The 287,311-nt window shown below is 45.3% G+C and overlaps 1 protein-coding gene across 1 annotated transcript; it reads right to left on the reverse strand.

Annotated features, from left to right (window-relative positions):
* Positions 1–193,117: 193,117 nt before the first annotated feature.
* On the reverse strand, positions 193,118–197,047 carry LOC307027692 (uncharacterized protein). Its single transcript, XM_079695976.1, has 2 exons — positions 195,844–197,047; positions 193,118–195,692 (listed from the first exon to the last, which is right to left on the reverse strand). Exons 1-2 carry the CDS (start codon positions 196,191–196,193, stop codon positions 193,538–193,540), a joined length of 2,505 nt encoding a protein of 834 aa, XP_079552102.1. The 5' UTR covers positions 196,194–197,047; the 3' UTR covers positions 193,118–193,537.
* Positions 197,048–287,311: the final 90,264 nt, after the last annotated feature.

Genomic DNA, 287,311 nt, shown 5'->3' on the forward strand with positions numbered 1-287,311 from the left:
GCATGCAGCAGCTGCGTGTGTGTGTGTAAACTGCCCCTCCCCTTCGCAAGCAGGCGGGGGAGAGAGAGATGTTTCGTCTCGATTTACACATGCTATGACTCCGGGGGTACCTCCATTCGCTTCGTCTTGATCTGTTGATGTTATTTCATGTCTCGTTTGTCCATTGTGACGGTGGGAAAGCCAGGGAAATGTCCCGGAGATATACTGAGAAATCTTTGTAACAGCATTTTCCTGCGATCACAGCTGTTCACAGCTACGAGGCTGGGACCGCTTCCATTCGCTTCGTCTTGATCTGTAGATGTTATTTAATGTCTCATTTGTTCATTTTGATGGAGAAAAGGTTGTACATTTAGTGAATTCAGAGTTTCTAAGATGCAAAAGTAGGCATGTTTGAGTACTCAGGTCCAGTGGCTCACTGCGTTAATGCTCGCCCCTGGATGTGGTTGGTCGCGTGTTCGAATCCATACTGTGGCATACTTTTTTTCATTTTCACCCTTTTTCTATGGATCTCCAAAAAGTCAACTTTGACTTTTTCTGAGTCTGGAGGAATTCAAGGGGAGTTTTCAAGGGACTCTACCCGCCTTATGAGGCACTATTTTCGAATACTTTTTTCCATTTTCACCCTTTTTCTATGGATCTCCAAAAAGTGAACTTTTACATTTTCTGAGTCTGGAGGAATTCAAGGGGAGTTTTCAGGGGAGTGCATTCTCTCTGCCATCTCCTCCCTGTGTGTGCGTTGCTGCATGCAGCAGCTGCGTGTGTGTGTGTGTAAACTGCCCCTCCCCTTCGCAAGCAGGCGGGGGAGATAGAGATGTTTCGTCTCGATTTACACATGCTATGACTCCGGGGGTACTTCCATTCGCTTCGTCTTGATCTGTTGATGTTATTTCATGTCTCGTTTGTCCATTGTGACGGTGGGAAAGCCAGGGAAATGTCCCGGAGATATACTGAGCAATCTTTGTAAAAGCATTTTCCTGCGATCACAGCTGTTCGCAGCTACGAGGCTGGGACCGCTTCCATTCGCTTCGTCTTGATCTGTAGATGTTATTTAATGTCTCATTTGTTCATTTTGATGGAGAAAAAGTTGCACATTTAGTAAATTCAGAGTGTCTAAGATGCACAAGTAGGCATGTTTGAGTACTCAGGTCCAGTGGCTCACTGTGTTAACGCTCACCCCTGGATGCGGTTGGTCGCGTGTTCGCATCCATGCTGTGGCATTCTTTTTTTCATTTTCACCCTTTTTCTATGGATCTCCAAAAAGTCAACTTTGACTTTTTCTGAGTCTGGAGGAATTCAAGGGGAGTTTTCAAGGGACTCTACCCGCCTTATGAGGCACTATTTTCGAATACTTTTTTCCATTTTCACCCTTTTTCTATGGATCTCCAAAAAGTGAACTTTTACATTTTCTGAGTCTGGAGGAATTCAAGGGGAGTTTTCAGGGGAGTGCATTCTCTCTGCCATCTCCTCCCTCTGTGTGCGTTGCTGCATGCAGCAGCTGCGTGTGTGTGTGTAAACTGCCCCTCCCCTTCGCAAGCAGGCGGGGGAGAGAGAGAAGTTTCGTCTCGATTTACACATGCTATGACTCCGGGGGTACTTCCATTCGCTTCGTCTTGATCTGTTGATGTTATTTCATGTCTCGTTTGTCCATTGTGACGGTGGCAAAGCCAGGGAAATGTCCCGGAGATATACTGAGAAATCTTTGTAACAGTATTTTCTTGCGATCACAGCTGTTCACAGCTACGAGGCTGGGACCGCTTCCATTCGCTTCGTCTTGATCTGTAGATGTTATTTCATGTCTCATTTGTTCATTTTGATGGAGAACAAGTTGTACATTTAGTGAATTCAGAGTTTCTAAGATGCAAAAGTAGGCATGTTTGAGTACTCAGGTCCAGTGGCTCACTGCGTTAATGCTCGCCCCTGGATGCGGTTGGTCGCGTGTTCGAATCCATACTGTGGCATACTTTTTTTCATTTTCACCCTTTTTCTATGGATCTCCAAAAAGTCAACTTTGACTTTTTCTGAGTCTGGAGGAATTCAAGGGGAGTTTTCAGGGGAGTGCGTTCTCTCTGCCATCTCCTCCCTGTGTGTGTGTTGCTGCATGCAGCAGCTGCGTGTGTGTGTAAACTGCCCCTCCCCCTCGCAAGCAGGCGGGGGAGAGAGAGATGTTTCGTCTCGATTTACACATGCTATGACTCCGGGGGTACCTCCATTCGCTTCGTCTTGATCTGTTGATGTTATTTCATGTCTCGTTTGTCCATTGTGACGGTGGGAAAGCCAGGGAAATGTCCCGGAGATATACTGAGAAATCTTTGTAACAGCATTTTCCTGCGATCACAGCTGTTCGCAGCTACGAGGCTGGGACCGCTTCCATTCGCTTCGTCTTGATCTGTAGATGTTATTTAATGTCTCATTTGTTCATTTTGATGGAGAAAAAGTTGTACATTTAGTGAATTCAGAGTTTCTAAGATGCAAAAGTAGGCATGTTTGAGTACTCAGGTCCAGTGGCTCACTGCGTTAATGCTCGCCCCTGGATGCGGTTGGTCGCGTGTTCGAATCCATGCTGTGGCATACTTTTTTTCATTTTCACCCTTTTTCTATGGATCTCCAAAAAGTCAACTTTGACTTTTCTTAGTCTGGAGGAATTCAAGGGGAGTTTTCAAGGGACTCTACCCGCCTTATGAGGCACTATTTTCGAATACTTTTTTCCATTTTCACCCTTTTTCTATGGATCTCCAAAAAGTGAACTTTTACATTTTCTGAGTCTGGAGGAATTCAAGGGGAGTTTTCAGGGGAGTGCATTCTCTCTGCCATCTCCTCCCTGTGTGTGCGTTGCTGCATGCAGCAGCTGCGTGTGTGTGTGTGTAAACTGCCCCTCCCCTTCGCAAGCAGGCGGGGGAGATAGAGATGTTTCGTCTCGATTTACACATGCTATGACTCCGGGGGTACTTCCATTCGCTTCGTCTTGATCTGTTGATGTTATTTCATGTCTCGTTTGTCCATTGTGACGGTGGGAAAGCCAGGGAAATGTCCCGGAGATATACTGAGCAATCTTTGTAAAAGCATTTTCCTGCGATCACAGCTGTTCGCAGCTACGAGGCTGGGACCGCTTCCATTCGCTTCGTCTTGATCTGTAGATGTTATTTAATGTCTCATTTGTTCATTTTGATGGAGAAAAAGTTGTACATTTAGTAAATTCAGAGTGTCTAAGATGCACAAGTAGGCATGTTTGAGTACTCAGGTCCAGTGGCTCACTGTGTTAACGCTCACCCCTGGATGCGGTTGGTCGCGTGTTCGCATCCATGCTGTGGCATTCTTTTTTTCATTTTCACCCTTTTTCTATGGATCTCCAAAAAGTCAACTTTGACTTTTTCTGAGTCTGGAGGAATTCAAGGGGAGTTTTCAAGGGACTCTACCCGCCTTATGAGGCACTATTTTCGAATACTTTTTTCCATTTTCACCCTTTTTCTATGGATCTCCAAAAAGTGAACTTTTACATTTTCTGAGTCTGGAGGAATTCAAGGGGAGTTTTCAGGGGAGTGCATTCTCTCTGCCATCTCCTCCCTCTGTGTGCGTTGCTGCATGCAGCAGCTGCGTGTGTGTGTGTAAACTGCCCCTCCCCTTCGCAAGCAGGCGGGGGAGAGAGAGAAGTTTCGTCTCGATTTACACATGCTATGACTCCGGGGGTACTTCCATTCGCTTCGTCTTGATCTGTTGATGTTATTTCATGTCTCGTTTGTCCATTGTGACGGTGGCAAAGCCAGGGAAATGTCCCGGAGATATACTGAGAAATCTTTGTAACAGTATTTTCTTGCGATCACAGCTGTTCACAGCTACGAGGCTGGGACCGCTTCCATTCGCTTCGTCTTGATCTGTAGATGTTATTTCATGTCTCATTTGTTCATTTTGATGGAGAACAAGTTGTACATTTAGTGAATTCAGAGTTTCTAAGATGCAAAAGTAGGCATGTTTGAGTACTCAGGTCCAGTGGCTCACTGCGTTAATGCTCGCCCCTGGATGCGGTTGGTCGCGTGTTCGAATCCATACTGTGGCATACTTTTTTTCATTTTCACCCTTTTTCTATGGATCTCCAAAAAGTCAACTTTGACTTTTTCTGAGTCTGGAGGAATTCAAGGGGAGTTTTCAGGGGAGTGCGTTCTCTCTGCCATCTCCTCCCTGTGTGTGTGTTGCTGCATGCAGCAGCTGCGTGTGTGTGTAAACTGCCCCTCCCCCTCGCAAGCAGGCGGGGGAGAGAGAGATGTTTCGTCTCGATTTACACATGCTATGACTCCGGGGGTACTTCCATTCGCTTCGTCTTGATCTGTTGATGTTATTTCATGTCTCGTTTGTCCATTGTGACGGTGGGAAAGCCAGGGAAATGTCCCGGAGATATACTGAGAAATCTTTGTAACAGCATTTTACTGCGATCACAGCTGTTCGCAGCTACGAGGCTGGGACCGCTTCCATTCGCTTCGTCTTGATCTGTAGATGTTATTTAATGTCTCATTTGTTCATTTTGATGGAGAAAAAGTTGTACATTTAGTGAATTCAGAGTTTCTAAGATGCAAAAGTAGGCATGTTTGAGTACTCAGGTCCAGTGGCTCACTGCGTTAATGCTCGCCCCTGGATGCGGTTGGTCGCGTGTTCGAATCCATGCTGTGGCATACTTTTTTTCATTTTCACCCTTTTTCTATGGATCTCCAAAAAGTCAACTTTGACTTTTCTTAGTCTGGAGGAATTCAAGGGGAGTTTTCAAGGGACTCTACCCGCCTTATGAGGCACTATTTTCGAATACTTTTTTCCATTTTCACCCTTTTTCTATGGATCTCCAAAAAGTGAACTTTTACATTTTCTGAGTCTGGAGGAATTCAAGGGGAGTTTTCAGGGGAGTGCATTCTCTCTGCCATCTCCTCCCTCTGTGTGCGTTGCTGCATGCAGCAGCTGCGTGTGTGTGTGTGTAAACTGCCCCTCCCCTTCGCAAGCAGGCGGGGGAGAGAGAGATGTTTCGTCTCGATTTACACATGCTATGACTCCGGGGGTACCTCCATTCGCTTCGTCTTGATCTGTTGATGTTTTTCATGTCTCGTTTGTCCATTGTGACGGTGGGAAAGCCAGGGAAATGTCCCGGAGATATACTGAGAAATCTTTGTAACAGCATTTTCCTGCGATCACAGCTGTTCACAGCTACGAGGCTGGGACCGCCTCCATTCGCTTCGTCTTGATCTGTAGATGTTATTTCATGTCTCATTTGTTCATTTTGATGGAGAAAAAGTTGTACATTTAGTAAATTCAGAGTGTCTAAGATGCACAAGTAGGCATGTTTGAGTACTCAGGTCCAGTGGCTCACTGTGTTAACGCTCACCCCTGGATGCGGTTGGTCGCGTGTTCGCATCCATGCTGTGGCATACTTTTTTTCATTTTCACCCTTTTTCTATGGATCTCCAAAAAGTCAACTTTGACTTTTCTTAGTCTGGAGGAATTCAAGGGGAGTTTTCAAGGGACTCTACCCCCCTTATGAGGCACTATTTTCGAATACTTTTTTCCATTTTCACCCTTTTTCTATGGATCTCCAAAAAGTGAACTTTTACATTTTCTGAGTCTGGAGGAATTCAAGGGGAGTTTTCAGGGGAGTGCATTCTCTCTGCCATCTCCTCCCTCTGTGTGCGTTGCTGCATGCAGCAGCTGCGTGTGTGTGTGTGTAAACTGCCCCTCCCCTTCGCAAGCAGGCGGGGGAGAGAGAGATGTTTCGTCTCGATTTACACATGCTATGACTCCGGGGGTACCTCCATTCGCTTCGTCTTGATCTGTTGATGTTTTTCATGTCTCGTTTGTCCATTGTGACGGTGGGAAAGCCAGGGAAATGTCCCGGAGATATACTGAGAAATCTTTGTAACAGCATTTTCCTGCGATCACAGCTGTTCACAGCTACGAGGCTGGGACCGCCTCCATTCGCTTCGTCTTGATCTGTAGATGTTATTTCATGTCTCATTTGTTCATTTTGATGGAGAAAAAGTTGTACATTTAGTGAATTCAGAGTGTCTAAGATGCAAAAGTAGGCATGTTTGAGTACTCATGTCCAGTGGCTCACTGCGTTAACGCTCGCCCCTGGATGCGGTTGGTCCCGTGTTCGAATCCATGCTGTGGCATACTTTTTTTCATTTTCACCCTTTTTCTATGGATCTCCGAAAAGTCAACTTTGACTTTTTCTGAGTCTGGAGGAATTCAAGGGGAGTTTTCAAGGGACTCTACCCGCCTTATGAGGCACTATTTTCGAATACTTTTTTCCATTTTCACCCTTTTTCTATGGATCTCCAAAAAGTGAACTTTTACATTTTCTGAGTCTGGAGGAATTCAAGGGGAGTTTTCAGGGGAGTGCGTTCTCTGCCATCTCCTCCCTGTGTGTCCGTTGCTGCATGCAGCAGCTGCGTGTGTGTGTAAACTGCCCCTCCCCCTCGCAAGCAGGCGGGGGAGAGAGAGATGTTTCGTCTCGATTTACACATGCTATGACTCCGGGGGTACTTCCATTCGCTTCGTCTTGATCTGTTGATGTTATTTCATGTCTTGTTTGTCCATTGTGACGGTGGGAAAGCCAGGGAAATGTCCCGGAGATATACTGAGAAATCTTTGTAACAGCATTTTCCTGCGATCACAGCTGTTCGCAGCTACGAGGCTGGGACCGCTTCCATTCGCTTCGTCTTGATCTGTAGATGTTATTTAATGTCTCAGTTGTTCATGTTGATGGAGAAAAAGTTGTACATTTAGTGAATTCAGAGTTTCTAAGATGCAAAAGTAGGCATGTTTGAGTACTCAGGTCCAGTGGCTCACTGCGTTAATGCTCGCCCCTGGATGCGGTTGGTCGCGTGTTCGAATCCATGCTGTGGCATACTTTTTTTCATTTTCACCCTTTTTCTATGGATCTCCAAAAAGTCAACTTTGACTTTTCTTAGTCTGGAGGAATTCAAGGGGGGTTTTCAAGGGACTCTACCCGCCTTATGAGGCACTATTTTCGAATACTTTTTTCCATTTTCACCCTTTTTCTATGGATCTCCAAAAAGTGAACTTTTACATTTTCTGAGTCTGGAGGAATTCAAGGGGAGTTTTCAGGGGAGTGCGTTCTCTCTGCCATCTCCTCCCTGTGTGTGCGTTGCTGCATGCAGCAGCTGCGTGTGTGTGTAAACTGCCCCTCCCCTTCGCAAGCAGGCGGGGGAGAGAGAGATGTTTCGTCTCGATTTACACATGCTATGACTCCGGGGGTACTTCCATTCGCTTCGTCTTGATCTGTTGATGTTATTTCATGTCTCGTTTGTCCATTGTGACGGTGGCAAAGCCAGGGAAATGTCCCGGAGATATACTGAGAAATCTTTGTAACAGCATTTTCCTGCGATCACAGCTGTTCACAGCTACGAGGCTGGGACCGCTTCCATTCGCTTCGTCTTGATCTGTAGATGTTATTTCATGTCTCATTTGTTCATTTTGATGGAGAAAAAGTTGTACATTTAGTGAATTCAGAGTGTCTAAGATGCAAAAGTAGGCATGTTTGAGTACTCATGTCCAGTGGCTCACTGCGTTAACGCTCGCCCCTGGATGCGGTTGGTCGCGTGTTCGAATCCATGCTGTGGCATACTTTTTTTCATTTTCACCCTTTTTTCTATGGATCTCCAAAAAGTCAACTTTGACTTTTTCTGAGTCTGGAGGAATTCAAGGGGAGTTTTCAAGGGACTCTACCCGCCTTATGAGGCACTATTTTCGAATACTTTTTTCCATTTTCACCCTTTTTCTATGGATCTCCAAAAAGTGAACTTTTACATTTTCTGAGTCTGGAGGAATTCAAGGGGAGTTTTCAGGGGAGTGCGTTCTCTCTGCCATCTCCTCCCTGTGTGTGCGTTGCTGCATGCAGCAGCTGCGTGTGTGTGTAAACTGCCCCTCCCCTTCGCAAGCAGGCGGGGGAGAGAGAGATGTTTCGTCTCGATTTACACATGCTATGACTCCGGGGGTACCTCCATTCGCTTCGTCTTGATCTGTTGATGTTATTTCATGTCTCGTTTGTCCATTGTGACTGTGGGAAAGCCAGGGAAATGTCCCGGAGATATACTGAGAAATCTTTGTAACAGCATTTTCCTGCGATCACAGCTGTTCACAGCTACAAGGCTGGGACCGCTTCCCTTCGCTTCGTCTTGATCTGTAGATGTTATTTAATGTCTCATTTGTTCATTTTGATGGAGAAAAAGTTGTACATTTAGTGAATTCAGAGTTTCTAAGATGCACAAGTAGGTATGTTTGAGTACTCATGTCCAGTGGCTCACTGCGTTAACGCTCGCCCCTGGATGCGGTTGGTCGCGTGTTCGAGTCCATGCTGTGGCATACTTTTTTTCATTTTCACCCTTTTTCTATGGATCTCCAAAAAGTCAACTTTGACTTTTTCTGAGTCTGGAGGAATTCAAGGGGAGTTTTCAAGAGACTCTACCCGCCTTATGAGGCACTATTTTCGAATACTTTTTTCCATTTTCACCCTTTTTCTATGGATCTCCAAAAAGTGAACTTTTACATTTTCTGAGTCTGGAGGAATTCAAGGGGAGTTTTCAGGGGATTGCATTCTCTCTGCCATCTCCTCCCTCTGTGTGCGTTGCTGCATGCAGCAGCTGCGTGTGTGTGTGTAAACTGCCCCTCCCCTTCGCAAGCAGGCGGGGGAGAGAGAGATGTTTCGTCTCGATTTACACATGCTATGACTCCGGGGGTACTTCCATTCGCTTCGTCTTGATCTGTTGATGTTATTTCATGTCTTGTTTGTCCATTGTGACGGTGGGAAAGCCAGGGAAATGTCCCGGAGATATACTGATAAATCTTTGTAACAGCATTTTCCTGCGATCACAGCTGTTCGCAGCTACGAGGCTGGGACCGCTTCCATTCGCTTCGTCTTGATCTGTAGATGTTATTTAATGTCACAGTTGTTCATGTTGATGGAGAAAAAGTTGTACATTTAGTGAATTCAGAGTTTCTAAGATGCAAAAGTAGGCATGTTTGAGTACTCAGGTCCAGTGGCTCACTGCGTTAATGCTCGCCCCTGGATGCGGTTGGTCGCGTGTTCGAATCCATGCTGTGGCATACTTTTTTTCATTTTCACCCTTTTTCTATGGATCTCCAAAAAGTCAACTTTGACTTTTTCTGAGTCTGGAGGAATTCAAGGGGAGTTTTCAAGGGACTCTACCCGCCTTATGAGGCACTATTTTCGAATACTTTTTTCCATTTTCACCCTTTTTCTATGGATCTCCAAAAAGTGAACTTTTACATTTTCTGAGTCTGGAGGAATTCAAGGGGAGTTTTCAGGGGAGTGCGTTCTCTCTGCTATCTCCTCCCTGTGTGTGCGTTGCTGCATGCATCAGCTGTGTGTGTGTGTAAACTGCCCCTCCCCCTCGCAAGCAGGCGGGGGAGAGAGAGATGTTTCGTCTCGATTTACACATGCTATGACTCCGGGGGTACTTCCATTCGCTTTGTCTTGATCTGTTGATGTTATTTCATGTCTTGTTTGTCCATTTTGACGGTGGGAAAGCCAGGGAAATGTCCCGGAGATATACTGAGAAATCTTTGTAACAGCATTTTCCTGCGATCACAGCTGTTTGCAGCTACGAGGCTGGGACCGCTTCCATTCGCTTCGTCTTGATCTGTAGATGTTATTTAACGTCTCAGTTGTTCATGTTGATGGAGAAAAAGTTGTACATTTAGTGAATTCAGAGTTTCTAAGATGCAAAAGTAGGCATGTTTGAGTACTCAGGTCCAGTGGCTCACTGCGTTAATGCTCGCCCCTGGATGCGGTTGGTCGCGTGTTCGAATCCATGCTGTGGCATACTTTTTTTCATTTTCACCCTTTTTCTATGGATCTCCAAAAAGTCAACTTTGACTTTTCTTAGTCTGGAGGAATTCAAGGGGAGTTTTCAAGGGACTCTACACGCCTTATGAGGCACTATTTTCGAATACTTTTTTCTGAACTTTTACATTTTCTGAGTCTGGAGGAATTCAAGGGGAGTTTTCAGGGGAGTGTGTTCTCTCTGCCATCTCCTCCCTGTGTGTGCGTTGCTGCATTCAGCAGCTGCGTGTGTGTGTAAACTGCCCCTCCCCTTCGCAAGCAGGCGGGGGAGAGAGAGATGTTTCGTCTCGATTTACACATGCTATGACTCCGGGGGTACCTCCATTCGCTTCGTCTTGATCTGTTGATGTTATTTCATGTCTCGTTTGTCCATTTTGACGGTGGGAAAGCCAGGGAAATGTCCCGGAGATATACTGAGAAATCTTTGTAACAGCATTTTCCTGCGATCACAGCTGTTCACAGCTACGAGGCTGGGACCGCTTCAATTCGCTTCGTCTTGATCTGTAGATGTTATTTAATGTCTCATTTGTTCATTTTGATGGAGAAAAAGTTGTACATTTAGTGAATTCAGAGTTTCTAAGATGCACAAGTAGCCATGTTTGAGTACTCAGGTCCAGTGGCTCACTGCGTTAACGCTCGCCCCTGGATGCGGTTGGTCGCGTGTTCGAATCCATGCTGTGGTGTACTTTTTTTCATTTTCACCCTTTTTCTATGGATCTCCAAAAAGTCAACTTTGACTTTTTCTGAGTCTGGAGGAATTCAAGGGGAGTTTTCAAGGGACTCTACCCGCCTTATGAGGCACTATTTTCGAATACTTTTTTCCATTTTCACCCTTTTTCTATGGATCTCCAAAAAGTGAACTTTTACATTTTCTGAGTCTGGAGGAATTCAAGGGGAGTTTTCAGGGGAGTGCGTTCTCTCTGCCATCTCCTCCCTGTGTGTGCGTTGCTGCATGCAGCAGCTGTGTGTGTGTGTAAACTGCCGCTCCCCCTCGCAAGCAGGCGGGGGAGAGAGAGATGTTTCGTCTCGATTTACACATGCTATGACTCCGGGGGTACTTCCATTCGCTTCGTCTTGATCTGTTGATGTTATTTCATGTCTTGTTTGTCCATTGTGACGGTGGGAAAGCCAGGGAAATGTCCCGGAGATATACTGAGAAATCTTTGTAACAGCATTTTCCTGCGATCACAGCTGTTCGCAGCTATGAGGCTGGGACCGCTTCCATTCGCTTCGTCTTGATCTGTAGATGTTATTTAATGTCTCATTTGTTCATTTTGATGGAGAAAAAGTTGTACATTTAGTGAATTCAGAGTTTCTAAGATGCACAAGTAGGCATGTTTGAGTACTCAGGTCCAGTGGCTCACTGCGTTAACGCTCGCCCCTGGATGCGGTTGGTTGCGTGTTCGAATCCATGCTGTAGCATACTTTTTTTCATTTTCACCCTTTTTCTATGGATCTCCAAAAAGTCAACTTTGACTTTTTCTGAGTCTGGAGGAATTCAAGGGGAGATTTCAAGGGACTCTACCCGCCTTATGAGGCACTATTTTCGAATACTTTTTTCCATGTTCACCCTTTTTCTATGGATCTCCAAAAAGTGAACTTTTACATTTTCTGAGTCTGGAGGAATTCAAGGGGAGTTTTCAGGGGAGTGTGTTCTCTCTGCCATCTCCTCCCTGTGTGTGCGTTGCTGCATGCAGCAGCTGCGTGTGTGTGTGTAAACTGCCCCTCCCCTTCGCAAGCAGGCGGGGGAGAGAGAGATGTTTCGTCTCGATTTACACATGCTATGACTCCGGGGGTACCTCCATTCGCTTCGTCTTGATCTGTTGATGTTATTTCATGTCTCGTTTGTCCATTGTGACGGTGGGAAAGCCAGGGAAATGTCCCGGAGATATACTGAGAAATCTTTGTAACAGCATTTTCCTGCGATCACAGCTGTTCACAGCTACGAGGCTGGGACCGCTTCAATTCGCTTCGTCTTGATCTGTAGATGTTATTTAATGTCTCATTTGTTCATTTTGATGGAGAAAAAGTTGTACATTTAGTGAATTCAGAGTTTCTAAGATGCACAAGTAGCCATGTTTGAGTACTCAGGTCCAGTGGCTCACTGCGTTAACGCTCGCCCCTGGATGCGGTTGGTCGCGTGTTCGAATCCATGCTGTGGTGTACTTTTTTTCATTTTCACCCTTTTTCTATGGATCTCCAAAAAGTCAACTTTGACTTTTTCTGAGTCTGGAGGAATTCAAGGGGAGTTTTCAAGGGACTCTACCCGCCTTATGAGGCACTATTTTCGAATACTTTTTTCCATTTTCACCCTTTTTCTATGGATCTCCAAAAAGTGAACTTTTACATTTTCTGAGTCTGGAGGAATTCAAGGGGAGTTTTCAGGGGAGTGCGTTCTCTCTGCCATCTCCTCCCTGTGTGTGCGTTGCTGCATGCAGCAGCTGTGTGTGTGTGTAAACTGCCGCTCCCCCTCGCAAGCAGGCGGGGGAGAGAGAGATGTTTCGTCTCGATTTACACATGCTATGACTCCGGGGGTACCTCCATTCGCTTCGTCTTGATCTGTTGATGTTATTTCATGTCTCGTTTGTCCATTGTGACGGTGGGAAAGCCAGGGAAATGTCCCGGAGATATACTGAGAAATCTTTGTAACAGCATTTTCCTGCGATCACAGCTGTTCACAGCTACGAGGCTGGGACCGCTTCAATTCGCTTCGTCTTGATCTGTAGATGTTATTTAATGTCTCAATTGTTCATTTTGATGGAGAAAAAGTTGTACATTTAGTGAATTCAGAGTTTCTAAGATGCACAAGTAGCCATGTTTGAGTACTCAGGTCCAGTGGCTCACTGCGTTAACGCTCGCCCCTGGATGCGGTTGGTCGCGTGTTCGAATCCATGCTGTGGTGTACTTTTTTTCATTTTCACCCTTTTTCTATGGATCTCCAAAAAGTCAACTTTGACTTTTTCTGAGTCTGGAGGAATTCAAGGGGAGTTTTCAAGGGACTCTACCCGCCTTATGAGGCACTATTTTCGAATACTTTTTTCCATTTTCACCCTTTTTCTATGGATCTCCAAAAAGTGAACTTTTACATTTTCTGAGTCTGGAGGAATTCAAGGGGAGTTTTCAGGGGAGTGCGTTCTCTCTGCCATCTCCTCCCTGTGTGTGCGTTGCTGCATGCAGCAGCTGTGTGTGTGTGTAAACTGCCGCTCCCCCTCGCAAGCAGGCGGGGGAGAGAGAGATGTTTCGTCTCGATTTACACATGCTATGACTCCGGGGGTACCTCCATTCGCTTCGTCTTGATCTGTTGATGTTATTTCATGTCTCGTTTGTCCATTGTGACGGTGGGAAAGCCAGGGAAATGTCCCGGAGATATACTGAGAAATCTTTGTAACAGCATTTTCCTGCGATCACAGCTGTTCACAGCTACGAGGCTGGGACCGCTTCAATTCGCTTCGTCTTGATCTGTAGATGTTATTTAATGTCTCATTTGTTCATTTTGATGGAGAAAAAGTTGTACATTTAGTGAATTCAGAGTTTCTAAGATGCACAAGTAGCCATGTTTGAGTACTCAGGTCCAGTGGCTCACTGCGTTAACGCTCGCCCCTGGATGCGGTTGGTCGCGTGTTCGAATCCATGCTGTGGTGTACTTTTTTTCATTTTCACCCTTTTTCTATGGATCTCCAAAAAGTCAACTTTGACTTTTTCTGAGTCTGGAGGAATTCAAGGGGAGTTTTCAAGGGACTCTACCCGCCTTATGAGGCACTATTTTCGAATACTTTTTTCCATTTTCACCCTTTTTCTATGGATCTCCAAAAAGTGAACTTTTACATTTTCTGAGTCTGGAGGAATTCAAGGGGAGTTTTCAGGGGAGTGCGTTCTCTCTGCCATCTCCTCCCTGTGTGTGCGTTGCTGCATGCAGCAGCTGTGTGTGTGTGTAAACTGCCGCTCCCCCTCGCAAGCAGGCGGGGGAGAGAGAGATGTTTCGTCTCGATTTACACATGCTATGACTCCGGGGGTACTTCCATTCGCTTCGTCTTGATCTGTTGATGTTATTTCATGTCTTGTTTGTCCATTGTGACGGTGGGAAAGCCAGGGAAATGTCCCGGAGATATACTGAGAAATCTTTGTAACAGCATTTTCCTGCGATCACAGCTGTTCGCAGCTACGAGGCTGGGACCGCTTCCATTCACTTCGTCTTGATCTGTAGATGTTATTTAATGTCTCAGTTGTTCATGTTGATGGAGAAAAAGTTGTACATTTAGTGAATTCAGAGTTTCTAAGATGCAAAAGTAGGCATGTTTGAGTACTCAGGTCCAGTGGCTCACTGCGTTAATGCTCGCCCCTGGATGCGGTTGGTCGCGTGTTCGAATCCATGCTGTGGCATACTTTTTTTCATTTTCACCCTTTTTCTATGGATCTCCAAAAAGTCAACTTTGACTTTTCTTAGTCTGGAGGAATTCAAGGGGAGTTTTCAAGGGACTCTACCCGCCTTATGAGGCACTATTTTCGAATACTTTTTTCCATTTTCACCCTTTTTCTATGGATCTCCAAAAAGTGATCTTTTACATTTTCTGAGTCTGGAGGAATTCAAGGGGAGTTTTCAGGGGAGTGCGTTCTCTCTGCCATCTCCTCCCTCTGTGTGCGTTGCTGCATGCAGCAGCTGCGTGTGTGTGTAAACTGCCCCTCCCCTTCGCAAGCAGGCGGGGGAGAGAGAGATGTTTCGTCTCGATTTACACATGCTATGACTCCGGGGGTACTTCCATTCGCTTCGTCTTGATCTGTTGATGTTATTTCATGTCTCGTTTGTCCATTGTGACGGTGGCAAAGCCAGGGAAATGTCCCGGAGATATACTGAGAAATCTTTGTAACAGTATTTTCCTGCGATCACAGCTGTTCACAGCTACGAGGCTGGGACCGCTTCCATTCGCTTCGTCTTGATCTGTAGATGTTATTTAATGTCTCATTTGTTCATTTTGATGGAGAAAAAGTTGTACATTTAGTGAATTCAGAGTTTCTAAGATGCACAAGTAGGCATGTTTGAGTACTCAGGTCCAGTGGCTCACTGTGTTAACGCTCGCCCCTGGATGCGGTTGGTCGCGTGTTCGAATCCATGCTGTGGCATTCTTTTTTTCATTTTCACCCTTTTTCTATGGATCTCCAAAAAGTCAACTTTGACTTTTTCTGAGTCTGGAGGAATTCAAGGGGAGTTTTCAAGGGACTCTACCCGCCTTATGAGGCACTATTTTCGAATACTTTTTTCCATTTTCACCCTTTTTCTATGGATCTCCAAAAAGTGAACTTTTACATTTTCTGAGTCTGGAGGAATTCAAGGGACTCTACCCGCCTTATGAGGCACTATTTTCGAATACTTTTTTCCATTTTCACCCTTTTTCTATGGATCTCCAAAAAGTGATCTTTTACATTTTCTGAGTCTGGAGGAATTCAAGGGGAGTTTTCAGGGGAGTGCATTCTCTCTGCCATCTCCTCCCTGTGTGTGCGTTGCTGCATGCAGCAACTGCGTGTGTGTGTGTAAACTGCCCCTCCCCTTCGCAAGCAGGCGGGGGAGAGAGAGATGTTTCGTCTCGATTTACACATGCTATGACTCCGGGGGTACTTCCATTCGCTTCGTCTTGATCTGTTGATGTTATTTCATGTCTCGTTTGTCCATTGTGACGGTGGGAAAGCCAGGGAAATGTCCCGGAGATATACTGAGAAATCTTTGTAACAGCATTTTCCTGCGATCACAGCTGTTCACAGCTACGAGGCTGGGACCGCTTCCATTCGCTTCGTCTTGATCTGTAGATGTTATTTCATGTCTCATTTGTTCATTTTGATGGAGAAAAAGTTGTACATTTAGTGAATTCAGAGTTTCTAAGATGCAAAAGTAGGCATGTTTGAGTACTCAGGTCCAGTGGCTCACTGCGTTAATGCTCGCCCCTGGATGCGGTTGGTCGCGTGTTCGAATCCATACTGTGGCATACTTTTTTTCATTTTCACCCTTTTTCTATGGATCTCCAAAAAGTCAACTTTGACTTTTTCTGAGTCTGGAGGAATTCAAGGGGAGTTTTCAGGGGAGTGCGTTCTCTCTGCCATCTCCTCCCTGTGTGTGTGTTGCTGCATGCAGCAGCTGCGTGTGTGTGTAAACTGCCCCTCCCCCTCGCAAGCAGGCGGGGGAGAGAGAGATGTTTCGTCTCGATTTACACATGCTATGACTCCGGGGGTACCTCCATTCGCTTCGTCTTGATCTGTTGATGTTATTTCATGTCTCGTTTGTCCATTGTGACGGTGGGAAAGCCAGGGAAATGTCCCGGAGATATACTGAGAAATCTTTGTAACAGCATTTTCCTGCGATCACAGCTGTTCACAGCTACGAGGCTGGGACCGCTTCCATTCGCTTCGTCTTGATCTGTAGATGTTATTTAATGTCTCATTTGTTCATTTTGATGGAGAAAAAGTTGTACATTTAGTAAATTCAGAGTGTCTAAGATGCACAAGTAGGCATGTTTGAGTACTCAGGTCCAGTGGCTCACTGTGTTAACGCTCGCCCCTGGATAAGGTTGGTCGCGTGTTCGAATCCATGCTGTGGCATTCTTTTTTTCATTTTCACCCTTTTTCTATGGATCTCCAAAAAGTCAACTTTGACTTTTTCTGAGTCTGGAGGAATTCAAGGGAATTTTCAAGGGACTCTACCCGCCTTATGAGGCACTATTTTCGAATACTTTTTTCCATTTTCACCCTTTTTCTATGGATCTCCAAAAAGTGAACTTTTACATTTTCTGAGTCTGGAGGAATTCAAGGGGAGTTTTCAGGGGCGTGCATTCTCTCTGCCATCTCCTCCCTGTGTGTGCGTTGCTGCATGCAGCAACTGCGTGTGTGTGTGTAAACTGCCCCTCCCCTTCGCAAGCAGGCGGGGGAGAGAGAGATGTTTCGTCTCGATTTACACATGCTATGACTCCGGGGGTACTTCCATTCGCTTCGTCTTGATCTGTTGATGTTATTTCATGTCTCGTTTGTCCATTGTGATGGTGGGAAAGCCAGGGAAATGTCCCGGAGATATACTGAGAAATCTTTGTAACAGCATTTTCCTGCGATCACAGCTGTTCACAGCAACGAGGCTGGGACCGCTTCCATTCGCTTCGTCTTGATCCGTAGATGTTATTTCATGTCTCATTTGTTCATTTTGATGGAGAAAAAGTTGTACATTTAGTGAATTCAGAGTTTCTAAGATGCACAAGTAGGCATGTTTGAGTACTCAGGTCCAGTGGCTCACTGCGTTAACGCTCGCCCCTGGATGCCGTTGGTCGCATGTTCGAGTCCATGCTGTGGCATACTTTTTTTCATTTTCACCCTTTTTCTATGGATCTCCAAAAAGTCAACTTTGACTTTTTCTGAGTCTGGAGGAATTCAAGGGGAGTTTTCAAAGGACTCTACCCGCCTTATGAGGCACTATTTTCGAATACTTTTTTCTGAACTTTTACATTTTCTGAGTCTGGAGGAATTCAAGGGGAGTTTTCAGGGGAGTGCATTCTCTCTGCCATCTCCTCCCTCTGTGTGCGTTGCTGCATGCAGCAGCTGCGTGTGTGTGTGTAAACTGCCCCTCCCCTTCGCAAGCAGGCGGGGGAGAGAGAGATGTTTCGTCTCGATTTACACATGCTATGACTCCGGGGGTACTTCCATTCGCTTCGTCTTGATCTGTTGATGTTATTTCATGTCTCATTTGTCCATTGTGACGGTGGCAAAGCCAGGGAAATGTCCCGGAGATATACTGAGAAATCTTTGTAACAGCATTTTCCTGCGATCACAGCTGTTCACAGCTACGAGGCTGGGACCGCTTCCATTCGCTTCGTCTTGATCTGTAGATGTTATTTCATGTCTCATTTGTTCATTTTGATGGAGAAAAAGTTGTACATTTAGTGAATTCAGAGTGTCTAAGATGCAAAAGTAGGCATGTTTGAGTACTCATGTCCAGTGGCTCACTGCGTTAACGCTCGCCCCTGGATGCGGTTGGTCGCATGTTCGAGTCCATGCTGTGGCATACTTTTTTTCATTTTCACCCTTTTTCTATGGATCTCCAAAAAGTCAACTTTGACTTTTTCTGAGTCTGGAGGAATTCAAGGGGAGTTTTCAAGGGACTCTACCCGCCTTATGAGGCACTATTTTCGAATACTTTTTTCCATTTTCACCCTTTTTCTATGGATCTCCAAAAAGTGAACTTTTACATTTTCTGAGTCTGGAGGAATTCAAGGGGAGTTTTCAGGGGAGTGCATTCTCTCTGCCATCTCCTCCCTGTGTGTGCGTGGCTGCATGCAGCAGCTGTGTGTGTGTGTAAACTGCCCCTCCCCCTCGCAAGCAGGCGGGGGAGAGAGAGATGTTTCGTCTCGATTTACACATGCTATGACTCCGGGGGTACTTCCATTCGCTTCGTCTTGATCTGTTGATGTTATTTCATGTCTCATTTGTCCATTGTGACGGTGGCAAAGCCAGGGAAATGTCCCGGAGATATACTGAGAAATCTTTGTAACAGCATTTTCCTGCGATCACAGCTGTTCACAGCTACGAGGCTGGGACCGCTTCCATTCGCTTCGTCTTGATCTGTAGATGTTATTTAATGTCTCATTTGTTCATTTTGATGGAGAAAATGTTGTACATTTAGTGAATTCAGAGTTTCTAAGATGCAAAAGTAGGCATGTTTGAGTACTCATGTCCAGTGGCTCACTGCGTTAACGCTCGCCCCTGGATGCCGTTGGTCGCGTGTTCGAATCCATGCTGTGGCATACTTTTTTTCATTTTCACCCTTTTTCTATGGATCTCCAAAAAGTCAACTTTGACTTTTTCTGAGTCTGGAGGAATTCAAGGGGAGTTTTCAGGGGAGTGCGTTCTCTCTGCCATCTCCTCCCTGTGTGTGTGTTGCTGCATGCAGCAGCTGCGTGTGTGTGTAAACTGCCCCTCCCTCTCGCAAGCAGGCGGGGGAGAGAGAGATGTTTCGTCTCGATTTACACATGCTATGACTCCCGGGGTACCTCCATTCGCTTCGTCTTGATCTGTTGATGTTATTTCATGTCTCGTTTGTCCATTGTGACGGTGGGAAAGCCAGGGAAATGTCCCGGAGATATACTGAGAAATCTTTGTAACAGCATTTTCCTGCGATCACAGCTGTTCACAGCTACGAGGCTGGGACCGCTTCCATTCGCTTCGTCTTGATCTGTAGATGTTATTTAATGTCTCATTTGTTCATTTTGACGGAGAAAAAGTTGTACATTTAGTAAATTCAGAGTGTCTAAGATGCACAAGTAGGCATGTTTGAGTACTCAGGTCCAGTGGCTCACTATGTTAACGCTCGCCCCTGGATGCGGTTGGTCGCGTGTTCGAATCCATGCTGTGGCATACTTTTTTTCATTTTCACCCTTTTTCTATGGATCTCCAAAAAGTCAACTTTGACTTTTTCTGAGTCTGGAGGAATTCAAGGGGAGTTTTCAAGGGACTCTACCCGCCTTATGAGGCACTATTTTCGAATACTTTTTTCCATTTTCACCCTTTTTCTATGGATCTCCAAAAAGTGAACTTTTACATTTTCTGAGTCTGGAGGAATTCAAGGGGAGTTTTCAGGGGAGTGCATTCTCTCTGCCATCTCCTCCCTGTGTGTGCGTTGCTGCATGCAGCAGCTGCGTGTGTGTGTGTGTGTAAACTGCCCCTCCCCTTCGCAAGCAGGCGGGTGAGAGAGAGATGTTTCGTCTCGATTTACACATGCTATGACTCCGGGGGTACTTCCATTCGCTTCGTCTTGATCTGTTGATGTTATTTCATGTCTCGTTTGTCCATTGTGACGGTGGGAAAGCCAGGGATATGTCCCGGAGATATACTGAGAAATCTTTGTAACAGCATTTTCCTGCGATCACAGCTGTTCACAGCTACGAGACTGGGACCGCTTCCATTCGCTTCGTCTTGATCTGTAGATTTTATTTCATGTCTCATTTGTTCATTTTGATGGAGAAAAAGTTGTACATTTAGTGAATTCAGAGTGTCTAAGATGCACAAGTAGGCATATTTGCGTACTCAGGTCCAGTGGCTCACTGCGTTAACGCTCGCCCCTGGATGCGGTTGGTCGCGTGTTCGAATCCATGCTGTGGCATACTTTTTTTCATTTTCACCCTTTTTCTATGGATCTCCAAAAAGTCAACTTTGACTTTTTCTGAGTCTGGAGGAATTCAAGGGGAGTTTTCAAGGGACTCTACCCGCCTTATGATGCACTATTTTCGAATACTTTTTTCCATTTTCACCCTTTTTCTATGGATCTCCAAAAAGTGAACTTTTACATTTTCTGAGTCTGGAGGAATTCAAGGGGAGTTTTCAGGGGAGTGCATTCTCTCTGCCATCTCCTCCCTGTGTGTGCGTTGCTGCATGCAGCAGCTGCGTGTGTGTGTGTGTGTAAACTGCCCCTCCCCTTCGCAAGCAGGCGGGTGAGAGAGAGATGTTTCGTCTCGATTTACACATGCTATGACTCCGGGGGTACTTCCATTCGCTTCGTCTTGATCTGTTGATGTTATTTCATGTCTCGTTTGTCCATTGTGACGGTGGGAAAGCCAGGGATATGTCCCGGAGATATACTGAGAAATCTTTGTAACAGCATTTTCCTGCGATCACAGCTGTTCACAGCTACGAGACTGGGACCGCTTCCATTCGCTTCGTCTTGATCTGTAGATTTTATTTCATGTCTCATTTGTTCATTTTGATGGAGAAAAAGTTGTACATTTAGTGAATTCAGAGTGTCTAAGATGCACAAGTAGGCATATTTGCGTACTCAGGTCCAGTGGCTCACTGCGTTAACGCTCGCCCCTGGATGCGGTTGGTCGCGTGTTCGAATCCATGCTGTGGCATACTTTTTTTCATTTTCACCCTTTTTCTATGGATCTCCAAAAAGTCAACTTTGACTTTTTCTGAGTCTGGAGGAATTCAAGGGGAGTTTTCAAGGGACTCTACCCGCCTTATGATGCACTATTTTCGAATACTTTTTTCCATTTTCACCCTTTTTCTATGGATCTCCAAAAAGTGAACTTTTACATTTTCTGAGTCTGGAGGAATTCAAGGGGAGTTTTCAGGGGAGTGCATTCTCTCTGCCATCTCCTCCCTGTGTGTGCGTTGCTGCATGCAGCAACTGCGTGTGTGTGTGTAAACTGCCCCTCCCCTTCGCAAGCAGGCGGGGGAGAGAGAGATGTTTCGTCTCGATTTACACATGCTATGACTCCGGGGGTACTTCCATTCGCTTCGTCTTGATCTGTTGATGTTATTTCATGTCTCGTTTGTCCATTGTGACGGTGGGAAAGCCAGGGAAATGTCCCGGAGATATACTGAGAAATCTTTGTAACAGCATTTTCCTGCGATCACAGCTGTTCACAGCTACGAGGCTGGGACCGCTTCCATTCGCTTCGTCTTGATCTGTAGATGTTATTTAATGTCTCATTTGTTCATTTTGATGGAGAAAAAGTTGTACATTTAGTAAATTCAGAGTGTCTAAGATGCACAAGTAGGCATGTTTGAGTACTCAGGTCCAGTGGCTCACTGTGTTAACGCTTGCCCCTGGATGCGGTTGGTCGCGTGTTCGAATCCATGCTGTGGCATTCTTTTTTTCATTTTCACCCTTTTTCTATGGATCTCCAAAAAGTGATCTTTTACATTTTCTGAGTCTGGAGGAATTCAAGGGGAGTTTTCAGGGGAGTGCGTTCTCTCTGCCATCTCCTCCCTGTGTGTGTGTTGCTGCATGCAGCGGCTGCGTGTGTGTGTAAACTGCCCCTCCCCCTCGCAAGCAGGCGGGGGAGAGAGAGATGTTTCGTCTCGATTTACACATGCTATGACTCCGGGGGTACCTCCATTCGCTTCGTCTTGATCTGTTGATGTTATTTCATGTCTCGTTTGTCCATTGTGACGGTGGGAAAGCCAGGGAAATGTCCCGGAGATATACTGAGAAATCTTTGTAACAGCATTTTCCTGCGATCACAGCTGTTCACAGCTACGAGGCTGGGACCGCTTCCATTCGCTTCGTCTTGATCTGTAGATGTTATTTAATGTCTCATTTGTTCATTTTGATGGAGAAAAGGTTGTACATTTAGTGAATTCAGAGTTTCTAAGATGCAAAAGTAGGCATGTTTGAGTACTCAAGTCCAGTGGCTCACTGCCTTAATGCTCGCCCCTGGATGCGGTTGGTCGCGTGTTCGAATCCATGCTGTAGCATACTTTTTTTCATTTTCACCCTTTTTTCTATGGATCTCCAAAAAGTCAACTTTGACTTTTTCTGAGTCTGGAGGAATTCAAGGGGAGTTTTCAGGGGAGTGCGTTCTCTCTGCCATCTCCTCCCTGTGTGTGTGTTGCTGCATGCAGCAGCTGCGTGTGTGTGTAAACTGCCCCTCCCCTTCGCAAGCAGGCGGGGGAGAGAGAGATGTTTCGTCTCGATTTACACATGCTATGAGTCCGGGGGTACCTCCATTCGCTTCGTCTTGATCTGTTGATGTTATTTCATGTCTCGTTTGTCCATTGTGACGGTGGGAAAGCCAGGGAAATGTCCCGGAGATATACTGAGAAATCTTTGTAACAGCATTTTCCTGCGATCACAGCTGTTCACAGCTACGAGGCTGGGATCGCTTCCATTCGCTTCGTCTTGATCTGTAGATGTTATTTAATGTCTCATTTGTTCATTTTGATGGAGAAAAAGTTGTACATTTAGTGAATTCAGAGTTTCTAAGATGCAAAAGTAGGCATGTTTGAGTACTCAGGTCCAGTGGCTCACTGCGTTAATGCTCGCCCCTGGATGCGGTTGGTCGCGTGTTCGAATCCATACTGTGGAATACTTTTTTTCATTTTCACCCTTTTTCTATGGATCTCCAAAAAGTCAACTTTGACTTTTTCTGAATCTGGAGGAATTCAAGGGGAGTTTTCAAGGGACTCTACCCGCCTTATGAGGCACTATTTTCGAATACTTTTTTCCATTTTCACCCTTTTTCTATGGATCTCCAAAAAGTGAACTTTTACATTTTCTGAGTCTGGAGGAATTCAAGGGGAGTTTTCAGGGGAGTGCATTCTCTCTGCCATCTCCTCCCTCTGTGTGCGTTGCTGCATGCAGCAGCTGCGTGTGTGTGTGTAAACTGCCCCTCCCCTTCGCAAGCAGGCGGGGGAGAGAGAGATGTTTCGTCTCGATTTACACATGCTATGACTCCGGGGGTACTTCCATTCGCTTCGTCTTGATCTGTTGATGTTATTTCATGTCTCGTTTGTCCATTGTGACGGTGGCAAAGCCAGGGCAGTGTCCCGGAGATATACTGAGAAATCTTTGTAACAGCATTTTCCTGCGATCACAGCTGTTCACAGCTACGAGGCTGGGACCACTTCCATTCGCTTCGTCTTGATCTGTAGATGTTATTTCATGTCTCATTTGTTCATTTTGATGGAGAAAAAGTTGTACATTTAGTGAATTCAGAGTGTCTAAGATGCAAAAGTAGGCATGTTTGAGTACTCATGTCCAGTGGCTCACTGCGTTAACGCTCGCCCCTGGATGCGGTTGGTCGCGTGTTCGAATCCATGCTGTGGCATACTTTTTTTCATTTTCACCCTTTTTCTATGGATCTCCAAAAAGTCAACTTTGACTTTTTCTGAGTCTGGAGGAATTCAAGGGGAGTTTTCAAGGGACTCTACCCGCCTTATGAGGCACTATTTTCGAATACTTTTTTCCATTTTCACCCTTTTTCTATGGATCTCCAAAAAGTGATCTTTTACATTTTCTGAGTCTGGAGGAATTCAAGGGGAGTTTTCAGGGGAGTGCGTTCTCTCTGCCATCTCCTCCCTGTGTGTGTGTTGCTGCATGCAGCAGCTGCGTGTGTGTGTAAACTGCCCCTCCCTCTCGCAAGCAGGCGTTGGAGAGAGAGATGTTTCGTCTCGATTTACACATGCTATGACTCCGGGGGTACTTCCATTCGCTTCGTCTTGATCTGTTGATGTTATTTCATGTCTCGTTTGTCCATTGTGACGGTGGCAAAGCCAGGGCAGTGTCCCGGAGATATACTGAGAAATCTTTGTAACAGCATTTTCCTGCGATCACAGCTGTTCACAGCTACGAGGCTGGGACCACTTCCATTCGCTTCGTCTTGATCTGTAGATGTTATTTCATGTCTCATTTGTTCATTTTGATGGAGAAAAAGTTGTACATTTAGTGAATTCAGAGTGTCTAAGATGCAAAAGTAGGCATGTTTGAGTACTCAAGTCCAGTGGCTCACTGCGTTAATGCTCGCCCCTGGATGCGGTTGGTCGCGTGTTCGAATCCATGCTGTGGCATACTTTTTTTCATTTTCACCCTTTTTCTATGGATCTCCAAAAAGTCAACTTTGACTTTTTCTGAGTCTGGAGGAATTCAAGGGGAGTTTTCAGGGGAGTGCGTTCTCTCTGCCATCTCCTCCCTGTGTGTGTGTTGCTGCATGCAGCAGCTGCGTGTGTGTGTAAACTGCCCCTCCCCTTCGCAAGCAGGCGGGGGAGAGAGAGATGTTTCGTCTCGATTTACACATGCTATGAGTCCGGGGGTACCTCCATTCGCTTCGTCTTGATCTGTTGATGTTATTTCATGTCTCGTTTGTCCATTGTGACGGTGGGAAAGCCAGGGAAATGTCCCGGAGATATACTGAGAAATCTTTGTAACAGCATTTTCCTGCGATCACAGCTGTTCACAGCTACGAGGCTGGGATCGCTTCCATTCGCTTCGTCTTGATCTGTAGATGTTATTTAATGTCTCATTTGTTCATTTTGATGGAGAAAAAGTTGTACATTTAGTGAATTCAGAGTTTCTAAGATGCAAAAGTAGGCATGTTTGAGTACTCAGGTCCAGTGGCTCACTGCGTTAATGCTCGCCCCTGGATGCGGTTGGTCGCGTGTTCAAATCCATACTGTGGAATACTTTTTTTCATTTTCACCCTTTTTCTATGGATCTCCAAAAAGTCAACTTTGACTTTTTCTGAATCTGGAGGAATTCAAGGGGAGTTTTCAAGGGACTCTACCCGCCTTATGAGGCACTATTTTCGAATACTTTTTTCCATTTTCACCCTTTTTCTATGGATCTCCAAAAAGTGAACTTTTACATTTTCTGAGTCTGGAGGAATTCAAGGGGAGTTTTCAGGGGAGTGCATTCTCTCTGCCATCTCCTCCCTCTGTGTGCGTTGCTGCATGCAGCAGCTGCGTGTGTGTGTGTAAACTGCCCCTCCCCTTCGCAAGCAGGCGGGGGAGAGAGAGATGTTTCGTCTCGATTTACACATGCTATGACTCCGGGGGTACTTCCATTCGCTTCGTCTTGATCTGTTGATGTTATTTCATGTCTCGTTTGTCCATTGTGACGGTGGCAAAGCCAGGGCAGTGTCCCGGAGATATACTGAGAAATCTTTGTAACAGCATTTTCCTGCGATCACAGCTGTTCACAGCTACGAGGCTGGGACCACTTCCATTCGCTTCGTCTTGATCTGTAGATGTTATTTCATGTCTCATTTGTTCATTTTGATGGAGAAAAAGTTGTACATTTAGTGAATTCAGAGTGTCTAAGATGCAAAAGTAGGCATGTTTGAGTACTCATGTCCAGTGGCTCACTGCGTTAACGCTCGCCCCTGGATGCGGTTGGTCGCGTGTTCGAATCCATGCTGTGGCATACTTTTTTTCATTTTCACCCTTTTTCTATGGATCTCCAAAAAGTCAACTTTGACTTTTTCTGAGTCTGGAGGAATTCAAGGGGAGTTTTCAAGGGACTCTACCCGCCTTATGAGGCACTATTTTCGAATACTTTTTTCCATTTTCACCCTTTTTCTATGGATCTCCAAAAAGTGATCTTTTACATTTTCTGAGTCTGGAGGAATTCAAGGGGAGTATTCAGGGGAGTGCGTTCTCTCTGCCATCTCCTCCCTGTGTGTGTGTTGCTGCATGCAGCAGCTGCGTGTGTGTGTAAACTGCCCCTCCCTCTCGCAAGCAGGCGTTGGAGAGAGAGATGTTTCGTCTCGATTTACACATGCTATGACTCCGTGGGTACCTCCATTCGCTTCGTCTTGATCTGTTGATGTTATTTCATGTCTCGTTTGTCCATTGTGTCGGTGGGAAAGCCAGGGAAATGTCCCGGAGATATACTGATAAATCTTTGTAACAGCATTTTCCTGCGATCACAGCTGTTCACAGCTACGAGGCTGGGACCGCTTCCATTCGCTTCCTCTTGATCTGTAGATGTTATTTCATGTCTCATTTGTTCATTTTGATGGAGAAAAAGTTGTACATTTAGTGAATTCAGAGTTTCTAAGATGCAAAAGTAGGCATGTTTGAGTACTCAGGTCCAGTGGCTCACTGCGTTAATGCTCGCCCCTGGATGCGGTTGGTCGCGTGTTCGAATCCATACTGTGGCATACTTTTTTTCATTTTCACCCTTTTTCTATGGATCTCCAAAAAGTCAACTTTGACTTTTTCTGAGTCTGGAGGAATTCAAGGGGAGTTTTCAAGGGACTCTACCCACCTTATGAGGCACTATTTTCGAATACTTTTTTCCATTTTCACCCTTTTTCTATGGATCTCCAAAAAGTGAACTTTTACATTTTCTGAGTCTGGTGGAATTCAAGGGGAGTTTTCAGGGGAGTGCATTCTCTCTGCCATCTCCTCCCTCTGTGTGCGTTGCTGCATGCAGCAGCTGCGTGTGTGTGTGTAAACTGCCCCTCCCCTTCGCAAGCAGGCGGGGGAGAGAGAGATGTTTCGTCTCGATGTACACATGCTATGACTCCGGGGGTACTTCCATTCGCTTCGTCTTGATCTGTTGATGTTATTTCATGTCTCGTTTGTCCATTGTGACGGTGGCAAAGCCAGGGAAATGTCCCGGAGATATACTGAGAAATCTTTGTAACAGCATTTTCCTGCGATCACAGCTGTTCACAGCTACGAGGCTGGGACCACTTCCATTCGCTTCGTCTTGATCTGTAGATGTTATTTCATGTCTCATTTGTTCATTTCGATGGAGAAAAAGTTGTACATTTAGTGAATTCAGAGTGTCTAAGATGCAAAAGTAGGCATGTTTGAGTACTCATGTCCAGTGGCTCACTGCGTTAACGCTCGCCCCTGGATGCGGTTGGTCGCGTGTTCGAATCCATGCTGTGGCATACTTTTTTTCATTTTCACCCTTTTTCTATGGATCTCCAAAAAGTCAACTTTGACTTTTTCTGAGTCTGGAGGAATTCAAGGGGAGTTTTCAGGGGAGTGCGTTCTCTCTGCCATCTCCTCCCTGTGTGTGTGTTGCTGCATGCAGCAGCTGCGTGTGTGTGTAAACTGCCCCTCCCCCTCGCAAGCAGGCGGGGGAGAGAGAGATGTTTCGTCTCGATTTACACATGCTATGACTCCGGGGGTACCTCCATTCGCTTCGTCTTGATCTGTTGATGTTATTTCATGTCTCGTTTGTCCATTGTGACGGTGGGAAAGCCAGGGAAATGTCCCGGAGATATACTGAGAAATCTTTGTAACAGCATTTTCCTACGATCACAGCTGTTCGCAGCTACGAGGCTGGGACCGCTTCCATTCGCTTCGTCTTGATCTGTAGATGTTATTTAATGTCTCATTTGTTCATTTTGATGGAGAAAAAGTTGTACATTTAGTAAATTCAGAGTGTCTAAGATGCACAAGTAGGCATGTTTGAGTACTCAGGTCCAGTGGCTCACTGTGTTAACGCTCGCCCCTGGATGCGGTTGGTCGCGTGTTCGAATCCATGCTGTGGCATTCTTTTTTTCATTTTCACCCTTTTTCTATGGATCTCCAAAAAGTCAACTTTGACTTTTTCTGAGTCTGGAGGAATTCAAGGGGAGTTTTCAAGGGACTCTACCCGCCTTATGAGGCACTATTTTCGAATACTTTTTTCCATTTTCACCCTTTTCTATGGATCTCCAAAAAGTGATCTTTTACATTTTCTGAGTCTGGAGGAATTCAAGGGGAGTTTTCAGGGGAGTGCGTTCTCTCTCCCATCTCCTCCCTATGTGTGTGTTGTTCCATGCAGCAGCTGCGTGTGTGTGTAAACTGCCCCTCCCCCTCGCAAGCAGGCGGGGGAGAGAGAGATGTTTCGTCTCGATTTACACATGCTATGACTCCGGGGGTACCTCCATTCGCTTCGTCTTGATCTGTTGATGTTATTTCATGTCTCGTTTGTCCATTGTGACGGTGGGAAAGCCAGGGAAATGTCCCGGAGATATACTGAGAAATCTTTGTAACAGCATTTTCCTGCGATCACAGCTGTTCACAGCTACGAGGCTGGGACCGCTTCCATTCGCTTCGTCTTGATCTGTAGATGTTATTTAATGTCTCATTTGTTCATTTTGATGGAGAAAAGGTTGTACATTTAGTGAATTCAGAGTTTCTAAGATGCAAAAGTAGGCATGTTTGAGTACTCAGGTCCAGTGGCTCACTGCGTTGATGCTCGCCCCTGGATGCGGTTGGTCGCGTGTTCAAATCCATGCTGTGGCATACTTTTTTTCATTTTCACCCTTTTTCTATGGATCTCCAAAAAGTCAACTTTGACTTTTTCTGAATCTGGAGGAATTCAAGGGGAGTTTTCAAGGGACTCTACCCGCCTTATGAGGCACTATTTTCGAATACTTTTTTCCATTTTCACCCTTTTTCTATGGATCTCCAAAAAGTGATCTTTTACATTTTCTGAGTCTGGAGGAATTCAAGGGGAGTTTTCAGGGGAGTGCGTTCTCTCTGCCATCTCCTCCCTGTGTGTGTGTTGCTGCATGCAGCAGCTGCGTGTGTGTGTAAACTGCCCCTCCCCCTCGCAAGCAGGCGGGGGAGAGAGAGATGTTTCGTCTCGATTTACACATGCTATGACTCCGGGGGTACCTCCATTCGCTTCGTCTTGATCTGTTGATGTTATTTCATGTCTCGTTTGTCCATTGTGTCGGTGGGAAAGCCAGGGAAATGTCCCGGAGATATACTGAGAAATCTTTGTAACAGCATTTTCCTGCGATCACAGCTGATCACAGCTGTTCACAGCTACGAGGCTGGGACCGCTTCCATTCGCTTCGTCTTGATCTGTAGATGTTATTTCATGTCTCATTTGTTCATTTTGATGGAGAAAAAGTTGTACATTTAGTGAATTCAGAGTGTCTAAGATGCACAAGTAGGCATATTTGCATACTCAGGTCCAGTGGCTCACTGCGTTAACACTCGCCCCTGGATGCGGTTGGTCGCGTGTTCGAATCCATGCTGTGGCATTCTTTTTTTCATTTTCACCCTTTTTCTATGGATCTCCAAAAAGTGATCTTTTACATTTTCTGAGTCTGGAGGAATTCAAGGGGAGTTTTCAGGGGAGTGCGTTCTCTCTGCCATCTCCTCCCTCTGTGTGCGTTGCTGCATGCAGCAGCTGCGTGTGTGTGTAAACTGCCCCTCCCCTTCGCAAGCAGGCGGGGGAGAGAGAGATGTTTCGTCTCGATTTACACATGCTATGACTCCGGGGGTACCTCCATTCGCTTCGTCTTGATCTGTTGATGTTATTTCATGTCTCGTTTGTCCATTGTGACGGTGGGAAAGCCAGGGAAATGTCCCGGAGATATACTGAGAAATCTTTGTAACAGCATTTTCCTGCGATCACAGCTGTTCACAGCTACGAGGCTGGGACCGCTTCCATTCGCTTCGTCTTGATCTGTAGATGTTATTTAATGTCTCATTTGTTCATTTTGATGGAGAAAAAGTTGTACATTTAGTGAATTCAGAGTTTCTAAGATGCAAAAGTAGGCATGTTTGAGTACTCAGGTCCAGTGGCTCACTGCGTTAATGCTCGCCCCTGGATGCGGTTGGTCGCGTGTTCGAATCCATGCTGTGACATACTTTTTTTCATTTTCACCCTTTTTCTATGGATCTCCAAAAAGTCAACTTTGACTTTTTCTGAGTCTGGAGGAATTCAAGGGGAGTTTTCAAGGGACTCTACCCGCCTTATGAGGCACTATTTTCGAATACTTTTTTCCATTTTCACCCTTTTTCTATGGATCTCCAAAAAGTGAACTTTTACATTTTCTGAGTCTGGAGGAATTCAAGGGGAGTTTTCAGGGGAGTGCGTTCTCTCTGCCATCTCCTCCCTGTGTGTGCGTTGCTGCATGCAGCAGCTGCGTGTGTGTAAACTGCCCCTCCCCTTCGCAAGCAGGCGGGGGAGAGAAAGATGTTTCGTCTCGATTTACACATGCTATGACTCCGGGGGAACTTCCATTCGCTTCGTCTTGATCTGTTGATGTTATTTCATGTCTCGTTTGTCCATTGTGACGGTGGCAAAGCCAGGGAAATGTCCCGGAGATATACTGAGAAATCTTTGTAACAGCATTTTCCTGCGATCACAGCTGTTCACAGCTACGAGGCTGGGACCGCTTCCATTTGCTTCGTCTTGATCTGTAGATGTTATTTCATGTCTCATTTGTTCATTTTGATGGAGAAAAAGTTGTACATTTAGTGAATTCAGAGTGTCTAAGATGCAAAAGTAGGCATGTTTGAGTACTCATGTCCAGTGGCTCACTGCGTTAACGCTCGCCCCTGGATGCGGTTGGTCGCGTGTTCGAATCCATACTGTGGCATACTTTTTTTCATTTTCACCCTTTTTTCTATGGATCTCCAAAAAGTCAACTTTGACTTTTTCTGAGTCTGGAGGAATTCAAGGGGAGTTTTCAAGGGACTCTACCCGCCTTATGAGGCACTATTTTCGAATACTTTTTTCCATTTTCACCCTTTTTCTATGGATCTCCAAAAAGTGAACTTTTACATTTTCTGAGTCTGGAGGAATTCAAGGGGAGTTTTCAGGGGAGTGCATTCTCTCTGCCATCTCCTCCCTCTGTGTGCGTTGCTGCATGCAGCAGCTGCGTGTGTGTGTGTAAACTGCCCCTCCCCTTCGCAAGCAGGCGGGGGAGAGAGAGATGTTTCGTCTCGATTTACACATGCTATGACTCCGGGGGTACCTCCATTCGCTTCGTCTTGATCTGTTGATGTTATTTCATGTCTCGTTTGTCCATTGTGTCGGTGGGAAAGCCAGGGAAATGTCCCGGAGATATACTGAGAAATCTTTGTAACAGCATTTTCCTGCAATCACAGCTGTTCACAGCTACGAGGCTGGGACCGCTTCCATTCGCTTCGTGTTGATCTGTAGATGTTATTTCATGTCTCATTTGTTCATTTTGATGGAGAAAAAGTTGTACATTTAGTGAATTCAGAGTTTCTAAGATGCAAAAGTAGGCATGTTTGAGTACTCAGGTCCAGTGGCTCACTGCGTTAATGCTCGCCCCTGGATGCGGTTGGTCGCGTGTTCGAATCCATACTGTGGAATACTTTTTTTCATTTTCACCCTTTTTCTATGGATCTCCAAAGGTCAACTTTGACTTTTTCTGAGTCTGGAGGAATTCAAGGGGAGTTTTCAAGGGACTCTACCCGCCTTATGAGGCACTATTTTCGAATACTTTTTTCCATTTTCACCCTTTTTCTATGGATCTCCAAAAAGTGAACTTTTACATTTTCTGAGTCTGGAGGAATTCAAGGGGAGTTTTCAGGGGAGTGCATTCTCTCTGCCATCTCCTCCCTCTGTGTGCGTTGCTGCATGCAGCAGCTGCGTGTGTGTGTGTAAACTGCCCCTCCCCTTCGCAAGCAGGCGGGGGAGAGAGAGATGTTTCGTCTCGATTTACACATGCTATGACTCCGGGGGTACTTACATTCGCTTCGTCTTGATCTGTAGATGTTATTTAATGTCTCATTTGTTCATTTTGATGGAGAAAAAGTTGTACATTTAGTAAATTCAGAGTGTCTAAGATGCACAAGTAGGCATGTTTGAGTACTCAGGTCCAGTGGCTCACTGTGTTAACGCTCGCCCCTGGATGCGGCTGGTCGCGTGTTCGAATCCATGCTTTGGCATTCTTTTTTTCATTTTCACCCTTTTTCTATGGATCTCCAAAAAGTGATCTTTCACATTTTCTGAGTCTGGAGGAATTCAAGGGGAGATTTCAGGGGAGTGCGTTCTCTCTGCCATCTCCTCCCTGTGTGTGTGTTGCTGCATGCAGCAGCTGCGTGTGTGTGTAAACTGCCCCTCCCCCTCGCAAGCAGGCGGGGGAGAGAGATATGTTTCGTCTCGATTTACACATGCTATGACTCCGGGGGTACTTCCATTCGCTTCGTCTTGATCTGTTGATGTTATTTCATGTCTCGTTTGTCCATTGTGACGGTGGCAAAGCCAGGGAAATGTCCCGGAGATATACTGAGAAATCTTTGTAACAGCATTTTCCTGCGATCACAGCTGTTCACAGCTACGAGGCTGGGACCGCTTCCATTCGCTTCGTCTTGATCTGTAGATGTTATTTCATGTCTCATTTGTTCATTTTGATGGAGAAAAAGTTGTACATTTAGTGAATTCAGAGTGTCTAAGATACAAAAGTAGGCATGTTTGAGTACTCATGTCCAGTGGCTCACTGCGTTAACGCTCGCCCCTGGATGCCGTTGGTCGCGTGTTCGAATCCATGCTGTGGCATACTTTTTTTCATTTTCACCCTTTTTCTATGGATCTCCAAAAAGTCAACTTTGACTTTTTCTGAGTCTGGAGGAATTCAAGGGGAGTTTTCAAGGGACTCTACCCACCTTATGAGGCACTATTTTCGAATACTTTTTTCCATTTTCACCCTTTTTCTATGGATCTCCAAAAAGTGAACTTTTACATTTTCTGAGTCTGGTGGAATTCAAGGGGAGTTTTCAGGGGAGTGCATTCTCTCTGCCATCTCCTCCCTCTGTGTGCGTTGCTGCATGCAGCAGCTGCGTGTGTGTGTGTAAACTGCCCCTCCCCTTCGCAAGCAGGCGGGGGAGAGAGAGATGTTTCGTCTCGATGTACACATGCTATGACTCCGGGGGTACTTCCATTCGCTTCGTCTTGATCTGTTGATGTTATTTCATGTCTCGTTTGTCCATTGTGACGGTGGCAAAGCCAGGGAAATGTCCCGGAGATATACTGAGAAATCTTTGTAACAGCATTTTCCTGCGATCACAGCTGTTCACAGCTACGAGGCTGGGACCACTTCCATTCGCTTCGTCTTGATCTGTAGATGTTATTTCATGTCTCATTTGTTCATTTCGATGGAGAAAAAGTTGTACATTTAGTGAATTCAGAGTGTCTAAGATGCAAAAGTAGGCATGTTTGAGTACTCATGTCCAGTGGCTCACTGCGTTAACGCTCGCCCCTGGATGCGGTTGGTCGCGTGTTCGAATCCATGCTGTGGCATACTTTTTTTCATTTTCACCCTTTTTCTATGGATCTCCAAAAAGTCAACTTTGACTTTTTCTGAGTCTGGAGGAATTCAAGGGGAGTTTTCAGGGGAGTGCGTTCTCTCTGCCATCTCCTCCCTGTGTGTGTGTTGCTGCATGCAGCAGCTGCGTGTGTGTGTAAACTGCCCCTCCCCCTCGCAAGCAGGCGGGGGAGAGAGAGATGTTTCGTCTCGATTTACACATGCTATGACTCCGGGGGTACCTCCATTCGCTTCGTCTTGATCTGTTGATGTTATTTCATGTCTCGTTTGTCCATTGTGACGGTGGGATAGCCAGGGAAATGTCCCGGAGATATACTGAGAAATCTTTGTAACAGCATTTTCCTGCGATCACAGCTGATCACAGCTGTTCACAGCTACGAGGCTGGGACCGCTTCCATTCGCTTCGTCTTGATCTGTAGATGTTATTTAATGTCTCATTTGTTCATTTTGATGGAGAAAAAGTTGTACATTTAGTGAATTCAGAGTTTCTAAGATGCAAAAGTAGGCATGTTTGAGTACTCAGGTCCAGTGGCTCACTGCGTTAATGCTCGCCCCTGGATGCGGTTGGTCGCGTGTTCGAATCCATGCTGTGACATACTTTTTTTCATTTTCACCCTTTTTCTATGGATCTCCAAAAAGTGAACTTTTACATTTTCTGAGTCTGGAGGAATTCAAGGGGAGTTTTCAGGGGAGTGCGTTCTCTCTGCCATCTCCTCCCTGTGTGTGCGTTGCTGCATGCAGCAGCTGCGTGTGTGTAAACTGCCCCTCCCCTTCGCAAGCAGGCGGGGGAGAGAAAGATGTTTCGTCTCGATTTACACATGCTATGACTCCGGGGGAACTTCCATTCGCTTCGTCTTGATCTGTTGATGTTATTTCATGTCTCGTTTGTCCATTGTGACGGTGGCAAAGCCAGGGAAATGTCCCGGAGATATACTGAGAAATCTTTGTAACAGCATTTTCCTGCGATCACAGCTGTTCACAGCTACGAGGCTGGGACCGCTTCCATTCGCTTCGTCTTGATCTGTAGATGTTATTTCATGTCTCATTTGTTCATTTTGATGGAGAAAAAGTTGTACATTTAGTGAATTCAGAGTGTCTAAGATGCACAAGTAGGCATGTTTGAGTACTCAGGTCCAGTGGCTCACTGCGCTAACGCTCACCCCTGGATGCGGTTGGTCGCGTGTTCGAATCCATGCTGTGGCATACTTTTTTTCATTTTCACCCTTTTTCTATGGATCTCCAAAAAGTCAACTTTGACTTTTTCTGAGTCTGGAGGAATTCAAGGGGAGTTTTCAAAGGATTCTACCCGCCTTATGAGGCACTATTTTCGAATACTTTTTTACATTTTCACCCTTTTTCTATGGATCTCCAAAAAGTGATCTTTTACATTTTCTGAGTCTGGAGGAATTCAAGGGGAGTTTTCAGGGGAGTGTGTTCTCTCTGCCATCTCCTCCCTGTGTGTGTGTTGCTGCATGCAGCAGCTGCGTGTGTGTGTAAACTGCCCCTCCCTCTCGCAAGCAGGCGGGGGAGAGAGAGATGTTTCGTCTCGATTTACACATGCTATGACTCCTGGGGTACCTCCATTCGCTTCGTCTTGATCTGTTGATGTTATTTCATGTCTCGTTTGTCCATTGTGACGGTGGGAAAGCCAGGGAAATGTCCCGGAGATATACTGAGAAATCTTTGTAACAGCATTTTCCTGCGATCACAGCTGTTCACAGCTACGAGGCTGGGACCGCTTCCATTCGCTTCGTCTTGATCTGTAGATGTTATTTCATGTCTCATTTGTTCATTTTGATGGAGAAAAAGTTGTACATTTAGTGAATTCAGAGTGTCTAAGATGCACAAGTAGGCATATTTGTGTACTCAGGTCCAGTGGCTCACTGCGTTAACACTCGCCCCTGTATGCGGTTGGTCGCGTGTTCGAATCCATGCTGTGGCATTCTTTTTTTCATTTTCACCTTTTTTCTATGGATCTCCAAAAAGTGATCTTTTACATTTTCTGAGTCTGGAGGAATTCAAGGGGAGTTTTCAGGGGAGTGCGTTCTCTCTGCCATCTCCTCCTTGTGTGTGTGTTGCTGCATGCAGCAGCTGCGTGTGTGTGTAAACTGCTCCTCCCTCTCGCAAGCAGGCGGGGGAGAGAGAGATGTTTCGTCTCGATTTACACATGCTATGACTCCGGGGGTACCTCCATTCGCTTCGTCTTGATCTGTTGATGTTATTTCATGTCTCGTTTGTCCATTGTGTCGGTGGGAAAGCCAGGGAAATGTCCCGGAGATATACTGAGAAATCTTTGTAACAGCATTTTCCTGCGATCACAGCTGTTCACAGCTACAAGGCTGGGACCGCTTCCATTCGCTTCGTCTTGATCTGTAGATGTTATTTCATGTCTCATTTGTTCATTTTGATGGAGAAAAAGTTGTACATTTAGTGAATTCAGAGTTTCTAAGATGCAAAAGTAGGCATGTTTGAGTACTCAGGTCCAGTGGCTCACTGCGTTAATGCTCGCCCCTGGATGCGGTTGGTCGCGTGTTCGAATCCATACTGTGGCATACTTTTTTTCATTTTCACCCTTTTTCTATGGATCTCCAAAAAGTCAACTTTGACTTTTTCTGAGTCTGGAGGAATTCAAGGGGAGTTTTCAAGGGACTCTACCCGCCTTATGAGGCACTATTTTCGAATACTTTTTTCCATTTTCACCCTTTTTCTATGGATCTCCAAAAAGTGAACTTTTACATTTTCTGAGTCTGGAGGAATTCAAGGGGAGTTTTCAGGGGAGTGCGTTCTCTCTGCCATCTCCTCCCTGTGTGTGTGTTGCTGCATGCAGCAGCTGCGTGTGTGTGTAAACTGCCCCTCCCTCTCGCAAGCAGGCGGGGGAGAGAGAGATGTTTCGTCTCGATTTACACATGCTATGACTCCGGGGGTACATCCATTCGCTTCGTCTTGATCTGTTGATGTTATTTCATGTCTCGTTTGTCCATTGTGACGGTGGGAAAGCCAGGGAAATGTCCCGGAGATATACTGAGAAATCTTTGTAACAGCATTTTCCTGCGATCACAGCTGTTCACAGCTACGAGACTGAGACCGCTTCCATTCGCTTCGTCTTGATCTGTAGATGTTATTTCATGTCTCATTTGTTCATTTTGATTGAGAAAAAGTTGTACATTTAGTGAATTCAGAGTGTCTAAGATGCACAAGTAAGCATATTTGCGTACTCAGGTCCAGTGGCTCACTGCGTTAACACTCGCCCCTGGATGCGGTTGGTCGCGTGTTCGAATCCATGCTGTGGCATTCTTTTTTTCATTTTCACCCTTTTTCTATGGATCTCCAAAAAGTGATCTTTTACATTTTCTGAGTCTGGAGGAATTCAAGGGGAGTTTTCAGGGGAGTGCGTTCTCTCTGCCATCTCCTCCCTGTGTGTGTGTTGCTGCATGCAGCAGCTGCGTGTGTGTGTGTAAACTGCCCCTCCCTCTCGCAAGCAGGCGGGGGAGAGAGAGATGTTTCGTCTCGATTTACACATGCTATGACTCCGGGGGTACCTCCATTCGCTTCGTCTTGATCTGTTGATGTTATTTCATGTCTCGTTTGTCCATTGTGACGGTGGGAAAGCCAGGGAAATGTCCCGGAGATATACTGAGAAATCTTTGTAACAGCATTTTCCTGCGATCACAGCTGTTCACAGCTACGAGGCTGGGACTGCTTCCATTCGCTTCGTCTTGATCTGTAGATGTTATTTAATGTCTCATTTGTTCATTTTGATGGAGAAAAAGTTGTACATTTAGTGAATTCAGAGTTTCTAAGATGCAAAAGTAGGCATGTTTGAGTACTCAGGTCCAGTGGCTCACTGCGTTAATGCTCGCCCCTGGATGCGGTTGGTCGCGTGTTCGAATCCATACTGTGGCATACTTTTTTTCATTTTCACCCTTTTTCTATGGATCTCCAAAAAGTCAACTTTGACTTTTTCTGAGTCTGGAGGAATTCAAGGGGAGTTTTCAAGGGACTCTACCCGCCTTATGAGGCACTATTTTCGAATACTTTTTTCCATTTTCACCCTTTTTCTATGGATCTCCAAAAAGTGAACTTTTACATTTTCTGAGTCTGGAGGAATTCAAGGGGAGTTTTCAGGGGAGTGCATTCTCTCTGCCATCTCCTCCCTCTGTGTGCGTTGCTGCATGCAGCAGCTGCGTGTGTGTGTGTGTAAACTGCCCCTCCCCTTCGCAAGCAGGCGGGGGAAAGAGAGATGTTTCGTCTCGATTTACACATGCTATGACTCCGGGGGTACTTCCATTCGCTTCGTCTTGATCTGTTGATGTTATTTCATGTCTCGTTTGTCCATTGTGACGGTGGGAAAGCCAGGGAAATATCCCGGAGATATACTGAGAAATCTTTGTAACAGCATTTTCCTGCGATCACAGCTGTTCACAGCTACGAGACTGAGACCGCTTCCATTCGCTTCGTCTTGATCTGTAGATGTTATTTCATGTCTCATTCGTTCATTTTGATGGAGAAAAAGTTGTACATTTAGTGAATTCAGAGTGTCTAAGATGCACAAGTAAGCATATTTGCGTACTCAGGTCCAGTGGCTCACTGCGTTAACACTCGCCCCAGGATGCGGTTGGTCGCGTGTTCGAATCCATGCTGTGGCATTCTTTTTTTCATTTTCACCTTTTTTCTATGGATCTCCAAAAAGTGATCTTTTACATTTTCTGAGTCTGGAGGAATTCAAGGGGAGTTTTCAGGGGAGTGCGTTCTCTCTGCCATCTCCTCCCTGTGTGTGTGTTGCTGCATGCAGCAGCTGCGTGTGTGTGTGTAAACTGCCCCTCCCTCTCGCAAGCAGGCGGGGGAGAGAGAGATGTTTCGTCTCGATTTACACATGCTATGACTCCGGGGGTACCTCCATTCGCTTCGTCTTGATCTGTTGATGTTATTTCATGTCTCGTTTGTCCATTGTGTCGGTGGGAAAGCCAGGGAAATGTCCCGGAGATATACTGAGAAATCTTTGTAACAGCATTTTCCTGCGATCACAGCTGTTCACAGCTACAAGGCTGGGACCGCTTCCATTCGCTTCGTCTTGATCTGTAGATGTTATTTCATGTCTCATTTGTTCATTTTGATGGAGAAAAAGTTGTACATTTAGTGAATTCAGAGTTTCTAAGATGCAAAAGTAGGCATGTTTGAGTACTCAGGTCCAGTGGCTCACTGCGTTAATGCTCGCCCCTGGATGCGGTTGGTCGCGTGTTCGAATCCATACTGTGGCATACTTTTTTTCATTTTCACCCTTTTTCTATGGATCTCCAAAAAGTCAACTTTGACTTTTTCTGAGTCTGGAGGAATTCAAGGGGAGTTTTCAAGGGACTCTACCCGCCTTATGAGGCACTATTTTCGAATACTTTTTTCCATTTTCACCCTTTTTCTATGGATCTCCAAAAAGTGAACTTTTACATTTTCTGAGTCTGGAGGAATTCAAGGGGAGTTTTCAGGGGAGTGCGTTCTCTCTGCCATCTCCTCCCTGTGTGTGTGTTGCTGCATGCAGCAGCTGCGTGTGTGTGTAAACTGCCCCTCCCTCTCGCAAGCAGGCGGGGGAGAGAGAGATGTTTCGTCTCAATTTACACATGCTATGACTCCGGGGGTACCTCCATTCGCTTCGTCTTGATCTGTTGATGTTATTTCATGTCTCGTTTGTCCATTGTGACGGTGGGAAAGCCAGGGAAATGTCCCGGAGATATACTGAGAAATCTTTGTAACAGCATTTTCCTGCGATCACAGCTGTTCACAGCTACGAGACTGAGACCGCTTCCATTCGCTTCGTCTTGATCTGTAGATGTTATTTCATGTCTCATTTGTTCATTTTGATTGAGAAAAAGTTGTACATTTAGTGAATTCAGAGTGTCTAAGATGCACAAGTAAGCATATTTGCGTACTCAGGTCCAGTGGCTCACTGCGTTAACACTCGCCCCTGGATGCGGTTGGTCGCGTGTTCGAATCCATACTGTGGCATACTTTTTTTCATTTTCACCCTTTTTCTATGGATCTCCAAAAAGTCAACTTTGACTTTTTCTGAGTCTGGAGGAATTCAAGGGGAGTTTTCAAGGGACTCTACCCGCCTTATGAGGCACTATTTTCGAATACTTTTTTCCATTTTCACCCTTTTTCTATGGATCTCCAAAAAGTGAACTTTTACATTTTCTGAGTCTGGAGGAATTCAAGGGGAGTTTTCAGGGGAGTGCGTTCTCTCTGCCATCTCCTCCCTGTGTGTGTGTTGCTGCATGCAGCAGCTGCGTGTGTGTGTAAACTGCCCCTCCCTCTCGCAAGCAGGCGGGGGAGAGAGAGATGTTTCGTCTCAATTTACACATGCTATGACTCCGGGGGTACCTCCATTCGCTTCGTCTTGATCTGTTGATGTTATTTCATGTCTCGTTTGTCCATTGTGACGGTGGGAAAGCCAGGGAAATGTCCCGGAGATATACTGAGAAATCTTTGTAACAGCATTTTCCTGCGATCACAGCTGTTCACAGCTACGAGACTGAGACCGCTTCCATTCGCTTCGTCTTGATCTGTAGATGTTATTTCATGTCTCATTTGTTCATTTTGATTGAGAAAAAGTTGTACATTTAGTGAATTCAGAGTGTCTAAGATGCACAAGTAAGCATATTTGCGTACTCAGGTCCAGTGGCTCACTGCGTTAACACTCGCCCCTGGATGCGGTTGGTCGCGTGTTCGAATCCATGCTGTGGCATTCTTTTTTTCATTTTCACCCTTTTTCTATGGATCTCCAAAAAGTGATCTTTTACATTTTCTGAGTCTGGAGGAATTCAAGTGGAGTTTTCAGGGGAGTGCGTTCTCTCTGCCATCTCCTCCCTGTGTGTGTGTTGCTGCATGCAGCAGCTGCGTGTGTGTGTGTAAACTGCCCCTCCCTCTCGCAAGCAGGCGGGGGAGAGAGAGATGTTTCGTCTCGATTTACACATGCTATGACTCCGGGGGTACCTCCATTCGCTTCGTCTTGATCTGTTGATGTTATTTCATGTCTCGTTTGTCCATTGTGACGGTGGGAAAGCCAGGGAAATGTCCCGGAGATATACTGAGAAATCTTTGTAACAGCATTTTCCTGCGATCACAGCTGTTCACAGCTACGAGGCTGGGACTGCTTCCATTCGCTTCGTCTTGATCTGTAGATGTTATTTAATGTCTCATTTGTTCATTTTGATGGAGAAAAAGTTGTACATTTAGTGAATTCAGAGTGTCTAAGATGCAAAAGTAGGCATGTTTGAGTACTCATGTCCAGTGGCTCACTGCGTTAACGCTCGCCCCTGGATGCGGTTGGTCGCGTGTTCGAATCCATGCTGTGGCATACTTTTTTTCATTTTCACCCTTTTTCTATGGATCTCCAAAAAGTCAACTTTGACTTTTTTTGAGTCTGGAGGAATTCAAGGGGAGTTTTCAAGGGACTCTACCCGCCTTATGAGGCACTATTTTCGAATACTTGATTCCATTTTCACCCTTTTTCTATGGATCTCCAAAAAGTGAACTTTTACATTTTCTGAGTCTGGAGGAATTCAAGGGGAGTTTTCAGGGGAGTGCGTTCTCTCTGCCATCTCCTCCCTGTGTGTGTGTTGCTGCATGCAGCAGCTGCGTGTGTGTGTAAACTGCCCCTCCCCCTCGCAAGCAGGCGGGGGAGAAAGAGATGTTTCGTCTCGATTTACACATGCTATGACTCCGGGGGTACCTCCATTCGCTTCGTCTTGATCTGTTGATGTTATTTCATGTCTCGTTTGTCCATTGTGACGGTGGGAAAGCCAGGTAAATGTCCCGGAGATATACTGAGAAATCTTTGTAACAGCATTTTCCTGCGATCACAGCTGTTCACAGCTACGAGGCTGGGACCGCTTCCATTCGCTTCGTCTTGATCTGTAGATGTTATTTAATGTCTCATTTGTTCATTTTGATGGAGAAAAGGTTGTACATTTAGTGAATTCAGAGTTTCTAAGATGCAAAAGTAGGCATGTTTGAGTACTCAGGTCCAGTGGCTCACTGCGTTAATGCTCGCCCCTGGATGCGGTTGGTCGCGTGTTCGAATCCATGCTGTGGCATACTTTTTTTCATTTTCACCCTTTTTCTATGGATCTCCAAAAAGTCAACTTTGACTTTTTCTGAGTCTGGAGGAATTCAAGGGGAGTTTTCAAGGGACTCTACCCGCCTTATGAGGCACTATTTTCGAATACTTTTTTCCATTTTCACCCTTTTTCTATGGATCTCCAAAAAGTGAACTTTTACATTTTCTGAGTCTGGAGGAATTCAAGGGGAGTTTTCAGGGGAGTGCGTTCTCTCTGCCATCTCCTCCCTGTGTGTGTGTTGCTGCATGCAGCAGCTGCGTGTGTGTGTAAACTGCCCCTCCCCCTCGCAAGCAGGCGGGGGAGAGAGAGATGTTTCGTCTCAATTTACACATGCTATGACTCCGGGGGTACCTCCATTCGCTTCGTCTTGATCTGTTGATGTTATTTCATGTCTCGTTTGTCCATTGTGACGGTGGGAAAGCCAGGGAAATGTCCCGGAGATATACTGAGAAATCTTTGTAACAGCATTTTCCTGCGATCACAGCTGTTCACAGCTACGAGGCTGGGACTGCTTCCATTCGCTTCGTCTTGATCTCTAGATGTTATTTAATGTCTCATTTGTTCATTTTGATGGAGAAAAAGTTGTACATTTAGTGAATTCAGAGTTTCTAAGATGCAAAAGTAGGCATGTTTGAGTACTCAGGTCCAGTGGCTCACTGCGTTAATGCTCGCCCCTGGATGCGGTTGGTCGCGTGTTCGAATCCATACTGTGGCATACTTTTTTTCATTTTCACCCTTTTTCTATGGATCTCCAAAAAGTCAACTTTGACTTTTTCTGAGTCTGGAGGAATTCAAGGGGAGTTTTCAAGGGACTCTACCCGCCTTATGAGGCACTATTTTCGAATACTTTTTTCCATTTTCACCCTTTTTCTATGGATCTCCAAAAAGTGAACTTTTACATTTTCTGAGTCTGGAGGAATTCAAGGGGAGTTTTCAGGGGAGTGCATTCTCTCTGCCATCTCCTCCCTCTGTGTGCGTTGCTGCATGCAGCAGCTGCGTGTGTGTGTGTGTAAACTGCCCCTCCCCTTCGCAAGCAGGCGGGGGAAAGAGAGATGTTTCGTCTCGATTTACACATGCTATGACTCCGGGGGTACTTCCATTCGCTTCGTCTTGATCTGTTGATGTTATTTCATGTCTCGTTTGTCCATTGTGACGGTGGGAAAGCCAGGGAAATATCCCGGAGATATACTGAGAAATCTTTGTAACAGCATTTTCCTGCGATCACAGCTGTTCACAGCTACGAGACTGAGACCGCTTCCATTCGCTTCGTCTTGATCTGTAGATGTTATTTCATGTCTCATTCGTTCATTTTGATGGAGAAAAAGTTGTACATTTAGTGAATTCAGAGTGTCTAAGATGCACAAGTAAGCATATTTGCGTACTCAGGTCCAGTGGCTCACTGCGTTAACACTCGCCCCAGGATGCGGTTGGTCGCGTGTTCGAATCTATGCTGTGGCATTCTTTTTTTCATTTTCACCCTTTTTCTATGGATCTCCAAAAAGTGATCTTTTACATTTTCTGAGTCTGGAGGAATTCAAGGGGAGTTTTCAGGGGAGTGCGTTCTCTCTGCCATCTCCTCCCTCTGTGTGCGTTGCTGCATGCAGCAGCTGCGTGTGTGTGTGTAAACTCCCCCTCCCCTTCGCAAGCAGGCGGGGGAGAGAGAGATGTTTCGTCTCGATTTACACATGCTATGACTCCGGGGGTACTTCCATTCGCTTCGTCTTGATCTGGAGATGTTATTTCATGTCTCATTTGTTCATTTTGATGGAGAAAAGGTTGTACATTTAGTGAATTCAGAGTGTCTAAGATGCACAAGTAGGCATGTTTGAGTACTCAGGTCCAGTGGCTCACTGCGCTAACGCTCACCCCTGGATGCGGTTGGTCGCGTGTTCGAATCCATGCTGTGGCATACTTTTTTTCATTTTCACCCTTTTTCTATGGATCTCCAAAAAGTCAACTTTGACTTTTTCTGAGTCTGGAGGAATTCAAGGGGAGTTTTCAAAGGATTCTACCCGCCTTATGAGGCACTATTTTCGAATACTTTTTTACATTTTCACCCTTTTTCTATGGATCTCCAAAAAGTGAACTTTTACATTTTCTGAGTCTGGAGGAATTCAAGCGGAGTTTTCAGGGGAGTGCGTTCTCTCTGCCATCTCCTCCCTGTGTGTGCGTTGCTGCATGCAGCAGCTGCGTGTGTGTGTAAACTGCCCCTCCCCTTCGCAAGCAGGCGGGGGAGAGAGAGATGTTTCGTCTCGATTTACACATGCTATGACTCCGGGGGTACTTCCATTCGCTTCGTCTTGATCTGTTGATGTTATTTCATGTCTCGTTTGTCCATTGTGACGGTGGCAAAGCCAGGGAAATGTCCCGGAGATATACTGAGAAATCTTTGTAACAGCATTTTCCTGCGATCACAGCTGTTCACAGCTACGAGGCTGGGACCGCTTCCATTCGCTTCGTCTTGATCTGTAGATGTTATTTAATGTCTCATTTGTTCATTTTTATGGAGAAAAAGTTGTACATTTAGTGAATTCAGAGTTTCTAAGATGCAAAAGTAGGCATGTTTGAGTACTCAGGTCCAGTGGCTCACTGCGTTAATGCTCGCCCCTGGATGCAGTTGGTCGCGTGTTCGAATCCATGCTGTGGCATACTTGTTTTCATTTTCACCCTTTTTCTATGGATCTCCAAAAAGTCAACTTTGACTTTTTCTGAGTCTGGAGGAATTCAAGGGGAGTTTTCAAGGGACTCTACCCGCCTTATGAGGCACTATTTTCGAATACTTTTTTCCATTTTCACCCTTTTTCTATGGATCTCCAAAAAGTGAACTTTTACATTTTCTGAGTCTGGAGGAATTCAAGGGGAGTTTTCAGGGGAGTGCATTCTCTCTGCCATCTCCTCCCTCTGTGTGCGTTGCTGCATGCAGCAGCTGCGTGTGTGTGTGTAAACTGCCCCTCCCCTTCGCAAGCAGGCGGGGGAGAGAGAGATGTTTCGTCTCGATTTACACATGCTATGACTCCGGGGGTACTTCCATTCGCTTCGTCTTGATCTGTTGATGTTATTTCATGTCTCGTTTGTCCATTGTGACGGTGGCAAAGCCAGGGAAATGTCCCGGAGATATACTGAGAAATCTTTGTAACAGCATTTTCCTGCGATCACAGCTGTTCACAGCTACGAGGCTGGGACCGCTTCCATTCGCTTTGTCTTGATCTGTAGATGTTATTTCATGTCTCATTTGTTCATTTTGATGGAGAAAAAGTTGTACATTTAGTGAATTCAGAGTGTCTAAGATGCAAAAGTAGGCATGTTTGAGTACTCATGTCCAGTGGCTCACTGCGTTAAAGCTGGCCCCTGGATGCGGTTGGTCGCGTGTTCGAATCCATACTGTGGCATACTTTTTTTCATTTTCACCCTTTTTCTATGGATCTCCAAAAAGTCAACTTTGACTTTTTCTGAGTCTGGAGGAATTCAAGGGGAGTTTTCAAGGGACTCTACCCGCCTTATGAGGCACTATTTTCGAATACTTTTTTCCATTTTCACCCTTTTTCTATGGATCTCCAAAAAGTGAACTTTTACATTTTCTGAGTCTGGAGGAATTCAAGGGGAGTTTTCAGGGGAGTGCGTTCTCTCTGCCATCTCCTCCCTGTGTGTGCGTTGCTGCATGCAGCAGCTGCGTGTGTGTGTAAACTGCCCCTCCCCTTCGCAAGCAGGCGGGGGAGAGAGAGATGTTTCGTCTCGATTTACACATGCTATGACTCCGGGGGTACCTCCATTCGCTTCGTCTTGATCTGTTGATGTTATTTCATGTCTCGTTTGTCCATTGTGACGGTGGGAAAGCCAGGGAAATGTCCCGGAGATATACTGAGAAATCTTTGTAACAGCATTTTCCTGCGATCACAGCTTTTCACAGCTACGAGGCTGGGACCGCTTCCATTCGCTTCGTCTTGATCTGTAGATGTTATTTAATGTCTCATTTGTTCATTTTGATGGAGAAAAAGTTGTACATTTAGTAAATTCAGAGTGTCTAAGATGCACAAGTAGGCATGTTTGAGTACTCAGGTCCAGTGGCTCACTGTGTTAACGCTCGCCCCTGGATGCGGTTGGTCGCGTGTTCGAATCCATGCTTTGGCATTCTTTTTTTCATTTTCACCCTTTTTCTATGGATCTCCAAAAAGTGATCTTTCACATTTTCTGAGTCTGGAGGAATTCAAGGGGAGATTTCAGGGGAGTGCGTTCTCTCTGCCATCTCCTCCCTGTGTGTGTGTTGCTGCATGCAGCAGCTGCGTGTGTGTGTAAACTGCCCCTCCCCCTCGCAAGCAGGCGGGGGAGAGAGATATGTTTCGTCTCGATTTACACATGCTATGACTCCGGGGGTACCTCCATTCGCTTCGTCTTGATCTGTTGATGTTATTTCATGTCTCGTTTGTCCATTGTGTCGGTGGGAAAGCCAGGGAAATGTCCCGGAGATATACTGAGAAATCTTTGTAACAGCATTTTCCTGCGATCACAGCTGTTCACAGCTACGAGGCTGGGACCGCTTCCATTCGCTTCGTCTTGATCTGTAGATGTTATTTAATGTCTCATTTGTTCATTTTGATGGAGAAAAAGTTGTACATTTAGTGAATTCAGAGTTTCTAAGATGCAAAAGTAGGCATGTTTGAGTACTCAGGTCCAGTGGCTCACTGCGTTAATGCTCGCCCCTGGATGCGGTTGGTCGCGTGTTCGAATCCATGCTGTGACATACTTTTTTTCATTTTCACCCTTTTTCTATGGATCTCCAAAAAGTCAACTTTGACTTTTTCTGAGTCTGGAGGAATTCAAGGGGAGTTTTCAAGGGACTCTACCCGCCTTATGAGGCACTATTTTGGAATACTTTTTTCCATTTTCACCCTTTTTCTATGGATCTCCAAAAAGTGAACTTTTACATTTTCTGAGTCTGGAGGAATTCAAGGGGAGTTTTCAGGGGAGTGCGTTCTCTCTGCCATCTCCTCCCTGTGTGTGCGTTGCTGCATGCAGCAGCTGCGTGTGTGTGTAAACTGCCCCTCCCCTTCGCAAGCAGGCGGGGGAGAGAGAGATGTTTCGTCTCGATTTACACATGCTATGACTCCGGGGGTACCTCCATTCGCTTCGTCTTGATCTGTTGATGTTATTTCATGTCTCGTTTGTCCATTGTGACGGTGGGAAAGCCAGGGAAATGTCCCGGAGATATACTGAGAAATCTTTGTAACAGCATTTTCCTGCGATCACAGCTGTTCACAGCTACGAGCCTGGGACCGCTTCAATTCGCTTCGTCTTGATCTGTAGATGTTATTTAATGTCTCATTTGTTCATTTTGATGGAGAAAGAGTTGTACATTTAGTGAATTCAGAGTTTCTAAGATGCACAAGTAGCCATGTTTGAGTACTCAGGTCCAGTGGCTCACTGCGTTAACGCTCGCCCCTGGATGCGGTTGGTCGCGTGTTCGAATCCATGCTGTGGTGTACTTTTTTTCATTTTCACCCTTTTTCTATGGATCTCCAAAAAGTCAACTTTGACTTTTTCTGAGTCTGGAGGAATTCAAGGGGAGTTTTCAAGGGACTCTACCCGCCTTATGAGGCACTATTTTCGAATCCTTTTTTCCATTTTCACCCTTTTTCTATGGATCTCCAAAAAGTGAACTTTTACATTTTCTGAGTCTGGAGGAATTCAAGGGGAGTTTTCAGGGGAGTGCGTTCTCTCTGCCATCTCCTCCCTGTGTGTGCGTTGCTGCATGCAGCAGCTGCGTGTGTGTGTAAACTGCCCCTCCCCTTCGCAAGCAGGCGGGGGAGAGAGAGATGTTTCGTCTCGATTTACACATGCTATGACTCCGGGGGTACCTCCATTCGCTTCGTCTTGATCTGTTGATGTTATTTCATGTCTCGTTTGTCCATTGTGACGGTGGGAAAGCCAGGGAAATGTCCCGGAGATATACTGAGAAATCTTTGTAACAGCATTTTCCTGCGATCACAGCTTTTCACAGCTACGAGGCTGGGACCGCTTCCATTCGCTTCGTCTTGATCTGTAGATGTTATTTAATGTCTCATTTGTTCATTTTGATGGAGAAAAAGTTGTACATTTAGTAAATTCAGAGTGTCTAAGATGCACAAGTAGGCATGTTTGAGTACTCAGGTCCAGTGGCTCACTGTGTTAACGCTCGCCCCTGGATGCGGTTGGTCGCGTGTTCGAATCCATGCTTTGGCATTCTTTTTTTCATTTTCACCCTTTTTCTATGGATCTCCAAAAAGTGATCTTTCACATTTTCTGAGTCTGGAGGAATTCAAGGGGAGATTTCAGGGGAGTGCGTTCTCTCTGCCATCTCCTCCCTGTGTGTGCGTTGCTGCATGCAGCAGCTGCGTGTGTGTGTAAACTGCCCCTCCCCTTCGCAAGCAGGCGGGGGAGAGAGAGATGTTTCGTCTCGATTTACACATGCTATGACTCCGGGGGTACCTCCATTCGCTTCGTCTTGATCTGTTGATGTTATTTCATGTCTCGTTTGTCCATTGTGACGGTGGGAAAGCCAGGGAAATGTCCCGGAGATATACTGAGAAATCTTTGTAACAGCATTTTCCTGCGATCACAGCTGTTCACAGCTACGAGCCTGGGACCGCTTCAATTCGCTTCGTCTTGATCTGTAGATGTTATTTAATGTCTCATTTGTTCATTTTGATGGAGAAAGAGTTGTACATTTAGTGAATTCAGAGTTTCTAAGATGCACAAGTAGCCATGTTTGAGTACTCAGGTCCAGTGGCTCACTGCGTTAACGCTCGCCCCTGGATGCGGTTGGTCGCGTGTTCGAATCCATGCTGTGGTGTACTTTTTTTCATTTTCACCCTTTTTCTATGGATCTCCAAAAAGTCAACTTTGACTTTTTCTGAGTCTGGAGGAATTCAAGGGGAGTTTTCAAGGGACTCTACCCGCCTTATGAGGCACTATTTTCGAATACTTTTTTCCATTTTCACCCTTTTTCTATGGATCTCCAAAAAGTGAACTTTTACATTTTCTGAGTCTGGAGGAATTCAAGGGGAGTTTTCAGGGGAGTGCATTCTCTCTGCCATCTCCTCCCTCTGTGTGCGTTGCTGCATGCAGCAGCTGCGTGTGTGTGTGTAAACTGCCCCTCCCCTTCGCAAGCAGGCGGGGGAGAGAGAGATGTTTCGTCTCGATTTACACATGCTATGACTCCGGGGGTACTTCCATTCGCTTCGTCTTGATCTGTTGATGTTATTTCATGTCTCATTTGTCCATTGTGACGGTGGCAAAGCCAGGGAAATGTCCCGGAGATATACTGAGAAATCTTTGGAACAGCATTTTCCTGCGATCACAGCTGTTCACAGCTACGAGGCTGGGACCGCTTCCATTCGCTTCGTCTTGATCTGTAGATGTTATTTAATGTCTCATTTGTTCATTTTGATGGAGAAAAAGTTGTACATTTAGTGAATTCAGAGTTTCTAAGATGCACAAGTAGGCATGTTTGAGTACTCAGGTCCAGTGGCTCACTGCGTTAACGCTCGCCCCTGGATGCGGTTGGTCGCGTGTTCGAGTCCATGCTGTGGCATACTTTTTTTCATTTTCACCCTTTTTCTATGGATCTCCAAAAAGTGATCTTTCACATTTTCTGAGTCTGGAGGAATTCAAGGGGAGATTTCAGGGGAGTGCGTTCTCTCTGCCATCTCCTCCCTGTGTGTGTGTTGCTGCATGCAGCAGCTGCGTGTGTGTGTAAACTGCCCCTCCCCCTCGCAAGCAGGCGGGGGAGAGAGATATGTTTCGTCTCGATTTACACATGCTATGACTCCGGGGGTACCTCCATTCGCTTCGTCTTGATCTGTTGATGTTATTTCATGTCTCGTTTGTCCATTGTGTCGGTGGGAAAGCCAGGGAAATGTCCCGGAGATATACTGAGAAATCTTTGTAACAGCATTTTCCTGCGATCACAGCTGTTCACAGCTACGAGGCTGGGACCGCTTCCATTCGCTTCGTCTTGATCTGTAGATGTTATTTAATGTCTCATTTGTTCATTTTGATGGAGAAAAAGTTGTACATTTAGTGAATTCAGAGTTTCTAAGATGCAAAAGTAGGCATGTTTGAGTACTCAGGTCCAGTGGCTCACTGCGTTAATGCTCGCCCCTGGATGCGGTTGGTCGCGTGTTCGAATCCATGCTGTGGTGTACTTTTTTTCATTTTCACCCTTTTTCTATGGATCTCCAAAAAGTCAACTTTGACTTTTTCTGAGTCTGGAGGAATTCAAGGGGAGTTTTCAAGGGACTCTACCCGCCTTATGAGGCACTATTTTCGAATACTTTTTTCCATTTTCACCCTTTTTCTATGGATCTCCAAAAAGTGAACTTTTACATTTTCTGAGTCTGGAGGAATTCAAGGGGAGTTTTCAGGGGAGTGCATTCTCTCTGCCATCTCCTCCCTCTGTGTGCGTTGCTGCATGCAGCAGCTGCGTGTGTGTGTGTAAACTGCCCCTCCCCTTCGCAAGCAGGCGGGGGAGAGAGAGATGTTTCGTCTCGATTTACACATGCTATGACTCCGGGGGTACTTCCATTCGCTTCGTCTTGATCTGTTGATGTTATTTCATGTCTCATTTGTCCATTGTGACGGTGGCAAAGCCAGGGAAATGTCCCGGAGATATACTGAGAAATCTTTGGAACAGCATTTTCCTGCGATCACAGCTGTTCACAGCTACGAGGCTGGGACCGCTTCCATTCGCTTCGTCTTGATCTGTAGATGTTATTTAATGTCTCATTTGTTCATTTTGATGGAGAAAAAGTTGTACATTTAGTGAATTCAGAGTTTCTAAGATGCACAAGTAGGCATGTTTGAGTACTCAGGTCCAGTGGCTCACTGCGTTAACGCTCGCCCCTGGATGCGGTTGGTCGCGTGTTCGAGTCCATGCTGTGGCATACTTTTTTTCATTTTCACCCTTTTTCTATGGATCTCCAAAAAGTCAACTTTGACTTTTTCTGAGTCTGGAGGAATTCAAGGGGAGTTTTCAAGAGACTCTACCCGCCTTATGAGGCACTATTTTCGAATACTTTTTTCCATTTTCACCCTTTTTCTATGGATCTCCAAAAAGTGATCTTTTACATATTCTGAGTCTGGAGGAATTCAAGGGGAGTTTTCAGGGGAGTGCGTTCTCTCTGCCATCTCCTCCCAGTGTGTGTGTTGCTGCATGCAGCAGCTGCGTGTGTGTGTAAACTGCCCCTCCCCCTCGCAAGCAGGCGGGGGAGAGAGAGATGTTTCGTCTCGATTTACACATGCTATGACTCCGGGGGTACCTCCATTCGCTTCGTCTTGATCTGTTGATGTTATTTCATGTCTCGTTTGTCCATTGTGACGGTGGGAAAGCCAGGGAAATGTCCCGGAGATATACTGAGAAATCTTTGTAACAGCATTTTCCTGCGATCACAGCTGTTCACAGCTACGAGGCTGGGACCGCTTCCATTCGCTTCGTCTTGATCTGTAGATGTTATTTAATGTCTCATTTGTTCATTTTGATGGAGAAAAAGTTGTACATTTAGTGAATTCAGAGTTTCTAAGATGCACAAGTAGGCATGTTTGAGTACTCAGGTCCAGTGGCTCACTGCGTTAACGCTCGCCCCTGGATGCGGTTGGTCGCGTGTTCGAATCCATGCTGTGGTGTACTTTTTTTCATTTTCACCCTTTTTCTATGGATCTCCAAAAAGTCAACTTTGACTTTTTCTGAGTCTGGAGGAATTCAAGGGGAGTTTTCAAGGGACTCTACCCGCCTTATGAGGCACTATTTTCGAATACTTTTTTCCATTTTCACCCTTTTTCTATGGATCTCCAAAAAGTGAACTTTTACATTTTCTGAGTCTGGAGGAATTCAAGGGGAGTTTTCAGGGGAGTGCCTTCTCTCTGCCATCTCCTCCCTGTGTGTGCGTTGCTGCATGCATCAGCTGTGTGTGTGTGTAAACTGCCCCTCCCCCTCGCAAGCAGGCGGGGGAGAGAGAGATGTTTCGTCTCGATTTACACATGCTATGACTCCGGGGGTACTTCCATTCGCTTCGTCTTGATCTGTTGATGTTATTTCATGTCTTGTTTGTCCATTGTGACGGTGGGAAAGCCAGGGAAATGTCCCGGAGATATACTGAGAAATCTTTGTAACAGCATTTTCCTGCGATCACAGCTGTTCGCAGCTACGAGGCTGGGACCGCTTCCATTCGCTTCGTCTTGATCTGTAGATGTTATTTAATGTCTCAGTTGTTCATTTTGATGGAGAAAAAGTTGTACATTTAGTGAATTCAGAGTTTCTAAGATGCAAAAGTAGGCATGTTTGAGTACTCAGGTCCAGTGGCTCACTGCGTTAATGCTCGCCCCTGGATGCGGTTGGTCGCGTGTTCGAATCCATGCTGTGGCATACTTTTTTTCATTTTCACCCTTTTTCTATGGATCTCCAAAAAGTCAACTTTGACTTTTCTTAGTCTGGAGGAATTCAAGGGGAGTTTTCAAGGGACTCTACCCGCCTTATGAGGCACTATTTTCGAATACTTTTTTCCATTTTCACCCTTTTTCTATGGATCTCCAAAAAGGGATCTTTTACATTTTCTGAGTCTGGGGGAATTCAAGGGGAGTTTTCAGGGGAGTGCGTTCTCTCTGCCATCTCCTCCCTGTGTGTTTGTTGCTGCATGCAGCAGCTGCGTGTGTGTGTAAACTGCCCCTCCCCTTCGCAAGCAGGCGGGGGAGAGAGAGATGTTTCGTCTCGATGTACACATGCTATGACTCCGGGGGTACCTCCATTCGCTTCGTCTTGATCTGTTGATGTTATTTCATGTCTCGTTTGTCCATTGTGACGGTGAGAAAGCCAGGGAAATGTCCCGGAGATATACTGAGAAATCTTTGTAACAGCATTTTCCTGCGATCACAGCTGTTCACAGCTACGAGGCTGGGACCGCTTCCATTCGCTTCGTCTTGATCTGTAGATGTTATTTCATGTCTCATTTGTTCATTTTGATGGAGAAAAAGTTGTACATTTAGTGAATTCAGAGTTTCTAAGATGCACAAGTAGGCATGTTTGAGTACTCAGGTCCAGTGGCTCACTGCGTTAATGCTCGCCCCTGGATGCGGTTGGTCGCGTGTTCGAATCCATACTGTGGCATACTTTTTTTCATTTTCACCCTTTTTCTATGGATCTCCAAAAAGTCAACTTTGACTTTTTCTGAGTCTGGGGGAATTCAAGGGGAGTTTTCAGGGGAGTGCGTTCTCTCTGCCATCTCCTCCCTGTGTGTGTGTTGCTGCATGCAGCAGCTGCGTGTGTGTGTAAACTGCCCCTCCCCCTCGCAAGCAGGCGGGGGAGAGAGAGATGTTTCGTCTCGATTTACACATGCTATGACTCCGGGGGTACCTCCATTCGCTTCGTCTTGATCTGTTGATGTTATTTCATGTCTCGTTTGTCCATTGTGACGGTGGGAAAGCCAGGGAACTGTCCCGGAGATATACTGAGAAATCTTTGTAACAGCATTTTCCTGCGATCACAGCTGTTCGCAGCTACGAGGCTGGGACCGCTTCCATTCGCTTCGTCTTGATCTGTAGATGTTATTTAATGTCTCATTTGTTCATTTTGATGGAGAAAAAGTTGTACATTTAGTGAATTCAGAGTTTCTAAGATGCACAAGTAGCCATGTTTGAGTACTCAGGTCCAGTGGCTCACTGCGTTAACGCTCGCCCCTGGATGCGGTTGGTCGCGTGTTCGAATCCATGCTGTGGTGTACTTTTTTTCATTTTCACCCTTTTTCTATGGATCTCCAAAAAGTCAACTTTGACTTTTTCTGAGTCTGGAGGAATTCAAGGGGAGTTTTCAAGGGACTCTACCCGCCTTATGAGGCACTATTTTCGAATACTTTTTTCCATTTTCACCCTTTTTCTATGGATCTCCAAAAAGTGAACTTTTACATTATCTGAGTCTGGAGGAATTCAAGGGGAGTTTTCAGGGGAGTGCATTCTCTCTGCCATCTCCTCCCTCTGTGTGCGTTGCTGCATGCAGCAGCTGCGTGTGTGTGTGTAAACTGCCCCTCCCCTTCGCAAGCAGGCGGGGGAGAGAGAGATGTTTCGTCTCGATTTACACATGCTATGACTCCGGGGGTACTTCCATTCGCTTCGTCTTGATCTGTTGATGTTATTTCATGTCTCGTTTGTCCATTGTGACGGTGGCAAAGCCAGGGAAATGTCCCGGAGATATACTGAGAAATCTTTGGAACAGCATTTTCCTGCGATCACAGCTGTTCACAGCTACGAGGCTGGGACCGCTTCCATTCGCTTCGTCTTGATCTGTAGATGTTATTTAATGTCTCATTTGTTCATTTTGATGGAGAAAAAGTTGTACATTTAGTGAATTCAGAGTTTCTAAGATGCACAAGTAGGCATGTTTGAGTACTCAGGTCCAGTGGCTCACTGCGTTAACGCTCGCCCCTGGATGCGGTTGGTCGCGTGTTCGAGTCCATGCTGTGGCATACTTTTTTTCATTTTCACCCTTTTTCTATGGATCTCCAAAAAGTCAACTTTGACTTTTTCTGAGTCTGGAGGAATTCAAGGGGAGTTTTCAAGAGACTCTACCCGCCTTATGAGGCACTATTTTCGAATACTTTTTTCCATTTTCACCCTTTTTCTATGGATCTCCAAAAAGTGAACTTTTACATTTTCTGAGTCTGGAGGAATTCAAGGGGAGTTTTCAGGGGAGTGCGTTCTCTCTGCCATCTCCTCCCTGTGTGTGCGTTGCTGCATGCAGCAGCTGCGTGTGTGTGTAAACTGCCCCTCCCCTTCGCAAGCAGGCGGGGGAGAGAGAGATGTTTCGTCTCGATTTACACATGCTATGACTCCGGGGGTACCTCCATTCGCTTCGTCTTGATCTTTTGATGTTATTTCATGTCTCGTTTGTCCATTGTGACGGTGGGAAAGCCAGGGAAATGTCCCGGAGATATACTGAGAAATCTTTGTAACAGCATTTTCCTGCGATCACAGCTGTTCACAGCTACGAGGCTGGGACCGCTTCAATTCGCTTCGTCTTGATCTGTAGATGTTATTTAATGTCTCATTTGTTCATTTTGATGGAGAAAAAGTTGTACATTTAGTGAATTCAGAGTTTCTAAGATGCAAAAGTAGGCATGTTTGAGTACTCAGGTCCAGTGGCTCACTGCGTTAATGCTCGCCCCTGGATGCGGTTGGTCGCGTGTTCGAATCCATGCTGTGGCATACTTTTTTTCATTTTCACCCTTTTTCTATGGATCTCCAAAAAGTCAACTTTGACTTTTCTTAGTCTGGAGGAATTCAAGGGGAGTTTTCAAGGGACTCTACCCGCCTTATGAGGCACTATTTTCGGATACTTTTTTCCATTTTCACCCTTTTTCTATGGATCTCCAAAAAGGGATCTTTTACATTTTCTGAGTCTGGGGGAATTCAAGGGGAGTTTTCAGGGGAGTGCGTTCTCTCTGCCATCTCCTCCCTGTGTGTTTGTTGCTGCATGCAGCAGTTGCGTGTGTGTGTAAACTGCCCCTCCCCTTCGCAAGCAGGCGGGGGAGAGAGAGATGTTTCGTCTCGATTTACACATGCTATGACTCCGGGGGTACCTCCATTCGCTTCGTCTTGATCTGTTGATGTTATTTCATGTCTCGTTTGTCCATTGTGACGGTGAGAAAGCCAGGGAAATGTCCCGGAGATATACTGAGAAATCTTTGTAACAGCATTTTCCTGCGATCACAGCTGTTCACAGCTACGAGGCTGGGACCGCTTCCATTCGCTTCGTCTTGATCTGTAGATGTTATTTCATGTCTCATTTGTTCATTTTGATGGAGAAAAAGTTGTACATTTAGTGAATTCAGAGTTTCTAAGATGCACAAGTAGGCATGTTTGAGTACTCAGGTCCAGTGGCTCACTGCGTTAATGCTCGCCCCTGGATGCGGTTGGTCGCGTGTTCGAATCCATACTGTGGCATACTTTTTTTCATTTTCACCCTTTTTCTATGGATCTCCAAAAAGTCAACTTTGACTTTTTCTGAGTCTGGGGGAATTCAAGGGGAGTTTTCAGGGGAGTGCGTTCTCTCTGCCATCTCCTCCCTGTGTGTGTGTGTTGCTGCATGCAGCAGCTGCGTGTGTGTGTAAACTGCCCCTCCCCCTCGCAAGCAGGCGGGGGAGAGAGAGATGTTTCGTCTCGATTTACACATGCTATGACTCCGGGGGTACCTCCATTCGCTTCGTCTTGATCTGTTGATGTTATTTCATGTCTCGTTTGTCCATTGTGACGGTGGGAAAGCCAGGGAAATGTCCCGGAGATATACTGAGAAATCTTTGTAACAGCATTTTCCTGCGATCACAGCTGTTCGCAGCTACGAGGCTGGGACCGCTTCCATTCGCTTCGTCTTGATCTGTAGATGTTATTTAATGTCTCATTTGTTCATTTTGATGGAGAAAAAGTTGTACATTTAGTAAATTCAGAGTGTCTAAGATGCACAAGTAGGCATGTTTGAGTACTCAGGTCCAGTGGCTCACTGTGTTAACGCTCGCCCCTGGATGCGGTTGGTCGCGTGTTCGAATCCATGCTGTGGCATTCTTTTTTTCATTTTCACCCTTTTTCTATGGATCTCCAAAAAGTCAACTTTGACTTTTTCTGAGTCTGGAGGAATTCAAGGGGAGTTTTCAAGGGACTCTACCCGCCTTATGAGGCACTATTTTCGAATACTTTTTTCCATTTTCACCCTTTTTCTATGGATCTCCAAAAAGTGAACTTTTACATTTTCTGAGTCTGGAGGAATTCAAGGGGAGTTTTCAGGGGAGTGCATTCTCTCTGCCATCTCCTCCCTGTGTGTGCGTTGCTGCATGCAGCAACTGCGTGTGTGTGTGTGTAAACTGCCCCTCCCCTTCGCAAGCAGGCGGGGGAGAGAGAGATGTTTCGTCTCGATTTACACATGCTATGACTCCGGGGGTACTTCCATTCGCTTCGTCTTGATCTGTTGATGTTATTTCATGTCTCGTTTGTCCATTGTGACGGTGGGAAAGCCAGGGAAATGTCCCGGAGATATACTGAGAAATCTTTGTAACAGCATTTTCCTGCGATCACAGCTGTTCACAGCTACGAGGCTGGGACCGCTTCCATTCGCTTCGTCTTGATCTGTAGATGTTATTTCATGTCTCATTTGTTCATTTTGATGGAGAAAAAGTTGTACATTTAGTGAATTCAGAGTTTCTAAGATGCAAAAGTAGGCATGTTTGAGTACTCAGGTCCAGTGGCTCACTGCGTTAATGCTCGCCCCTGGATGCGGTTGGTCGCGTGTTCGAATCCATACTGTGGCATACTTTTTTTCATTTTCACCCTTTTTCTATGGATCTCCAAAAAGTCAACTTTGACTTTTTCTGAGTCTGGAGGAATTCAAGGGGAGTTTTCAAGAGACTCTACCCGCCTTATGAGGCACTATTTTCGAATACTTTTTTCCATTTTCACCCTTTTTCTATGGATCTCCAAAAAGTGAACTTTTACATTTTCTGAGTCTGGAGGAATTCAAGGGGAGTTTTCAGGGGAGTGCATTCTCTCTGCCATCTCCTCCCTCTGTGTGCGTTGCTGCATGCAGCAGCTGCGTGTGTGTGTGTGTAAACTGCCCCTCCCCTTCGCAAGCAGGCGGGGGAGAGAGAGATGTTTCGTCTCGATTTACACATGCTATGACTCCGGGGGTACTTCCATTCGCTTCGTCTTGATCTGTTGATGTTATTTCATGTCTCATTTGTCCATTGTGACGGTGGGAAAGCCAGGGAAATGTCCCGGAGATATACTGAGAAATCTTTGTAACAGCATTTTCCTGCGATCACAGCTGTTCACAGCTACGAGGCTGGGACCGCTTCCATTCGCTTCGTCTTGATCTGTAGATGTTATTTAATGTCTCATTTGTTCATTTTGATGGAGAAAAAGTTGTACATTTAGTGAATTCAGAGTTTCTAAGATGCACAAGTAGCCATGTTTGAGTACTCAGGTCCAGTGGCTCACTGCGTTAACGCTCGCCCCTGGATGCGGTTGGTCGCGTGTTCGAATCCATGCTGTGGTGTACTTTTTTTCATTTTCACCCTTTTTCTATGGATCTCCAAAAAGTCAACTTTGACTTTTTCTGAGTCTGGAGGAATTCAAGGGGAGTTTTCAAGGGACTCTACCCGCCTTATGAGGCACTATTTTCGAATACTTTTTTCCATTTTCACCCTTTTTCTATGGATCTCCAAAAAGTGAACTTTTACATTATCTGAGTCTGGAGGAATTCAAGGGGAGTTTTCAGGGGAGTGCATTCTCTCTGCCATCTCCTCCCTCTGTGTGCGTTGCTGCATGCAGCAGCTGCGTGTGTGTGTGTAAACTGCCCCTCCCCTTCGCAAGCAGGCGGGGGAGAGAGAGATGTTTCGTCTCGATTTACACATGCTATGACTCCGGGGGTACTTCCATTCGCTTCGTCTTGATCTGTTGATGTTATTTCATGTCTCGTTTGTCCATTGTGACGGTGGCAAAGCCAGGGAAATGTCCCGGAGATATACTGAGAAATCTTTGGAACAGCATTTTCCTGCGATCACAGCTGTTCACAGCTACGAGGCTGGGACCGCTTCCATTCGCTTCGTCTTGATCTGTAGATGTTATTTAATGTCTCATTTGTTCATTTTGATGGAGAAAAAGTTGTACATTTAGTGAATTCAGAGTTTCTAAGATGCACAAGTAGGCATGTTTGAGTACTCAGGTCCAGTGGCTCACTGCGTTAACGCTCGCCCCTGGATGCGGTTGGTCGCGTGTTCGAGTCCATGCTGTGGCATACTTTTTTTCATTTTCACCCTTTTTCTATGGATCTCCAAAAAGTCAACTTTGACTTTTTCTGAGTCTGGAGGAATTCAAGGGGAGTTTTCAAGAGACTCTACCCGCCTTATGAGGCACTATTTTCGAATACTTTTTTCCATTTTCACCCTTTTTCTATGGATCTCCAAAAAGTGAACTTTTACATTTTCTGAGTCTGGAGGAATTCAAGGGGAGTTTTCAGGGGAGTGCGTTCTCTCTGCCATCTCCTCCCTGTGTGTGCGTTGCTGCATGCAGCAGCTGCGTGTGTGTGTAAACTGCCCCTCCCCTTCGCAAGCAGGCGGGGGAGAGAGAGATGTTTCGTCTCGATTTACACATGCTATGACTCCGGGGGTACCTCCATTCGCTTCGTCTTGATCTGTTGATGTTATTTCATGTCTCGTTTGTCCATTGTGACGGTGGGAAAGCCAGGGAAATGTCCCGGAGATATACTGAGAAATCTTTGTAACAGCATTTTCCTGCGATCACAGCTGTTCACAGCTACGAGGCTGGGACCGCTTCAATTCGCTTCGTCTTGATCTGTAGATGTTATTTAATGTCTCATTTGTTCATTTTGATGGAGACAAAGTTGTACATTTAGTGAATTCAGAGTGTCTAAGATGCAAAAGTAGGCATGTTTGAGTACTCAGGTCCAGTGGCTCACTGCGTTAATGCTCGCCCCTGGATGCGGTTGGTCGCGTGTTCGAATCCATGCTGTGGCATACTTTTTTTCATTTTCACCCTTTTTCTATGGATCTCCAAAAAGTCAACTTTGACTTTTCTTAGTCTGGAGGAATTCAAGGGGAGTTTTCAAGGAACTCTACCCGCCTTATGAGGCACTATTTTCGAATACTTTTTTCCATTTTCACCCTTTTTCTATGGATCTCCAAAAAGTGATCTTTTACATTTTCTGAGTCTGGGGGAATTCAAGGGGAGTTTTCAGGGGAGTGCGTTCTCTCTGCCATCTCCTCCCTGTGTGTGTGTTGCTGCATGCAGCAGCTGCGTGTGTGTGTAAACTGCCTCTCCCCCTCGCAAGCAGGCGGGGGAGAGAGAGATGTTTCGTCTCGATTTACACATGCTATGACTCCGGGGGTACCTCCATTCGCTTCGTCTTGATCTGTTGATGTTATTTCATGTCTCGTTTGTCCATTGTGACGGTGGGAAAGCCAGGGAAATGTCCCGGAGATATACTGAGAAATCTTTGTAACAGCATTTTCCTGCGATCACAGCTGTTCACAGCTACGAGGCTGGGACCGCTTCCATTCGCTTCGTCTTGATCTGTAGATGTTATTTCATGTCTCATTTGTTCATTTTGATGGAGACAAAGTTGTACATTTAGTGAATTCAGAGTTTCTAAGATGCAAAAGTAGGCATGTTTGAGTACTCAGGTCCAGTGGCTCACTGCGTTAATGCTCGCCCCTGGATGCGGTTGGTCGCGTGTTCGAATCCATGCTGTAGCATACTTTTTTTCATTTTCACCCTTTTTTCTATGGATCTCCAAAAAGTCAACTTCGACTTTTTCTGAGTCTGGAGGAATTCAAGGGGAGTTTTCAAGGGACTCTACCCGCCTTATGAGGCACTATTTTCGAATACTTTTTTCCATTTTCACCCTTTTTCTATGGATCTCCAAAAAGTGAACTTTTACATTTTCTGAGTCTGGAGGAATTCAAGGGGAGTTTTCAGGGGAGTGCATTCTCTCTGCCATCTCCTCCCTCTGTGTGCGTTGCTGCATGCAGCAGCTGCGTGTGTGTGTGTAAACTGCCCCTCCCCTTCGCAAGCAGGCGGGGGAGAGAGAGATGTTTCGTCTCGATTTACACATGCTATGACTCCGGGGGTACTTCCATTCGCTTCGTCTTGATCTGTTGATGTTATTTCATGTCTCATTTGTCCATTGTGACGGTGGCAAAGCCAGGGAAATGTCCCGGAGATATACTGAGAAATCTTTGGAACAGCATTTTCCTGCGATCACAGCTGTTCGCAGCTACGAGGCTGGGACCGCTTCCATTCGCTTCGTCTTGATCTGTAGATGTTATTTATTGTCTCATTTGTTCATTTTGATGGAGAAAAAGTTGTACATTTAGTGAATTCAGAGTTTCTAAGATGCACAAGTAGGCATGTTTGAGTACTCAGGTCCAGTGGCTCACTGCGTTAACGCTCGCCCCTGGATGCGGTTGGTCGCGTGTTCGAATCCATGCTGTGGTGTACTTTTTTTCATTTTCACCCTTTTTCTATGGATCTCCAAAAAGTCAACTTTGACTTTTTCTGAGTCTGGAGGAATTCAAGGGGAGTTTTCAAGGGACTCTACCCGCCTTATGAGGCACTATTTTCGAATACTTTTTTCCATTTTCACCCTTTTTCTATGGATCTCCAAAAAGTGAACTTTTACATTTTCTGAGTCTGGAGGAATTCAAGGGGAGTTTTCAGGGGAGTGCGTTCTCTCTGCCATCTCCTCCCTGTGTGTGCGTTGCTGCATGCATCAGCTGTGTGTGTGTGTAAACTGCCCCTCCCCCTCGCAAGCAGGCGGGGGAGAGAGATATGTTTCGTCTCGATTTACACATGCTATGACTCCGGGTGTACTTCCATTCGCTTCGTCTTGATCTGTTGATGTTATTTCATGTCTTGTTTGTCCATTGTGACGGTGGGAAAGCCAGGGAAATGTCCCGGAGATATACTGAGAAATCTTTGTAACAGCATTTTCCTGCGATCACAGCTGTTCGCAGCTACGAGGCTGGGACCGCTTCCATTCGCTTCGTCTTGATCTGTAGATGTTATTTAATGTCTCAGTTGTTCATTTTGATGGAGAAAAAGTTGTACATTTAGTGAATTCAGAGTTTCTAAGATGCAAAAGTAGGCATGTTTGAGTACTCAGGTCCAGTGGCTCACTGCGTTAATGCTCGCCCCTGGATGCGGTTGGTCGCGTGTTCGAATCCATGCTGTGGCATACTTTTTTTCATTTTCACCCTTTTTCTATGGATCTCCAAAAAGTCAACTTTGACTTTTCTTAGTCTGGAGGAATTCAAGGGGAGTTTTCAAGGGACTCTACCCGCCTTATGAGGCACTATTTTCGAATACTTTTTTCCATTTTCACCCTTTTTCTATGGATCTCCAAAAAGGGATCTTTTACATTTTCTGAGTCTGGGGGAATTCAAGGGGAGTTTTCAGGGGAGTGCGTTCTCTCTGCCATCTCCTCCCTGTGTGTTTGTTGCTGCATGCAGCAGCTGCGTGTGTGTGTAAACTGCCCCTCCCCTTCGCAAGCAGGCGGGGGAGAGAGAGATGTTTCGTCTCGATTTACACATGCTATGACTCCGGGGGTACCTCCATTCGCTTCGTCTTGATCTGTTGATGTTATTTCATGTCTCGTTTGTCCATTGTGACGGTGAGAAAGCCAGGGAAATGTCCCGGAGATATACTGAGAAATCTTTGTAACAGCATTTTCCTGCGATCACAGCTGTTCACAGCTACGAGGCTGGGACCGCTTCCATTCGCTTCGTCTTGATCTGTAGATGTTATTTCATGTCTCATTTGTTCATTTTGATGGAGAAAAAGTTGTACATTTAGTGAATTCAGAGTTTCTAAGATGCACAAGTAGGCATGTTTGAGTACTCAGGTCCAGTGGCTCACTGCGTTAATGCTCGCCCCTGGATGCGGTTGGTCGCGTGTTCGAATCCATACTGTGGCATACTTTTTTTCATTTTCACCCTTTTTCTATGGATCTCCAAAAAGTCAACTTTGACTTTTTCTGAGTCTGGGGGAATTCAAGGGGAGTTTTCAGGGGAGTGCGTTCTCTCTGCCATCTCCTCCCTGTGTGTGTGTTGCTGCATGCAGCAGCTGCGTGTGTGTGTAAACTGCCCCTCCCCCTCGCAAGCAGGCGGGGGAGAGAGAGATGTTTCGTCTCGATTTACACATGCTATGACTCCGGGGGTACCTCCATTCGCTTCGTCTTGATCTGTTGATGTTATTTCATGTCTCGTTTGTCCATTGTGACGGTGGGAAAGCCAGGGAAATGTCCCGGAGATATACTGAGAAATCTTTGTAACAGCATTTTCCTGCGATCACAGCTGTTCGCAGCTACGAGGCTGGGACCGCTTCCATTCGCTTCGTCTTGATCTGTAGATGTTATTTAATGTCTCATTTGTTCATTTTGATGGAGAAAAAGTTGTACATTTAGTAAATTCAGAGTGTCTAAGATGCACAAGTAGGCATGTTTGAGTACTCAGGTCCAGTGGCTCACTGTGTTAACGCTCGCCCCTGGATGCGGTTGGTCGCGTGTTCGAATCCATGCTGTGGCATTCTTTTTTTCATTTTCACCCTTTTTCTATGGATCTCCAAAAAGTCAACTTTGACTTTTTCTGAGTCTGGAGGAATTCAAGGGGAGTTTTCAAGGGACTCTACCCGCCTTATGAGGCACTATTTTCGAATACTTTTTTCCATTTTCACCCTTTTTCTATGGATCTCCAAAAAGTGAACTTTTACATTTTCTGAGTCTGGAGGAATTCAAGGGGAGTTTTCAGGGGAGTGCATTCTCTCTGCCATCTCCTCCCTGTGTGTGCGTTGCTGCATGCAGCAACTGCGTGTGTGTGTGTAAACTGCCCCTCCCCTTCGCAAGCAGGCGGGGGAGAGAGAGATGTTTCGTCTCGATTTACACATGCTATGACTCCGGGGGTACTTCCATTCGCTTCGTCTTGATCTGTTGATGTTATTTCATGTCTCGTTTGTCCATTGTGACGGTGGGAAAGCCAGGGAAATGTCCCGGAGATATACTGAGAAATCTTTGTAACAGCATTTTCCTGCGATCACAGCTGTTCACAGCTACGAGGCTGGGACCGCTTCCATTCGCTTCGTCTTGATCTGTAGATGTTATTTCATGTCTCATTTGTTCATTTTGATGGAGAAAAAGTTGTACATTTAGTGAATTCAGAGTTTCTAAGATGCAAAAGTAGGCATGTTTGAGTACTCAGGTCCAGTGGCTCACTGCGTTAATGCACGCCCCTGGATGCGGTTGGTCGCGTGTTCGAGTCCATGCTGTGGCATACTTTTTTTCATTTTCACCCTTTTTCTATGGATCTCCAAAAAGTCAACTTTGACTTTTTCTGAGTCTGGAGGAATTCAAGGGGAGTTTTCAAGAGACTCTACCCGCCTTATGAGGCACTATTTTCGAATACTTTTTTCCATTTTCACCCTTTTTCTATGGATCTCCAAAAAGTGAACTTTTACATTTTCTGAGTCTGGAGGAATTCAAGGGGAGTTTTCAGGGGAGTGCGTTCTCTCTGCCATCTCCTCCCTGTGTGTGCGTTGCTGCATGCAGCAGCTGCGTGTGTGTGTAAACTGCCCCTCCCCTTCGCAAGCAGGCGGGGGAGAGAGAGATGTTTCGTCTCGATTTACACATGCTATGACTCCGGGGGTACCTCCATTCGCTTCGTCTTGATCTGTTGATGTTATTTCATGTCTCGTTTGTCCATTGTGACGGTGGGAAAGCCAGGGAAATGTCCCGGAGATATACTGAGAAATCTTTGTAACAGCATTTTCCTGCGATCACAGCTGTTCACAGCTACGAGGCTGGGACCGCTTCAATTCGCTTCGTCTTGATCTGTAGATGTTATTTAATGTCTCATTTGTTCATTTTGATGGAGACAAAGTTGTACATTTAGTGAATTCAGAGTTTCTAAGATGCAAAAGTAGGCATGTTTGAGTACTCAGGTCCAGTGGCTCACTGCGTTAATGCTCGCCCCTGGATGCGGTTGGTCGCGTGTTCGAATCCATGCTGTGGCATACTTGTTTTCATTTTCACCCTTTTTCTATGGATCTCCAAAAAGTCAACTTTGACTTTTCTTAGTCTGGAGGAATTCAAGGGGAGTTTTCAAGGGACTCTACCCGCCTTATGAGGCACTATTTTCGAATACTTTTTTCCATTTTCACCCTTTTTCTATGGATCTCCAAAAAGTGATCTTTTACATTTTCTGAGTCTGGGGGAATTCAAGGGGAGTTTTCAGGGGAGTGCGTTCTCTCTGCCATCTCCTCCCTGTGTGTGTGTTGCTGCATGCAGCAGCTGCGTGTGTGTGTAAACTGCCTCTCCCCCTCGCAAGCAGGCGGGGGAGAGAGAGATGTTTCGTCTCGATTTACACATGCTATGACTCCGGGGGTACCTCCATTCGCTTCGTCTTGATCTGTTGATGTTATTTCATGTCTCGTTTGTCCATTGTGACGGTGGGAAAGCCAGGGAAATGTCCCGGAGATATACTGAGAAATCTTTGTAACAGCATTTTCCTGCGATCACAGCTGTTCACAGCTACGAGGCTGGGACCGCTTCCATTCGCTTCGTCTTGATCTGTAGATGTTATTTCATGTCTCATTTGTTCATTTTGATGGAGACAAAGTTGTACATTTAGTGAATTCAGAGTTTCTAAGATGCAAAAGTAGGCATGTTTGAGTACTCAGGTCCAGTGGCTCACTGCGTTAATGCTCGCCCCTGGATGCGGTTGGTCGCGTGTTCGAATCCATGCTGTAGCATACTTTTTTTCATTTTCACCCTTTTTCTATGGATCTCCAAAAAGTCAACTTCGACTTTTTCTGAGTCTGGAGGAATTCAAGGGGAGTTTTCAAGGGACTCTACCCGCCTTATGAGGCACTATTTTCGAATACTTTTTTCCATTTTCACCCTTTTTCTATGGATCTCCAAAAAGTGAACTTTTACATTTTCTGAGTCTGGAGGAATTCAAGGGGAGTTTTCAGGGGAGTGCATTCTCTCTGCCATCTCCTCCCTCTGTGTGCGTTGCTGCATGCAGCAGCTGCGTGTGTGTGTGTAAACTGCCCCTCCCCTTCGCAAGCAGGCGGGGGAGAGAGAGATGTTTCGTCTCGATTTACACATGCTATGACTCCGGGGGTACTTCCATTCGCTTCGTCTTGATCTGTTGATGTTATTTCATGTCTTGTTTGTCCATTGTGACGGTGGGAAAGCCAGGGAAATGTCCCGGAGATATACTGAGAAATCTTTGTAACAGCATTTTCCTGCGATCACAGCTGTTCGCAGCTACGAGGCTGGGACCGCTTCCATTCGCTTCGTCTTGATCTGTAGATGTTATTTAATGTCTCAGTTGTTCATTTTGATGGAGAAAAAGTTCTACATTTAGTGAATTCAGAGTGTCTAAGATGCAAAAGTAGGCATCTTTGAGTACTCATGTCCAGTGGCTCACTGCGTTAACGCTCGCCCATGGATGCGGTTGGTCGCGTGTTCGAATCCATGCTGTGGCATACTTTTTTTCATTTTCACCCTTTTTCTATGGATCTCCAAAAAGTCAACTTTGACTTTTTTTGAGTCTGGAGGAATTCAAGGGGAGTTTTCAAGGGACTCTACCCGCCTTATGAGGCACTATTTTCGAATACTTGATTCCATTTTCACCCTTTTTCTATGGATCTCCAAAAAGTGAACTTTTACATTTTCTGAGTCTGGAGGAATTCAAGGGGAGTTTTCAGGGGAGTGCGTTCTCTCTGCCATCTCCTCCCTGTGTGTGCGTTGCTGCATGCAGCAGCTGCGTGTGTGTGTAAACTGCCCCTCCCCCTCGCAAGCAGGCGGGGGAGAGAGAGATGTTTCGTCTCGATTTACACATGCTATGACTCCGGGGGTACCTCCATTCGCTTCGTCTTGATCTGTTGATGTTATTTCATGTCTCGTTTGTCCATTGTGACGGTGGGAAAGCCAGGTAAATGTCCCGGAGATATACTGAGAAATCTTTGTAACAGCATTTTCCTGCGATCACAGCTGTTCACAGCTACGAGGCTGGGACCGCTTCCATTCGCTTCGTCTTGATCTGTAGATGTTATTTAATGTCTCATTTGTTCATTTTGATGGAGAAAAGGTTGTACATTTAGTGAATTCAGAGTTTCTAAGATGCAAAAGTAGGCATGTTTGAGTACTCAGGTCCAGTGGCTCACTGCGTTAATGCTCGCCCCTGGATGCAGTTGGTCGCGTGTTCGAATCCATGCTGTGGCATACTTTTTTTCATTTTCACCCTTTTTCTATGGATCTCCAAAAAGTCAACTTTGACTTTTTCTGAGTCTGGAGGAATTCAAGGGGAGTTTTCAAGGGACTCTACCCGCCTTATGAGGCACTATTTTCGAATACTTTTTTCCATTTTCACCCTTTTTCTATGGATCTCCAAAAAGTGAACTTTTACATTTTCTGAGTCTGGAGGAATTCAAGGGGAGTTTTCAGGGGAGTGCGTTCTCTCTGCCATCTCCTCCCTGTGTGTGTGTTGCTGCATGCAGCAGCTGCGTGTGTGTGTAAACTGCCCCTCCCTCTCGCAAGCAGGCGGGGGAGAGAGAGATGTTTCGTCTCGATTTACACATGCTATGACTCCGGGGGTACCTCCATTCGCTTCGTCTTGATCTGTTGATGTTATTTCATGTCTCGTTTGTCCATTGTGACGGTGGGAAAGCCAGGGAAATGTCCCGGAGATATACTGAGAAATCTTTGTAACAGCATTTTCCTGCGATCACAGCTGTTCACAGCTACGAGGCTGGGACCGCTTCCATTCGCTTCGTCTTGATCTGTAGATGTTATTTCATGTCTCATTTGTTCATTTTGATGGAGAAAAAGTTGTACATTTAGTGAATTCAGAGTGTCTAAGATGCACAAGTAGGCATATTTGCGTACTCAGGTCCAGTGGCTCACTGCGTTAACACTCGCCCCTGTATGCGGTTGGTCGCGTGTTCGAATCCATGCTGTGGCATTCTTTTTTTCATTTTCACCTTTTTTCTATGGATCTCCAAAAAGTGATCTTTTACATTTTCTGAGTCTGGAGGAATTCAAGGGGAGTTTTCAGGGGAGTGCGTTCTCTCTGCCATCTCCTCCCTGTGTGTGTGTTGCTGCATGCAGCAGCTGCGTGTGTGTGTAAACTGCCCCTCCCCCTCGCAAGCAGGCGGGGGAGAGAGAGATGTTTCGTCTCGATGTACACATGCTATGACTCCGGGGGTACCTCCATTCGCTTCGTCTTGATCTGTTGATGTTATTTCATGTCTCGTTTGTCCATTGTGTCGGTGGGAAAGCCAGGGAAATGTCCCGGAGATATACTGAGAAATCTTTGTAACAGCATTTTCCTGCGATCACAGCTGTTCACAGCTACGAGGCTGGGACCGCTTCCATTCGCTTCGTCTTGATCTGTAGATGTTATTTAATGTCTCATTTGTTCATTTTGATGGAGAAAAAGTTGTACATTTAGTGAATTCAGAGTTTCTAAGATGCAAAAGTAGGCATGTTTGAGTACTCAGGTCCAGTGGCTCACTGCGTTAATGCTCGCCTCTGGATGCGGTTGGTCGCGTGTTCGAGTCCATGCTCTGGCATACTTTTTTTCATTTTCACCCTTTTTCTATGGATCTCCAAAAAGTCAACTTTGACTTTTTCTGAGTCTGGAGGAATTCAAGGGGAGTTTTCAAGAGACTCTACCCGCCTTATGAGGCACTATTTTCGAATACTTTTTTCCATTTTCACCCTTTTTCTATGGATCTCCAAAAAGTGAACTTTTACATTTTCTGAGTCTGGAGGAATTCAAGGGGAGTTTTCAGGGGAGTGCGTTATCTCTGCCATCTCCTCCCTGTGTGTGCGTTGCTGCATGCAGCAGCTGCGTGTGTGTGTAAACTGCCCCTCCCCTTCGCAAGCAGGCGGGGGAGAGAGAGATGTTTCGTCTCGATTTACACATGCTATGACTCCGGGGGTACCTCCATTCGCTTCGTCTTGATCTGTTGATGTTATTTCATGTCTCGTTTGTCCATTGTGACGGTGGGAAAGCCAGGGAAATGTCCCGGAGATATACTGAGAAATCTTTGTAACAGCATTTTCCTGCGATCACAGCTGTTCACAGCTACGAGGCTGGGACCGCTTCAATTCGCTTCGTCTTGATCTGTAGATGTTATTTAATGTCTCATTTGTTCATTTTGATGGAGAAAAAGTTGTACATTTAGTGAATTCAGAGTTTCTAAGATGCAAAAGTAGGCATGTTTGAGTACTCAGGTCCAGTGGCTCACTGCGTTAATGCTCGCCCCTGGATGCGGTTGGTCGCGTGTTCGAATCCATGCTGTGGTGTACTTTTTTTCATTTTCACCCTTTTTCTATGGATCTCCAAAAAGTCAACTTTGACTTTTTCTGAGTCTGGAGGAATTCAAGGGGAGTTTTCAAGGGACTCTACCCGCCTTATGAGGCACTATTTTCGAATACTTTTTTCCATTTTCACCCTTTTTTTATGGATCTCCAAAAAGTGAACTTTTACATTTTCTGAGTCTGGAGGAATTCAAGGGGAGTTTTCAGGGGAGTGCGTTCTCTCTGCCATCTCCTCCCTGTGTGTGCGTTGCTGCATGCATCAGCTGTGTGTGTGTGTAAACTGCCCCTCCCCCTCGCAAGCAGGCGGGGGAGAGAGAGATGTTTCGTCTCGATTTACACATGCTATGACTCCGGGGGTACTTCCATTCGCTTCGTCTTGATCTGTTGATGTTATTTCATGTCTTGTTTGTCCATTGTGACGGTGGGAAAGCCAGGGAAATGTCCCGGAGATATACTGAGAAATCTTTGTAACAGCATTTTCCTGCGATCACAGCTGTTCGCAGCTACGAGGCTGGGACCGCTTCCATTCGCTTCGTCTTGATCTGTAGATGTTATTTAATGTCTCAGTTGTTCATTTTGATGGAGAAAAAGTTGTACATTTAGTGAATTCAGAGTTTCTAAGATGCAAAAGTAGGCATGTTTGAGTACTCAGGTCCAGTGGCTCACTGCGTTAATGCTCGCCCCTGGATGCGGTTGGTCGCGTGTTCGAATCCATGCTGTGGCATACTTTTTTTCATTTTCACCCTTTTTCTATGGATCTCCAAAAAGTCAACTTTGACTTTTCTTAGTCTGGAGGAATTCAAGGGGAGTTTTCAAGGGACTCTACCCGCCTTATGAGGCACTATTTTCGAATACTTTTTTCCATTTTCACCCTTTTTCTATGGATCTCCAAAAAGGGATCTTTTACATTTTCTGAGTCTGGGGGAATTCAAGGGGAGTTTTCAGGGGAGTGCGTTCTCTCTGCCATCTCCTCCCTGTGTGTTTGTTGCTGCATGCAGCAGCTGCGTGTGTGTGTAAACTGCCCCTCCCCTTCGCAAGCAGGCGGGGGAGAGAGAGATGTTTCGTCTCGATTTACACATGCTATGACTCCGGGGGTACTTCCATTCGCTTCGTCTTGATCTGTTGATGTTATTTCATGTCTCATTTGTCCATTGTGACGGTGGCAAAGCCAGGGAAATGTCCCGGAGATATACTGAGAAATCTTTGGAACAGCATTTTCCTGCGATCACAGCTGTTCGCAGCTACGAGGCTGGGACCGCTTCCATTCGCTTCGTCTTGATCTGTAGATGTTATTTATTGTCTCATTTGTTCATTTTGATGGAGAAAAAGTTGTACATTTAGTGAATTCAGAGTTTCTAAGATGCACAAGTAGGCATGTTTGAGTACTCAGGTCCAGTGGCTCACTGCGTTAACGCTCGCCCCTGGATGCGGTTGGTCGCGTGTTCGAATCCATGCTGTGGTGTACTTTTTTTCATTTTCACCCTTTTTCTATGGATCTCCAAAAAGTCAACTTTGACTTTTTCTGAGTCTGGAGGAATTCAAGGGGAGTTTTCAAGGGACTCTACCCGCCTTATGAGGCACTATTTTCGAATACTTTTTTCCATTTTCACCCTTTTTCTATGGATCTCCAAAAAGTGAACTTTTACATTTTCTGAGTCTGGAGGAATTCAAGGGGAGTTTTCAGGGGAGTGCATTCTCTCTGCCATCTCCTCCCTGTGTGTGCGTTGCTGCATGCAGCAGCTGCGTGTGTGTGTGTAAACTGCCCCTCCCCTTCGCAAGCAGGCGGGGGAGAGAGAGATGTTTCGTCTCGATTTACACATGCTATGACTCCGGGGGTACTTCCATTCGCTTCGTCTTGATCTGTTGATGTTATTTCATGTCTCATTTGTCCATTGTGACGGTGGCAAAGCCAGGGAAATGTCCCGGAGATATACTGAGAAATCTTTGGAACAGCATTTTCCTGCGATCACAGCTGTTCGCAGCTACGAGGCTGGGACCGCTTCCATTCGCTTCGTCTTGATCTGTAGATGTTATTTAATGTCTCAGTTGTTCATGTTGATGGAGAAAAAGTTGTACATTTAGTGAATTCAGAGTTTCTAAGATGCAAAAGTAGGCATGTTTGAGTACTCAGGTCCAGTGGCTCACTGCGTTAATGCTCGCCCCTGGATGCGGTTGGTCGCGTGTTCGAATCCATGCTGTGGCATACTTTTTTTCATTTTCACCCTTTTTCTATGGATCTCCAAAAAGTCAACTTTGACTTTTCTTAGTCTGGAGGAATTCAAGGGGAGTTTTCAAGGGACTCTACCCGCCTTATGAGGCACTATTTTCGAATACTTTTTTCCATGTTCACCCTTTTTCTATGGATCTCCAAAAAGGGATCTTTTACATTTTCTGAGTCTGGGGGAATTCAAGGGGAGTTTTCAGGGGAGTGCATTCTCTCTGCCATCTCCTCCCTGTGTGTGCGTTGCTGCATGCAGCAACTGCGTGTGTGTGTGTAAACTGCCCCTCCCCTTCGCAAGCAGGCGGGGGAGAGAGAGATGTTTCGTCTCGATTTACACATGCTATGACTCTGGGGGTACTTCCATTCGCTTCGTCTTGATCTGTTGATGTTATTTCATGTCTCGTTTGTCCATTGTGACGGTGGGAAAGCCAGGGAAATGTCCCGGAGATATACTGAGAAATCTTTGTAACAGCATTTTCCTGCGATCACAGCTGTTCACAGCTACGAGGCTGGGACCGCTTCCATTCGCTTCGTCTTGATCTGTAGATGTTATTTCATGTCTCATTTGTTCATTTTGATGGAGAAAAAGTTGTACATTTAGTGAATTCAGAGTTTCTAAGATGCAAAAGTAGGCATGTTTGAGTACTCAGGTCCAGTGGCTCACTGCGTTAATGCTCGCCCCTGGATGCGGTTGGTCGCGTGTTCGAATCCATACTGTGGCATACTTTTTTTCATTTTCACCCTTTTTCTATGGATCTCCAAAAAGTCAACTTTGACTTTTTCTGAGTCTGGAGGAATTCAAGGGGAGTTTTCAAGAGACTCTACCCGCCTTATGAGGCACTATTTTCGAATACTTTTTTCCATTTTCACCCTTTTTCTATGGATCTCCAAAAAGTGAACTTTTACATTTTCTGAGTCTGGAGGAATTCAAGGGGAGTTTTCAGGGGAGTGCATTCTCTCTGCAATCTCCTCCCTCTGTGTGCGTTGCTGCATGCAGCAGCTGCGTGTGTGTGTGTAAACTGCCCCTCCCCTTCGCAAGCAGGCGGGGGAGAGAGAGATGTTTCGTCTCGATTTACACATGCTATGACTCCGGGGGTACTTCCATTCGCTTCGTCTTGATCTGTTGATGTTATTTCATGTCTCATTTGTCCATTGTGACGGTGGCAAAGCCAGGGAAATGTCCCGGAGATATACTGAGAAATCTTTGGAACAGCATTTTCCTGCGATCACAGCTGTTCGCAGCTACGAGGCTGGGACCGCTTCCATTCGCTTCGTCTTGATCTGTAGATGTTATTTAATGTCTCATTTGTTCATTTTGATGGAGAAAAAGTTGTACATTTAGTGAATTCAGAGTTTCTAAGATGCACAAGTAGGCATGTTTGAGTACTCAGGTCCAGTGGCTCACTGCGTTAACGCTCGCCCCTGGATGCGGTTGGTTGCGTGTTCGAATCCATGCTGTAGCATACTTTTTTTCATTTTCACCCTTTTTCTATGGATCTCCAAAAAGTCAACTTTGACTTTTTCTGAGTCTGGAGGAATTCAAGGGGAGTTTTCAAGGGACTCTACCCGCCTTATGAGGCACTATTTTCGAATACTTTTTTCCATTTTCACCCTTTTTCTATGGATCTCCAAAAAGTGAACTTTTACATTTTCTGAGTCTGGAGGAATTCAAGGGGAGTTTTCAGGGGAGTGTGTTCTCTCTGCCATCTCCTCCCTGTGTGTGCGTTGCTGCATGCAGCAGCTGCGTGTGTGTGTAAACTGCCCCTCCCCTTCGCAAGCAGGCGGGGGAGAGAGAGATGTTTCGTCTCGATTTACACATGCTATGACTCCGGGGGTACCTCCATTCGCTTCGTCTTGATCTGTTGATGTTATTTCATGTCTCGTTTGTCCATTGTGACGGTGGGAAAGCCAGGGAAATGTCCCGGAGATATACTGAGAAATCTTTGTAACAGCATTTTCCTGCGATCACAGCTGTTCACAGCTACGAGGCTGGGACCGCTTCCATTCGCTTCGTCTTGATCTGTAGATGTTATTTAATGTCTCATTTGTTCATTTTGATGGAGAAAAAGTTGTACATTTAGTAAATTCAGAGTGTCTAAGATGCACAAGTAGGCATGTTTGAGTACTCAGGTCCAGTGGCTCACTGTGTTAACGCTCGCCCCTGGATGCGGTTGGTCGCGTGTTCGAATCCATTCTGTGGCATTCTTTTTTTCATTTTCACCCTTTTTCTATGGATCTCCAAAAAGTCAACTTTGACTTTTTCTGAGTCTGGAGGAATTCAAGGGGAGTTTTCAAGGGACTCTACCCGCCTTATGAGGCACTATTTTCGAATACTTTTTTCCATTTTCACCCTTTTTCTATGGATCTCCAAAAAGTGAACTTTTACATTTTCTGAGTCTGGAGGAATTCAAGGGGAGTTTTCAGGGGAGTGCGTTCTCTCTGCCATCTCCTCCCTGTGTGTGCGTTGCTGCATGCAGCAGCTGTGTGTGTGTGTAAACTGCCGCTCCCCCTCGCAAGCAGGCGGGGGAGAGAGAGATGTTTCGTCTCGATTTACACATGCTATGACTCCGGGGGTACTTCCATTCGCTTCGTCTTGATCTGTTGATGTTATTTCATGTCTTGTTTGTCCATTGTGACGGTGGGAAAGCCAAGGAAATGTCCCGGAGATATACTGAGAAATCTTTGTAACAGCATTTTCCTGCGATCACAGCTGTTCGCAGCTACGAGGCTGGGACCGCTTCCATTCGCTTCGTCTTGATCTGTAGATGTTATTTAATGTCTCAGTTGTTCATGTTGATGGAGAAAAAGTTGTACATTTAGTGAATTCAGAGTTTCTAAGATGCAAAAGTAGGCATGTTTGAGTACTCAGGTCCAGTGGCTCACTGCGTTAATGCTCGCCCCTGGATGCGGTTGGTCGCGTGTTCGAATCCATGCTGTGGCATACTTTTTTTCATTTTCACCCTTTTTCTATGGATCTCCAAAAAGTCAACTTTGACTTTTCTTAGTCTGGAGGAATTCAAGGGGAGTTTTCAAGGGACTCTACCCGCCTTATGAGGCACTATTTTCGAATACTTTTTTCCATTTTCACCCTTTTTCTATGGATCTCCAAAAAGTGAACTTTTACATTTTCTGAGTCTGGAGGAATTCAAGGGGAGTTTTCAGGGGAGTGCGTTCTCTCTGCCATCTCCTCCCTGTGTGTGCGTTGCTGCATGCAGCAGCTGCGTGTGTGTGTAAACTGCCCCTCCCCTTCGCAAGCAGGCGGGGGAGAGAGAGATGTTTCGTCTCGATTTACACATGCTATGACTCCGGGGGTACCTCCATTCGCTTTGTCTTGATCTGTTGATGTTATTTCATGTCTCGTTTGTCCATTGTGACGGTGAGAAAGCCAGGGAAATGTCCCGGAGATATACTGAGAAATCTTTGTAACAGCATTTTCCTGCGATCACAGCTGTTCACAGCTACGAGGCTGGGACCGCTTCCATTCGCTTCGTCTTGATCTGTAGATGTTATTTCATGTCTCATTTGTTCATTTTGATGGAGAAAAAGTTGTACATTTAGTGAATTCAGAGTTTCTAAGATGCACAAGTAGGCATGTTTGAGTACTCAGGTCCAGTGGCTCACTGCGTTAATGCTCGCCCCTGGATGCGGTTGGTCGCGTGTTCGAATCCATACTGTGGCATACTTTTTTTCATTTTCACCCTTTTTCTATGGATCTCCAAAAAGTCAACTTTGACTTTTTCTGAGTCTGGAGGAATTCAAGGGGAGTTTTCAGGGGAGTGCGTTCTCTCTGCCATCTCCTCCCTGTGTGTGTGTTGCTGCATGCAGCAGCTGCGTGTGTGTGTAAACTGCCCCTCCCCCTCGCAAGCAGGCGGGGGAGAGAGAGATGTTTCGTCTCGATTTACACATGCTATGACTCCGGGGGTACCTCCATTCGCTTCGTCTTGATCTGTTGATGTTATTTCATGTCTCGTTTGTCCATTGTGACGGTGGGAAAGCCAGGGAAATGTCCCGGAGATATACTGAGAAATCTTTGTAACAGCATTTTCCTGCGATCACAGCTGTTCGCAGCTACGAGGCTGGGACCGCTTCCATTCGCTTCGTCTTGATCTGTAGATGTTATTTAATGTCTCATTTGTTCATTTTGATGGAGAAACAGTTGTACATTTAGTAAATTCAGAGTGTCTAAGATGCACAAGTAGGCATGTTTGAGTACTCAGGTCCAGTGGCTCACTGTGTTAACGCTCGCCCCTGGATGCGGTTGGTCGCGTGTTCGAATCCATGCTGTGGCATTCTTTTTTTCATTTTCACCCTTTTTCTATGGATCTCCAAAAAGTCAACTTTGACTTTTTCTGAGTCTGGAGGAATTCAAGGGGAGTTTTCAAGAGACTCTACCCGCCTTATGAGGCACTATTTTCGAATACTTTTTTCCATTTTCACCCTTTTTCTATGGATCTCCAAAAAGTGAACTTTTACATTTTCTGAGTCTGGAGGAATTCAAGGGGAGTTTTCAGGGGAGTGCATTCTCTCTGCCATCTCCTCCCTCTGTGTGCGTTGCTGCATGCAGCAGCTGCGTGTGTGTGTGTAAACTGCCCCTCCCCTTCGCAAGCAGGCGGGGGAGAGAGAGATGTTTCGTCTCGATTTACACATGCTATGACTCCGGGGGTACTTCCATTCGCTTCGTCTTGATCTGTTGATGTTATTTCATGTCTCGTTTGTCCATTGTGACGGTGGGAAAGCCAGGGAAATGTCCCGGAGATATACTGAGAAATCTTTGTAACAGCATTTTCCTGCGATCACAGCTGTTCACAGCTACGAGAATGGGACCGCTTCAATTCGCTTCGTCTTGATCTGTAGATGTTATTTAATGTCTCATTTGTTCATTTTGATGGAGAAAAAGTTGTACATTTAGTGAATTCAGAGTTTCTAAGATGCACAAGTAGCCATGTTTGAGTACTCAGGTCCAGTGGCTCACTGCGTTAATGCTCGCCCCTGGATGCTGTTGGTCGCGTGTTCGAATCCATACTGTGGCATACTTTTTTTCATTTTCACCCTTTTTCTATGGATCTCCAAAAAGTCAACTTTGACTTTTTCTGAGTCTGGAGGAATTCAAGGGGAGTTTTCAAGGGACTCTACCCGCCTTATGAGGCACTATTTTCGAATACTTTTTTCCATTTTCACCCTTTTTCTATGGATCTCCAAAAAGTGAACTTTTACATTTTCTGAGTCTGGAGGAATTCAAGGGGAGTTTTCAGGGGAGTGCGTTCTCTCTGCCATCTCCTCCCTGTGTGTGCGTTGCTGCATGCAGCAGCTGCGTGTGTGTGTAAACTGCCCCTCCCCTTCGCAAGCAGGCGGGGGAGAGAGAGATGTTTCGTCTCGATTTACACATGCTATGACTCCGGGGGTACCTCCATTCGCTTCGTCTTGATCTTTTGATGTTATTTCATGTCTCGTTTGTCCATTGTGACGGTGGGAAAGCCAGGGAAATGTCCCGGAGATATACTGAGAAATCTTTGTAACAGCATTTTCCTGCGATCACAGCTGTTCACAGCTACGAGGCTGGGACCGCTTCCATTCGCTTTGTCTTGATCTGTAGATGTTATTTCATGTCTCATTTGTTCATTTTGATGGAGAAAAAGTTGTACATTTAGTGAATTCAGAGTTTCTAAGATGCAAAAGTAGGCATGTTTGAGTACTCAGGTCCAGTGGCTCACTGCGTTAATGCTCGCCCCTGGATGCGGTTGGTCGCGTGTTCGAATCCATACTGTGGCATACTTTTTTTCATTTTCACCCTTTTTCTATGGATCTCCAAAAAGTCAACTTTGACTTTTTCTGAGTCTGGAGGAATTCAAGGGGAGTTTTCAAGGGACTCTACCCGCCTTATGAGGCACTATTTTCGAATACTTTTTTCCATCTTCACCCTTTTTCTATGGATCTCCAAAAAGTGAACTTTTACATTTTCTGAGTCTGGAGGAATTCAAGGGGAGTTTTCAGGGGAGTGCATTCTCTCTGCCATCTCCTCCCTGTGTGTGCGTTGCTGCATGTAGCAGCTGCGTGTGTGTGTGTAAACTGCCCCTCCCCTTCGCAAGCAGGCGGGGGAGAGAGAGATGTTTCGTCTCGATTTACACATGCTATGACTCCGGGGGTACTTCCATTCGCTTCGTCTTGATCTGTTGATGTTATTTCATGTCTCGTTTGTCCATTGTGACGGTGGGAAAGCCAGGGAAATGTCCCGGAGATATACTGAGAAATCTTTGTAACAGCATTTTCCTGCGATCACAGCTGTTCACAGCTACGAGGCTGGGACCGCTTCCATTTGCTTCGTCTTGATCTGTAGATGTTATTTAATGTCTCATTTGTTCATTTTGGTGGAGAAAAACTAAGTTGTACATTTAGTGAAGTCAGAGTGTCTAAGATGCACAAGTAGGCATGTTTGAGTACTCAGGTCCAGTGGCTCACTGCGTTAACGCTCGCCCCTGGATGTGGTTGGTCGCATGTTCGAATCCATGCTGTGGCATACTTTTTTTCATTTTCACCCTTTTTCTATGGATCTCCAAAAAGTGAACTTTTACATTTTCTGAGTCTGGACGAATTCAAGGGGAGTTTTCAGGGGAGTGCATTCTCTCTGCCATCTCCTCCCTGTGTGTGCGTTGCTGCATGCAGCGGCTGTGTGTGTGTGTAAACTGCCCCTCCCTCTCGCAAGCAGGCGGGGGAGAGAGAGATGTTTCGTCTCGATTTACACATGTTATGACTCCGGGGGTACCTCCATTCGCTTCGTCTTGATCTGTTGATGTTATTTCATGTCTCGTTTGTCCATTGTGACGGTGGGAAAGCCAGGGAAATGTCCCGGAGATATACTGAGAAATCTTTGTAACAGCATTTTCCTGCGATTACAGCTGTTCACAGCTACGAGGCTGGGACCGCTTCCATTCGCTTCGTCTTGATCTGTAGATGTTATTTAATGTCTCATTTGTTCATTTTGATGGAGAAAAGGTTGTACATTTAGTGAATTCATAGTGTCTAAGATGTACAAGTAGGCCTAGGCATATTTGCGTACTCAGGTCCAGTGGCTCACTGCGTTAACACTGGCCCCTGGATGCGGTTGGTCGCGTGTTCGAATCCATGCTGTGGCATTCTTTTTTTCATTTTCACCCTTTTTCTATGGATCTCCAAAAAGTGATCTTTTACATTTTCTGAGTCTGGAGGAATTCAAGGGGAGTTTTCAGGGGAGTGCGTTCTCTCTGCCATCTCCTCCCTCTGTGTGCGTTGCTGCATGCAGCAGCTGCGTGTGTGTGTGTAAACTGCCCCTCAACTTCGCAAGCAGGCGGGGGAGAGAGAGATGTTTCGTCTCGATTTACACATGCTATGACTCCGGGGGTACTTCCATTCGCTCCGTCTTGATCTGTTGATGTTATTTCATGTCTCGTTTGTCCATTGTGACGGTGGCAAAGCCAGGGAAATGTCCCGGAGATATACTGAGAAATCTTTGTAACAGCATTTTCCTGCGATCACAGCTGTTCACAGCTACGAGGCTGGGACCGCTTCCATTCGCTTCGTCTTGATCTGTAGATGTTATTTAATGTCTCATTTGTTCATTTTGATGGAGAAAAAGTTGTACATTTAGTGAATTCAGAGTTTCTAAGATGCACAAGTAGGCATGTTTGAGTACTCAGGTCCAGTGGCTCACTGCGTTAATGCTCGCCCCTGGATGCGGTTGGTCGCGTGTTCGAATCCATGCTGTGGCATACTTTTTTTCATTTTCACCCTTTTTCTATGGATCTCCAAAAAGTCAACTTTGACTTTTTCTGAGTCTGGAGGAATTCAAGGGGAGTTTTCAAGGGACTCTACCCGCCTTATGAGGCACTATTTTCGAATACTTTTTTCCATTTTCACCCTTTTTCTATGGATCTCCAAAAAGTGATCTTTTAAATTTTCTGAGTCTGGAGGAATTCAAGGGGAGTTTTCAGGGGAGTGCGTTCTCTCTGCCATCTCCTCCCTGTGTGTGCGTTGCTGCATGCAGCAGCTGCGTGTGTGTGTAAACTGCCCCTCCCCTTCGCAAGCAGGCGGGGGAGAGAGAGATATTTCGCCTCGATTTACACATGCTATGACTCCGGGGGTACCTCCATTCGCTTCGTCTTGATCTGTTGATGTTATTTCATGTCTCGTTTGTCCATTGTGACGGTGGCAAAGCCAGGGAAATGTCCCGGAGATATACTGAGAAATCTTTGTAACAGCATTTTCCTGCGATCACAGCTGTTCACAGCTACGAGGCTGGGACCGCTTCCATTCGCTTCGTCTTGATCTGTAGATGTTATTTCATGTCTCATTTGTTCATTTTGATGGAGAAAAAGTTGTACATTTAGTGAATTCAGAGTGTCTAAGATGCAAAAGTAGGCATGTTTGAATACTCATGTCCAGTGGCTCACTGCGTTAACGCACGCCCCTGGATGCGGTTGGTCGCGTGTTCGAATCCATGCTGTGGCATACTTTTTTTCATTTTCACCCTTTTTCTATGGATCTCCAAAAAGTCAACTTTGACTTTTTCTGAGTCTGGAGGAATTCAAGGGGAGTTTTCAGGGGAGTGCGTTCTCTCTGCCATCTCCTCCCTATGTGTGTGTTGCTGCATGCAGCAGCTGCATGTGTGTGTAAACTGCCCCTCCCCCTCGCAAGCAGGCGGGGGAGAGAGAGATGTTTCGTCTCGATTTACACATGCTATGACTCCGGGGGTACCTCCATTCGCTTCGTCTTGATCTGTTGATGTTATTTCATGTCTCGTTTGTCCATTGTGACGGTGGGAAAGCCAGGGAAATGTCCCGGAGATATACTGAGAAATCTTTGTAACAGCATTTTCCTGCGATCACAGCTGTTCACAGCTACGAGGCTGGGACTGCTTCCATTCGCTTCGTCTTGATCTGTAGATGTTATTTAATGTCTCATTTGTTCATTTTGATGGAGAAAAGGTTGTACATTTAGTGAATTCAGAGTTTCTAAGATGCAAAAGTAGGCATGTTTGAGTACTCAGGTCCAGTGGCTCACTGCGTTGATGCTCGCCCCTGGATGCGGTTGGTCGCGTGTTCGAATCCATGCTGTGGCATACTTTTTTTCATTTTCACCCTTTTTCTATGGATCTCCAAAAAGTAAACTTTGACTTTTTCTGAGTCTGGAGGAATTCAAGGGGAGTTTTCAAGGGACTCTACCCGCCTTATGAGGCACTATTTTCGAATACTTTTTTCCATTTTCACCCTTTTTCTATGGATCTCCAAAAAGTGAACTTTTACATTTTCTGAGTCTGGAGGAATTCAAGGGGAGTTTTCAGGGGAGTGCATTCTCTCTGCCATCTCCTCCCTCTGTGTGCGTTGCTGCATGCAGCAGCTGCGTGTGTGTGTAAACTGCCCCTCCCCTTCGCAAGCAGGCGGGGGAGAGAGAGATGTTTCGTCTCGATTTACACATGCTATGACTCCGGGGGTACTTCCATTCGCTTCGTCTTGATCTGTTGATGTTATTTCATGTCTCGTTTGTCCATTGTGACGGTGGGAAAGCTAGGGAAATGTCCCGGAGATATACTGAGAAATCTTTGTAACAGCATTTTCCTGCGATCACAGCTGTTCACAGCTACGAGGCTGGGACCGCTTCCATTCGCTTCGTCTTGATCTGTAGATGTTATTTCATGTCTCATTTGTTCATTTTGATGGATAAAAAGTTGTACATTTAGTGAATTCAGAGTGTCTAAGATGCACAAGTAGGCATATTTGACTACTCAGGTCCAGTGGCTCACTGCGTTAACGCTCGCCCCTGGATGCGGTTGGTCGCGTGTTCGAATCCATGCTGTGGCATACTTTTTTTCATTTTCACCCTTTTTCTATGGATCTCCAAAAAGTCAACTTTGACTTTTTCTGAGTCTGGAGGAATTCAAGGGGAGTTTTCAAGGGACTCTACCCGCCTTATGAGGCACTATTTTCGAATACTTTTTTCCATTTTCACCCTTTTTCTATGGATCTCCAAAAAGTGAACTTTTACATTTTCTGAGTCTGGAGGAATTCAAGGGGAGTTTTCAGGGGAGTGCATTCTCTCTGCCATCTCCTCCCTCTGTGTGCGTTGCTGCATGCAGCAGCTGCGTGTGTGTGTGTAAACTGCCCCTCCCCTTCGCAAGCAGGCGGGGGAGAGAGAGATGTTTCGTCTCGATTTGCACATGCTATGACTCCGGGGGTACTTCCATTCGCTTCGTCTTGATCTGTTGATGTTATTTCATGTCTCGTTTGTCCATTGTGACGGTGGCAAAGCCAGGGAAATGTCCCGGAGATAGACTGAGAAATCTTTGAAACAGCATTTTCCTGCGATCACAGCTGTTCACAGCTACGAGGCTGGGACCGCTTCCATTCGCTTCGTCTTGATCTGTAGATGTTATTTCATGTCTCATTTGTTCCTTTTGATGGAGAAAAAGTTGTACATTTAGTGAATTCAGAGTGTCTAAGATGCAAAAGTAGGCATGTTTGAGTACTCATGTCCAGTGGCTCACTGCGTTAACGCTCGCCCCTGGATGCAGTTGATCGCGTGTTCGAATCCATGCTGTGGCATACTTTTTTTCATTTTCACCCTTTTTCTATGGATCTCCAAAAAGTCAACTTTGACTTTTTCTGAGTCTGGAGGAATTCAAGGGGAGTTTTCAAGGGACTCTACCCGCCTTATGAGGCACTATTTTCGAATACTTTTTTCCATGTTCACCCTTTTTCTATGGATCTCCAAAAAGTGATCTTTTACATTTTCTGAGTCTGGAGGAATTCAAGGGGAGTTTTCAGGGGAGTGCGTTCTCTCTGCCATCTCCTCCCTGTGTGTGTGTTGCTGCATGCAGCAGCTGCGTGTGTGTGTAAACTGCCCCTCCCCTTCGCAAGCAGGCGGGGGAGAGAGAGATGTTTCGTCTCGATTTACACATGCTATGACTCCGGGGGTACTTCCATTCGCTTCGTCTTGATCTGTTGATGTTATTTCATGTCTCGTTTGTCCATTGTGACGGTGGGAAAGCTAGGGAAATGTCCCGGAGATATACTGAGAAATCTTTGTAACAGCATTTTCCTGCGATCACAGCTGTTCACAGCTACGAGGCTGGGACCGCTTCCATTCGCTTCGTCTTGATCTGTAGATGTTATTTCATGTCTCATTTGTTCATTTTGATGGAGAAAAAGTTGTACATTTAGTGAATTCAGAGTGTCTAAGATGCAAAAGTAGGCATGTTTGAGTACTCAGGTCCAGTGGCTCACTGCGTTAACACTCGCCCCTGGATGCGGTTGGTCGCGTGTTCGAATCCATGTTGTGGCATTCTTTTTTTCATTTTCACCCTTTTTCTATGGATCTCCAAAAAGTGAACTTTTACATTTTCTGAGTCTGGAGGAATTCAAGGGGAGTTTTCAGGGGAGTGCGTTCTCTCTGCCATCTCCTCCCTGTGTGTGTGTTGCTGCATGCAGCAGCTGCGTGTGTGTGTAAACTGCCCCTCCCCCTCGCAAGCAGGCGGGGGAGAGAGAGATGTTTCGTCTCGATTTACACATGCTATGACTCCGGGGGTACCTCCATTCGCTTCGTCTTGATCTGTTGATGTTATTTCATGTCTCGTTTGTCCATTGTGACGGTGGCAAAGCCAGGGAAAAGTCCCGGAGATATACTGAGAAATCTTTGTAACAGCATTTTCCTGCGATCACAGCTGTTCACAGCTACGAGGCTGGGACCGCTTCCATTCGCTTCGTCTTGATCTGTAGATGTTATTTCATGTCTCATTTGTTCATTTTGATGGAGAAAAAGTTGTACATTTAGTAAATTCAGAGTGTCTAAGATGCACAAGTAGGCATGTTTGAGTACTCAGGTCCAGTGGCTCACTGTGTTAACGCTCGCCCCTGGATGTGGTTGGTCGCGTGTTCGAATCCATGCTGTGGCATTCTTTTTTTCATTTTCACCCTTTTTCTATGGATCTCCAAAAAGTCAACTTTGACTTTTTCTGAGTCTGGAGGAATTCAAGGGGAGTTTTCAAGGGACTCTACCCGCCTTATGAGGCACTATTTTCGAATACTTTTTTCCATTTTCACCCTTTTTCTATGGATCTCCAAAAAGTGAACTTTTACATTTTCTGAGTCTGGAGGAATTCAAGGGGAGTTTTCAAGGGACTCTACCCGCCTTATGAGGCACTATTTTCGAATACTTTTTTCCATTTTCACCCTTTTTCTATGGATCTCCAAAAAGTGAACTTTTACATTTTCTGAGTCTGGAGGAATTCAAGGGGAGTTTTCAGGGGAGTGCATTCTCTCTGCCATCTCCTCCCTGTGTGTGCGTTGCTGCATGCAGCAGCTGCGTGTGTGTGTGTAAACTGCCCCTCCCCTTCGCAAGCAGGCGGGGGAGAGAGAGATGTTTCGTCTCGATTTACACATGATATGACTCCGGGGGTACTTCCATTCGCTTCGTCTTGATCTGTTGATGTTATTTCATGTCTCGTTTGTCCATTGTGACGGTGGGAAAGCCAGGGAAATGTCCCGGAGATATACTGAGAAATCTTTGTAACAGCATTTTCCTGCGATCACAGCTGTTCAAAGCTACGAGGTTGGGACCGCTTCCATTCGCTTTGTCTTGATCTGTAGATGTTATTTCATGTCTCATTTGTTCATTTTGATGGATAAAAAGTTGTACATTTAGTAAATTCAGAGTGTCTAAGATGCACAAGTAGGCATGTTTGAGTACTCAGGTCCAGTGGCTCACTGTGTTAACGCTCGCCCCTGGATGTGGTTGGTCGCGTGTTCGAATCCATGCTGTGGCATTCTTTTTTTCATTTTCACCCTTTTTCTATGGATCTCCAAAAAGTCAACTTTGACTTTTTCTGAGTCTGGAGGAATTCAAGGGGAGTTTTCAGGGGAGTGCGTTCTCTCTGCCATCTCCTCCCTGTGTGTGCGTTGCTGCATGCAGCAGCTGCGTGTGTGTGTAAACTGCCCCTCCCCTTCGCAAGCAGGCGGGGGAGAGAGAGATGTTTCGTCTCGATTTACACATGCTATGACTCCGGGTGCCTCCATTCGCTTCGTCTTGATCTGTTGATGTTATTTCATGTCTCGTTTGTCCATTGTGACGGTGGGAAAGCCAGGGAAATGTCCCGGAGATATACTGAGAAATCTTTGTAACAGCATTTTCCTGCGATCACAGCTGTTCACAGCTACGAGGCTGGGATCGCTTCCATTCGCTTCGTCTTGATCTGTATATGTTATTTAATGTCTCATTTGTTCATTTTGATGGAGAAAAAGTTGTACATTTAGTGAATTCAGAGTTTCTAAGATGCAAAAGTAGGCATGTTTGAGTACTCAGGTCCAGTGGCTCACTGCGTTAATGCTCGCCCCTGGATGCGGTTGGTCGCGTGTTCGAATCCATACTGTGGAATACTTTTTTTCATCTTCACCCTTTTTCTATGGATCTCCAAAAAGTCAACTTTGACTTTTTCTGAGTCTGGAGGAATTCAAGTGGAGTTTTCAAGGGACTCTACCCGCCTTATGAGGCACGATTTTTGAATACTTTTTTCCATTTTCACCCTTTTTCTATGGATCTCCAAAAAGTGAACTTTTACATTTTCTGAGTCTGGAGGAATTCAAGGGGAGTTTTCAGGGGAGTGCGTTCTCTCTGCCATCTCCTCCCTGTGTGTGCGTTGCTGCATGCAGCAGCTGCGTGTGTGTGTAAACTGCCCCTCCCCTTCGCAAGCAGGCGGGGGAGAGAGAGATGTTTCGTCTCGATTTATACATGCTATGACTCCGGGGGTACCTCCATTCGCTTCGTCTTGATCTGTTGATGTTATTTCATGTCTCGTTTGTCCATTGTGACGGTGGGAAAGCCAGGGAAATGTCCCGGAGATATACTGAGAAATCTTTGTAACAGCATTTTCCTGCGATCACAGCTGTTCACAGCTACGAGGCTGGGACCACCTCCATTCGCTTCGTCTTGATCTGTAGATGTTATTTCATGTCTCATTTGTTCATTTTGATGGAGAAAAAGTTGTACATTTAGTGAATTCAGAGTGTCTAAGATGCAAAAGTAGGCATGTTTGAGTACTCATGTCCAGTGGCTCACTGCGTTAACGCTCGCCCCTGGATGCTGTTGGTCGCGTGTTCGAATCCATGCTGTAGCATACTTTTTTTCATTTTCACCCTTTTTTCTATGGATCTCCAAAAAGTCAACTTTGACTTTTTCTGAGTCTGGAGGAATTCAAGGGGAGTTTTCAAGGGACTCTACCCGCCTTATGAGGCACTATTTTCGAATACTTTTTTCCATTTTCACCCTTTTTCTATGGATCTCCAAAAAGTGAACTTTTACATTTTCTGAGTCTGGAGGAATTCAAGGGGAGTTTTCAGGGGAGTGCGTTCTCTCTGCCATCTCCTCCCTGTGTGTGCGTTGCTGCATGCAGCAGCTGCGTGTGTGTGTAAACTGCCCCTCCCCTTCGCAAGCAGGCGGGGGAGAGAGAGATATTTCGTCTCGATTTACACATGCTATGACTCCGGGGGTACCTCCATTCGCTTCGTCTTGATCTGTTGATGTTATTTCATGTCTCGTTTGTCCATTGTGACGGTGGCAAAGCCAGGGAAATGTCCCGGAGATATACTGAGAAATCTTTGTAACAGCATTTTCCTGCGATCACAGCTGTTCACAGCTACGAGGCTGGGACCGCTTCCATTCGCTTCGTCTTGATCTGTAGATGTTATTTCATGTCTCATTTGTTCATTTTGATGGAGAAAAAGTTGTACATTTAGTGAATTCAGAGTGTCTAAGATGCAAAAGTAGGCATGTTTGAATACTCATGTCCAGTGGCTCACTGCGTTAACGCTCGCCCCTGGATGCGGTTGGTCGCGTGTTCGAATCCATGCTGTGGCATACTTTTTTTCATTTTCACCCTTTTTCTATGGATCTCCAAAAAGTCAACTTTGACTTTTTCTGAGTCTGGAGGAATTCAAGGGGAGTTTTCAAGGGACTCTACCCGCCTTATGAGGCACTATTTTCGAATACTTTTTTCCATTTTCACCCTTTTTCTATGGATCTCCAAAAAGTGATCTTTTACATTTTCTGAGTCTGGAGGAATTCAAGGGGAGTTTTCAGGGGAGTGCGTTCTCTCTGCCATCTCCTCCCTATGTGTGTGTTGCTGCATGCAGCAGCTGCATGTGTGTGTAAACTGACCCTCCCCCTCGCAAGCAGGCGGGGGAGAGAGAGATGTTTCGTCTCGATTTACACATGCTATGACTCCGGGGGTACCTCCATTCGCTTCGTCTTGATCTGTTGATGTTATTTCATGTCTCGTTTGTCCATTGTGACGGTGGGAAAGCCAGTGAAATGTCCCGGAGATATACTGAGAAATCTTTGTAACAGCATTTTCCTGCGATCACAGCTGTTCACAGCTACGAGGCTGGGACCGCTTCCATTCGCTTCGTCTTGATCTGTAGATGTTATTTCATGTCTCATTTGTTCATTTTGATGGAGAAAAAGTTGTACATTTAGTGAATTCAGAGTGTCTAAGATGCAAAAGTAGGCATGTTTGAGTACTCAGGTCCAGTGGCTCACTGCGTTAACGCTTGCCCCTGGATGCGGTTGGTCGCGTGTTCGAATCCATGGTGTGGCATACTTTTTTTCATTTTCACCCTTTTTCTATGGATCTCCAAAAAGTCAACTTTGACTTTTTCTGAGTCTGGAGGAATTCATGGGGAGTTTTCAAGGGACTCTACCCGCCTTATGAGGCACTATTTTCGAATACTTTTTTCCATTTTCACCCTTTTTCTATGGATCTCCAAAAAGTGAACTTTTACATTTTCTGAGTCTGGAGGAATTCAAGGGGAGTTTTCAGGGGAGTGCATTCTCTCTGCCATCTCCTCCCTCTGTGTGCGTTGCTGCATGCAGCAGCTGCGTGTGTGTGTGTAAACTGCCCCTCCCCTTCGCAAGCAGGCGGGGGAGAGAGAGATGTTTCGTCTCGATTTACACATGCTATGACTCCGGGGGTACTTCCATTCGCTTCGTCTTGATCTGTTGATGTTATTTCATGTCTCGTTTGTCCATTGTGACGGTGGGAAAGCTAGGGAAATGTCCCGGAGATATACTGAGAAATCTTTGTAACAGCATTTTCCTGCGATCACAGCTGTTCACAGCTACGAGGCTGGGACCGCTTCCATTCGCTTCGTCTTGATCTGTAGATGTTATTTCATGTCTCATTTGTTCATTTTGATGGATAAAAAGTTGTACATTTAGTGAATTCAGAGTGTCTAAGATGCACAAGTAGGCATATTTGACTACTCAGGTCCAGTGGCTCACTGCGTTAACGCTCGCCCCTGGATGCGGTTGGTCGCGTGTTCGAATCCATGCTGTGGCATACTTTTTTTCATTTTCACCCTTTTTCTATGGATCTCCAAAAAGTCAACTTTGACTTTTTCTGAGTCTGGAGGAATTCAAGGGGAGTTTTCAAGGGACTCTACCCGCCTTATGAGGCACTATTTTCGAATACTTTTTTCCATTTTCACCCTTTTTCTATGGATCTCCAAAAAGTGAACTTTTACATTTTCTGAGTCTGGAGGAATTCAAGGGGAGTTTTCAGGGGAGTGCATTCTCTCTGCCATCTCCTCCCTCTGTGTGCGTTGCTGCATGCAGCAGCTGCGTGTGTGTGTGTAAACTGCCCCTCCCCTTCGCAAGCAGGCGGGGGAGAGAGAGATGTTTCGTCTCGATTTGCACATGCTATGACTCCGGGGGTACTTCCATTCGCTTCGTCTTGATCTGTTGATGTTATTTCATGTCTCGTTTGTCCATTGTGACGGTGGCAAAGCCAGGGAAATGTCCCGGAGATAGACTGAGAAATCTTTGAAACAGCATTTTCCTGCGATCACAGCTGTTCACAGCTACGAGGCTGGGACCGCTTCCATTCGCTTCGTCTTGATCTGTAGATGTTATTTCATGTCTCATTTGTTCCTTTTGATGGAGAAAAAGTTGTACATTTAGTGAATTCAGAGTGTCTAAGATGCAAAAGTAGGCATGTTTGAGTACTCATGTCCAGTGGCTCACTGCGTTAACGCTCGCCCCTGGATGCAGTTGGTCGCGTGTTCGAATCCATGCTGTGGCATACTTTTTTTCATTTTCACCCTTTTTCTATGGATCTCCAAAAAGTCAACTTTGACTTTTTCTGAGTCTGGAGGAATTCAAGGGGAGTTTTCAAGGGACTCTACCCGCCTTATGAGGCACTATTTTCGAATACTTTTTTCCATGTTCACCCTTTTTCTATGGATCTCCAAAAAGTGATCTTTTACATTTTCTGAGTCTGGAGGAATTCAAGGGGAGTTTTCAGGGGAGTGCGTTCTCTCTGCCATCTCCTCCCTGTGTGTGTGTTGCTGCATGCAGCAGCTGCGTGTGTGTGTAAACTGCCCCTCCCCTTCGCAAGCAGGCGGGGGAGAGAGAGATGTTTCGTCTCGATTTACACATGCTATGACTCCGGGGGTACTTCCATTCGCTTCGTCTTGATCTGTTGATGTTATTTCATGTCTCGTTTGTCCATTGTGACGGTGGGAAAGCTAGGGAAATGTCCCGGAGATATACTGAGAAATCTTTGTAACAGCATTTTCCTGCGATCACAGCTGTTCACAGCTACGAGGCTGGGACCGCTTCCATTCGCTTTGTCTTGATCTGTAGATGTTATTTCATGTCTCATTTGTTCATTTTGATGGAGAAAAAGTTGTACATTTAGTGAATTCAGAGTGTCTAAGATGCAAAAGTAGGCATGTTTGAGTACTCAGGTCCAGTGGCTCACTGCGTTAACACTCGCCCCTGGATGCGGTTGGTCGCGTGTTCGAATCCATGTTGTGGCATTCTTTTTTTCATTTTCACCCTTTTTCTATGGATCTCCAAAAAGTGAACTTTTACATTTTCTGAGTCTGGAGGAATTCAAGGGGAGTTTTCAGGGGAGTGCGTTCTCTCTGCCATCTCCTCCCTGTGTGTGTGTTGCTGCATGCAGCAGCTGCGTGTGTGTGTAAACTGCCCCTCCCCCTCGCAAGCAGGCGGGGGAGAGAGAGATGTTTCGTCTCGATTTACACATGCTATGACTCCGGGGGTACCTCCATTCGCTTCGTCTTGATCTGTTGATGTTATTTCATGTCTCGTTTGTCCATTGTGACGGTGGCAAAGCCAGGGAAAAGTCCCGGAGATATACTGAGAAATCTTTGTAACAGCATTTTCCTGCGATCACAGCTGTTCACAGCTACGAGGCTGGGACCGCTTCCATTCGCTTCGTCTTGATCTGTAGATGTTATTTCATGTCTCATTTGTTCATTTTGATGGAGAAAAAGTTGTACATTTAGTAAATTCAGAGTGTCTAAGATGCACAAGTAGGCATGTTTGAGTACTCAGGTCCAGTGGCTCACTGTGTTAACGCTCGCCCCTGGATGTGGTTGGTCGCGTGTTCGAATCCATGCTGTGGCATTCTTTTTTTCATTTTCACCCTTTTTCTATGGATCTCCAAAAAGTCAACTTTGACTTTTTCTGAGTCTGGAGGAATTCAAGGGGAGTTTTCAAGGGACTCTACCCGCCTTATGAGGCACTATTTTCGAATACTTTTTTCCATTTTCACCCTTTTTCTATGGATCTCCAAAAAGTGAACTTTTACATTTTCTGAGTCTGGAGGAATTCAAGGGGAGTTTTCAAGGGACTCTACCCGCCTTATGAGGCACTATTTTCGAATACTTTTTTCCATTTTCACCCTTTTTCTATGGATCTCCAAAAAGTGAACTTTTACATTTTCTGAGTCTGGAGGAATTCAAGGGGAGTTTTCAGGGGAGTGCATTCTCTCTGCCATCTCCTCCCTGTGTGTGCGTTGCTGCATGCAGCAGCTGCGTGTGTGTGTGTAAACTGCCCCTCCCCTTCGCAAGCAGGCGGGGGAGAGAGAGATGTTTCGTCTCGATTTACACATGATATGACTCCGGGGGTACTTCCATTCGCTTCGTCTTGATCTGTTGATGTTATTTCATGTCTCGTTTGTCCATTGTGACGGTGGGAAAGCCAGGGAAATGTCCCGGAGATATACTGAGAAATCTTTGTAACAGCATTTTCCTGCGATCACAGCTGTTCAAAGCTACGAGGTTGGGACCGCTTCCATTCGCTTTGTCTTGATCTGTAGATGTTATTTCATGTCTCATTTGTTCATTTTGATGGATAAAAAGTTGTACATTTAGTAAATTCAGAGTGTCTAAGATGCACAAGTAGGCATGTTTGAGTACTCAGGTCCAGTGGCTCACTGTGTTAACGCTCGCCCCTGGATGTGGTTGGTCGCGTGTTCGAATCCATGCTGTGGCATTCTTTTTTTCATTTTCACCCTTTTTCTATGGATCTCCAAAAAGTCAACTTTGACTTTTTCTGAGTCTGGAGGAATTCAAGGGGAGTTTTCAGGGGAGTGCGTTCTCTCTGCCATCTCCTCCCTGTGTGTGCGTTGCTGCATGCAGCAGCTGCGTGTGTGTGTAAACTGCCCCTCCCCTTCGCAAGCAGGCGGGGGAGAGAGAGATGTTTCGTCTCGATTTACACATGCTATGACTCCGGGTGCCTCCATTCGCTTCGTCTTGATCTGTTGATGTTATTTCATGTCTCGTTTGTCCATTGTGACGGTGGGAAAGCCAGGGAAATGTCCCGGAGATATACTGAGAAATCTTTGTAACAGCATTTTCCTGCGATCACAGCTGTTCACAGCTACGAGGCTGGGATCGCTTCCATTCGCTTCGTCTTGATCTGTATATGTTATTTAATGTCTCATTTGTTCATTTTGATGGAGAAAAAGTTGTACATTTAGTGAATTCAGAGTTTCTAAGATGCAAAAGTAGGCATGTTTGAGTACTCAGGTCCAGTGGCTCACTGCGTTAATGCTCGCCCCTGGATGCGGTTGGTCGCGTGTTCGAATCCATACTGTGGAATACTTTTTTTCATCTTCACCCTTTTTCTATGGATCTCCAAAAAGTCAACTTTGACTTTTTCTGAGTCTGGAGGAATTCAAGTGGAGTTTTCAAGGGACTCTACCCGCCTTATGAGGCACGATTTTTGAATACTTTTTTCCATTTTCACCCTTTTTCTATGGATCTCCAAAAAGTGAACTTTTACATTTTCTGAGTCTGGAGGAATTCAAGGGGAGTTTTCAGGGGAGTGCGTTCTCTCTGCCATCTCCTCCCTGTGTGTGCGTTGCTGCATGCAGCAGCTGCGTGTGTGTGTAAACTGCCCCTCCCCTTCGCAAGCAGGCGGGGGAGAGAGAGATGTTTCGTCTCGATTTATACATGCTATGACTCCGGGGGTACCTCCATTCGCTTCGTCTTGATCTGTTGATGTTATTTCATGTCTCGTTTGTCCATTGTGACGGTGGGAAAGCCAGGGAAATGTCCCGGAGATATACTGAGAAATCTTTGTAACAGCATTTTCCTGCGATCACAGCTGTTCACAGCTACGAGGCTGGGACCACCTCCATTCGCTTCGTCTTGATCTGTAGATGTTATTTCATGTCTCATTTGTTCATTTTGATGGAGAAAAAGTTGTACATTTAGTGAATTCAGAGTGTCTAAGATGCAAAAGTAGGCATGTTTGAGTACTCATGTCCAGTGGCTCACTGCGTTAACGCTCGCCCCTGGATGCTGTTGGTCGCGTGTTCGAATCCATGCTGTAGCATACTTTTTTTCATTTTCACCCTTTTTTCTATGGATCTCCAAAAAGTCAACTTTGACTTTTTCTGAGTCTGGAGGAATTCAAGGGGAGTTTTCAAGGGACTCTACCCGCCTTATGAGGCACTATTTTCGAATACTTTTTTCCATTTTCACCCTTTTTCTATGGATCTCCAAAAAGTGAACTTTTACATTTTCTGAGTCTGGAGGAATTCAAGGGGAGTTTTCAGGGGAGTGCGTTCTCTCTGCCATCTCCTCCCTGTGTGTGCGTTGCTGCATGCAGCAGCTGCGTGTGTGTGTAAACTGCCCCTCCCCTTCGCAAGCAGGCGGGGGAGAGAGAGATATTTCGTCTCGATTTACACATGCTATGACTCCGGGGGTACCTCCATTTGCTTCGTCTTGATCTGTTGATGTTATTTCATGTCTCGTTTGTCCATTGTGACGGTGGCAAAGCCAGGGAAATGTCCCGGAGATATACTGAGAAATCTTTGTAACAGCATTTTCCTGCGATCACAGCTGTTCACAGCTACGAGGCTGGGACCGCTTCCATTCGCTTCGTCTTGATCTGTAGATGTTATTTAATGTCTCATTTGTTCATTTTGATGGAGAACAAGTTGTACATTTAGTAAATTCAGAGTGTCTAAGATGCAAAAGTAGGCATGTTTGAGTACTCAGGTCCAGTGGCTCACTGTGTTAACGCTCGCCCCTGGATGCGGTTGGTCGCGTGTTCGAATCCATGTTGTGGCATTCTTTTTTTCATTTTCACCCTTTTTCTATGGATCTCCAAAAAGTGATCTTTTACATTTTCTGAGTCTGGAGGAATTCAAGGGGAGTTTTCAGGGGAGTGCGTTCTCTCTGCCATCTCCTCCCTGTGTGTGTGTTGCTGCATGCAGCAGCTGCGTGTGTGTGTAAACTGCCCCTCCCCCTCGCAAGCAGGCGGGGGAGAGAGAGATGTTTCGTCTCGATTTACACATGCTATGACTCCGGGGGTACCTCCATTCGCTTCGTCTTGATCTGTTGATGTTATTTCATGTCTCGTTTGTCCATTGTGACGGTGGCAAAGCCAGGGAAATGTCCCGGAGATATACTGAGAAATCTTTGTAACAGCATTTTCCTGCGATCACAGCTGTTCACAGCTACGAGGCTGGGACCGCTTCCATTCGCTTCGTCTTGATCTGTAGATGTTATTTCATGTCTCATTTGTTCATTTTGATGGAGAAAAAGTTGTACATTTAGTAAATTCAGAGTGTCTAAGATGCACAAGTAGGCATGTTTGAGTACTCAGGTCCAGTGGCTCACTGTGTTAACGCTCGCCCCTGGATGTGGTTGGTCGCGTGTTCGAATCCATGCTGTGGCATTCTTTTTTTCATTTTCACCCTTTTTCTATGGATCTCCAAAAAGTCAACTTTGACTTTTTCTGAGTCTGGAGGAATTCAAGGGGAGTTTTCAAGGGACTCTACCCGCCTTATGAGGCACTATTTTCGAATACTTTTTTCCATTTTCACCCTTTTTCTATGGATCTCCAAAAAGTGATCTTTTACATTTTCTGAGTCTGGAGGAATTCAAGGGGAGTTTTCAGGGGAGTGCGTTCTCTCTGCCATCTCCTCCCTATGTGTGTGTTGCTGCATGCAGCAGCTGCATGTGTGTGTAAACTGACCCTCCCCCTCGCAAGCAGGCGGGGGAGAGAGAGATGTTTCGTCTCGATTTACACATGCTATGACTCCGGGGGTACCTCCATTCGCTTCGTCTTGATCTGTTGATGTTATTTCATGTCTCGTTTGTCCATTGTGACGGTGGGAAAGCCAGGGAAATGTCCCGGAGATATACTGAGAAATCTTTGTAACAGCATTTTCCTGCGATCACAGCTGTTCACAGCTACGAGGCTGGGACCACCTCCATTCGCTTCGTCTTGATCTGTAGATGTTATTTCATGTCTCATTTGTTCATTTTGATGGAGAAAAAGTTGTACATTTAGTGAATTCAGAGTTTTTAAGATGCAAAAGTAGGCATGTTTGAGTACTCATGTCCAGTGGCTCACTGCGTTAACGCTCGCCCCTGGATGCCGTTGGTCGCGTGTTCGAATCCATGCTCTAGCATACTTTTTTTCATTTTCACCCTTTTTTCTATGGATCTCCAAAAAGTCAACTTTGACTTTTTCTGAGTCTGGAGGAATTCAAGGGGAGTTTTCAAGGGACTCTACCCGCCTTATGAGGCACTATTTTCGAATACTTTTTTCCATGTTCACCCTTTTTCTATGGATCTCCAAAAAGTGAACTTTTACATTTTCTGAGTCTGGAGGAATTCAAGGGGAGTTTTCAGGGGAGTGCGTTCTCTCTGCCATCTCCTCCCTGTGTGTGCGTTGCTGCATGCAGCAGCTGCGTGTGTGTGTAAACTGCCCCTCCCCTTCGCAAGCAGGCGGGGGAGAGAGAGATATTTCGTCTCGATTTACACATGCTATGACTCCGGGGGTACCTCCATTTGCTTCGTCTTGATCTGTTGATGTTATTTCATGTCTCGTTTGTCCATTGTGACGGTGGCAAAGCCAGGGAAATGTCCCGGAGATATACTGAGAAATCTTTGTAACAGCATTTTCCTGCGATCACAGCTGTTCACAGCTACGAGGCTGGGACCGCTTCCATTCGCTTCGTCTTGATCTGTAGATGTTATTTCATGTCTCATTTGTTCATTTTGATGGAGAAAAATTTGTACATTTAGTGAATTCAGAGTTTCTAAGATGCAAAAGTAGGCATGTTTGAGTACTCAGGTCCAGTGGCTCACTGCGTTAATGCTCGCCCCTGGATGTGGTTGGTCGCGTGTTCGAATCCATACTGTGGCATACTTTTTTCATTTTCACCCTTTTTCTATGGATCTCCAAAAAGTCAACTTTGACTTTTTCTGAGTCTGGAGGAATTCATGGGGAGTTTTCAGGGGAGTGCATTCTCTCTGCCATCTCCTCCCTCTGTGTGCGTTGCTGCATGCAGCAGCTGCGTGTGTGTGTGTAAACTGCCCCTCCCCTTCGCAAGCAGGCGGGGGAGAGAGAGATGTTTCGTCTCGATTTACACATGCTATGACTCCGGGGGTACTTCCATTCGCTTCGTCTTAATCTGTTGATGTTATTTCATGTCTCGTTTGTCCATTGTGACGGTGGGAAAGCCAGGGAAATGTCCCGGAGATATACTGAGAAATCTTTGTAACAGCATTTTCCTTCGATCACAGCTGTTCAAAGCTACGAAGTTGGGACCGCTTCCATTCGCTTTGTCTTGATCTGTAGATGTTATTTCATGTCTCATTTGTTCATTTTGATGGAGAAAAAGTTGTACATTTAGTGAATTCAGAGTGTCTAAGATGCACAAGTAGGCATGTTTGAGTACTCAGGTCCAGTGGCTCACTGCGTTAACGCTCGCCCCTGGATGCGGTTGGTCGCGTGTTCGAATCCATGCTGTGGCATACTTTTTTTCATTTTCACCCTTTTTCTATGGATCTCCAAAAAGTCAACTTTGACTTTTTCTGAGTCTGGAGGAATTCAAGGGGAGTTTTCAAGGGACTCTACCCGCCTTATGAGGCACTATTTTCGAATACTTTTTTCCATTTTCACCCTTTTTCTATGGATCTCCAAAAAGTGAACTTTTACATTTTCTGAGTCTGGAGGAATTCAAGGGGAGTTTTCAGGGGAGTGCATTCTCTCTGCCATCTCCTCCCTGTGTGTGCGTTGCTGCATGCAGCAGCTGCGTGTGTGTGTGTAAACTGCCCCTCCCCTTCGCAAGCAGGCGGGGGAGAGAGAGATGTTTCGTCTCGATTTACACATGCTATGACTCCGGGGGTACTTCCATTCGCTTCGTCTTGATCTGTTGATGCTATTTCATGTCTCGTTTGTCCATTGTGACGGTGGGAAAGCCAGGGAAATGTCCCGGAGATATACTGAGAAATCTTTGTAACAGCATTTTCCTGCGATCACAGCTATTCGCAGCTACGAGGCTGGGACCGCTTCCATTCGCTTCGTCTTGATCTGTAGATGTTATTTAATGTCTCATTTGTTCATTTTGATGGAGAAAAAGTTGTACATTTAGTACATTCAGAGTGTCTAAGATGCACAAGTAGGCATGTTTGAGTACTCATGTCCAGTGGTTCACTGCGTTAACGCTCGCGGTTGGTCGCGTGTTCGAATCCATGCTGTAGCATACTTTTTTTCATTTTCACCCTTTTTCTATGGATCTCCAAAAAGTCAACTTCGACTTTTTCTGAGTCTGGAGGAATTCAAGGGGAGTTTTCAAGGGACTCTACCCGCCTTATGAGGCACTATTTTCGAATACTTTTTTCCATTTTCACCCTTTTTCTATGGATCTCCAAAAAGTGAACTTTTACATTTTCTGAGTCTGGAGGAATTCAAGGGGAGTTTTCAGGGGAATGCGTTCTCTCTGCCATCTCCTCCCTGTGTGTGCGTTGCTGCATGCAGCAGCTGCGTGTGTGTGTAAACTGCCCCTCCCCTTCGCAAGCAGGCGGGGGAGAGAGAGATGTTTCGTCTCGATTTACACATGCTATGACTCCGGGGGTACCTCCATTCGCTTCGTCTTGATCTGTTGATGTTATTTCATGTCTCGTTTGTCCATTGTGACGGTGAGAAAGCCAGGGAAATGTCCCGGAGATATACTGAGAAATCTTTGTAACAGCATTTTCCTGCGATCACAGCTGTTCACAGCTACGAGGCTGGGACCGCTTCCATTCGCTTCGTCTTGATCTGTAGATGTTATTTAATGTCTCATTTGTTCATTTTGATGGAGAAAAAGTTGTACATTTAGTGAATTCAGAGTTTCTAAGATGCACAAGTAGGCATGTTTGAGTACTCAGGTCCAGTGGCTCACTGCGTTAACGCTCGCCCCTGGATGCGGTTGGTCGCATGTTCGAGTCCATGCTGTGGCATACTTTTTTTCATTTTCACCCTTTTTCTATGGATCTCCAAAAAGTCAACTTTGACTTTTTCTGAGTCTGGAGGAATTCAAGGGGAGTTTTCAGGGGAGTGCATTCTCTCTGCCATCTCCTCCCTCTGTGTGCGTTGCTGCATGCAGCAGCTGCGTGTGTGTGTGTAAACTGCCCCTCCCCTTCGCAAGCAGGCGGGGGAGAGAGAGATGTTTCGTCTCGATTTAAACATGCTATGACTCCGGGGGTACTTCCATTCGCTTCGTCTTGATCTGTTGATGTTATTTCATGTCTTGTTTGTCCATTGTGACGGTGGCAAAGCCAGGGAAATGTCCCGGAGATATACTGAGAAATCTTTGTAACAGTATTTTCCTGCGATCACAGCTGTTCACAGCTACGAGGCTGGGACCGCTTCCATTCGCTTCGTCTTGATCTGTAGATGTTATTTAATGTCTCATTTGTTCATTTTGATGGAGAAAAAGTTGTACATTTAGTGAATTCAGAGTTTCTAAGATGCACAAGTAGGCATGTTTGAGTACTCAGGTCCAGTGGCTCACTGCGTTAACGCTCGCCCCTGGATGCGGTTGGTCGCGTGTTCGAATCCATGCTGTGGCATACTTTTTTTCATTTTCACCCTTTTTCTATGGATCTCCAAAAAGTCAACTTTGACCTTTTCTGAGTCTGGAGGAATTCAAGGGGAGTTTTCAAAGGACTCTATCCGCCTTATGAGGCACTATTTTCGAATACTTTTTTACATTTTCACCCTTTTTCTATGGATCTCCAAAAAGTGATCTTTTACATTTTCTGAGTCTGGAGGAATTCAAGGGGAGTTTTCAGGGGAGTGCGTTCTCTCTGCCATCTCCTCCCTGTGTGTGTGTTGCTGCATGCAGCAGCTGCGTGTGTGTGTAAACTGCCCCTCCCTCTCGCAAGCAGGCGGGGGAGAGAGAGATGTTTCGTCTCGATTTACACATGCTATGACTCCGGGGGTACCTCCATTCGCTTCGTCTTGATCTGTTGATGTTATTTCATGTCTCGTTTGTCCATTGTGACGGTGGGAAAGCCAGGGAAATGTCCCGGAGATATACTGAGAAATCTTTGTAACAGCATTTTCCTGCGATCACAGCTGTTCACAGCTACGAGACTGAGACCGCTTCCATTCGCTTCGTCTTGATCTGTAGATGTTATTTCATGTCTCATTTGTTCATTTTGATGGAGAAAAAGTTGTACATTTAGTGAATTCAGAGTGTCTAAGATGCACAAGTAAGCATATTTGCGTACTCAGGTCCAGTGGCTCACTGCGTTAACACTCGCCCCTGGATGCGGTTGGTCGCGTGTTCAAATCCATGCTGTGGCATTCTTTTTTTCATTTTCAACCTTTTTCTATGGATCTCCAAAAAGTGATCTTTTACATTTTCTGAGTCTGGAGGAATTCAAGGGGAGTTTTCAGGGGAGTGCGTTCTCTCTGCCATCTCCTCCCTGTGTGTGTGTTGCTGCATGCAGCAGCTGCGTGTGTGTGTAAACTGCCCCTCCCCCTCGCAAGCAGGCGGGGGAGAGAGAGATGTTTCGTCTCGATTTACACATGCTATGACTCCGGGGGTACCTCCATTCGCTTCGTCTTGATCTGTTGATGTTATTTCATGTCTCGTTTGTCCATTGTGTCGGTGGGAAAGCCAGGGAAATGTCCCGGAGATATACTGAGAAATCTTTGTAACAGCATTTTCCTGCGATCACAGCTGTTCACAGCTACGAGGCTGGGACCGCTTCCATTCGCTTCGTCTTGATCTGTAGATGTTATTTCATGTCTCTTTTGTTCATTTTGATGGAGAAAAAGTTGTACATTTAGTGAATTCAGAGTTTCTAAGATGCAAAAGTAGGCATGTTTGAGTACTCAGGTCCAGTGGCTCACTGCGTTAATGCTCGCCCCTGGATGCGGTTGGTCGCGTGTTCGAATCCATACTGTGGCATACTTTTTTTCATTTTCACCCTTTTTCTATGGATCTCCAAAAAGTCAACTTTGACTTTTTCTGAGTCTGGAGGAATTCAAGGGGAGTTTTCAAGGGACTCTACCCGCCTTATGAGGCACTATTTTCGAATACTTTTTTCCATTTTCACCCTTTTTCTATGGATCTCCAAAAAGTGAACTTTTACATTTTCTGAGTCTGGAGGAATTCAAGGGGAGTTTTCAGGGGAGTGCATTCTCTCTGCCATCTCCTCCCTGTGTGTGCGTTGCTGCATGCAGCAGCTGCGTGTGTGTGTGTAAACTGCCCCTCCCCTTCGCAAGCAGGCGGGGGAGAGAGAGATGTTTCGTCTCGATTTACACATGCTATGACTCCGGGGGTACTTCCATTCGCTTCGTCTTGATCTGTTGATGTTATTTCATGTCTCGTTTGTCCATTGTGACGGTGGGAAAGCCAGGGAAATGTCCCGGAGATATACTGAGAAATCTTTGTAACAGCATTTTCCTGCGATCACAGCTGTTCGCAGCTACGAGGCTGGGACCGCTTCCATTCGCTTCGTCTTGATCTGTAGATGTTATTTCATGTCTCATTTGTTCATTTTGATGGAGAAAAAGTTGTACATTTAGTGAATTCAGAGTTTCTAAGATGCAAAAGTAGGCATGTTTGAGTACTCAGGTCCAGTGGCTCACTGCGTTAATGCTCGCCCCTGGATGCGGTTGGTCGCGTGTTCGAATCCATGCTGTGGCATACTTTTTTTCATTTTCACCCTTTTTCTATGGATCTCCAAAAAGTCAACTTTGACTTTTTCTGAGTCTGGAGGAATTCAAGGGGATTTTTCAAGGGACTCTACCCGCCTTATGAGGCACTATTTTCGAATACTTTTTTCCATTTTCACCCTTTTTCTATGGATCTCCAAAAAGTGAACTTTTACATTTTCTGAGTCTGGAGGAATTCAAGGGGAGTTTTCAGGGGAGTGCATTCTCTCTGCCATCTCCTCCCTGTGTGTGCGTTGCTGCATGCAGCAGCTGCGTGTGTGTGTGTAAACTGCCCCTCCCCTTCGCAAGCAGGCGGGGGAGAGAGAGATGTTTCGTCTCGATTTACACATGCTATGACTCCGGGGGTACTTCCATTCGCTTCGTCTTGATCTGTTGATGTTATTTCATGTCTCGTTTGTCCATTGTGACGTTGGCAAAGCCAGGGAAATGTCCCGGAGATATACTGAGAAATCTTTGTAACAGCATTTTCCTGCGATCACAGCTGTTCACAGCTACGAGGCTGGGACCGCTTCCATTCGCTTCGTCTTGATCTGTAGATGTTATTTCATGTCTCATTTGTTCATTTTGATGGAGAAAAAGTTGTACATTTAGTGAATTCAGAGTGTCTAAGATTTAAAAGTAGGCATGTTTGAGTACTCATGTCCAGTGGCTCACTGCGTTAACGCTCGCCCCTGGATGCGGTTGGTCGCGTGTTCGAATCCATGCTGTGGCATACTTTTTTTCATTTTCACCCTTTTTCTATGGATCTCCAAAAAGTCAACTTTGACTTTTTCTGAGTCTGGAGGAATTCAAGGGGAGTTTTCAAGGGACTCTACCCGCCTTATGAGGCACTATTTTCGAATACTTTTTTCCATTTTCACCCTTTTTCTATGGATCTCCAAAAAGTGAACTTTTACATTTTCTGAGTCTGGAGGAATTCAAGGGGAGTTTTCAGGGGAGTGCATTCTCTCTGCCATCTCCTCCCTGTGTGTGCGTTGCTGCATGCAGCAGCTGCGTGTGTGTGTGTAAACTGCCGGCGGGGGAGAGAGAGATGTTTCGTCTCGATTTACACATGCTATGACTCCAGGGGTACTTCCATTCGCTTCGTCTTGATCTGTTGATGTTATTGCATGTCTCGTTTGTCCATTGTGACGGTGGGAAAGCCAGGGAAATGTCCCGGAGATATACTGAGAAATCTTTGTAACAGCATTTTCCTGCGATCACAGCTGTTCACAGCTACGAGGCTGGGACCGCTTCCATTCGCTTCATCTTGATCTGTAGATGTTATTTAATGTCTCATTTGTTCATTTTGATGGAGAAAAGGTTGTACATTTAGTGAATTCAGAGTTTCTAAGATGCAAAAGTAGGCATGTTTGAGTACTCAGGTCCAGTGGCTCACTGCGTTAACGCTCGCCCCTGGATGCGGTTGGTCGTGTGTTCGAATCCATGCTGTGGCATACTTTTTTTCATTTTCACCCTTTTTCTATGGATCTCCAAAAAGTCAACTTTGACTTTTTCTGAGTCTGGAGGAATTCAAGGGGAGTTTTCAAGGGACTCTACCCGCCTTATAAGGCACTATTTTCGAATACTTTTTTCCATTTTCACCCTTTTTCTATGGATCTCCAAAAAGTGAACTTTTACATTTTCTGAGTCTGGAGGAATTCAAGGGGAGTTTTCAGGGGAGTGCATTCTCTCTGCCATCTCCTCCCTGTGTGTGCGTTGCTGCATGCAGCAGCTGCGTGTGTGTGTGTAAACTGCCCCTCCCCTTCGCAAGCAGGCGGGGGAGAGAGAGATGTTTCGTCTCGATTTACACATGCTATGACTCAGGGGGTACCTCCATTCGCTTCGTCTTGATCTGTTGATGTTATGTCATGTCTCGTTTGTCCATTGTGACGGTGGGAAAGCCAGGGAAATGTCCCGGAGATATACTGAGAAATCTTTGTAACAGCATTTTCCTGCGATTACAGCTGTTCGCAGCTACGAGGCTGGGACCGCTTCCATTCGCTTCGTCTTGATCTGTAGATGTTATTTAATGTCTCATTTGTTCATGTTGATGGAGAAAAAGTTGTACATTTAGTAAATTCAGAGTGTCTAAGATGCACAAATAGGCATGTTTGAGTACTCAGGTCCAGTGGCTCACTGCGTTAATGCTCGCCCCTGGATGCGGTTGGTCGCGTGTTCGAATCCATACTGTGGCATACTTTTTTTTCATTTTCACCCTTTTTCTATGGATCTCCAAGAAGTCAACTTTGACTTTTTCTGAGTCTGGAGGAATTCAAGGGGAGTTTTCAAGGGACTCTACCCGCCTTATGAGGCACTATTTTCGAATACTTTTTTCCATTTTCACCCTTTTTCTATGGATCTCCAAAAAGTGAACTTTTACATTTTCTGAGTCTGGAGGAATTCAAGGGGAGTTTTCAGGGGAGTGCATTCTCTCTGCCATCTCCTCCCTCTGTGTGCGTTGCTGCATGCAGCAGCTGCGCGTGTGTGTGTAAACTGCCGGCGGGGGAGAGAGAGATGTTTCGTCTCGATTTACACATGCTATGACTCCAGGGGTACTTCCATTCGCTTCGTCTTGATCTGTTGATGTTATTGCATGTCTCGTTTGTCCATTGTGACGGTGGGAAAGCCAGGGAAATGTCCCGGAGATATACTGAGAAATCTTTGTAACAGCATTTTCCTGCGATCACAGCTGTTCACAGCTACGAGGCTGGGACCGCTTCCATTCGCTTCGTCTTGATCTGTAGATGTTATTTAATGTCTCATTTGTTAATTTTGATGGAGAAAAGGTTGTACATTTAGTGAATTCAGAGTTTCTAAGATGCAAAAGTAGGCATGTTTGAGTACTCAGGTCCAGTGGCTCACTGCGTTAACGCTCGCCCCTGGATGCGGTTGGTCGCGTGTTCGAATCCATGCTGTGGCATACTTTTTTTCATTTTCACCCTTTTTCTATGGATCTCCAAAAAGTCAACTTTGACTTTTTCTGAGTCTGGAGGAATTCAAGGGGAGTTTTCAAGGGACTCTACCCGCCTTATAAGGCACTATTTTCGAATACTTTTTTCCATTTTCACCCTTTTTCTATGGATCTCCAAAAAGTGAACTTTTACATTTTCTGAGTCTGGAGGAATTCAAGGGGAGTTTTCAAGGGAGTGCATTCTCTCTGCCATCTCCTCCCTGTGTGTGCGTTGCTGCATGCAGCAGCTGCGTGTGTGTGTGTAAACTGCCCCTCCCCTTCGCAAGCAGGCGGGGGAGAGAGAGATGTTTCGTCTCGATTTACACATGCTATGACTCAGGGGGTACCTCCATTCGCTTCGTCTTGATCTGTTGATGTTATTTCATGTCTCGTTTGTCCATTGTGACGGTGGGAAAGCCAGGGAAATGTCCCGGAGATATACTGAGAAATCTTTGGAACAGCATTTTCCTGCGATCACAGCTGTTCGCAGCTACGAGGCTGGGACCGCTTCCATTCGCTTCGTCTTGATCTGGAGATGTTATTTCATGTCTCATTTGTTCATTTTGATGGAGAAAAAGTTGTACATTTAGTGAATTCAGAATTTCTAAGATGCACAAGTAGGCATGTTTGAGTACTCAGGTCCAGTGGCTCACTGGGTTAACGCTCGCCCCTGGATGCGGTTGGTCGCGTGTTCGAATCCATGCTGTGGGATACTTTTTTTCATTTTCACCCTTTTTCTATGGATCTCCAAAAAGTCAACTTTGACTTTTTCTGAGTCTGGAGGAATTCAAGGGGAGTTTTCAAGGGACTCTACCCGCCTTATGAGGCACTATTTTCGAATACTTTTTTCCATTTTCACCCTTTTTCTATGGATCTCCAAAAAGTGAACTTTTACATTTTCTGAGTCTGGAGGAATTCAAGGGGAGTTTTCAGGGGAGTGCATTCTCTCTGCCATCTCCTCCCTGTGTGTGCGTTGCTGCATGCAGCAGCTGCGTGTGTGTGTGTAAACTGCCGGCGGGGGAGAGAGAGATGTTTCGTCTCGATTTACACATGCTATGACTCCAGGGGTACTTCCATTCGCTTCGTCTTGATCTGTTGATGTTATTGCATGTCTCGTTTGTCCATTGTGACGGTGGGAAAGCCAGGGAAATGTCCCGGAGATATACTGAGAAATCTTTGTAACAGCATTTTCCTGCGATCACAGCTGTTCACAGCTACGAGGCTGGGACCGCTTCCATTCGCTTCGTCTTGATCTGTAGATGTTATTTAATGTCTCATTTGTTAATTTTGATGGAGAAAAGGTTGTACATTTAGTGAATTCAGAGTTTCTAAGATGCAAAAGTAGGCATGTTTGAGTACTCAGGTCCAGTGGCTCACTGCGTTAACGCTCGCCCCTGGATGCGGTTGGTCGCGTGTTCGAATCCATGCTGTGGCATACTTTTTTTCATTTTCACCCTTTTTCTATGGATCTCCAAAAAGTCAACTTTGACTTTTTCTGAGTCTGGAGGAATTCAAGGGGAGTTTTCAAGGGACTCTACCCGCCTTATAAGGCACTATTTTCGAATACTTTTTTCCATTTTCACCCTTTTTCTATGGATCTCCAAAAAGTGAACTTTTACATTTTCTGAGTCTGGAGGAATTCAAGGGGAGTTTTCAGGGGAGTGCCTTCTCTCTGCCATCTCCTCCCTGTGTGTGCGTTGCTGCATGCAGCAGCTGCGTGTGTGTGTGTAAACTGCCCCTCCCCTTCACAAGCAGGCGGGGGTGAGAGAGATGTTTCGTCTCGATTTACACATGCTATGACTCCGGGGGTACTTCCATTCGCTTCGTCTTGATCTGTTGATGTTATTTCATGTCTCGTTTGTCCATTGTGACGGTGGGAAAGCCAGGGAAATGTCCCGGAGATATACTGAGAAATCTTTGGAACAGCATTTTCCTGCGATCACAGCTGTTCGCAGCTACGAGGCTGGGACCGCTTCCATTCGCTTCGTCTTGATCTGGAGATGTTATTTCATGTCTCATTTGTTCATTTTGATGGAGAAAAAGTTGTACATTTAGTGAATTCAGAATTTCTAAGATGCACAAGTAGGCATGTTTGAGTACTCAGGTCCAGTGGCTCACTGGGTTAACGCTCGCCCCTGGATGCGGTTGGTCGCGTGTTCGAATCCATGCTGTGGCATACTTTTTTTCATTTTCACCCTTTTTCTATGGATCTCCAAAAAGTCAACTTTGACTTTTTCTGAGTCTGGAGGAATTCAAGGGGAGTTTTCAAGGGACTCTACCCGCCTTATGAGGCACTATTTTCGAATACTTTTTTCCATTTTCACCCTTTTTCTATGGATCTCCAAAAAGTGAACTTTTACATTTTCTGAGTCTGGAGGAATTCAAGGGGAGTTTTCAGGGGAGTGCATTCTCTCTGCCATCTCCTCCCTGTGTGTGCGTTGCTGCATGCAGCAGCTGCGTGTGTGTGTGTAAACTGCCGGCGGGGGAGAGAGAGATGTTTCGTCTCGATTTACACATGCTATGACTCCAGGGGTACTTCCATTCGCTTCGTCTTGATCTGTTGATGTTATTGCATGTCTCGTTTGTCCATTGTGACGGTGGGAAAGCCAGGGAAATGTCCCGGAGATATACTGAGAAATCTTTGTAACAGCATTTTCCTGCGATCACAGCTGTTCACAGCTACGAGGCTGGGACCGCTTCCATTCGCTTCGTCTTGATCTGTAGATGTTATTTAATGTCTCATTTGTTCATTTTGATGGAGAAAAGGTTGTACATTTAGTGAATTCAGAGTTTCTAAGATGCAAAAGTAGGCATGTTTGAGTACTCAGGTCCAGTGGCTCACTGCGTTAACGCTCGCCCCTGTATGCGGTTGGTCGCGTGTTCGAATCCATGCTGTGGCATACTTTTTTTCATTTTCACCCTTTTTCTATGGATCTCCAAAAAGTCAACTTTGACTTTTTCTGAGTCTGGAGGAATTCAAGGGGAGTTTTCAAGGGACTCTACCCGCCTTATAAGGCACTATTTTCGAATACTTTTTTCCATTTTCACCCTTTTTCTATGGATCTCCAAAAAGTGAACTTTTACATTTTCTGAGTCTGGAGGAATTCAAGGGGAGTTTTCAAGGGAGTGCATTCTCTCTGCCATCTCCTCCCTGTGTGTGCGTTGCTGCATGCAGCAGCTGCGTGTGTGTGTGTAAACTGCCCCTCCCCTTCGCAAGCAGGCGGGGGAGAGAGAGATGTTTCGTCTCGATTTACACATGCTATGACTCAGGGGGTACCTCCATTCGCTTCGTCTTGATCTGTTGATGTTATTTCATGTCTCGTTTGTCCATTGTGACGGTGGGAAAGCCAGGGAAATGTCCCGGAGATATACTGAGAAATCTTTGTAACAGCATTTTCCTGCGATTACAGCTGTTCGCAGCTACGAGGCTGGGACCGCTTCCATTCGCTTCGTCTTGATCTGTAGATGTTATTTAATGTCTCATTTGTTCATGTTGATGGAGAAAAAGTTGTACATTTAGTAAATTCAGAGTGTCTAAGATACACAAATAGGCATGTTTGAGTACTCAGGTCCAGTGGCTCACTGCGTTAATGCTCGCCCCTGGATGCGGTTGGTCGCGTGTTCGAATCCATACTGTGGCATACTTTTTTTCATTTTCACCCTTTTTCTATGGATCTCCAAGAAGTCAACTTTGACTTTTTCTGAGTCTGGAGGAATTCAAGGGGAGTTTTCAAGGGACTCTACCCGCCTTATGAGGCACTATTTTCGAATACTTTTTTCCATTTTCACCCTTTTTCTATGGATCTCCAAAAAGTGAACTTTTACATTTTCTGAGTCTGGAGGAATTCAAGGGGAGTTTTCAGGGGAGTGCATTCTCTCTGCCATCTCCTCCCTCTGTGTGCGTTGCTGCATGCAGCAGCTGCGCGTGTGTGTGTAAACTGCCCCTCCCCTTCGCAAGCAGGCGGGGGAGAGAGAGATGTTTCGTCTCGATTTACACATGCTATGACTCCGGGGGTACTTCCATTCGCTTCGTCTTGATCTGTTGATGTTATTTCATGTCTCGTTTGTCCATTGTGACGGTGGCAAAGCCAGGGAAATGTCCCGGAGATATACTGATAAATCTTTGTAACAGCATTTTCCTGCGATCACAGCTGTTCACAGCTACGAGGCTGGGACCGCTTCCATTCGCTTCGTCTTGATCTGTAGATGTTATTTCATGTCTCATTTGTTCATTTTGATGGAGACAAAGTTGTACATTTAGTGAATTCAGAGTGTCTAAGATGCAAAAGTAGGCATGTTTGAGTACTCATGTCCAGTGGCTCATTGCGTTAACGCTCGCCCCTGGATGCGGTTGGTCGCGTGTTCGAATCCATGCTGTGGCATACTTTTTTTCATTTTCACCCTTTTTCTATGGATCTCCAAAAAGTCAACTTTGACTTTTTCTGAGTCTGGAGGAATTCAAGGGGAGTTTTCAAGGGACTCTACCCGCCTTATGAGGCACTATTTTCGAATACTTTTTTCCATTTTCACCCTTTTTCTATGGATCTCCAAAAAGTGATCTTTTACATTTTCTGAGTCTGGAGGAATTCAAGGGGAGTTTTCAGGGGAGTGCGTTCTCTCTGCCATCTCCTCCCTATGTGTGTGTTGCTGCATGCAGCAGCTGCGTGTGTGTGTAAACTGCCCCTCCCCCTCGCAAGCAGGCGGGGGAGAGAGAGATGTTTCGTCTCGATTTACACATGCTATGACTCCGGGGGTACCTCCATTCGCTTCGTCTTGATCTGTTGATGTTATTTCATGTCTCGTTTGTCCATTGTGACGGTGGCAAAGCCAGGGAAATGTCCCGGAGATATACTGAGAAATCTTTGTAACAGCATTTTCCTGCGATCACAGCTGTTCACAGCTACGAGGCTGGGACCGCTTCCATTCGCTTCGTCTTGATCTGTAGATGTTATTTCATGTCTCATTTGTTCATTTTGATGGAGAAAAAGTTGTACATTTAGTAAATTCAGAGTGTCTAAGATGCACAAGTAGGCATGTTTGAGTACTCAGGTCCAGTGGCTCACTGTGTTAACGCTCGCCCCTGGATGTGGTTGGTCGCGTGTTCGAATCCATGCTGTGGCATTCTTTTTTTCATTTTCACCCTTTTTCTATGGATCTCCAAAAAGTCAACTTTGACTTTTTCTGAGTCTGGAGGAATTCAAGGGGAGTTTTCAAGGGACTCTACCCGCCTTATGAGGCACTATTTTCGAATACTTTTTTCCATTTTCACCCTTTTTCTATGGATCTCCAAAAAGTGATCTTTTACATTTTCTGAGTCTGGAGGAATTCAAGGGGAGTTTTCAGGGGAGTGCGTTCTCTCTGCCATCTCCTCCCTATGTGTGTGTTGCTGCATGCAGCAGCTGCATGTGTGTGTAAACTGACCCTCCCCCTCGCAAGCAGGCGGGGGAGAGAGAGATGTTTCGTCTCGATTTACACATGCTATGACTCCGGGGGTACCTCCATTCGCTTTGTCTTGATCTGTTGATGTTATTTCATGTCTCGTTTGTCCATTGTGACGGTGGGAAAGCCAGGGAAATGTCCCGGAGATATACTGAGAAATCTTTGTAACAGCATTTTCCTGCGATCACAGCTGTTCACAGCTACGAGGCTGGGACCACCTCCATTCGCTTCGTCTTGATCTGTAGATGTTATTTCATGTCTCATTTGTTCATTTTGATGGAGAAAAAGTTGTACATTTAGTGAATTCAGAGTTTTTAAGATGCAAAAGTAGGCATGTTTGAGTACTCATGTCCAGTGGCTCACTGCGTTAACGCTCGCCCCTGGATGCCGTTGGTCGCGTGTTCGAATCCATGCTCTAGCATACTTTTTTTCATTTTCACCCTTTTTTCTATGGATCTCCAAAAAGTCAACTTTGACTTTTTCTGAGTCTGGAGGAATTCAAGGGGAGTTTTCAAGGGACTCTACCCGCCTTATGAGGCACTATTTTCGAATACTTTTTTCCATGTTCACCCTTTTTCTATGGATCTCCAAAAAGTGAACTTTTACATTTTCTGAGTCTGGAGGAATTCAAGGGGAGTTTTCAGGGGAGTGCGTTCTCTCTGCCATCTCCTCCCTGTGTGTGCGTTGCTGCATGCAGCAGCTGCGTGTGTGTGTAAACTGCCCCTCCCCTTCGCAAGCAGGCGGGGGAGAGAGAGATATTTCGTCTCGATTTACACATGCTATGACTCCGGGGGTACCTCCATTCGCTTCGTCTTGATCTGTTGATGTTATTTCATGTCTCGTTTGTCCATTGTGACGGTGGCAAAGCCAGGGAAATGTCCCGGAGATATACTGAGAAATCTTTGTAACAGCATTTTCCTGCGATCACAGCTGTTCACAGCTACGAGGCTGGGACCGCTTCCATTCGCTTCGTCTTGATCTGTAGATGTTATTTCATGTCTCATTTGTTCATTTTGATGGAGAAAAAGTTGTACATTTAGTGAATTCAGAGTGTCTAAGATGCAAAAGTAGGCATGTTTGAATACTCATGTCCAGTGGCTCACTGCGTTAACGCTCGCCCCTGGATGCGGTTGATCGCGTGTTCGAATCCATGCTGTAGCATACTTTTTTTCATTTTCACCCTTTTTTCTATGGATCTCCAAAAAGTCAACTTTGACTTTTTCTGAGTCTGGAGGAATTCAAGGGGAGTTTTCAAGGGACTCTACCCGCCTTATGAGGCACTATTTTCGAATACTTTTTTCCATTTTCACCCTTTTTCTATGGATCTCCAAAAAGTGATCTTTTACATTTTCTGAGTCTGGAGGAATTCAAGGGGAGTTTTCAGGGGAGTGCGTTCTCTCTGCCATCTCCTCCCTGTGTGTGCGTTGCTGCATGCAGCAGCTGCGTGTGTGTGTAAACTGCCCCTCCCTCTCGCAAGCAGGCGGGGGAGAGAGAGATGTTTCGTCTCGATTTACACATGCTATGACTCCGGGGGTACCTCCATTCGCTTCGTCTTGATCTGTAGATGTTATTTCATGTCTCATTTGTTCATTTTGATGGAGAAAAATTTGTACATTTAGTGAATTCAGAGTTTCTAAGATGCAAAAGTAGGCATGTTTGAGTACTCAGGTCCAGTGGCTCACTGCGTTAATGCTCGCCCCTGGATGTGGTTGGTCGCGTGTTCGAATCCATACTGTGGCATACTTTTTTTCATTTTCAACCTTTTTCTATGGATCTCCAAAAAGTCAACTTTGACTTTTTCTGAGTCTGGAGGAATTCAAGGGGAGTTTTCAAGGGACTCTACCCGCCTTATGAGGCACTATTTTCGAATACTTTTTTCCATTTTCACCCTTTTTCTATGGATCTCCAAAAAGTGAACTTTTACATTTTCTGAGTCTGGAGGAATTCAAGGGGAGTTTTCAGGGGAGTGCGTTCTCTCTGCCATCTCCTCCCTATGTGTGTGTTGCTGCATGCAGCAGCTGCATGTGTGTGTAAACTGACCCTCCCCCTCGCAAGCAGGCGGGGGAGAGAGAGATGTTTCGTCTCGATTTACACATGCTATGACTCCGGGGGTACCTCCATTCGCTTCGTCTTGATCTGTTGATGTTATTTCATGTCTCGTTTGTCCATTGTGACGGTGGGAAAGCCAGGGAAATGTCCCGCAGATATACTGAGAAATCTTTGTAACAGCATTTTCCTGCGATCACAGCTGTTCACAGCTACGAGGCTGGGACCGCTTCCATTCGCTTCGTCTTGATCTGTAGATGTTATTTCATGTCTCATTTGTTCATTTTGATGGAGAAAAAGTTGTACATTTAGTGAATTCAGAGTGTCTAAGATGCAAAAGTAGGCATGTTTGAGTACTCATGTCCAGTGGCTCACTGCGTTAACGCTCGCCCCTGGATGCCGTTGGTCGCGTGTTCGAATCCATGCTGTAGCATACTTTTTTTCATTTTCACCCTTTTTTCTATGGATCTCCAAAAAGTCAACTTTGACTTTTTCTGAGTCTGGAGGAATTCAAGGGGAGTTTTCAAGGGACTCTACCCGCCTTATGAGGCACTATTTTCGAATACTTTTTTCCATTTTCACCCTTTTTCTATGGATCTCCAAAAAGTGATCTTTTACATTTTCTGAGTCTGGAGGAATTCAAGGGGAGTTTTCAGGGGAGTGCGTTCTCTCTGCCATCTCCTCCCTGTGTGTGCGTTGCTGCATGCAGCAGCTGCGTGTGTGTGTAAACTGCCCCTCCCTCTCGCAAGCAGGCGGGGGAGAGAGAGATGTTTCGTCTCGATTTACACATGCTATGACTCCGGGGGTACCTCCATTCGCTTCGTCTTGATCTGTTGATGTTATTTCATGTCTCGTTTGTCCATTGTGTCGGTGGGAAAGCCAGGGAAATGTCCCGGAGATATACTGAGAAATCTTTGTAACAGCATTTTCCTGCGATCACAGCTGTTCACAGCTACGAGGCTGGGACCGCTTCCATTCGCTTCGTCTTGATCTGTAGATGTTATTTCATGTCTCATTTGTTCATTTTGATGGAGAAAAATTTGTACATTTAGTGAATTCAGAGTTTCTAAGATGCAAAAGTAGGCATGTTTGAGTACTCAGGTCCAGTGGCTCACTGCGTTAATGCTCGCCCCTGGATGTGGTTGGTCGCGTGTTCGAATCCATACTGTGGCATACTTTTTTTCATTTTCACCCTTTTTCTATGGATCTCCAAAAAGTCAACTTTGACTTTTTCTGAGTCTGGAGGAATTCAAGGGGAGTTTTCAAGGGACTCTACCCGCCTTATGAGGCACTATTTTCGAATACTTTTTTCCATTTTCACCCTTTTTCTATGGATCTCCAAAAAGTGAACTTTTACATTTTCTGAGTCTGGAGGAATTCAAGGGGAGTTTTCAGGGGAGTGCGTTCTCTCTGCCATCTCCTCCCTATGTGTGTGTTGCTGCATGCAGCAGCTGCATGTGTGTGTAAACTGACCCTCCCCCTCGCAAGCAGGCGGGGGAGAGAGAGATGTTTCGTCTCGATTTACACATGCTATGACTCCGGGGGTACCTCCATTCGCTTCGTCTTGATCTGTTGATGTTATTTCATGTCTCGTTTGTCCATTGTGACGGTGGGAAAGCCAGGGAAATGTCCCGGAGATATACTGAGAAATCTTTGTAACAGCATTTTCCTGCGATCACAGCTGTTCACAGCTACGAGGCTGGGACCACCTCCATTCGCTTCGTCTTGATCTGTAGATGTTATTTCATGTCTCATTTGTTCATTTTGATGGAGAAAAAGTTGTACATTTAGTGAAGTCAGAGTTTTTAAGATGCAAAAGTAGGCATGTTTGAGTACTCATGTCCAGTGGCTCACTGCGTTAACGCTCGCCCCTGGATGCCGTTGGTCGCGTGTTCGAATCCATGCTCTAGCATACTTTTTTTCATTTTCACCCTTTTTTCTATGGATCTCCAAAAAGTCAACTTTGACTTTTTCTGAGTCTGGAGGAATTCAAGGGTGAGTTTTCAAGGGACTCTACCCGCCTTATGAGGCACTATTTTCGAATACTTTTTTCCATGTTCACCCTTTTTCTATGGATCTCCAAAAAGTGAACTTTTACATTTTCTGAGTCTGGAGGAATTCAAGGGGAGTTTTCAGGGGAGTGCGTTCTCTCTGCCATCTCCTCCCTGTGTGTGCGTTGCTGCATGCAGCAGCTGCGTGTGTGTGTAAACTGCCCCTCCCCTTCGCAAGCAGGCGGGGGAGAGAGAGATATTTCGTCTCGATTTACACATGCTATGACTCCGGGGGTACCTCCATTCGCTTCGTCTTGATCTGTTGATGTTATTTCATGTCTCGTTTGTCCATTGTGACGGTGGCAAAGCCAGGGAAATGTCCCGGAGATATACTGAGAAATCTTTGTAACAGCATTTTCCTGCGATCACAGCTGTTCACAGCTACGAGGCTGGGACCGCTTCCATTCGCTTCGTCTTGATCTGTAGATGTTATTTCATGTCTCATTTGTTCATTTTGATGGAGAAAAAGTTGTACATTTAGTGAATTCAGAGTGTCTAAGATGCAAAAGTAGGCATGTTTGAATACTCATGTCCAGTGGCTCACTGCGTTAACGCTCGCCCCTGGATGCGGTTGATCGCGTGTTCCAATCCATGCTGTGGCATACTTTTTTTCATTTTCACCCTTTTTCTATGGATCTCCAAAAAGTCAACTTTGACTTTTTCTGAGTCTGGAGGAATTCAAGGGGAGTTTTCAAGGGACTCTACCCGCCTTATGAGGCACTATTTTCGAATACTTTTTTCCATTTTCACCCTTTTTCTATGGATCTCCAAAAAGTGATCTTTTACATTTTCTGAGTCTGGAGGAATTCAAGGGGAGTTTTCAGGGGAGTGCGTTCTCTCTGCCATCTCCTCCCTATGTGTGTGTTGCTGCATGCAGCAGCTGCATGTGTGTGTAAACTGCCCCTCCCCCTCGCAAGCAGGCGGGGGAGAGAGAGATGTTTCGTCTCGATTTACACATGCTATGACTCCGGGGGTACCTCCATTCGCTTCGTCTTGATCTGTTGATGTTATTTCATGTCTCGTTTGTCCATTGTGAAGGTGGGAAAGCCAGTGAAATGTCCCGGAGATATACTGAGAAATCTTTGTAACAGCATTTTCCTGCGATCACAGCTGTTCACAGCTACGAGGCTGGGACCGCTTCCATTCGCTTCGTCTTGATCTGTAGATGTTATTTAATGTCTCATTTGTTCATTTTGATGGAGAAAAGGTTGTACATTTATTGAATTCAGAGTTTCTAAGATGCAAAAGTAGGCATGTTTGAGTACTCAGGTCCAGTGGCTCACTGCGTTAACGCTCGCCCCTGGATGCGGTTGGTCGTGTGTTCGAATCCATGCTGTGGCATACTTTTTTTCATTTTCACCCTTTTTCTATGGGTCTCCAAAAAGTCAACTTTGACTTTTTCTGAGTCTGGAGGAATTCAAGGGGAGTTTTCAAGGGACTCTACCCGCCTTATAAGGCACTATTTTCGAATACTTTTTTCCATTTTCACCCTTTTTCTATGGATCTCCAAAAAGTGAACTTTTACATTTTCTGAGTCTGGAGGAATTCAAGGGGAGTTTTCAGGGGAGTGCATTCTCTCTGCCATCTCCTCCCTCTGTGTGCGTTGCTGCATGCAGCAGCTGTGCGTGTGTGTGTAAACTGCCCCTCCCCTTCGCAAGCAGGCGGGGGAGAGAGAGATGTTTCGTCTCGATTTACACATGCTATGACTCCGGGGGTACTTCCATTCGCTTCGTCTTGATCTGTTGATGTTATTTCATGTCTCGTTTGTCCATTGTGACGGTGGCAAAGCCAGGGAAATGTCCCGGAGATATACTGAGAAATCTTTGTAACAGCATTTTCCTGCGATCACAGCTGTTCACAGCTACGAGGCTGGGACCGCTTCCATTCGCTTCGTCTTGATCTGTAGATGTTATTTCATGTCTCATTTGTTCATTTTGATGGAGAAAAAGTTGTACATTTAGTGAATTCAGAGTTTCTAAGATGCAAAAGTAGGCATGTTGAGTACTCAGGTCCAGTGGCTCACTGTGTTAACGCTCGCCCCTGGATGCGGTTGGTCGCGTGTTCGAATCCATGCTGTGGCATACTTTTTTTCATTTTCACCCTTTTTCTATGGATCTCCAAAAAGTCAACTTTGACTTTTTCTGAGTCTGGAGGAATTCAAGGGGAGTTTTCAAGGGACTCTACCCGCCTTATGAGGCACTATTTTCGAATACTTTTTTCCATTTTCACCCTTTTTCTATGGATCTCCAAAAAGTGAACTTTTACATTTTCTGAGTCTGGAGGAATTCAAGGGGAGTTTTCAGGGGAGTGCATTCTCTCTGCCATCTCCTCCCTCTGTGTGCGTTGCTGCATGCAGCAGCTGTGCGTGTGTGTGTAAACTGCCCCTCCCCTTCGCAAGCAGGCGGGGGAGAGAGAGATGTTTCGTCTCGATTTACACATGCTATGACTCCGGGGGTACTTCCATTCGCTTTGTCTTGATCTGTTGATGTTATTTCATGTCTCGTTTGTCCATTGTGACGGTGGCAAAGCCAGGGAAATGTCCCGGAGATATACTGAGAAATCTTTGTAACAGCATTTTCCTGCGATCACAGCTGTTCACAGCTACGAGGCTGGGACCGCTTCCATTCGCTTCGTCTTGATCTGTAGATGTTATTTCATGTCTCATTTGTTCATTTTGATGGAGAAAAAGTTGTACATTTAGTGAATTCAGAGTGTCTAAGATTTAAAAGTAGGCATGTTTGAGTACTCATGTCCAGTGGCTCACTGCGTTAACGCTCGCCCCTGGATGTGGTTGGTCGCGTGTTCGAATCCATGCTGTGGCATACTTTTTTTCATTTTCACCCTTTTTCTATGGATCTCCAAAAAGTCAACTTTGACTTTTTCTGAGTCTGGAGGAATTCAAGGGGAGTTTTCAAGGGACTCTACCCGCCTTATGAGGCACTATTTTCGAATACTTTTTTCCATTTTCACCCTTTTTCTATGGATCTCCAAAAAGTGAACTTTTACATTTTCTGAGTCTGGAGGAATTCAAGGGGAGTTTTCAGGGGAGTGCATTCTCTCTGCCATCTCCTCCCTGTGTGTGCGTTGCTGCATGCAGCAGCTGCGTGTGTGTGTGTAAACTGCCCCTCCCCTTCGCAAGCAGGCGGGGGAGAGAGAGATGTTTCGTCTCGATTTACACATGCTATGACTCCGGGGGTACTTCCATTCGCTTCGTCTTGATCTGTTGATGTTATTTCATGTCTCGTTTATCCATTGTGGCGGTGGGAAAGCCAGGGAAATGTCCCGGAGATATACTGAGAAATCTTTGTAACAGCATTTTCCTGCGATCACAGCTGTTCACAGCTACGAGGCTGGGACCGCTTCCATTCGCTTCGTCTTGATCTGTAGATGTTATTTAATGTCTCATTTGTTCATTTTGATGGATAAAAAGTTGTACATTTAGTGAATTCAGAGTTTCTAAGATGCAAAAGTAGGCATGTTTGAGTACTCAGGTCCAGTGGCTCACTGGGTTAACGCTCGCCCCTGGATGCGGTTGGTCGCGTGTTCGAATCCATGCTGTGGCATACTTTTTTTCATTTTCACCCTTTTTCTATGGATCTCCAAAAAGTCAACTTTGACTTTTTCTGAGTCTGGAGGAATTCAAGGGGAGTTTTCAAGGGACTCTACCCGCCTTATGAGGCACTATTTTCGAATACTTTTTTCCATTTTCACCCTTTTTCTATGGATCTCCAAAAAGTGAACTTTTACATTTTCTGAGTCTGGAGGAATTCAAGGGGAGTTTTCAGGGGAGTGCATTCTCTCTGCCATCTCCTCCCTGTGTGTGCGTTGCTGCATGCAGCAGCTGCGTGTGTGTGTGTAAACTGCCCCTCCCCTTCGCAAGCAGGCGGGGGAGAGAGAGATGTTTCGTCTCGATTTACACATGCTATGACTCCGGGGGTACTTCCATTCGCTTCGTCTTGATCTGTTGATGTTATTTCATGTCTCGTTTATCCATTGTGACGGTGGGAAAGCCAGGGAAATGTCCCGGAGATATACTGAGAAATCTTTGTAACAGCATTTTCCTGCGATCACAGCTGTTCACAGCTACGAGGCTGGGACCGCTTCCATTCGCTTCGTCTTGATCTGTAGATGTTATTTAATGTCTCATTTGTTCATTTTGATGGAGAAAAAGTTGTACATTTAGTGAATTCAGAGTTTCTAAGATGCAAAAGTAGGCATGTTTGAGTACTCAGGTCCAGTGGCTCACTGCGTTAATGCTCGCCCCTGGATGCGGTTGGTCGCGTGTTCGAATCCATGCTGTGGCATACTTTTTTTCATTTTCACCCTTTTTCTATGGATCTCCAAAAAGTCAACTTTGACTTTTTCTGAGTCTGGAGGAATTCAAGGGGAGTTTTCAAGGGACTCTAGCCGCCTTATGAGGCACTATTTTCGAATACTTTTTTCCATTTTCACCCTTTTTCTATGGATCTCCAAAAAGTGAACTTTTACATTTTCTGAGTCTGGAGGAATTCAAGGGGAGTTTTCAGGGGAGTGCGTTCTCTCTGCCATCTCCTCCCTGTGTGTGCGTTGCTGCATGCAGCAGCTGCGTGTGTGTGTGTAAACTGCCGGCGGGGGAGAGAGAGATGTTTCGTCTCGATTTACACATGCTATGACTCCAGGGGTACTTCCATTCGCTTCGTCTTGATCTGTTGATGTTATTGCATGTCTCGTTTGTCCATTGTGACGGTGGGAAAGCCAGGGAAATGTCCCGGAGATATACTGAGAAATCTTTGTAACAGCATTTTCCTGCGATCACAGCTGTTCACAGCTACGAGGCTGGGACCGCTTCCATTCGCTTCGTCTTGATCTGTAGATGTTATTTAATGTCTCATTTGTTCATTTTGATGGAGAAAAGGTTGTACATTTATTGAATTCAGAGTTTCTAAGATGCAAAAGTAGGCATATTTGAGTACTCAGGTCCAGTGGCTCACTGCGTTAACGCTCGCCCCTGGATGCGGTTGGTCGTGTGTTCGAATCCATGCTGTGGCATACTTTTTTTCATTTTCACCCTTTTTCTATGGATCTCCAAAAAGTCAACTTTGACTTTTTCTGAGTCTGGAGGAATTCAAGGGGAGTTTTCAAGGGACTCTACCCGCCTTATAAGGCACTATTTTCGAATACTTTTTTCCATTTTCACCCTTTTTCTATGGATCTCCAAAAAGTGAACTTTTACATTTTCTGAGTCTGGAGGAATTCAAGGGGAGTTTTCAGGGGAGTGCATTCTCTCTGCCATCTCCTCCCTGTGTGTGCGTTGCTGCATGCAGCAGCTGCGTGTGTGTGTGTAAACTGCCCCTCCCCTTCGCAAGCAGGCGGGGGAGAGAGAGATGTTTCGTCTCGATTTACACATGCTATGACTCCGGGGGTACTTCCATTCGCTTCGTCTTGATCTGTTGATGTTATTTCATGTCTCGTTTGTCCATTGTGACGTTGGCAAAGCCAGGGAAATGTCCCGGAGATATACTGAGAAATCTTTGTAACAGCATTTTCCTGCGATCACAGCTGTTCACAGCTACGAGGCTGGGACCGCTTCCATTCGCTTCGTCTTGATCTGTAGATGTTATTTCATGTCTCATTTGTTCATTTTGATGGAGAAAAAGTTGTACATTTAGTGAATTCAGAGTGTCTAAGATTTAAAAGTAGGCATGTTTGAGTACTCATGTCCAGTGGCTCACTGCGTTAACGCTCGCCCCTGGATGCGGTTGGTCGCGTGTTCGAATCCATGCTGTGGCATACTTTTTTTCATTTTCACCCTTTTTCTATGGATCTCCAAAAAGTCAACTTTGACTTTTTCTGAGTCTGGAGGAATTCAAGGGGAGTTTTCAAGGGACTCTACCCGCCTTATGAGGCACTATTTTCGAATACTTTTTTCCATTTTCACCCTTTTTCTATGGATCTCCAAAAAGTGAACTTTTACATTTTCTGAGTCTGGAGGAATTCAAGGGGAGTTTTCAGGGGAGTGCATTCTCTCTGCCATCTCCTCCCTCTGTGTGCGTTGCTGCATGCAGCAGCTGTGCGTGTGTGTGTAAACTGCCCCTCCCCTTCGCAAGCAGGCGGGGGAGAGAGAGATGTTTCGTCTCGATTTACACATGCTATGACTCCGGGGGTACTTCCATTCGCTTCGTCTTGATCTGTTGATGTTATTTCATGTCTCGTTTGTCCATTGTGACGGTGGCAAAGCCAGGGAAATGTCCCGGAGATATACTGAGAAATCTTTGTAACAGCATTTTCCTGCGATCACAGCTGTTCACAGCTACGAGGCTGGGACCGCTTCCATTCGCTTCGTCTTGATCTGTAGATGTTATTTCATGTCTCATTTGTTCATTTTGATGGAGAAAAAGTTGTACATTTAGTGAATTCAGAGTTTCTAAGATGCAAAAGTAGGCATGTTGAGTACTCAGGTCCAGTGGCTCACTGTGTTAACGCTCGCCCCTGGATGCGGTTGGTCGCGTGTTCGAATCCATGCTGTGGCATACTTTTTTTCATTTTCACCCTTTTTCTATGGATCTCCAAAAAGTCAACTTTGACTTTTTCTGAGTCTGGAGGAATTCAAGGGGAGTTTTCAAGGGACTCTACCCGCCTTATGAGGCACTATTTTCGAATACTTTTTTCCATTTTCACCCTTTTTCTATGGATCTCCAAAAAGTGAACTTTTACATTTTCTGAGTCTGGAGGAATTCAAGGGGAGTTTTCAGGGGAGTGCATTCTCTCTGCCATCTCCTCCCTGTGTGTGCGTTGCTGCATGCAGCAGCTGCGTGTGTGTGTGTAAACTGCCCCTCCCCTTCGCAAGCAGGCGGGGGAGAGAGAGATGTTTCGTCTCGATTTACACATGCTATGACTCCGGGGGTACTTCCATTCGCTTCGTCTTGATCTGTTGATGTTATTTCATGTCTCGTTTATCCATTGTGGCGGTGGGAAAGCCAGGGAAATGTCCCGGAGATATACTGAGAAATCTTTGTAACAGCATTTTCCTGCGATCACAGCTGTTCACAGCTACGAGGCTGGGACCGCTTCCATTCGCTTCGTCTTGATCTGTAGATGTTATTTAATGTCTCATTTGTTCATTTTGATGGATAAAAAGTTGTACATTTAGTGAATTCAGAGTTTCTAAGATGCAAAAGTAGGCATGTTTGAGTACTCAGGTCCAGTGGCTCACTGCGTTAATGCTCGCCCCTGGATGCGGTTGGTCACGTGTTCGAATCCATGCTGTGGCATACTTTTTTTCATTTTCACCCTTTTTCTATGGATCTCCAAAAAGTCAACTTTGACTTTTTCTGAGTCTGGAGGAATTCAAGGGGAGTTTTCAAGGGACTCTAGCCGCCTTATGAGGCACTATTTTCGAATACTTTTTTCCATTTTCACCCTTTTTCTATGGATCTCCAAAAAGTGAACTTTTACATTTTCTGAGTCTGGAGGAATTCAAGGGGAGTTTTCAGGGGAGTGCGTTCTCTCTGCCATCTCCTCCCTGTGTGTGCGTTGCTGCATGCAGCAGCTGCGTGTGTGTGTGTAAACTGCCCCTCCCCTTCACAAGCAGGCGGGGGAGAGAGAGATGTTTCGTCTCGATTTACACATGCTATGACTCCGGGGGTACTTCCATTCGCTTCGTCTTGATCTGTTGATGTTATTTCATGTCTCGTTTGTCCATTGTGACGGTGGGAAAGCCAGGGAAATGTCCCGGAGATATACTGAGAAATCTTTGTAACAGCATTTTCCTGCGATCACAGCTGTTCGCAGCTACGAGGCTGGGACCGCTTCCATTCGCTTCGTCTTGATCTGTAGATGTTATTTCATGTCTCATTTGTTCATTTTGATGGAGAAAAAGTTGTACATTTAGTGAATTCAGAGTTTCTAAGATGCAAAAGTAGGCATGTTTGAGTACTCAGGTCCAGTGGCTCACTGCGTTAATGCTCGCCCCTGGATGCGGTTGGTCACGTGTTCGAATCCATGCTGTGGCATACTTTTTTTCATTTTCACCCTTTTTCTATGGATCTCCAAAAAGTCAACTTTGACTTTTTCTGAGTCTGGAGGAATTCAAGGGGAGTTTTCAAGGGACTCTAGCCGCCTTATGAGGCACTATTTTCGAATACTTTTTTCCATTTTCACCCTTTTTCTATGGATCTCCAAAAAGTGAACTTTTACATTTTCTGAGTCTGGAGGAATTCAAGGGGAGTTTTCAGGGGAGTGCGTTCTCTCTGCCATCTCCTCCCTGTGTGTGCGTTGCTGCATGCAGCAGCTGCGTGTGTGTGTGTAAACTGCCCCTCCCCTTCACAAGCAGGCGGGGGAGAGAGAGATGTTTCGTCTCGATTTACACATGCTATGACTCCGGGGGTACTTCCATTCGCTTCGTCTTGATCTGTTGATGTTATTTCATGTCTCGTTTGTCCATTGTGACGGTGGGAAAGCCAGGGAAATGTCCCGGAGATATACTGAGAAATCTTTGTAACAGCATTTTCCTGCGATCACAGCTGTTCGCAGCTACGAGGCTGGGACCGCTTCCATTCGCTTCGTCTTGATCTGGAGATGTTATTTCATGTCTCATTTGTTCATTTTGATGGAGAAAAAGTTGTACATTTAGTGAATTCAGAGTTTCTAAGATGCACAAGTAGGCATGTTTGAGTACTCAGGTCCAGTGGCTCACTGGGTTAACGCTCGCCCCTGGATGCGGTTGGTCGCGTGTTCGAATCCATGCTGTGGCATACTTTTTTTCATTTTCACCCTTTTTCTATGGATCTCCAAAAAGTCAACTTTGACTTTTTCTGAGTCTGGAGGAATTCAAGGGGAGTTTTCAAGGGACTCTACCCGCCTTATGAGGCACTATTTTCGAATACTTTTTTCCATTTTCACCCTTTTTCTATGGATCTCCAAAAAGTGAACTTTTACATTTTCTGAGTCTGGAGGAATTCAAGGGGAGTTTTCAGGGGAGTGCATTCTCTCTGCCATCTCCTCCCTGTGTGTGCGTTGCTGCATGCAGCAGCTGCGTGTGTGTGTGTAAACTGCCCCTCCCCTTCGCAAGCAGGCGGGGGAGAGAGAGATGTTTCGTCTCGATTTACACATGCTATGACTCCGGGGGTACTTCCATTCGCTTCGTCTTGATCTGTTGATGTTATTTCATGTCTCGTTTATCCATTGTGACGGTGGGAAAGCCAGGGAAATGTCCCGGAGATATACTGAGAAATCTTTGTAACAGCATTTTCCTGCGATCACAGCTGTTCACAGCTACGAGGCTGGGACCGCTTCCATTCGCTTCGTCTTGATCTGTAGATGTTATTTAATGTCTCATTTGTTCATTTTGATGGAGAAAAAGTTGTACATTTAGTGAATTCAGAGTTTCTAAGATGCAAAAGTAGGCATGTTTGAGTACTCAGGTCCAGTGGCTCACTGCGTTAATGCTCGCCCCTGGATGCGGTTGGTCGCGTGTTCGAATCCATGCTGTGGCATACTTTTTTTCATTTTCACCCTTTTTCTATGGATCTCCAAAAAGTCAACTTTGACTTTTTCTGAGTCTGGAGGAATTCAAGGGGAGTTTTCAAGGGACTCTAGCCGCCTTATGAGGCACTATTTTCGAATACTTTTTTCCATTTTCACCCTTTTTCTATGGATCTCCAAAAAGTGAACTTTTACATTTTCTGAGTCTGGAGGAATTCAAGGGGAGTTTTCAGGGGAGTGCGTTCTCTCTGCCATATCCTCCCTGTGTGTGCGTTGCTGCATGCAGCAGCTGCGTGTGTGTGTGTAAACTGCCGGCGGGGGAGAGAGAGATGTTTCGTCTCGATTTACACATGCTATGACTCCAGGGGTACTTCCATTCGCTTCGTCTTGATCTGTTGATGTTATTGCATGTCTCGTTTGTCCATTGTGACGGTGGGAAAGCCAGGGAAATGTCCCGGAGATATACTGAGAAATCTTTGTAACAGCATTTTCCTGCGATCACAGCTGTTCACAGCTACGAGGCTGGGACCGCTTCCATTCGCTTCGTCTTGATCTGTAGATGTTATTTAATGTCTCATTTGTTCATTTTGATGGAGAAAAGGTTGTACATTTAGTGAATTCAGAGTTTCTAAGATGCAAAAGTAGGCATGTTTGAGTACTCAGGTCCAGTGGCTCACTGCGTTAACGCTCGCCCCTGGATGCGGTTGGTCGTGTGTTCGAATCCATGCTGTGGCATACTTTTTTCCATTTTCACCCTTTTTCTATGGATCTCCAAAAAGTGAACTTTTACATTTTCTGAGTCTGGAGGAATTCAAGGGGAGTTTTCAGGGGAGTGCATTCTCTCTGCCATCTCCTCCCTGTGTGTGCGTTGCTGCATGCAGCAGCTGCGTGTGTGTGTGTAAACTGCCCCTCCCCTTCGCAAGCAGGCGGGGGAGAGAGAGATGTTTCGTCTCGATTTACACATGCTATGACTCAGGGGGTACCTCCATTCGCTTCGTCTTGATCTGTTGATGTTATTTCATGTCTCGTTTGTCCATTGTGACGGTGGGAAAGCCAGGGAAATGTCCCGGAGATATACTGAGAAATCTTTGTAACAGCATTTTCCTGCGATTACAGCTGTTCGCAGCTACGAGGCTGGGACCGCTTCCATTCGCTTCGTCTTGATCTGTAGATGTTATTTAATGTCTCATTTGTTCATGTTGATGGAGAAAAAGTTGTACATTTAGTAAATTCAGAGTGTCTAAGATGCACAAATAGGCATGTTTGAGTACTCAGGTCCAGTGGCTCACTGCGTTAATGCTCGCCCCTGGATGCGGTTGGTCGCGTGTTCGAATCCATACTGTGGCATACTTTTTTTTCATTTTCACCCTTTTTCTATGGATCTCCAAGAAGTCAACTTTGACTTTTTCTGAGTCTGGAGGAATTCAAGGGGAGTTTTCAAGGGACTCTACCCGCCTTATGAGGCACTATTTTCGAATACTTTTTTCCATTTTCACCCTTTTTCTATGGATCTCCAAAAAGTGAACTTTTACATTTTCTGAGTCTGGAGGAATTCAAGGGGAGTTTTCAGGGGAGTGCATTCTCTCTGCCATCTCCTCCCTCTGTGTGCGTTGCTGCATGCAGCAGCTGCGCGTGTGTGTGTAAACTGCCCCTCCCCTTCGCAAGCAGGCGGGGGAGAGAGAGATGTTTCGTCTCGATTTACACATGCTATGACTCCGGGGGTACTTCCATTCGCTTCGTCTTGATCTGTTGATGTTATTGCATGTCTCGTTTGTCCATTGTGACGGTGGGAAAGCCAGGGAAATGTCCCGGAGATATACTGAGAAATCTTTGTAACAGCATTTTCCTGCGATCACAGCTGTTCACAGCTACGAGGCTGGGACCGCTTCCATTCGCTTCGTCTTGATCTGTAGATGTTATTTAATGTCTCATTTGTTCATTTTGATGGAGAAAAAGTTGTACATTTAGTGAATTCAGAGTTTCTAAGATGCAAAAGTAGGCATGTTTGAGTACTCAGGTCCAGTGGCTCACTGCGTTAATGCTCGCCCCTGGATGCGGTTGGTCGCGTGTTCGAATCCATGCTGTGGCATACTTTTTTTCATTTTCACCCTTTTTCTATGGATCTCCAAAAAGTCAACTTTGACTTTTTCTGAGTCTGGAGGAATTCAAGGGGAGTTTTCAAGGGACTCTAGCCGCCTTATGAGGCACTATTTTCGAATACTTTTTTCCATTTTCACCCTTTTTCTATGGATCTCCAAAAAGTGAACTTTTACATTTTCTGAGTCTGGAGGAATTCAAGGGGAGTTTTCAGGGGAGTGCGTTCTCTCTGCCATATCCTCCCTGTGTGTGCGTTGCTGCATGCAGCAGCTGCGTGTGTGTGTGTAAACTGCCGGCGGGGGAGAGAGAGATGTTTCGTCTCGATTTACACATGCTATGACTCCAGGGGTACTTCCATTCGCTTCGTCTTGATCTGTTGATGTTATTGCATGTCTCGTTTGTCCATTGTGACGGTGGGAAAGCCAGGGAAATGTCCCGGAGATATACTGAGAAATCTTTGTAACAGCATTTTCCTGCGATCACAGCTGTTCACAGCTACGAGGCTGGGACCGCTTCCATTCGCTTCATCTTGATCTGTAGATGTTATTTAATGTCTCATTTGTTCATTTTGATGGAGAAAAGGTTGTACATTTAGTGAATTCAGAGTTTCTAAGATGCAAAAGTAGGCATGTTTGAGTACTCAGGTCCAGTGGCTCACTGCGTTAACGCTCGCCCCTGGATGCGGTTGGTCGTGTGTTCGAATCCATGCTGTGGCATACTTTTTTTCATTTTCACCCTTTTTCTATGGATCTCCAAAAAGTCAACTTTGACTTTTTCTGAGTCTGGAGGAATTCAAGGGGAGTTTTCAAGGGACTCTACCCGCCTTATAAGGCACTATTTTCGAATACTTTTTTCCATTTTCACCCTTTTTCTATGGATCTCCAAAAAGTGAACTTTTACATTTTCTGAGTCTGGAGGAATTCAAGGGGAGTTTTCAGGGGAGTGCATTCTCTCTGCCATCTCCTCCCTGTGTGTGCGTTGCTGCATGCAGCAGCTGCGTGTGTGTGTGTAAACTGCCCCTCCCCTTCGCAAGCAGGCGGGGGAGAGAGAGATGTTTCGTCTCGATTTACACATGCTATGACTCAGGGGGTACCTCCATTCGCTTCGTCTTGATCTGTTGATGTTATTTCATGTCTCGTTTGTCCATTGTGACGGTGGGAAAGCCAGGGAAATGTCCCGGAGATATACTGAGAAATCTTTGTAACAGCATTTTCCTGCGATTACAGCTGTTCGCAGCTACGAGGCTGGGACCGCTTCCATTCGCTTCGTCTTGATCTGTAGATGTTATTTAATGTCTCATTTGTTCATGTTGATGGAGAAAAAGTTGTACATTTAGTAAATTCAGAGTGTCTAAGATGCACAAATAGGCATGTTTGAGTACTCAGGTCCAGTGGCTCACTGCGTTAATGCTCGCCCCTGGATGCGGTTGGTCGCGTGTTCGAATCCATACTGTGGCATACTTTTTTTTCATTTTCACCCTTTTTCTATGGATCTCCAAGAAGTCAACTTTGACTTTTTCTGAGTCTGGAGGAATTCAAGGGGAGTTTTCAAGGGACTCTACCCGCCTTATGAGGCACTATTTTCGAATACTTTTTTCCATTTTCACCCTTTTTCTATGGATCTCCAAAAAGTGAACTTTTACATTTTCTGAGTCTGGAGGAATTCAAGGGGAGTTTTCAGGGGAGTGCATTCTCTCTGCCATCTCCTCCCTCTGTGTGCGTTGCTGCATGCAGCAGCTGCGCGTGTGTGTGTAAACTGCCCCTCCCCTTCGCAAGCAGGCGGGGGAGAGAGAGATGTTTCGTCTCGATTTACACATGCTATGACTCCGGGGGTACTTCCATTCGCTTCGTCTTGATCTGTTGATGTTATTTCATGTCTCGTTTGTCCATTGTGACGGTGGCAAAGCCAGGGAAATGTCCCGGAGATATACTGAGAAATCTTTGTAACAGCATTTTCCTGCGATCACAGCTGTTCACAGCTACGAGGCTGGGACCGCTTCCATTCGCTTCGTCTTGATCTGTAGATGTTATTTCATGTCTCATTTGTTCATTTTGATGGAGAAAAAGTTGTACATTTAGTGAATTCAGAGTGTCTAAGATGCAAAAGTAGGCATGTTTGAGTACTCATGTCCAGTGGCTCATTGCGTTAACGCTCGCCCCTGGATGCGGTTGGTCGCGTGTTCGAATCCATGCTGTGGCATACTTTTTTTCATTTTCACCCTTTTTCTATGGATCTCCAAAAAGTCAACTTTGACTTTTTCTGAGTCTGGAGGAATTCAAGGGGAGTTTTCAAGGGACTCTACCCGCCTTATGAGGCACTATTTTCGAATACTTTTTTCCATTTTCACCCTTTTTCTATGGATTTCCAAAAAGTGATCTTTTACATTTTCTGAGTCTGGAGGAATTCAAGGGGAGTTTTCAGGGGAGTGCGTTCTCTCTGCCATCTCCTCCCTATGTGTGTGTTGCTGCATGCAGCAGCTGCGTGTGTGTGTAAACTGCCCCTCCCCCTCGCAAGCAGGCGGGGGAGAGAGAGATGTTTCGTCTCGATTTACACATGCTATGACTCCGGGGGTACTTCCATTCGCTTCGTCTTGATCTGTTGATGTTATTTCATGTCTCGTTTGTCCATTGTGACGGTGGCAAAGCCAGGGAAATGTCCCGGAGATATACTGAGAAATCTTTGTAACAGCATTTTCCTGCGATCACAGCTGTTCACAGCTACGAGGCTGGGACCGCTTCCATTCGCTTCGTCTTGATCTGTAGATGTTATTTCATGTCTCATTTGTTCATTTTGATGGAGAAAAAGTTGTACATTTAGTGAATTCAGAGTGTCTAAGATTTAAAAGTAGGCATGTTTGAGTACTCATGTCCAGTGGCTCACTGCGTTAACGCTGGATGCGGTTGGTCGCGTGTTCGAATCCATGCTGTGGCATACTTTTTTTCATTTTCACCCTTTTTCTATGGATCTCCAAAAAGTCAACTTTGACTTTTTCTGAGTCTGGAGGAATTCAAGGGGAGTTTTCAAGGGACTCTACCCGCCTTATGAGGCACTATTTTCGAATACTTTTTTCCATTTTCACCCTTTTTCTATGGATCTCCAAAAAGTGAACTTTTACATTTTCTGAGTCTGGAGGAATTCAAGGGGAGTTTTCAGGGGAGTGCATTCTCTCTGCCATCTCCTCCCTGTGTGTGCGTTGCTGCATGCAGCAGCTGCGTGTGTGTGTGTAAACTGCCCCTCCCCTTCGCAAGCAGGCGGGGGAGAGAGAGATGTTTCGTCTCGATTTACACATGCTATGACTCCGGGGGTACTTCCATTCGCTTCGTCTTGATCTGTTGATGTTATTTCATGTCTCGTTTATCCATTGTGGCGGTGGGAAAGCCAGGGAAATGTCCCGGAGATATACTGAGAAATCTTTGTAACAGCATTTTCCTGCGATCACAGCTGTTCACAGCTACGAGGCTGGGACCGCTTCCATTCGCTTCGTCTTGATCTGTAGATGTTATTTAATGTCTCATTTGTTCATTTTGATGGATAAAAAGTTGTACATTTAGTGAATTCAGAGTTTCTAAGATGCAAAAGTAGGCATGTTTGAGTACTCAGGTCCAGTGGCTCACTGCGTTAATGCTCGCCCCTGGATGCGGTTGGTCACGTGTTCGAATCCATGCTGTGGCATACTTTTTTTCATTTTCACCCTTTTTCTATGGATCTCCAAAAAGTCAACTTTGACTTTTTCTGAGTCTGGAGGAATTCAAGGGGAGTTTTCAAGGGACTCTAGCCGCCTTATGAGGCACTATTTTCGAATACTTTTTTCCATTTTCACCCTTTTTCTATGGATCTCCAAAAAGTGAACTTTTACATTTTCTGAGTCTGGAGGAATTCAAGGGGAGTTTTCAGGGGAGTGCGTTCTCTCTGCCATCTCCTCCCTGTGTGTGCGTTGCTGCATGCAGCAGCTGCGTGTGTGTGTGTAAACTGCCCCTCCCCTTCACAAGCAGGCGGGGGAGAGAGAGATGTTTCGTCTCGATTTACACATGCTATGACTCCGGGGGTACTTCCATTCGCTTCGTCTTGATCTGTTGATGTTATTTCATGTCTCGTTTGTCCATTGTGACGGTGGGAAAGCCAGGGAAATGTCCCGGAGATATACTGAGAAATCTTTGTAACAGCATTTTCCTGCGATCACAGCTGTTCGCAGCTACGAGGCTGGGACCGCTTCCATTCGCTTCGTCTTGATCTGTAGATGTTATTTCATGTCTCATTTGTTCATTTTGATGGAGAAAAAGTTGTACATTTAGTGAATTCAGAGTTTCTAAGATGCAAAAGTAGGCATGTTTGAGTACTCAGGTCCAGTGGCTCACTGCGTTAATGCTCGCCCCTGGATGCGGTTGGTCACGTGTTCGAATCCATGCTGTGGCATACTTTTTTTCATTTTCACCCTTTTTCTATGGATCTCCAAAAAGTCAACTTTGACTTTTTCTGAGTCTGGAGGAATTCAAGGGGAGTTTTCAAGGGACTCTAGCCGCCTTATGAGGCACTATTTTCGAATACTTTTTTCCATTTTCACCCTTTTTCTATGGATCTCCAAAAAGTGAACTTTTACATTTTCTGAGTCTGGAGGAATTCAAGGGGAGTTTTCAGGGGAGTGCGTTCTCTCTGCCATCTCCTCCCTGTGTGTGCGTTGCTGCATGCAGCAGCTGCGTGTGTGTGTGTAAACTGCCCCTCCCCTTCACAAGCAGGCGGGGGAGAGAGAGATGTTTCGTCTCGATTTACACATGCTATGACTCCGGGGGTACTTCCATTCGCTTCGTCTTGATCTGTTGATGTTATTTCATGTCTCGTTTGTCCATTGTGACGGTGGGAAAGCCAGGGAAATGTCCCGGAGATATACTGAGAAATCTTTGTAACAGCATTTTCCTGCGATCACAGCTGTTCGCAGCTACGAGGCTGGGACCGCTTCCATTCGCTTCGTCTTGATCTGGAGATGTTATTTCATGTCTCATTTGTTCATTTTGATGGAGAAAAAGTTGTACATTTAGTGAATTCAGAGTTTCTAAGATGCACAAGTAGGCATGTTTGAGTACTCAGGTCCAGTGGCTCACTGGGTTAACGCTCGCCCCTGGATGCGGTTGGTCGCGTGTTCGAATCCATGCTGTGGCATACTTTTTTTCATTTTCACCCTTTTTCTATGGATCTCCAAAAAGTCAACTTTGACTTTTTCTGAGTCTGGAGGAATTCAAGGGGAGTTTTCAAGGGACTCTACCCGCCTTATGAGGCACTATTTTCGAATACTTTTTTCCATTTTCACCCTTTTTCTATGGATCTCCAAAAAGTGAACTTTTACATTTTCTGAGTCTGGAGGAATTCAAGGGGAGTTTTCAGGGGAGTGCATTCTCTCTGCCATCTCCTCCCTGTGTGTGCGTTGCTGCATGCAGCAGCTGCGTGTGTGTGTGTAAACTGCCCCTCCCCTTCGCAAGCAGGCGGGGGAGAGAGAGATGTTTCGTCTCGATTTACACATGCTATGACTCCGGGGGTACTTCCATTCGCTTCGTCTTGATCTGTTGATGTTATTTCATGTCTCGTTTATCCATTGTGACGGTGGGAAAGCCAGGGAAATGTCCCGGAGATATACTGAGAAATCTTTGTAACAGCATTTTCCTGCGATCACAGCTGTTCACAGCTACGAGGCTGGGACCGCTTCCATTCGCTTCGTCTTGATCTGTAGATGTTATTTAATGTCTCATTTGTTCATTTTGATGGAGAAAAAGTTGTACATTTAGTGAATTCAGAGTTTCTAAGATGCAAAAGTAGGCATGTTTGAGTACTCAGGTCCAGTGGCTCACTGCGTTAATGCTCGCCCCTGGATGCGGTTGGTCGCGTGTTCGAATCCATGCTGTGGCATACTTTTTTTCATTTTCACCCTTTTTCTATGGATCTCCAAAAAGTCAACTTTGACTTTTTCTGAGTCTGGAGGAATTCAAGGGGAGTTTTCAAGGGACTCTAGCCGCCTTATGAGGCACTATTTTCGAATACTTTTTTCCATTTTCACCCTTTTTCTATGGATCTCCAAAAAGTGAACTTTTACATTTTCTGAGTCTGGAGGAATTCAAGGGGAGTTTTCAGGGGAGTGCGTTCTCTCTGCCATATCCTCCCTGTGTGTGCGTTGCTGCATGCAGCAGCTGCGTGTGTGTGTGTAAACTGCCGGCGGGGGAGAGAGAGATGTTTCGTCTCGATTTACACATGCTATGACTCCAGGGGTACTTCCATTCGCTTCGTCTTGATCTGTTGATGTTATTGCATGTCTCGTTTGTCCATTGTGACGGTGGGAAAGCCAGGGAAATGTCCCGGAGATATACTGAGAAATCTTTGTAACAGCATTTTCCTGCGATCACAGCTGTTCACAGCTACGAGGCTGGGACCGCTTCCATTCGCTTCGTCTTGATCTGTAGATGTTATTTAATGTCTCATTTGTTCATTTTGATGGAGAAAAGGTTGTACATTTAGTGAATTCAGAGTTTCTAAGATGCAAAAGTAGGCATGTTTGAGTACTCAGGTCCAGTGGCTCACTGCGTTAACGCTCGCCCCTGGATGCGGTTGGTCGTGTGTTCGAATCCATGCTGTGGCATACTTTTTTCCATTTTCACCCTTTTTCTATGGATCTCCAAAAAGTGAACTTTTACATTTTCTGAGTCTGGAGGAATTCAAGGGGAGTTTTCAGGGGAGTGCATTCTCTCTGCCATCTCCTCCCTGTGTGTGCGTTGCTGCATGCAGCAGCTGCGTGTGTGTGTGTAAACTGCCCCTCCCCTTCGCAAGCAGGCGGGGGAGAGAGAGATGTTTCGTCTCGATTTACACATGCTATGACTCAGGGGGTACCTCCATTCGCTTCGTCTTGATCTGTTGATGTTATTTCATGTCTCGTTTGTCCATTGTGACGGTGGGAAAGCCAGGGAAATGTCCCGGAGATATACTGAGAAATCTTTGTAACAGCATTTTCCTGCGATTACAGCTGTTCGCAGCTACGAGGCTGGGACCGCTTCCATTCGCTTCGTCTTGATCTGTAGATGTTATTTAATGTCTCATTTGTTCATGTTGATGGAGAAAAAGTTGTACATTTAGTAAATTCAGAGTGTCTAAGATGCACAAATAGGCATGTTTGAGTACTCAGGTCCAGTGGCTCACTGCGTTAATGCTCGCCCCTGGATGCGGTTGGTCGCGTGTTCGAATCCATACTGTGGCATACTTTTTTTTCATTTTCACCCTTTTTCTATGGATCTCCAAGAAGTCAACTTTGACTTTTTCTGAGTCTGGAGGAATTCAAGGGGAGTTTTCAAGGGACTCTACCCGCCTTATGAGGCACTATTTTCGAATACTTTTTTCCATTTTCACCCTTTTTCTATGGATCTCCAAAAAGTGAACTTTTACATTTTCTGAGTCTGGAGGAATTCAAGGGGAGTTTTCAGGGGAGTGCATTCTCTCTGCCATCTCCTCCCTCTGTGTGCGTTGCTGCATGCAGCAGCTGCGCGTGTGTGTGTAAACTGCCCCTCCCCTTCGCAAGCAGGCGGGGGAGAGAGAGATGTTTCGTCTCGATTTACACATGCTATGACTCCGGGGGTACTTCCATTCGCTTCGTCTTGATCTGTTGATGTTATTGCATGTCTCGTTTGTCCATTGTGACGGTGGGAAAGCCAGGGAAATGTCCCGGAGATATACTGAGAAATCTTTGTAACAGCATTTTCCTGCGATCACAGCTGTTCACAGCTACGAGGCTGGGACCGCTTCCATTCGCTTCGTCTTGATCTGTAGATGTTATTTAATGTCTCATTTGTTCATTTTGATGGAGAAAAAGTTGTACATTTAGTGAATTCAGAGTTTCTAAGATGCAAAAGTAGGCATGTTTGAGTACTCAGGTCCAGTGGCTCACTGCGTTAATGCTCGCCCCTGGATGCGGTTGGTCGCGTGTTCGAATCCATGCTGTGGCATACTTTTTTTCATTTTCACCCTTTTTCTATGGATCTCCAAAAAGTCAACTTTGACTTTTTCTGAGTCTGGAGGAATTCAAGGGGAGTTTTCAAGGGACTCTAGCCGCCTTATGAGGCACTATTTTCGAATACTTTTTTCCATTTTCACCCTTTTTCTATGGATCTCCAAAAAGTGAACTTTTACATTTTCTGAGTCTGGAGGAATTCAAGGGGAGTTTTCAGGGGAGTGCGTTCTCTCTGCCATATCCTCCCTGTGTGTGCGTTGCTGCATGCAGCAGCTGCGTGTGTGTGTGTAAACTGCCGGCGGGGGAGAGAGAGATGTTTCGTCTCGATTTACACATGCTATGACTCCAGGGGTACTTCCATTCGCTTCGTCTTGATCTGTTGATGTTATTGCATGTCTCGTTTGTCCATTGTGACGGTGGGAAAGCCAGGGAAATGTCCCGGAGATATACTGAGAAATCTTTGTAACAGCATTTTCCTGCGATCACAGCTGTTCACAGCTACGAGGCTGGGACCGCTTCCATTCGCTTCATCTTGATCTGTAGATGTTATTTAATGTCTCATTTGTTCATTTTGATGGAGAAAAGGTTGTACATTTAGTGAATTCAGAGTTTCTAAGATGCAAAAGTAGGCATGTTTGAGTACTCAGGTCCAGTGGCTCACTGCGTTAACGCTCGCCCCTGGATGCGGTTGGTCGTGTGTTCGAATCCATGCTGTGGCATACTTTTTTTCATTTTCACCCTTTTTCTATGGATCTCCAAAAAGTCAACTTTGACTTTTTCTGAGTCTGGAGGAATTCAAGGGGAGTTTTCAAGGGACTCTACCCGCCTTATAAGGCACTATTTTCGAATACTTTTTTCCATTTTCACCCTTTTTCTATGGATCTCCAAAAAGTGAACTTTTACATTTTCTGAGTCTGGAGGAATTCAAGGGGAGTTTTCAGGGGAGTGCATTCTCTCTGCCATCTCCTCCCTGTGTGTGCGTTGCTGCATGCAGCAGCTGCGTGTGTGTGTGTAAACTGCCCCTCCCCTTCGCAAGCAGGCGGGGGAGAGAGAGATGTTTCGTCTCGATTTACACATGCTATGACTCAGGGGGTACCTCCATTCGCTTCGTCTTGATCTGTTGATGTTATTTCATGTCTCGTTTGTCCATTGTGACGGTGGGAAAGCCAGGGAAATGTCCCGGAGATATACTGAGAAATCTTTGTAACAGCATTTTCCTGCGATTACAGCTGTTCGCAGCTACGAGGCTGGGACCGCTTCCATTCGCTTCGTCTTGATCTGTAGATGTTATTTAATGTCTCATTTGTTCATGTTGATGGAGAAAAAGTTGTACATTTAGTAAATTCAGAGTGTCTAAGATGCACAAATAGGCATGTTTGAGTACTCAGGTCCAGTGGCTCACTGCGTTAATGCTCGCCCCTGGATGCGGTTGGTCGCGTGTTCGAATCCATACTGTGGCATACTTTTTTTTCATTTTCACCCTTTTTCTATGGATCTCCAAGAAGTCAACTTTGACTTTTTCTGAGTCTGGAGGAATTCAAGGGGAGTTTTCAAGGGACTCTACCCGCCTTATGAGGCACTATTTTCGAATACTTTTTTCCATTTTCACCCTTTTTCTATGGATCTCCAAAAAGTGAACTTTTACATTTTCTGAGTCTGGAGGAATTCAAGGGGAGTTTTCAGGGGAGTGCATTCTCTCTGCCATCTCCTCCCTCTGTGTGCGTTGCTGCATGCAGCAGCTGCGCGTGTGTGTGTAAACTGCCCCTCCCCTTCGCAAGCAGGCGGGGGAGAGAGAGATGTTTCGTCTCGATTTACACATGCTATGACTCCGGGGGTACTTCCATTCGCTTCGTCTTGATCTGTTGATGTTATTTCATGTCTCGTTTGTCCATTGTGACGGTGGCAAAGCCAGGGAAATGTCCCGGAGATATACTGAGAAATCTTTGTAACAGCATTTTCCTGCGATCACAGCTGTTCACAGCTACGAGGCTGGGACCGCTTCCATTCGCTTCGTCTTGATCTGTAGATGTTATTTCATGTCTCATTTGTTCATTTTGATGGAGAAAAAGTTGTACATTTAGTGAATTCAGAGTGTCTAAGATGCAAAAGTAGGCATGTTTGAGTACTCATGTCCAGTGGCTCATTGCGTTAACGCTCGCCCCTGGATGCGGTTGGTCGCGTGTTCGAATCCATGCTGTGGCATACTTTTTTTCATTTTCACCCTTTTTCTATGGATCTCCAAAAAGTCAACTTTGACTTTTTCTGAGTCTGGAGGAATTCAAGGGGAGTTTTCAAGGGACTCTACCCGCCTTATGAGGCACTATTTTCGAATACTTTTTTCCATTTTCACCCTTTTTCTATGGATTTCCAAAAAGTGATCTTTTACATTTTCTGAGTCTGGAGGAATTCAAGGGGAGTTTTCAGGGGAGTGCGTTCTCTCTGCCATCTCCTCCCTATGTGTGTGTTGCTGCATGCAGCAGCTGCGTGTGTGTGTAAACTGCCCCTCCCCCTCGCAAGCAGGCGGGGGAGAGAGAGATGTTTCGTCTCGATTTACACATGCTATGACTCCGGGGGTACTTCCATTCGCTTCGTCTTGATCTGTTGATGTTATTTCATGTCTCGTTTGTCCATTGTGACGGTGGCAAAGCCAGGGAAATGTCCCGGAGATATACTGAGAAATCTTTGTAACAGCATTTTCCTGCGATCACAGCTGTTCACAGCTACGACGCTGGGACCGCTTCCATTCGCTTCGTCTTGATCTGTAGATGTTATTTCATGTCTCATTTGTTCATTTTGATGGAGAAAAAGTTGTACATTTAGTGAATTCAGAGTGTCTAAGATTTAAAAGTAGGCATGTTTGAGTACTCATGTCCAGTGGCTCACTGCGTTAACGCTGGATGCGGTTGGTCGCGTGTTCGAATCCATGCTGTGGCATACTTTTTTTCATTTTCACCCTTTTTCTATGGATCTCCAAAAAGTCAACTTTGACTTTTTCTGAGTCTGGAGGAATTCAAGGGGAGTTTTCAAGGGACTCTACCCGCCTTATGAGGCACTATTTTCGAATACTTTTTTCCATTTTCACCCTTTTTCTATGGATCTCCAAAAAGTGAACTTTTACATTTTCTGAGTCTGGAGGAATTCAAGGGGAGTTTTCAGGGGAGTGCATTCTCTCTGCCATCTCCTCCCTGTGTGTGCGTTGCTGCATGCAGCAGCTGCGTGTGTGTGTGTAAACTGCCCCTCCCCTTCGCAAGCAGGCGGGGGAGAGAGAGATGTTTCGTCTCGATTTACACATGCTATGACTCCGGGGGTACTTCCATTCGCTTCGTCTTGATCTGTTGATGTTATTTCATGTCTCGTTTGTCCATTGTGACGGTGGCAAAGCCAGGGAAATGTCCCGGAGATATACTGAGAAATCTTTGTAACAGCATTTTCCTGCGATCACAGCTGTTCACAGCTACGAGGCTGGGACCGCTTCCATTCGCTTCGTCTTGATCTGTAGATGTTATTTCATGTCTCATTTGTTCATTTTGATGGAGAAAAAGTTGTACATTTAGTGAATTCAGAGTGTCTAAGATTTAAAAGTAGGCATGTTTGAGTACTCATGTCCAGTGGCTCACTGCGTTAACGCTCGCCCCTGGATGCGGTTGGTTGCGTGTTCGAATCCATGCTGTGGCATACTTTTTTTCATTTTCACCCTTTTTCTATGGATCTCCAAAAAGTCAACTTTGACTTTTTCTGAGTCTGGAGGAATTCAAGGGGAGTTTTCAAGGGACTCTAGCCGCCTTATGAGGCACTATTTTCGAATACTTTTTTCCATTTTCACCCTTTTTCTATGGATCTCCAAAAAGTGAACTTTTACATTTTCTGAGTCTGGAGGAATTCAAGGGGAGTTTTCAGGGGAGTGCGTTCTCTCTGCCATCTCCTCCCTGTGTGTGCGTTGCTGCATGCAGCAGCTGCGTGTGTGTGTGTAAACTGCCCCTCCCCTTCACAAGCAGGCGGGGGAGAGAGAGATGTTTCGTCTCGATTTACACATGCTATGACTCCGGGGGTACTTCCATTCGCTTCGTCTTGATCTGTTGATGTTATTTCATGTCTCGTTTGTCCATTGTGACGGTGGGAAAGCCAGGGAAATGTCCCGGAGATATACTGAGAAATCTTTGTAACAGCATTTTCCTGCGATCACAGCTGTTCGCAGCTACGAGGCTGGGACCGCTTCCATTCGCTTCGTCTTGATCTGGAGATGTTATTTCATGTCTCATTTGTTCATTTTGATGGAGAAAAAGTTGTACATTTAGTGAATTCAGAGTTTCTAAGATGCACAAGTATGCATGTTTGAGTACTCAGGTCCAGTGGCTCACTGGGTTAATGCTCGCCCCTGGATGCGGTTGGTCGCGTGTTCGAATCCATGCTGTGGCATACTTTTTTTCATTTTCACCCTTTTTCTATGGATCTCCAAAAAGTCAACTTTGACTTTTTCTGAGTCTGGAGGAATTCAAGGGGAGTTTTCAAGGGACTCTACCCGCCTTATGAGGCACTATTTTCGAATACTTTTTTCCATTTTCACCCTTTTTCTATGGATCTCCAAAAAGTGAACTTTTACCTTTTCTGAGTCTGGAGGAATTCAAGGGGAGTTTTCAGGGGAGTGCATTCTCTCTGCCATCTCCTCCCTGTGTGTGCGTTGCTGCATGCAGCAGCTGCGTGTGTGTGTGTAAACTGCCCCTCCCCTTCGCAAGCAGGCGGGGGAGAGAGAGATGTTTCGTCTCGATGTACACATGCTATGACTCCGGGGGTACTTCCATTCGCTTCGTCTTGATCTGTTGATGTTATTTCATGTCTCGTTTATCCATTGTGACGGTGGGAAAGCCAGGGAAATGTCCCGGAGATATACTGAGAAATCTTTGTAACAGCATTTTCCTGCGATCACAGCTGTTCACAGCTACGAGGCTGGGACCGCTTCCATTCGCTTCGTCTTGATCTGTAGATGTTATTTAATGTCTCATTTGTTCATTTTGATGGAGAAAAAGTTGTACATTTAGTGAATTCAGAGTTTCTAAGATGCAAAAGTAGGCATGTTTGAGTACTCAGGTCCAGTGGCTCACTGCGTTAATGCTCGCCCCTGGATGCGGTTGGTCGCGTGTTCGAATCCATGCTGTGGCATACTTTTTTTCATTTTCACCCTTTTTCTATGGATCTCCAAAAAGTCAACTTTGACTTTTTCTGAGTCTGGAGGAATTCAAGGGGAGTTTTCAAGGGACTCTACCCGCCTTATGAGGCACTATTTTCGAATACTTTTTTCCATTTTCACCCTTTTCTATGGATCTCCAAAAAGTGAACTTTTACATTTTCTGAGTCTGGAGGAATTCAAGGGGAGTTTTCAGGGGAGTGCCTTCTCTCTGCCATCTCCTCCCTGTGTGTGCGTTGCTGCATGCAGCAGCTGCGTGTGTGTGTGTAAACTGCCCCTCCCCTTCACAAGCAGGCGGGGGTGAGAGAGATGTTTCGTCTCGATTTACACATGCTATGACTCCGGGGGTACTTCCATTCGCTTCGTCTTTATCTGTTGATGTTATTTCATGTCTCGTTTGTCCATTGTGACGGTGGGAAAGCCAGGGAAATGTCCCGGAGATATACTGAGAAATCTTTGTAACAGCATTTTCCTGCGATCACAGCTGTTCGCAGCTACGAGGCTGGGACCGCTTCCATTCGCTTCGTCTTGATCTCTAGATGTTATTTCATGTCTCATTTGTTCATTTTGATGGAGAAAAAAGTTGTACATTTAGTGAATTCAGAGTTTCTAAGATGCAAAAGTAGGCATGTTTGAGTACTCAGGTCCAGTGGCTCACTGCGTTAATGCTCGCCCCTGGATGCGGTTGGTCACGTGTTCGAATCCATGCTGTGGCATACTTTTTTTCATTTTCACCCTTTTTCTATGGATCTCCAAAAAGTCAACTTTGACTTTTTCTGAGTCTGGAGGAATTCAAGGGGAGTTTTCAAGGGACTCTAGCCGCCTTATGAGGCACTATTTTCGAATACTTTTTTCCATTTTCACCCTTTTTCTATGGATCTCCAAAAAGTGAACTTTTACATTTTCTGAGTCTGGAGGAATTCAAGGGGAGTTTTCAGGGGAGTGCGTTCTCTCTGCCATCTCCTCCCTGTGTGTGCGTTGCTGCATGCAGCAGCTGCGTGTGTGTGTGTAAACTGCCCCTCCCCTTCACAAGCAGGCGGGGGAGAGAGAGATGTTTCGTCTCGATTTACACATGCTATGACTCCGGGGGTACTTCCATTCGCTTCGTCTTGATCTGTTGATGTTATTTCATGTCTCGTTTGTCCATTGTGACGGTGGGAAAGCCAGGGAAATGTCCCGGAGATATACTGAGAAATCTTTGGAACAGCATTTTCCTGCGATCACAGCTGTTCGCAGCTACGAGGCTGGGACCGCTTCCATTCGCTTCGTCTTGATCTGGAGATGTTATTTCATGTCTCATTTGTTCATTTTGATGGAGAAAAAGTTGTACATTTAGTGAATTCAGAATTTCTAAGATGCACAAGTAGGCATGTTTGAGTACTCAGGTCCAGTGGCTCACTGGGTTAACGCTCGCCCCTGGATGCGGTTGGTCGCGTGTTCGAATCCATGCTGTGGCATACTTTTTTTCATTTTCACCCTTTTTCTATGGATCTCCAAAAAGTCAACTTTGACTTTTTCTGAGTCTGGAGGAATTCAAGGGGAGTTTTCAAGGGACTCTACCCGCCTTATGAGGCACTATTTTCGAATACTTTTTTCCATTTTCACCCTTTTTCTATGGATCTCCAAAAAGTGAACTTTTACATTTTCTGAGTCTGGAGGAATTCAAGGGGAGTTTTCAGGGGAGTGCATTGTCTCTGCCATCTCCTCCCTGTGTGTGCGTTGCTGCATGCAGCAGCTGCGTGTGTGTGTGTAAACTGCCGGCGGGGGAGAGAGAGATGTTTCGTCTCGATTTACACATGCTATGACTCCAGGGGTACTTCCATTCGCTTCGTCTTGATCTGTTGATGTTATTGCATGTCTCGTTTGTCCATTGTGACGGTGGGAAAGCCAGGGAAATGTCCCGGAGATATACTGAGAAATCTTTGTAACAGCATTTTCCTGCGATCACAGCTGTTCACAGCTACGAGGCTGGGACCGCTTCCATTCGCTTCGTCTTGATCTGTAGATGTTATTTAATGTCTCATTTGTTCATTTTGATGGAGAAAAAGTTGTACATTTAGTGAATTCAGAGTTTCTAAGATGCAAAAGTAGGCATGTTTGAGTACTCAGGTCCAGTGGCTCACTGCGTTAATGCTCGCCCCTGGATGCGGTTGGTCGCGTGTTCGAATCCATGCTGTGGCATACTTTTTTTCATTTTCACCCTTTTTCTATGGATCTCCAAAAAGTCAACTTTGACTTTTTCTGAGTCTGGAGGAATTCAAGGGGAGTTTTCAAGGGACTATAGCCGCCTTATGAGGCACTATTTTTGAATACTTTTTTCCATTTTCACCCTTTTTCTATGGATCTCCAAAAAGTGAACTTTTACATTTTCTGAGTCTGGAGGAATTCAAGGGGAGTTTTCAGGGGAGTGCCTTCTCTCTGCCATCTCCTCCCTGTGTGTGCGTTGCTGCATGCAGCAGCTGCGTGTGTGTGTGTAAACTGCCCCTCCCCTTCACAAGCAGGCGGGGGTGAGAGAGATGTTTCGTCTCGATTTACACATGCTATGACTCCGGGGGTACTTCCATTCGCTTCGTCTTGATCTGTTGATGTTATTTCATGTCTCGTTTGTCCATTGTGACGGTGGGAAAGCCAGGGAAATGTCCCGGAGATATACTGAGCAATCTTTGTAAAAGCATTTTCCTGCGATCACAGCTGTTCGCAGCTACGAGGCTGGGACCGCTTCCATTCGCTTCGTCTTGATCTGTAGATGTTATTTAATGTCTCATTTGTTCATTTTGATGGAGAAAAAGTTGTACATTTAGTAAATTCAGAGTGTCTAAGATGCACAAGTAGGCATGTTTGAGTACTCAGGTCCAGTGGCTCACTGTGTTAACGCTCACCCCTGGATGCGGTTGGTCGCGTGTTCGCATCCATGCTGAGGCATTCTTTTTTTCATTTTCACCCTTTTTCTATGGATCTCCAAAAAGTCAACTTTGACTTTTTCTGAGTCTGGAGGAATTCAAGGGGAGTTTTCAAGGGACTCTACCCGCCTTATGAGGCACTATTTTCGAATACTTTTTTCCATTTTCACCCTTTTTCTATGGATCTCCAAAAAGTGAACTTTTACATTTTCTGAGTCTGGAGGAATTCAAGGGGAGTTTTCAGGGGAGTGCATTCTCTCTGCCATCTCCTCCCTGTGTGTGCGTTGCTGCATGCAGCAGCTGCGTGTGTGTGTGTAAACTGCCCCTCCCCTTCGCAAGCAGGCGGGGGAGAGAGAGATGTTTCGTCTCGATTTACACATGCTATGACTCCGGGGGTACTTCCATTCGCTTCGTCTTGATCTGTTGATGTTATTTCATGTCTCGTTTATCCATTGTGACGGTGGGAAAGCCAGGGAAATGTCCCGGAGATATACTGAGAAATCTTTGTAACAGCATTTTCCTGCGATCACAGCTGTTCACAGCTACGAGGCTGGGACCGCTTCCATTCGCTTCGTCTTGATCTGTAGATGTTATTTAATGTCTCATTTGTTCATTTTGATGGAGAAAAAGTTGTACATTTAGTGAATTCAGAGTTTCTAAGATGCAAAAGTAGGCATGTTTGAGTACTCAGGTCCAGTGGCTCACTGCGTTAATGCTCGCCCCTGGATGCGGTTGGTCGCGTGTTCGAATCCATGCTGTGGCATACTTTTTTTCATTTTCACCCTTTTTCTATGGATCTCCAAAAAGTCAACTTTGACTTTTTCTGAGTCTGGAGGAATTCAAGGGGAGTTTTCAAGGGACTCTAGCCGCCTTATGAGGCACTATTTTCGAATACTTTTTTCCATTTTCACCCTTTTTCTATGGATCTCCAAAAAGTGAACTTTTACATTTTCTGAGTCTGGAGGAATTCAAGGGGAGTTTTCAGGGGAGTGCGTTCTCTCTGCCATATCCTCCCTGTGTGTGCGTTGCTGCATGCAGCAGCTGCGTGTGTGTGTGTAAACTGCCCCTCCCCTTCACAAGCAGGCGGGGGTGAGAGAGATGTTTCGTCTCGATTTACACATGCTATGACTCCGGGGGTACTTCCATTCGCTTCGTCTTTATCTGTTGATGTTATTTCATGTCTCGTTTGTCCATTGTGACGGTGGGAAAGCCAGGGAAATGTCCCGGAGATATACTGAGAAATCTTTGTAACAGCATTTTCCTGCGATCACAGCTGTTCGCAGCTACGAGGCTGGGACCGCTTCCATTCGCTTCGTCTTGATCTCTAGATGTTATTTCATGTCTCATTTGTTCATTTTGATGGAGAAAAAAGTTGTACATTTAGTGAATTCAGAGTTTCTAAGATGCAAAAGTAGGCATGTTTGAGTACTCAGGTCCAGTGGCTCACTGCGTTAATGCTCGCCCCTGGATGCGGTTGGTCACGTGTTCGAATCCATGCTGTGGCATACTTTTTTTCATTTTCACCCTTTTTCTATGGATCTCCAAAAAGTCAACTTTGACTTTTTCTGAGTCTGGAGGAATTCAAGGGGAGTTTTCAAGGGACTCTAGCCGCCTTATGAGGCACTATTTTCGAATACTTTTTTCCATTTTCACCCTTTTTCTATGGATCTCCAAAAAGTGAACTTTTACATTTTCTGAGTCTGGAGGAATTCAAGGGGAGTTTTCAGGGGAGTGCGTTCTCTCTGCCATCTCCTCCCTGTGTGTGCGTTGCTGCATGCAGCAGCTGCGTGTGTGTGTGTAAACTGCCCCTCCCCTTCACAAGCAGGCGGGGGAGAGAGAGATGTTTCGTCTCGATTTACACATGCTATGACTCCGGGGGTACTTCCATTCGCTTCGTCTTGATCTGTTGATGTTATTTCATGTCTCGTTTGTCCATTGTGACGGTGGGAAAGCCAGGGAAATGTCCCGGAGATATACTGAGAAATCTTTGGAACAGCATTTTCCTGCGATCACAGCTGTTCGCAGCTACGAGGCTGGGACCGCTTCCATTCGCTTCGTCTTGATCTGGAGATGTTATTTCATGTCTCATTTGTTCATTTTGATGGAGAAAAAGTTGTACATTTAGTGAATTCAGAATTTCTAAGATGCACAAGTAGGCATGTTTGAGTACTCAGGTCCAGTGGCTCACTGGGTTAACGCTCGCCCCTGGATGCGGTTGGTCGCGTGTTCGAATCCATGCTGTGGCATACTTTTTTTCATTTTCACCCTTTTTCTATGGATCTCCAAAAAGTCAACTTTGACTTTTTCTGAGTCTGGAGGAATTCAAGGGGAGTTTTCAAGGGACTCTACCCGCCTTATGAGGCACTATTTTCGAATACTTTTTTCCATTTTCACCCTTTTTCTATGGATCTCCAAAAAGTGAACTTTTACATTTTCTGAGTCTGGAGGAATTCAAGGGGAGTTTTCAGGGGAGTGCATTGTCTCTGCCATCTCCTCCCTGTGTGTGCGTTGCTGCATGCAGCAGCTGCGTGTGTGTGTGTAAACTGCCGGCGGGGGAGAGAGAGATGTTTCGTCTCGATTTACACATGCTATGACTCCAGGGGTACTTCCATTCGCTTCGTCTTGATCTGTTGATGTTATTGCATGTCTCGTTTGTCCATTGTGACGGTGGGAAAGCCAGGGAAATGTCCCGGAGATATACTGAGAAATCTTTGTAACAGCATTTTCCTGCGATCACAGCTGTTCACAGCTACGAGGCTGGGACCGCTTCCATTCGCTTCGTCTTGATCTGTAGATGTTATTTAATGTCTCATTTGTTCATTTTGATGGAGAAAAAGTTGTACATTTAGTGAATTCAGAGTTTCTAAGATGCAAAAGTAGGCATGTTTGAGTACTCAGGTCCAGTGGCTCACTGCGTTAATGCTCGCCCCTGGATGCGGTTGGTCGCGTGTTCGAATCCATGCTGTGGCATACTTTTTTTCATTTTCACCCTTTTTCTATGGATCTCCAAAAAGTCAACTTTGACTTTTTCTGAGTCTGGAGGAATTCAAGGGGAGTTTTCAAGGGACTATAGCCGCCTTATGAGGCACTATTTTTGAATACTTTTTTCCATTTTCACCCTTTTTCTATGGATCTCCAAAAAGTGAACTTTTACATTTTCTGAGTCTGGAGGAATTCAAGGGGAGTTTTCAGGGGAGTGCCTTCTCTCTGCCATCTCCTCCCTGTGTGTGCGTTGCTGCATGCAGCAGCTGCGTGTGTGTGTGTAAACTGCCCCTCCCCTTCACAAGCAGGCGGGGGTGAGAGAGATGTTTCGTCTCGATTTACACATGCTATGACTCCGGGGGTACTTCCATTCGCTTCGTCTTGATCTGTTGATGTTATTTCATGTCTCGTTTGTCCATTGTGACGGTGGGAAAGCCAGGGAAATGTCCCGGAGATATACTGAGCAATCTTTGTAAAAGCATTTTCCTGCGATCACAGCTGTTCGCAGCTACGAGGCTGGGACCGCTTCCATTCGCTTCGTCTTGATCTGTAGATGTTATTTAATGTCTCATTTGTTCATTTTGATGGAGAAAAAGTTGTACATTTAGTAAATTCAGAGTGTCTAAGATGCACAAGTAGGCATGTTTGAGTACTCAGGTCCAGTGGCTCACTGTGTTAACGCTCACCCCTGGATGCGGTTGGTCGCGTGTTCGCATCCATGCTGAGGCATTCTTTTTTTCATTTTCACCCTTTTTCTATGGATCTCCAAAAAGTCAACTTTGACTTTTTCTGAGTCTGGAGGAATTCAAGGGGAGTTTTCAAGGGACTCTACCCGCCTTATGAGGCACTATTTTCGAATACTTTTTTCCATTTTCACCCTTTTTCTATGGATCTCCAAAAAGTGAACTTTTACATTTTCTGAGTCTGGAGGAATTCAAGGGGAGTTTTCAGGGGAGTGCATTCTCTCTGCCATCTCCTCCCTGTGTGTGCGTTGCTGCATGCAGCAGCTGCGTGTGTGTGTGTAAACTGCCCCTCCCCTTCGCAAGCAGGCGGGGGAGAGAGAGATGTTTCGTCTCGATTTACACATGCTATGACTCCGGGGGTACTTCCATTCGCTTCGTCTTGATCTGTTGATGTTATTTCATGTCTCGTTTATCCATTGTGACGGTGGGAAAGCCAGGGAAATGTCCCGGAGATATACTGAGAAATCTTTGTAACAGCATTTTCCTGCGATCACAGCTGTTCACAGCTACGAGGCTGGGACCGCTTCCATTCGCTTCGTCTTGATCTGTAGATGTTATTTAATGTCTCATTTGTTCATTTTGATGGAGAAAAAGTTGTACATTTAGTGAATTCAGAGTTTCTAAGATGCAAAAGTAGGCATGTTTGAGTACTCAGGTCCAGTGGCTCACTGCGTTAATGCTCGCCCCTGGATGCGGTTGGTCGCGTGTTCGAATCCATGCTGTGGCATACTTTTTTTCATTTTCACCCTTTTTCTATGGATCTCCAAAAAGTCAACTTTGACTTTTTCTGAGTCTGGAGGAATTCAAGGGGAGTTTTCAAGGGACTCTAGCCGCCTTATGAGGCACTATTTTCGAATACTTTTTTCCATTTTCACCCTTTTTCTATGGATCTCCAAAAAGTGAACTTTTACATTTTCTGAGTCTGGAGGAATTCAAGGGGAGTTTTCAGGGGAGTGCGTTCTCTCTGCCATATCCTCCCTGTGTGTGCGTTGCTGCATGCAGCAGCTGCGTGTGTGTGTGTAAACTGCCGGCGGGGGAGAGAGAGATGTTTCGTCTCGATTTACACATGCTATGACTCCAGGGGTACTTCCATTCGCTTCGTCTTGATCTGTTGATGTTATTGCATGTCTCGTTTGTCCATTGTGACGGTGGGAAAGCCAGGGAAATGTCCCGGAGATATACTGAGAAATCTTTGTAACAGCATTTTCCTGCGATCACAGCTGTTCACAGCTACGAGGCTGGGACCGCTTCCATTCGCTTCATCTTGATCTGTAGATGTTATTTAATGTCTCATTTGTTCATTTTGATGGAGAAAAGGTTGTACATTTAGTGAATTCAGAGTTTCTAAGATGCAAAAGTAGGCATGTTTGAGTACTCAGGTCCAGTGGCTCACTGCGTTAACGCTCGCCCCTGGATGCGGTTGGTCGTGTGTTCGAATCCATGCTGTGGCATACTTTTTTTCATTTTCACCCTTTTTCTATGGATCTCCAAAAAGTCAACTTTGACTTTTTCTGAGTCTGGAGGAATTCAAGGGGAGTTTTCAAGGGACTCTACCCGCCTTATAAGGCACTATTTTCGAATACTTTTTTCCATTTTCACCCTTTTTCTATGGATCTCCAAAAAGTGAACTTTTACATTTTCTGAGTCTGGAGGAATTCAAGGGGAGTTTTCAGGGGAGTGCATTCTCTCTGCCATCTCCTCCCTGTGTGTGCGTTGCTGCATGCAGCAGCTGCGTGTGTGTGTGTAAACTGCCCCTCCCCTTCGCAAGCAGACGGGGGAGAGAGAGATGTTTCGTCTCGATTTACACATGCTATGACTCAGGGGGTACCTCCATTCGCTTCGTCTTGATCTGTTGATGTTATTTCATGTCTCGTTTGTCCATTGTGACGGTGGCAAAGCCAGGGAAATGTCCCGGAGATATACTGAGAAATCTTTGTAACAGCATTTTCCTGCGATTACAGCTGTTCGCAGCTACGAGGCTGGGACCGCTTCCATTCGCTTCGTCTTGATCTGTAGATGTTATTTAATGTCTCATTTGTTCATGTTGATGGAGAAAAAGTTGTACATTTAGTAAATTCAGAGTGTCTAAGATGCACAAATAGGCATGTTTGAGTACTCAGGTCCAGTGGCTCACTGCGTTAATGCTCGCCCCTGGATGCGGTTGGTCGCGTGTTCGAATCCATACTGTGGCATACTTTTTTTTCATTTTCACCCTTTTTCTATGGATCTCCAAGAAGTCAACTTTGACTTTTTCTGAGTCTGGAGGAATTCAAGGGGAGTTTTCAAGGGACTCTACCCGCCTTATGAGGCACTATTTTCGAATACTTTTTTCCATTTTCACCCTTTTTCTATGGATCTCCAAAAAGTGAACTTTTACATTTTCTGAGTCTGGAGGAATTCAAGGGGAGTTTTCAGGGGAGTGCATTCTCTCTGCCATCTCCTCCCTCTGTGTGCGTTGCTGCATGCAGCAGCTGCGCGTGTGTGTGTAAACTGCCCCTCCCCTTCGCAAGCAGGCGGGGGAGAGAGAGATGTTTCGTCTCGATTTACACATGCTATGACTCCGGGGGTACTTCCATTCGCTTCGTCTTGATCTGTTGATGTTATTTCATGTCTCGTTTGTCCATTGTGACGGTGGCAAAGCCAGGGAAATGTCCCGGAGATATACTGAGAAATCTTTGTAACAGCATTTTCCTGCGATCACAGCTGTTCACAGCTACGAGGCTGGGACCGCTTCCATTCGCTTCGTCTTGATCTGTAGATGTTATTTCATGTCTCATTTGTTCATTTTGATGGAGAAAAAGTTGTACATTTAGTGAATTCAGAGTGTCTAAGATGCAAAAGTAGGCATGTTTGAGTACTCATGTCCAGTGGCTCATTGCGTTAACGCTCGCCCCTGGATGCGGTTGGTCGCGTGTTCGAATCCATGCTGTGGCATACTTTTTTTCATTTTCACCCTTTTTCTATGGATCTCCAAAAAGTCAACTTTGACTTTTTCTGAGTCTGGAGGAATTCAAGGGGAGTTTTCAAGGGACTCTACCCGCCTTATGAGGCACTATTTTCGAATACTTTTTTCCATTTTCACCCTTTTTCTATGGATCTCCAAAAAGTGATCTTTTACATTTTCTGAGTCTGGAGGAATTCAAGGGGAGTTTTCAGGGGAGTGCGTTCTCTCTGCCATCTCCTCCCTATGTGTGTGTTACTGCATGCAGCAGCTGCGTGTGTGTGTAAACTGCCCCTCCCCCTCGCAAGCAGGCGGGGGAGAGAGAGATGTTTCGTCTCGATTTACACATGCTATGACTCCGGGGGTACTTCCATTCGCTTCGTCTTGATCTGTTGATGTTATTTCATGTCTCGTTTGTCCATTGTTACGGTGGGAAAGCCAGGGAAATGTCCCGGAGATATACTGAGAAATCTTTGTAACAGCATTTTCCTGCGATCACAGCTGTTCGCAGCTACGAGGCTGGGACCGCTTCCATTCGCTTCGTCTTGATCTGTAGATGTTATTTCATGTCTCATTTGTTCATTTTGATGGAGAAAAAGTTGTACATTTAGTGAATTCAGAGTTTCTAAGATGCACAAGTAGGCATGTTTGAGTACTCAGGTCCAGTGGCTCACTGCGTTAATGCTCGCCCCTGGATGCGGTTGGTCGCGTGTTCGAATCCATGCTGTGGCATACTTTTTTCATTTTCACCCTTTTTCTATGGATCTCCAAAAAGTCAACTTTGACTTTTTCTGAGTCTGGAGGAATTCAAGGGGAGTTTTCAAGGGACTCTACCCGCCTTATAAGGCACTATTTTCGAATACCTTTTTCCATTTTCACCCTTTTTCTATGGATCTCCAAAAAGTGAACTTTTACATTTTCTGAGTCTGGAGGAATTCAAGGGGAGTTTTCAGGGGAGTGCATTCTCTCTGCCATCTCCTCCCTGTGTGTGCGTTGCTGCATGCAGCAGCTGCGTGTGTGTGTGTGTAAACTGCCCCTCCCCTTCGCAAGCAGGCGGGGGAGAGAGAGATGTTTCGTCTCGATTTACACATGCTATGACTCAGGGGGTACCTCCATTCGCTTCGTCTTGATCTGTTGATGTTATTTCATGTCTCGTTTGTCCATTGTGACGGTGGGAAAGCCAGGGAAATGTCCCGGAGATATACTGAGAAATCTTTGTAACAGCATTTTCCTGCGATTACAGCTGTTCGCAGCTACGAGGCTGGGACCGCTTCCATTCGCTTCGTCTTGATCTGTAGATGTTATTTAATGTCTCATTTGTTCATGTTGATGGAGAAAAAGTTGTACATTTAGTAAATTCAGAGTGTCTAAGATGCACAAATAGGCATGTTTGAGTACTCAGGTCCAGTGGCTCACTGCGTTAATGCTCGCCCCTGGATGCGGTTGGTCGCGTGTTCGAATCCATACTGTGGCATACTTTTCTTTCATTTTCACCCTTTTTCTATGGATCTCCAAGAAGTCAACTTTGACTTTTTCTGAGTCTGGAGGAATTCAAGGGGAGTTTTCAAGGGACTCTACCCGCCTTATGAGGCACTATTTTCGAATACTTTTTTCCATTTTCACCCTTTTTCTATGGATCTCCAAAAAGTGAACTTTTACATTTTCTGAGTCTGGAGGAATTCAAGGGGAGTTTTCAGGGGAGTGCATTCTCTCTGCCATCTCCTCCCTCTGTGTGCGTTGCTGCATGCAGCAGCTGCGCGTGTGTGTGTAAACTGCCCCTCCCCTTCGCAAGCAGGCGGGGGAGAGAGAGATGTTTCGTCTCGATTTACACATGCTATGACTCCGGGGGTACTTCCATTCGCTTCGTCTTGATCTGTTGATGTTATTTCATGTCTCGTTTGTCCATTGTGACGGTGGCAAAGCCAGGGAAATGTCCCGGAGATATACTGAGAAATCTTTGTAACAGCATTTTCCTGCGATCACAGCTGTTCACAGCTACGAGGCTGGGACCGCTTCCATTCGCTTCGTCTTGATCTGTAGATGTTATTTCATGTCTCATTTGTTCATTTTGATGGAGAAAAAGTTGTACATTTAGTGAATTCAGAGTGTCTAAGATGCAAAAGTAGGCATGTTTGAGTACTCATGTCCAGTGGCTCATTGCGTTAACGCTCGCCCCTGGATGCGGTTGGTCGCGTGTTCGAATCCATGCTGTGGCATACTTTTTTTCATTTTCACCCTTTTTCTATGGATCTCCAAAAAGTCAACTTTGACTTTTTCTGAGTCTGGAGGAATTCAAGGGGAGTTTTCAAGGGACTCTACCCGCCTTATGAGGCACTATTTTCGAATACTTTTTTCCATTTTCACCCTTTTTCTATGGATCTCCAAAAAGTGATCTTTTACATTTTCTGAGTCTGGAGGAATTCAAGGGGAGTTTTCAGGGGAGTGCGTTCTCTCTGCCATCTCCTCCCTGTGTGTGCGTTAATGCATGCAGCAGCTGCGTGTGTGTGTGTAAACTGCCCCTCCCCCTCGCAAGCAGGCGGGGGAGAGAGAGATGTTTCGTCTCGATTTACACATGCTATGACTCCGGGGGTACTTCCATTCGCTTCGTCTTGATCTGTTGATGTTATTTCATGTCTCGTTTGTCCATTGTGACGGTGGGAAAGCCAGGGAAATGTCCCGGAGATATACTGAGAAATCTTTGGAACAGCATTTTCCTGCGATCACAGCTGTTCGCAGCTACGAGGCTGGGACCGCTTCCATTCGCTTCGTCTTGATCTGGAGATGTTATTTCATGTCTCATTTGTTCATTTTGATGGAGAAAAAGTTGTACATTTAGTGAATTCAGAGTTTCTAAGATGCAAAAGTAGGCATGTTTGAGTACTCAGGTCCAGTGGCTCACTGCGTTAATGCTCGCCCCTGGATGCGGTTGGTCACGTGTTCGAATCCATGCTGTGGCATACTTTTTTTCATTTTCACCCTTTTTCTATGGATCTCCAAAAAGTCAACTTTGACTTTTTCTGAGTCTGGAGGAATTCAAGGGGAGTTTTCAAGGGACTCTAGCCGCCTTATGAGGCACTATTTTCGAATACTTTTTTCCATTTTCACCCTTTTTCTATGGATCTCCAAAAAGTGAACTTTTACATTTTCTGAGTCTGGAGGAATTCAAGGGGAGTTTTCAGGGGAGTGCGTTCTCTCTGCCATCTCCTCCCTGTGTGTGCGTTGCTGCATGAAGCAGCTGCGTGTGTGTGTGTAAACTGCCCCTCCCCTTCACAAGCAGGCGGGGGAGAGAGAGATGTTTCGTCTCGATTTACACATGCTATGACTCCGGGGGTACTTCCATTCGCTTTGTCTTGATCTGTTGATGTTATTTCATGTCTCGTTTGTCCATTGTGACGGTGGGAAAGCCAGGGAAATGTCCCGGAGATATACTGAGAAATCTTTGGAACAGCATTTTCCTGCGATCACAGCTGTTCGCAGCTACGAGGCTGGGACCGCTTCCATTCGCTTCGTCTTGATCTGGAGATGTTATTTCATGTCTCATTTGTTCATTTTGATGGAGAAAAAGTTGTACATTTAGTGAATTCAGAATTTCTAAGATGCACAAGTAGGCATGTTTGAGTACTCAGGTCCAGTGGCTCACTGGGTTAACGCTCGCCCCTGGATGCGGTTGGTCGTGTGTTCGAATCCATGCTGTGGCATACTTTTTTTCATTTTCACCCTTTTTCTATGGATCTCCAAAAAGTCAACTTTGACTTTTTCTGAGTCTGGAGGAATTCAAGGGGAGTTTTCAAGGGACTCTACCCGCCTTATGAGGCACTATTTTCGAATACTTTTTTCCATTTTCACCCTTTTTCTATGGATCTCCAAAAAGTGAACTTTTACATTTTCTGAGTCTGGAGGAATTCAAGGGGAGTTTTCAGGGGAGTGCATTCTCTCTGCCATCTCCTCCCTGTGTGTGCGTTGCTGCATGCAGCAGCTGTGTGTGTGTGTGTAAACTGCCAGCGGGGGAGAGAGAGATGTTTCGTCTCGATTTACACATGCTATGACTCCAGGGGTACTTCCATTCGCTTCGTCTTGATCTGTTGATGTTATTGCATGTCTCGTTTGTCCATTGTGACGGTGGGAAAGCCAGGGAAATGTCCCGGAGATATACTGAGAAATCTTTGTAACAGCATTTTCCTGCGATCACAGCTGTTCACAGCTACGAGGCTGGGACCGCTTCCATTCGCTTCGTCTTGATCTGTAGATGTTATTTAATGTCTCATTTGTTAATTTTGATGGAGAAAAGGTTGTACATTTAGTGAATTCAGAGTTTCTAAGATGCAAAAGTAGGCATGTTTGAGTACTCAGGTCCAGTGGCTCACTGCGTTAACGCTCGCCACTGGATGCGGTTGGTCGCGTGTTCGAATCCATGCTGTGGCATACTTTTTTTCATTTTCACCCTTTTTCTATGGATCTCCAAAAAGTCAACTTTGACTTTTTCTGAGTCTGGAGGAATTCAAGGGGAGTTTTCAAGGGACTCTACCCGCCTTATAAGGCACTATTTTCGAATACTTTTTTCCATTTTCACCCTTTTTCTATGGATCTCCAAAAAGTGAACTTTTACATTTTCTGAGTCTGGAGGAATTCAAGGGGAGTTTTCAAGGGAGTGCATTCTCTCTGCCATCTCCTCCCTGTGTGTGCGTTGCTGCATGCAGCAGCTGCGTGTGTGTGTGTAAACTGCCCCTCCCCTTCGCAAGCAGGCGGGGGAGAGAGAGATGTTTCGTCTCGATTTACACATGCTATGACTCAGGGGGTACCTCCATTCGCTTCGTCTTGATCTGTTGATGTTATTTCATGTCTCGTTTGTCCATTGTGACGGTGGGAAAGCCAGGGAAATGTCCCGGAGATATACTGAGACATCTTTGTAACAGCATTTTCCTGCGATTACAGCTGTTCGCAGCTACGAGGCTGGGACCGCTTCCATTCGCTTCGTCTTGATCTGTATATGTTATTTAATGTCTCATTTGTTCATGTTGATGGAGAAAAAGTTGTACATTTAGTAAATTCAGAGTGTCTAAGATACACAAATAGGCATGTTTGAGTACTCATGTCCAGTGGCTCATTGCGTTAACGCTCGCCCCTGGATGCGGTTGGTCGCGTGTTCGAATCCATGCTGTGGCATACTTTTTTTCATTTTCACCCTTTTTCTATGGATCTCCAAAAAGTCAACTTTGACTTTTTCTGAGTCTGGAGGAATTCAAGGGGAGTTTTCAAGGGACTCTACCCGCCTTATGAGGCACTATTTTCGAATACTTTTTTCCATTTTCACCCTTTTTCTATGGATCTCCAAAAAGTGATCTTTTACATTTTCTGAGTCTGGAGGAATTCAAGGGGAGTTTTCAGGGGAGTGCGTTCTCTCTGCCATCTCCTCCCTATGTGTGTGTTGCTGCATGCAGCAGCTGCGTGTGTGTGTAAACTGCCCCTCCCCCTCGCAAGCAGGCGGGGGAGAGAGAGATGTTTCGTCTCGATTTACACATGCTATGACTCCGGGGGTACCTCCATTCGCTTCGTCTTGATCTGTTGATGTTATTTCATGTCTCGTTTGTCCATTGTGACGGTGGGAAAGCCAGGGAAATGTCCCGGAGATATACTGAGAAATCTTTGTAACAGCATTTTCCTGCGATCACAGCTGTTCACAGCTACGAGGCTGGGACCGCTTCCATTCGCTTCGTCTTGATCTGTAGATGTCATTTAATGTCTCATTTGTTCATTTTGATGGAGAAAAAGTTGTACATTTAGTGAATTCAGAGTTTCTAAGATGCAAAAGTAGGCATGTTTGAGTACTCAGGTCCAGTGGCTCACTGCGTTAATGCTCGCCCCTGGATGCGGTTGGTCGCGTGTTCGAATCCATGCTGTGGCATACTTTTTTCATTTTCACCCTTTTTCTATGGATCTCCAAAAAGTCAACTTTGACTTTTTCTGAGTCTGGAGGAATTCAAGGGGAGTTTTCAAGGGACTCTACCCGCCTTATGAGCCACTATTTTCGAATACTTTTTTCCATTTTCACCCTTTTTCTATGGATCTCCAAAAAGTGAACTTTTACATTTTCTGAGTCTGGAGGAATTCAAGGGGAGTTTTCAGGGGAGTGCATTCTCTCTGCCATCTCCTCCCTGTGTGTGCGTTGCTGCATGCAGCAGCTGCGTGTGTGTGTGTAAACTGCCCCTCCCCTTCTCAAGCAGGCGGGGGAGAGAGAGATGTTTCGTCTCGATTTACACATGCTATGACTCCGGGGGTACTTCCATTCGCTTCGTCTTGATCTGTTGATGTTATTTCATGTCTCGTTTGTCCATTGTGACGGTGGCAAAGCCAGGGAAATGTCCCGGAGATATACTGAGAAATCTTTGTAACAGCATTTTCCTGCGATCACAGCTGTTCGCAGCTACGAGGCTGGGACCGCTTCCATTCGCTTCGTCTTGATCTGTAGATGTTATTTAATGTCTCATTTGTTCATTTTGATGGAGAAAAAGTTGTACATTTAGTAAATTCAGAGTGTCTAAGATGCACAAGTAGGCATGTTTGAGTACTCAGGTCCAGTGGCTCACTGGGTTAACGCTCGCCCCTGGATGCGGTTGGTCGAGTGTTCGAATCCATGCTGTGGCATTCTTTTTTTTAATTTTCACCCTTTTTCTATGGATCTCCAAAAAGTGATCTTTTACATTTTCTGAGTCTGGAGGAATTCAAGGGGAGTTTTCAGGGGAGTGCATTCTCTCTGCCATCTCCTCCCTCTGTGTGCGTTGCTGCATGCAGCAGCTGCGCGTGTGTGTGTAAACTGCCCCTCCCCTTCGCAAGCAGGCGGGGGAGAGAGAGATGTTTCGTCTCGATTTACACATGCTATGACTCCGGGGGTACTTCCATTCGCTTCGTCTTGATCTGTTGATGTTATTTCATGTCTCGTTTGTCCATTGTGACGGTGGCAAAGCCAGGGAAATGTCCCGGAGATATACTGAGAAATCTTTGTAACAGCATTTTCCTGCGATCACAGCTGTTCACAGCTACGAGGCTGGGACCGCTTCCATTCGCTTCGTCTTGATCTGTAGATGTTATTTAATGTCTCATTTGTTCATTTTGATGGAGAAAAAGTTGTACATTTAGTGAATTCAGAGTTTCTAAGATGCAAAAGTAGGCATGTTTGAGTACTCAGGTCCAGTGGCTCACTGCGTTAATGCTCGCCCCTGGATGCGGTTGGTCGCGTGTTCGAATCCATGCTGTGGCATACTTTTTTTCATTTTCACCCTTTTTCTATGGATCTCCAAAAAGTCAACTTTGACTTTTTCTGAGTCTGGAGGAATTCAAGGGGAGTTTTCAAGGGACTATAGCCGCCTTATGAGGCACTATTTTCGAATACTTTTTTCCATTTTCACCCTTTTTCTATGGATCTCCAAAAAGTGAACTTTTACATTTTCTGAGTCTGGAGGAATTCAAGGGGAGTTTTCAGGGGAGTGCCTTCTCTCTGCCATCTCCTCCCTGTGTGTGCGTTGCTGCATGCAGCAGCTGCGTGTGTGTGTGTAAACTGCCCCTCCCCTTCACAAGCAGGCGGGGGTGAGAGAGATGTTTCGTCTCGATTTACACATGCTATGACTCCGGGGGTACTTCCATTCGCTTCGTCTTTATCTGTTGATGTTATTTCATGTCTCGTTTGTCCATTGTGACGGTGGGAAAGCCAGGGAAATGTCCCGGAGATATACTGAGAAATCTTTGTAACAGCATTTTCCTGCGATCACAGCTGTTCGCAGCTACGAGGCTGGGACCGCTTCCATTCGCTTCGTCTTGATCTCTAGATGTTATTTCATGTCTCATTTGTTCATTTTGATGGAGAAAAAGTTGTACATTTAGTGAATTCAGAGTTTCTAAGATGCAAAAGTAGGCATGTTTGAGTACTCAGGTCCAGTGGCTCACTGCGTTAATGCTCGCCCCTGGATGCGGTTGGTCACGTGTTCGAATCCATGCTGTGGCATACTTTTTTTCATTTTCACCCTTTTTCTATGGATCTCCAAAAAGTCAACTTTGACTTTTTCTGAGTCTGGAGGAATTCAAGGGGAGTTTTCAAGGGACTCTAGCCGCCTTATGAGGCACTATTTTCGAATACTTTTTTCCATTTTCACCCTTTTTCTATGGATCTCCAAAAAGTGAACTTTTACATTTTCTGAGTCTGGAGGAATTCAAGGGGAGTTTTCAGGGGAGTGCGTTCTCTCTGCCATCTCCTCCCTGTGTGTGCGTTGCTGCATGCAGCAGCTGCGTGTGTGTGTGTAAACTGCCCCTCCCCTTCACAAGCAGGCGGGGGAGAGAGAGATGTTTCGTCTCGATTTACACATGCTATGACTCCGGGGGTACTTCCATTCGCTTCGTCTTGATCTGTTGATGTTATTTCATGTCTCGTTTGTCCATTGTGACGGTGGGAAAGCCAGGGAAATGTCCCGGAGATATACTGAGAAATCTTTGGAACAGCATTTTCCTGCGATCACAGCTGTTCACAGCTACGAGGCTGGGACCGCTTCCATTCGCTTCGTCTTGATCTGGAGATGTTATTTCATGTCTCATTTGTTCATTTTGATGGAGAAAAAGTTGTACATTTAGTGAATTCAGAATTTCTAAGATGCACAAGTAGGCATGTTTGAGTACTCAGGTCCAGTGGCTCACTGGGTTAACGCTCGCCCCTGGATGCGGTTGGTCGCGTGTTCGAATCCATGCTGTGGCATACTTTTTTTCATTTTCACCCTTTTTCTATGGATCTCCAAAAAGTCAACTTTGACTTTTTCTGAGTCTGGAGGAATTCAAGGGGAGTTTTCAAGGGACTCTACCCGCCTTATGAGGCACTATTTTCGAATACTTTTTTCCATTTTCACCCTTTTTCTATGGATCTCCAAAAAGTGAACTTTTACATTTTCTGAGTCTGGAGGAATTCAAGGGGAGTTTTCAGGGGAGTGCATTCTCTCTGCCATCTCCTCCCTGTGTGTGCGTTGCTGCATGCAGCAGCTGCGTGTGTGTGTGTAAACTGCCGGCGGGGGAGAGAGAGATGTTTCGTCTCGATTTACACATGCTATGACTCCAGGGGTACTTCCATTCGCTTCGTCTTGATCTGTTGATGTTATTGCATGTCTCGTTTGTCCATTGTGACGGTGGGAAAGCCAGGGAAATGTCCCGGAGATATACTGAGAAATCTTTGTAACAGCATTTTCCTGCGATCACAGCTGTTCACAGCTACGAGGCTGGGACCGCTTCCATTCGCTTCGTCTTGATCTGTAGATGTTATTTAATGTCTCATTTGTTAATTTTGATGGAGAAAAGGTTGTACATTTAGTGAATTCAGAGTTTCTAAGATGCAAAAGTAGGCATGTTTGAGTACTCAGGTCCAGTGGCTCACTGCGTTAACGCTCGCCCCTGGATGCGGTTGGTCGCGTGTTCGAATCCATGCTGTGGCATACTTTTTTTCATTTTCACCCTTTTTCTATGGATCTCCAAAAAGTCAACTTTGACTTTTTCTGAGTCTGGAGGAATTCAAGGGGAGTTTTCAAGGGACTCTACCCGCCTTATGAGGCACTATTTTCGAATACTTTTTTCCATTTTCACCCTTTTTCTATGGATCTCCAAAAAGTGATCTTTTACATTTTCTGAGTCTGGAGGAATTCAAGGGGAGTTTTCAGGGGAGTGCGTTCTCTCTGCCATCTCCTCCCTATGTGTGTGTTGCTGCATGCAGCAGCTGCGTGTGTGTGTAAACTGCCCCTCCCCCTCGCAAGCAGGCGGGGGAGAGAGAGATGTTTCGTCTCGATTTACACATGCTATGACTCCGGGGGTACCTCCATTCGCTTCGTCTTGATCTGTTGATGTTATTTCATGTCTCGTTTGTCCATTGTGACGGTGGGAAAGCCAGGGAAATGTCCCGGAGATATACTGAGAAATCTTTGTAACAGCATTTTCCTGCGATCACAGCTGTTCACAGCTACGAGGCTGGGACCGCTTCCATTCGCTTCGTCTTGATCTGTAGATGTCATTTAATGTCTCATTTGTTCATTTTGATGGAGAAAAAGTTGTACATTTAGTGAATTCAGAGTTTCTAAGATGCAAAAGTAGGCATGTTTGAGTACTCAGGTCCAGTGGCTCACTGCGTTAATGCTCGCCCCTGGATGCGGTTGGTCGCGTGTTCGAATCCATGCTGTGGCATACTTTTTTCATTTTCACCCTTTTTCTATGGATCTCCAAAAAGTCAACTTTGACTTTTTCTGAGTCTGGAGGAATTCAAGGGGAGTTTTCAAGGGACTCTACCCGCCTTATGAGCCACTATTTTCGAATACTTTTTTCCATTTTCACCCTTTTTCTATGGATCTCCAAAAAGTGAACTTTTACATTTTCTGAGTCTGGAGGAATTCAAGGGGAGTTTTCAGGGGAGTGCATTCTCTCTGCCATCTCCTCCCTGTGTGTGCGTTGCTGCATGCAGCAGCTGCGTGTGTGTGTGTAAACTGCCCCTCCCCTTCGCAAGCAGGCGGGGGAGAGAGAGATGTTTCGTCTCGATTTACACATGCTATGACTCCGGGGGTACTTCCATTCGCTTCGTCTTGATCTGTTGATGTTATTTCATGTCTCGTTTGTCCATTGTGACGGTGGCAAAGCCAGGGAAATGTCCCGGAGATATACTGAGAAATCTTTGTAACAGCATTTTCCTGCGATCACAGCTGTTCGCAGCTACGAGGCTGGGACCGCTTCCATTCGCTTCGTCTTGATCTGTAGATGTTATTTAATGTCTCATTTGTTCATTTTGATGGAGAAAAAGTTGTACATTTAGTAAATTCAGAGTGTCTAAGATGCACAAGTAGGCATGTTTGAGTACTCAGGTCCAGTGGCTCACTGGGTTAACGCTCGCCCCTGGATGCGGTTGGTCGAGTGTTCGAATCCATGCTGTGGCATTCTTTTTTTTAATTTTCACACTTTTTCTATGGATCTCCAAAAAGTGATCTTTTACATTTTCTGAGTCTGGAGGAATTCAAGGGGAGTTTTCAGGGGAGTGCATTCTCTCTGCCATCTCCTCCCTCTGTGTGCGTTGCTGCATGCAGCAGCTGCGCGTGTGTGTGTAAACTGCCCCTCCCCTTCGCAAGCAGGCGGGGGAGAGAGAGATGTTTCGTCTCGATTTACACATGCTATGACTCCGGGGGTACTTCCATTCGCTTCGTCTTGATCTGTTGATGTTATTTCATGTCTCGTTTGTCCATTGTGACGGTGGCAAAGCCAGGGAAATGTCCCGGAGATATACTGAGAAATCTTTGTAACAGCATTTTCCTGCGATCACAGCTGTTCACAGCTACGAGGCTGGGACCGCTTCCATTCGCTTCGTCTTGATCTGTAGATGTTATTTAATGTCTCATTTGTTCATTTTGATGGAGAAAAAGTTGTACATTTAGTGAATTCAGAGTTTCTAAGATGCAAAAGTAGGCATGTTTGAGTACTCAGGTCCAGTGGCTCACTGCGTTAATGCTCGCCCCTGGATGCGGTTGGTCGCGTGTTCGAATCCATGCTGTGGCATACTTTTTTTCATTTTCACCCTTTTTCTATGGATCTCCAAAAAGTCAACTTTGACTTTTTCTGAGTCTGGAGGAATTCAAGGGGAGTTTTCAAGGGACTATAGCCGCCTTATGAGGCACTATTTTCGAATACTTTTTTCCATTTTCACCCTTTTTCTATGGATCTCCAAAAAGTGAACTTTTACATTTTCTGAGTCTGGAGGAATTCAAGGGGAGTTTTCAGGGGAGTGCCTTCTCTCTGCCATCTCCTCCCTGTGTGTGCGTTGCTGCATGCAGCAGCTGCGTGTGTGTGTGTAAACTGCCCCTCCCCTTCACAAGCAGGCGGGGGTGAGAGAGATGTTTCGTCTCGATTTACACATGCTATGACTCCGGGGGTACTTCCATTCGCTTCGTCTTTATCTGTTGATGTTATTTCATGTCTCGTTTGTCCATTGTGACGGTGGGAAAGCCAGGGAAATGTCCCGGAGATATACTGAGAAATCTTTGTAACAGCATTTTCCTGCGATCACAGCTGTTCGCAGCTACGAGGCTGGGACCGCTTCCATTCGCTTCGTCTTGATCTCTAGATGTTATTTCATGTCTCATTTGTTCATTTTGATGGAGAAAAAGTTGTACATTTAGTGAATTCAGAGTTTCTAAGATGCAAAAGTAGGCATGTTTGAGTACTCAGGTCCAGTGGCTCACTGCGTTAACGCTCGCCCCTGTATGCGGTTGGTCGCGTGTTCGAATCCATGCTGTGGCATACTTTTTTTCATTTTCACCCTTTTTCTATGGATCTCCAAAAAGTCAACTTTGACTTTTTCTGAGTCTGGAGGAATTCAAGGGGAGTTTTCAAGGGACTCTACCCGCCTTATAAGGCACTATTTTCGAATACTTTTTTCCATTTTCACCCTTTTTCTATGGATCTCCAAAAAGTGAACTTTTACATTTTCTGAGTCTGGAGGAATTCAAGGGGAGTTTTCAAGGGAGTGCATTCTCTCTGCCATCTCCTCCCTGTGTGTGCGTTGCTGCATGCAGCAGCTGCGTGTGTGTGTGTAAACTGCCCCTCCCCTTCGCAAGCAGGCGGGGGAGAGAGAGATGTTTCGTCTCGATTTACACATGCTATGACTCAGGGGGTACCTCCATTCGCTTCGTCTTGATCTGTTGATGTTATTTCATGTCTCGTTTGTCCATTGTGACGGTGGGAAAGCCAGGGAAATGTCCCGGAGATATACTGAGAAATCTTTGTAACAGCATTTTCCTGCGATTACAGCTGTTCGCAGCTACGAGGCTGGGACCGCTTCCATTCGCTTCGTCTTGATCTGTAGATGTTATTTAATGTCTCATTTGTTCATGTTGATGGAGAAAAAGTTGTACATTTAGTAAATTCAGAGTGTCTAAGATACACAAATAGGCATGTTTGAGTACTCAGGTCCAGTGGCTCACTGCGTTAATGCTCGCCCCTGGATGCGGTTGGTCGCGTGTTCGAATCCATACTGTGGCATACTTTTTTTCATTTTCACCCTTTTTCTATGGATCTCCAAGAAGTCAACTTTGACTTTTTCTGAGTCTGGAGGAATTCAAGGGGAGTTTTCAAGGGACTCTACCCGCCTTATGAGGCACTATTTTCGAATACTTTTTTCCATTTTCACCCTTTTTCTATGGATCTCCAAAAAGTGAACTTTTACATTTTCTGAGTCTGGAGGAATTCAAGGGGAGTTTTCAGGGGAGTGCATTCTCTCTGCCATCTCCTCCCTCTGTGTGCGTTGCTGCATGCAGCAGCTGCGCGTGTGTGTGTAAACTGCCCCTCCCCTTCGCAAGCAGGCGGGGGAGAGAGAGATGTTTCGTCTCGATTTACACATGCTATGACTCCGGGGGTACTTCCATTCGCTTCGTCTTGATCTGTTGATGTTATTTCATGTCTCGTTTGTCCATTGTGACGGTGGCAAAGCCAGGGAAATGTCCCGGAGATATACTGATAAATCTTTGTAACAGCATTTTCCTGCGATCACAGCTGTTCACAGCTACGAGGCTGGGACCGCTTCCATTCGCTTCGTCTTGATCTGTAGATGTTATTTCATGTCTCATGTGTTCATTTTGATGGAGACAAAGTTGTACATTTAGTGAATTCAGAGTGTCTAAGATGCAAAAGTAGGCATGTTTGAGTACTCATGTCCAGTGGCTCATTGCGTTAACGCAAGCCCCTGGATGCGGTTGGTCGCGTGTTCGAATCCATGCTGTGGCATACTTTTTTTCATTTTCACCCTTTTTCTATGGATCTCCAAAAAGTCAACTTTGACTTTTTCTGAGTCTGGAGGAATTCAAGGGGAGTTTTCAAGGGACTCTACCCGCCTTATGAGGCACTATTTTCGAATACTTTTTTCCATTTTCACCCTTTTTCTATGGATCTCCAAAAAGTGATCTTTTACATTTTCTGAGTCTGGAGGAATTCAAGGGGAGTTTTCAGGGGAGTGCGTTCTCTCTGCCATCTCCTCCCTATGTGTGTGTTGCTGCATGCAGCAGCTGCGTGTGTGTGTAAACTGCCCCTCCCCCTCGCAAGCAGGCGGGGGAGAGAGAGATGTTTCGTCTCGATTTACACATGCTATGACTCCGGGGGTACCTCCATTCGCTTCGTCTTGATCTGTTGATGTTATTTCATGTCTCGTTTGTCCATTGTGATGGTGGCAAAGCCAGGGAAATGTCCCGGAGATATACTGAGAAATCTTTGTAACAGCATTTTCCTGCGATCACAGCTGTTCACAGCTACGAGGCTGGGACCGCTTCCATTCGCTTCGTCTTGATCTGTAGATGTTATTTCATGTCTCATTTGTTCATTTTGATGGAGAAAAAGTTGTACATTTAGTAAATTCAGAGTGTCTAAGATGCACAAGTAGGCATGTTTGAGTACTCAGGTCCAGTGGCTCACTGTGTTAACGCTCGCCCCTGGATGTGGTTGGTCGCGTGTTCGAATCCATGCTGTGGCATTCTTTTTTTCATTTTCACCCTTTTTCTATGGATCTCCAAAAAGTCAACTTTGACTTTTTCTGAGTCTGGAGGAATTCAAGGGGAGTTTTCAAGGGACTCTACCCGCCTTATGAGGCACTATTTTCGAATACTTTTTTCCATTTTCACCCTTTTTCTATGGATCTCCAAAAAGTGATCTTTTACATTTTCTGAGTCTGGAGGAATTCAAGGGGAGTTTTCAGGGGAGTGCGTTCTCTCTGCCATCTCCTCCCTATGTGTGTGTTGCTGCATGCAGCAGCTGCATGTGTGTGTAAACTGACCCTCCCCCTCGCAAGCAGGCGGGGGAGAGAGAGATGTTTCGTCTCGATTTACACATGCTATGACTCCGGGGGTACCTCCATTCGCTTCGTCTTGATCTGTTGATGTTATTTCATGTCTCGTTTGTCCATTGTGACGGTGGGAAAGCCAGGGAAATGTCCCGGAGATATACTGAGAAATCTTTGTAACAGCATTTTCCTGCGATCACAGCTGTTCACAGCTACGAGGCTGGGACCACCTCCATTCGCTTCGTCTTGATCTGTAGATGTTATTTCATGTCTCATTTGTTCATTTTGATGGAGAAAAAGTTGTACATTTAGTGAATTCAGAGTTTTTAAGATGCAAAAGTAGGCATGTTTGAGTACTCATGTCCAGTGGCTCACTGCGTTAACGCTCGCCCCTGGATGCCGTTGGTCGCGTGTTCGAATCCATGCTCTAGCATACTTTTTTTCATTTTCACCCTTTTTTCTATGGATCTCCAAAAAGTCAACTTTGACTTTTTCTGAGTCTGGAGGAATTCAAGGGGAGTTTTCAAGGGACTCTACCCGCCTTATGAGGCACTATTTTCGAATACTTTTTTCCATGTTCACCCTTTTTCTATGGATCTCCAAAAAGTGAACTTTTACATTTTCTGAGTCTGGAGGAATTCAAGGGGAGTTTTCAGGGGAGTGCGTTCTCTCTGCCATCTCCTCCCTGTGTGTGCGTTGCTGCATGCAGCAGCTGCGTGTGTGTGTAAACTGCCCCTCCCCTTCGCAAGCAGGCGGGGGAGAGAGAGATATTTCGTCTCGATTTACACATGCTATGACTCCGGGGGTACCTCCATTCGCTTCGTCTTGATCTGTTGATGTTATTTCATGTCTCGTTTGTCCATTGTGACGGTGGCAAAGCCAGGGAAATGTCCCGGAGATATACTGAGAAATCTTTGTAACAGCATTTTCCTGCGATCACAGCTGTTCACAGCTACGAGGCTGGGACCGCTTCCATTCGCTTCGTCTTGATCTGTAGATGTTATTTCATGTCTCATTTGTTCATTTTGATGGAGAAAAAGTTGTACATTTAGTGAATTCAGAGTGTCTAAGATGCAAAAGTAGGCATGTTTGAATACTCATGTCCAGTGGCTCACTGCGTTAACACTCGCCCCTGGATGCGGTTGATCGCGTGTTCGAATCCATGCTGTGGCATACTTTTTTTCATTTTCACCCTTTTTCTATGGATCTCCAAAAAGTCAACTTTGACTTTTTCTGAGTCTGGAGGAATTCAAGGGGAGTTTTCAAGGGACTCTACCCGCCTTATGAGGCACTATTTTCGAATACTTTTTTCCATTTTCACCCTTTTTCTATGGATCTCCAAAAAGTGATCTTTTACATTTTCTGAGTCTGGAGGAATTCAAGGGGAGTTTTCAGGGGAGTGCGTTCTCTCTGCCATCTCCTCCCTATGTGTGTGTTGCTGCATGCAGCAGCTGCATGTGTGTGTAAACTGCCCCTCCCCCTCGCAAGCAGGCGGGGGAGAGAGAGATGTTTCGTCTCGATTTACACATGCTATGACTCCGGGGGTACCTCCATTCGCTTCGTCTTGATCTGTTGATGTTATTTCATGTCTCGTTTGTCCATTGTGAAGGTGGGAAAGCCAGTGAAATGTCCCGGAGATATACTGAGAAATCTTTGTAACAGCATTTTCCTGCGATCACAGCTGTTCACAGCTACGAGGCTGGGACCGCTTCCATTCGCTTCGTCTTGATCTGTAGATGTTATTTCATGTCTCATTTGTTCATTTTGATGGAGAAAAAGTTGTACATTTAGTGAATTCAGAGTGTCTAAGATGCAAAAGTAGGCATGTTTGAGTACTCATGTCCAGTGGCTCACTGCGTTAACGCTCGCCCCTGGATGCGGTTGGTCGCGTGTTCGAATCCATGCTGTAGCATACTTTTTTTCATTTTCACCCTTTTTTCTATGGATCTCCAAAAAGTCAACTTTGACTTTTTCTGAGTCTGGAGGAATTCAAGGGGAGTTTTCAAGGGACTCTACCCGCCTTATGAGGCACTATTTTCGAATACTTTTTTCCATTTTCACCCTTTTTCTATGGATCTCCAAAAAGTGATCTTTTACATTTTCTGAGTCTGGAGGAATTCAAGGGGAGTTTTCAGGGGAGTGCGTTCTCTCTGCCATCTCCTCCCTGTGTGTGCGTTGCTGCATGCAGCATCTGCGTGTGTGTGTAAACTGCCCCTCCCTCTCGCAAGCAGGCGGGGGAGAGAGAGATGTTTCGTCTCGATTTACACATGCTATGACTCCGGGGGTACCTCCATTCGCTTCGTCTTGATCTGTTGATGTTATTTCATGTCTCGTTTGTCCATTGTGTCGGTGGGAAAGCCAGGGAAATGTCCCGGAGATATACTGAGAAATCTTTGTAACAGCATTTTCCTGCGATCACAGCTGTTCACAGCTACGAGGCTGGGACCGCTTCCATTCGCTTCGTCTTGATCTGTAGATGTTATTTCATGTCTCATTTGTTCATTTTGATGGAGAAAAATTTGTACATTTAGTGAATTCAGAGTTTCTAAGATGCAAAAGTAGGCATGTTTGAGTACTCAGGTCCAGTGGCTCACTGCGTTAATGCTCGCCCCTGGATGTGGTTGGTCGCGTGTTCGAATCCATACTGTGGCATACTTTTTTTCATTTTCACCCTTTTTCTATGGATCTCCAAAAAGTCAACTTTGACTTTTTCTGAGTCTGGAGGAATTCAAGGGGAGTTTTCAAGGGACTCTACCCGCCTTATGAGGCACTATTTTCGAATACTTTTTTCCATTTTCACCCTTTTTCTATGGATCTCCAAAAAGTGAACTTTTACATTTTCTGAGTCTGGAGGAATTCAAGGGGAGTTTTCAGGGGAGTGCGTTCTCTCTGCCATCTCCTCCCTATGTGTGTGTTGCTGCATGCAGCAGCTGCATGTGTGTGTAAACTGACCCTCCCCCTCGCAAGCAGGCGGGGGAGAGAGAGATGTTTCGTCTCGATTTACACATGCTATGACTCCGGGGGTACCTCCATTCGCTTCGTCTTGATCTGTTGATGTTATTTCATGTCTCGTTTGTCCATTGTGACGGTGGGAAAGCCAGGGAAATGTCCCGGAGATATACTGAGAAATCTTTGTAACAGCATTTTCCTGCGATCACAGCTGTTCACAGCTACGAGGCTGGGACCACCTCCATTCGCTTCGTCTTGATCTGTAGATGTTATTTCATGTCTCATTTGTTCATTTTGATGGAGAAAAAGTTGTACATTTAGTGAAGTCAGAGTTTTTAAGATGCAAAAGTAGGCATGTTTGAGTACTCATGTCCAGTGGCTCACTGCGTTAACGCTCGCCCCTGGATGCCGTTGGTCGCGTGTTCGAATCCATGCTCTAGCATACTTTTTTTCATTTTCACCCTTTTTTCTATGGATCTCCAAAAAGTCAACTTTGACTTTTTCTGAGTCTGGAGGAATTCAAGGGGAGTTTTCAAGGGACTCTACCCGCCTTATGAGGCACTATTTTCGAATACTTTTTTCCATGTTCACCCTTTTTCTATGGATCTCCAAAAAGTGAACTTTTACATTTTCTGAGTCTGGAGGAATTCAAGGGGAGTTTTCAGGGGAGTGCGTTCTCTCTGCCATCTCCTCCCTGTGTGTGCGTTGCTGCATGCAGCAGCTGCGTGTGTGTGTAAACTGCCCCTCCCCTTCGCTAGCAGGCGGGGGAGAGAGAGATATTTCGTCTCGATTTACACATGCTATGACTCCGGGGGTACCTCCATTCGCTTCGTCTTGATCTGTTGATGTTATTTCATGTCTCGTTTGTCCATTGTGACGGTGGCAAAGCCAGGGAAATGTCCCGTAGATATACTGAGAAATCTTTGTAACAGCATTTTCCTGCGATCACAGCTGTTCACAGCTACGAGGCTGGGACCGCTTCCATTCGCTTCCTCTTGATCTGTAGATGTTATTTCATGTCTCATTTGTTCATTTTGATGGAGAAAAAGTTGTACATTTAGTGAATTCAGAGTTTCTAAGATGCAAAAGTAGGCATGTTTGAGTACTCAGGTCCAGTGGCTCACTGCGTTAATGCTCGCCCCTGGATGCGGTTGGTCGCGTGTTCGAATCCATACTGTGGCATACTTTTTTTCATTTTCACCCTTTTTCTATGGATCTCCAAAAAGTCAACTTTGACTTTTTCTGAGTCTGGAGGAATTCAAGGGGAGTTTTCAAGGGACTCTACCCGCCTTATGAGGCAATATTTTCGAATACTTTTTTCCATTTTCACCCTTTTTCTATGGATCTCCAAAAAGTGAACTTTTACATTTTCTGAGTCTGGAGGAATTCAAGGGGAGTTTTCAGGGGAATGCATTCTCTCTTCCATCTCCTCCCTCTGTGTGCGTTGCTGCATGCAGCAGCTGCGTGTGTGTGTGTAAACTGCCCCTCCCCTTCGCAAGCAGGCGGGGGAGAGAGATATGTTTCGTCTCGATTTACACATGCTATGACTCCGGGGGTACTTCCATACGCTTCGTCTTGATCTGTTGATGTTATTTCATGTCTCGTTTGTCCATTGTGACGGTGGCAAAGCCAGGGAAATGTCCCGGAGATATACTGAGAAATCTTTGTAACAGCATTTTCCTGCGATCACAGCTGTTCACAGCTACGAGGCTGGGACCGCTTCCATTCGCTTCGTCTTGATCTGTAGATGTTATTTCATGTCTCATTTGTTCATTTTGATGGAGAAAAAGTTGTACATTTAGTGAATTCAGAGTGTCTAAGATGCAAAAGTAGGCATGTTTGAGTACTCATGTCCAGTGGCTCACTGCGTTAACGCTCGCCCCTGGATGCCGTTGGTCGCGTGTTCGAATCCATGCTGTGGCATACTTTTTTTCATTTTCACCCTTTTTCTATGGATCTCCAAAAAGTCAACTTTGACTTTTTCTGAGTCTGGAGGAATTCAAGGGGAGTTTTCAAGGGACTCTACCCGCCTTATGAGGCACTATTTTCGAATACTTTTTTCCATTTTCACCCTTTTTCTATGGATCTCCAAAAAGTGAACTTTTACATTTTCTGAGTCTGGAGGAATTCAAGGGGAGTTTTCAGGGGAGTGCGTTCTCTCTGCCATCTCCTCCCTGTGTGTGCGTTGCTGCATGCAGCAGCTGCGTGTGTGTGTGTAAACTGCCCCTCCCCTTCGCAAGCAGGCGGGGGAGAGAGAGATGTTTCGTCTCGATTTACACATGCTATGACTCCGGGGGTACTTCCATTCGCTTCGTCTTGATCTGTTGATGTTATTTCATGTCTCATTTGTCCATTGTGACGGTGGCAAAGCCAGGGAAATGTCCCGGAGATATACTGAGAAATCTTTGTAACAGCATTTTCCTGCGATCACAGCTGTTCACAGCTACGAGGCTGGGACCGCTTCCATTCGCTTCGTCTTGATCTGTAGATGTTATTTCATGTCTCATTTGTTCATTTTGATGGAGAAAAAGTTGTACATTTAGTGAATTCAGAGTGTCTAAGCTGCAAAAGTAGGCATGTTTGAGTACTCATGTCCAGTGGCTCACTGTGTTAACGCTCGCCCCTGGATGCCGTTGGTCGCGTGTTCGAATCCATGCTGTGGCATACTTTTTTTCATTTTCACCCTTTTTCTATGGATCTCCAAAAAGTCAACTTTGACTTTTTCTGAGTCTGGAGGAATTCAAGGGGAGTTTTCAAGGGACTCTACCCACCTTATGAGGCACTATTTTCGAATACTTTTTTCCATTTTCACCCTTTTTCTATGGATCTCCAAAAAGTCAACTTTTACATTTTCTGAGTCTGGAGGAATTCAAGGGGAGTTTTCAGGGGAGTGCATTCTCTCTGCCATCTCCTCCCTGTGTGTGCGTTGCTGCATGCAGCAACTGCGTGTGTGTGTGTAAACTGCCCCTCCCCTTCGCAAGCAGGCGGGGGAGAGAGAGATGTTTCGTCTCGATTTACACATGCTATGACTCCGGGGGTACTTCCATTCGCTTCGTCTTGATCTGTTGATGTTATTTCATGTCTCGTTTGTCCATTGTGACGGTGGCAAAGCCAGGGCAGTGTCCCGGAGATATACTGAGAAATCTTTGTAACAGCATTTTCCTGCGATCACAGCTGTTCACAGCTACGAGGCTGGGACCACTTCCATTCGCTTCGTCTTGATCTGTAGATGTTATTTCATGTCTCATTTGTTCATTTTGATGGAGAAAAATTTGTACATTTAGTGAATTCAGAGTGTCTAAGATGCAAAAGTAGGCATGTTTGAGTACTCATGTCCAGTGGCTCACTGCGTTAACGCTCGCCCCTGGATGCGGTTGGTCGCGTGTTCGAATCCATGCTGTGGCATACTTTTTTTCATTTTCACCCTTTTTCTATGGATCTCCAAAAAGTCAACTTTGACTTTTTCTGAGTCTGGAGGAATTCAAGGGGAGTTTTCAAGGGACTCTACCCGCCTTATGAGGCACTATTTTCGAATACTTTTTTCCATTTTCACCCTTTTTCTATGGATCTCCAAAAAGTGATCTTTTACATTTTCTGAGTCTGGAGGAATTCAAGGGGAGTTTTCAGGGGAGTGCGTTCTCTCTGCCATCTCCTCCCTGTGTGTGTGTTGCTGCATGCAGCAGCTGCGTGTGTGTGTAAACTGCCCCTCCCTCTCGCAAGCAGGCGTTGGAGAGAGAGATGTTTCGTCTCGATGTACACATGCTATGACTCCGGGGGTACCTCCATTCGCTTCGTCTTGATCTGTTGATGTTATTTCATGTCTCGTTTGTCCATTGTGTCGGTGGGAAAGCCAGGGAAATGTCCCGGAGATATACTGAGAAATCTTTGTAACAGCATTTTCCTGCGATCACAGCTGTTCACAGCTACGAGGCTGGGACCGCTTCCATTCGCTTCCTCTTGATCTGTAGATGTTATTTCATGTCTCATTTGTTCATTTTGATGGAGAAAAAGTTGTACATTTAGTGAATTCAGAGTTTCTAAGATGCAAAAGTAGGCATGTTTGAGTACTCAGGTCCAGTGGCTCACTGCGTTAATGCTCGCCCCTGGATGCGGTTGGTCGCGTGTTCGAATCCATACTGTGGCATACTTTTTTTCATTTTCACCCTTTTTCTATGGATCTCCAAAAAGTCAACTTTGACTTTTTCTGAGTCTGGAGGAATTCAAGGGGAGTTTTCAAGGGACTCTACCCGCCTTATGAGGCACTATTTTCGAATACTTTTTTCCATTTTCACCCTTTTTCTATGGATCTCCAAAAAGTGAACTTTTACATTTTCTGAGTCTGGAGGAATTCAAGGGGAGTTTTCAGGGGAGTGCGTTCTCTCTGCCATCTCCTCCCTGTGTGTGCGTTGCTGCATGCAGCAGCTGCGTGTGTGTGTGTAAACTGCCCCTCCCCTTCGCAAGCAGGCGGGGGAGAGAGAGATGTTTCGTCTCGATTTACACATGCTATGACTCCGGGGGTACTTCCATTCGCTTCGTCTTGATCTGTTGATGTTATTTCATGTCTCGTTTGTCCATTGTGACGGTGGCAAAGCCAGGGAAATGTCCCGGAGATATACTGAGAAATCTTTGTAACAGCATTTTCCTGCGATCACAGCTGTTCACAGCTACGAGGCTGGGACCGCTTCCATTCGCTTCGTCTTGATCTGTAGATGTTATTTCATGTCTCAGTTGTTCATTTTGATGGAGAAAAAGTTGTACATTTAGTGAATTCAGAGTGTCTAAGATGCAAAAGTAGGCATGTTTGAGTACTCATGTCCAGTGGCTCACTGTGTTAACGCTCGCCCCTGGATGCCGTTGGTCGCGTGTTCGAATCCATGCTGTGGCATACTTTTTTTCATTTTCACCCTTTTTCTATGGATCTCCAAAAAGTCAACTTTGACTTTTTCTGAGTCTGGAGGAATTCAAGGGGAGTTTTCAAGGGACTCTACCCACCTTATGAGGCACTATTTTCGAATACTTTTTTCCATTTTCACCCTTTTTCTATGGATCTCCAAAAAGTGAACTTTTACATTTTCTGAGTCTGGAGGAATTCAAGGGGAGTTTTCAGGGGAGTGCATTCTCTCTGCCATCTCCTCCCTGTGTGTGCGTTGCTGCATGCAGCAACTGCGTGTGTGTGTGTAAACTGCCCCTCCCCTTCGCAAGCAGGCGGGGGAGAGAGAGATGTTTCGTCTCGATTTACACATGCTATGACTCCGGGGGTACCTCCATTCGCTTCGTCTTGATCTGTTGATGTTATTTCATGTCTCGTTTGTCCATTGTGACGGTGAGAAAGCCAGGGAAATGTCCCGGAGATATACTGAGAAATCTTTGTAACAGCATTTTCCTGCGATCACAGCTGTTCACAGCTACGAGGCTGGGACCGCTTCCATTCGCTTCGTCTTGATCTGTAGATGTTATGTCATGTCTCATTTGTTCATTTTGATGGAGAAAAAGTTGTACATTTAGTGAATTCAGAGTTTCTAAGATGCAAAAGTAGGCATGTTTGAGTACTCAGGTCCAGTGGCTCACTGTGTTAACGCTCGCCCCTGGATGCGGTTGGTCGCGTGTTCGAATCCATGCTGTAGCATTCTTTTTTTCATTTTCACCCTTTTTCTATGGATCTCCAAAAAGTGATCTTTTACATTTTCTGAGTCTGGAGGAATTCAAGGGGAGTTTTCAGGGGAGTGCGTTCTCTCTGCCATCTCCTCCCTGTGTGTGTGTTGCTGCATGCAGCAGCTGCGTGTGTGTGTAAACTGCCCCTCCCCCTCGCAAGCAGGCGGGGGAGAGAGAGATGTTTCGTCTCGATTTACACATGCTATGACTCCGGGGGTACCTCTATTCGCTTCGTCTTGATCTGTTGATGTTATTTCATGTCTCGTTTGTCCATTGTGTCGGTGGGAAAGCCAGGGAAATGTCCCGGAGATATACTGAGAAATCTTTGTAACAGCATTTTCCTGCGATCACAGCTGTTCACAGCTACGAGGCTGGGACCGCTTCCATTCGCTTCGTCTTGATCTGTAGATGTTATTTCATGTCTCATTTGTTCATTTTGATGGAGAAAAAGTTGTACATTTAGTGAATTCAGAGTTTCTAAGATGCAAAAGTAGGCATGTTTGAGTACTCAGGTCCAGTGGCTCACTGCGTTAATGCTCGCCCCTGGATGCGGTTGGTCGCGTTTTCGAATCCATACTGTGCCATACTTTTTTTCATTTTCACCCTTTTTCTATGGATCTCCAAAAAGTCAACTTTGACTTTTTCTGAGTCTGGAGGAATTCAAGGGGAGTTTTCAAGGGACTCTACCCGCCTTATGAGGCACTATTTTCGAATACTTTTTTCCATTTTCACCCTTTTTCTATGGATCTCCAAAAAGTGAACTTTTACATTTTCTGAGTCTGGAGGAATTCAAGGGGAGTTTTCAGGGGAGTGCATTCTCTCTGCCATCTCCTCCCTCTGTGTGCGTTGCTGCATGCAGCAGCTGCGTGTGTGTGTGTAAACTGACCCTCCCCTTCGCAAGCAGGCGGGAGAGAGAGAGATGTTTCGTCTCGATTTACACATGCTATGACTCCGGGGGTACCTCCATTCGCTTCGTCTTGATCTATTGATGTTATTTCATGTCTCGTTTGTCCATTGTGACGGTGGGAAAGCCAGGGAAATGTCCCGGAGATATACTGAGAAATCTTTGTAACAGCATTTTCCTGCGATCACAGCTGTTCACAGCTACGAGGCTGGGACCGCTTCCATTCGCTTCGTCTTGATCTGTAGATGTTATTTAATGTCTCATTTGTTAATTTTGATGGAGAAAAGGTTGTACATTTAGTGAATTCAGAGTTTCTAAGATGCAAAAGTAGGCATGTTTGAGTACTCAGGTCCAGTGGCTCACTGCGTTAATGCTCGCCCCTGGATGCGGTTGGTCGCGTGTTCGAATCCATGCTGTGGCATACTTTTTTTCATTTTCACCCTTTTTCTATGGATCTCCAAAAAGTCAACTTTGACTTTTTCTGAGTCTGGAGGAATTCAAGGGGAGTTTTCAAGGGACTCTACCCGCCTTATGAGGCACTATTTTCGAATACTTTTTTCCATTTTCACCCTTTTTCTATGGATCTCCAAAAAGTGAACTTTTACATTTTCTGAGTCTGGAGGAATTCAAGGGGAGTTTTCAGGGGAGTGCATTCTCTCTGCCATCTCCTCCCTGTGTGTGCGTTGCTGCATGCAGCAACTGCGTGTGTGTGTGTAAACTGCCCCTCCCCTTCGCAAGCAGGCGGGGGAGAGAGAGATGTTTCGTCTCGATTTACACATGCTATGACTCCGGGGGTACCTCCATTCGCTTCGTCTTGATCTGTTGATGTTATTTCATGTCTCGTTTGTCCATTGTGACGGTGAGAAAGCCAGGGAAATGTCCCGGAGATATACTGAGAAATCTTTGTAACAGCATTTTCCTGCGATCACAGCTGTTCACAGCTACGAGGCTGGGACCGCTTCCATTCGCTTCGTCTTGATCTGTAGATGTTATTTAATGTCTCATTTGTTAATTTTGATGGCGAAAAGGTTGTACATTTAGTGAATTCAGAGTTTCTAAGATGCAAAAGTAGGCATGTTTGAGTACTCAGGTCCAGTGGCTCACTGCGTTAATGCTCGCCCCTGGATGCGGTTGGTCGCGTGTTCGAATCCATGCTGTGGCATACTTTTTTTCATTTTCACCCTTTTTCTATAGATCTCCAAAAAGTCAACTTTGACTTTTTCTGAGTCTGGAGGAATTCAAGGGGAGTTTTCAAGGGACTCTACCCGCCTTATGAGGCACTATTTTCGAATACTTTTTTCCATTTTCACCCTTTTTCTATGGATCTCCAAAAAGTGAACTTTTACATTTTCTGAGTCTGGAGGAATTCAAGGGGAGTTTTCAGGGGAGTGCATTCTCTCTGCCATCTCCTCCCTGTGTGTGCGTTGCTGCATGCAGCAACTGCGTGTGTGTGTGTAAACTGCCCCTCCCCTTCACAAGCAGGCGGGGGAGAGAGAGATGTTTCGTCTCGATTTACACATGCTATGACTCCGGGGGTACCTCCATTCGCTTCGTCTTGATCTGTTGATGTTATTTCATGTCTCGTTTGTCCATTGTGACGGTGAGAAAGCCAGGGAAATGTCCCGGAGATACACTGAGAAATCTTTGTAACAGCATTTTCCTGCGATCACAGCTGTTCACAGCTACGAGGCTGGGACCGCTTCCATTCGCTTCGTCTTGATCTGTAGATGTTATTTTATGTCTCATTTGTTCATTTTGATGGAGAAAAAGTTGTACATTTAGTGAATTCAGAGTTTCTAAGATGCACAAGTAGGCATGTTTGAGTACTCAGGTCCAGTGGCTCACTGCGTTAACGCTCGCCCCTGGATGCGGTTGGTCGCATGTTCGAGTCCATGCTGTGGCATACTTTTTTTCATTTTCACCCTTTTTCTATGGATCTCCAAAAAGTCAACTTTGACTTTTTCTGAGTCTGGAGGAATTCAAGGGGAGTTTTCAAGGGACTCTACCCGCCTTATGAGGCACTATTTTCGAATACTTTTTTCCATTTTCACCCTTTTTCTATGGATCTCCAAAAAGTGAACTTTTACATTTTCTGAGTCTGGAGGAATTCAAGGGGAGTTTTCAGGGGAGTGCATTCTCTCTGCCATCTCCTCCCTCTGTGTGCGTTGCTGCATGCAGCAGCTGCGTGTGTGTGTGTAAACTGCCCCTCCCCTTCGCAAGCAGGCGGGGGAGAGAGAGATGTTTCGTCTCGATTTACACATGCTATGACTCCGGGGGTACTTCCATTCGCTTCGTCTTGATCTGTTGATGTTATTTCATGTCTCGTTTGTCCATTGTGACGGTGGGAAAGCCAGGGAAATGTCCCGGAGATATACTGAGAAATCTTTGTAACAGCATTTTCCTGCGATCACAGCTGTTCGCAGCTACGAGGCTGGGACCGCTTCCATTCGCTTCGTCTTGATCTGTAGATGTTATTTAATGTCTCATTTGTTCATTTTGATGGAGAAAAAGTTGTACATTTAGTGAATTCAGAGTGTCTAAGATGCACAAGTAGGCATGTTTGAGTACTCAGGTCCAGTGGCTCACTGTGTTAACGCTCGCCCCTGGATGCGGTTGGTCGCGTGTTCGAATCCATGCTGTGGCATACTTTTTTTCATTTTCACCCTTTTTCTATGGATCTCCAAAAAGTGATCTTTTACATTTTCTGAGTCTGGAGGAATTCAAGGGGAGTTTTCAGGGGAGTGCGTTCTCTCTGCCATCTCCTCCCTGTGTGTGTGTTGCTGCATGCAGCAGCTACGTGTGTGTGTAAACTGCCCCTCCCCCTCGCAAGCAGGCGGGGGAGAGAGAGATGTTTCGTCTCGATTTACACATGCTATGACTCCGGGGGTACCTCTATTCGCTTCGTCTTGATCTGTTGATGTTATTTCATGTCTCGTTTGTCCATTGTGTCGGTGGGAAAGCCAGGGAAATGTCCCGGAGATATACTGAGAAATCTTTGTAACAGCATTTTCCTGCGATCACAGCTGTTCACAGCTACGAGGCTGGGACCGCTTCCATTCGCTTCGTCTTGATCTGTAGATGTTATTTCATGTCTCATTTGTTCATTTTGATGGAGAAAAAGTTGTACATTTAGTGAATTCAGAGTTTCTAAGATGCAAAAGTAGGCATGTTTGAGTACTCAGGTCCAGTGGCTCACTGCGTTAATGCTCGCCCCTGGATGCGGTTGGTCCCGTTTTCGAATCCATACTGTGCCATACTTTTTTTCATTTTCACCCTTTTTCTATGGATCTCCAAAAAGTCAACTTTGACTTTTTCTGAGTCTGGAGGAATTCAAGGGGAGTTTTCAAGGGACTCTACCCGCCTTATGAGGCACTATTTTCGAATACTTTTTTCCATTTTCACCCTTTTTCTATGGATCTCCAAAAAGTCAACTTTGACTTTTTCTGAGTCTGGAGGAATTCAAGGGGAGTTTTCAGGGGAGTGCGTTCTCTCTGCCATCTCCTCCCTGTGTGTGTGTTGCTGCATGCAGCAGCTGCGTGTGTGTGTAAACTGCCCCTCCCCCTCGCAAGCAGGCGGGGGAGAGAGAGATGTTTCGTCTCGATTTACACATGCTATGACTCCGGGGGTACCTCCATTCGCTTCGTCTTGATCTGGTGATGTTATTTCATGTCTCGTTTGTCAATTGTGTCGGTGGGAAAGCCAGGGAAATGTCCCGGAGATATACTGAGAAATCTTTGTAACAGCATTTTCCTGCGATCACAGCTGTTCACAGCTACGAGGCTGGGACCGCTTCCATTCGCTTCGTCTTGATCTGTAGATGTTATTTCATGTCTCATTTGTTCATTTTGATGGAGAAAAAGTTGTACATTTAGTGAATTCAGAGTTTCTAACATGCACAAGTAGGCATGTTTGAGTACTCAGGTCCAGTGGCTCACTGCGTTAACGCTCGCCCCTGGATGCGGTTGGTCGCATGTTCGAGTCCATGCTGTGGCATACTTTTTTTCATTTTCACCCTTTTTCTATGGATCTCCAAAAAGTCAACTTTGACTTTTTCTGAGTCTGGAGGAATTCAAGGGGAGTTTTCAGGGGAGTGCGTTCTCTCTGCCATCTCCTCCCTGTGTGTGTGTTGCTGCATGCAGCAGCTGCGTGTGTGTGTAAACTGCCCCTCCCCCTCGCAAGCAGGCGGGGGAGAGAGAGATGTTTCGTCTCGATTTACACATGCTATGACTCCGGGGGTACCTCCATTCGCTTCGTCTTGATCTGTTGATGTTATTTCATGTCTCGTTTGTCCATTGTGTCGGTGGGAAAGCCAGGGAAATGTCCCGGAGATATACTGAGAAATCTTTGTAACAGCATTTTCCTGCGATCACAGCTGTTCCCAGCTACGAGGCTGGGACCGCTTCCATTCGCTTCGTCTTGATCTGTAGATGTTATTTCATGTCTCATTTGTTCATTTTGATGGAGAAAAAGTTGTACATTTAGTGAATTCAGAGTTTCTAAGATGCAAAAGTAGGCATGTTTGAGTACTCAGGTCCAGTGGCTCACTGCGTTAATGCTCGCCCCTGGATGCGGTTGGTCGCGTGTTCGAATCCATACTGTGGCATACTTTTTTTCATTTTCACCCTTTTTCTATGGATCTCCAAAAAGTCAACTTTGACTTTTTCTGAGTCTGGAGGAATTCAAGGGGAGTTTTCAGGGGAGTGCGTTCTCTCTGCCATCTCCTCCCTGTGTGTGTGTTGCTGCATGCAGCAGCTGCGTGTGTGTGTAAACTGCCCCTCCCCCTCGCAAGCAGGCGGGGGAGAGAGAGATGTTTCGTCTCGATTTACACATGCTATGACTCCGGGGGTACCTCCATTCGCTTCGTCTTGATCTGTTGATGTTATTTCATGTCTCGTTTGTCCATTGTGTCGGTGGGAAAGCCAGGGAAATGTCCCGGAGATATACTGAGAAATCTTTGTAACAGCATTTTCCTGCGATCACAGCTGTTCCCAGCTACGAGGCTGGGACCGCTTCCATTCGCTTCGTCTTGATCTGTAGATGTTATTTCATGTCTCATTTGTTCATTTTGATGGAGAAAAAGTTGTACATTTAGTGAATTCAGAGTTTCTAAGATGCAAAAGTAGGCATGTTTGAGTACTCAGGTCCAGTGGCTCACTGCGTTAATGCTCGCCCCTGGATGCGGTTGGTCGCGTGTTCGAATCCATACTGTGGCATACTTTTTTTCATTTTCACCCTTTTTCTATGGATCTCCAAAAAGTCAACTTTGACTTTTTCTGAGTCTGGAGGAATTCAAGGGGAGTTTTCAAGGGACTCTACCCGCCTTATGAGGCACTATTTTCGAATACTTTTTTCCATTTTCACCCTTTTTCAATGGATCTCCAAAAAGTGAACTTTTACATTTTCTGAGTCTGGAGGAATTCAAGGGGAGTTTTCAGGGGAGTGCATTCTCTCTGCCATCTCCTCCCTGTGTGTGCGTTGCTGCATGCAGCAACTGCGTGTGTGTGTGTAAACTGCCCCTCCCCTTCGCAAGCAGGCGGGGGAGAGAGAGATGTTTCGTCTCGATTTACACATGCTATGACTCCGGGGGTACCTCCATTCGCTTCGTCTTGATCTGTTGATGTTATTTCATGTCTCGTTTGTCCATTGTGACGGTGAGAAAGCCAGGGAAATGTCCCGGAGATATACTGAGAAATCTTTGTAACAGCATTTTCCTGCGATCACAGCTGTTCACAGCTACGAGGCTGGGACCGCTTCCATTCGCTTCGTCTTGATCTGTAGATGTTATTTCATGTCTCATTTGTTCATTTTGATGGAGAAAAAGTTGTACATTTAGTGAATTCAGAGTTTCTAAGATGCAAAAGTAGGCATGTTTGAGTACTCAGGTCCAGTGGCTCACTGCGTTAATGCTCGCCCCTGGATGCGGTTGGTCGTGTGTTCGAATCCATACTGTGGCATACTTTTTTTCATTTTCACCCTTTTTCTATGGATCTCCAAAAAGTCAACTTTGACTTTTTCTGAGTCTGGAGGAATTCAAGGGGAGTTTTCAAGAGACTCTACCCGCCTTATGAGGCACTATTTTCGAATACTTTTTTCCATTTTCACCCTTTTTCTATGGATCTCCAAAAAGTGAACTTTTACATTTTCTGAGTCTGGAGGAATTCAAGGGGAGTTTTCAGGGGAGTGCATTCTCTCTGCCATCTCCTCCCTCTGTGTGCGTTGCTGCATGCAGCAGCTGCGTGTGTGTGTGTAAACTGCCCCTCCCCTTCGCAAGCAGGCGGGGGAGAGAGAGATGTTTCGTCTCCATTTACACATGCTATGACTCCGGGGGTACCTCCATTCGCTTCGTCTTGATCTGTTGATGTTATTTCATGTCTCGTTTGTCCATTGTGACGGTGGCAAAGCCAGGGAAATGTCCTGGAGATATACTGAGAAATCTTTGGAACAGCATTTTCCTGCGATCACAGCTGTTCACAGCTACGAGGCTGGGACCGCTTCCATTCGCTTCGTCTTGATCTGTAGATGTTATTTAATGTCTCATTTGTTCATTTTGATTGAGAAAAGGTTGTACATTTAGTGAATTCAGAGTTTCTAAGATGCAAAAGTAGGCATGTTTGAGTACTCAGGTCCAGTGGCTCACTGCGTTAACGCTCGTCCCTGGATGCGGTTGGTCGCGTGTTCGAATCCATGCTGTAGCATACTTTTTTTCATTTTCACCCTTTTTCTATGGATCTCCAAAAAGTCAACTTTGACTTTTTCTGAGTCTGGAGGAATTCAAGGGGAGTTTTCAAGGGACTCTACCCGCCTTATGAGGCACTATTTTCGAATACTTTTTTCCATTTTCACCCTTTTTCTATGGATCTCCAAAAAGTGAACTTTTACATTTTCTGAGTCTGGAGGAATTCAAGGGGAGTTTTCAGGGGAGTGCATTCTCTCTGCCATCTCCTCCCTCTGTGTGCGTTGCTGCATGCAGCAACTGCGTGTGTGTGTGTAAACTGCCCCTCCCCTTCGCAAGCAGGCGGGGGAGAGAGAGATGTTTCGTCTCGATTTACACATGCTATGACTCCGGGGGTACTTCCATTCGCTTCGTCTTGATCTGTTGATGTTATCTCATGTCTCGTTTGTCCATTGTGACGGTGGCAAAGCCAGGGCAGTGTCCCGGAGATATACTGAGAAATCTTTGTAACAGCATTTTCCTGCGATCACAGCTGTTCACAGCTACGAGGCTGGGACCACTTCCATTCGCTTCGTCTTGATCTGTAGATGTTATTTCATGTCTCATTTGTTCATTTTGATGGAGAAAAAGTTGTACATTTAGTGAATTCAGAGTGTCTAAGATGCAAAAGTAGGCATGTTTGAGTACTCATGTCCAGTGGCTCACTGCGTTAACGCTCGCCCCTGGATGCGGTTGGTCGCGTGTTCGAATCCATGCTGTGGCATACTTTTTTTCATTTTCACCCTTTTTCTATGGATCTCCAAAAAGTCAACTTTGACTTTTTCTGAGTCTGGAGGAATTCAAGGGGAGTTTTCAAGGGACTCTACCCGCCTTATGAGGCACTATTTTCGAATACTTTTTTCCATTTTCACCCTTTTTCTATGGATCTCCAAAAAGTGATCTTTTACATTTTCTGAGTCTGGAGGAATTCAAGGGGAGTTTTCAGGGGAGTGCGTTCTCTCTGCCATCTCCTCCCTGTGTGTGTGTTGCTGCATGCAGCAGCTGCGTGTGTGTGTAAACTGCCCCTCCCCCTCGCAAGCAGGCGGGGGAGAGAGAGATGTTTCGTCTCGATTTACACATGCTATGACTCCGGGGGTACCTCTATTCGCTTCGTCTTGATCTGTTGATGTTATTTCATGTCTCGTTTGTCCATTGTGTCGGTGGGAAAGCCAGGGAAATGTCCCGGAGATATACTGAGAAATCTTTGTAACAGCATTTTCCTGCGATCACAGCTGTTCACAGCTACGAGGCTGGGACCGCTTCCATTCGCTTCGTCTTGATCTGTAGATGTTATTTCATGTCTCATTTGTTCATTTTGATGGAGAAAAAGTTGTACATTTAGTGAATTCAGAGTTTCTAAGATGCAAAAGTAGGCATGTTTGAGTACTCAGGTCCAGTGGCTCACTGCGTTAATGCTCGCCCCTGGATGCGGTTGGTCGCGTTTTCGAATCCATACTGTGCCATACTTTTTTTCATTTTCACCCTTTTTCTATGGATCTCCAAAAAGTCAACTTTGACTTTTTCTGAGTCTGGAGGAATTCAAGGGGAGTTTTCAAGGGACTCTACCCGCCTTATGAGGCACTATTTTCGAATACTTTTTTCCATTTTCACCCTTTTTCTATGGATCTCCAAAAAGTGAACTTTTACATTTTCTGAGTTTGGAGGAATTCAAGGGGAGTTTTCAGGGGAGTGCATTCTCTCTGCCATCTCCTCCCTCTGTGTGCGTTGCTGCATGCAGCAGCTGCGTGTGTGTGTGTAAACTGCCCCTCCCCTTCGCAAGCAGGCGGGAGAGAGAGAGATGTTTCGTCTCGATTTACACATGCTATGACTCCGGGGGTACCTCCATTCGCTTCGTCTTGATCTATTGATGTTATTTCATGTCTCGTTTGTCCATTGTGACGGTGGGAAAGCCAGGGAAATGTCCCGGAGATATACTGAGAAATCTTTGTAACAGCATTTTCCTGCGATCACAGCTGTTCACAGCTACGAGGCTGGGACCGCTTCCATTCGCTTCGTCTTGATCTGTAGATGTTATTTAATGTCTCATTTGTTAATTTTGATGGAGAAAAGGTTGTACATTTAGTGAATTCAGAGTTTCTAAGATGCAAAAGTAGGCATGTTTGAGTACTCAGGTCCAGTGGCTCACTGCGTTAATGCTCGCCCCTGGATGCGGTTGGTCGCGTGTTCGAATCCATGCTGTGGCATACTTTTTTTCATTTTCACCCTTTTTCTATGGATCTCCAAAAAGTCAACTTTGACTGTTTCTGAGTCTGGAGGAATTCAAGGGGAGTTTTCAAGGGACTCTACCCGCCTTATGAGGCACTATTTTCGAATACTTTTTTCCATTTTCACCCTTTTTCTATGGATCTCCAAAAAGTGAACTTTTACATTTTCTGAGTCTGGAGGAATTCAAGGGGAGTTTTCAGGGGAGTGCATTCTCTCTGCCATCTCCTCCCTGTGTGTGCGTTGCTGCATGCAGCAACTGCGTGTGTGTGTGTAAACTGCCCCTCCCCTTCGCAAGCAGGCGGGGGAGAGAGAGATGTTTCGTCTCGATTTACACATGCTATGACTCCGGGGGTACCTCCATTCGCTTCGTCTTGATCTGTTGATGTTATTTCATGTCTCGTTTGTCCATTGTGACGGTGAGAAAGCCAGGGAAATGTCCCGGAGATATACTGAGAAATCTTTGTAACAGCATTTTCCTGCGATCACAGCTGTTCACAGCTACGAGGCTGGGACCGCTTCCATTCGCTTCGTCTTGATCTGTAGATGTTATTTAATGTCTCATTTGTTAATTTTGATGGAGAAAAGGTTGTACATTTAGTGAATTCAGAGTTTCTAAGATGCAAAAGTAGGCATGTTTGAGTACTCAGGTCCAGTGGCTCACTGCGTTAATGCTCGCCCCTGGATGCGGTTGGTCGCGTGTTCGAATCCATGCTGTGGCATACTTTTTTTCATTTTCACCCTTTTTCTATAGATCTCCAAAAAGTCAACTTTGACTTTTTCTGAGTCTGGAGGAATTCAAGGGGAGTTTTCAAGGGACTCTACCCGCCTTATGAGGCACTATTTTCGAATACTTTTTTCCATTTTCACCCTTTTTCTATGGATCTCCAAAAAGTGAACTTTTACATTTTCTGAGTCTGGAGGAATTCAAGGGGAGTTTTCAGGGGAGTGCATTCTCTCTGCCATCTCCTCCCTGTGTGTGCGTTGCTGCATGCAGCAACTGCGTGTGTGTGTGTGTAAACTGCCCCTCCCCTTCGCAAGCAGGCGGAGAGAGAGAGATGTTTCGTCTCGATTTACACATGCTATGACTCCGGGGGTACCTCCATTCGCTTCGTCTTGATCTGTTGATGTTATTTCATGTCTCGTTTGTCCATTGTGACGGTGAGAAAGCCAGGGAAATGTCCCGGAGATATACTGAGAAATCTTTGTAACAGCATTTTCCTGCGATCACAGCTGTTCACAGCTACGAGGCTGGGACCGCTTCCATTCGCTTCCTCTTGATCTGTAGATGTTATTTAATGTCTCATTTGTTCATTTTGATGGAGAAAAAGTTGTACATTTAGTGAATTCAGAGTTTCTAAGATGCACAAGTAGGCATGTTTGAGTACTCAGGTCCAGTGGCTCACTGCGTTAACGCTCGCCCCTGGATGCGGTTGGTCGCATGTTCGAGTCCATGCTGTGGCATACTTTTTTTCATTTTCACCCTTTTTCTATGGATCTCCAAAAAGTCAACTTTGACTTTTTCTGAGTCTGGAGGAATTCAAGGGGAGTTTTCAGGGGAGTGCGTTCTCTCTGCCATCTCCTCCCTGTGTGTGTGTTGCTGCATGCAGCAGCTGCGTGTGTGTGTAAACTGCCCCTCCCCCTCGCAAGCATGCGGGGGAGAGAGAGATGTTTCGTCTCGATTTACACATGCTATGACTCCGGGGGTACTTCCATTCGCTTCGTCTTGATCTGTTGATGTTATTTCATGTCTCGTTTGTCCATTGTGTCGGTGGGAAAGCCAGGAAAATGTCCCGGAGATATACTGAGAAATCTTTGTAACAGCATTTTCCTGCGATCACAGCTGTTCACAGCTACGAGGCTGGGACCGCTTCCATTCGCTTCGTCTTGATCTGTAGATGTTATTTCATGTCTCATTTGTTCATTTTGATGGAGAAAAAGTTGTACATTTAGTGAATTCAGAGTTTCTAAGATGCAAAAGTAGGCATGTTTGAGTACTCAGGTCCAGTGGCTCACTGCGTTAATGCTCGCCCCTGGATGCGGTTGGTCGCGTGTTCGAATCCATACTGTGGCATACTTTTTTTCAGTTTCACCCTTTTTCTATGGATCTCCAAAAAGTCAACTTTGACTTTTTCTGAGTCTGGAGGAATTCAAGGGGAGTTTTCCAGGGACTCTACCCGCCTTATGAGACACTATTTTCGAATACTTTTTTCCATTTTCACCCTTTTTCTATGGATCTCCAAAAAGTGAACTTTTACATTTTCTGAGTCTGGAGGAATTCAAGGGGAGTTTTCAGGGGAGTGCATTCTCTCTGCCATCTCCTCCCTCTGTGTGCGTTGCTGCATGCAGCAGCTGCGTGTGTGTGTGTAAACTGCCCCTCCCCTTCGCAAGCAGGCGGGGGAGAGAGAGATGTTTCGTCTCGATTTACACATGCTATGACTCCGGGGGTACTTCCATTCGCTTCGTCTTGATCTGTTGATGTTATTTCATGTCTCGTTTGTCCATTGTGACGGTGGCAAAGCCAGGGAAATGTCCCGGAGATACACTGAGAAATCTTTGTAACAGTATTTTCCTGCGATCACAGCTGTTCACAGCTACGAGGCTGGGACCGCTTCCATTCGCTTCGTCTTGATCTGTAGATGTTATTTCATGTCTCATTTGTTCATTTTGATGGAGAAAAAGTTGTACATTTAGTGAATTCAGAGTTTCTAAGATGCAAAAGTAGGCATGTTTGAGTACTCAGGTCCAGTGGCTCACTGCGTTAATGCTCGCCCCTGGATGCGGTTGGTCGTGTGTTCGAATCCATACTGTGGCATACTTTTTTTCATTTTCACCCTTTTTCTATGGATCTCCAAAAAGTCAACTTTGACTTTTTCTGAGTCTGGAGGAATTCAAGGGGAGTTTTCAAGAGACTCTACCCGCCTTATGAGGCACTATTTTCGAATACTTTTTTCCATTTTCACCCTTTTTCTATGGATCTCCAAAAAGTGAACTTTTACATTTTCTGAGTCTGGAGGAATTCAAGGGGAGTTTTCAGGGGAGTGCATTCTCTCTGCCATCTCCTCCCTCTGTGTGCGTTGCTGCATGCAGCAGCTGCGTGTGTGTGTGTAAACTGCCCCTCCCCTTCGCAAGCAGGCGGGGGAGAGAGAGATGTTTCGTCTCCATTTACACATGCTATGACTCCGGGGGTACCTCCATTCGCTTCGTCTTGATCTGTTGATGTTATTTCATGTCTCGTTTGTCCATTGTGACGGTGGCAAAGCCAGGGAAATGTCCCGGAGATATACTGAGAAATCTTTGGAACAGCATTTTCCTGCGATCACAGCTGTTCACAGCTACGAGGCTGGGACCGCTTCCATTCGCTTCGTCTTGATCTGTAGATGTTATTTAATGTCTCATTTGTTCATTTTGATGGAGAAAAGGTTGTACATTTAGTGAATTCAGAGTTTCTAAGATGCAAACGTAGGCATGTTTGAGTACTCAGGTCCAGTGGCTCACTGCGTTAACGCTCGCCCCTGGATGCGGTTGGTCGTGTGTTCGAATCCATACTGTGGCATACTTTTTTTCATTTTCACCCTTTTTCTATGGATCTCCAAAAAGTCAACTTTGACTTTTTCTGAGTCTGGAGGAATTCAAGGGGAGTTTTCAAGAGACTCTACCCGCCTTATGAGGCACTATTTTCGAATACTTTTTTCCATTTTCACCCTTTTTCTATGGATCTCCAAAAAGTGAACTTTTACATTTTCTGAGTCTGGAGGAATTCAAGGGGAGTTTTCAGGGGAGTGCGTTCTCTCTGCCATCTCCTCCCTGTGTGTGTGTTGCTGCATGCAGCAGCTGCGTGTGTGTGTAAACTGCCCCTCCCCCTCGCAAGCAGGCGGGGGAGAGAGAGATGTTTCGTCTCGATTTACACATGCTATGACTCCGGGGGTACCTCCATTCGCTTCGTCTTGATCTGTTGATGTTATTTCATGTCTCGTTTGTCCATTGTGTCGGTGGGAAAGCCAGGGAAATGTCCCGGAGATATACTGAGAAATCTTTGTAACAGCATTTTCCTGCGATCACAGCTGTTCACAGCTACGAGGCTGGGACCGCTTCCATTCGCTTCGTCTTGATCTGTAGATGTTATTTCATGTCTCATTTGTTCATTTTGATGGAGAAAAAGTTGTACATTTAGTGAATTCAGAGTTTCTAAGATGCAAAAGTAGGAATGTTTGAGTACTCAGGTCCAGTGGCTCACTGTGTTAATGCTCGCCCCTGGATGCGGTTGGTCGCGTGTTCGAATCCATACTGTGGCATACTTTTTTTCATTTTCACCCTTTTTCTATGGATCTCCAAAAAGTCAACTTTGACTTTTTCTGAGTCTGGAGGAATTCAAGGGGAGTTTTCAAGGGACTCTACCCGCCTTATGAGGCACTATTTTCGAATACTTTTTTCCATTTTCACCCTTTTTCTATGGATCTCCAAAAAGTGAACTTTTACATTTTCTGAGTCTGGAGGAATTCAAGGGGAGTTTTCAGGGGAGTGCATTCTCTCTGCCATCTCCTCCCTCTGTGTGCGTTGCTGCATGCAGCAGCTGCGTGTGTGTGTGTAAACTGCCCCTCCCCTTCGCAAGCAGGCGGGAGAGAGAGAGATATTTCGTCTCGATTTACACATGCTGAGACTCCGGGGGTACCTCCATTCGCTTCGTCTTGATCTGTTGATGTTATTTCATGTCTCGTTTGTCCATTGTGACGGTGAGAAAGCCAGGGAAATGTCCCGGAGATACACTGAGAAATCTTTGTAACAGCATTTTCCTGCGATCACAGCTGTTCACAGCTACGAGGCTGGGACCGCTTCCATTCGCTTCGTCTTGATCTGTAGATGTTATTTAATGTCTCATTTGTTCATTTTGATGGAGAAAAAGTTGTACATTTAGTGAATTCAGAGTTTCTAAGATGCACAAGTAGGCATGTTTGAGTACTCAGGTCCAGTGGCTCACTGCGTTAATGCTCGCCCCTGGATGCGGTTGGTCGCATGTTCGAGTCCATGCTGTGGCATACTTTTTTTCATTTTCACCCTTTTTCTATGGATCTCCAAAAAGTCAACTTTGACTTTTTCTGAGTCTGGAGGAATTCAAGGGGAGTTTTCAAGGGACTCTACCCGCCTTATGAGGCACTATTTTCGAATACTTTTTTCCATTTTCACCCTTTTTCTATGGATCTCCAAAAAGTGAACTTTTACATTTTCTGAGTCTGGAGGAATTCAAGGGGAGTTTTCAGGGGAGTGCATTCTCTCTGCCATCTCCTCCCTCTGTGTGCGTTGCTGCATGCAGCAGCTGCGTGTGTGTGTAAACTGCCCCTCCCCTTCGCAAGCAGGCGGGGGAGAGAGAGATGTTTCGTCTCGATTTACACATGCTATGACTCCGGGGGTACCTCCATTCGCTTCGTCTAGATCTGTTGATGTTATTTCATGTCTCGTTTGTCCATTGTGACGGTGAGAAAGCCAGGGAAATGTCCCGGAGATATACTGAGAAATCTTTGTAACAGCATTTTCCTGCGATCACAGCTGTTCACAGCTACGAGGCTGGGACCGCTTCCATTCGCTTCGTCTTGATCTGTAGATGTTATTTAATGTCTCATTTGTTAATTTTGATGGATAAAAGGTTGTACATTTAGTGAATTCAGAGTTTCTAAGATGCAAAAGTAGGCATGTTTGAGTACTCAGGTCCAGTGGCTCACTGCGTTAATGCTCGCCCCTGGATGCGGTTGGTCGCGTGTTCGAATCCATACTGTGGCATACTTTTTTTCATTTTCACCCTTTTTCTATGGATCTCCAAAAAGTCAACTTTGACTTTTTCTGAGTCTGGAGGAATTCAAGGGGAGTTTTCAAGGGACTCTACCCGCCTTATGAGGCACTATTTTCGAATACTTTTTTCCAGTTTCACCCTTTTTCTATGGATCTCCAAAAAGTGAACTTTTACATTTTCTGAGTCTGGAGGAATTCAAGGGGAGTTTTCAGGGGAGTGCATTCTCTCTGCCATCTCCTCCCTCTGTGTGCGTTGCTGCATGCAGCAGCTGCGTGTGTGTGTAAACTGCCCCTCCCCTTCGCAAGCAGGCGGGGGAGAGAGAGATGTTTCGTCTCGATTTACACATGCTATGACTCCGGGGGTACCTCCATTCGCTTCGTCTTGATCTGTTGATGTTATTTCATGTCTCGTTTGTCCATTGTGACGGTGAGAAAGCCAGGGAAATGTCCCGGAGATATACTGAGAAATCTTTGTAACAGCATTTTCCTGGGATCACAGCTGTTCACAGCTACGAGGCTGGGACCGCTTCCATTCGCTTCGTCTTGATCTGTAGATGTTATTTAATGTCTCATTTGTTCATTTTGATGGAGAAAAAGTTGTACATTTAGTGAATTCAGAGTTTCTAAGATGCAAAAGTAGGCATGTTTGAGTACTCAGGTCCAGTGGCTCACTGCGTTAACGCTCGCCCCTGGATGCGGTTGGTCGCATGTTCGAGTCCATGCTGTGGCATACTTTTTTTCATTTTCACCCTTTTTCTATGGATCTCCAAAAAGTCAACTTTGACTTTTTCTGAGTCTGGAGGAATTCAAGGGGAGTTTTCAGGGGAGTGCGTTCTCTCTGCCATCTCCTCCCTGTGTGTGTGTTGCTGCATGCAGCAGCTGCGTGTGTGTGTAAACTGCCCCTCCCCCTCGCAAGCAGGCGGGGGAGAGAGAGATGTTTCGTCTCGATTTACACATGCTATGACTCCGGGGGTACCTCCATTCGCTTCGTCTTGATCTGTTGATGTTATTTCATGTCTCGTTTGTCCATTGTGTCGGTGGGAAAGCCAGGGAAATGTCCCGGAGATATACTGATAAATCTTTGTAACAGCATTTTCCTGCGATCACAGCTGTTCCCAGCTACGAGGCTGGGACCGCTTCCATTCGCTTCGTCTTGATCTGTAGATGTTATTTCATGTCTCATTTGTTCATTTTGATGGATAAAAGGTTGTACATTTAGTGAATTCAGAGTTTCTAAGATGCAAAAGTAGGCATGTTTGAGTACTCAGGTCCAGTGGCTCACTGCGTTAATGCTCGCCCCTGGATGCGGTTGGTCGCGTGTTCGAATCCATGCTGTGGCATACTTTTTTTCATTTTCACCCTTTTTCTATAGATCTCCAAAAAGTCAACTTTGACTTTTTCTGAGTCTGGAGGAATTCAAGGGGAGTTTTCAAGGGACTCTACCCGCCTTATGAGGCACTATTTTCGAATACTTTTTTCCATTTTCACCCTTTTCTATGGATCTCCAAAAAGTGAACTTTTACATTTTCTGAGTCTGGAGGAATTCAAGGGGAGTTTTCAGGGGAGTGCATTCTCTCTGCCATCTCCTCCCTGTGTGTGCGTTGCTGCATGCAGCAACTGCGTGTGTGTGTGTGTAAACTGCCCCTCCCCTTCGCAAGCAGGCGGGGGAGAGAGAGATGTTTCGTCTCGATTTACACATGCTATGACTCCGGGGGTACCTCCATTCGCTTCGTCTTGATCTGTTGATGTTATTTCATGTCTCGTTTGTCCATTGTGACGGTGAGAAAGCCAGGGAAATGTCCCGGAGATATACTGAGAAATCTTTGTAACAGCATTTTCCTGCGATCACAGCTGTTCACAGCTACGAGGCTGGGACCGCTTCCATTCGCTTCGTCTTGATCTGTAGATGTTATTTAATGTCTCATTTGTTCATTTTGATGGAGAAAAAGTTGTACATTTAGTGAATTCAGAGTTTCTAAGATGCACAAGTAGGCATGTTTGAGTACTCAGGTCCAGTGGCTCACTGCGTTAACGCTCGCCCCTGGATGCGGTTGGTCGCATGTTCGAGTCCATGCTGTGGCATACTTTTTTTCATTTTCACCCTTTTTCTATGGATCTCCAAAAAGTCAACTTTGACTTTTTCTGAGTCTGGAGGAATTCAAGGGGAGTTTTCAGGGGAGTGCGTTCTCTCTGCCATCTCCTCCCTGTGTGTGTGTTGCTGCATGCAGCAGCTGCGTGTGTGTGTAAACTGCCCCTCCCCCTCGCAAGCATGCGGGGGAGAGAGAGATGTTTCGTCTCGATTTACACATGCTATGACTCCGGGGGTACCTCCATTCGCTTCGTCTTGATCTGTTGATGTTATTTCATGTCTCGTTTGTCCATTGTGTCGGTGAGAAAGCCAGGAAAATGTCCCGGAGATATACTGAGAAATCTTTGTAACAGCATTTTCCTGCGATCACAGCTGTTCACAGCTACGAGGCTGGGACCGCTTCCTTTCGCTTCGTCTTGATCTGTAGATGTTATTTCATGTCTCATTTGTTCATTTTGATGGAGAAAAAGTTGTACATTTAGTGAATTCAGAGTTTCTAAGATGCAAAAGTAGGCATGTTTGAGTACTCAGGTCCAGTGGCTCACTGCGTTAATGCTCGCCCCTGGATGCGGTTGGTCGCGTGTTCGAATCCATACTGTGGCATACTTTTTTTCATTTTCACCCTTTTTCTATGGATCTCCAAAAAGTCAACTTTGACTTTTTCTGAGTCTGGAGGAATTCAAGGGGAGTTTTCAAGGGACTCTACCCGCCTTATGAGGCACTATTTTCGAACACTTTTTTCCATTTTCACCCTTTTTCTATGGATCTCCAAAAAGTGAACTTTTACATTTTCTGAGTCTGGAGGAATTCAAGGGGAGTTTTCAGGGGAGTGCATTCTCTCTGCCATCTCCTCCCTGTGTGTGCGTTGCTGCATGCAGCAACTGCGTGTGTGTGTGTAAACTGCCCCTCCCCTTCGCAAGCAGGCGGGGGAGAGAGAGATGTTTCGTCTCGATTTACACATGCTATGACTCCGGGGGTACCTCCATTCGCTTCGTCTTGATCTGTTGATGTTATTTCATGTCTCGTTTGTCCATTGTGTCGGTGGGAAAGCCAGGAAAATGTCCCGGAGATATACTGAGAAATCTTTGTAACAGCATTTTCCTGCGATCACAGCTGTTCACAGCTACGAGGCTGGGACCGCTTCCTTTCGCTTCGTCTTGATCTGTAGATGTTATTTCATGTCTCATTTGTTCATTTTGATGGAGAAAAAGTTGTACATTTAGTGAATTCAGAGTTTCTAAGATGCAAAAGTAGGCATGTTTGAGTACTCAGGTCCAGTGGCTCACTGCGTTAATGCTCGCCCCTGGATGCGGTTGGTCGCGTATTCGAATCCATACTGTGGCATACTTTTTTTCATTTTCACCCTTTTTCTATGGATCTCCAAAAAGTCAACTTTGACTTTTTCTGAGTCTGGAGGAATTCAAGGGGAGTTTTCAAGGGACTCTACCCGCCTTATGAGGCACTATTTTCGAACACTTTTTTCCATTTTCACCCTTTTTCTATGGATCTCCAAAAAGTGAACTTTTACATTTTCTGAGTCTGGAGGAATTCAAGGGGAGTTTTCAGGGGAGTGCATTCTCTCTGCCATCTCCTCCCTGTGTGTGCGTTGCTGCATGCAGCAACTGCGTGTGTGTGTGTAAACTGCCCCTCCCCTTCGCAAGCAGGCGGGGGAGAGAGAGATGTTTCGTCTCGATTTACACATGCTATGACTCCGGGGGTACCTCCATTCGCTTCGTCTTGATCTGTTGATGTTATTTCATGTCTCGTTTGTCCATTGTGACGGTGAGAAAGCCAGGGAAATGTCCCGGAGATATACTGAGAAATCTTTGTAACAGCATTTTCCTGCGATCACAGCTGTTCACAGCTACGAGGCTGGGACCGCTTCCATTCGCTTCGTCTTGATCTGTAGATGTTATTTAATGTCTCATTTGTTAATTTTGATGGATAAAAGGTTGTACATTTAGTGAATTCAGAGTTTCTAAGATGCAAAAGTAGGCATGTTTGAGTACTCAGGTCCAGTGGCTCACTGCGTTAATGCTCGCCCCTGGATGCGGTTGGTCGCGTGTTCGAATCCATGCTGTGGCATACTTTTTTTCATTTTCACCCTTTTTCTATAGATCTCCAAAAAGTCAACTTTGACTTTTTCTGAGTCTGGAGGAATTCAAGGGGAGTTTTCAAGGGACTCTACCCGCCTTATGAGGCACTATTTTCGAACACTTTTTTCCATTTTCACCCTTTTTCTATGGATCTCCAAAAAGTGAACTTTTACATTTTCTGAGTCTGGAGGAATTCAAGGGGAGTTTTCAGGGGAGTGCGTTCTCTCTGCCATCTCCTCCCTGTGTGTGCGTTGCTGCATGCAGCAGCTGCGTGTGTGTGTAAACTGCCCCTCCCCTTCGCAAGCAGGCGGGGGAGAGAGAGATGTTTCGTCTCGATTTACACATGCTATGACTCCGGGGGTACCTCCATTCGCTTCGTCTTGATCTGTTGATGTTATTTCATGTCTCGTTTGTCCATTGTGACGGTGAGAAAGCCAGGGAAATGTCCCGGAGATATACTGAGAAATCTTTGTAACAGCATTTTCCTGGGATCACAGCTGTTCACAGCTACGAGGCTGGGACCGCTTCCATTCGCTTCGTCTTGATCTGTAGATGTTATTTAATGTCTCATTTGTTCATTTTGATGGAGAAAAAGTTGTACATTTAGTGAATTCAGAGTTTCTAAGATGCACAAGTAGGCATGTTTGAGTACTCAGGTCCAGTGGCTCACTGCGTTAACGCTCGCCCCTGGATGCGGTTGGTCGCATGTTCGAGTCCATGCTGTGGCATACTTTTTTTCATTTTCACCCTTTTTCTATGGATCTCCAAAAAGTCAACTTTGACTTTTTCTGAGTCTGGAGGAATTCAAGGGGAGTTTTCAGGGGAGTGCGTTCTCTCTGCCATCTCCTCCCTGTGTGTGTGTTGCTGCATGCAGCAGCTGCGTGTGTGTGTGTAAACTGCCCCTCCCCTTCGCAAGCAGGCGGGGGAGAGAGAGATGTTTCGTCTCGATTTACACATGCTATGACTCCGGGGGTACTTCCATTCGCTTCGTCTTGATCTGTTGATGTTATTTCATGTCTCGTTTGTCCATTGTGACGGTGGCAAAGCCAGGGAAATGTCCCGGAGATACACTGAGAAATCTTTGTAACAGTATTTTCCTGCGATCACAGCTGTTCACAGCTACGAGGCTGGGACCGCTTCCATTCGCTTCGTCTTGATCTGTAGATGTTATTTCATGTCTCATTTGTTCATTTTGATGGAGAAAAAGTTGTACATTTAGTGAATTCAGAGTTTCTAAGATGCAAAAGTAGGCATGTTTGAGTACTCATGTCCAGTGACTCACTGCGTTAATGCTCGCCCCTGGATGCGGTTGGTCGTGTGTTCGAATCCATACTGTGGCATACTTTTTTTCATTTTCACCCTTTTTCTATGGATCTCCAAAAAGTCAACTTTGACTTTTTCTGAGTCTGGAGGAATTCAAGGGGAGTTTTCAAGAGACTCTACCCGCCTTATGAGGCACTATTTTCGAATACTTTTTTCCATTTTCACCCTTTTTCTATGGATCTCCAAAAAGTGAACTTTTAAATTTTCTGAGTCTGGAGGAATTCAAGGGGAGTTTTCAGGGGAGTGCGTTCTCTCTGCCATCTCCTCCCTGTGTGTGCGTTGCTGCATGCAGCAGCTGCGTGTGTGTGTAAACTGCCCCTCCCCTTCGCAAGCAGGCGGGGGAGAGAGAGATGTTTCGTCTCGATTTACACATGCTATGACTCCGGGGGTACCTCCATTTGCTTCGTCTTGATCTGTTGATGTTATTTCATGTCTCGTTTGTCCATTGTGTCGGTGGGAAAGCCAGGGAAATGTCCCGGAGATATACTGATAAATCTTTGTAACAGCATTTTCCTGCGATCACAACTGTTCACAGCTACGAGGCTGGGACCGCTTCCATTCGCTTCGTCTTGATCTGTAGATGTTATTTCATGTCTCATTTGTTCATTTTGATGGAGAAAAAGTTGTACATTTAGTGAATTCAGAGTTTCTAAGATGCAAAAGTAGGCATGTTTGAGTACTCAGGTCCAGTGACTCACTGCGTTAATGCTCGCCCCTGGATGCGGTTGGTCGTGTGTTCGAATCCATACTGTGGCATACTTTTTTTCATTTTCACCCTTTTTCTATGGATCTCCAAAAAGTCAACTTTGACTTTTTCTGAGTCTGGAGGAATTCAAGGGGAGTTTTCAAGAGACTCTACCCGCCTTATGAGGCACTATTTTCGAATACTTTTTTTCATTTTCACCCTTTTTCTATGGATCTCCAAAAAGTGATCTTTTACATTTTCTGAGTCTGGAGGAATTCAAGGGGAGTTTTCAGGGGAGTGCGTTCTCTCTGCCATCTCCTCCCTGTGTGTGTGTTGCTGCATGCAGCAGCTGCGTGTGTGTGTAAACTGCCCCTCCCCCTCGCAAGCAGGCGGGGGAGAGAGAGATGTTTCGTCTCGATTTACACATGCTATGACTCCGGGGGTACCTCCATTCGCTTCGTCTTGATCTGTTGATGTTATTTCATGTCTCGTTTGTCCATTGTGTCGGTGGGAAAGCCAGGGAAATGTCCCGGAGATATACTGAGAAATCTTTGTAACAGCATTTTCCTGTGATCACAGCTGTTCACAGCTACGAGGCTGGGACCGCTTCCATTCGCTTCGTCTTGATCTGTAAATGTTATTTCATGTCTCATTTGTTCATTTTGATGGAGAAAAAGTTGTACATTTAGTGAATTCAGAGTTTCTAAGATGCAAAAGTAGGCATGTTTGAGTGCTCAGGTCCAGTGGCTCACTGCGTTAATGCTCGCCCCTGGATGCGGTTGGTCGCGTGTTCGAATCCATACTGTGGCATACTTTTTTTCATTTTCACCCTTTTTCTATGGATCTCCAAAAAGTCAACTTTGACTTTTTCTGAGTCTGGAGGAATTCAAGGGGAGTTTTCAAGGGACTCTACCCGCCTTATGAGGCACTATTTTCGAATACTTTTTTCCATTTTCACCCTTTTTTTATGGATCTCCAAAAAGTGAACTTTTACATTTTCTGAGTCTGGAGGAATTCAAGGGGAGTTTTCAGGGGAGTGCATTCTCTCTGCCATCTCCTCCCTGTGTGTGCGTTGCTGCATGCAGCAACTGCGTGTGTGTGTGTAAACTGCCCCTCCCCTTCGCAAGCAGGCGGGGGAGAGAGAGATGTTTCGTCTCGATTTACACATGCTATGACTCCGGGGGTACCTCCATTCGCTTCGTCTTGATCTGTTGATGTTATTTCATGTCTCGTTTGTCCATTGTGACGGTGAGAAAGCCAGGGAAATGTCCCGGAGATATACTGAGAAATCTTTGTAACAGCATTTTCCTGCGATCACAGCTGTTCACAGCTACGAGGCTGGGACCGCTTCCATTCGCTTCGTCTTGATCTGTAGATGTTATTTAATGTCTCATTTGTTAATTTTGATGGATAAAAGGTTGTACATTTAGTGAATTCAGAGTTTCTAAGATGCAAAAGTAGGCATGTTTGAGTACTCAGGTCCAGTGGCTCACTGCGTTAATGCTCGCCCCTGGATGCGGTTGGTCGCGTGTTCGAATCCATGCTGTGGCATACTTTTTTTCATTTTCACCCTTTTTCTATGGATCTCCAAAAAGTCAACTTTGACTTTTTCTGAGTCTGGAGGAATTCAAGGGGAGTTTTCAGGGGAGTGCGTTCTCTCTGCCATCTCCTCCCTGTGTGTGTGTTGCTGCATGCAGCAGCTACGTGTGTGTGTGTAAACTGCCCCTCCCCTTCGCAAGCAGGCGGGGGAGAGAGAGATGTTTCGTCTCGATTTACACATGCTATGACTCCGGGGGTACTTCCATTCGCTTCGTCTTGATCTGTTGATGTTATTTCATGTCTCGTTTGTCCATTGTGACGGTGGCAAAGCCAGGGAAATGTCCCGGAGATACACTGAGAAATCTTTGTAACAGTATTTTCCTGCGATCACAGCTGTTCACAGCTGAGTCATTCTATAATTAGGGGTACATTTCACATCAACCAAAAAGTCAAGAAATTACTGTTTTTTTTAATAAATAATCTAGTTGTTTTCATAAAATACTCTCTCAACGTGCTAAATTCATCAACTGCCAAGCTTAAGCTTTGATGACTTTTAAAACATTATAATGAAAATAAACATTCAATGCATTATTTTGTCAACTGTGTTACAGACAAATGATATGTCATATAAAACATGAATGAAGTACTACACATTTGATAAAACATTTGTTTGAAAGTTTTTAAGTCTATTCACTAGGGTTTTGGAGATGTTCTGTCTAACTGATCTGAAAATATGAAATTTAAGCTTAATGATGGACATTCTGTGAGGTGCTATCATCAAGGATGAATCCTTTTTCGACGTAAATCCATGTTAAATTGACTTTAGAGTTATTCACCATCCTTATGTAAAACTTCCCTTTCTAGAGAAATACCCCATAATTTGTCTTACAAATAAACCAACATTTCAAATATTTATTACACAAAAAAACACACGGAACACAGTTGACAGACACAGTAACACAGTTGATGAAGTAACACAGGTGACAGGACGCATTAAGAGAACAACAGAAACCTTTCTTAAAGATAACATTTTTATTTTGATCACAAAAGTGATGAATTAAGAAGATTAAAAAACATCACAATACTTAAACTCATCTCATAGCTACTGTGAACATAGTTAAAAATTGTATTTAATACATCTTTTCACATCCCTAACTTCTGTCCTTAACTCAAGTAGAATCCAAACATCTTCAACTTTAACATATTCTACATTTAAAAAACATTTTTTTCCTTTTATTAATCTCATGCACAAAACATTTATAACTCATCCTCTTGTATTTCATTTTTATGTTTCGTGTTTCTTTTGTTTTAAGACAGTTCACATCGCTGAGATCTTTGACCATATGTCTCTGTCGATCTCCACATGTCGTGAGGTCACAGAAGTTGGTGGAGGAATAATTCTGATCATGTCCTCATGTAAATACCACAGAACATCCTCCCGCTTAGGCCAGAAAAAGCGATTGACTCCAATCCGGTGCATACATTTAACCTCAACATGACTTTCATTCACCTCTTGTATTATTCCAGGATAAATGTTGTCATCATAATTTAAGATACACCACTGGCCGATGATGTCTGTGTTTTGCCAATGTATTTGGGCCTCATGCAGACTCTCATCCTCCTGTGTGGGTGCTGTTGCCTGAGCCTCAAAGGTGAAGGTTTTCGTGTTGTAACACTGACACTCCAGGGTCTGTCTTGTTGAGCAAAGGCAGCTCACATCCCGGTAACTGATTCGTCCCGGGGTCACTTTTACCACTTGGTGAATGCGCATGGTTGATGGCACCACCGGGAGACGATCTGGCATGCTCTTTGTCGATTCATCTACTCTATCCTCACTGATAAAGAAGAGTTTGACTTTGGTCTGTGCATCCACCAGTGAATTGAAGAAGAGCTCAGGGTTGGGGATATCTTTCCCATGGCTAACAAGCCTGTCAGCAGTCCTTTTGAGGAGGCCTCCAACTCCATCTGGAGCACCCTTACCATGGCTTGCCTCAAAAAAGTTCCAGGTGCCTGACTGGAAACCACACTTTTGCAGCTTAGTACAAAACAGATAGAAATTGCCTTTCTGTCTGTATTGTGTGCACGGCCCATCACTAAAGAAATGCACAACAGTCACTTTGGGATAGGAAGCCCTGACCAGGTTGAGTATTGGGGATAGGTGGGTCCATATGGCTGCAGGGCCTTTCTCCTTTGATGGACTGATTGTGCTAAAGCACACATGCTCTTCCACTCCACCAACATGTAGAACTCCAGTGTGGAGAGTTGCCTGCTGCTGGTTTGATGCAAAATGTACAGCTTGGATTTCAGAGGAGTACTTGCAGGCGTAATTTTCGGAGAAATCGACATGAATTAAGCATTCATGATCTGTCATGCTCCTCTTTAGTTCCCGGTAGTAGGTGAATTGCTGCTTTATGTTGAACTGGTGTCTTTTGAAGTGTGTAAGTTGGCGCTGGAAGAGCTCGAGTACATCCTGCAGAGTCGTTTCTGTCTTCTTTTTCATTGTCATTTTGACAGCCATTTTTTCTTTTTCCCCTTCCTTGTTCTTCTTCTCTCTGAGAACAGTCTCCGTTTTCCACTGTGTGATAAAAACACTTGCTTGCAAATCTCCCTCACTTGCGACTGGAAAGTCTCTATCTTTGCAGTTAGGACATTCATTGTACATGCAGTCTTTTGACTTTGAGTCACAGCATATTGACTCTGCCATTCCCTCCAAGTCAGTTCTCCCAATGAGTCGGAGAGAATGTAGTTTCTCTGCAAGAAAACAAAGATTTTCATGTACCTTGCAAAGGCAGGTCTCTCTGTCTGCAATGGATGGCTGGACTACCCAGAAGGGCCGCATACGGCAGAACAAAGAATATGAGATCCTGCAGTTGGGGCTCTCAAGGAGGAATCTCCTGTGCAGGTTTCTCATGGTGTCGTTTAAGAACCTTTTCTGTTTTTTTTTCTTCCCTCTTGTTATTGTTTGGGATTTTCCAGCTGTGAGACGGCTATTCTCATCCCTTGTCATGAAGGACAGAACGTTGTTGCCCAGTTTATAGCATAAATATCTATACTTCAACTTGTTGGGGATGGTGGATATCTCACTGTGGCTCTGTTGTTTTCTTGAAATTGATAGGGTCTCCTGGATTCTTTTTTTGAACTTGTATTTTTTCAAGATCCTTCCTGACACAAGAGCTGCAATTACCTGCCTAGTCTTTTTGTGTGTGGTAGAGGCATACTTTGTACTAATGTTGTCCACTAGGGCATGGTGGAAAACTAATGTTGTGTGCACTTCTGTAGGCACAGAAATCCTTCCTAACAGGCGCCTGGTTTTTGATCTGGGTGACTCTGACACTTGCTGTAGCCTTGTAAATCTTTTTCTATATTTGTCAGTTTTTCTCTTCTGTTGTTTGAGTAATTCATTCAAAGCTTGAACCTCCCTGTATAACTTGGACTCCCTTCTCTTGACTTTCTTCCTTCCAGCAATTCTCTGTCTGAAGTGATACACAAAGCAATGGATCATGTATTATATGCTTACTGAATGGAGTAATGATGACAAGCAGTTACTAGTGTCTTATCATGTATTATCATTTCATAATCAAATCTATTCTTAAACTTGTTTTCTGTGTTTCAATAAATCTTTACCTTGGCATGTCAGGCTGTGGAACATTTTCAGGACTCTGGGGTGGGGTAACCTGATTCTCTATCACTTTCTTTCTCTCTCTGCTCTGGTGTTGGGCTCTTCTCCAGTATGTTCGTTTCCTTCTCTTCTCCCTCTCACTTAAATCTTTTACTGTCTTCACCTTCCCTAGGTTTTTGTTGTCATGCCATGTCTCTCTGTGTTTCTGTAAGTATGCTGCCCGTCTCTGAGGATCAGAATTACGCCGTGCCCTGTACTGGCGCTGCTTCTCTGCAGCAGATAACTTCATCGCTCTAAAACACAAATAACTCGGTTTAAGGATCATGTCAAACCACTGAATATCAAAATCATCCATACCCTGTGAAGTTTCATTTCAACATTCAATATAAGCATAAACTATGACAATAAACTGCCAACATTGTCAACTGTGTTTATCCCTGTCAACCGTGTTACAGTTGATAGGTAACACAGTTGAGAGGTAACACAGTTGACATTTCCGCCATTTTAGCGTCTTGTGCTAACTGCAGACCTTCAACCGGTCACCACATTACCTTGATAAAATCATGTTTTTATGCACCCTCTCTGTATATTTGTAAATATAATATCTAAAGTAAGTTCACAAAAACATGTTGATAACACAGTTGATGATCAATTAACCCACTCTATGCGTACACTTTAATATTGATGAAATATTGAAGAGGAGAAGTACAAACTTGCCTCACTGTCTTCAGAATTCCCTCCAAAAAGGAAATGACATCACTTGATACTGTAAATATGACTTTGGAGCAAACCATTGATAATTTATAGGGGTGTTTTTAATGGGTAACACAGTTGACAGAGATTTCTTGGACACGCACAAAATGGGTGATTTTATGTACACAAATGAGCCAAATAGTTTTGAAAACACCTTGTTTATATTCTAATGATTATTTTAATTAAACAATAATGAAAATTATTTACAAAAATATGTATGTTATTGCTTAACTGAAGAGCAAACCCTGACATTTAGCAAATCGGACAGCACCAAAACAGCAAATTCCAGCACTGAATATGCATTTTCTGCTAAATACATTATGTGATCTGTCGGCTTTTTGTATTAAATGAAATAAATATGTGCCCCAATATAAAATTGATCATTGCATTAATTTAATACTTAATAAAATGGATTACCACAACCTATGGACATGACATGTACCCCTAATTATAGAATGACTCAGCTACGAGGCTGGGACCGCTTCCATTCGCTTCGTCTTGATCTGTAGATGTTATTTCATGTCTCATTTGTTCATTTTGATGGAGAAAAAGTTGTACATTTAGTGAATTCAGAGTTTCTAAGATGCAAAAGTAGGCATGTTTGAGTACTCATGTCCAGTGACTCACTGCGTTAATGCTCGCCCCTGGATGCGGTTGGTCGTGTGTTCGAATCCATACTGTGGCATACTTTTTTTCATTTTCACCCTTTTTCTATGGATCTCCAAAAAGTCAACTTTGACTTTTTCTGAGTCTGGAGGAATTCAAGGGGAGTTTTCAAGAGACTCTACCCGCCTTATGAGGCACTATTTTCGAATACTTTTTTCCATTTTCACCCTTTTTCTATGGATCTCCAAAAAGTGAACTTTTACATTTTCTGAGTCTGGAGGAATTCAAGGGGAGTTTTCAGGGGAGTGCGTTCTCTCTGCCATCTCCTCCCTGTGTGTGCGTTGCTGCATGCAGCAGCTGCGTGTGTGTGTAAACTGCCCCTCCCCTTCGCAAGCAGGCGGGGGAGAGAGAGATGTTTCGTCTCGATTTACACATGCTATGACTCCGGGGGTACCTCCATTTGCTTCGTCTTGATCTGTTGATGTTATTTCATGTCTCGTTTGTTCATTGTGTCGGTGGGAAAGCCAGGGAAATGTCCCGGAGATATACTGATAAATCTTTGTAACAGCATTTTCCTGCGATCACAACTGTTCACAGCTACGAGGCTGGGACCGCTTCCATTCGCTTCGTCTTGATCTGTAGATGTTATTTCATGTCTCATTTGTTCATTTTGATGGAGAAAAAGTTGTACATTTAGTGAATTCAGAGTTTCTAAGATGCAAAAGTAGGCATGTTTGAGTACTCAGGTCCAGTGACTCACTGCGTTAATGCTCGCCCCTGGATGCGGTTGGTCGTGTGTTCGAATCCATACTGTGGCATACTTTTTTTCATTTTCACCCTTTTTCTATGGATCTCCAAAAAGTCAACTTTGACTTTTTCTGAGTCTGGAGGAATTCAAGGGGAGTTTTCAAGAGACTCTACCCGCCTTATGAGGCACTATTTTCGAATACTTTTTTTCATTTTCACCCTTTTTCTATGGATCTCCAAAAAGTGATCTTTTACATTTTCTGAGTCTGGAGGAATTCAAGGGGAGTTTTCAGGGGAGTGCGTTCTCTCTGCCATCTCCTCCCTGTGTGTGTGTTGCTGCATGCAGCAGCTGCGTGTGTGTGTAAACTGCCCCTCCCCCTCGCAAGCAGGCGGGGGAGAGAGAGATGTTTCGTCTCGATTTACACATGCTATGACTCCGGGGGTACCTCCATTCGCTTCGTCTTGATCTGTTGATGTTATTTCATGTCTCGTTTGTCCATTGTGTCGGTGGGAAAGCCAGGGAAATGTCCCGGAGATATACTGAGAAATCTTTGTAACAGCATTTTCCTGCGATCACAGCTGTTCACAGCTACGAGGCTGGGACCGCTTCCATTCGCTTCGTCTTGATCTGTAAATGTTATTTCATGTCTCATTTGTTCATTTTGATGGAGAAAAAGTTGTACATTTAGTGAATTCAGAGTTTCTAAGATGCAAAAGTAGGCATGTTTGAGTACTCAGGTCCAGTGGCTCACTGCGTTAATGCTCGCCCCTGGATGCGGTTGGTCGCGTGTTCGAATCCATACTGTGGCATACTTTTTTTCATTTTCACCCTTTTTCTATGGATCTCCAAAAAGTCAACTTTGACTTTTTCTGAGTCTGGAGGAATTCAAGGGGAGTTTTCAAGGGACTCTACCCGCCTTATGAGGCACTATTTTCGAATACTTTTTTCCATTTTCACCCTTTTTCTATGGATCTCCAAAAAGTGAACTTTTACATTTTCTGAGTCTGGAGGAATTCAAGGGGAGTTTTCAGGGGAGTGCATTCTCTCTGCCATCTCCTCCCTCTGTGTGCGTTGCTGCATGCAGCAGCTGCGTGTGTGTGTGTAAACTGCCCCTCCCCTTCGCAAGCAGGCGGGAGAGAGAGAGATGTTTCGTCTTGATTTACACATGCTATGACTCCGGGGGTACCTCCATTCGCTTCGTCTTGATCTGTTGATGTTATTTCATGTCTCGTTTGTCCATTGTGACGGTGAGAAAGCCAGGGAAATGTCCCGGAGATACACTGAGAAATCTTTGTAACAGCATTTTCCTGCGATCACAGCTGTTCACAGCTACGAGGCTGGGACCGCTTCCATTCGCTTCGTCTTGATCTGTAGATGTTATTTAATGTCTCATTTGTTCATTTTGATGGAGAAAAGGTTGTACATTTAGTGAATTCAGAGTTTCTAAGATGCAAAAGTAGGCATGTTTGAGTACTCAGGTCCAGTGGCTCACTGCGTTAATGCTCGCCCCTGGATGCGGTTGGTCGCGTGTTCGAATCCATACTGTGGCATACTTTTTTTCATTTTCACCCTTTTTCTATGGATCTCCAAAAAGTCAACTTTGACTTTTTCTGAGTCTGGAGGAATTCAAGGGGAGTTTTCAAGGGACTCTACCCGCCTTATGAGGCACTATTTTCGAATACTTTTTTCCATTTTCACCCTTTTTCTATGGATCTCCAAAAAGTGAACTTTTACATTTTCTGAGTCTGGAGGAATTCAAGGGGAGTTTTCAGGGGAGTGCATTCTCTCTGCCATGTCCTCCCTCTGTGTGCGTTGCTGCATGCAGCAGCTGCGTGTGTGTGTGTAAACTGCCCCTCCCCTTCGCAAGCAGGCGGGAGAGAGAGAGATGTTTCGTCTCGATTTACACATGCTATGACTCCGGGGGTACCTCCATTCGCTTCGTCTTGATCTGTTGATGTTATTTCATGTCTCGTTTGTCCATTGTGACGGTGGGAAAGCCAGGGAAATGTCCCGGAGATATACTGAGAAATCTTTGTAACAGCATTTTCCTGCGATCACAGCTGTTCACAGCTACGAGGCTGGGACCGCTTCCATTCGCTTCGTCTTGATCTGTAGATGTTATTTAATGTCTCATTTGTTAATTTTGATGGAGAAAAAGTTGTACATTTAGTGAATTCAGAGTTTCTAAGATGCAAAAGTAGGCATGTTTGAGTACTCAGGTCCAGTGGCTCACTGCGTTAATGCTCGCCCCTGGATGCGGTTGGTCGCGTGTTCGAATCCATGCTGTGGCATACTTTTTTTCATTTTCACCCTTTTTCTATGGATCTCCAAAAAGTCAACTTTGACTTTTTCTGAGTCTGGAGGAATTCAAGGGGAGTTTTCAAGGGACTCTACCCGCCTTATGAGGCACTATTTTCGAATACTTTTTTCCATTTTCACCCTTTTTCTATGGATCTCCAAAAAGTGAACTTTTACATTTTCTGAGTCTGGAGGAATTCAAGGGGAGTTTTCAGGGGAGTGCATTCTCTCTGCCATCTCCTCCCTCTGTGTGCGTTGCTGCATGCAGCAACTGCGTGTGTGTGTAAACTGCCCCTCCCCTTCGCAAGCAGGCGGGGGAGAGAGAGATGTTTCGTCTCGATTTACACATGCTATGACTCCGGGGGTACCTCCATTCGCTTCGTCTTGATCTGTTGATGTTATTTCATGTCTCGTTTGTCCATTGTGACGGTGAGAAAGCCAGGGAAATGTCCCGGAGATATACTGAGAAATCTTTGTAACAGCATTTTCCTGGGATCACAGCTGTTCACAGCTACGAGGCTGGGACCGCTTCCATTCGCTTCGTCTTGATCTGTAGATGTTATTTAATGTCTCATTTGTTCATTTTGATGGAGAAAAAGTTGTACATTTAGTGAATTCAGAGTTTCTAAGATGCACAAGTAGGCATGTTTGAGTACTCAGGTCCAGTGGCTCACTGCGTTAACGCTCGCCCCTGGATGCGGTTGGTCGCATGTTCGAGTCCATGCTGTGGCATACTTTTTTTCATTTTCACCCTTTTTCTATGGATCTCCAAAAAGTCAACTTTGACTTTTTCTGAGTCTGGAGGAATTCAAGGGGAGTTTTCAGGGGAGTGCGTTCTCTCTGCCATCTCCTCCCTGTGTGTGTGTTGCTGCATGCAGCAGCTGCGTGTGTGTGTAAACTGCCCCTCCCCCTCGCAAGCAGGCGGGGGAGAGAGAGATGTTTCGTCTCGATTTACACATGCTATGACTCCGGGGGTACCTCCATTCGCTTCGTCTTGATCTGGTGATGTTATTTCATGTCTCGTTTGTCCATTGTGTCGGTGGGAAAGCCAGGGAAATGTCCCGGAGATATACTGAGAAATCTTTGTAACAGCATTTTCCTGCGATCACAGCTGTTCACAGCTACGAGGCTGGGACCGCTTCCATTCGCTTCGTCTTGATCTGTAGATGTTATTTAATGTCTCATTTGTTCATTTTGATGGAGAAAAAGTTGTACATTTAGTGAATTCAGAGTTTCTAAGATGCACAAGTAGGCATGTTTGAGTACTCAGGTCCAGTGGCTCACTGCGTTAACGCTCGCCCCTGGATGCGGTTGGTCGCATGTTCGAGTCCATGCTGTGGCATACTTTTTTTCATTTTCACCCTTTTTCTATGGATCTCCAAAAAGTCAACTTTGACTTTTTCTGAGTCTGGAGGAATTCAAGGGGAGTTTTCAAGAGACTCTACCCGCCTTATGAGGCACTATTTTCGAATACTTTTTTCCATTTTCACCCTTTTTCTATGGATCTCCAAAAAGTGAACTTTTACATTTTCTGAGTCTGGAGGAATTCAAGGGGAGTTTTCAGGGGAGTGCATTCTCTCTGCCATCTCCTCCCTCTGTGTGCGTTGCTGCATGCAGCAGCTGCGTGTGTGTGTGTAAACTGCCCCTCCCCTTCGCAAGCAGGCGGGGGAGAGAGAGATGTTTCGTCTCCATTTACACATGCTATGACTCCGGGGGTACCTCCATTCGCTTCGTCTTGATCTGTTGATGTTATTTCATGTCTCGTTTGTCCATTGTGACGGTGGCAAAGCCAGGGAAATGTCCCGGAGATATACTGAGAAATCTTTGGAACAGCATTTTCCTGCGATCACAGCTGTTCACAGCTACGAGGCTGGGACCGCTTCCATTCGCTTCGTCTTGATCTGTAGATGTTATTTAATGTCTCATTTGTTCATTTTGATGGAGAAAAGGTTGTACATTTAGTGAATTCAGAGTTTCTAAGATGCAAAAGTAGGCATGTTTGAGTACTCAGGTCCAGTGGCTCACTGCGTTAACGCTCGCCCCTGGATGCGGTTGGTCGTGTGTTCGAATCCATACTGTGGCATACTTTTTTTCATTTTCACCCTTTTTCTATGGATCTCCAAAAAGTCAACTTTGACTTTTTCTGAGTCTGGAGGAATTCAAGGGGAGTTTTCAAGAGACTCTACCCGCCTTATGAGGCACTATTTTCGAATACTTTTTTCCATTTTCACCCTTTTTCTATGGATCTCCAAAAAGTGAACTTTTACATTTTCTGAGTCTGGAGGAATTCAAGGGGAGTTTTCAGGGGAGTGCATTCTCTCTGCCATCTCCTCCCTCTGTGTGCGTTGCTGCATGCAGCAGCTGCGTGTGTGTGTGTAAACTGCCCCTCCCCTTCGCAAGCAGGCGGGGGAGAGAGAGATGTTTCGTCTCCATTTACACATGCTATGACTCCGGGGGTACCTCCATTCGCTTCGTCTTGATCTGTTGATGTTATTTCATGTCTCGTTTGTCCATTGTGACGGTGGCAAAGCCAGGGAAATGTCCCGGAGATATACTGAGAAATCTTTGGAACAGCATTTTCCTGCGATCACAGCTGTTCACAGCTACGAGGCTGGGACCGCTTCCATTCGCTTCGTCTTGATCTGTAGATGTTATTTAATGTCTCATTTGTTCATTTTGATGGAGAAAAGGTTGTACATTTAGTGAATTCAGAGTTTCTAAGATGCAAAAGTAGGCATGTTTGAGTACTCAGGTCCAGTGGCTCACTGCGTTAACGCTCGCCCCTGGATGCGGTTGGTCGCGTGTTCGAATCCATGCTGTAGCATACTTTTTTTCATTTTCACCCTTTTTCTATGGATCTCCAAAAAGTCAACTTTGACTTTTTCTGAGTCTGGAGGAATTCAAGGGGAGTTTTCAAGGGACTCTACCCGCCTTATGAGGCACTATTTTCGAATACTTTTTTCCATTTTCACCCTTTTTCTATGGATCTCCAAAAAGTGAACTTTTACATTTTCTGAGTCTGGAGGAATTCAAGGGGAGTTTTCAGGGGAGTGCATTCTCTCTGCCATCTCCTCCCTCTGTGTGCGTTGCTGCATGCAGCAGCTGCGTGTGTGTGTGTAAACTGCCCCTCCCCTTCGCAAGCAGGCGGGGGAGAGAGAGATGTTTCGTCTCCATTTACACATGCTATGACTCCGGGGGTACCTCCATTCGCTTCGTCTTGATCTGTTGATGTTATTTCATGTCTCGTTTGTCCATTGTGACGGTGGCAAAGCCAGGGAAATGTCCCGGAGATATACTGAGAAATCTTTGGAACAGCATTTTCCTGCGATCACAGCTGTTCACAGCTACGAGGCTGGGACCGCTTCCATTCGCTTCGTCTTGATCTGTAGATGTTATTTAATGTCTCATTTGTTCATTTTGATGGAGAAAAGGTTGTACATTTAGTGAATTCAGAGTTTCTAAGATGCACAAGTAGGCATGTTTGAGTACTCAGGTCCAGTGGCTCACTGCGTTAACGCTCGCCCCTGGATGCGGTTGGTCGCGTGTTCGAATCCATGCTGTAGCATACTTTTTTTCATTTTCACCCTTTTTCTATGGATCTCCAAAAAGTCAACTTTGACTTTTTCTGAGTCTGGAGGAATTCAAGGGGAGTTTTCAAGGGACTCTACCCGCCTTATGAGGCACTATTTTCGAATACTTTTTTCCATTTTCACCCTTTTTCTATGGATCTCCAAAAAGTGAACTTTTACATTTTCTGAGTCTGGAGGAATTCAAGGGGAGTTTTCAGGGGAGTGCATTCTCTCTGCCATCTCCTCCCTTTGTGTGCGTTGCTGCATGCAGCAACTGCGTGTGTGTGTGTGTAAACTGCCCCTCCCCTTCGCAAGCAGGCGGGGGAGAGAGAGATGTTTCGTCTCCATTTACACATGCTATGACTCCGGGGGTACCTCCATTCGCTTCGTCTTGATCTGTTGATGTTATTTCATGTCTCGTTTGTCCATTGTGACGGTGGCAAAGCCAGGGAAATGTCCCGGAGATATACTGAGAAATCTTTGGAACAGCATTTTCCTGCGATCACAGCTGTTCACAGCTACGAGGCTGGGACCGCTTCCATTCGCTTCGTCTTGATCTGTAGATGTTATTTCATGTCTCATTTGTTCATTTTGATGGAGAAAAGGTTGTACATTTAGTGAATTCAGAGTTTCTAAGATGCAAAACTAGGCATGTTTGAGTACTCAGGTCCAGTGGCTCACTGCGTTAACGCTCGCCCCTGGATGCGGTTGGTCGCGTGTTCGAATCCATGCTGTAGCATACTTTTTTTCATTTTCACCCTTTTTCTATGGATCTCCAAAAAGTCAACTTTGACTTTTTCTGAGTCTGGAGGAATTCAAGGGGAGTTTTCAAGGGACTCTACCCGCCTTATGAGGCACTATTTTCGAATACTTTTTTCCATTTTCACCCTTTTTCTATGGATCTCCAAAAAGTGAACTTTTACATTTTCTGAGTCTGGAGGAATTCAAGGGGAGTTTTCAGGGGAGTGCATTCTCTCTGCCATCTCCTCCCTGTGTGTGCGTTGCTGCATGCAGCAACTGCGTGTGTGTGTGTAAACTGCCCCTCCCCTTCGCAAGCAGGCGGGGGAGAGAGAGATGTTTCGTCTCGATTTACACATGCTATGACTCCGGGGGTACCTCCATTCGCTTCGTCTTGATCTGTTGATGTTATTTCATGTCTCGTTTGTCCATTGTGACGGTGAGAAAGCCAGGGAAATGTCCCGGAGATATACTGAGAAATCTTTGTAACAGCATTTTCCTGCGATCACAGCTGTTCACAGCTACGAGGCTGGGACCGCTTCCATTCGCTTCGTCTTGATCTGTAGATGTTATTTAATGTCTCATTTGTTCATTTTGATGGAGAAAAAGTTGTACATTTAGTGAATTCAGAGTTTCTAAGATGCACAAGTAGGCATGTTTGAGTACTCAGGTCCAGTGGCTCACTGCGTTAACGCTCGCCCCTGGATGCGGTTGGTCGCATGTTCGAGTCCATGCTGTGGCATACTTTTTTTCATTTTCACCCTTTTGCTATGGATCTCCAAAAAGTCAACTTTGACTTTTTCTGAGTCTGGAGGAATTCAAGGGGAGTTTTCAGGGGAGTGCGTTCTCTCTGCCATCTCCTCCCTGTGTGTGTGTTGCTGCATGCAGCAGCTGCGTGTGTGTGTAAACTGCCCCTCCCCCTCGCAAGCATGCGTGGGAGAGAGAGATGTTTCGTCTCGATTTACACATGCTATGACTCCGGGGGTACCTCCATTCGCTTCGTCTTGATCTGTTGATGTTATTTCATGTCTCGTTTGTCCATTGTGTCGGTGGGAAAGCCAGGAAAATGTCCCGGAGATATACTGAGAAATCTTTGTAACAGCATTTTCCTGCGATCACAGCTGTTCACAGCTACGAGGCTGGGACCGCTTCCATTCGCTTCGTCTTGATCTGTAGATGTTATTTCATGTCTCATTTGTTCATTTTGATGGAGAAAAAGTTGTACATTTAGTGAATTCAGAGTTTCTAAGATGCAAAAGTAGGCATGTTTGAGTACTCATGTCCAGTGGCTCACTGCGTTAATGCTCGCCCCTGGATGCGGTTGGTCGCGTGTTCGAATCCATACTGTGGCATACTTTTTTTCATTTTCACCCTTTTTCTATGGATCTCCAAAAAGTCAACTTTGACTTTTTCTGAGTCTGGAGGAATTTAAGGGGAGTTTTCAAGGGACTCTACCCGCCTTATGAGGCACTATTTTCGAATACTTTTTTCCATTTTCACCCTTTTTCTATGGATCTCCAAAAAGTGAACTTTTACATTTTCTGAGTCTGGAGGAATTCAAGGGGAGTTTTCAGGGGAGTGCATTCTCTCTGCCATCTCCTCCCTGTGTGTGCGTTGCTGCATGCAGCAGCTGCGTGTGTGTGTAAACTGCCCCTCCCCTTCGCAAGCAGGCGGGGGAGAGAGAGATGTTTCGTCTCGATTTACACATGCTATGACTCCGGGGGTACCTCCATTCGCTTCGTCTTGATCTGTTGATGTTATTTCATGTCTCGTTTGTCCATTGTGACGGTGGGAAAGCCAGGGAAATGTCCCGGAGATATACTGAGAAATCTTTGTAACAGCATTTTCCTGCGATCACAGCTGTTCACAGCTACGAGGCTGGGACCGCTTCCATTCGCTTCGTCTTGATCTGTAGATGTTATTTAATGTCTCATTTGTTCATTTTTATGGAGAAAAAGTTGTACATTTAGTGAATTCAGAGTTTCTAAGATGCAAAAGTAGGCATGTTTGAGTACTCAGGTCCAGTGGCTCACTGCGTTAATGCTCGCCCCTGGATGCGGTTGGTCGCGTGTTCGAATCCATGCTGTGGCATACTTTTTTTCATTTTCACCCTTTTTCTATGGATCTCCAAAAAGTCAACTTTGACTTTTTCTGAGTCTGGAGGAATTCAAGGGGAGTTTTCAAGGGACTCTACCCGCCTTATGAGGCACTATTTTCGAATACTTTTTTCCATTTTCACCCTTTTTCTATGGATCTCCAAAAAGTGATCTTTTACATTTTCTGAGTCTGGAGGAATTCAAGGGGAGTTTTCAGGGGAGTGCGTTCTCTCTGCCATCTCCTCCCTATGTGTGTGTTGCTGCATGCAGCAGCTGCGTGTGTGTGTAAACTGCCCCTCCCCCTCGCAAGCAGGCGGGGGAGAGAGAGATGTTTCGTCTCGATTTACAAATGCTATGACTCCGGGGGTACCTCCATTCGCTTCGTCTTGATCTGTTGATGTTATTTCATGTCTCGTTTGTCCATTGTGACGGTGGGAAAGCCAGGGAAATGTCCCGGAGATATACTGAGAAATCTTTGTAACAGCATTTTCCTGCGATCACAGCTGTTCACAGCTACGAGGCTGGGACCGCTTCCATTCGCCTCGTCTTGATCTGTAGATGTTATTTAATGTCTCATTTGTTCATTTTGATGGAGAAAAAGTTGTACATTTAGTGAATTCAGAGTTTCTAAGATGCAAAAGTAGGCATGTTTGAGTACTCAGGTCCAGTGGCTCACTGCGTTAATGCTCGCCCCTGGATGCGGTTGGTCGCGTGTTCGAATCCATACTGTGGCATACTTTTTTTCATTTTCACCCTTTTTCTATGGATCTCCAAAAAGTCAACTTTGACTTTTTCTGAGTCTGGAGGAATTCAAGGGGAGTTTTCAAGGGACTCTACCCGCCTTATGAGGCACTATTTTCGAATACTTTTTTCCATTTTCACCCTTTTTCTATGGATCTCCAAAAAGTGAACTTTTACATTTTCTGAGTCTGGAGGAATTCAAGGGGAGTTTTCAGAGGAGTGCATTCTCTCTGCCATCTCCTCCCTGTGTGTGCGTTGCTGCATGCAGCAGCTGCGTGTGTGTGTGTGTAAACTGCCCCTCCCCTTCGCAAGCAGGCGGGGGAGAGAGAGATGTTTCGTCTCGATTTACACATGCTATGACTCCGGGGGTACTTCCATTCGCTTCGTCTTGATCTGTTGATGTTATTTCATGTCTCGTTTGTCCATTGTGACGGTGGGAAAGCCAGGGAAATGTCCCGGAGATATACTGAGAAATCTTTGTAACAGCATTTTCCTGCGATCACAGCTGTTCGCAGCTACGAGGCTGGGACCGCTTCCATTCGCTTCGTCTTGATCTGTAGATGTTATTTAATGTCTCATTTGTTCATTTTGATGGAGAAAAAGTTGTACATTTAGTAAATTCAGAGTGTCTAAGATGCACAAGTAGGCATGTTTGAGTACTCAGGTCCAGTGGCTCACTGTGTTAACGCTCGCCCCTGGATGCGGTTGGTCGCGTGTTCGCATCCATGCTGTGGCATACTTTTTTTCATTTTCACCCTTTTTCTATGGATCTCCAAAAAATCAACTTTGACTTTTTCTGAGTCTGGAGGAATTCAAGGGGAGTTTTCAGGGGAGTGCATTCTCTCTGCCATCTCCTCCCTCTGTGTGCGTTGCTGAATGCAGCAGCTGCGTGTGTGTGTGTAAACTGCCCCTCCCCTTCGCAAGCAGGCGGGGGAGAGAGAGATGTTTCGTCTCGATTTACACATGCTATGACTCCGGGGGTACCTCCATTCGCTTCGTCTTGATCTGTTGATGTTATTTCATGTCTCGTTTGTCCATTGTGACGGTGGGAAAGCCAGGGAAATGTCCCGGAGATATACTGAGAAATCTTTGTAACAGCATTTTCCTGCGATCACAGCTGTTCACAGCTACGAGACCGGGACCGCTTCCATTCGCTTCGTCTTGATCTGTAGATGTTATTTCATGTCTCATTTGTTCATTTTGATGGAGAAAAAGTTGTACATTTAGTGAATTCAGAGTGTCTAAGATGCAAAAGTAGGCATGTTTGAGTACTCATGTCCAGTGGCTCACTGCGTTAACGCTCGCCCCTGGATGCGGTTGGTCGCGTGTTCGCATCCATGCTGTGGCATACTTTTTTTCATTTTCACCCTTTTTCTATGGATCTCCAAAAAATCAACTTTGACTTTTTCTGAGTCTGGAGGAATTCAAGGGGAGTTTTCAAGGGACTCTACCCGCCTTATGAGGCACTATTTTCGAATACTTTTTTCCATTTTCACCCTTTTTCTATGGATCTCCAAAAAGTGAACTTTTACATTTTCTGAGTCTGGAGGAATTCAAGGGGAGTTTTCAGGGGAGTGCATTCTCTCTGCCATCTCCTCCCTCTGTGTGCGTTGCTGCATGCAGCAGCTGCGTGTGTGTGTGTAAACTGCCCCTCCCCTTCGCCAGCAGGCGGGGGAGAGAGAGATGTTTCGTCTCGATTTACACATGCTATGACTCCGGGGGTACCTCCATTCGCTTCGTCTTGATCTGTTGATGTTTTTCATGTCTCGTTTGTCCATTGTGACGGTGGGAAAGCCAGGGAAATGTCCCGGAGATATACTGAGAAATCTTTGTAACAGCATTTTCCTGCGATCACAGCTGTTCACAGCTACGAGGCTGGGACCGCCTCCATTCGCTTCGTCTTGATCTGTAGATGTTATTTCATGTCTCATTTGTTCATTTTGATGGAGAAAAAGTTGTACATTTAGTGAATTCAGAGTGTCTAAGATGCAAAAGTAGGCATGTTTGAGTACTCATGTCCAGTGGCTCACTGCGTTAACGCTCGCCCCTGGATGCGGTTGGTCGCGTGTTCGAATCCATACTGTGGCATACTTTTTTTCATTTTCACCCTTTTTCTATGGATCTCCAAAAAGTCAACTTTGACTTTTTCTGAGTCTGGAGGAATTCAAGGGGAGTTTTCAAAGGACTCTACCCGCCTTATGAGGCACTATTTTCGAATACTTTTTTCCATTTTCACCCTTTTTCTATGGATCTCCAAAAAGTGAACTTTTACATTTTCTGAGTCTGGAGGAATTCAAGGGGAGTTTTCAGGGGAGTGCATTCTCTCTGCCATCTCCTCCCTGTGTGTGCGTTGCTGCATGCAGCAGCTGCGTGTGTGTTTGTAAACTGCCCCTCCCCTTCGCAAGCAGGCGGGGGAGAGAGAGATGTTTCGTCTCGATTTACACATGCTATGACTCCGGGGGTACTTCCATTCGCTTCGTCTTGATCTGTTGATGTTATTTCATGTCTCGTTTGTCCATTTTGACGGTGGGAAAGCCAGGGAAATGTCCCGGAGATATACTGAGAAATCTTTGTAACAGCATTTTCCTGCGATCACAGCTGTTCACAGCTACGAGGCTGGGACCGCTTCCATTCGCTTCGTCTTGATCTGTAGATGTTATTTAATGTCTCATTTGTTCATTTTGATGGAGAACAAGTTGTACATTTAGTAAATTCAGAGTGTCTAAGATGCACAAGTAGGCGTGTTTGAGTACTCAGGTCCAGTGGCTCACTGTGTTAACGCTCGCCCCTGGATGCGGTTGGTCGCGTGTTCGAATCCATGCTGTGGCATTCTTTTTTTCATTTTCACCCTTTTTCTATGGATCTCCAAAAAGTCAACTTTGACTTTTTCTGAGTCTGGAGGAATTCAAGGGGAGTTTTCAAGGGACTCTACCCGCCTTATGAGGCACTATTTTCGAATACTTTTTTCCATTTTCACCCTTTTTCTATGGATCTCCAAAAAGTGAACTTTTACATTTTCTGAGTCTGGATGAATTCAAGGGGAGTTTTCAGGGGAGTGCATTCTCTCTGCCATCTCCTCCCTCTGTGTGCGTTGCTGCATGCAGCAGCTGCGTGTGTGTGTGTAAACTGCCCCTCCCCTTCGCAAGCAGGCGGGGGAGAGAGAGATGTTTCGTCTCGATTTACACATGCTATGACTCCGGGGGTACCTCCATTCGCTTCGTCTTGATCTGTTGATGTTTTTCATGTCTCGTTTGTCCATTGTGACGGTGGGAAAGCCAGGGAAATGTCCCGGAGATATACTGAGAAATCTTTGTAACAGCATTTTCCTGCGATCACAGCTGTTCACAGCTACGAGGCTGGGACCGCCTCCATTCGCTTCGTCTTGATCTGTAGATGTTATTTCATGTCTCATTTGTTCATTTTGATGGAGAAAAAGTTGTACATTTAGTGAATTCAGAGTGTCTAAGATGCAAAAGTAGGCATGTTTGAGTACTCATGTCCAGTGGCTCACTGCGTTAACGCTCGCCCCTGGATGCGGTTGGTCCCGTGTTCGAATCCATGCTGTGGCATACTTTTTTTCATTTTCACCCTTTTTCTATGGATCTCCGAAAAGTCAACTTTGACTTTTTCTGAGTCTGGAGGAATTCAAGGGGAGTTTTCAAGGGACTCTACCCGCCTTATGAGGCACTATTTTCGAATACTTTTTTTCATTTTCACCCTTTTTCTATGGATCTCCAAAAAGTCAACTTTGACTTTTTCTGAGTCTGGAGGAATTCAAGGGGAGTTTTCCGGGGAGTGCATTCTCTCTGCCATCTCCTCCCTCTGTGTGCGTTGCTGCATGCAGCAGCTGCGTGTGTGTGTGTAAACTGCCCCTCCCCTTCGCAAGCAGGCGGGGGACAGAGAGATGTTTCGTCTCGATTTACACATGCTATGACTCCGGGGGTACTTCCATTCGCTTCGTCTTGATCTGTTGATGTTATTTCATGTCTCGTTTGTCCATTGTGACGGTGGGAAAGCCAGGGAAATGTCCCGGAGATATACTGAGAAATCTTTGTAACAGCATTTTCCTGCGATCACAGCTGTTCACAGCTACGAGGCTGGGACCGCTTCCATTCGCTTCGTCTTGATCTGTAGATGTTATTTAATGTCTCATTTGTTCATTTTGATGGAGAAAAGGTTGTACATTTAGTGAATTCAGAGTTTCTAAGATGCAAAAGTAGGCATGTTTGAGTACTCAGGTCCAGTGGCTCACTGCGTTAATGCTCGCCCCTGGATGCGGTTGGTCGCCTGTTCGAATCCATGCTGTGGCATACTTTTTTTCATTTTCACCCTTTTTCTATGGATCTCCAAAAAGTCAACTTTGACTTTTTCTGAGTCTGGAGGAATTCAAGGGGAGTTTTCAGGGGAGTGCATTCTCTCTGCCATCTCCTCCCTGTGTGTGCGTTGCTGCATGCAGCAGCTGCGTGTGTGTGTGTGTAAACTGCCCCTCCCCTTCGCAAGCAGGCGGGGGAGATAGAGATGTTTCGTCTCGATGTACACATGCTATGACTCCGGGGGTACTTCCATTCGCTTCGTCTTGATCTGTTGATGTTATTTCATGTCTCGTTTGTCCATTGTGACGGTGGGAAAGCCAGGGAAATGTCCCGGAGATATACTGAGAAATCTTTGTAACAGCATTTTCCTGCGATCACAGCTGTTCGCAGCTACGAGGCTGCGACCGCTTCCATTCGCTTCGTCTTGATCTGTAGATGTTATTTAATGTCTCATTTGTTCATTTTGATGGAGAAAAAGTTGTACATTTAGTAAATTCAGAGTGTCTAAGATGCACAAGTAGGCATGTTTGAGTACTCAGGTCCAGTGGCTCACTGTGTTAACGCTCGCCCCTGGATGCGGTTGGTCGCGTGTTCGAATCCATGCTGTGGCATACTTTTTTTCATTTTCACCCTTTTTCTATGGATCTCCAAAAAGTGATCTTTTACATTTTCTGAGTCTGGAGGAATTCAAGGGGAGTTTTCAGGGGAGTGCGTTCTCTCTGCCATCTCCTCCCTGTGTGTGTGTTGCTGCATGCAGCAGCTGCGTGTGTGTGTAAACTGCCCCTCCCCCTCGCAAGCAGGCGGGGGAGAGAGAGATGTTTCGTCTCGATTTACACATGCTATGACTCCGGGGGTACCTCCATTCGCTTCGTCTTGATCTGTTGATGTTATTTCATGTCTCGTTTGTCCATTGTGTCGGTGGGAAAGCCAGGGAAATGTCCCGGAGATATACTGAGAAATCTTTGTAACAGCATTTTCCTGCGATCACAGCTGTTCACAGCTACGAGGCTGGGACCGCTTCCATTCGCTTCGTCTTGATCTGTAGATGTTATTTAATGTCTCATTTGTTCATTTTGATGGAGAAAAGGTTGTACATTTAGTGAATTCAGAGTTTCTAAGATGCAAAAGTAGGCATGTTTGAGTACTCAGGTCCAGTGGCTCACTGCGTTAATGCTCGCCCCTGGATGCGGTTGGTCGCCTGTTCGAATCCATGCTGTGGCATACTTTTTTTCATTTTCACCCTTTTTCTATGGATCTCCAAAAAGTCAACTTTGACTTTTTCTGAGTCTGGAGGAATTCAAGGGGAGTTTTCAAGGGACTCTACCCACCTTATGAGGCACTATTTTCGAATACTTTTTTCCATTTTCACCCTTTTTCTATGGATCTCCAAAAAGTGAACTTTTACATTTTCTGAGTCTGGAGGAATTCAAGGGGAGTTTTCAGGGGAGTGCATTCTCTCTGCCATCTCCTCCCTGTGTGTGCGTTGCTGCATGCAGCAGCTGCGTGTGTGTGTGTGTAAACTGCCCCTCCCCTTCGCAAGCAGGCGGGGGAGATATAGATGTTTCGTCTCGATTTACACATGCTATGACTCCGGGGGTACTTCCATTCGCTTCGTCTTGATCTGTTGATGTTATTTCATGTCTCATTTGTTCATTTTGATGGAGAAAAAGTTGTACATTTAGTGAATTCAGAGTGTCTAAGATGCAAAAGTAGGCATGTTTGAGTACTCATGTCCAGTGGCTCACTGCGTTAACGCTCGCCCCTGGATGCGGTTGGTCCCGTGTTCGAATCCATGCTGTGGCATACTTTTTTTCATTTTCACCCTTTTTCTATGGATCTCCGAAAAGTCAACTTTGACTTTTTCTGAGTTTGGAGGAATTCAAGGGGAGTTTTCAAGGGACTCTACCCGCCTTATGAGGCACTATTTTCGAATACTTTTTTCCATTTTCACCCTTTTTCTATGGATCTCCAAAAAGTGAACTTTTACATTTTCTGAGTCTGGAGGAATTCAAGGGGAGTTTTCAGGGGAGTGCGTTCTCTCTGCCATCTCCTCCCTGTGTGTGCGTTGCTGCATGCAGCAGCTGCGTGTGTGTGTAAACTGCCCCTCCCCTTCGCAAGCAGGCGGGGGAGAGAGAGATGTTTCGTCTCGATTTACACATGCTATGACTCCGGGGGTACCTCCTTTCGCTTCGTCTTGATCTGTTGATGTTATTTCATGTCTCGTTTGTCCATTGTGACGGTGGGAAAGCCAGGGAAATGTCCCGGAGATATACTGAGAAATCTTTGTAACAGCATTTTCCTGCGATCACAGCTGTTCACAGCTACGAGGCTGGGACCGCTTCCATTCACTTCGTCTTGATCTGTAGATGTTATTTAATGTCTCATTTGTTCATTTTGATGGAGAAAAAGTTGTACATTTAGTGAATTCAGAGTTTCTAAGATGCAAAAGTAGGCATGTTTGAGTACTCAGGTCCAGTGGCTCACTGCGTTAATGCTCGCCCCTGGATGCGGTTGGTCGCGTGTTCGAATCCATACTGTGGCATACTTTTTTTCATTTTCACCCTTTTTCTATGGATCTCCAAAAAGTCAACTTTGACTTTTTCTGAGTCTGGAGGAATTCAAGGGGAGTTTTCAGGGGAGTGCATTCTCTCTGCCATCTCCTCCCTCTGTGTGCGTTGCTGCATGCAGCAGCTGCGTGTGTGTGTGTAAACTGCCCCTCCCCTTCGCAAGCAGGCGGGGGAGAGAGAGATGTTTCGTCTCGATTTACACATGCTATGACTCCGGGGGTACCTCCATTCGCTTCGTCTTGATCTGTTGATGTTATTTCATGTCTCGTTTGTCCATTGTGACGGTGGGAAAGCCAGGGAAATGTCCCGGAGATATACTGAGAAATCTTTGTAACAGCATTTTCCTGCGATCACAGCTGTTCACAGCTACGAGGCTGGGACCGCTTCCATTCGCTTCGTCTTGATCTGTAGATGTTATTTCATGTCTCATTTGTTCATTTTGATGGAGAACAAGTTGTACATTTAGTGAATTCAGAGTGTCTAAGATGCAAAAGTAGGCATGTTTGAGTACTCATGTCCAGTGGCTCACTGCGTTAACGCTCGCCCCTGGATGCGGTTGGTCGCGTGTTCGAATCCATACTGTGGCATACTTTTTTTCATTTTCACCCTTTTTCTATGGATCTCCAAAAAGTCAACTTTGACTTTTTCTGAGTCTGGAGGAATTTAAGGGGAGTTTTCAAGGGACTCTACCCGCCTTATGAGGCACTATTTTCGAATACTTTTTTCCATTTTCACCCTTTTTCTATGGATCTCCAAAAAGTGAACTTTTACATTTTCTGAGTCTGGAGGAATTCAAGGGGAGTTTTCAGGGGAGTGCATTCTCTCTGCCATCTCCTCCCTGTGTGTGCGTTGCTGCATGCAGCAGCTGCGTGTGTGTGTAAACTGCCCCTCCCCTTCGCAAGCAGGCGGGGGAGAGAGAGATGTTTCGTCTCGATTTACACATGCTATGACTCCGGGGGTACCTCCATTCGCTTCGTCTTGATCTGTTGATGTTATTTCATGTCTCGTTTGTCCATTGTGACGGTGGGAAAGCCAGGGAAATGTCCCGGAGATATACTGAGAAATCTTTGTAACAGCATTTTCCTGCGATCACAGCTGTTCACAGCTACGAGGCTGGGACCGCTTCCATTCGCTTCGTCTTGATCTGTAGATGTTATTTAATGTCTCATTTGTTCATTTTTATGGAGAAAAAGTTGTACATTTAGTGAATTCAGAGTTTCTAAGATGCAAAAGTAGGCATGTTTGAGTACTCAGGTCCAGTGGCTCACTGCGTTAATGCTCGCCCCTGGATGCGGTTGGTCGCGTGTTCGAATCCATGCTGTGGCATACTTTTTTTCATTTTCACCCTTTTTCTATGGATCTCCAAAAAGTCAACTTTGACTTTTTCTGAGTCTGGAGGAATTCAAGGGGAGTTTTCAAGGGACTCTACCCGCCTTATGAGGCACTATTTTCGAATACTTTTTTCCATTTTCACCCTTTTTCTATGGATCTCCAAAAAGTGATCTTTTACATTTTCTGAGTCTGGAGGAATTCAAGGGGAGTTTTCAGGGGAGTGCGTTCTCTCTGCCATCTCCTCCCTATGTGTGTGTTGCTGCATGCAGCAGCTGCGTGTGTGTGTAAACTGCCCCTCCCCCTCGCAAGCAGGCGGGGGAGAGAGAGATGTTTCGTCTCGATTTACAAATGCTATGACTCCGGGGGTACCTCCATTCGCTTCGTCTTGATCTGTTGATGTTATTTCATGTCTCGTTTGTCCATTGTGACGGTGGGAAAGCCAGGGAAATGTCCCGGAGATATACTGAGAAATCTTTGTAACAGCATTTTCCTGCGATCACAGCTGTTCACAGCTACGAGGCTGGGACCGCTTCCATTCGCCTCGTCTTGATCTGTAGATGTTATTTAATGTCTCATTTGTTCATTTTGATGGAGAAAAGGTTGTACATTTAGTGAATTCAGAGTTTCTAAGATGCAAAAGTAGGCATGTTTGAGTACTCAGGTCCAGTGGCTCACTGCGTTAATGCTCGCCCCTGGATGCGGTTGGTCGCCTGTTCGAATCCATGCTGTGGAATACTTTTTTTCATTTTCACCCTTTTTCTATGGATCTCCAAAAAGTCAACTTTGACTTTTTCTGAGTCTGGAGGAATTCAAGGGGAGTTTTCAAAGGACTCTACCCGCCTTATGAGGCACTATTTTCGAATACTTTTTTCCATTTTCACCCTTTTTCTATGGATCTCCAAAAAGTGAACTTTTACATTTTCTGAGTCTGGAGGAATTCAAGGGGAGTTTTCAGGGGAGTGCATTCTCTCTGCCATCTCCTCCCTGTGTGTGCGTTGCTGCATGCAGCAGCTGCGTGTGTGTTTGTAAACTGCCCCTCCCCTTCGCAAGCAGGCGGGGGAGAGAGAGATGTTTCGTCTCGATTTACACATGCTATGACTCCGGGGGTACTTCCATTCGCTTCGTCTTGATCTGTAGATGTTATTTCATGTCTCATTTGTTCATTTTGATGGAGAAAAAGTTGTACATTTAGTGAATTCAGAGTTTCTAAGATGCAAAAGTAGGCATGTTTGAGTACTCAGGTCCAGTGTCTCACTGCGTTAATGCTCGGCCCTGGATGCGGTTGGTCGCGTGTTCGAATCCATACTGTGGCATACTTTTTTTCATTTTCACCCTTTTTCTATGGATCTCCAAAAAATCAACTTTGACTTTTTCTGAGTCTGGAGGAATTCAAGGGGAGTTTTCAAGGGACTCTACCCGCCTTATGAGGCACTATTTTCGAATACTTTTTTCCATTTTCACCCTTTTTCTATGGATCTCCAAAAAGTGAACTTTTACATTTTCTGAGTCTGGAGGAATTCAAGGGGAGTTTTCAGGGGAGTGCATTCTCTCTGCCATCTCCTCCCTCTGTGTGCGTTGCTGCATGCAGCAGCTGCGTGTGTGTGTGTAAACTGCCCCTCCCCTTCGCAAGCAGGCGGGGGAGAGAGAGATGTTTCGTCTCGATTTACACATGCTATGACTCCGGGGGTACCTCCATTCGCTTCGTCTTGATCTGTTGATGTTTTTCATGTCTCGTTTGTCCATTGTGACGGTGGGAAAGCCAGGGAAATGTCCCGGAGATATACTGAGAAATCTTTGTAACAGCATTTTCCTGCGATCACAGCTGTTCACAGCTACGAGGCTGGGACCGCCTCCATTCGCTTCGTCTTGATCTGTAGATGTTATTTCATGTCTCATTTGTTCATTTTGATGGAGAAAAAGTTGTACATTTAGTGAATTCAGAGTGTCTAAGATGCAAAAGTAGGCATGTTTGAGTACTCATGTCCAGTGGCTCACTGCGTTAACGCTCGCCCCTGGATGCGGTTGGTCCCGTGTTCGAATCCATGCTGTGGCATACTTTTTTTCATTTTCACCCTTTTTCTATGGATCTCCGAAAAGTCAACTTTGACTTTTTCTGAGTTTGGAGGAATTCAAGGGGAGTTTTCAAGGGACTCTACCCGCCTTATGAGGCACTATTTTCGAATACTTTTTTCCATTTTCACCCTTTTTCTATGGATCTCCAAAAAGTGAACTTTTACATTTTCTGATTCTGGAGGAATTCAAGGGGAGTTTTCAGGGGAGTGCGTTCTCTCTGCCATCTCCTCCCTGTGTGTGCGTTGCTGCATGCAGCAGCTGCGTGTGTGTGTAAACTGCCCCTCCCCTTCGCAAGCAGGCGGGGGAGAGAGAGATGTTTCGTCTCGATTTACACATGCTATGACTCCGGGGGTACCTCCTTTCGCTTCGTCTTGATCTGTTGATGTTATTTCATGTCTCGTTTGTCCATTGTGACGGTGGGAAAGCCAGGGAAATGTCCCGGAGATATACTGAGAAATCTTTGTAACAGCATTTTCCTGCGATCACAGCTGTTCACAGCTACGAGGCTGGGACCGCTTCCATTCGCTTCGTCTTGATCTGTAGATGTTATTTAATGTCTCATTTTTTCATTTTGATGGAGAAAAAGTTGTACATTTAGTGAATTCAGAGTTTCTAAGATGCAAAAGTAGGCAAGTTTGAGTACTCAGGTCCAGTGGCTCACTGCGTTAATGCTCGCCCCTGGATGCGGTTGGTCGCGTGTTCGAATCCATACTGTGGCATACTTTTTTTCATTTTCACCCTTTTTCTATGGATCTCCAAAAAGTCAACTTTGACTTTTTCTGAGTCTGGAGGAATTCAAGGGGAGTTTTCAGGGGAGTGCATTCTCTCTGCCATCTCCTCCCTCTGTGTGCGTTGCTGCATGCAGCAGCTGCGTGTGTGTGTGTAAACTGCCCCTCCCCTTCGCAAGCAGGCGGGGGAGAGAGAGATGTTTCGTCTCGATTTACACATGCTATGACTCCGGGGGTACCTCCATTCGCTTCGTCTTGATCTGTTGATGTTATTTCATGTCTCGTTTGTCCATTGTGACGGTGGGAAAGCCAGGGAAATGTCCCGGAGATATACTGAGAAATCTTTGTAACAGCATTTTCCTGCGATCACAGCTGTTCACAGCTACGAGGCTGGGACCGCTTCCATTCGCTTCGTCTTGATCTGTAGATGTTATTTAATGTCTCATTTGTTCATTTTGATGGAGAAAAGGTTCTACATTTAGTGAATTCAGAGTTTCTAAGATGCAAAAGTAGGCATGTTTGAGTACTCAGGTCCAGTGGCTCACTGCGTTAATGCTCGCCCCTGGATGCGGTTGGTCGCCTGTTCGAATCCATGCTGTGGAATACTTTTTTTCATTTTCACCCTTTTTCTATGGATCTCCAAAAAGTCAACTTTGACTTTTTCTGAGTCTGGAGGAATTCAAGGGGAGTTTTCAAGGGACTCTACCCGCCTTATGAGGCACTATTTTCGAATACTTTTTTCCATTTTCACCCTTTTTCTATGGATCTCCAAAAAGTGAACTTTTACATTTTCTGAGTCTGGAGGAATTCAAGGGGAGTTTTCAGGGGAGTGCATTCTCTCTGCCATCTCCTCCCTGTGTGTGCGTTGCTGCATGCAGCAGCTGCGTGTGTGTGTGTGTAAACTGCCCCTCCCCTTCGCAAGCAGGCGGGGGAGATAGAGAGATTTCGTCTCGATTTACACATGCTATGACTCCGGGGGTACTTCCATTCGCTTCGTCTTGATCTGTTGATGTTATTTCATGTCTCGTTTGTCCATTGTGACGGTGGGAAAGCCAGGGAAATGTCCCGGAGATATACTGAGAAATCTTTGTAACAGCATTTTCCTGCGATCACAGCTGTTCGCAGCTACGAGGCTGGGACCGCTTCCATTCGCTTCGTCTTGATCTGTAGATGTTATTTAATGTCTCATTTGTTCATTTTGATGGAGAAAAAGTTGTACATTTAGTAAATTCAGAGTGTCTAAGATGCACAAGTAGGCATGCTTGAGTACTCAGGTCCAGTGGCTCACTGTGTTAACGCTCGCCCCTGGATGCGGTTGGTCGCGTGTTCGAATCCATGCTGTGGCATTCTTTTTTTCATTTTCACCCTTTTTCTATGGATCTCCAAAAAGTGATCTTTTACATTTTCTGAGTCTGGAGGAATTCAAGGGGAGTTTTCAGGGGAGTGCGTTCTCTCTGCCATCTCCTCCCTGTGTGTGTGTTGCTGCATGCAGCAGCTGCGTGTGTGTGTAAACTGCCCCTCCCCCTCGCAAGCAGGCGGGGGAGAGAGAGATGTTTCGTCTCGATTTACACATGCTATGACTCCGGGGGTACCTCCATTCGCTTCGTCTTGATCTGTTGATGTTATTTCATGTCTCGTTTGTCCATTGTGTCGGTGGGAAAGCCAGGGAAATGTCCCGGAGATATACTGAGAAATCTTTGTAACAGCATTTTCCTGCGATCACAGCTGTTCACAGCTACGAGGCTGGGACCGCTTCCATTCGCTTCGTCTTGATCTGTAGATGTTATTTAATGTCTCATTTGTTCATTTTGATGGAGAAAAGGTTGTACATTTAGTGAATTCAGAGTTTCTAAGATGCAAAAGTAGGCATGTTTGAGTACTCAGGTCCAGTGGCTCACTGCGTTAATGCTCGCCCCTGGATGCGGTTGGTCGCCTGTTCGAATCCATGCTGTGGCATACTTTTTTTCATTTTCACCCTTTTTCTATGGATCTCCAAAAAGTCAACTTTGACTTTTTCTGAGTCTGGAGGAATTCAAGGGGAGTTTTCAAGGGACTCTACCCACCTTATGAGGCACTATTTTCGAATACTTTTTTCCATTTTCACCCTTTTTCTATGGATCTCCAAAAAGTGAACTTTTACATTTTCTGAGTCTGGAGGAATTCAAGGGGAGTTTTCAGGGGAGTGCATTCTCTCTGCCATCTCCTCCCTGTGTGTGCGTTGCTGCATGCAGCAGCTGCGTGTGTGTGTAAACTGCCCCTCCCCTTCGCAAGCAGGCGGGGGAGAGAGAGATGTTTCGTCTCGATTTACACATGCTATGACTCCGGGGGTACCTCCATTCGCTTCGTCTTGATCTGTTGATGTTATTTCATGTCTCGTTTGTCCATTGTGACGGTGGGAAAGCCAGGGAAATGTCCCGGAGATATACTGAGAAATCTTTGTAACAGCATTTTCCTGCGATCACAGCTGTTCACAGCTACGAGGCTGGGAACGCTTCCATTCGCTTCGTCTTGATCTGTAGATGTTATTTAATGTCTCATTTGTTCATTTTTATGGAGAAAAAGTTGTACATTTAGTGAATTCAGAGTTTCTAAGATGCAAAAGTAGGCATGTTTGAGTACTCAGGTCCAGTGGCTCACTGCGTTAATGCTCGCCCCTGGATGCGGTTGGTCGCGTGTTCGAATCCATGCTGTGGCATACTTTTTTTCATTTTCACCCTTTTTCTATGGATCTCCAAAAAGTCAACTTTGACTTTTTCTGAGTCTGGAGGAATTCAAGGGGAGTTTTCAAGGGACTCTACCCGCCTTATGAGGCACTATTTTCGAATACTTTTTTCCATTTTCACCCTTTTTCTATGGATCTCCAAAAAGTGATCTTTTACATTTTCTGAGTCTGGAGGAATTCAAGGGGAGTTTTCAGGGGAGTGCGTTCTCTCTGCCATCTCCTCCCTATGTGTGTGTTGCTGCATGCAGCAGCTGCGTGTGTGTGTAAACTGCCCCTCCCCCTCGCAAGCAGGCGGGGGAGAGAGAGATGTTTCGTCTCGATTTACAAATGCTATGACTCCGGGGGTACCTCCATTCGCTTCGTCTTGATCTGTTGATGTTATTTCATGTCTCGTTTGTCCATTGTGACGGTGGGAAAGCCAGGGAAATGTCCCGGAGATATACTGAGAAATCTTTGTAACAGCATTTTCCTGCGATCACAGCTGTTCACAGCTACGAGGCTGGGACCGCTTCCATTCGCTTCGTCTTGATCTGTAGATGTTATTTAATGTCTCATTTGTTCATTTTTATGGAGAAAAAGTTGTACATTTAGTGAATTCAGAGTTTCTAAGATGCAAAAGTAGGCATGTTTGAGTACTCAGGTCCAGTGGCTCACTGCGTTAATGCTCGCCCCTGGATGCGGTTGGTCGCGTGTTCGAATCCATACTGTGGCATACTTTTTTTCATTTTCACCCTTTTTCTATGGATCTCCAAAAAGTCAACTTTGACTTTTTCTGAGTCTGGAGGAATTCAAGGGGAGTTTTCAAGGGACTCTACCCGCCTTATGAGGCACTATTTTCGAATACTTTTTTCCATTTTCACCCTTTTTCTATGGATCTCCAAAAAGTCAACTTTGACTTTTTCTGAGTCTGGAGGAATTCAAGGGGAGTTTTCAGGGGAGTGCATTCTCTCTGCCATCTCCTCCCTCTGTGTGCGTTGCTGCATGCAGCAGCTGCGTGTGTGTGTGTAAACTGCCCCTCCCCTTCGCAAGCAGGCGGGGGAGAGAGAGATGTTTCGTCTCGATTTACACATGCTATGACTCCGGGGGTACCTCCATTCGCTTCGTCTTGATCTGTTGATGTTATTTCATGTCTCGTTTGTCCATTGTGACGGTGGGAAAGCCAGGGAAATGTCCCGGAGATATACTGAGAAATCTTTGTAACAGCATTTTCCTGCGATCACAGCTGTTCACAGCTACGAGGCTGGGACCGCTTCCATTCGCTTCGTCTTGATCTGTAGATGTTATTTAATGTCTCATTTGTTCATTTTGATGGAGAAAAGGTTGTACATTTAGTGAATTCAGAGTTTCTAAGATGCAAAAGTAGGCATGTTTGAGTACTCAGGTCCAGTGGCTCACTGCGTTAATGCTCGCCCCTGGATGCGGTTGGTCGCCTGTTCGAATCCATGCTGTGGAATACTTTTTTTCATTTTCACCCTTTTTCTATGGATCTCCAAAAAGTCAACTTTGACTTTTTCTGAGTCTGGAGGAATTCAAGGGGAGTTTTCAAGGGACTCTACCCGCCTTATGAGGCACTATTTTCGAATACTTTTTTCCATTTTCACCCTTTTTCTATGGATCTCCAAAAAGTGAACTTTTACATTTTCTGAGTCTGGAGGAATTCAAGGGGAGTTTTCAGGGGAGTGCATTCTCTCTGCCATCTCCTCCCTGTGTGTGCGTTGCTGCATGCAGCAGCTGCGTGTGTGTGTGTAAACTGCCCCTCCCCTTCGCAAGCAGGCGGGGGAGAGAGAGATGTTTCGTCTCGATTTACACATGCTATGACTCCGGGGGTACTTCCCTTCGCTTCGTCTTGATCTGTTGATGTTATTTAATGTCTCGTTTGTCCATTGTGACGGTGGGAAAGCCAGGGAAATGTCCCGGAGATATACTGAGAAATCTTTGTAACAGCATTTTCCTGCGATCACAGCTGTTCACAGCTACGAGACTGGGACCGCTTCCATTCGCTTCGTCTTGATCTGTAGATGTTATTTCATGTCTCATTTGTTCATTTTGATGGAGAAAAAGTTGTACATTTAGTGAAATTCAGAGTGTCTAAGATGCACAAGTAGGCATATTTGCGTACTCAGGTCCAGTGGCTCACTGCGTTAACACTCGCCCCTGGATGCGGTTGGTCGCGTGTTCGAATCCATGCTGTGGCATTCTTTTTTTCATTTTCAACCTTTTTCTATGGATCTCCAAAAAGTGATCTTTTACATTTTCTGAGTCTGGAGGAATTCAAGGGGAGTTTTCAGGGGAGTGCGTTCTCTATGCCATCTCCTCCCTGTGTGTGTGTTGCTGCATGCAGCAGCTGCGTGTGTGTGTAAACTGCCCCTCCCTCTCGCAAGCAGGCGGGGGAGAGAGAGATGTTTCGTCTCGATGTACACATGCTATGACTCCGGGGGTACCTCCATTCGCTTCGTCTTGATCTGTTGATGTTATTTCATGTCTTGTTTGTCCATTGTGACGGTGGGAAAGCCAGGGAAATGTCCCGGAGATATACTGAGAAATCTTTGTAACAGCATTTTCCTGCGATCACAGCTGTTCACAGCTACGAGGCTGGGACCGCTTCCATTCGCTTTGTCTTGATCTGTATATGTTATTTAATGTCTCATTTGTTCATTTTGATGGAGAAAAAGTTGTACATTTAGTGAATTCAGAGTTTCTAAGATGCACAAGTAGGCATGTTTGAGTACTCAGGTCCAGTGGCTCACTGCTTTAACGCTCGCCCCTGGATGCGGTTGGTCGCGTGTTCGAATCCATGCTGTAGCATACTTTTTTTCATTTTCACCCTTTTTCTATGGATCTCCAAAAAGTCAACTTTGACTTTTTCTGAGTCTGGAGGAATTCAAGGGGAGTGTTCAAGGGACTCTACCCGCCTTATGAGGCACTATTTTCGAATACTTTTTTCCATTTTCACCCTTTTTCTATGGATCTCCAAAAAGTCAACTTTGACTTTTTCTGAGTCTGGAGGAATTCAAGGGGAGTTTTCAGGGGAGTGCATTCTCTCTGCCATCTCCTCCCTGTGTGTGCGTTGCTGCATGCAGCAACTGCGTGTGTGTGTGTGTAAACTGCCCCTCCCCTTCGCAAGCAGGCGGGGGAGAGAGAGATGTTTCGTCTCGATTTACACATGCTATGACTCCGGGGGTACTTCCATTCGCTTCGTCTTGATCTGTTGATGTTATTTCATGTCTCGTTTGTCCATTGTGACGGTGGGAAAGCCAGGGAAATGTCCCGGAGATATACTGAGAAATCTTTGAAACAGCATTTTCCTGCGATCACAGCTGTTCACAGCTACGAGGCTGGGACCGCTTCCATTCGCTTCGTCTTGATCTGTAGATGTTATTTAATGTCTCATTTGTTCATTTTGATGGAGAACAAGTTGTACATTTAGTAAATTCAGAGTGTCTAATATGCACAAGTAGGCGTGTTTGAGTACTCAGGTCCAGTGGCTCACTGTGTTAACGCTCGCCCCTGGATGCAGTTGGTCGCGTGTTCGAATCCATGCTGTGGCATTCTTTTTTTCATTTTCACCCTTTTTCTATGGATCTCCAAAAAGTCAACTTTGACTTTTTCTGAGTCTGGAGGAATTCAAGGGGAGTTTTCAAAGGACTCTACCCGCCTTATGAGGCACTATTTTCGAATACTTTTTTCCATTTTCACCCTTTTTCTATGGATCTCCAAAAAGTGAACTTTTACATTTTCTGAGTCTGGAGGAATTCAAGGGGAGTTTTCAGGGGAGTGCATTCTCTCTGCCATCTCCTCCCTGTGTGTGCGTTGCTGCATGCAGCAGCTGCGTGTGTGTGTGTAAACTGCCCCTCCCCTTCGCAAGCAGGCGGGGGAGAGAGAGATGTTTCGTCTCGATTTACACATGCTATGACTCCAGGGGTACTTCCATTCGCTTCGTCTTGATCTGTTGATGTTATTTAATGTCTCGTTTGTCCATTGTGACGGTGGGAAAGCCAGGGAAATGTCCCGGAGATATACTGAGAAATCTTTGTAACAGCATTTTCCTGCGATCACAGCTGTTCACAGCTACGAGACCGGGACCGCTTCCATTCGCTTCGTCTTGATCTGTAGATGTTATTTCATGTCTCATTTGTTCATTTTGATGGAGAAAAAGTTGTACATTTAGTGAATTCAGAGTGTCTAAGATGCACAAGTAGGCATATTTGCGTACTCAGGTCCAGTGGCTCACTGCGTTAACACTCGCCCCTGGATGCGGTTGGTCGCATGTTCGAGTCCATGCTGTGGCATACTTTTTTTCATTTTCACCCTTTTTCTATGGATCTCCAAAAAGTCAACTTTGACTTTTTCTGAGTCTGGAGGAATTCAAGGGGAGTTTTCAAGGGACTCTACCCGCCTTATGAGGCACTATTTTCGAATACTTTTTTCTGAACTTTTACATTTTCTGAGTCTGGAGGAATTCAAGGGCAGTTTTCAGGGGAGTGCATTCTCTCTGCCATCTCCTCCCTCTGTGTGCGTTGCTGCATGCAGCAGCTGCGTGTGTGTGTGTAAACTGCCCCTCCCCTTCGCAAGCAGGCGGGGGAGAGAGAGATGTTTCGTCTCGATTTACACATGCTATGACTCCGGGGGTACTTCCATTCGCTTCGTCTTGATCTGTTGATGTTATTTCATGTCTCGTTTGTCCATTGTGACGGTGGCAAAGCCAGGGAAATGTCCCGGAGATATACTGAGAAATCTTTGTAACAGTATTTTCCTGCGATCACAGCTGTTCACAGCTACGAGGCTGGGACCGCTTCCATTCGCTTCGTCTTGATCTGTAGATGTTATTTAATGTCTCATTTGTTCATTTTGATGGAGAAAAAGTTGTACATTTAGTGAATTCAGAGTGTCTAAGATGCACAAGTAGGCATATTTGCGTACTCAGGTCCAGTGGCTCACTGCGTTAACACTCGCCCCTGGATGCGGTTGGTCGCATGTTCGAGTCCATGCTGTGGCATACTTTTTTTCATTTTCACCCTTTTTCTATGGATCTCCAAAAAGTCAACTTTGACTTTTTCTGAGTCTGGAGGAATTCAAGGGGAGTTTTCAAGGGACTCTACCCGCCTTATGAGGCACTATTTTCGAATACTTTTTTCCATTTTCACCCTTTTTCTATGGATCTCCAAAAAGTGAACTTTTACATTTTCTGAGTCTGGAGGAATTCAAGGGGAGTTTTCAGGGGAGTGCATTCTCTCTGCCATCTCCTCCCTGTGTGTGCGTTGCTGCATGCAGCAGCTGCGTGTGTGTGTGTGTGTAAACTGCCCCTCCCCTTCGCAAGCAGGCGGGGGAGATAGAGATGTTTCGTCTCGATTTACACATGCTATGACTCCGGGGGTACTTCCATTCGCTTCGTCTTGATCTGTTGATGTTATTTCATGTCTCGTTTGTCCATTGTGACGGTGGGAAAGCCAGGGAAATGTCCCGGAGATATACTGAGAAATCTTTGTAACAGCATTTTCCTGCGATCACAGCTGTTCGCAGCAACGAGGCTGGGACCGCTTCCATTCGCTTCGTCTTGATCTGTAGATGTTATTTAATGTCTCATTTGTTCATTTTGATGGAGAAAAAGTTGTACATTTAGTAAATTCAGAGTGTCTAAGATGCACAAGTAGGCATGTTTGAGTACTCAGGTCCAGTGGCTCACTGTGTTAACGCTCGCCCCTGGATGCGGTTGTTCGCATCCATGCTGTGGCATTCTTTTTTTCATTTTCACCCTTTTTCTATGGATCTCCAAAAAGTGATCTTTTACATTTTCTGAGTCTGGAGGAATTCAAGGGGAGTTTTCAGGGGAGTGCGTTCTCTCTGCCATCTCCTCCCTGTGTGTGTGTTGCTGCATGCAGCAGCTGCGTGTGTGTGTAAACTGCCCCTCCCCCTCGCAAGCAGGCGGGGGAGAGAGAGATGTTTCGTCTCGATTTACACATGCTATGACTCCGGGGGTACTTCCATTCGCTTCGTCTTGATCTGTTGATGTTATTTCATGTCTTGTTTGTCCATTGTGTCGGTGGGAAAGCCAGGGAAATGTCCCGGAGATATACTGAGAAATCTTTGTAACAGCATTTTCCTGCGATCACAGCTGTTCACAGCTACGAGGCTGGGACCGCTTCCATTCGCTTCGTCTTGATCTGTAGATGTTATTTCATGTCTCATTTGTTCATTTTGATGGAGAAAAAGTTGTACATTTAGTGAATTCAGAGTTTCTAAGATGCAAAAGTAGGCATGTTTGAGTACTCAGGTCCAGTGGCTCACTGCGTTAATGCTCGCCCCTGGATGCGGTTGGTCGCGTGTTCGAATCCATACTGTGGCATACTTTTTTTCATTTTCACCCTTTTTCTATGGATCTCCGAAAAGTCAACTTTGACTTTTTCTGAGTTTGGAGGAATTCAAGGGGAGTTTTCGAGGGACTCTACCCGCCTTATGAGGCACTATTTTCGAATACTTTTTTCCATTTTCACCCTTTTTCTATGGATCTCCAAAAAGTGAACTTTTACATTTTCTGAGTCTGGAGGAATTCAAGGGGAGTTTTCAGGGGAGTGCGTTCTCTCTGCCATCTCCTCCTTGTGTGTGCGTTGCTGCATGCAGCAGCTGCGTGTGTGTGTAAACTGCCCCTCCCCTTCGCAAGCAGGCGGGGGAGAGAGAGATGTTTCGTCTCGATTTACACATGCTATGACTCCGGGGGTACCTCCTTTCGCTTCGTCTTGATCTGTTGATGTTATTTCATGTCTCGTTTGTCCATTGTGACGGTGGGAAAGCCAGGGAAATGTCCCGGAGATATACTGAGAAATCTTTGTAACAGCATTTTCCTGCGATCACAGCTGTTCACAGCTACGAGGCTGGGACCGCTTCCATTCGCTTCGTCTTGATCTGTAGATGTTATTTAATGTCTCATTTGTTCATTTTGATGGAGAAAAAGTTGTACATTTAGTGAATTCAGAGATTCTAAGATGCAAAAGTAGGCATGTTTGAGTACTCAGGTCCAGTGGCTCACTGCGTTAATGCTCGCCCCTGGATGCGGTTGGTCGCGTGTTCGAATCCATACTGTGGCATACTTTTTTTCATTTTCACCCTTTTTCTATGGATCTCCAAAAAGTCAACTTTGACTTTTTCTGAGTCTGGAGGAATTCAAGGGGAGTTTTCAGGGGAGTGCATTCTCTCTGCCATCTCCTCCCTCTGTGTGCGTTGCTGCATGCAGCAGCTGCGTGTGTGTGTGTAAACTGCCCCTCCCCTTCGCAAGCAGGCGGGGGAGAGAGAGATGTTTCGTCTCGATTTACACATGCTATGACTCCGGGGGTACCTCCATTCGCTTCGTCTTGATCTGTTGATGTTATTTCATGTCTCGTTTGTCCATTGTGACGGTGGGAAAGCCAGGGAAATGTCCCGGAGATATACTGAGAAATCTTTGTAACAGCATTTTCCTGCGATCACAGCTGTTCATAGCTACGAGGCTGGGACCGCTTCCATTCGCTTCGTCTTGATCTGTAGATGTTATTTAATGTCTCATTTGTTCATTTTGATGGAGAAAAGGTTGTACATTTAGTGAATTCAGAGTTTCTAAGATCTAAAAGTAGGCATGTTTGAGTACTCAGGTCCAGTGGCTCACTGCGTTAATGCTCGCCCCTGGATGCGGTTGGTCGCCTGTTCGAATCCATGCTGTGGAATACTTTTTTTCATTTTCACCCTTTTTCTATGGATCTCCAAAAAGTCAACTTTGACTTTTTCTGAGTCTGGAGGAATTCAAGGGGAGTTTTCAAGGGACTCTACCCGCCTTATGAGGCACTATTTTCGAATACTTTTTTCCATTTTCACCCTTTATCTATGGATCTCCAAAAAGTGAACTTTTACATTTTCTGAGTCTGGAGGAATTCAAGGGGAGTTTTCAGGGGAGTGCGTTCTCTCTGCCATCTCCTCCCTGTGTGTGTGTTGCTGCATGCAGCAGCTGCGTGTGTGTGTAAACTGCCCCTCCCCCTCGCAAGCAGGCGGGGGAGAGAGAGATGTTTCGTCTCGATTTACACATGCTATGACTCCGGGGGTACCTCCATTCGCTTCGTCTTGATCTGTTGATGTTATTTCATGTCTCGTTTGTCTATTGTGACGGTGGGAAAGCCAGGGAAATGTCCCGGAGATATACTGAGAAATCTTTGTCACAGCATTTTCCTGCGATCACAGCTGTTCGCAGCTACGAGGCTGGGACCGCTTCCATTCGCTTCGTCTTGATCTGTAGATGTTATTTAATGTCTCATTTGTTCATGTTGATGGAGAAAAAGTTGTACATTTAGTAAATTCAGAGTGTCTAAGATGCACAAGTAGGCATGTTTGAGTACTCAGGTCCAGTGGCTCACTGCGTTAATGCTCGCCCCTGGATGCGGTTGGTCGCGTGTTCGAATCCATACTGTGGCATACTTTTTTTCATTTTCACCCTTTTTCTATGGATCTCCAAAAAGTCAACTTTGACTTTTTCTGAGTCTGGAGGAATTCAAGGGGAGTTTTCAGGGGAGTGCATTCTCTCTGCCATCTCCTCCCTGTGTGTGCGTTGCTGCATGCAGCAGCTGCGTGTGTGTGTGTAAACTGCCCCTCCCCTTCGCAAGCAGGCGGGGGAGAGAGAGATGTTTCGTCTCGATTTACACATGCTATGACTCCGGGGGTACTTCCATTCGCTTCGTCTTGATCTGTAGATGTTATTTCATGTCTCATTTGTTCATTTTGATGGAGAAAAAGTTGTACATTTAGTGAATTCAGAGTTTCTAAGATGCAAAAGTAGGCATGTTTGAGTACTCAGGTCCAGTGGCTCACTGCGTTAATGCTCGCCCCTGGATGCGGTTGGTCGCGTGTTCGAATCCATACTGTGGCATACTTTTTTTCATTTTCACCCTTTTTCTATGGATCTCCAAAAAATCAACTTTGACTTTTTCTGAGTCTGGAGGAATTCAAGGGGAGTTTTCAAGGGACTCTACCCGCCTTATGAGGCACTATTTTCGAATACTTTTTTCCATTTTCACCCTTTTTCTATGGATCTCCAAAAAGTGAACTTTTACATTTTCTGAGTCTGGAGGAATTCAAGGGGAGTTTTCAGGGGAGTGCGTTCTCTCTGCCATCTCCTCCCTGTGTGTGCGTTGCTGCATGCAGCAGCTGCGTGTGTGTGTAAACTGCCCCTCCCCTTCGCAAGCAGGCGGGGGAGAGAGAGATGTTTCGTCTCGATTTACACATGCTATGACTCCGGGGGTACCTCCTTTCGCTTCGTCTTGATCTGTTGATGTTATTTCATGTCTCGTTTGTCCATTGTGACGGTGGGAAAGCCAGGGAAATGTCCCGGAGATATACTGAGAAATCTTTGTAACAGCATTTTCCTGCGATCACAGCTGTTCACAGCTACGAGGCTGGGACCGCTTCCATTCGCTTCGTCTTGATCTGTAGATGTTATTTAATGTCTCATTTGTTCATTTTGATGGAGAAAAAGTTGTACATTTAGTGAATTCAGAGTTTCTAAGATGCAAAAGTAGGCATGTTTGAGTACTCAGGTCCAGTGGCTCACTGCGTTAATGCTCGCCCCTGGATGCGGTTGGTCGCGTGTTCGAATCCATACTGTGGCATACTTTTTTTCATTTTCACTCTTTTTCTATGGATCTCCAAAAAGTCAACTTTGACTTTTTCTGAGTCTGGAGGAATTCAAGGGGAGTTTTCAAGGGACTCTACCCGCCTTATGAGGCACTATTTTCGAATACTTTTTTCCATTTTCACCCTTTTTCTATGGATCTCCAAAAAGTGATCTTTTACATTTTCTGAGTCTGGAGGAATTCAAGGGGAGTTTTCAGGGGAGTGCGTTCTCTCTGCCATCTCCTCCCTGTGTGTGTGTTGCTGCATGCAGCAGCTGCGTGTGTGTGTAAACTGCCCCTCCCCCTCGCAAGCAGGCGGGGGAGAGAGAGATGTTTCGTCTCGATTTACACATGCTATGACTCCGGGGGTACCTCCATTCGCTTCGTCTTGATCTGTTGATGTTATTTCATGTCTCGTTTGTCCATTGTGACGGTGGGAAAGCCAGGGAAATGTCCCGGAGATATACTGAGAAATCTTTGTAACAGCATTTTCCTGCGATCACAGCTGTTCACAGCTACGAGGCTGGGACCGCTTCCATTCGCTTCGTCTTGATCTGTAGATGTTATTTAATGTCTCATTTGTTCATTTTGATGGATAAAAGGTTGTACATTTAGTGAATTCAGAGTTTCTAAGATGCAAAAGTAGGCATGTTTGAGTACTCAGGTCCAGTGGCTCACTGCGTTAATGCTCGCCCCTGGATGCGGTTGGTCGCGTGTTCGAATCCATACTGTGGCATACTTTTTTTCATTTTCACCCTTTTTCTATGGATCTCCGAAAAGTCAACTTTGACTTTTTCTGAGTTTGGAGGAATTCAAGGGGAGTTTTCAAGGGACTCTACCCGCCTTATGAGGCACTATTTTCGAATACTTTTTTCCATTTTCACCCTTTTTCTATGGATCTCCAAAAAGTGAACTTTTACATTTTCTGAGTCTGGAGGAATTCAAGGGGAGTTTTCAGGGGAGTGCGTTCTCTCTGCCATCTCCTCCCTGTGTGTGCGTTGCTGCATGCAGCAGCTGCGTGTGTGTGTAAACTGCCCCTCCCCTTCGCAAGCAGGCGGGGGAGAGAGAGATGTTTCGTCTCGATTTACACATGCTATGACTCCGGGGGTACCTCCTTTCGCTTCGTCTTGATCTGTTGATGTTATTTCATGTCTCGTTTGTCCATTGTGACGGTGGGAAAGCCAGGGAAATGTCCCGGAGATATACTGAGAAATCTTTGTAACAGCATTTTCCTGCGATCACAGCTGTTCACAGCTACGAGGCTGGGACCGCTTCCATTCGCTTCGTCTTGATCTGTAAATGTTATTTAATGTCTCATTTGTTCATTTTGATGGAGAAAAAGTTGTACATTTAGTGAATTCAGAGATTCTAAGATGCAAAAGTAGGCATGTTTGAGTACTCAGGTCCAGTGGCTCACTGCGTTAATGCTCGCCCCTGGATGCGGTTGGTCGCCTGTTCGAATCCATACTGTTGCATACTTTTTTTCATTTTCACTCTTTTTCTATGGATCTCCAAAAAGTCAACTTTGACTTTTTCTGAGTCTGGAGGAATTCAAGGGGAGTTTTCAAGGGACTCTACCCGCCTTATGAGGCACTATTTTCGAATACTTTTTTCCATTTTCACCCTTTTTCTATGGATCTCCAAAAAGTGATCTTTTACATTTTCTGAGTCTGGAGGAATTCAAGGGGAGTTTTCAGGGGAGTGCGTTCTCTCTGCCATCTCCTCCCTGTGTGTGTGTTGCTGCATGCAGCAGCTGCGTGTGTGTGTAAACTGCCCCTCCCCCTCGCAAGCAGGCGGGGGAGAGAGAGATGTTTCGTCTCGATTTACACATGCTATGACTCCGGGGGTACTTCCATTCGCTTCGTCTTGATCTGTTGATGTTATTTCATGTCTTGTTTGTCCATTGTGTCGGTGGGAAAGCCAGGGAAATGTCCCGGAGATATACTGAGAAATCTTTGTAACAGCATTTTCCTGCGATCACAGCTGTTCACAGCTACGAGGCTGGGACCGCTTCCATTCGCTTCGTCTTGATCTGTAGATGTTATTTCATGTCTCATTTGTTCATTTTGATGGAGAAAAAGTTGTACATTTAGTGAATTCAGAGTTTCTAAGATGCAAAAGTAGGCATGTTTGAGTACTCAGGTCCAGTGGCTCACTGCGTTAATGCTCGCCCCTGGATGCGGTTGGTCGCGTGTTCGAATCCATACTGTGGCATACTTTTTTTCATTTTCACCCTTTTTCTATGGATCTCCGAAAAGTCAACTTTGACTTTTTCTGAGTTTGGAGGAATTCAAGGGGAGTTTTCAAGGGACTCTACCCGCCTTATGAGGCACTATTTTCGAATACTTTTTTCCATTTTCACCCTTTTTCTATGGATCTCCAAAAAGTGAACTTTTACATTTTCTGAGTCTGGAGGAATTCAAGGGGAGTTTTCAGGGGAGTGCGTTCTCTCTGCCATCTCCTCCCTGTGTGTGCGTTGCTGCATGCAGCAGCTGCGTGTGTGTGTAAACTGCCCCTCCCCTTCGCAAGCAGGCGGGGGAGAGAGAGATGTTTCGTCTCGATTTACACATGCTATGACTCCGGGGGTACCTCCTTTCGCTTCGTCTTGATCTGTTGATGTTATTTCATGTCTCGTTTGTCCATTGTGACGGTGGGAAAGCCAGGGAAATGTCCCGGAGATATACTGAGAAATCTTTGTAACAGCATTTTCCTGCGATCACAGCTGTTCACAGCTACGAGGCTGGGACCGCTTCCATTCGCTTCGTCTTGATCTGTAGATGTTATTTAATGTCTCATTTGTTCATTTTGATGGAGAAAAAGTTGTACATTTAGTGAATTCAGAGATTCTAAGATGCAAAAGTAGGCATGTTTGAGTACTCAGGTCCAGTGGCTCACTGCGTTAATGCTCGCCCCTGGATGCGGTTGGTCGCGTGTTCGAATCCATACTGTGGCATACTTTTTTTCATTTTCACCCTTTTTCTATGGATCTCCAAAAAGTCAACTTTGACTTTTTCTGAGTCTGGAGGAATTCAAGGGGAGTTTTCAGGGGAGTGCATTCTCTCTGCCATCTCCTCCCTCTGTGTGCGTTGCTGCATGCAGCAGCTGCGTGTGTGTGTGTAAACTGCCCCTCCCCTTCGCAAGCAGGCGGGGGAGAGAGAGATGTTTCGTCTCGATTTACACATGCTATGACTCCGGGGGTACCTCCATTCGCTTCGTCTTGATCTGTTGATGTTATTTCATGTCTTGTTTGTCCATTGTGTCGGTGGGAAAGCCAGGGAAATGTCCCGGAGATATACTGAGAAATCTTTGTAACAGCATTTTCCTGCGATCACAGCTGTTCACAGCTACGAGGCTGGGACCGCTTCCATTCGCTTCGTCTTGATCTGTAGATGTTATTTAATGTCTCAGTTGTTCATGTTGATGGAGAAAAAGTTGTACATTTAGTGAATTCAGAGTTTCTAAGATGCAAAAGTAGGCATGTTTGAGTACTCAGGTCCAGTGGCTCACTGCGTTAATGCTCGCCCCTGGATGCGGTTGGTCGCGTGTTCGAATCCATGCTGTAGCATACTTTTTTTCATTTTCACCCTTTTTCTATGGATCTCCAAAAAGTCAACTTCGACTTTTTCTGAGTCTGGAGGAATTCAAGGGGAGTTTCAAGGGACTCTACCCGCCTTATGAGGCACTATTTTCGAATACTTTTTTCCATTTTCACCCTTTTTCTATGGATCTCCAAAAAGTGAACTTTTACATTTTCTGAGTCTGGAGGAATTCAAGGGGAGTTTTCAGGGGAGTGCGTTCTCTCTGCCATCTCCTCCCTGTGTGTGCGTTGCTGCATGCAGCAGCTGCGTGTGTGTGTAAACTGCCCCTCCCCTTCGCAAGCAGGCGGGGGAGAGAGAGATGTTTCGTCTCGATTTACACATGCTATGACTCCGGGGGTACCTCCATTCGCTTCGTCTTGATCTGTTGATGTTATTTCATGTCTCGTTTGTCCATTGTGACGGTGAGAAAGCCAGGGAAATGTCCCGGAGATATACTGAGAAATCTTTGTAACAGCATTTTCCTGCGATCACAGCTGTTCACAGCTACGAGGCTGGGACCGCTTCCATTCGCTTCGTCTTGATCTGTAGATGTTATTTCATGTCTCATTTGTTCATTTTGATGGAGAAAAAGTTGTACATTTAGTGAATTCAGAGTTTCTAAGATGCACAAGTAGGCATGTTTGAGTGCTCAGGTCCAGTGGCTCACTGCGTTAACGCTCGCCCCTGGATGCGGTTGGTCGCATGTTCGAGTCCATGCTGTGGCATACTTTTTTTCATTTTCACCCTTTTTCTATGGATCTCCAAAAAGTCAACTTTGACTTTTTCTGAGTCTGGAGGAATTCAAGGGGAGTTTTCAAGGGACTCTACCCGCCTTATGAGGCACTATTTTCGAATACTTTTTTCTGAACTTTTACATTTTCTGAGTCTGGAGGAATTCAAGGGGAGTTTTCAGGGGAGTGCATTCTCTCTGCCATCTCCTCCCTCTGTGTGCGTTGCTGCATGCAGCAGCTGCGTGTGTGTGTGTAAACTGCCCCTCCCCTTCGCAAGCAGGCGGGGGAGAGAGAGATGTTTCGTCTCGATTTACACATGCTATGACTCCGGGGGTACTTCCATTCGCTTCGTCTTGATCTGTTGATGTTATTTCATGTCTCATTTGTCCATTGTGACGGTGGCAAAGCCAGGGAAATGTCCCGGAGATATACTGAGAAATCTTTGTAACAGCATTTTCCTGCGATCACAGCTGTTCACAGCTACGAGGCTGGGACCGCTTCCATTCGCTTCGTCTTGATCTGTAGATGTTATTTCATGTCTCATTTGTTCATTTTGATGTAGAAAAAGTTGTACATTTAGTGAATTCAGAGTGTCTAAGATGCAAAAGTAGGCATGTTTGAGTACTCATGTCCAGTGGCTCACTGCGTTAACGCTCACCCCTGGATGCGGTTGGTCGCGTGTTCGAATCCATGCTGTAGCATACTTTTTTTCATTTTCACCCTTTTTTCTATGGATCTCCAAAAAGTCAACTTCGACTTTTTCTGAGTCTGGAGGAATTCAAGGGGAGTTTTCAAGGGACTCTACCCGCCTTATGAGGCACTATTTTCGAATACTTTTTTCCATTTTCACCCTTTTCTATGGATCTCCAAAAAGTGAACTTTTACATTTTCTGAGTCTGGAGGAATTCAAGGGGAGTTTTCAGGGGAGTGCGTTCTCTCTGCCATCTCCTCCCTGTGTGTGTGTTGCTGCATGCAGCAGCTGCGTGTGTGTGTAAACTGCCCCTCCCCCTCGCAAGCAGGCGGGGGAGAGAGAGATGTTTCGTCTCGATTTACACATGCTATGACTCCGGGGGTACCTCCATTCGCTTCGTCTTGATCTGTTGATGTTATTTCATGTCTCGTTTGTCCATTGTGACGGTGGGAAAGCCAGGGAAATGTCCCGGAGATATACTGAGAAATCTTTGTAACAGCATTTTCCTGCGATCACAGCTGTTCACAGCTACGAGGCTGGGATCGCTTCCATTCGCTTCGTCTTGATCTGTAGATGTTATTTGATGTCTCATTTGTTCATTTTGATGGAGAAAAAGTTGTACATTTAGTGAATTCAGAGTTTCTAAGATGCAAAAGTAGGCATGTTTGAGTACTCAGGTCCAGTGGCTCACTGCGTTAATGCTCGCCCCTGGATGCGGTTGGTCGCGTGTTCGAATCCATACTGTGGCATACTTTTTTTCATTTTCACCCTTTTTCTATGGATCTCCAAAAAGTCAACTTTGACTTTTTCTGAGTCTGGAGGAATTCAAGGGGAGTTTTCAGGGGAGTGCATTCTCTCTGCCATCTCCTCCCTCTGTGTGCGTTGCTGTATGCAGCTGCTGCGTGTGTGTGTGTAAACTGCCCCTCCCCTTCGCAAGCAGGCGGGGGAGAGAGAGATGTTTCGTCTCGATTTACACATGCTATGACTCCGGGGGTACCTCCATTCGCTTCGTCTTGATCTGTTGATGTTATTTCATGTCTCGTTTGTCCATTGTGACGGTGGGAAAGCCAGGGAAATGTCCCGGAGATATACTGAGAAATCTTTGTAACAGCATTTTCCTGCGATCACAGCTGTTCACAGCTACGAGGCTGGGACCGCTTCCATTCGCTTCGTCTTGATCTGTAGATGTTATTTAATGTCTCATTTGTTCATTTTGATGGAGAAAAGGTTGTACATTTAGTGAATTCAGAGTTTCTAAGATGCAAAAGTAGGCATGTTTGAGTACTCAGGTCCAGTGGCTCACTGCGTTAATGCTCGCCCCTGGATGCGGTTGGTCGCCTGTTCGAATCCATGCTGTGGAATACTTTTTTTCATTTTCACCCTTTTTCTATGGATCTCCAAAAAGTCAACTTTGACTTTTTCTGAGTCTGGAGGAATTCAAGGGGAGTTTTCAAGGGACTCTCCCGCCTTATGAGGCACTATTTTCGAATACTTTTTTCCATTTTCACCCTTTATCTATGGATCTCCAAAAAGTGAACTTTTACATTTTCTGAGTCTGGAGGAATTCAAGGGGAGTTTTCAGGGGAGTGCGTTCTCTCTGCCATCTCCTCCCTGTGTGTGTGTTGCTGCATGCAGCAGCTGCGTGTGTGTGTAAACTGCCCCTCCCCCTCGCAAGCAGGCGGGGGAGAGAGAGATGTTTCGTCTCGATTTACACATGCTATGACTCCGGGGGTACCTCCATTCGCTTCGTCTTGATCTGTTGATGTTATTTCATGTCTCGTTTGTCCATTGTGACGGTGGGAAAGCCAGGGAAATGTCCCGGAGATATACTGAGAAATCTTTGTAACAGCATTTTCCTGCGATCACAGCTGTTCACAGCTACGAGGCTGGGACCGCTTCCATTCGCTTCGTCTTGATCTGTAGATGTTATTTCATGTCTCATTTGTTCATTTTGATGGAGAAAAAGTTGTACATTTAGTGAATTCAGAGTTTCTAAGATGCACAAGTAGGCATGTTTGAGTACTCAGGTCCAGTGGCTCACTGCGTTAATGCTCGCCCCTGGATGCGGTTGGTCGCATGTTCGAGTCCATGCTGTGGCATACTTTTTTTCATTTTCACCCTTTTTCTATGGATCTCCAAAAAGTCAACTTTGACTTTTTCTGAGTCTGGAGGAATTCAAGGGGAGTTTTCAAGGGACTCAACCCGCCTTATGAGGCACTATTTTCGAATACTTTTTTCTGAACTTTTACATTTTCTGAGTCTGGAGGAATTCAAGGGGAGTTTTCAGGGGAGTGCATTCTCTCTGCCATCTCCTCCCTCTGTGTGCGTTGCTGCATGCAGCAGCTGCGTGTGTGTGTGTAAACTGCCCCTCCCCTTCGCAAGCAGGCGGGGGAGAGAGAGATGTTTCGTCTCGATTTACACATGCTATGACTCCGGGGGTACTTCCATTCGCTTCGTCTTGATCTGTTGATGTTATTTCATGTCTCATTTGTCCATTGTGACGGTGGCAAAGCCAGGGAAATGTCCCGGAGATATACTGAGAAATCTTTGTAACAGCATTTTCCTGCGATCACAGCTGTTCACAGCTACGAGGCTGGGACCGCTTCCATTCGCTTCGTCTTGATCTGTAGATGTTATTTCATGTCTCATTTGTTCATTTTGATGTAGAAAAAGTTGTACATTTAGTGAATTCAGAGTGTCTAAGATGCAAAAGTAGGCATGTTTGAGTACTCATGTCCAGTGGCTCACTGCGTTAACGCTCGCCCCTGGATGCGGTTGGTCGCGTGTTCGAATCCATGCTGTAGCATACTTTTTTTCATTTTCACCCTTTTTTCTATGGATCTCCAAAAAGTCAACTTCGACTTTTTCTGAGTCTGGAGGAATTCAAGGGGAGTTTTCAAGGGACTCTACCCGCCTTATGAGGCACTATTTTCGAATACTTTTTTCCATTTTCACCCTTTTCTATGGATCTCCAAAAAGTGAACTTTTACATTTTCTGAGTCTGGAGGAATTCAAGGGGAGTTTTCAGGGGAGTGCGTTCTCTCTGCCATCTCCTCCCTGTGTGTGTGTTGCTGCATGCAGCAGCTGCGTGTGTGTGTGTAAACTGCCCCTCCCCCTCGCAAGCAGGCGGGGGAGAGAGAGATGTTTCGTCTCGATTTACACATGCTATGACTCCGGGGGTACCTCCATTCGCTTCGTCTTGATCTGTTGATGTTATTTCATGTCTCGTTTGTCCATTGTGACGGTGGGAAAGCCAGGGAAATGTCCCGGAGATATACTGAGAAATCTTTGTAACAGCATTTTCCTGCGATCACAGCTGTTCACAGCTACGAGGCTGGGACCGCTTCAATTCGCTTCGTCTTGATCTGTAGATGTTATTTAATGTCTCATTTGTTCATTTTGATGGAGAAAAAGTTGTACATTTAGTGAATTCAGAGTTTCTAAGATGCACAAGTAGCCATGTTTGAGTACTCAGGTCCAGTGGCTCACTGCGTTAACGCTCGCCCCTGGATGCGGTTGGTCGCGTGTTCGAATCCATGCTGTGGTGTACTTTTTTTCATTTTCACCCTTTTTCTATGGATCTCCAAAAAGTCAACTTTGACTTTTTCTGAGTCTGGAGGAATTCAAGGGGAGTTTTCAAGGGACTCTACCCGCCTTATGAGGCACTATTTTCGAATACTTTTTTCCATTTTCACCCTTTTTCTATGGATCTCCAAAAAGTGAACTTTTACATTTTCTGAGTCTGGAGGAATTCAAGGGGAGTTTTCAGGGGAGTGCGTTCTCTCTGCCATCTCCTCCCTGTGTGTGCGTTGCTGCATGCATCAGCTGCGTGTGTGTGTAAACTGCCCCTCCCCTTCGCAAGCAGGCGGGGGAGAGAGAGATGTTTCGTCTCGATTTACACATGCTATGACTCCGGGGGTACCTCCATTCGCTTCGTCTTGATCTGTTGATGTTATTTCATGTCTCGTTTGTCCATTGTGACGGTGGCAAAGCCAGGGAAATGTCCCGGAGATATACTGAGAAATCTTTGTAACAGCATTTTCCTGCGATCACAGCTGTTCACAGCTACGAGGCTGGGACCGCTTCCATTCGCTTCGTCTTGATCTGTAGATGTTATTTAATGTCTCATTTGTTCATTTTGATGGAGAAAAGGTTGTACATTTAGTGAATTCAGAGTTTCTAAGATGCAAAAGTAGGCATGTTTGAGTACTCAGGTCCAGTGGCTCACTGCGTTAATGCTCGCCCCTGGATGCGGTTGGTCGCCTGTTCGAATCCATGCTGTGGCATACTTTTTTTCATTTTCACCCTTTTTCTATGGATCTCCAAAAAGTCAACTTTGACTTTTTCTGAGTCTGGAGGAATTCAAGGGGAGTTTTCAAGGGACTCTACCCGCCTTATGAGGCACTATTTTCGAATACTTTTTTCCATTTTCACCCTTTTTCTATGGATCTCCAAAAAGTGAACTTTTACATTTTCTGAGTCTGGAGGAATTCAAGGGGAGTTTTCAGGGGAGTGCGTTCTCTCTGCCATCTCCTCCCTGTGTGTGCGTTGCTGCATGCAGCAGCTGCGTGTGTGTGTAAACTGCCCCTCCCCTTCGCAAGCAGGCGGGGGAGAGAGAGATGTTTCGTCTCGATTTACACATGCTATGACTCCGGGGGTACCTCCTTTCGCTTCGTCTTGATCTGTTGATGTTATTTCATGTCTCGTTTGTTCATTGTGACGGTGGGAAAGCCAGGGAAATGTCCCGGAGATATACTGAGAAATCTTTGTAACAGCATTTTCCTGCGATCACAGCTGTTCACAGCTACGAGGCTGGGACCGCTTCCATTCGCTTCGTCTTGATCTGTAGATGTTATTTAATGTCTCATTTGTTCATTTTGATGGAGAAAAGGTTGTACATTTAGTGAATTCAGAGTTTCTAAGATGCAAAAGTAGGCATGTTTGAGTACTCAGGTCCAGTGGCTCACTGCGTTAATGCTCGCCCCTGGATGCGGTTTGTCGCCTGTTCGAATCCATGCTCTGGCATACTTTTTTTCATTTTCACCCTTTTTCTATGGATCTCCAAAAAGTCAACTTTGACTTTTTCTGAGTCTGGAGGAATTCAAGGGGAGTTTTCAAGGGACTCTACCCGCCTTATGAGGCACTATTTTCGAATACTTTTTTCCATTTTCACCCTTTATCTATGGATCTCCAAAAAGTGAACTTTTACATTTTCTGAGTCTGGAGGAATTCAAGGGGAGTTTTCAGGGGAGTGCATTCTCTCTGCCATCTCCTCCCTCTGTGTGCGTTGCTGCATGCAGCAGCTGCGTGTGTGTGTGTAAACTGCCCCTCCCCTTCGCAAGCAGGCGGGGGAGAGAGAGATGTTTCGTCTCGATTTACACATGCTATGACTCCGGGGGTACTTCCATTCGCTTCGTCTTGATCTGTTGATGTTATTTCATGTCTCGTTTGTCCATTGTGACGGTGGCAAAGCCAGGGAAATGTCCCGGAGATATACTGAGAAATCTTTGTAACAGTATTTTCCTGCGATCACAGCTGTTCACAGCTACGAGGCTGGGACCGCTTCCATTCGCTTCGTCTTGATCTGTAGATGTTATTTAATGTCTCATTTGTTCATTTTGATGGAGAAAAAGTTGTACATTTAGTGAATTCAGAGTTTCTAAGATGCAAAAGTAGGCATGTTTGAGTACTCAGGTCCAGTGGCTCACTGCGTTAATGCTCGCCCCTGGATGCGGTTGGTCGCGTGTTCGAATCCATACTGTGGCATACTTTTTTTCATTTTCACCCTTTTTCTATGGATCTCCAAAAAGTGAACTTTTACATTTTCTGAGTCTGGAGGAATTCAAGGGGAGTTTTCAGGGGAGTGCGTTCTCTCTGCCATCTCCTCCCTGTGTGTGCGTTGCTGCATGCAGCAGCTGTGTGTGTGTGTAAACTGCCCCTCCCCCTCGCAAGCAGGCGGGGGAGAGAGAGATGTTTCGTCTCGATTTACACATGCTATGACTCCGGGGGTACTTCCATTCGCTTCGTCTTGATCTGTTGATGTTATTTCATGTCTTGTTTGTCCATTGTGACGGTGGGAAAGCCAGGGAAATGTCCCGGAGATATACTGAGAAATCTTTGGAACAGCATTTTCCTGCGATCACAGCTGTTCGCAGCTACGAGGCTGGGACCGCTTCCATTCGCTTCGTCTTGATCTGTAGATGTTATTTAATGTCTCAGTTGTTCATGTTGATGGAGAAAAAGTTGTACATTTAGTGAATTCAGAGTTTCTAAGATGCAAAAGTAGGCATGTTTGAGTACTCAGGTCCAGTGGCTCACTGCGTTAATGCTCGCCCCTGGATGCGGTTGGTCGCGTGAACGAATCCATGCTGTGGCATACTTTTTTTCATTTTCACCCTTTTTCTATGGATCTCCAAAAAGTCAACTTTGACTTTTTCTGAGTCTGGAGGAATTCAAGGGGAGTTTTCAAGGGACTCTACCCGCCTTATGAGGCACTATTTTCGAATACTTTTTTCCATTTTCACCCTTTTTCTATGGATCTCCAAAAAGTGATCTTTTACATTTTCTGAGTCTGGAGGAATTCAAGGGGAGTTTTCAGGGGAGTGCGTTCTCTCTGCCATCTCCTCCCTGTGTGTGTGTTGCTGCATGCAGCAGCTGCGTGTGTGTGTAAACTGCCCCTCCCCCTCGCAAGCAGACGGGGGAGAGAGAGATGTTTCGTCTCGATTTACACATGCTATGACTCCGGGGGTACCTCCATTCGCTTCGTCTTGATCTGTTGATGTTATTTCATGTCTCGTTTGTCCATTGTGACGGTGGGAAAGCCAGGGAAATGTCCCGGAGATATACTGAGAAATCTTTGTAACAGCATTTTCCTGCGATCACAGCTGTTCACAGCTACGAGGCTGGGACCGCTTCCATTCGCTTCGTCTTGATCTGTAGATGTTATTTAATGTCTCATTTGTTCATTTTGATGGAGAAAAGGTTGTACATTTAGTGAATTCAGAGTTTCTAAGATGCAAAAGTAGGCATGTTTGAGTACTCAGGTCCAGTGGCTCACTGCGTTAATGCTCGCCCCTGGATGCGGTTGGTCGCGTGTTCGAATCCATACTGTGGCATACTTTTTTTCATTTTCACCCTTTTTCTATGGATCTCCAAAAAGTGAACTTTTACATTTTCTGAGTCTGGAGGAATTCAAGGGGAGTTTTCAGGGGAGTGCGTTCTCTCTGCCATCTCCTCCCTGTGTGTGCGTTGCTGCATGCAGCAGCTGTGTGTGTGTGTAAACTGCCCCTCCCCCTCGCAAGCAGGCGGGGGAGAGAGAGATGTTTCGTCTCGATTTACACATGCTATGACTCCGGGGGTACTTCCATTCGCTTCGTCTTGATCTGTTGATGTTATTTCATGTCTTGTTTGTCCATTGTGACGGTGGGAAAGCCAGGGAAATGTCCCGGAGATATACTGAGAAATCTTTGGAACAGCATTTTCCTGCGATCACAGCTGTTCGCAGCTACGAGGCTGGGACCGCTTCCATTCGCTTCGTCTTGATATGTAGATGTTATTTAATGTCTCAGTTGTTCATGTTGATGGAGAAAAAGTTGTACATTTAGTGAATTCAGAGTTTCTAAGATGCAAAAGTAGGCATGTTTGAGTACTCAGGTCCAGTGGCTCACTGCGTTAATGCTCGCCCCTGGATGCGGTTGGTCGCGTGTTCGAATCAATGCTGTGGCATACTTTTTTTCATTTTCACCCTTTTTCTATGGATCTCCAAAAAGTCAACTTTGACTTTTTCTGAGTCTGGAGGAATTCAAGGGGAGTTTTCAAGGGACTCTACCCGCCTTATGAGGCACTATTTTCGAATACTTTTTTCCATTTTCACCCTTTTTCTATGGATCTCCAAAAAGTGATCTTTTACATTTTCTGAGTCTGGAGGAATTCAAGGGGAGTTTTCAGGGGAGTGCGTTCTCTCTGCCATCTCCTCCCTGTGTGTGTGTTGCTGCATGCAGCAGCTGCGTGTGTGTGTAAACTGCCCCTCCCCCTCGCAAGCAGGCGGGGGAGAGAGAGATGTTTCGTCTCGATTTACACATGCTATGACTCCGGGGGTACCTCCATTCGCTTCGTCTTGATCTGTTGATGTTATTTCATGTCTCGTTTGTCCATTGTGACGGTGGGAAAGCCAGGGAAATGTCCCGGAGATATACTGAGAAATCTTTGTAACAGCATTTTCCTGCGATCACAGCTGTTCACAGCTACGAGGCTGGGACCGCTTCCATTCGCTTCGTCTTGATCTGTAGATGTTATTTAATGTCTCATTTGTTCATTTTGATGGAGAAAAGGTTGTACATTTAGTGAATTCAGAGTTTCTAAGATGCAAAAGTAGGCATGTTTGAGTACTCAGGTCCAGTGGCTCACTGCGTTAATGCTCGCCCCTGGATGCGGTTGGTCGCCTGTTCGAATCCATGCTGTGGCATACTTTTTTTCATTTTCACCCTTTTTCTATGGATCTCCAAAAAGTCAACTTTGACTTTTTCTGAGTCTGGAGGAATTCAAGGGGAGTTTTCAAGGGACTCTACCCGCCTTATGAGGCACTATTTTCGAATACTTTTTTCCATTTTCACCCTTTATCTATGGATCTCCAAAAAGTGAACTTTTACATTTTCTGAGTCTGGAGGAATTCAAGGGGAGTTTTCAGGGGAGTGCATTCTCTCTGCCATCTCCTCCCTCTGTGTGCGTTGCTGCATGCAGCAGCTGCGTGTGTGTGTGTAAACTGCCCCTCCCCTTCGCAAGCAGGCGGGGGAGAGAGAGATGTTTCGTCTCGATTTACACATGCTATGACTCCGGGGGTACTTCCATTCGCTTCGTCTTGATCTGTTGATGTTATTTCATGTCTCGTTTGTCCATTGTGACGGTGGCAAAGCCAGGGAAATGTCCCGGAGATATACTGAGAAATCTTTGTAACAGTATTTTCCTGCGATCACAGCTGTTCACAGCTACGAGGCTGGGACCGCTTCCATTCGCTTCGTCTTGATCTGTAGATGTTATTTAATGTCTCATTTGTTCATTTTGATGGAGAAAAAGTTGTACATTTAGTGAATTCAGAGTTTCTAAGATGCAAAAGTAGGCATGTTTGAGTACTCAGGTCCAGTGGCTCACTGCGTTAATGCTCGCCCCTGGATGCGGTTGGTCGCGTGTTCGAATCCATACTGTGGCATACTTTTTTTCATTTTCACCCTTTTTCTATGGATCTCCAAAAAGTGAACTTTTACATTTTCTGAGTCTGGAGGAATTCAAGGGGAGTTTTCAGGGGAGTGCGTTCTCTCTGCCATCTCCTCCCTGTGTGTGCGTTGCTGCATGCAGCAGCTGTGTGTGTGTGTAAACTGCCCCTCCCCCTCGCAAGCAGGCGGGGGAGAGAGAGATGTTTCGTCTCGATTTACACATGCTATGACTCCGGGAGTACTTCCATTCGCTTCGTCTTGATCTGTTGATGTTATTTCATGTCTTGTTTGTCCATTGTGACGGTGGGAAAGCCAGGGAAATGTCCCGGAGATATACTGAGAAATCTTTGGAACAGCATTTTCCTGCGATCACAGCTGTTCGCAGCTACGAGGCTGGGATCGCTTCCATTCGCTTCGTCTTGATCTGTAGATGTTATTTAATGTCTCAGTTGTTCATGTTGATGGAGAAAAAGTTGTACATTTAGTGAATTCAGAGTTTCTAAGATGCAAAAGTAGGCATGTTTGAGTACTCAGGTCCAGTGGCTCACTGCGTTAATGCTCGCCCCTGGATGCGGTTGGTCGCGTGTTCGAATCCATGCTGTGGCATACTTTTTTTCATTTTCACCCTTTTTCTATGGATCTCCAAAAAGTCAACTTTGACTTTTTCTGAGTCTGGAGGAATTCAAGGGGAGTTTTCAAGGGACTCTACCCGCCTTATGAGGCACTATTTTCGAATACTTTTTTCCATTTTCACCCTTTTTCTATGGATCTCCAAAAAGTGATCTTTTACATTTTCTGAGTCTGGAGGAATTCAAGGGGAGTTTTCAGGGGAGTGCGTTCTCTCTGCCATCTCCTCCCTGTGTGTGTGTTGCTGCATGCAGCAGCTGCGTGTGTGTGTAAACTGCCCCTCCCCCTCGCAAGCAGGCGGGGGAGAGAGAGATGTTTCGTCTCGATTTACACATGCTATGACTCCGGGGGTACCTCCATTCGCTTCGTCTTGATCTGTTGATGTTATTTCATGTCTCGTTTGTCCATTGTGACGGTGAGAAAGCCAGGGAAATGTCCCGGAGATATACTGAGAAATCTTTGTAACAGCATTTTCCTGCGATCACAGCTGTTCACAGCTACGAGGCTGGGACCGCTTCCATTCGCTTCGTCTTGATCTGTAGATGTTATTTAATGTCTCATATGTTCATTTTGATGGAGAAAAAGTTGTACATTTAGTGAATTCAGAGTTTCTAAGATGCACAAGTAGGCATGTTTGAGTACTCAGGTCCAGTGGCTCACTGCGTTAACGCTCGCCCCTGGATGCGGTTGGTCGCATGTTCGAGTCCATGCTGTGGCATACTTTTTTTCATTTTCACCCTTTTTCTATGGATCTCCAAAAAGTCAACTTTGACTTTTTCTGAGTCTGGAGGAATTCAAGGGGAGTTTTCAGGGGAGTGCGTTCTCTCTGCCATCTCCTCCCTGTGTGTGTGTTGCTGCATGCAGCAGCTGCGTGTGTGTGTAAACTGCCCCTCCCCCTCGCAAGCATGCGGGGGAGAGAGAGATGTTTCGTCTCGATTTACACATGCTATGACTCCGGGGGTACCTCCATTCGCTTCGTCTTGATCTGTTGATGTTATTTCATGTCTCGTTTGTCCATTGTGTCGGTGGGAAAGCCAGGAAAATGTCCCGGAGATATACTGAGAAATCTTTGTAACAGCATTTTCCTGCGATCACAGCTGTTCACAGCTACGAGGCTGGGACCGCTTCCTTTCGCTTCGTCTTGATCTGTAGATGTTATTTCATGTCTCATTTGTTCATTTTGATGGAGAAAAAGTTGTACATTTAGTGAATTCAGAGTTTCTAAGATGCAAAAGTAGGCATGTTTGAGTACTCAGGTCCAGTGGCTCACTGCGTTAATGCTCGCCCCTGGATGCGGTTGGTCGCGTGTTCGAATCAATGCTGTGGCATACTTTTTTTCATTTTCACCCTTTTTCTATGGATCTCCAAAAAGTCAACTTTGACTTTTTCTGAGTCTGGAGGAATTCAAGGGGAGTTTTCAAGGGACTCTACCCGCCTTATGAGGCACTATTTTCGAATACTTTTTTCCATTTTCACCCTTTTTCTATGGATCTCCAAAAAGTGATCTTTTACATTTTCTGAGTCTGGAGGAATTCAAGGGGAGTTTTCAGGGGAGTGCGTTCTCTCTGCCATCTCCTCCCTGTGTGTGTGTTGCTGCATGCAGCAGCTGCGTGTGTGTGTAAACTGCCCCTCCCCCTCGCAAGCAGGCGGGGGAGAGAGAGATGTTTCGTCTCGATTTACACATGCTATGACTCCGGGGGTACCTCCATTCGCTTCGTCTTGATCTGTTGATGTTATTTCATGTCTCGTTTGTCCATTGTGACGGTGGGAAAGCCAGGGAAATGTCCCGGAGATATACTGAGAAATCTTTGTAACAGCATTTTCCTGCGATCACAGCTGTTCACAGCTACGAGGCTGGGACCGCTTCCATTCGCTTCGTCTTGATCTGTAGATGTTATTTAATGTCTCATTTGTTCATTTTGATGGAGAAAAGGTTGTACATTTAGTGAATTCAGAGTTTCTAAGATGCAAAAGTAGGCATGTTTGAGTACTCAGGTCCAGTGGCTCACTGCGTTAATGCTCGCCCCTGGATGCGGTTGGTCGCCTGTTCGAATCCATGCTGTGGCATACTTTTTTTCATTTTCACCCTTTTTCTATGGATCTCCAAAAAGTCAACTTTGACTTTTTCTGAGTCTGGAGGAATTCAAGGGGAGTTTTCAAGGGACTCTACCCGCCTTATGAGGCACTATTTTCGAATACTTTTTTCCATTTTCACCCTTTATCTATGGATCTCCAAAAAGTGAACTTTTACATTTTCTGAGTCTGGAGGAATTCAAGGGGAGTTTTCAGGGGAGTGCATTCTCTCTGCCATCTCCTCCCTCTGTGTGCGTTGCTGCATGCAGCAGCTGCGTGTGTGTGTGTAAACTGCCCCTCCCCTTCGCAAGCAGGCGGGGGAGAGAGAGATGTTTCGTCTCGATTTACACATGCTATGACTCCGGGGGTACTTCCATTCGCTTCGTCTTGATCTGTTGATGTTATTTCATGTCTCGTTTGTCCATTGTGACGGTGGCAAAGCCAGGGAAATGTCCCGGAGATATACTGAGAAATCTTTGTAACAGTATTTTCCTGCGATCACAGCTGTTCACAGCTACGAGGCTGGGACCGCTTCCATTCGCTTCGTCTTGATCTGTAGATGTTATTTAATGTCTCATTTGTTCATTTTGATGGAGAAAAAGTTGTACATTTAGTGAATTCAGAGTTTCTAAGATGCAAAAGTAGGCATGTTTGAGTACTCAGGTCCAGTGGCTCACTGCGTTAATGCTCGCCCCTGGATGCGGTTGGTCGCGTGTTCGAATCCATACTGTGGCATACTTTTTTTCATTTTCACCCTTTTTCTATGGATCTCCAAAAAGTGAACTTTTACATTTTCTGAGTCTGGAGGAATTCAAGGGGAGTTTTCAGGGGAGTGCGTTCTCTCTGCCATCTCCTCCCTGTGTGTGCGTTGCTGCATGCAGCAGCTGTGTGTGTGTGTAAACTGCCCCTCCCCCTCGCAAGCAGGCGGGGGAGAGAGAGATGTTTCGTCTCGATTTACACATGCTATGACTCCGGGGGTACCTCCATTCGCTTCGTCTTGATCTGTTGATGTTATTTCATGTCTCGTTTGTCCATTGTGTCGGTGGGAAAGCCAGGAAAATGTCCCGGAGATATACTGAGAAATCTTTGTAACAGCATTTTCCTGCGATCACAGCTGTTCACAGCTACGAGGCTGGGACCGCTTCCTTTCGCTTCGTCTTGATCTGTAGATGTTATTTCATGTCTCATTTGTTCATTTTGATGGAGAAAAAGTTGTACATTTAGTGAATTCAGAGTTTCTAAGATGCAAAAGTAGGCATGTTTGAGTACTCAGGTCCAGTGGCTCACTGCGTTAATGCTCGCCCCTGGATGCGGTTGGTCGCATGTTCGAATCCATACTGTGGCATACTTTTTTTCATTTTCACCCTTTTTCTATGGATCTCCAAAAAGTCAACTTTGACTTTTTCTGAGTCTGGAGGAATTCAAGGGGAGTTTTCAAGGGACTCTACCCGCCTTATGAGGCACTATTTTCGAACACTTTTTTCCATTTTCACCCTTTTTCTATGGATCTCCAAAAAGTGAACTTTTACATTTTCTGAGTCTGGAGGAATTCAAGGGGAGTTTTCAGGGGAGTGCATTCTCTCTGCCATCTCCTCCCTGTGTGTGCGTTGCTGCATGCAGCAACTGCGTGTGTGTGTGTAAACTGCCCCTCCCCTTCGCAAGCAGGCGGGGGAGAGAGAAATGTTTCGTCTCGATTTACACATGCTATGACTCCGGGGGTACCTCCATTCGCTTCGTCTTGATCTGTTGATGTTATTTCATGTCTCGTTTGTCCATTGTGACGGTGAGAAAGCCAGGGAAATGTCCCGGAGATATACTGAGAAATCTTTGTAACAGCATTTTCCTGCGATCACAGCTGTTCACAGCTACGAGGCTGGGACCGCTTCCATTCGCTTCGTCTTGATCTGTAGATGTTATTTAATGTCTCATTTGTTAATTTTGATGGATAAAAGGTTGTACATTTAGTGAATTCAGAGTTTCTAAGATGCAAAAGTAGGCATGTTTGAGTACTCAGGTCCAGTGGTTCACTGCGTTAATGCTCGCCCCTGGATGCGGTTGGTCGCGTGTTCGAATCCATGCTGTGGCATACTTTTTTTCATTTTCACCCTTTTTCTATAGATCTCCAAAAAGTCAACTTTGACTTTTTCTGAGTCTGGAGGAATTCAAGGGGAGTTTTCAAGGGACTCTACCCGCCTTATGAGGCACTATTTTCGAATACTTTTTTCCATTTTCACCCTTTTTCTATGGATCTCCAAAAAGTGAACTTTTACATTTTCTGAGTCTGGAGGAATTCAAGGGGAGTTTTCAGGGGAGTGCGTTCTCTCTGCCATCTCCTCCCTGTGTGTGTGTTGCTGCATGCAGCAGCTGCGTGTGTGTGTAAACTGCCCCTCCCCCTCGCAAGCAGGCGGGGGAGAGAGAGATGTTTCGTCTCGATTTACACATGCTATGACTCCGGGGGTACCTCCATTTGCTTCGTCTTGATCTGTTGGTGTTATTTCATGTCTCGTTTGTCCATTGTGACGGTGGGAAAGCCAGGGAAATGTCCCGGAGATATACTGAGAAATCTTTGTAACAGCATTTTCCTGCGATCACAGCTGTTCACAGCTACGAGGCTGGGACCGCTTCCATTCGCTTCGTCTTGATCTGTTGATGTTATTTAATGTCTCATTTGTTCATTTTGATGGAGAAAAAGTTGTACATTTAGTTAATTCAGAGTGTCTAAGATGCACAAGTAGGCATGTTTGAGTACTCAGGTCCAGTGGCTCACTGCGTTAATGCTCGCCCCTGGATGCGGTTGGTCGCGTGTTCGAATCCATACTGTGGCATGCTTTTTTTCATTTTCACCCTTTTTCTATGGATCTCCAAAAAGTCAACTTTGACTTTTTCTGAGTCTGGAGGAATTCAAGGGGAGTTTTCAAGGGACTCTACCCGCCTTATGAGGCACTATTTTCGAATACTTTTTTCCATTTTCACCCTTTTTCTATGGATCTCCAAAAAGTGATCTTTTACATTTTCTGAGTCTGGAGGAATTCAAGGGGAGTTTTCAGGGGAGTGCGTTCTCTCTGCCATCTCCTCCCTGTGTGTGTGTTGCTGCATGCAGCAGCTGCATGTGTGTGTAAACTGCCCCTCCCCCTCGCAAGCAGGCGGGGGAGAGAGAGATGTTTCGTCTCGATTTACACATGCTATGACTCCGGGGGTACCTCCATTCGCTTCGTCTTGATCTGTTGATGTTATTTCATGTCTCGTTTGTCCATTGTGACGGTGGCAAAGCCAGGGAAATGTCCCGGAGATATACTGAGAAATCTTTGTAACAGCATTTTCCTGCGATCACAGCTGTTCACAGCTACGAGGCTGGGACCGCTTCCATTCGCTTCGTCTTGATCTGTAGATGTTATTTCATGTCTCATTTGTTCATTTTGATGGAGAAAAAGTTGTACATTTAGTGAATTCAGAGTTTCTAAGATGCAAAAGTAGGCATGTTTGAGTACTCAGGTCCAGTGGCTCACTGCGTTAATGCTCGCCCCTGGATGCGGTTGGTCGCGTGTTCGAATTCATACTGTGGCATACTTTTTTTCATTTTCACCCTTTTTCTATGGATCTCCAAAAAGTCAACTTTTACATTTTCTGAGTCTGGAGGAATTCAAGGGGAGTTTTCAGGGGAGTGCATTCTCTCTGCCATCTCCTCCCTCTGTGTGCGTTGCTGCATGCAGCAGCTGCGTGTGTGTGTGTAAACTGCCCCTCCCCTTCGCAAGCAGGCGGGGGAGAGAAAGATGTTTCGTCTCGATTTACACATGCTATGACTCCGGGGGTACTTCCATTCGCTTCGTCTTGATCTGTTGATGTTATTTCATGTCTCGTTTGTCCATTGTGACGGTGGCAAAGCCAGGGAAATGTCCCGGAGATATACTGAGAAATCTTTGTAACAGCATTTTCCTGCGATCACAGCTGTTCACAGCTACGAGGCTGGGACCGCTTCCATTCGCTTCGTCTTGATCTGTAGATGTTATTTCATGTCTCATTTGTTCATTTTGATGGAGAAAAAGTTGTACATTTAGTGAATTCAGAGTGTCTAAGATGCAAAAGTAGGCATGTTTGAGTACTCATGTCCAGTGGCTCACTGCGTTAACGCTCGCCCCTGGATGCGGTTGGTCGTGTGTTCGAATCCATGCTGTGGCATACTTTTTTTCATTTTCACCCTTTTTCTATGGATCTCCAAAAAGTCAACTTTGACTTTTTCTGAGTCTGGAGGAATTCAAGGGGAGTTTTCAAGGGACTCTACCCGCCTTATGAGGCACTATTTTCGAATACTTTTTTCCATTTTCACCCTTTTTCTATGGATCTCCAAAAAGTGAACTTTTACATTTTCTGAGTCTGGAGGAATTCAAGGGGAGTTTTCAGGGGAGTGCGTTCTCTCTGCCATCTCCTCCCTGTGTGTGCGTTGCTGCATGCAGCAGCTGCGTGTGTGTTTGTAAACTGCCCCTCCCCTTCGCAAGCAGGCGGGGGAGAGAGAGATGTTTCGTCTCGATTTACACATGCTATGACTCCGGGGGTACTTCCATTCGCTTCGTCTTGATCTGTTGATGTTATTTCATGTCTCGTTTGTCCATTGTGACGGTGGCAAAGCCAGGGAAATGTCCCGGAGATACAGGACTGTCTCAGAAAATTAGAATATTGTGATAATGTTCTTTATTTTCTTTAATGCAATTAAAAACACAAAAATGTCATACATTCTGGATTCATTACAAATCAACTGAAATATTGCAAGCCTTTTATTATTTTAATATTGCTGATTATGGCATACAGCTTAAGAAAACTCAAAAATCCTATCTCAAAAAATTAGAATAGTTCCTCAGACCAAGTAAAAAAAAAAGATTTATAACAGCAAAACACAATCAAACATTTGAAAATGTCCATTAATGCACTCAGTACTTGGTTGGAATCCTTTTGCATGGATTACTGCATCAATGCGGCGTGGCATGGAGGCAATCAGCCTGTGGCATTGCTGAGGTGTTATGGATGCCAGGATGCTTCAATAGCGGCCTTTAGCTCATTAGCATTGTTGGGTCTGGTGTCTTTCAGCTTCTTCTTCACAATACCCACATATTCTCTATGGGTTCAGGTCAGGGGAATTTGCAGGCCAATCGAGGACAGTAATGCCATGGTCAGTACACCAGTTACTGGTGGTTTTGGCACTGTGGGCAGGTGCCAGATCATGCTGGAAAATGAATTCCTCATCTCCATAGAGCTTTTCAGCAGACGGAAGCATGTAGTGCTCTAAAATCTCTTGGTACACAGCTGCATTTACTCTGGCTTGATGAAACACAGTGGACCAACACCAGCAGCTGACATGGCTCCCCAAACCATCGCTGACTGTGGGAACTTCACACTGGATTTCAAGCAACTTGGATTTTGCTCCTCTCCAGCCTTTCTCCAGACTCTGGCGCCTTGACTTCCAAATGAAATACAAAACTTGCTTTCGTCTGAAAAGAGGACTTTGGACCACTGTGCAACTGTCCAGTGCTTCTTTTCCTTAGCCCAAGTCAGACGCCTCTTCCGTTGTCTTGAGTTCAGAAGTGGCTTGACCATGGGAATACGGCTATTGTAGCCCATTTCCCGGACACGTCTGTGAACAGTGACTTTTGATACCTGGACTCCAGCTTCAGTCCACTGTCTTTGAAGCTCCCCCAAATTCTGGAAGCGACTCTTCTTCACAATGCTGTTAAGGCTGCGGTCATCTCTCTTGGTTGTGCAGCGTTTCCTGCCACATTTCCCCCTTCCAACAGACTTTTTGTGGATGTGCTTTGAAACTGCACTCTGTGTACAGCTTGCTCTTTGAGAAATTTCTTTTTGTGTCTTACCCTCCTGATGGAGGGTGTCAATGACGGTCCTCTGGACAGCAGTCAGATCAGCAGTCTTCCCCATACTTGTGATTTAGTTGACTGAACCAAGCTGAGTGTTTTTCAAGGCTCAGGAAACCCTTGCAGGTGTTTCGAGTTAATTAGACGATTCAAGTGATTCGTTGAACACCCTACTAGTATACTTTTTCATGATATTCTAATATTTAGAGATAGGATATTTGAGTTTTCTTAAGCTGTATGCCATAATCAGCAATATTAAAATAATAAAAGGCTTGCAATATTTCAGTTGATTTGTAATGAATCCAGAATGTATGACATTTTTGTTTTTTTAATTGCATTACAGAAAATAAAGAACTTTATCACAATATTCTAATTTTCTGAGACAGTCCTGTATACTGAGAAATCTTTGTAACAGCATTTTCCTGCGATCACAGCTGTTCACAGCTACGAGGCTGGGACCACTTCCATTCGCTTCGTCTTGATCTGTAGATGTTATTTCATGTCTCATTTGTTCATTTTGATGGAGAAAAAGTTGTACATTTAGTGAATTCAGAGTGTCTAAGATGCAAAAGTAGGCATGTTTGAGTACTCATGTCCAGTGGCTCACTGCGTTAACGCTCGCCCCTGGATGCGGTTGGTCGCGTGTTCGAATCCATGCTGTGGCATACTTTTTTTCATTTTCACCCTTTTTCTATGGATCTCCAAAAAGTCAACTTTGACTTTTTCTGAGTCTGGAGGAATTCAAGGGGAGTTTTCAAGGGAGTGCGTTCTCTCTGCCATCTCCTCCCTATGTGTGTGTTGCTGCATGCAGCAGCTGCGTGTGTGTGTAAACTGCCCTTCCCCCTCGCAAGCAGGCGGGGGAGAGAGAGATGTTTCGTCTCGATTTACACATGCTATGACTCCGGGGGTACCTCCATTCGCTTCGTCTTGATCTGTTGATGTTATTTCATGTCTCGTTTGTCCATTGTGACGGTGGGAAAGCCAGGGAAATGTCCCGGAGATATACTGAGCAATCTTTGTAACAGCATTTTCCTGCAATCACAGCTGTTCACAGCTACGAGGCTGGGACCGCTTCCATTCGCTTCGTCTTGATCTGTAGATGTTATTTAATGTCTCATTTGTTCATTTTTATGGAGAAAAGGTTGTACATTTAGTGAATTCAGAGTTTCTAAGATGCAAAAGTAGGCATGTTTGAGTACTCAGGTCCAGTGGCTCACTGCGTTAATGCTCGCCCCTGGATGCGGTTGGTCGCGTGTTCGAATCCATACTGTGGCATACTTTTTTTCATTTTCACCCTTTTTCTATGGATCTCCAAAAAGTCAACTTTGACTTTTTCTGAGTCTGGAGGAATTCAAGGGGAGTTTTCAAGAGACTCTACCCGCCTTATGAGGCACTATTTTCGAATACTTTTTTCCATTTTCACCCTTTTTCTATGGATCTCCAAAAAGTGAACTTTTACATTTTCTGAGTCTGGAGGAATTCAAGGGGAGTTTTCAGGGGAGTGCGTTCTCTCTGCCATCTCCTCCCTGTGTGTGCGTTGCTGCATGCAGCAGCTGCGTGTGTGTGTAAACTGCCCCTCCCCTTCGCAAGCAGGCGGGGGAGAGAGAGATGTTTCGTCTCGATTTACACATGCTATGACTCCGGGGGTACCTCCATTTGCTTCGTCTTGATCTGTTGGTGTTATTTCATGTCTCGTTTGTCCATTGTGTCGGTGGGAAAGCCAGGGAAATGTCCCGGAGATATACTGAGCAATCTTTGTAACAGCATTTTCCTGCAATCACAGCTGTTCACAGCTACGAGGCTGGGACCGCTTCCATTCGCTTCGTCTTGATCTGTAGATGTTATTTAATGTCTCATTTGTTCATTTTGATGGAGAAAAGGTTGTACATTTAGTGAATTCAGAGTTTCTAAGATGCAAAAGTAGGCATGTTTGAGTACTCAGGTCCAGTGGCTCACTGCGTTAATGCTCGCCCCTGGATGCGGTTGGTCGCGTGTTCGAATCCATACTGTGGCATACTTTTTTTCATTTTCACCCTTTTTCTATGGATCTCCAAAAACTCAACTTTGACTTTTTCTGAGTCTGGAGGAATTCAAGGGGAGTTTTCAAGAGACTCTACCCGCCTTATGAGGCACTATTTTCGAATACTTTTTTCCATTTTCACCCTTTTTCTATGGATCTCCAAAAAGTGAACTTTTACATTTTCTGAGTCTGGAGGAATTCAAGGGGAGTTTTCAGGGGAGTGCGTTCTCTCTGCCATCTCCTCCCTGTGTGTGCGTTGCTGCATGCAGCAGCTGCGTGTGTGTGTAAACTGCCCCTCCCCTTCGCAAGCAGGCGGGGGAGAGAGAGATGTTTCGTCTCGATTTACACATGCTATGACTCCGGGGGTACCTCCATTTGCTTCGTCTTGATCTGTTGGTGTTATTTCATGTCTCGTTTGTCCATTGTGTCGGTGGGAAAGCCAGGGAAATGTCCCGGAGATATACTGATAAATCTTTGTAACAGCATTTTCCTGCGATCACAGCTGTTCACAGCTACGAGGCTGGGACCGCTTCCATTCGCTTCGTCTTGATCTGTAGATGTTATTTCATGTCTCATTTGTTCATTTTGATGGAGAAAAAGTTGTACATTTAGTAAATTCAGAGTGTCTAAGATGCAAAAGTAGGCATGTTTGAGTACTCAGGTCCAGTGGCTCACTGTGTTAACTCTCGCCCCTGGATGCGGTTGGTCGCGTGTTCGAATCCATGCTGTAACATACTTTTTTTCATTTTCACCCTTTTTCTATGGATCTCCAAAAAGTCAACTTTGACTTTTTCTGAGTCTGGAGGAATTCAAGGGGAGTTTTCAAGGGACTCTACCCGCCTTATGAGGCACTATTTTTGAATACTTTTTTCCATTTTCACCCTTTTTCTATGGATCTCCAAAAAGTGATCTTTTACATTTTCTGAGTCTGGAGGAATTCAAGGGGAGTTTTCAGGGGAGTGCGTTCTCTCTGCCATCTCCTCCCTGTGTGTGTGTTGCTGCATGCAGCAGCTGCGTGTGTGTGTAAACTGCCCCTCCCCCTCGCAAGCAGGCGGGGGAGAGAGAGATGTTTCGTCTCGATTTACACATGCTATGACTCCGGGGGTACCTCCATTCGCTTCGTCTTGATCTGTTGATGTTATTTCATGTCTCGTTTGTCCATTGTGTCGGTGAGAAAGCCAGGGAAATGTCCCGGAGATATACTGAGAAATCTTTGTAACAGCATTTTCCTGCGATCACAGCTGTTCACAGCTACGAGGCTGGGACCGCTTCCATTCGCTTCGTCTTGATCTGTAGATGTTATTTCATGTCTCATTTGTTCATTTTGATGGAGAAAAAGTTGTACATTTAGTGAATTCAGAGTTTCTAAGATGCAAAAGTCGGCATGTTTGAGTACTCAGGTCCAGTGGCTCACTGCGTTAATGCTCGCCCCTGGATGCGGTTGGTCGCGTGTTCGAATCCATACTGTGGCATACTTTTTTTCATTTTCACCCTTTTTCTATGGATCTCCAAAAAGTCAACTTTGACTTTTTCTGAGTCTGGAGGAATTCAAGGGGAGTTTTCAGGGGAGTGCGTTCTCTCTGCCATCTCCTCCCTGTGTGTGCGTTGCTGCATGCAGCAGCTGCGTGTGTGTGTAAACTGCCCCTCCCCTTCGCAAGCAGGTGGGGGAGAGAGAGATGTTTCGTCTCGATTTACACATGCTATGACTCCGGGGGTACCTCCATTCGCTTCGTCTTGATCTGTTGATGTTATTTCATGTCTCGTGTGTCCATTGTGACGGTGGGAAAGCCAGGGAAATGTCCCGGAGATATACTGAGAAATCTTTGTAACAGCATTTTCCTGCGATCACAGCTGTTCACAGCTACGAGGCTGGGACCGCTTCCATTCGCTTCGTCTTGATCTGTAGATGTTATTTAATGTCTCATTTGTTCATTTTGATGGAGAAAAAGTTGTACATTTAGTGAATTCAGAGTTTCTAAGATGCAAAAGTAGGCATGTTTGAGTACTCAGGTCCAGTGGCTCACTGCGTTAATGCTCGCCCCTGGATGCGGTTGGTCGCGTGTTCGAATCCATGCTGTGACATACTTTTTTTCATTTTCACCCTTTTTCTATGGATCTCCAAAAAGTCAACTTTGACTTTTTCTGAGTCTGGAGGAATTCAAGGGGAGTTTTCAAGGGACTCTACCCGCCTTATGAGGCACTATTTTTGAATACTTTTTTCCATTTTCACCCTTTTTCTATGGATCTCCAAAAAGTGAACTTTTACATTTTCTGAGTCTGGAGGAATTCAAGGGGAGTTTTCAAGGGAGTGCGTTCTCTCTGCCATCTCCTCCCTATGTGTGTGTTGCTGCATGCAGCAGCTGCGTGTGTGTGTAAACTGCCCCTCCCCCTCGCAAGCAGGCGGGGGAGAGAGAGATGTTTCGTCTCGATTTACACATGCTATGACTCCGGGGGTACCTCCATTCGCTTCGTCTTGATCTGTTGATGTTATTTCATGTCTCGTTTGTCCATTGTGACAGTGGGAAAGCCAGGGAAATGTCCCGGAGATATACTGAGCAATCTTTGTAACAGCATTTTCCTGCGATCACAGCTGTTCACAGCTACGAGGCTGGGACCGGTTCCATTCGCTTCGTCTTGATCTGTAGATGTTATTTAATGTCTCATTTGTTCATTTTGATGGAGAAAAGGTTGTACATTTAGTGAATTCAGAGTTTCTAAGATGCAAAAGTAGGCATGTTTGAGTACTCAGGTCCAGTGGCTCACTGCGTTAACGCTCGCCCCTGGATGCGGTTGGTCGCGTGTTCGAATCCATACTGTGGCATGCTTTTTTTCATTTTCACCCTTTTTCTATGGATCTCCAAAAAGTCAACTTTGACTTTTTCTGAGTCTGGAGGAATTCAAGGGGAGTTTTCAAGGGACTCTACCCGCCTTATGAGGCACTATTTTCGAATACTTTTTTCCATTTTCACCCTTTTTCTATGGATCTCCAAAAAGTGATCTTTTACATTTTCTGAGTCTGGAGGAATTCAAGGGGAGTTTTCAGGGGAGTGCGTTCTCTCTGCCATCTCCTCCCTGTGTGTGTGTTGCTGCATGCAGCAGCTGCATGTGTGTGTAAACTGCCCCTCCCCCTCGCAAGCAGGCGGGGGAGAGAGAGATGTTTCGTCTCGATTTACACATGCTATGACTCCGGGGGTACCTCCATTCGCTTCGTCTTGATCTGTTGATGTTATTTCATGTCTCGTTTGTCCATTGTGACGGTGGCAAAGCCAGGGAAATGTCCCGGAGATATACTGAGAAATCTTTGTAACAGCATTTTCCTGCGATCACAGCTGTTCACAGCTACGAGGCTGGGACCGCTTCCATTCGCTTCGTCTTGATCTGTAGATGTTATTTCATGTCTCATTTGTTCATTTTGATGGAGAAAAAGTTGTACATTTAGTGAATTCAGAGTTTCTAAGATGCAAAAGTAGGCATGTTTGAGTACTCAGGTCCAGTGGCTCACTGCGTTAATGCTCGCCCCTGGATGCGGTTGGTCGCGTGTTCGAATCCATACTGTGGCATACTTTTTTTCATTTTCACCCTTTTTCTATGGATCTCCAAAAAGTCAACTTTGACTTTTTCTGAGTCTGGAGAAATTCAAGGGGAGTTTTCAAGGGACTCTACCCGCCTTATGAGGCACTATTTTCGAATACTTTTTTCCATTTTCACCCTTTTTCTATGGATCTCCAAAAAGTGAACTTTTACATTTTCTGAGTCTGGAGGAATTCAAGGGGAGTTTTCAGGGGAGTGCATTCTCTCTGCCATCTCCTCCCTCTGTGTGCGTTGCTGCATGCAGCAGCTGCGTGTGTGTGTGTAAACTGCCCCTCCCCTTCGCAAGCAGGCGGGGGAGAGAAAGATGTTTCGTCTCGATTTACACATGCTATGACTCCGGGGGTACTTCCATTCGCTTCGTCTTGATCTGTTGATGTTATTTCATGTCTCGTTTGTCCATTGTGACGGTGGCAAAGCCAGGGAAATGTCCCGGAGATATACTGAGAAATCTTTGTAACAGCATTTTCCTGCGATCACAGCTGTTCACAGCTACGAGGCTGGGACCGCTTCCATTCGCTTCGTCTTGATCTGTAGATGTTATTTCATGTCTCATTTGTTCATTTTGATGGAGAAAAAGTTGTACATTTAGTGAATTCAGAGTGTCTAAGATGCAAAAGTAGGCATGTTTGAGTACTCATGTCCAGTGGCTCACTGCGTTAACGCTCGCCCCTGGATGCGGTTGGTCGTGTGTTCGAATCCATGCTGTGGCATACTTTTTTTCATTTTCACCCTTTTTCTATGGATCTCCAAAAAGTCAACTTTGACTTTTTCTGAGTCTGGAGGAATTCAAGGGGAGTTTTCAAGGGACTCTACCCGCCTTATGAGGCACTATTTTCGAATACTTTTTTCCATTTTCACCCTTTTTCTATGGATCTCCAAAAAGTGAACTTTTACATTTTCTGAGTCTGGAGGAATTCAAGGGGAGTTTTCAGGGGAGTGCGTTCTCTCTGCCATCTCCTCCCTGTGTGTGCGTTGCTGCATGCAGCAGCTGCGTGTGTGTGTAAACTGCCCCTCCCCTTCGCAAGCAGGCGGGGGAGAGAGAGATGTTTCGTCTCGATTTACACATGCTATGACTCCGGGGGTACCTCCATTCACTTCGTCTTGATCTGTTGATGTTATTTCATGTCTCGTTTGTCCATTGTGACGGTGGGAAAGCCAGGGAAATGTCCCGGAGATATACTGAGAAATCTTTGTAACAGCATTTTCCTGCGATCACAGCTGTTCACAGCTACGAGGCTGGGACCGCTTCCATTCGCTTCGTCTTGATCTGTAGATGTTATTTAATGTCTCATTTGTTCATTTTGATGGAGAAAAAGTTGTACATTTAGTGAATTCAGAGTTTCTAAGATGCAAAAGTAGGCATGTTTGAGTACTCAGGTCCAGTGGCTCACTGCGTTAATGCTCGCCCCTGGATGCGGTTGGTCGCGTGTTCGAATCCATACTGTGGCATACTTTTTTTCATTTTCACCCTTTTTCTATGGATCTCCAAAAAGTCAACTTTGACTTTTTCTGAGTCTGGAGGAATTCAAGGGGAGTTTTCAAGGGACTCTACCCGCCTTATGAGGCACTATTTTCGAATACTTTTTTCCATTTTCACCCTTTTTCTATGGATCTCCAAAAAGTGAACTTTTACATTTTCTGAGTCTGGAGGAATTCAAGGGGAGTTTTCAGGGGAGTGCATTCTCTCTGCCATCTCCTCCCTCTGTGTGCGTTGCTGCATGCAGCAGCTGCGTGTGTGTTTGTAAACTGCCCCTCCCCTTCGCAAGCAGGCGGGGGAGAGAGAGATGTTTCGTCTCGATTTACACATGCTATGACTCCGGGGGTACTTCCATTCGCTTCGTCTTGATCTGTTGATGTTATTTCATGTCTCGTTTGTCCATTGTGACGGTGGCAAAGCCAGGGAAATGTCCCGGAGATACAGGACTGTCTCAGAAAATTAGAATATTGTGATAATGTTCTTTATTTTCTTTAATGCAATTAAAAACACAAAAATGTCATACATTCTGGATTCATTACAAATCAACTGAAATATTGCAAGCCTTTTATTATTTTAATATTGCTGATTATGGCATACAGCTTAAGAAAACTCAAAAATCCTATCTCAAAAAATTAGAATAGTTCCTCAGACCAAGTAAAAAAAAAAGATTTATAACAGCAAAACACAATCAAACATTTGAAAATGTCCATTAATGCACTCAGTACTTGGTTGGGAATCCTTTTGCATGGATTACTGCATCAATGCGGCGTGGCATGGAGGCAATCAGCCTGTGGCATTGCTGAGGTGTTATGGATGCCCAGGATGCTTCAATAGCGGCCTTTAGCTCATTAGCATTGTTGGGTCTGGTGTCTTTCAGCTTCTTCTTCACAATACCCCACATATTCTCTATGGGGTTCAGGTCAGGGGAATTTGCAGGCCAATCGAGGACAGTAATGCCATGGTCAGTACACCAGTTACTGGTGGTTTTGGCACTGTGGGCAGGTGCCAGATCATGCTGGAAAATGAATTCCTCATCTCCATAGAGCTTTTCAGCAGACGGAAGCATGTAGTGCTCTAAAATCTCTTGGTACACAGCTGCATTTACTCTGGGCTTGATGAAACACAGTGGACCAACACCAGCAGCTGACATGGCTCCCCAAACCATCGCTGACTGTGGGAACTTCACACTGGATTTCAAGCAACTTGGATTTTGCTCCTCTCCAGCCTTTCTCCAGACTCTGGCGCCTTGACTTCCAAATGAAATACAAAACTTGCTTTCGTCTGAAAAGAGGACTTTGGACCACTGTGCAACTGTCCAGTGCTTCTTTTCCTTAGCCCAAGTCAGACGCCTCTTCCGTTGTCTTGAGTTCAGAAGTGGCTTGACCATGGGAATACGGCTATTGTAGCCCATTTCCCGGACACGTCTGTGAACAGTGACTTTTGATACCTGGACTCCAGCTTCAGTCCACTGTCTTTGAAGCTCCCCCAAATTCTGGAAGCGACTCTTCTTCACAATGCTGTTAAGGCTGCGGTCATCTCTCTTGGTTGTGCAGCGTTTCCTGCCACATTTCCCCCTTCCAACAGACTTTTTGTGGATGTGCTTTGAAACTGCACTCTGTGTACAGCTTGCTCTTTGAGAAATTTCTTTTTGTGTCTTACCCTCCTGATGGAGGGTGTCAATGACGGTCCTCTGGACAGCAGTCAGATCAGCAGTCTTCCCCATACTTGTGATTTAGTTTACTGAACCAAGCTGAGTGTTTTTCAAGGCTCAGGAAACCCTTGCAGGTGTTTCGAGTTAATTAGACGATTCAAATGATTCGTTGAACACCCTACTAGTATACTTTTTCATGATATTCTAATATTTAGAGATAGGATATTTGAGTTTTCTTAAGCTGTATGCCATAATCAGCAATATTAAAATAATAAAAGGCTTGCAATATTTCAGTTGATTTGTAATGAATCCAGAATGTATGACATTTTTGTTTTTTTAATTGCATTACAGAAAATAAAGAACTTTATCACAATATTCTAATTTTCTGAGACAGTCCTGTATACTGAAAAATCTTTGTAACAGCATTTTCCTGCGATCACAGCTGTTCACAGCTACGAGGCTGGGACCACTTCCATTCGCTTCGTCTTGATCTGTAGATGTTATTTCATGTCTCATTTGTTCATTTTGATGGAGAAAAAGTTGTACATTTAGTGAATTCAGAGTGTCTAAGATGCAAAAGTAGGCATGTTTGAGTACTCATGTCCAGTGGCTCACTGCGTTAACGCTCGCCCCTGGATGCGGTTGGTCGCGTGTTCGAATCCATGCTGTGGCATACTTTTTTTCATTTTCACCCTTTTTCTATGGATCTCCAAAAAGTCAACTTTGACTTTTTCTGAGTCTGGAGGAATTCAAGGGGAGTTTTCAAGGGAGTGCGTTCTCTCTGCCATCTCCTCCCTATGTGTGTGTTGCTGCATGCAGCAGCTGCGTGTGTGTGTAAACTGCCCTTCCCCCTCGCAAGCAGGCGGGGGAGAGAGAGATGTTTCGTCTCGATTTACACATGCTATGACTCCGGGGGTACCTCCATTCGCTTCGTCTTGATCTGTTGATGTTATTTCATGTCTCGTTTGTCCATTGTGACGGTGGGAAAGCCAGGGAAATGTCCCGGAGATATACTGAGCAATCTTTGTAACAGCATTTTCCTGCAATCACAGCTGTTCACAGCTACGAGGCTGGGACCGCTTCCATTCGCTTCGTCTTGATCTGTAGATGTTATTTAATGTCTCATTTGTTCATTTTGATGGAGAAAAGGTTGTACATTTAGTGAATTCAGAGTTTCTAAGATGCAAAAGTAGGCATGTTTGAGTACTCAGGTCCAGTGGCTCACTGCGTTAATGCTCGCCCCTGGATGCGGTTGGTCGCGTGTTCGAATCCATACTGTGGCATACTTTTTTTCATTTTCACCCTTTTTCTATGGATCTCCAAAAAGTCAACTTTGACTTTTTCTGAGTCTGGAGGAATTCAAGGGGAGTTTTCAAGAGACTCTACCCGCCTTATGAGGCACTATTTTCGAATACTTTTTTCCATTTTCACCCTTTTTCTATGGATCTCCAAAAAGTGAACTTTTACATTTTCTGAGTCTGGAGGAATTCAAGGGGAGTTTTCAGGGGAGTGCGTTCTCTCTGCCATCTCCTCCCTGTGTGTGCGTTGCTGCATGCAGCAGCTGCGTGTGTGTGTAAACTGCCCCTCCCCTTCGCAAGCAGGCGGGGGAGAGAGAGATGTTTCGTCTCGATTTACACATGCTATGACTCCGGGGGTACCTCCATTTGCTTCGTCTTGATCTGTTGGTGTTATTTCATGTCTCGTTTGTCCATTGTGTCGGTGGGAAAGCCAGGGAAATGTCCCGGAGATATACTGAGCAATCTTTGTAACAGCATTTTCCTGCAATCACAGCTGTTCACAGCTACGAGGCTGGGACCGCTTCCATTCGCTTCGTCTTGATCTGTAGATGTTATTTAATGTCTCATTTGTTCATTTTGATGGAGAAAAGGTTGTACATTTAGTGAATTCAGAGTTTCTAAGATGCAAAAGTAGGCATGTTTGAGTACTCAGGTCCAGTGGCTCACTGCGTTAATGCTCGCCCCTGGATGCGGTTGGTCGCGTGTTCGAATCCATGCTGTGACATACTTTTTTTCATTTTCACCCTTTTTCTATGGATCTCCAAAAAGTCAACTTTGACTTTTTCTGAGTCTGGAGGAATTCAAGGGGAGTTTTCAAGGGACTCTACCCGCCTTATGAGGCACTATTTTTGAATACTTTTTTCCATTTTCACCCTTTTTCTATGGATCTCCAAAAAGTGATCTTTTACATTTTCTGAGTCTGGAGGAATTCAAGGGGAGTTTTCAAGGGAGTGCGTTCTCTCTGCCATCTCCTCCCTCTGTGTGCGTTGCTGCATGCAGCAGCTGCGTGTGTGTGTGTAAACTGCCCCTCCACTTCGCAAGCAGGCGGGGGAGAGAGAGATGTTTCGTCTCGATTTACACATGCTATGACTCCGGGGGTACTTCCATTCGCTTCGTCTTGATCTGTTGATGTTATTTCATGTCTCGTTTGTCCATTGTGACGGTGGCAAAGCCAGGGAAATGTCCCGGAGATATACTGAGAAATCTTTGTAACAGCATTTTCCTGCGATCACAGCTGTTCACAGCTACGAGGCTGGGACCGCTTCCATTCGCTTCGTCTTGATCTGTAGATGTTATTTCATGTCTCATTTGTTCATTTTGATGGAGAAAAAGTTGTACATTTAGTAAATTCAGAGTTTCTAAGATGCACAAGTAGGCATGTTTGAGTACTCAGGTCCAGTGGCTCACTGCGTTAATGCCCGCCCCTGGATGCGGTTGGTCGCGTGTTCGAATCCATGCTGTGGCATTCTTTTTTTCATTTTCACCCTTTTTCTATGGATCTCCAAAAAGTGATCTTTTACATTTTCTGAGTCTGGAGGAATTCAAGGGGAGTTTTCAGGGGAGTGCGTTCTCTCTGCCATCTCCTCCCTGTGTGTGTGTTGCTGCATGCAGCAGCTGCGTGTGTGTGTAAACTGCCCCTCCCCCTCGCAAGCAGGCGGGGGAGAGAGAGATGTTTCGTCTCGATTTACACATGCTATGACTCCGGGGGTACCTCCATTCGATTCGTCTTGATCTGTTGATGTTATTTCATGTCTCGTTTGTCCATTGTGTCGGTGGGAAAGCCAGGGAAATGTCCCGGAGATATACTGAGAAATCTTTGTAACAGCATTTTCCTGCGATCACAGCTGTTCACAGCTACGAGGCTGGGACCGCTTCCATTCGCTTCGTCTTGATCTGTAGATGTTATTTCATGTCTCATTTGTTCATTTTGATGGAGAAAAAGTTGTACATTTAGTGAATTCAGAGTTTCTAAGATGCAAAAGTAGGCATGTTTTAGTACTCAGGTCCAGTGGCTCACTGCGTTAATGCTCGCCCCTGGATGCGGTTGGTCGCGTGTTCGAATCCATACTGTGGCATACTTTTTTCCATTTTCACCCTTTTCTATGGATCTCCAAAAAGTGATCTTTTACATTTTCTGAGTCTGGAGGAATTCAAGGGGAGTTTTCAGGGGAGTGCGTTCTCTCTGCCATCTCCTCCCTGTGTGTGTGTTGCTGCATGCAGCAGCTGCGTGTGTGTGTAAACTGCCCCTCCCCCTCGCAAGCAGGCGGGGGAGAGAGAGATGTTTCGTCTCGATTTACACATGCTATGACTCCGGGGGTACCTCCATTCGCTTCGTCTTGATCTGTTGATGTTATTTCATGTCTCGTTTGTCCATTGTGTCGGTGAGAAAGCCAGGGAAATGTCCCGGAGATATACTGAGAAATCTTTGTAACAGCATTTTCCTGCGATCACAGCTGTTCACAGCTACGAGGCTGGGACCGCTTCCATTCGCTTCGTCTTGATCTGTAGATGTTATTTCATGTCTCATTTGTTCATTTTGATGGAGAAAAAGTTGTACATTTAGTGAATTCAGAGTTTCTAAGATGCAAAAGTCGGCATGTTTGAGTACTCAGGTCCAGTGGCTCACTGCGTTAATGCTCGCCCCTGGATGCGGTTGGTCGCGTGTTCGAATCCATACTGTGGCATACTTTTTTTCATTTTCACCCTTTTTCTATGGATCTCCAAAAAGTCAACTTTGACTTTTTCTGAGTCTGGAGGAATTCAAGGGGAGTTTTCAAGGGACTCTACCCGCCTTATGAGGCACTATTTTCGAATACTTTTTTCCATTTTCACCCTTTTTCTATGGATCTCCAAAAAGTGAACTTTTACATTTTCTGAGTCTGGAGGAATTCAAGGGGAGTTTTCAGGGGAGTGCGTTCTCTCTGCCATCTCCTCCCTGTGTGTGCGTTGCTGCATGCAGCAGCTGCGTGTGTGTGTAAACTGCCCCTCCCCTTCGCAAGCAGGCGGGGGAGAGAGAGATGTTTCGTCTCGATTTACACATGCTATGACTCCGGGGGTACCTCCATTCGCTTCGTCTTGATCTGTTGATGTTATTTCATGTCTCGTTTGTCCATTGTGACGGTGGGAAAGCCAGGGAAATGTCCCGGAGATATACTGAGAAATCTTTGTAACAGCATTTTCCTGCGATCACAGCTGTTCACAGCTACGAGGCTGGGACCGCTTCCATTCGCTTCGTCTTGATCTGTAGATGTTATTTAATGTCTCATTTGTTCATTTTGATGGAGAAAAGGTTGTACATTTAGTGAATTCAGAGTTTCTAAGATGCAAAAGTAGGCATGTTTGAGTACTCAGGTCCAGTGGCTCACTGCGTTAATGCTCGCCCCTGGATGTGGTTGGTCGCGTGTTCGAATCCATACTGTGGCATACTTTTTTTCATTTTCACCCTTTTTCTATGGATCTCCAAAAAGTCAACTTTGACTTTTTCTGAGTCTGGAGGAATTCAAGGGGAGTTTTCAGGGGAGTGCATTCTCTCTGCCATCTCCTCCCTGTGTGTGCGTTGCTGCATGCAGCAGCTGCGTGTGTGTGTAAACTGCCCCTCCCCTTCGCAAGCAGGTGGGGGAGAGAGAGATGTTTCGTCTCGATTTACACATGCTATGACTCCGGGGGTACCTCCATTCGCTTCGTCTTGATCTGTTGATGTTATTTCATGTCTCGTGTGTCCATTGTGACGGTGGGAAAGCCAGGGAAATGTCCCGGAGATATACTGAGAAATCTTTGTAACAGCATTTTCCTGCGATCACAGCTGTTCACAGCTACGAGGCTGGGACCGCTTCCATTCGCTTCGTCTTGATCTGTAGATGTTATTTAATGTCTCATTTGTTCATTTTGATGGAGAAAAAGTTGTACATTTAGTGAATTCAGAGTTTCTAAGATGCAAAAGTAGGCATGTTTGAGTACTCAGGTCCAGTGGCTCACTGCGTTAATGCTCGCCCCTGGATGCGGTTGGTCGCGTGTTCGAATCCATGCTGTGACATACTTTTTTTCATTTTCACCCTTTTTCTATGGATCTCCAAAAAGTCAACTTTGACTTTTTCTGAGTCTGGAGGAATTCAAGGGGAGTTTTCAAGGGACTCTACCGGCCTTATGAGGCACTATTTTTGAATACTTTTTTCCATTTTCACCCTTTTTCTATGGATCTCCAAAAAGTGAACTTTTACATTTTCTGAGTCTGGAGGAATTCAAGGGGAGTTTTCAGGGGAGTGCGTTCTCTCTGCCATCTCCTCCCTGTGTGTGCGTTGCTGCATGCAGCAGCTGCGTGTGTGTGTAAACTGCCCCTCCCCTTCGCAAGCAGGCGGGGGAGAGAGAGATGTTTCGTCTCGATTTACACATGCTATGACTCCGGGGGTACCTCCATTCGCTTTGTCTTGATCTGTTGATGTTATTTCATGTCTCGTTTGTCCATTGTGACGGTGGGAAAGCCAGGGAAATGTCCCGGAGATATACTGAGAAATCTTTGTAACAGCATTTTCCTGCGATCACAGCTGTTCACAGCTACGAGGCTGGGACCGCTTCCATTCGCTTCGTCTTGATCTGTAGATGTTATTTAATGTCTCATTTGTTCATTTTGATGGAGAAAAGGTTGTACATTTAGTGAATTCAGAGTTTCTAAGATGCAAAAGTAGGCATGTTTGAGTACTCAGGTCCAGTGGCTCACTGCGTTAATGCTCGCCCCTGGATGTGGTTGGTCGCGTGTTCGAATCCATACTGTGGCATACTTTTTTTCATTTTCACCCTTTTTCTATGGATCTCCAAAAAGTCAACTTTGACTTTTTCTGAGTCTGGAGGAATTCAAGGGGAGTTTTCAGGGGAGTGCATTCTCTCTGCCATCTCCTCCCTGTGTGTGCGTTGCTGCATGCAGCAGCTGCGTGTGTGTGTAAACTGCCCCTCCCCTTCGCAAGCAGGTGGGGGAGAGAGAGATGTTTCGTCTCGATTTACACATGCTATGACTCCGGGGGTACCTCCATTCGCTTCGTCTTGATCTGTTGATGTTATTTCATGTCTCGTGTGTCCATTGTGACGGTGGGAAAGCCAGGGAAATGTCCCGGAGATATACTGAGAAATCTTTGTAACAGCATTTTCCTGCGATCACAGCTGTTCACAGCTACGAGGCTGGGACCGCTTCCATTCGCTTCGTCTTGATCTGTAGATGTTATTTAATGTCTCATTTGTTCATTTTGATGGAGAAAAAGTTGTACATTTAGTGAATTCAGAGTTTCTAAGATGCAAAAGTAGGCATGTTTGAGTACTCAGGTCCAGTGGCTCACTGCGTTAATGCTCGCCCCTGGATGCGGTTGGTCGCGTGTTCGAATCCATGCTGTGACATACTTTTTTTCATTTTCACCCTTTTTCTATGGATCTCCAAAAAGTCAACTTTGACTTTTTCTGAGTCTGGAGGAATTCAAGGGGAGTTTTCAAGGGACTCTACCGGCCTTATGAGGCACTATTTTTGAATACTTTTTTCCATTTTCACCCTTTTTCTATGGATCTCCAAAAAGTGAACTTTTACATTTTCTGAGTCTGGAGGAATTCAAGGGGAGTTTTCAAGGGAGTGCGTTCTCTCTGCCATCTCCTCCCTGTGTGTGTGTTGCTGCATGCAGCAGCTGCGTGTGTGTGTAAACTGCCCCTCCCCCTCGCAAGCAGGCGGGGGAGAGAGAGATGTTTCGTCTCGATTTACACATGCTATGACTCCGGGGGTACCTCCATTCGCTTCGTCTTGATCTGTTGATGTTATTTCATGTCTCGTTTGTCCATTGTGACAGTGGGAAAGCCAGGGAAATGTCCCGGAGATATACTGAGCAATCTTTGTAACAGCATTTTCCTGCGATCACAGCTGTTCACAGCTACGAGGCTGGGACCGCTTCCATTCGCTTCGTCTTGATCTGTAGATGTTATTTAATGTCTCATTTGTTCATTTTGATGGAGAAAAGGTTGTACATTTAGTGAATTCAGAGTTTCTAAGATGCAAAAGTAGGCATGTTTGAGTACTCAGGTCCAGTGGCTCACTGCGTTAACGCTCGCCCCTGGATGCGGTTGGTCGCGTGTTCGAATCCATGCTGTAGCATACTTTTTTTCATTTTCACCCTTTTTTCTATGGATCTCCAAAAAGTGATCTTTTACATTTTCTGAGTCTGGAGGAATTCAAGGGGAGTTTTCAGGGGAGTGCGTTCTCTCTGCCATCTCCTCCCTGTGTGTGTGTTGCTGCATGCAGCAGCTGCGTGTGTGTGTAAACTGCCCCTCCCCCTCGCAAGCAGGCGGGGGAGAGAGAGATGTTTCGTCTCGATTTACACATGCTATGACTCCGGGGGTACCTCCATTCGCTTCGTCTTGATCTGTTGATGTTATTTCATGTCTCGTTTGTCCATTGTGTCGGTGGGAAAGCCAGGGAAATGTCCCGGAGATATACTGAGAAATCTTTGTAACAGCATTTTCCTGCGATCACAGCTGTTCACAGCTACGAGGCTGGGACCGCTTCCATTCGCTTCGTCTTGATCTGTAGATGTTATTTCATGTCTCATTTATTCATTTTGATGGAGAAAAAGTTGTACATTTAGTGAATTCAGAGTTTCTAAGATGCAAAAGTAGGCATGTTTGAGTACTCAGGTCCAGTGGCTCACTGCGTTAATGCTCGCCCCTGGATGCGGTTGGTCGCGTGTTCGAATCCATACTGTGGCATACTTTTTTTCATTTTCACCCTTTTTCTATGGATCTCCAAAAAGTCAACTTTGACTTTTTCTGAGTCTGGAGGAATTCAAGGGGAGTTTTCAAGGGACTCTACCCGCCTTATGAGGCACTATTTTCGAATACTTTTTTCCATTTTCACCCTTTTTCTATGGATCTCCAAAAAGTGAACTTTTACATTTTCTGATTCTGGAGGAATTCAAGGGGAGTTTTCAGGGGAGTGCATTCTCTCTGCCATCTCCTCCCTCTGTGTGGGTTGCTGCATGCAGCAGCTGCTTGTGTGTGTGTAAACTGCCCCTCCCCTTCGCAAGCAGGCGGGAGAGAGAGAGATGTTTCGTCTCGATTTACACATGCTATGACTCCGGGGGTACCTCCATTCGCTTCGTCTTGATCTATTGATGTTATTTCATGTCTCGTTTGTCCATTGTGACGGTGGGAAAGCCAGGGAAATGTCCCGGAGATATACTGAGAAATCTTTGTAACAGCATTTTCCTGCGATCACAGCTGTTCATAGCTACGAGGCTGGGACCGCTTCCATTCGCTTCGTCTTGATCTGTAGATGTTATTTAATGTCTCATTTGTTAATTTTGATGGAGAAAAGGTTGTACATTTAATGAATTCAGAGTTTCTAAGATGCAAAAGTAGGCATGTTTGAGTACTCAGGTCCAGTGGCTCACTGCGTTAATGCTCGCCCCTGGATGCGGTTGGTCGCGTGTTCGAATCCATGCTGTGGCATACTTTTTTTCATTTTCACCCTTTTTCTATGGATCTCCAAAAAGTCAACTTTGACTTTTTCTGAGTCTGGAGGAATTCAAGGGGAGTTTTCAAGGGACTCTACCCGCCTTATGAGGCACTATTTTCGAATACTTTTTTCCATTTTCACCCTTTTTCTATGGATCTCCAAAAAGTGAACTTTTACATTTTCTGAGTCTGGAGGAATTCAAGGGGAGTTTTCAGGGGAGTGCATTCTCTCTGCCATCTCCTCCCTGTGTGTGCGTTGCTGCATGCAGCAACTGCGTGTGTGTGTGTAAACTGCCCCTCCTCTTCGCAAGCAGGCGGGGGAGAGAGAGATGTTTCGTCTCGATTTACACATGCTATGACTCCGGGGGTACCTCCATTCGCTTCGTCTTGATCTGTTGATGTTATTTCATGTCTCGTTTGTCCATTGTGTCGGTGAGAAAGCCAGGGAAATGTCCCGGAGATATACTGAGAAATCTTTGTAACAGCATTTTCCTGCGATCACAGCTGTTCACAGCTACGAGGCTGGGACCGCTTCCATTCGCTTCGTCTTGATCTGTAGATGTTATTTAATGTCTCATTTGTTCATTTTGATGGAGAAAAAGTTGTACATTTAGTGAATTCAGAGTTTCTAAGATGCACAAGTAGGCATGTTTGAGTACTCAGGTCCAGTGGCTCACTGCGTTAACGCTCGCCCCTGGATGCGGTTGGTCGCATGTTCGAGTCCATGCTGTGGCATACTTTTTTTCATTTTCACCCTTTTTCTATGGATCTCCAAAAAGTGAACTTTTACATTTTCTGAGTCTGGAGGAATTCAAGGGGAGTTTTCAGGGGAGTGCGTTCTCTCTGCCATCTCCTCCCTGTCTGTGCGTTGCTGCATGCAGCAGCTGCGTGTGTGTGTAAACTGCCCCTCCCCTTCGCAAGCAGGCGGGGGAGAGAGAGATGTTTCGTCTCGATTTACACATGCTATGACTCCGGGGGTACCTCCATTCGCTTCGTCTTGATCTGTTGATGTTATTTCATGTCTCGTGTGTCCATTGTGACGGTGGGAAAGCCAGGGAAATGTCCCGGAGATATACTGAGAAATCTTTGTAACAGCATTTTCCTGCGATCACAGCTGTTCACAGCTACGAGGCTGGGACCGCTTCCATTCGCTTCGTCTTGATCTGTAGATGTTATTTCATGTCTCATTTGTTCATTTTGATGGAGAAAAAGTTGTACATTTAGTGAATTCAGAGTTTCTAAGATGCAAAAGTAGGCATGTTTGAGTACTCAGGTCCAGTGGCTCACTGCGTTAATGCTCGCCCCTGGATGCGGTTGGTCCCGTGTTCGAATCCATGCTGTGGCATACTTTTTTTCATTTTCACCCTTTTTCTATGGATCTCCAAAAAGTCAACTTTGACTTTTTCTGAGTCTGGAGGAATTCAAGGGGAGTTTTCAAGGGACTCTACCCGCCTTATGAGGCACTATTTTCGAATACTTTTTTCCATTTTCACCCTTTTTCTATGGATCTCCAAAAAGTGAACTTTTACATTTTCTGAGTCTGGAGGAATTCAAGGGGAGTTTTCAGGGGAGTGCATTCTCTCTGCCATCTCCTCCCTCTGTGTGCGTTGCTGCATGCAGCAGCTGCGTGTGTGTGTGTAAACTGCCCCTCCCCTTCGCAAGCAGGCGGGAGAGAGAGAGATGTTTCGTCTCGATTTACACATGCTATGACTCCGGGGGTACCTCCATTCGCTTCGTCTTGATCTATTGATGTTATTTCATGTCTCGTTTGTCCATTGTGACGGTGGGAAAGCCAGGGAAATGTCCCGGAGATATACTGAGAAATCTTTGTAACAGCATTTTCCTGCGATCACAGCTGTTCACAGCTACGAGGCTGGGACCGCTTCCATTCGCTTCGTCTTGATCTGTAGATGTTATTTAATGTCTCATTTGTTAATTTTGATGGAGAAAAGGTTGTACATTTAGTGAATTCAGAGTTTCTAAGATGCAAAAGTAGGCATGTTTGAGTACTCAGGTCCAGTGGCTCACTGCGTTAATGCTCGCCCCTGGATGCGGTTGGTCGCGTGTTCGAATCCATGCTGTGGCATACTTTTTTTCATTTTCACCCTTTTTCTATGGATCTCCAAAAAGTCAACTTTGACTTTTTCTGAGTCTGGAGGAATTCAAGGGGAGTTTTCAAGGGACTCTACCCGCCTTATGAGGCACTATTTTCGAATACTTTTTTCCATTTTCACCCTTTTTCTATGGATCTCCAAAAAGTGAACTTTTACATTTTCTGAGTCTGGAGGAATTCAAGGGGAGTTTTCAGGGGAGTGCATTCTCTCTGCCATCTCCTCCCTGTGTGTGCGTTGCTGCATGCAGCAACTGCGTGTGTGTGTGTAAACTGCCCCTCCTCTTCGCAAGCAGGCGGGGGAGAGAGAGATGTTTCGTCTCGATTTACACATGCTATGACTCCGGGGGTACCTCCATTCGCTTCGTCTTGATCTGTTGATGTTATTTCATGTCTCGTTTGTCCATTGTGACGGTGAGAAAGCCAGGGAAATGTCCCGGAGATATACTGAGAAATCTTTGTAACAGCATTTTCCTGCGATCACAGCTGTTCACAGCTACGAGGCTGGGACCGCTTCCATTCGCTTCGTCTTGATCTGTAGATGTTATTTAATGTCTCATTTGTTCATTTTGATGGAGAAAAAGTTGTACATTTAGTGAATTCAGAGTTTCTAAGATGCACAAGTAGGCATGTTTGAGTACTCAGGTCCAGTGGCTCACTGCGTTAATGCTCGCCCCTGGATGCGGTTGGTCGCGTGTTCGAATCCATACTGTGGCATACTTTTTTTCATTTTCACCCTTTTTCTATGGATCTCCAAAAAGTCAACTTTGACTTTTTCTGAGTCTGGAGGAATTCAAGGGGAGTTTTCAAGGGACTCTACCCGCCTTATGAGGCACTATTTTCGAATACTTTTTTTCATTTTCACCCTTTTTCTATGGATCTCCAAAAAGTCAACTTTGACTTTTTCTGAGTCTGGAGGAATTCAAGGGGAGTTTTCAGGGGAGTGCGTTCTCTCTGCCATCTCCTCCCTGTGTGTGCGTTGCTGCATGCAGCAACTGCGTGTGTGTGTGTAAACTGCCCCTCCCCTTCGCAAGCAGGCGGGGGAGAGAGAGATGTTTCGTCTCGATTTACACATGCTATGACTCCGGGGGTACTTCCATTCGCTTCGTCTTGATCTGTTGATGTTATTGTATGTCTCGTTTGTCCATTTTGACGGTGGGAAAGCCAGGGAAATGTCCCGGAGATATACTGAGAAATCTTTGTAACAGCATTTTCCTGCGATCACAGCTGTTCACAGCTTCGAGGCTGGGACCGCTTCCATTCGCTTCGTCTTGATCTGTAGATGTTATTTAATGTCTCATTTGTTCATTTTGATGGAGAACAAGTTGTACATTTAGTAAATTCAGAGTGTCTAAGATGCACAAGTAGGCGTGTTTGAGTACTCAGGTCCAGTGGCTCACTGTGTTAACGCTCGCCCCTGGATGCGGTTGGTCGCGTGTTCGAATCCATGCTGTGGCATTCTTTTTTTCATTTTCACCCTTTTTCTATGGATCTCCAAAAAGTCAACTTTGACTTTTTCTGAGTCTGGAGGAATTCAAGGGGAGTTTTCAGGGGAGTGCGTTCTCTCTGCCATCTCCTCCCTGTCTGTGCGTTGCTGCATGCAGCAGCTGCGTGTGTGTGTAAACTGCCCCTCCCCTTCGCAAGCAGGCGGGGGAGAGAGAGATGTTTCGTCTCGATTTACACATGCTATGACTCCGGGGGTACCTCCATTCGCTTCGTCTTGATCTGTTGATGTTATTTCATGTCTCGTGTGTCCATTGTGACGGTGGGAAAGCCAGGGAAATGTCCCGGAGATATACTGAGAAATCTTTGTAACAGCATTTTCCTGCGATCACAGCTGTTCACAGCTACGAGGCTGGGACCGCTTCCATTCGCTTCGTCTTGATCTGTATATGTTATTTAATGTCTCATTTGTTCATTTTGATGGAGAAAAAGTTGTACATTTAGTGAATTCAGAGTTTCTAAGATGCAAAAGTAGGCATGTTTGAGTACTCAGGTCCAGTGGCTCACTGCGTTAATGCTCGCCCCTGGATGCGGTTGGTCGCGTGTTCGAATCCATGCTGTGACATACTTTTTTTCATTTTCACCCTTTTTCTATGGATCTCCAAAAAGTCAACTTTGACTTTTTCTGAGTCTGGAGGAATTCAAGGGGAGTTTTCAAGGGACTCTACCCGCCTTATGAGGCACTATTTTTGAATACTTTTTTCCATTTTCACCCTTTTTCTATGGATCTCCAAAAAGTGAACTTTTACATTTTCTGAGTCTGGAGGAATTCAAGGGGAGTTTTCAGGGGAGTGCGTTCTCTCTGCCATCTCCTCCCTGTGTGTGCGTTGCTGCATGCAGCAACTGCGTGTGTGTAAACTGCCCCTCCCCTTCGCAAGCAGGCGGGGGAGAGAGAGATGTTTCGTCTCGATTTACACATGCTATGACTCCGGGGGTACTTCCATTCGCTTCGTCTTGATCTGTTGATGTTATTTCATGTCTCGTTTGTCCATTGTGACGGTGGGAAAGCCAGGGAAATGTCCCGGAGATATACTGAGAAATCTTTGTAACAGCATTTTCCTGCGATCACAGCTGTTCGCAGCTACGAGGCTGGGACCGCTTCCATTCGCTTCGTCTTGATCTGTAGATGTTATTTAATGTCTCATTTGTTCATTTTGATGGAGAAAAAGTTGTACATTTAGTGAATTCAGAGTTTCTAAGATGCACAAGTAGGCATGTTTGAGTACTCAGGTCCAGTGGCTCACTGCGTTAACGCTCGCCCCTGGATGCGGTTGGTCGCGTGTTCGAGTCCATGCTGTGGCATACTTTTTTTCATTTTCACCCTTTTTCTATGGATCTCCAAAAAGTCAACTTTGACTTTTTCTGAGTCTGGAGGAATTCAAGGGGAGTTTTCAAGGGACTCTACCCGCCTTATGAGGCACTATTTTCGAATACTTTTTTCCATTTTCACCCTTTTTCTATGGATCTCCAAAAAGTGAACTTTTACATTTTCTGAGTCTGGAGGAATTCAAGGGGAGTTTTCAGGGGAGTGCATTCTCTCTGCCATCTCCTCCCTGTGTGTGCGTTGCTGCATGCAGCAGCTGCGTGTGTGTGTGTAAACTGCCCCTCCCCTTCGCAAGCAGGCGGGGGAGAGAGAGATGTTTCGTCTCGATTTACACATGCTATGACTCCGGGGGTACTTCCATTCGCTTCGTCTTGATCTGTTGATGTTATTTCATGTCTCATTTGTCCATTGTGACGGTGGCAAAGCCAGGGAAATGTCCCGGAGATATACTGAGAAATCTTTGGAACAGCATTTTCCTGCGATCACAGCTGTTCACAGCTACGAGGCTGGGACCGCTTCCATTCGCTTCGTCTTGATCTGTAGATGTTATTTCATGTCTCATTTGTTCATTTTGATGGAGAAAAAGTTGTACATTTAGTGAATTCAGAGTGTCTAAGATGCAAAAGTAGGCATGTTTGAGTACTCATGTCCAGTGGCTCACTGCGTTAACGCTCGCCCCTGGATGCGGTTGGTCGCGTGTTCGAATCCATGCTGTAGCATACTTTTTTTCATTTTCACCCTTTTTCTATGGATCTCCAAAAAGTCAACTTTGACTTTTTCTGAGTCTGGAGGAATTCAAGGGGAGTTTTCAAGGGACTCTAGCCGCCTTATGAGGCATTATTTTCGAATACTTTTTTCCATTTTCACCCTTTTTCTATGGATCTCCAAAAAGTGAACTTTTACATTTTCTGAGTCTGGAGGAATTCAAGGGGAGTTTTCAGGGGAGTGCGTTCTCTCTGCCATCTCCTCCCTGTTGCTACATGCAGCAGCTGCGTGTGTGTGTAAACTGCCCCTCCACTTCGCAAGCAGGCGGGGGAGAGAGAGATGTTTCGTCTCGATTTACACATGCTATGACTCCGGGGGTACCTCCATTCGCTTCATCTTGATCTGTTGATGTTATTTCATGTCTCGTTTGTCCATTTTGACGGTGGGAAAGCCAGGGAAATGTCCCGGAGATATACTGAGAAATCTTTGTAACAGCATTTTCCTGCGATCACAGCTGTTCACAGCTACGAGGCTGGGACCGCTTCAATTCGCTTCGTCTTGATCTGTAGATGTTATTTAATGTCTCATTTGTTCATTTTGATGGAGAACAAGTTGTACATTTAGTAAATTCAGAGTGTCTAAGATGCACAAGTAGGCATGTTTGAGTACTCAGGTCCAGTGGCTCACTGTGTTAACGCTCGCCCCTGGATGCGGTTGGTCGCGTGTTCGAATCCATGCTGTGGCATTCTTTTTTTCATTTTCACCCTTTTTCTATGGATCTCCAAAAAGTCAACTTTGACTTTTTCTGAGTCTGGAGGAATTCAAGGGGAGTTTTCAAGGGACTCTACCCGCCTTATGAGCCACTATTTTCGAATACTTTTTTCCATATTCACCCTTTTTCTATGGATCTCCAAAAAGTGAACTTTTACATTTTCTGAGTCTGGAGGAATTCAAGGGGAGTTTTCAGGGGAGTGCGTTCTCTCTGCCATCTCCTCCCTGTGTGTGCGTTGCTGCATGCAGCAGTTGCGTGTGTGTGTGTAAACTGCCCCTCCCCTTCGCAAGCAGGCGGGGGAGAGAGAGATGTTTCGTCTCGATTTACACATGCTATGACTCCGGGGGTACTTCCATTCGCTTCGTCTTGATCTGTTGATGTTATTTCATGTCTCATTTGTCCATTGTGACGGTGGCAAAGCCAGGGAAATGTCCCGGAGATATACTGAGAAATCTTTGGAACAGCATTTTCCTGCGATCACAGCTGTTCACAGCTACGAGGCTGGGACCGCTTCCATTCGTTTCGTCTTGATCTGTAGATGTTATTTCATGTCTCATTTGTTCATTTTGATGGAGAAAAAGTTGTACATTTAGTGAATTCAGAGTGTCTAAGATGCAAAAGTAGGCATGTTTGAGGACTCATGTCCAGTGGCTCACTGCGTTAACGCTCGCCCCTGGATGCGGTTGGTCGCGTGTTCGAATCCATGCTGTAGCATACTTTTTTTCATTTTCACCCTTTTTCTATGGATCTCCAAAAAGTCAACTTTGACTTTTTCTGAGTCTGGAGGAATTCAAGGGGAGTTTTCAAGGGACTCTAGCCGCCTTATGAGGCACTATTTTCGAATACTTTTTTCCATTTTCACCCTTTTTCTATGGATCTCCAAAAAGTGAACTTTTACATTTTCTGAGTCTGGAGGAATTCAAGGGGAGTTTTCAGGGGAGTGCGTTCTCTCTGCCATCTCCTCCCTGTTGCTACATGCAGCAGCTGCGTGTGTGTGTAAACTGCCCCTCCACTTCGCAAGCAGGCGGGGGAGAGAGAGTTGTTTCGTCTCGATTTACACATGCTATGACTCCGGGGGTACTTCCATTCGCTTCGTCTTGATCTGTTGATGTTATTTCATGTCTCGTTTGTCCATTGTGACGGTGGGAAAGCCAGGGAAATGTCCCGGAGATATACTGATACATCTTTGTAACAGCATTTTCCTGCGATCACAGCTGTTCACAGCTACGAGGCTGGGACCGCTTCCATTCGCTTCGTCTTGATCTGGAGATGTTATTTCATGTCTCATTTGTTCATTTTGATGGAGAAAAGGTTGTACATTTAGTGAATTCAGAGTGTCTAAGATGCACAAGTAGGCATGTTTGAGTACTCAGGTCCAGTGGCTCACTGCGTTAATGCTCGCCCCTGGATGCGGTTGGTCGCGTGTTCGAGTCCATGCTGTAGCATACTTTTTTTCATGTTCACCCTTTTTCTATGGATCTCCAAAAAGTCAACTTTGACTTTTTCTGAGTCTGGAGGAATTCAAGGGGAGTTTTCAAGAGACTCTACCCGCCTTATGAGGCACTATTTTCGAATACTTTTTTCCATTTTCACCCTTTTTCTATGGATCTCCAAAAAGTGAACTTTTACATTTTCTGAGTCTGGAGGAATTCAAGGGGAGTTTTCAGGGGATTGCATTCTCTCTGCCATCTCCTCCCTCTGTGTGCGTTGCTGCATGCAGCAGCTGCGTGTGTGTGTGTAAACTGCCCCTCCCCTTCGCAAGCAGGCGGGGGAGAGAGAGATGTTTCGTCTCGATTTACACATGCTATGACTCCGGGGGTACTTCCATTCGCTTCGTCTTGATCTGTTGATGTTATTTCATGTCTCATTTGTCCATTGTGACGGTGGCAAAGCCAGGGAAATGTCCCGGAGATATACTGAGAAATCTTTGGAACAGCATTTTCCTGCGATCACAGCTGTTCGCAGCTACGAGGCTGGGACCGCTTCCATTCGCTTCGTCTTGATCTGTAGATGTTATTTAATGTCTCATTTGTTCATTTTGATGGAGAAAAAGTTGTACATTTAGTGAATTCAGAGTTTCTAAGATGCACAAGTAGGCATGTTTGAGTACTCAGGTCCAGTGGCTCACTGCGTTAACGCTCGCCCCTGGATGCGGTTGGTCGCGTGTTCGAATCCATGCTGTAGCATACTTTTTTTCATTTTCACCCTTTTTCTATGGATCTCCAAAAAGTCAACTTTGACTTTTTCTGAGTCTGGAGGAATTCAAGGGGAGTGTTCAAGGGACTCTACCCGCCTTATGAGGCACTATTTTCGAATACTTTTTTCCATTTTCACCCTTTTTCTATGGATCTCCAAAAAGTGAACTTTTACATTTTCTGAGTCTGGAGGAATTCAAGGGGAGTTTTCAGGGGAGTGCGTTCTCTCTGCCATCTCCTCCCTGTGTGTGCGTTGCTGCATGCAGCAGCTGCGTGTGTGTGTAAACTGCCCCTCCCCTTCGCAAGCAGGTGGGGGAGAGAGAGATGTTTCGTCTCGATTTACACATGCTATGACTCCGGGGGTACCTCCATTCGCTTCGTCTTGATCTGTTGATGTTATTTCATGTCTCGTTTGTCCATTGTGACGGTGGGAAAGCCAGGGAAATGTCCCGGAGATATACTGAGAAATCTTTGTAACAGTATTTTCCTGCGATCACAGCTGTTCACAGCTACGAGGCTGGGACCGCTTCCATTCGCTTCGTTTTGATCTGTAGATGTTATTTAATGTCTCATTTGTTCATTTTGATGGAGAAAAAGTTGTACATTTAGTGAATTCAGAGTTTCTAAGATGCAAAAGTAGGCATGTTTGAGTACTCAGGTCCAGTGGCTCACTGCGTTAATGCTCGCCCCTGGATGCGGTTGGTCGCGTGTTCAAATCCATACTGTGGCATACTTTTTTTCATTTTCACCCTTTTTCTATGGATCTCCAAAAAGTCAACTTTGACTTTTTCTGAGTCTGGAGGAATTCAAGGGGAGTTTTCAAGAGACTCTACCCGCCTTATGAGGCACTATTTTCGAATACTTTTTTCCATTTTCACCCTTTTTCTATGGATCTCCAAAAAGTGAACTTTTACATTTTCTGAGTCTGGAGGAATTCAAGGGGAGTTTTCAGGGGAGTGCATTCTCTCTGCCATCTCCTCCCTGTGTGTGCGTTGCTGCATGCAGCAGCTGCGTGTGTGTGTAAACTGCCCCTCCCCTTCGCAAGCAGGCGGGGGAGAGAGAGATGTTTCGTCTCGATTTACACATGCTATGACTCCGGGGGTACCTCCATTCGCTTCGTCTTGATCTGTTGATGTTATTTCATGTCTCGTTTGTCCATTGTGACGGTGGGAAAGCCAGGGAAATGTCCCGGAGATATACTGAGAAATCTTTGTAACAGCATTTTCCTGCGATCACAGCTGTTCACAGCTACGAGGCTGGGACCGCTTCAATTCGCTCCGTCTTGATCTGTAGATGTTATTTAATGTCTCATTTGTTCATTTTGATGGAGAAAAAGTTGTACATTTAGTGAATTCAGAGTTTCTAAGATGCACAAGTAGGCATGTTTGAGTACTCAGGTCCAGTGGCTCACTGCGTTAACGCTCGCCCCTGGATGCGGTTGGTCACGTGTTCGAATCCATGCTGTGGTGTACTTTTTTTCATTTTCACCCTTTTTCTATGGATCTCCAAAAAGTCAACTTTGACTTTTTCTGAGTCTGGAGGAATTCAAGGGGAGTTTTCAAGGGACTCTACCCGCCTTATGAGGCACTATTTTCGAATACTTTTTTCTGAACTTTTACATTTTCTGAGTCTGGAGGAATTCAAGGGGAGTTTTCAGGGGAGTGCATTCTCTCTGCCATCTCCTCCCTCTGTGTGCCTTGCTGCATGCAGCAGCTGCGTGTGTGTGTAAACTGCCCCTCCCCTTCGCAAGCAGGCGGGGGAGAGAGAGATGTTTCGTCTCGATTTACACATGCTATGACTCCGGGGGTACCTCCATTCGCTTCGTCTTGATCTGTTGATGTTATTTCATGTCTCGTTTGTCCATTGTGACGGTGAAAAAGCCAGGGAAATGTCCCGGAGATATACTGAGAAATCTTTGTAACAGCATTTTCCTGCGATCACAGCTGTTCACAGCTACGAGGCTGGGACCGCTTCCATTCGCTTCGTCTTGATCTGTAGATGTTATTTAATGTCTCATTTGTTCATTTTGATGGAGAAAAAGTTGTACATTTAGTGAATTCAGAGTTTCTAAGATGCACAAGTAGGCATGTTTGAGTACTCAGGTCCAGTGGCTCACTGCGTTAACGCTCGCCCCTGGATGCGGTTGGTCGCGTGTTCGAATCCATGCTGTGGCATACTTTTTTTCATTTTCACCCTTTTTCTATGGATCTCCAAAAAGTGATCTTTTACATTTTCTGAGTCTGGAGGAATTCAAGGGGAGTTTTCAGGGGAGTGCGTTCTCTCTGCCATCTCCTCCCTATGTGTGTGCTGCTGCATGCAGCAGCTGCGTGTGTGTGTAAACTGCCCCTCCCCCTCGCAAGCAGGCGGGGGAGAGAGAGATGTTTCGTCTCGATTTACACATGCTATGACTCCGGGGGTACCTCCATTCGCTTCGTCTTGATCTGTTGATGTTATTTCATGTCTCGTTTGTCCATTGTGACGGTGGGAAAGCCAGGGAAATGTCCCGGAGATATACTGAGAAATCTTTGTAACAGCATTTTCCTGCGATCACAGCTGTTCACAGCTACGAGGCTGGGACCGCTTCCATTCGCTTCGTCTTGATCTGTAGATGTTATTTAATGTCTCATTTGTTCATTTTGATGGAGAAAATGTTGTACATTTAGTGAATTCAGAGTTTCTAAGATGCAAAAGTAGGCATGTTTGAGTACTCAGGTCCAGTGGCTCACTGCGTTAATGCTCGCCCCTGGATGCGGTTGGTCGCGTGTTCGAATCCATGCTGTGGCATACTTTTTTTCATTTTCACCCTTTTTCTATGGATCTCCAAAAAGTAAACTTTGACTTTTTCTGAGTCTGGAGGAATTCAAGGGGAGTTTTCAAGGGACTCTACCCGCCTTATGAGGCACTATTTTCGAATACTTTTTTTCCATTTTCACCCTTTTTCTATGGATCTCCAAAAAGTGAACTTTTACATTTTCTGAGTCTGGAGGAATTCAAGGGGAGTTTTCAGGGGAGTGCATTCTCTCTGCCATCTCCTCCCGTGTGTGCGTTGCTGCATGCAGCAGCTGCGTGTGTGTGTGTAAACTGCCCCTCCCCTTCGCAAGCAGGCGGGGGAGAGAGAGATGTTTCGTCTCGATTTACACATGCTATGACTCCGGGGGTACCTCCATTCGCTTCGTCTTGATCTGTTGATGTTATTTCATGTCTCGTTTGTCCATTGTGACGGTGGGAAAGCCAGGGAAATGTCCCGGAGATATACTGATAAATCTTTGTAACAGTATTTTCCTGCGATCACCGCTGTTCGCAGCTACGAGGCTGGGACCGCTTCCATTCGCTTCGTCTTGATCTGTAGATGTTATTTAATGTCTCATTTGTTCATTTTGATTGAGAAAAAGTTGTACATTTAGTGAATTCAGAGTTTCTAAGATGCACAAGTAGGCATGTTTGAGTACTCAGGTCCAGTGGCTCACTGCGTTAACGCTCGCCCCTGGATGCGGTTGGTCGCGTGTTCGAATCCATGCTGTGGCATACTTTTTTTCATTTTCACCCTTTTTCTATGGATCTCCAAAAAGTCAACTTTGACTTTTTCTGAGTCTGGAGGAATTCAAGTGGAGTTTTCAAGGGACTCTACCCGCCTTATGAGGCACTATTTTCGAATACTTTTTTCTGAACTTTTACATTTTCTGAGTCTGGAGGAATTCAAGGGGAGTTTTCAGGGGAGTGCATTCTCTCTGCCATCTCCTCCCTCTGTGTGCGTTGCTGCATGCAGCAGCTGCGTGTGTGTGTGTAAACTGCCCCTCCCCTTCGCAAGCAGGCGGTGGAGAGAGAGATGTTTCGTCTCGATTTACACATGCTATGACTCCGGGGGTACTTCCATTCGCTTCGTCTTGATCTGTTGATGTTATTTCATGTCTCGTTTGTCCATTGTGACGGTGGCAAAGCCAGGGAAATGTCCCGGAGATATACTGAGAAATCTTTGTAACAGTATTTTCCTGCGATCACAGCTGTTCACAGCTACGAGGCTGGGACCGCTTCCATTCGCTTCGTCTTGATCTGTAGATGTTATTTCATGTCTCATTTGTTCATTTTGATGGAGAAAAAGTTGTACATTTAGTGAATTCAGAGTTTCTAAGATGCAAAAGTAGGCATGTTTGAGTACTCAGGTCCAGTGGCTCACTGCGTTAATGCTCGCCCCTGGATGCGGTTGGTCGCGTGTTCGAATCCATACTGTGGAATACTTTTTTTCATTTTCACCCTTTTTCTATGGATCTCCAAAAAGTCAACTTTGACTTTTTCTGAGTCTGGAGGAATTCAAGGGGAGTTTTCAAGGGACTCTACCCGCCTTATGAGGCACTATTTTCGAATACTTTTTTCCATTTTCACCCTTTTTCTATGGATCTCCAAAAAGTGAACTTTTACATTTTCTGAGTCTGGAGGAATTCAAGGGGAGTTTTCAGGGGAGTGCATTCTCTCTGCCATCTCCTCCCTCTGTGTGCGTTGCTGCATGCAGCAGCTGCGTGTGTGTATGTAAACTGCCCCTCCCCTTCGCAAGCAGGCGGGGGAGAGAGAGATGTTTCGTCTCGATTTACACATGCTATGACTCCGGGGGTACTTCCATTCGCTTCGTCTTGATCTGTTGATGTTATTTCATGTCTCGTTTGTCCATTGTGACGGTGGCAAAGCCAGGGAAATGTCCCGGAGATATACTGAGAAATCTTTGTAACAGCATTTTCCTGCGAACACAGCTGTTCACAGCTACGAGGCTGGGACCACTTCCATTCGCTTCGTCTTGATCTGTAGATGTTATTTCATGTCTCATTTGTTCATTTTGATGGAGAAAAAGTTGTACATTTAGTGAATTCAGAGTGTCTAAGATGCAAAAGTAGGCATGTTTGAGTACTCATGTCCAGTGGCTCACTGCGTTAACGCTCGCCCCTGGATGCGGTTGGTCGCGTGTTCGAATCCATGCTGTGGCATACTTTTTTTCATTTTCACCCTTTTTCTATGGATCTCCAAAAAGTCAACTTTGACTTTTTCTGAGTCTGGAGGAATTCAAGGGGAGTTTTCAAGGGACTCTACCCGCCTTATGAGGCACTATTTTCGAATACTTTTTTCCATTTTCACCCTTTTTCTATGGATCTCCAAAAAGTGATCTTTTACATTTTCTGAGTCTGGAGGAATTCAAGGGGAGTTTTCAGGGGAGTGCGTTCTCTCTGCCATCTCCTCCCTGTGTGTGTGTTGCTGCATGCAGCAGCTGCGTGTGTGTGTAAACTGCCCCTCCCTCTCGCAAGCAGGCGGGGGAGAGAGAGATGTTTCGTCTCGATTTACACATGCTATGACTCCGGGGGTACCTCCATTCGCTTCGTCTTGATCTGTTGATGTTATTTCATGTCTCGTTTGTCCATTGTGTCGGTGGGAAAGCCAGGGAAATGTCCCGGAGATATACTGAGAAATCTTTGTAACAGCATTGTCCTGCGATCACAGCTGTTCACAGCTACGAGGCTGGGACCGCTTCCATTCGCTTCCTCTTGATCTGTAGATGTTATTTCATGTCTCATTTGTTCATTTTGATGGAGAAAAAGTTGTACATTTAGTGAATTCAGAGTTTCTAAGATGCAAAAGTAGGCATGTTTGAGTACTCAGGTCCAGTGGCTCACTGCGTTAATGCTCGCCCCTGGATGCGGTTGGTCGCGTGTTCGAATCCATACTGTGGCATACTTTTTTTCATTTTCACCCTTTTTCTATGGATCTCCAAAAAGTCAACTTTGACTTTTTCTGAGTCTGGAGGAATTCAAGGGGAGTTTTCAAGGGACTCTACCCGCCTTATGAGGCACTATTTTCGAATACTTTTTTCCATTTTCACCCTTTTTCTATGGATCTCCAAAAAGTGAACTTTTACATTTTCTGAGTCTGGAGGAATTCAAGGGGAGTTTTCAGGGGAGTGCGTTCTCTCTGCCATCTCCTCCCTGTGTGTGCGTTGCTGCATGCAGCAGCTGTGTGTGTGTGTAAACTGCCCCTCCCCCTCGCAAGCAGGCGGGGGAGAGAGAGATGTTTCGTCTCGATTTACACATGCTGTGACTCCGGGGGTACTTCCATTCGCTTCGTCTTGATCTGTTGATGTTATTTCATGTCTTGTTTGTCCATTGTGACGGTGGGAAAGCCAGGGAAATGTCCCGGAGATATACTGAGAAATCTTTGTAACAGCATTTTCCTGCGATCACAGCTGTTCGCAGCTACGAGGCTGGGACCGCTTCCATTCGCTTCGTCTTGATCTGTAGATTTTATTTAATGTCTCAGTTGTTCATTTTGGTGGAGAAAAAGTTGTACATTTAGTGAATTCAGAGTTTCTAAGATGCAAAAGTAGGCATGTTTGAGTACTCAGGTCCAGTGGCTCACTGCGTTAATGCTCGCCCCTGGATGCGGTTGGTCGCGTGTTCGAATCCATGCTGTGGCATACTTTTTTTCATTTTCACCCTTTTTCTATGGATCTCCAAAAAGTGATCTTTTACATTTTCTGAGTCTGGAGAAATTCAAGGGGAGTTTTCAGGGGAGTGCGTTCTCTCTGCCATCTCCTCCCTGTGTGTGTGTTGCTGCATGCAGCAGCTGCGTGTGTGTGTAAACTGCCCCTCCCCCTCGCAAGCAGGCGGGGGAGAGAGAGATGTTTCGTCTCGATTTACACATGCTATGACTCCGGGGGTACCTCCATTCGCTTCGTCTTGATCTGTTGATGTTATTTCATGTCTCGTTTGTCCATTGTGATGGTGGGAAAGCCAGGGAAATGTCCCGGAGATATACTGAGAAATCTTTGTAACAGCATTTTCCTGCGATCACAGCTGTTCGCAGCTACGAGGCTGGGACCGCTTCCATTCGCTTCGTCTTGATCTGTAGATGTTATTTAATGTCTCAGTTGTTCATTTTGATGGAGAAAAAGTTGTACATTTAGTGAATTCAGAGTTTCTAAGATGCACAAGTAGGAATGTTTGAGTACTCAGGTCCAGTGGCTCACTGCGTTAACGCTCGCCCCTGGATGCGGTTGGTCGCGTGTTCGAATCCATGCTGTGGTGTACTTTTTTTCATTTTCACCCTTTTTCTATGGATCTCCAAAAAGTCAACTTTGACTTTTTCTGAGTCTGGAGGAATTCAAGGGGAGTTTTCAAGGGACTCTACCCGCCTTATGAGGCACTATTTTCGAATGCTTTTTTCCATTTTCATCCTTTTTCTATGGATCTCCAAAAAGTGAACTTTTACATTTTCTGAGTCTGGAGGAATTCAAGGGGAGTTTTCAGGGGAGTGCGTTCTCTCTGCCATCTCCTCCCTGTGTGTGCGTTGCTGCATGCAGCAGCTGTGTGTGTGTGTAAACTGCCCCTCCCCCTCGCAAGCAGGCGGGGGAGAGAGAGATGTTTCGTCTCGATTTACACATGCTATGACTCCGGGGGTACCTCCATTCGCTTCGTCTTGATCTGTTGATGTTATTTCATGTCTCGTTTGTCCATTGTGACGGTGGGAAAGCCAGGGAAATGTCCCGGAGATATACTGAGAAATCTTTGTAACAGCATTTTCCTGCGATCACAGCTGTTCGCAGCTACGAGGCTGGGACCGCTTCCATTCGCTTCGTCTTGATCTGTAGATGTTATTTCATGTCTCATTTGTTCATGTTGATGGAGAAAAAGTTGT

Source organism: Notothenia rossii (genome assembly GCF_949606895.1).
Source record: "Notothenia rossii genome assembly, contig: scaffold_28, whole genome shotgun sequence".
Lineage (NCBI taxonomy): Eukaryota > Metazoa > Chordata > Actinopteri > Perciformes > Nototheniidae > Notothenia > Notothenia rossii.

Excerpts from the sequence above, each read along its gene's own strand:
- LOC307027692 (XM_079695976.1), bottom strand. The coding sequence starts at position 196,193 with ATGGATGATTTTGATATTCAGTGGTTTGACATGATCCTTAAACCGAGT. Across the intron at positions 195,693-195,843 it reads CCACAGCCTGACATGCCAAG|ACAGAGAATTGCTGGAAGGA; the intron begins GTAAAGATTTAT and ends GTATCACTTCAG.